Source organism: Calliphora vicina, chromosome 1 (assembly GCF_958450345.1).
Source record: "Calliphora vicina chromosome 1, idCalVici1.1, whole genome shotgun sequence".
NCBI classification, from domain to species: domain Eukaryota; kingdom Metazoa; phylum Arthropoda; class Insecta; order Diptera; family Calliphoridae; genus Calliphora; species Calliphora vicina.
The window spans coordinates 96,688,511-96,897,981 of NC_088780.1; the positions used below are offsets into that span (position 1 = coordinate 96,688,511).

Consider the following 209,471-nt stretch of genomic DNA (forward strand, 5'->3'; position numbering starts at 1 on the left):
GACACCTTTTTTGTACTCTTCAATTCTCTTTTAACAAGAGCCCAATATCTCTCCACTGGCCTTAGCTCCGGGCAGTTTGGAGGATTTGCCTCTCTTGGTACAAATACCACATTATTGTTCTTGTACCACTCAAGGGCTTGTTTGCCATAGTGACAGGATGCCAAGTCAGGCCAAAAATAAGTGGACACATTATGAAGTCTTATGAATGGAAGCAGCCTTTTTTGTAAACATTCCTTGATGTAAATTTCGGTATTTATAGAGCCCGTTGTAACAAATGAGTGGCTTCTTTTGCCGCAACTGCATATTGCTTGCCATACCAAGAACTTTCTGGGAAATTTTGTCTGCTTTTGGGTCCTAAACTTTTCTTCAACATTCCCTCGAGCATCAGCAACATAAAATTTTTGACCTGGAAGTTGCGAAAAATCTGCCAGAACATACGTTTCGTCATCCATTATGCAGCAAGAATATTTTTTTATAAAACTTGACTTCAATTTCCGTGCTCTGTTTTTGGCCTCTAAATTTTTAGTAGCGTTCCTGTCAGGAACTTTTTGAGCCTTGTATGTTTTTAAACCTGCATTAGCTTTAACTTTTCGTACCAAATAGTCCGAGCACTGAGCTAACCGGGCTGCTTTCCTACCGGATGTGTTGGGAGCTCTTTTGAAAATGCGTTCTATTTTTTTGGCTTTAGAAACATCATGTGGACCATTCCTTCTACCTGAACCAGGTTTTCTATCAACTGACAAGTTCTCCCGGTACTGTTTAATAACATTGGAAACAGTTTGACGGCAGACCTTTGTATGCTTGGCCAACTTTTTGTAAGACCAAGTTGGGTTTTGTTGAAAATATTTAATAATTTCAGTACGCACTTTTTTCTGGTCACTCATTTTAATCAGATTAACAAAAAAATTAATATAATTGACATTACACATAATAACTGACATGTTTTTCAAAGGTAACTTGATCAAAAAAAAATTCAAATAATACTTGGGTTAAAAAATGTAATGAAAAACGTGTGTTAAGAATTTTTCGATCTCACTCCTTACAAATTCTAAAATTATAAAAAATTTCTTGATACAGATACTGTTAAAAGGCATCATTTGCTAGGAATTTCTGATAAAAACTACTCCAAAACAAGATAATTTAATAGCAAGAGAGTTTAAGAAGTTCCCAAAAATTAATCCCCGAGAGGTTATTAATAATCTAAAATTGAATTAAATGAGTCTGGTCCAGGTTGCTATCGCCCCGTTAAAGAAATACAGTGCTGCTCATATATTGCCAAAAAATATTTAAACGTAATACAGTTCTCTTTTCGGATGAGCCCATATGTAACGTTTGTATGATGACCGAAGGTAAAGATGCTGGACCCCAAGTACAAAAATATAGGGCAAGGTATCGGTTCAATTCATATCATAAAAGATAATATGAATAGAATCGCTGAGGATATTAATGCCCCAAGTTTAGAGATTCCAGCACAGCAATCTGGGGTTGTAACCGAGTGGTTTCAATCCAATGAGGTATGTCTAGAAACCGTATGAGAAATTGGAGATCTCAAAATACGGTATCAAAATTATACCTCAAGCAAGCTTTTTCAGATGCTGTTATATAGGAATGGCAAAATGTTTAAAAAAAATGATTAACTCTTCAATTAGTTGAAGGCATTGTCGCTGTAAAACAGGAATAAAAAGCAAGGGCTATACAAAAAAATACTGAATCAGTAAACGGCCAGACAATTTTTCTAAAAATGAAACATATGTATCCAGAGAGAGCGTTCTGCATCGATCGAAACGAACAGTATTCGGACGGGGCATATTCTGCAATATAAGGCGGGTGAGGCGAAACTTTCCAACCACTTCATCTATATATATAAAAATTAAATGGTCCATGTATGTAATGGCATCACGTGAGAACGTGATCCGGTTAAAACTCGGATTTTTTTTTTTTTGAGTCCAGTCAACTGTAATAAAAAAGCACCCTAAAGTATGCAGTACAAATTTAGATATTTTATTTGCAAATAAATAAGAACAGGCAGGAGTATGCGGGTTGGAGAAACTTGAAGAACTAACATTCGTAAATGCGCTCAACTAGTTATAAATAGTTTTTAATAGGTATTGATACATGTGGCCGAGCGTTGTCATAATGGAATATTAAGGTTTCATATGTGGCCGCATATTCTGGGTGTTTTTCGACCACTGCTCGCTTCAAATGAATCAGTTGAGTCGGTATATGCTCAATGTGATGGTTTGACCAGATTTCATAAGCTCGTAATAGATAGGATCCTTTTGCTGCCAAAAGCTGCTTGGCCGGGCTTCACATACGAACTCTTACGCTTCGGGTTATTGTAATGGATCCATTTTGCATCGCAAGTAATGATTCGGTGCAAATATGATTATCTTTTACACCGTTCAAGCATTATTTCGGACAAGCAAAATCGTCTTTGCTCGCAAACGTTTTGAAATTGCTGCTTAAGTAGCTTCCAATAATTTTGCAAGCTCTTATTGAGTTTTACAATAATCGTCATGGAGTAATATCTTCAATTCTTAGTATTCAAACTTTTTTGGCTGGTCTGGGCAATTTTTTTATTCCGCTTCAAAATCACCACAATGAAACCGATGGAACACATTCATCATAAGCTTTGGTGAGCAATCGCATACGTTGGTACAAAATTCAACATTTTCGAAGTAAAGTAAAACTTTGTTGTTCCATAACTAAGTTATTGAAAACAAAAACCGCGTTCAAGAGATAAGCCATCTATTGAAAGACCCGCATTTTTAAAGCATACACCCAATAAATTATGTGAAATTCTCGTTTTAAAGAAATCCAATTTCATAAGAAATTATGTTGACTTATTAATTGAATATTTGAAATAGTTTCCATTGTATTGTCAATCACCAACCATACAGAATATGATCCAAATTGGTAGATAACATTTTAGAGCGTTTTTTATTTAAATAGTTGACATCACTGCTGCAAAGTGAGTGTGAGTCAATTTCCAGTTTAGTGGGTTATTTTCGATGCATGTCTAAAGGTAACTACAGTTGGTGGGTTATATTTTGTGTTGAGATTGTAAAAGAGTAGTTGTTGTTGTTGTAAAGTAATCCAGTCAATATTGAGATTGTTTTTCGTTGTCTGTGCAGCCAGCAACTTCCATCCATATCTGTTCATTCATTCAACCAACCAACCAGCCATTCATCAGAGCCAAGAGTTTCAAACACATCAACGGTACGTTACTCGCAACGAGCGAAAACAAACAAGTGGCAGTTATAATTTTGACTTATTGCCAGCAACAACAACAACTAACAATATTTATAAAATCAAATAATTCAAATAAATAAAAAAATATATTAAACAATTTTTGTTAAATATATAAAAACATAATAAAAAATAAATTATAAAATTTAAACGGGCAGTTGGCAATTTGTGTTTTTTGGTTTCAAAATTTTAGTTTTTGATTTGTTTCTTTTCGTACGAAAATTCAAATTTAATTTTAAATAAAATTCAACTTAAACTCAGTTGATTTCATAGTGAAGTAAATATATTTAGCTTATTCATTGAGAAAAAAAATATTCCATTATTTATATTAAAGTGAAAGTATTATTTTTCAGTTTGTTTATATTTACTTGCATTGTTTAAGATTGAAACCTGATTAAATTGTTTTACTTTTAACAATTGTTTTTCATTTGAAACTTTGTTATAAGCAGTGTTATTTTTCTTTTGGATTTTTAAAATTTAATTTCAATTTCATTACTGCTAATTACGTTTTAAATCGCGAAGGTCGTTTCAAAACAACAGAAAATACCTATACATAATTACATTTTCATGCTAAAAACCAAAAAATTAAAAAAAGTTTGCAAATTCTGAAAATAATTGTTTTATAATAAAGCATTTGTGTTTGCGTTTTAGTGGTTTTAAATAAAATTGAAAGCGCGTGTGATACCACAACAACAACAACAAAAAGAAACAAAATTCAATTAAAAAGAATAAAATTAAAAAAGACGACAAATAAAATCTTAAAAGAAAACAATTTACTTTTAAATCAACAGCTTCATTTTCAATCTAAACAACAGCACACTGGGACGAGTGTTGGCAGATATTTGGTTAAAACGTTAAAAATTAAAAAAAAATATTTATAACCAAGTTTTAGAATTAGAAATATTAGAATGTCATTTTAAATTTTGCTAATTTTTAGTGTTTTTTTCTTATAATACAAAACTTTAATTTTAGATTTCACTATTCATTCATTACATTTTGTTTAGAATTCTTCAAAATGTTAGAGTTTTTTTTGAGTTTTGAAACCGTGGTGTCACTTTGGGCCCAAGTCATTTTAAAGGTTAATTAAGTTTCTTCACCATTACACAGCACAGTGGTATACAATAGTTTGTTTTTGGAAATAATTCGGTATCTCGGGAACTATTACAGATATTGTTACGAAATTTCAAATGCTTGGAGCTGAGGTGTTTTCGAGTTGATTCGCGTTTGTTCAGCTTCCTAGCGCTAATAGAGGTGACCCCTCAAAACTGGTAAACTCGGGTCTCAAATTTAAAAAAAAAAATCGCAAAAATTCCATTTATGATCCGAATGAGCAGAAATTTTAAATATAAATAGTTCCTGGGAAGATCTACAAAAATTGCCTTACATGCTTAGGATATATTATAAGAGATATTCAGGTTTATTGATTAATTTTTTTTTTAATTGCTCAATCTTTGTATAGTTTTTTAGATATGACGGGCCTACAGAGGGTAGACATTTATTTTTTAAAATATCAGCTATATTGGCAATAAAATAAAAATAACCTGCTGATAGTTATCTAGTCCCTATAAAAAGTTATACACATCCAAAGTTGGATCATGCAAAAAGAGCCGTATTTTTTAAGTTTCTCTTCTTTTGTAGAAAAAAATTTTCTTCGGGTATATAAACCATTTTTGTATGCTCCAGAAAAATATCTTAATACAAAAGTGTGAGAAGTAAAACTTGGCTCACTTAAGCAGACATAGCACCCCCTAGACCTATCCAAACTTGGCCAATTTTCTAAAAAAAAATTCGGTTTGAGTAAAAATACTTAGTGTTTTTACTATCACAAAGTAAATAACATGACAGCAGGCACTTTTCTAAAAAAACTCAGTTTTTGGAACACATTTTCCCCGTTTTAAGAATTTCGGTATTTAAAAATAAAAAATGTCAAAAATTCTAATGTCGTTGATTTAAGGACATTTGGGTCTATATTGGTTCCAAATTGCGTTATGATATCTTTAACCGTTAAAATTATACATTACTTAAAATTTTATATTTTTATTCGTGTAAAATCACCATATTATAATATTTTTAGTTTTAAAGGTAGATGGCATCCCAAAATTTTATAAAATTATTCAATTGTACTAGAATGTCAATCCTTAAGTCCTAAGGTTTTCACCAATATCAAATACTTCCATAAAAAGCCTTCAATTACTCCTCAGAAGTTCCACAAACCTTGCCCCTTTAACAAATTTGTACTGTTAAGTCAGTATGTATTTGAAATCGAAATTTTCATTTGATATGTTAGTAACATTTTGCATGAAATATATGAAAAATCGTACAAATTTGTCAAAGGGGGCAAAGTTTGTGGAACTTCTGAGGAGCTCTTCTGTAGATCTTCCCAAGGACTATTTATATTTAAAATTTCAGCTCATTCGGATCATAAATGGAATTTTGAAAAAACAAGCTTTTCTAAACCACTGTGCACAGTGGTTTAATCATTTTTCCAAATGAGCGCAAACGTTAGTCGGATTGAATTCGAAAATTTTTAAGTAAAATTACTCATTTTTTTAAACTACATACAATTGTACAACTGTAAATAAATTCGAAAATTATTCATCGATTTTTATGATCGATATTTCATTTTGAACCTATTACATGTGGCTTTGCGATAAAGTAATAAATCTGAACAATTACTGCCGTTTTCGATTTTTAATGATTTTTTTAAAACAAAAAATAGCTATTTTCACACAAAAAAACAAACGCATAATACCCTCCCCACTATGGTGTGTAGGGTATAAATATTTTTATACCCTACACCCACCTTAAAGTATACCGATCAACTTAGAATCACTTTCTGAGTCGATTAAACGATGTCCGTCCATCCGTCTGGTTGGCTGTCCATGTAAATCTTGTGCGCAGAGTACAGGTCGCACTTTTGAAGATATTTCGATCAAATTTGGTACATATTATTTTTTCGGCCCAAGGACCAAGCCTGTTGAAACTGGCTGAAATCGGTCCATTATTTCACCTAGCCCCCATACAAATATCCTCATGAAATTGGACTTTATCGGTCATAAATGTTTAATTCATAAATGTATCTCCACAAATTGCGCTCCAAATAACATTTATATATACAAAATTCATGTCACCAAATTTTGTTACGATCGGTCCATAATTAGTCATAGCTCCCATATAGACCGCTTCCGAAAATCACTTTAACGTGCATAAATCGCTTAAAAATTTTATTATACTCACAAAATTCAACATAGTAAACTTTCATATAGACACAAATCACACGACCTAATTTCATGGTGATCGGTCCATAATTGGTCATAGCCCCCATATAAGACCCACTTCCGAAAATCATTCAAAAATATAAATTATTGAAATTTTAAAAGAAAAATGTTTTTGCTCTTTTACTTAGTGTAGGGTATTATATGGTCGGGCTTGACCGACCATAGTTTCTTACTTGTTTTTGCTTCAATTTGTTATTATAACACCGAAACAACTAAGCCGATTGAAACAATATATAAGCGAATAAAGGGTTTTTCTAAGTTTAATAACATCGGACTAACTTTTTTTGAGTTATCATTAATTATGTGTCTAACAAAAGTTATAATTTTACTTAAAATTTTTATAAAAAAAAATCTATCCATAGAACTGAAAAATGTTACTTGTGTTATTTATGGAATTTAAAGTATTTATTCTTCTATCAAAATGTAACTTAATAACCATTAAATTTTAACCACAACATCTCACACCAGGTCCCAGTGTGCAATTAGGCGCAAAACCACTCTGCTGTTTTTTTCTTTTTTTTTTTGTTGTTATTTTTCTTATCACAATCAATTGTCATCAACATCGGAAGTGTATAGACACAATACAAAAAAAAATGGATTTTGTTTTTATTTACACCTCCAGGCGAGTTCCCAGCTGCTGCTCGTGCTCAAGCTTGTGAATCAATTATATTAAATATCATAGGATTATGGCAACAAAAATAAATGAAAAACAAATAATACAATAATATTTATAATCTATTTTTTATTTGCTTCTTTTACATCAACTTCTCAATTATCAACATAAATATATAAATAAAATACTCGTATAAAAAAAGAAATAAAAAATATAAAAATAATTGTTTATTTTAGTGTTCAATTGGAAATTGTTGTGTATTAAAGGAATTTGAATTTCAAGAAAAATAAAAAACGAGACAAAAATCTTAGTAGAAAATGAGTGCTGTCGATGCTATTATAAATTTTAAACGTGATCCCAATGAGGATTTCTATGGCATGCTCAATTGTGATGAGAATTCATCGGTAAGTTATTTATTATTTTTTAAATAATTTGTTTAATACATATTCGAGGATTTATTAATTTATCAAATTTAAATATTTTTGAGACTTAGCCCGGGTAACTTATCAAAATTTTAAACATAGTTAAGCTTAATCAATGTTTAAATATTGATAAGTTACCCGGCCTTTTTACATAAATTAAATCTGGGGATAATCCTTAGCGATTTTTTAAGGTTGAAAAATAAATATTTTAGTTCCACTCATTCAGGTCCACTCATTTCTCGATATCAAGCTATCGCCAAATCGTTATTTCAATAATTGATGGTTGCGCCTGGATCTATGTCATCCATATTTTCAAACAAAAAATCATTGATTATGGTGGGGTAACTATCTCTATTGATCGTAAAGCGAGCTCCAGCTTAATTTTTAAAGAAATGATTTTGCGTGTAAACCGTACAAAACGGCAATTTTAATTTAATTAACAAGCCAAAAATTAGTCTCTAGTGTTGTTCAAGCGTCAATCTATTCACAATGATGTGCTAGAGTATACTGATCATAAATGTCGAATTTTTTTTCCCTTTACTAGATAATAGAATTATTCGATCGATAAATGTATGAAAAATTTAACATTTACTTAATATTTTTGGTAGTCCGAGCATTTTTGTCCGAAATATTAGTATTGATAGCTGCTGTATATAAAGAAGTGGACACTTAAAATCCGTACGGATTAAAGCGAGCATAATTTTTAAATGAAACAACTTATGTTAACATTTTATATATGAAATTAAAGGTCATTTATTATAATTTAAAAAATACATATATAACTGTTGGTTTATGTGTCTTTATTACGAATAAATTTTCTGGCTTTTCTTCTTATGCCTCCCATTAATAGCTGCACAACTTTTCTTCCCACTTCTACAGTTATTCCAGCATATTTATTCCACTTTGTTCTAATCAAAATCTGGTTTACTGTACCTGCACTCTTTTACCATTTACGTTTAACAATTGCCCAATATATCTCGATTGGGCGAAGATTTGGGCAATTTGTTTAATTGATGTGTTTTGGTATAACATCAACAATATTCTCATTATACCATTTCATAGTTGTATTTGAATAATGACAACTTGTCATTGAGTAATGACAACTTGGCTAAAACTTTGTATAAGATGTGTGATGTCTTATAAATGACAGCAATCGCTTTTCCAAACTCTCTTTTTATATATAATTCCGAAAATTCTTTAAAAACATGTCTGAAAAGCTTGACTCTTCAAACCATAGCTGCGGATTGCTTGCCAAATTAATATTTTTGTTCAATTTTACGTATTCATATTAAAGATGAAAAAAAAAACTGGCGAAAATCAGATTTTCACTATCTTATAACCCGAAAAAGTTGGATTTTCTAGATATTTGTGCACAAATTTTTCTCTAGCTTCTTTTTCCATTGTGTCTACACATATTGACTTGCAATTCATTTTAGAATAGATTTGTTGTTAAAAACATATGTAAATCATTTTCCACATTTTGCCACGCCCACTATTGCTATTTTGCCCATTTTTGGCCTAAATATGTAATTCATACAAAGTTTCAATGCTTTACATATCACAATTATACAGATAGATATGAATTTTAGTATTTAGATTGTATGGGAGGTGTCACACCCACCATTGATAGTCTGCCCATTCTTGTCCTAAATATCAATATTGATGGTAGAATAACCTTAAAAAATATATGAACTATATCTCTTATTGTATTCTATATTTTCGATTTTTTAATTATTATCATATGTGAGTTGTCACGCCCTCTGTGGCTACTACTTTTTTTTGCTACTACATTTTTGCTCATGTAAAATTTGAGGACTATAGCTACTATAGTTTCGTAGATATTTGATTTTTAAAATTAATTTTGTATGGGAGATACCACGCCCACTTGAAATTTCCTTCCATACAGAGATATATTATAAAAATGTCAAGCAAATCGGTTCAGCTGTCTAGCCATCTATAGACATACAAACACATATTAATATGTATGAGATCCAATCCAATTTCGCCCGATTTCAGCCAAACATCGTAAAAATATAAGAAAGTGATTCACACAAAGCTCAAATACTCTCGAAAGTACAATTTATTTTGTAATAGAGGTCATTCACTCACTGTTCCGATCTCGTCCATATTTACCTATACTTCGAGCAGTGTTATGGATTACATCCAAATATTCGAAAACAACTAATGCAATCCGGCACATTTTCAGCCAACTACGTACCATGGCAATGAAATAAATCTTTCATAGTTTTACGAATTTTTCTAACACAGTTACATATTTGATAATATCTATTTTTATACCCTTCACCTTCGTGAGAAGGGTATATATAAGTTTGTCATTCCGTTTGTAATTTCTACATTTTTCATTTCCGACCCTATAAAGTATACATATATATTCTGGATCCTTATAGATAGCGGAGTAGTGTTTATAAACCGGTTAACCGAAAAACCGGTTTTTCATCGAAATCTCGGTTTTTTGCGAACCGATTAATTTGAAATGTTCATTTTCGGTTAACCGGTTTATTCGGTTTTTATCACTAAAATTAATAAATTTCATATTTTGTGCATTTTTAGTATTCATTCGATACACATTATTGGTCTGATTTGAAACCTAAACTGCTGATTTACAATACAAACCTCTTTAGATTAATATTTTTAAGAATTACAATGATTCTATATAGTAGAGGACGATGAGTTTGCTTAGATACTTTTTCAGAATCAATTACACATAACGAAAATATTAAAAATTAAAATTAAATTCCGCATAATTCTATAAGTTTAAGTTTAGGCTAAATCTTACTAATGCATTATAATGATTCATTAAAAACTTATTGATGATTTTACCAAAAGTTAAATTGAATTCGATGTACCTATAAAAATTTGGCTTTATTAGTGTGTTTTGTTCTTAAAATTTTGATTTATTAATCATTTTATTAGCTTTTCAGAAATATTGCAGGAGAGACAAAAAACGTTCTAAACTCCATGATTTGAAACATTTTTGAAATCTGATAATGGAGTTTTATTAATTATTTGCTATGATTTATAATGACAAATAATCACAGCTACGAAGAAGTGCGTTTTCATCTTATAGGTCCTTTTTTAGGACTTGTAACATTTTCTGTTTCGTATCAGAAAGTTAAGGTGATAAAAATTTCAAAAGTATCAAAAATTTAATTAAAAAAATTATTTACATTTTTTGGTTGGAATTTAATGAATAAACCAATAATTAAAACAAGTACGTATTATATATTTAGTAGCATATTTATATACAATTCCATTTGACTGAGATAATAATTTTGCGATTTTTACAAAATAAAATGAACTCAGAACTTTTGTATATTTATAGTAATTTAATATTAACCATTCCTGACTACTAAAAACTACAAATTTCAAAGCTGTATAGACTTTATTGGACATTTTATGTTTTCTACACATATATGACGGTTAACCGGATTAACCGGTTTTTTCGATGTCGGTTAACCGAAAAACCGGTTTTTTAGAAAAGGCCAATTTTCGGTTAACCGACAAACCGGTTTTTTAAAAAGTCGGTTTTTTATAAACACTATAGCGGAGTCAATTAAGCCATGTCCGTCTGGCCGTCTGTCTGTTGAAATCAATTTTCTGAAGACCCCAGATATCTTTGGGATCCAAATCTTCAATAATTCTGTCGGACATGCTTTCGAGAATTTTGCTATTTAAAATCAGCAAAATCGGTCCACAAATGGCTGAGATATGAGGAAAAAAACCAAGACAACCTCGATTTTTTACCTATTTTTGACCTATCTCTGGATTACTAAGACATTAATATAGACAATATGGATATCTAATGATAGATATTTCAAAGATATTTGCAACGACGTATATCAGACCATAGTAAGTTGGACCTACAATGGGTCAAAATCGGAAAAATAAATTTTAACTCGATTTTTTTTTTCACAAAAAAAATCCAATACGGTAGATTGGTACCGTGAAATAACTTCCAAATGAAATAACTCCTCATGAAAAAATTAAATAACACCCAACAAATTTTTCATACAACTTGGGACCCATTTCATTATGAAACAACTCCTAAAAAAAATTTCATAATTTTTTGTTGGGAATTATTTCATAATGAAATAACTGCCAATGAAATTTTTGTTGGGTTTTATTTGATTTTATTTTGGGAATTAGGAGTTATTTCACTGTATTGGGAGTTATTTCATTTTTGTTGGGTTCTACTTTGGTTTGTTCACCTTTGAAGTATACACCCCAGAGCAGAAAACCTTTTCGCCAGGCCAAAGGCCTGCAAAGCAAAACAACTTTTCTGAGCGAAGCCTATTTTTGATACACCCCAGAGGGCCGCAATGCATAAAATGTTTGGTAATAGGGAGTTACATAAATAAATTGCTTCGGAGTGGGGATTATTTCTTTTGGAATTTATTTCATTGTTAGTTATTTCGCTTTTTTTGGGACTACTATTTTTAAAATATGAAACCGCCGATTATTGGGAGTAATTTCATTTTACCCTTTGGTAGTTATTTAATTTTTGAAGTTTGGAACTTATTTCACGGTACCCCACAGATTTATGGCGACCTGAAATAATAAAATACATGCAAAGTTATTAATTTGGCTGAAATTAAATTAGGCATTATTTAATTTTTTAAACTTCATTATGAAATAATGAAGTAAATGAAAAAATAGTTGAAGTTTATTTCAAATGAAATATGTATGTATTTTTGGCCTTCATTCATATGGACTATTTTTGTCCTTTATTAATTTTATTTTATTATTACGTTGTAATTTTAATTGGAAGTTATTTCATTGAAATTGGTTGTTTATTATTTTTTTTTCATTTGGTATTTATTTAATTTGTTTGGGTTTTAATACATTGGGAATTCCTTCATTTTCCTAATTGGGTGTTATTTTGTGTTGCCCCCATTTACAGCAGAAATAAGAGAATAAATGATTTAACAGAAATTAAACAAGATTTCAATACTTTTGTAATCGAATTAGTTTTTAATTACAAATTCACCACTTCAGAAGTTACAAGTTTCCTAAAACTTCATGCAGTGCAAGGTATCGAAATAAATCCGGTGAAGTTTGGGAGCTTGTATGAGATATGCCACGCCCACTGAAAATAAAAAGTAGCCTATTATTCCTTCCAGATCTGGAGGAACATAAAAAAAACTTTAAGAGATTCGTGGGACTAGTGGTTTAGTCTCAATGCAAAGTTTATGAAGTTATAAAGAATTACAGATGTTTATTTTAAAATGCATTTTAATTGCTTAACTTGCATTTAAATTCGATTAATCATTCCCAAAGGATTACATACATCAGAATTAATCATTCCCAAAGGATTACATACTTCGGAATTAAATTTTTTTTTTACAAATCGAATCTGTTTTGTATAGTGATGTAAAATATTAATCAATTTTTAATGGTGCACATGCACATAATTCATTAAATCAAATTAACTTTGCGACTAGACCTCGTAAACAATAACTGTCAAAAAACAATCTCAGAGACATTAAATACAAATTTTGGAATAAAAACACCCAAACAACAATGATGAATTTTATATCACATAGACTTATAAACAAAGATATTTCATTTCAAGTGCAAGAATGAATAATGAAGGAGACAGCGTAAAACAAACTATGGCGTTAGCACATAAAATCTGACAGTTTAATGAATTTGATTTAATAACACTAGTAGCAACGTAGTTCCAAAGATGTAGGGAGAGTTGCGACTTAATTCAGTAATACAATTATAAGAGGGCGATAGAGAGAGCGTGTGTGTTGTTTTACAGCTTTTAGCCTAAAAATTACACAAACACTTGGCCTGGCCTTTTGGTTTTAGTCATTTTCCAAATCAGTAGGGATAGTAATAAAAACTTTAAGCCAAAATAAATTATGACTATTTGCCGCAATCTATGTATTTATTATGGGGTAAATATAGTACTTAAAGAGAACTAATTGGTTGAATGTTTTATTTTTTTGTTTTTGCAATTTTCTAAGCACTAAACCATTTACAATTCAGAATTTTCTAATTATATTTCAGAATATTCCAATTGTATTTGAGAAGTTTCCATTTGTATTTCAGAAATTGCCATTTTTAATTTAATAGAACAGCATTTAATGTCCAACAGCATTTTTGGAACAGATTAGCGACCCTATAATTCTGAAAGGGCATGTTAAGTAGATCATTATTGTAGAATGAACTTATAGTCAACCTGGTCTGAATTTTTTTTTACAGTGGGTCAAAGTTTTAACTGAAAAAAATTTTGTAAGTTACTATCTGAGAGAATTCTTATTGTCAGAGTTATATTGTGGAATTTTACGGGGATTTTTTAAAAATATCTCCAAAAATCCAAGTATGATCCGAATGAGCTGAAATTTAAAATGGAAATAGTCCATAAGAAGATCTACAAAATATATGTAAGTTATCTCTTTTAGTTCAAGAGATATTTACAGTATTGGCCATAACTAAAGCACCCCCTCAATGAATTTTTTTCACATGGTATTTTTTTTTGTATAAAATCAAAGTTTTAAATATCTATTATGTATTATTTTCATTTGTTAATACGTTTAGTATTGATAAATACTTTCAAAGTTAACCTTTCTATAAGATGTAACGTAAAATCAAAAAATATTTTAAGATAGAAAATGAAACGGACAAAACTAAAGCACCCCTTCGAGGATATACTATGAAACAAATTGTAATTCATTTTTTGTTGCAAATCCTTTGTTTTGGACGTTTTTCGGTATTCCTTCCCTGGCTATTTTAACGGCATGAAATAAATCGTGAAAATTTACAATCCTTATTTCAGCAATTTTCACGATTTATTTTCATATTAATAATGTGCCACAAGTTGTCAATAGGATTGAGATCGGGAGATTGACCAGGCCAATGAAGAAATTGAACCTTATTGCTCTGTAGCCAAGTCTTACAAACTTTGGAGGGGTGCTTAGGATCGTTATCCTATTGGAAGCTCCCTATAATTGGCATCTCTTCACTGGCGTAAGGCAACATTACAGCTTTCAATACATCATGGTACATGAACCGATCCATAATCACATAAATTTTATGATTTGGCCCAGATCATTGAGCAGAAAAGCAACCCCAGACCATTACATTGCCTCCTCCATGTTTAATTGTTCCTTTGCAATACTTAGGATTCAATACTTCTCCTTTTGGTCTGCGTACACGCCTTATTCCAGCGGAACTTTTTAAGTTGTATTTGGATTCGTCAGGGAACAGTACTGTCTTTCATTTTTGGACACTCCAGTCGATGTGGGCTTTGGCAAACTTCAGTCTAGCTTTCTTGTTCTTAGCTGATAGAAATGCTTTTTTTTGCTGTTCGTCAGCTGAATAATCGGGCTTCTACTACTCTTCTACGGATTGTTCTTTCGCTAACGCATAATCTTAAGCTTGTTCGTACTTGAATAGCTGATGCTGTAGGATCTTTATGTATTGCTCTTTTGATCAAGGAATCATAATATCGTGTTTTTTTTGCGAACGACCTCCAGAATGCACCGATGATATGCAACCAGTCTTAAACAATTTTGAAACGAGCCTGGAAATAACTGATCTGTTAATTGAATATTTTTTACTCAATTCATGTAGTGATAAACCTGTCTTCCAGTCTTCAATAACTTTAATTTTAAATTCACTGGAGTACTTGTTCCTTGTCATTGTTTTTTTTTACAATAAACTGTATAAAACTTAAATTTTGCACACTACGTCTTCCTTTATTTTTATCTTTTGGAATTTTTAAATGCATTCATTATGATTCCCGATAACTCACATTGAAAATATGCAGTACCGAGTCAAATTTTTAAACATCTTATAAGAGGGTGCTTTTGTTTTGTCCGTTGCGTTTTAAGTTTTTATATGATTTATCATTTTAAATTAATTTTTAATAAAATTATTTTTTACTAAATGAATATTAAATGAACATTAACAATATTAGTTAATAAAATATATATGTACAAAATACATCCCAAAGCCGTTTTTATCAAAAAAAAATATTACTTGAAAAATCCATTTAGTTATGGCCAATACTGTAGGTTTATTTATTTATTTTTTTAAATCTGCTCGATCTTTTTTTGGTTTTTTAGATATGGCGGGCCTACGAAGGTTCGAAATTTTTTTTAAAATATAATCTATATTTGCTATTCAAAAACAATAAAAGTAACATGCTGACAGTTATCTCATCCCTATAAAAAGTTACACGCATCCAAAGTGGGAACATGAATGGCCATATTTTTTACGTTTTCTCAAAAATGATATCAGACGGATTCGTTATCCTTACAGTGATTTAGAAACGTTTTTTTTTTGAAATAATTAAGTAGGTATCTCTAGAACTAAGTATTAGATACACTGTTACGATTTTCACATGGTTGGTGCTTAGGAGTTTTCGAGTTGATTCACAGTTCTTCAGCTTCCTAGGTGTAATGGGGGCCAGTGTGTGGCTACTCACATTTTTTTAAAAAAATCACCAAAATTTCATTTATGAACCAAATGAAAATTAAAATATAAATAGTCCTTGAGAAGATCTGAAACTTAAAATATAAATAGTCCTTATTTTTTTTAATTTTGCTCGATAATTTTTTGGGTTTTTTGGGGGGACTTCGGAGGCATGACATTTTCTTTGAAAAAATCAACTATATTGGCGATAAAATTCTAAATAAAATAAAGAAAACTTGGTAACAGTTATCACGTCTCTATAAAAAGTTACACACATTCAAAGTTGGAACATGTAAAAAGAGAAGTATTTCTTTTTCCCAAAAAACTTCCTATATTTTTTCTTTTGCAGAAAAAAATTTCCTTCAGAACTATATAAAATTAATAAATGATCCCAAAAGAGAACTTAATGCAAAAGCGTGTAAAGTAAAATTTGGCTCACTTAAGCGGACCTAGTCCCCACCTATTCAAACTAGGCCAATTAAAAAAAACTTTCAGGTTTGAGTAAGAAAATTTCAAAAACACAAAGCATCAATCCTCGAAAAAGCTCCATATTTGTATAAACCTACATCTTATTTAAATACACACAAGGTTTTTTTACTATCCCACGGTAAATGGCGTCACAGTAGTTACTTTTCTCAAAAAAACTCAGTTTTTGCAATATTTTGAAATTCAATTAGAAACTTCTGAAACACAATTGGAAATGTTGTAGAATAAAATATGTGTATATAACAAAAGCATTTCGTTATTAATCTTAATTTAGTTTTAATTTACCAACCTCTTGTAACAGCTTACACTTGTGCCCTGCCATCATAATGGGACCTTTCCCATAGCCACTCCATTTGTTTTCAATGTTGAGCCCTAAAAATACATAAATTTTTAAAGAATAATAATAATATCTGTATTTACTTGTATTTTTTGTTAATAAAAAGAAAACAAATAACAAAAATGTAATAAAATATTAGATGAATGATTGTTTATTCAATTTTATAACGATTTTCTATAACGAAAAAAAGCACCATCAACAACAACGTGTGTTCCATAATGATAACAACAGTGAAAATTGTATTCAATTTGGAAAAGAAAGGAAAGCCTTATCTACATAAATGAAAAACTTTTTATGAAAGTAAAAATTGAAATTCGTAATGCTACCTATCTGTTTACACTATGGGATGTGGTAATGAAGGCATCACTCACTGTTAGAACAAAAAGTTTGACATTTTTTTTTAGTTTTTTTGTCAGCATTTCCCTGGAACATTCATTCGTTATTGATGAGCCCGCAAAAACAATCGATTAGACAAACATTTTTTACTTTGTTTTGTTTCGATTACTCGTCATACTTATCAAAAGTTTTATGGTTTATTAAACATTTAAAAATGTATAACATTTTTATTTTTTGTTTGTTATAAAGTTATGTTTTTAGCTTGTTAATAGAACCTGTGTTGAGTAATTAGATTGGTTAAACTAGAGGAAAATTTAGAATTTAGTAGACATGTTAAAAAAACTCAAAGTAGCCTTTTTCAATACATAACAAAATTCTCAGGACCATACTGAAATATTTAAGTTTAATTGTCACTTTATTGGCCCTTTTTTTCTCAAACGAAAGCTTAGGTCTTTTCCCTTAAGAGCTTTTAGGTCGCTTAGTCGGATGCGATTTGGATATCTATCAAAATAAATGTTTTGTAACTCAAGATATAAAATTTTTGAATTTGTTTGCAAAATCAAAATCTTTGTTGACTATTTTTTCAAAATGTACATTTTTTTTAATTATTTTTGCTCAAAAGAAAGCTTAGGTCATTTCCTTTAAGAACTTTTTCAAAAGAAAGCTTAGGTCATTTCCTTTAAGAACTTTTGGGGTGCTAGTGGGACTCTTAGTTTAGACTTTTTTTTTGCAAAATCTGAAACTTTTTTCACTATTTTTTTAATATTTTTTTTTTGCTCAAAAGAAAGCTTAGGTCACTAAAGAACTTTTCAGTTAAAAAACTTTTAGATTTTGTTGAAAAATTCTGTCTGGATTACCATCCAATAGGAATAACCAAGCAGCAATTCATCCCGATCGGATGACATCGATTTCAAAAGGTGGTTCACTTAACATGAAATCGGTAAAATGGTCTCAACATCTTTGCTGGTATACGCCCAATCTCTTAATACAGCGCACAGTGGTATGAGAAAAAAAAGAGGGAAATAAATCTGTAACTTCTAAACCCTTACTTCGATTTGAATGAAATTTCACATGCTCAAAGGGGAAGTGTTGTCGAGTTTAAGTTTTGAATATGGGCCTCATGAGCCCACCAGGAGCTGGGCCAAGGGTCCCCAAAGTAGGATACCTCGGGTATGGTCAATTTTAAAAATGATACTTTTTATTCGTTTGTGTTCCAATTTCCAAAAAATTATATATATAGAATCTTCTCTTGAGCACTACATAAAACCTCGTCGTAGCTATCAATTATCTCTTATAGATTAGGAGATATCCGCATTTGAAAATTAAATTTTCAACATTTTTACCCACCCTACTCCAGTTTTTTGATGACCGCGGTTCCAAATATTTACCGATTTTCTCCATTTTTCTTTTGTAGGATTAACAACAAACCGTGACTGAGTCCAAAGTTACATGCATTTGAATTACAAAAAATTAAAAAAGGCGATTTTTCGCTATTTTTTTGAGAAAAAAGTACTTTTATTCTTTTTCAGTTATCTAAAAAATTTCTAAGAAGATGTATATTGAATTTATACTTTCTGAAAAGCTAAATTAACGTCAAATATTTTAAATGAAAAAAAAATTTATAATTTTCGATACCCAGGGGACCAAGTCCCTTCAAAAAACGCCTATTTTTTATGTAAAATTAAATTTTAGGGCAAAAATTCTCCAATCGCATAGTCGATATCAAAATATAGTAACCTATTTTAGATGGCCCAATATGTTCTTAATTATTTTGTAAAGGGTTCCGATAACCCCGCTTCTATTATGGATATTATAGCCAAAAAATATATTTTTCAAAAAAGTATTCCATGAATTTTTAAATTGTCAAAAGTTATATACATTATTGAAAAGTAGACAAAATCCTCTATGCATTGATATATAACATGTCTACCTTATGTTTTTTACGTGGCAAATTAATTAGGGAAAACTTAACAACTCGCATATAATTTACCGATCATTCAAATCGGAGTAAGGGTTAAGAAGTTACAGATTTATTTCCCACTTTATTCTCATACCACAGTGCAGCGTTCAATTTTCTCCTTCAACAGAATAATTGTATCAAGAGATGATTAAACAATCAACCACTATAGCTATAAATTTAGTTTAATAACACTATGCGACAAATAGTAGGGTCAGTGATCGGCGGGGGTTCTGTCCACCGGGAAATGTTAGATCGGTAAAAAAAAGTTATACGTGTCCCGGCGTTTCGCTGGGTCAGGTCTAGGAATCGAGATATATCGATTTGAAATTAGTATGTATCGTATAGGAAAAATTGTTATTTGTTTGCTTTTTCGTGCATTTTGACCGAATATCGCAAAGTTATGTTCAGTAAGTGGTATTTTTGGTTTTCATTGAGTCGGAAAAACTGTATCTACAATGAGTGAACAACTAGTTATTAACCTGGAATACTTGTGTTTGGTATCATGATCTGGGGTTAACTTGGTTGGTCCGAAAAGTTAGTTTACAATTAAGTTTGGAGGTTTAACTTCGACTGACTGATTTGAAATGCTTATAACTTTTTTAACAATTTATCGTCCGGAAACATAATAAAATTTAAAAATTTGTACACGTTCTTGCGTTGAGTATGATGGCATTATAAAATCTTATTAAATTGTTTGTTATCTGCAAAAAAATAAAATCACAAACTGTAAAATTAAAAAATTTATAACAATATCAAATCAGTTAAAATTAAATTTTCTAATTCTAAATAGCTAAATGATAAAAAGTAAAAAAAAATTGTAGAAAAAGAATCCTATAAATTCACAACAATTACCAAATTTAGTACGATGTTGATAAAAAATCTTATATATCATATTAAGAAATATGTTCTAGGACATGTAAAACTGTTTTCCGTTGGGTATTCCCTGCTTTGGAATTTTAGAACAAATTAATGATCAAAGCACCTGTGAAGGGTCCCAATTAAAAATTGGACACAGTTTATATGTTGGAATAATATCTGTTATTATGAAATGTCATTAAGAAAATAATAAAAATATTGTTCACTTGTAAACATTTTTATCAGTGTAAAAATTTTTTACATCGGTTTTTTAGTAAAAATCTATTAAATTAACTACACCATCATAGTGGGGAGGGTATTATGCGTTTGTGCAGATGTTTGTAACGTCCAAAATTTTTAGTCTAGCTCCCACCTTAAAGTATAACGATCGACTCAGAATCACTTTCGATTAAACAGAACGAAGCCTCTTGAAATTGACTGTTCATTAATTCACATAGCCCCCATACAAATGTCCTCCCGAAATTGGACTTTATCCGTAATAAATGTTTAATTCATATAGGTATCTACAAAAATTACGCTCCATATAAGTTTTATATATATGGAAATTATGTCAAATAATTTTATGATGATCGGTTCATAATTAGTCACAGATCCCATATAAGGCCCGCTTCCAAAAATCACTTAAACGTGCATAAATATCTTAAAAATGTTGGTATAAAATAAATAAAATAATAATAATAAAATAAATACATAAAATTCAACACAAATAACTATCATATAGTCATAAATAATAACACTATGCAATAAATGAAGACTTTTGGAAAAACACAAGCTCATGACAGTATAGGTTCGACTCTACTACCAAAGGGTAGTAAAACCCTGTTTTCAGTTTGTCCATTTTGGTGACCGATTTTTTTTATGAGCCCCCAAAGTTTCTGAAAATCAGTGGGGCCTCTAAAAAAGGTGTCATCAGTTTTTGGTTAACAGCTAATTCAGACTTTGTGATACGGCTTAACTTTATATGGCAATAATATAGCAAAGAGTCCGCCAAATAAAGTTTGTTAAAATCTGTTTCCAAAAAATAGCTTTTTCGTGCACTTTTGTTGAAAAAATATAGGAAGAAAATTTTTTTTTACTTTTTTTAGAATAACTTCCTAATTTTTCAATAAAAATATTTTGCAAAGCTGTAGTTACGATAAATCTCAATAACTCTTGTGAACATATCAATGCAATCCGAAGATATCTAGGCATTCTAAATAGCTGTCAAAAATCACTTTGTAGCTTAAAAATTTTATTTTTTTTACTATTTTTTGACTCTAAAACAAAAATTTTTTGCTAAAAATTTATGTTCGAGTGTATACTTCTCTATTGTACGAAGAATGGGCAAATCATTATCGGTATGATCCGGGCGCATCACTTTATCCAATCTTGATCACCCAAGACTGGCTTGATGCAAGATATGAAAAAACATTAAAATTTTTGAAAGTGGGCAAGGTTTGTGGTGCTTCTGAAGAGTAAATATAAGCTTTTTATATAAGTTTTTGATATCGGTGAAAACCTTATGACTTTGAGATTGACATTTTAGTGAACTGAATAAACTTTGTGTTTTTTCGGACGTATTTTACCTTAAAAACTAACAATATTATAAAATGGTGATTTTCCATCAAGAAAAAAAAAAATTTGAACAGTTCCAGATATCACAATAAAATTTGGAAGTAATATAGATCTAAATGTTCTTAAGTCAATGGCATCACTAATGTTGCCATTCTTTGTTTTCAAACATCGAAATTCCTAAAACGGGGAAAATGTGTTCCAAAAACTGAGTTTTTTTTTAGAAAATAGCACACTTTGACGTTATTTACAGTATGATAGTAAAAACGTTTTGTATAGGGCTATACAAATATGTCGAGTTTCTAAGGATCGGTGCTTTGTCCTCTTTCCAAATCATAAAAAAATGTATATAGCCACGAAGGGGACTTTTTTTGGAAAAAACTTAAAAAACACACGCATAAAAAGTTGAAATATATAAAAAGAAGCTTCAACTTTGGATGCGTGTAACTTTTTATAGGGACGAAACAATTGTTATCAGGTTTGTTTTATTTTTTTTATCGCAAATATGCGTCATATATAAAAAACAAATTTCGACCTTTCGTAGGCCCATCATATATAAAATACAAAAAAAAGATCGAGCAAAATTAAAAAAAAAAAATAAATCTAAATATCTCTTGAACTAGAAGAGATAACCTACAGATAAAAGCATATTTTTGTAGACCTTCTCAAGGACTATCTATATTTTTAATTTCAGCTCACAAAATTTCGGATCACAAATGGCTTTTTGGCGATTTTTTTTTAAATGTGTGACATTGAGGGTCCTCTCACTGATCCCCATTCCGAACACCTCAGCCGAGTAAATAATACAGCACAACATAGAAGTGTGGACTTGATCATACTATTTAACAAAAAATCTTTGTTTTAGAGTCAAAAAATAGTAAAAACGAAAATTGTTAAGGTACAAAGTGATCTTTATGTGCTTTTTAGAGTGACTAGACACGTTCAGAATGCATTGATATGTTCTCAAGAGTTGTTCAACTTTACCGTAGCTACAACTTTGCTTTATTAGTGAAAAATTAGGAGACCCTGGAAGTTATTCTAAAAAAAGTAAAAAAAACAATTTTTCTTCGTATATTTTTTCAACAAAAGTGCACGACAAAGCTATTTTAACAAGATTTATTTGGCGGACTCTTAGCTATATTATTCCCATATAAAGTTAAGCCGTATCACAAAGTCTGAATTAGTTGTTAACCAAAAACTGATGTCACCTTTTTTAGAGGCCCCACTGATTTTCAGAAACTTTGGGGGCTCATAAAAAAAAAATCGGTCACCAAAATGGACAAACTGAGTATAGGGTTTTACTACCCTTTGGTAGTAGAGTCGAACCTATATAGTCATGATCGTGTGTTTTTTTCACTGTTGCACTGTGTAATTAGTCATAGATCCCATATAAGGCCCGCTTTCGAAAATCACTTAAACGAGCATAAATCTCTTAAAAATTTTGGTAAATACATAAAATTTAACACAAATAACTATTATATAGACATAAATAAAATGACTTAATTTCATGGCGATCGGTCTATAATTAGTCATAGCTCCCATATAATGCACTCTCCAAAAATCATTCATGAAAATAAATGATTGAAATTTTAAAAGAAAAATGATTCGGGCTTGAACGACCATACTTTCTTACTTTTTTTTATTTAACTTTAAAGTCACTTATTTTTGGACTTGCAGAAAATTTGGATTTAAAAATCCAAATACCCAACAAAAAAAATAATTTTAGAATTTTTTTTTGCAATTTTTGCCCATAAAGTGTACGAATCTGGTAAAAAAAATATAATATGAATGATACATCGTGGCATATTTTTGTATTCCCGTCTTTGAAATTTTTAAACACGAGTCTAAATTCAAAATTTTAGTAAAATAGGGAAGGATCAAGGGAAAACCCTATTAATGTATTTTAAGCATTTCTATTTTAAGGACAATTTTTTTTAATTCAAAATTTTCTCAATTTTCAAATTTAAAATCGATTATTTTTGGACTAGCAAAAATTTTGCACACGAATTACTTATTTATTGTTTAACTAATGTATTTTAATAAAATCGGTCACAAATAGTTTCCGTTATTTTTTTTAACCGAAACAAATTGTGAAATTTTCAAATTTCACACTCTAATTACAAAACATTCTGAGGTGTCTGTGGGGTCCATCGTCAAAACTTGATCTGGAATATGTAGAAATGCCAGATTTATTTTCAATATGTATTCTATACATTTTTATTCTGCCCCACTGTATGCTGGTTTTATATTACATACACACATGCATGCACAATTCTAACACATTAACACCCCTTATCAAATTTCACCAATCTGTCTGTTAGTTAGATAAAATATTTACGTCAATATGATCACGTTTAAATAATTGAATGCAAACAAATGATGGATTTATTTATAAATCGAATAGATATAATTAATTTACAATGGTCCTGTTAAATGGTTGAAAAATAATTGGTGTTACTTATGACTGCTTTTGATAATGCTGGAATATCATTCAAATAAATTAAACAAATACCAAACGCTAAACTATAAAATATTCCATAAACAAATTTAATTAGATTTAGTTAAGCAAATATTGAAACTAAAACATACATTTTGGAGGAAAAACTGAAAAATAACATACCATTAGCATAGGTTTATTAAATAACCATACATAACTTTAAATACAAATTCAATACAATTAGAATTAATAAAATGTGTGAATAGAAAATATCAACAATTTCCAAATTCAATTGGATACCCACAGATACTCTTGTGCTCTTGTTGCATTCTTAATATTTACTCACAACTGTAGGCAACAATAACAACTTCAAGGTGAATCCAATATTTGTGTATATTTTTACCTATTTGCGCAAATCTGAGAGGCATTAAAATACAAACACAAATAAACCTAATTTTCTATGGCTTAAATCAATTGTAATAATATCTTTTATTTTTTTAATAAATAACCAAATAACAACAATAGGAGGGAAAAAAGCCAAAGATAAATAAACAATTTTATTGAAACCACAAACCCACCAATTATTTCCAATATGTACGTGTGAGTAGTCTGTTTCATATGTGGAATGAGTATGAAAAGGTAGAATGTGGCAGTCAGACGAAAATAATAATAATAAAAATAAATTGTGTACACAGGCTAATAATCTAAATTATAATTTATTTAGGTTTATTTTGTCGGTTTAATTAGTTAGCAAGAAAATAGGTGGCAAAGGTGATAATTTGGAGGGGGTGGAGATGATCATATTTACACTGTAATGAGGTCTATTGAAATTTAAGTAGTAAATACAACTTATATATGAACAATTCCATGAATATGTCAACCACGACTGACAAAATAAAAACCCTTAAAACTTTTTCAAAATGAGTAAGTATATGAAAATAATAGGGAAAAACTCAAATTTTATTATTCTTGGACTAGCAATCATGCAAATCATTATTTTGGAACTACGAAAATAGGTTATGGGAGGGAAGAAAGAGGGAGTTGTGTTTGTGGACATACATAGAGAGTGACAGGAAATACGAAAAGTTTGTTCCACTTATGTACAATATGGCTAAAGAACAAATTTTGTGTGTTGTCTTTGGTGTGTTGTGTGGTCCACAAAGGGATGTCTTCTTGATAAGAAACATGTATCACATAAAAATCTAATACTATCAGAAACAAGTTACCTAATTTCATCAGAATACATTCGATTGCAGTACCTTGAAACAATCACCTTCGGCCTCTCCTGAACGTGGTCGGGAAACTCCAAAATGGACTTTGAAGCACCGGCCCATACATGGGAGTTGTGTTCGGATATAGGTAGTGCAAATAGTGAGGAGACCAGATGTAGTGAAGTAATTCCTACACCGTTTCAGAAAACCAATACACTTGAATGCTTCTTTCGACACTTGTTTTCTCATGCCCAGGACATCGAGAGTGTCTGATTCCACAATATTTAAACCACCCATAAATACAGATGAGGCGACATGATCTGTCGTTTGTTTCTGTGTCAACATACAACACTGAGTCTTGCGAGCATTGAAAGCGACCCTATTCAGGACCCTATTGTCATTAGGTCCCGATTAAGGGAATCATTCACGTTTTGCCAGATAAAGCGACATGATCTATCGTTCGCTTCTGTGTCAATATACAATACTGAGTCTTGCGAGCGTTGAAAGCTACCCTAATCGCGACCCTATTGTCAATAGGTCCCGATAAGGGAAAATTTTCATGTTTTGTCTCATTGCCCCAAAATGAATGAAAATGAATGGCAAATGTTGCTGTCATCTTCAAAAGAATAGATAGGGTTGGAAGTTGGACGTAGAAGTTTGTATAGAAAAATAAGAATTAGAGTTGGAGAGCCTTGCGGTATCCTAGAATTTATCTTGAACTCGTTTGAGATTCCATCTATAACCACTCGTATACTGCAATCTCTAAGAAAGCTCGATATAAATTGAGAGAAGTTATTTCCAACACCAAAAACAATACGTGTTGATAAAATTGCACTACGTGATACTCCATCGTACGCCTTGGAAATATCTAGAGTCACCACTTTACTTTCGCCAAAACAGTGAATGGAAAGACAACATTTTTAGATAGGACGTCCAGCTAGTTTTCGTAGTGCGTTCTCCTGCGAAAGCCATAATGGCGGTCCTTAAGTAAATTGTAGGACTTCAAATATTTGACAAGATGGTAGTTTACCAAACAAATTGCTATTGGACGGTAATTTTTCAGGGTTATTAGCCTCTCCCTTTTTTGGAATTAGCGTGACATTAGCAACCTTCCAACATACAGGAAATACGCCGTCACGGTATGCAGTGCTGAAAAAGTTAGCTAATGGACGAGCTACTGTCGAAAAGCACTGAAGAAAGGAGACTTATTTACAATGAGATCCGATAAAACCCCTTTAACAGCACGAGCTCGAAAGAATATACTTGATAGTCACTAATACTCTCGAGTGCTGGCAGTGGTTGATCACTTTCCGGCAAGTGAGAATTACTTGCAAATAGTTCAGCTAAAAGGTTAGCTTTATCCACCGGGTCAGTGAATGTTTGATCATCCCTTAAATGAGTCGGAATTGAGGAACTAATAAAGGCTAATTACTCTTTCAATGAACGACCAAAAGCTTTTACTGCCCCGGGGAACAGTAAATAAGTACTGAAAGTGTTGCTCATATAGAGCTTTTTCGCGCCTTAGTACTTTGACATATGAAGACTTTATTTTGGTTATTGGGCCAAGTTCTGAATGCTTCCTCTCTTTATCTGATTGCTATTTTCCACGAATTACGAATTTCCGAGAGCGAAAAGGAGACGGAAATGATATAATCGAGAGGTGCAAGGACATCCACTTCATACTTTAGGTTCGTGCCCTTTAACACATAAAATGTGTGTTGGTTTATTCACTAATTGCGAAAGGTGCTCGAATAGCTCAACATATTTGCCCTATGTATTCAGATTAACGAAGCCAAGAGGAGTTGTGAACATTAAAATCACCAAAAACTAATTTTTCATTGCCCGGACAACTCTCAAAAATCTTCAACATGAATTGGGAAGCGCATCATAGCTTGATAGTGTAATTTCTATCTTTCCAATTTGATAGATTGAATAATTCGGTAAAAAATGAGAGGCAATTTTCTAAGATTTTTTTATTGGTCGCAATTTTGGAGATATTTCAATACAATTTGGTACATGCGTTTTGTTCGACGAAAACTAAATTGGTTGAAATCGGTCAATTATTTCATCTATCCCCATAGAAATGACCGCCGGATATAGGACATTTCTAAAATTTTACACCAAATAACTGGAATTAAAATTAAATTAAAAAATTTACATTAAGTGTAATTCAAGCCTTCAATTATAGTCAAGTAATTGAGTTACAGTTGTATTACACTTTATTTGAATAGCATTCTCCAGTAAAAAGGAAACATAAATTCAAGCTATATGATTTTTGTTTGAAAAATATTTAATTTTTCAAATATCTTTCAAGTTTAAAACATAATTACATTTACATTCAAGTCAAATTCTAACAAAATTTTCAAGTGCTTGAATTTTTGGGACTTTGGTGCTTATTGGGTTTATATATACGGAAGTCATGTCACCTAATTTTTTGAGGATCTGTCCATATATAGTCATAGCTTCCATATACGGCCCACTTCCAGTATTTCCTAAATAAATGAAAATTTTGGGTTTACATGAAGAAAATTGTTGACTGATGTGGTCATACATATGTAAACATTATGTATATAGGCTCTCATACATTATTAAACAAACGTTAATCGCTATGATCTACTAAATTTAAATTACCATGGTTTTAAATCCATTAAATATTTATGTTTAAATTGTTCGAAGAATAACTAAAGTGACAACTACTAAATATAAAGTACCTAAAAGTAATTGTGTATGTAAGAATATTAAGTATAGAAATATTTACATACAAATACTTTAGAATTGCAGCATTATCTTCAATTATCAATGTTTTATTAGTTGTTTACGGTTGTCTTTCAAGGAATTTCTACAAACTAACAACAAGTATTTACAAGTTAAATTACACTATGCAACAAATGGAGACTTTTGGAAAAACACAAGATCATGACAGTATAGGTTCGACTCTACTACCAAAGGGTAGTACAACCCTATACTCAGTTTGCCCATTTTGGTGACCGATTTTTTTTTATGGGCCCCCAAAGTTTCTGAAAATCAGTGGGGCCTCTAAAAAAGGTGTCATCAGGTTTTGGTTAACAGCTAATTCAGACTTTGTGCTACGGCTTAACTTTATATGGCAATAATATAGCTAAGAGTCCGCCAAATAAATTTTGTTAAAATTTGTTTCCAAAAAATAGCTTTTTCGTGCACTTTTGTTGAAAAAATATAGGAAGAAAATTTTTTTTTTTTACTTTTTTTAGAATAACTTCCAGGGACTCCTAATTTTTCAATAACAATATCTCGCAAAGTTGTAGCTACGGTAAATTTGAATAACTCTTGTGAACATATCAATGCATTCTGAATGTGTCTAGTCACTCTACATAGCACATAAAGATCACTTTGTACCTTAACAATTTTCGTTTTTCCTATTTTTTGACGCTAAAACAAAGATTTTTTTGTAAAAATAGTATTATCAAGTCCACACTTCTATGTTGTGCTGTATTATTTACTCGGCTGAGGTGTTCGGAATGGGGATCAGTGGGTGGACCTTCAATGTCACACATTTATAAAAAAAATTACCAAAAAGTCATTTATGATCCGAATGAGCTGCAATTTCAAATATAGATAGACCTTGAGAAGGTCTACAAAAAATATGATTTTATCTGTAGTTATCTCTTTTAGTTCAAGAGATATTTGGGTTTAATATTTTTTTAAATTTTGCCCGATCTTTTTTTCGTATTTTAAATTTGATGGGCCTACGAAAGGTCGAAATTTGTTTTTTTATATATGACGTATATTTGCGATAAAATTCTAAAGAAAATAAAACAAATCTGATAACAATTATTTCGTCCCTATAAAAAGTTACACGCATCCAAAGTTGAAGCATCTTTTTATATATTTCAACTTTGTATGCGTGTGTTTTTTAAGTTTTTTCCCAAAAAAGTCCCCATATTTTTTCTTTTATAAAAAACTAATTTTCTTCGGGACTATATAAATTTTTTTATGATCTGGAAAGAGAACTTAATGCAAAAACATATAAGGTAAAATTTGACTAACTTAAGCGGACATTGTACCCCCCAGCCCTATCCAAACTTGGGCAATTTTGAAAAAAAAAAATTAGGTTTGAGTAAAAAATTCTAAAAACGCAAAACACCGACCCTCAAAAGATCATCACATTTGTATAGCCCCATATGTTGTTTATATACATACAGAACGTTTTTACTATCATGCTGTAAATAACGTCAAAGTGGGCTATTTTCTAAAAAAAACTTAGTTTTTGGAACAAATTTTCGCCGTTTCAGGAATTTCGGTGTTTAAAAACAAAGAATGGCAACATTAGTGATGCCATTGACTTACGAATATTTAGGTCTATATTACTTCCAAATTTTATTGTGATGTCTGTAACTGTTCAAATTTTACATTAATTCAAAGTTTTTATTTTTCTTGATGGAAAATCACCATTTTAAAATATTATTAGTTTTTAAGGTAAATGACGTCACAAAATTATTCATTTCACTAAAATGTCAATCTTTAAGTCATAAGGTTTCCACCGATATCAAAAACTTATATAAAAAGCTTATATTTACACTTCAGAAGTTCCACAAACCTTGCCCACTTTCAAAAATTTTAAAGTTTTTTCATATCTTGCATCAAGCCGGTCTTGCATGATCAAGATTGGATAAAGTTATGCGCCCGGATCATACCGATAATGATTTGCCCATTCTTCGTTATTCCAGCACAATAGAGAAGTATACACTCGAACATACATTTTTAACAAAAAATTATTGTTTTAGAGTCAAAAATTAGTAAAAAACTACAAATTTTAAGCTACAAAGTGATTTTTGACAGCTATTTAGAATACCTAGGTATGTTCGGATTGCATTGATATGTTCACGATAGTTATTCAAATTTACCGTAGCTACAACTTTGCGGGATATTGTTATTGAAAAATTAGGAGTCCCTGGAAGTTATTCTAAAAAAAGTAAAAAAAAAAAATTTTCTTCCTATATTTTTTCAACAAAAGTGCACGAAAAAGCTATTTTTTGGAAACAAATTTTAACAAAATTTATTTGGCGGACTCTTAGCTATATTATTGCCATATAAAGTTAAGCCGTAGCAAAAAGTCTGAATTAGCTGTTAACCAAAACCTGATGACACCTTTTTTAGAGGCCCCACTGATTTTCAGAAACTTTGGGGGCCCATAAAAAAAAATCGGTCACCAAAATGGGCAAACTGAGTATAGGGTTGTACTACCCTTTGGTAGTAGAGTCGAATCTATACTGTCATGATCGTGTGTTTTTTTCACTGTTGCACTGTGTTATCGATTTCTGAAATACACCTTTTCGTTTTTTGTTCTTTTGTTTCAAATGTTTTGAAAATGAAAACAAAACTAATTTTCTTAAACTTTACATTAAAAGATAATCCTCTATTCAATTTGTTTGCAAGAGTTGCCTTTTTTTTCTTCTAACTTTTTTATTTGTTTCACTTTAAATACAAGTCACTCACACAATAAAAATATTTGTGTGACAAACTAGGTATTTGTGGGTGTGTGGGTTTTTATTGTGGCCGTAGTCGTATCTGTGTGCTGTCAGCTGTTGCTGTCATAGTGACTGACCTAAAACTGTATCCTTTTAACTGTGAAGAACTGTGCTTTTTTTTGTTTGCATTTTTACAATTTTCTTTTGTTCTAAGGATTTGGTTTTTTATGTTGCTTCTATTTTTCTTTTTAACAACCAAAGTTTTGCATATTAAACGTAAAATGAATGAATGTACGAAAGTATTTTATGAATTTTTTTTCGTTCTTTGTTGGAAAAAAATTTACAATGTTTTGTTTTTGTTATTTCTGCAAAAAAAAAATGGCTTTGGTAATATTGGTGGTGGTTAACAATGTTATCTTGTTACAGTAAAGAAAAAAAGTGCCAGTTACAATTATCTGTCTTTATATACAGTATCGGTCAAAAAGTTTTCGCGTTATAACTGTTTTGTCCAATTCCAAAGAAAGTAAAGATTTTAGGCAAGGAGTACTCGAGTTTAAGTTATTGAAATGTGGCCTACAAATGCTAAATACTGCAACAGTTTGAAGGACGGAGATTTTAAGTGGCATATTTTTGAACCTAAATGAGATATTGAATTGAAATTTGTTTTGTAAGACCAAAAATTAAGCAATCTAAATCAAGAAAATTAGTTCGGAATAAATGTGGATTAAATTGCTCTAATATTTTCAAACTATTAAAATTTTGATACAAATGTAATAAAATCTTTATTTATTCTAAATAACAAAGTGCTAAAAAACTTGTCAATTCCCAAAAATTTGATTTTTTACAATTTTGCCCATAGGGTTCACATTTCCATCGGGACTGGGATAATAATTTGGCGGTAGATATGAAACATATCAAGATTTCCAAGGCTGTTTTCCGTTTTTTAATCCCAGCTTTGGGCTTTTAGAACATGTGGCCAAAGTGTAAAGTCACATTTCGTTTAAAAGCAGCAAAAATCTACTATTTTTTGAATTTTTAAATTGAAAATCGTTTATTTTTGGATCCATAATTGATATTGCTCTGAAATCATTCGGTCCAAAAGTATGACCTCTATTTTTAAAAAAGCGGAAATTATAACAGATAGATAGACAAGCGCTTTCAAAAAATATAAAACAAAAAAATTGCATGTGTTTAAAATTTTACATGTCGAAGGTACCCTACTTTGAGCCCCCATAACGCCGCCGTGGAGCATTTGTAGGTCCCATTTTAATATCTTAAACCCGAATACTCCTTGGCTATACCAGCCGTTTAGAAATGCTAGATTTATTTCCAAAAAAATTTTGATTCTGTCCCACTCTACATTTCTTATGATATTATAAAAAAAACAAATAAGAAAGTATGGTCGGTCAAGCCCGACCATATAATACCCTACACTAAGTAAAAGAGCAAAAACATTTTCTTTTAAAATTTCAATAATTTATATTTTTGAGTGATTTTCGGGAGTGGGCCTTATATGGGAGCTATTACCAATTATGGACCGATCACCATAAAATTAGGTCGTGTGATTTATGTCTATCATGTTTCTAAATACATTGGTGAAGAAATTACTAAAAGTACCATTCGAATAAAGAAATAGTACCAAAAAGTCTACCCCTAGAATCCTAAATCACTTAGGACCATATATATTTAATTTCATGTTTCAAAGTCCATTGTTATAGAAATTTCAAAAAGTACCATTAGATTAATGAAAAAGTATCCTGAAGTATCCCCTTGAATTTTCACTCACTTAGGACCATATATAGTTGTAGTTTCCCACTCACTTGCTTTATTTCATGTTTCTAGGTTCATTGGTGAAGAAATTACAAAAAGTACCATAAAGTCTCCCCCTAGAATTCTCACTCACTTAGGACCATGTATACTGAATTTCATGTTTCTAAGTCCATTGTAATAGAAAATTAAAAAGTACCATTAGAAGAATGAAAAAGTACCTATAGTTCAGTTCTCACATTTTGGTACCTAAATATAATCCCTTATTTCTAACACTAACTTCACTCAGATACATATCAGCTAACTTTAATGTCGATAAGCGAAATAATTTAAAATATTAAAAAGGTACCATTAGGAGAAAAGTACCAATTTCCCTTTTCCTCCTTGAACACCCCTCAAGTTTGAAATTTAAAAATATTCCATTTTGCAAAAGTTGTTTATGCTACAGACATGTCTCAATCAATTAAAATCTGTGTTAATGAGCCCAATAATAAATATGTTTTAAAAAAAGTACCAAAATGTTTACCCGGATTTGGCCCAAAATACACCATGGCACTCGAGTTCCAAATATCAACCTGTTTGTTAATTTTTGTATGAATCCAGGAACCAATGTTAAAAAAATTATCAAAATTGGCTTAATAATTTCATATATAATGTATTTTCCCGATTTTATCCCCTTTTTGGTACCTTTTTTATCCCCATTGCGGTGGTAAAATATTACTAAAATAATTTTCTATATTCGAATGTCTATGTCAAATTATAGAAAAACATATTCTATGAAAAAGTACCAAAAATAAACACAATTTTTATCCCTTAAGGGTTCGAATTTCCAAAAAGTACCAAACTTATATTTTTTATTTTTTGATAAGTAAAGAATACGATTTAAATTTTGTTTCTATGTTTATTGATTTAAAAGATACATAGGGTGCCAAAAAAGTACCAAAATACAGTTTTTACCCGTTTCTCCCCTAAAAGTTTCGAATTTCGAAAAAGTACGAAACACCTGTCAGCTTATTTTTTAAATGGAGTAAAATGCAATTTCAAGTATTTTTGTATCTTTATTAGTTTTGAAGATATAAGATTACCGGATTTACCCGTTTTTACCCTTTTTTACCCCCTAAACGTTCGAATTTCCAAAAATTCTTTCTTAGTGGATCGTTTTGGGGAGGGAGGAACCCACAGTTAAAATTTCATGATTCTAGCTTCAGTCGTTTGGGCTGTGGGATGATGAATCAGTCAGTCCGTCCGTCAGTCAGTAACGTTACTCTTTTATTGACCGATAAAGTGCAGTATCGGAAGGACTTTAATGGACCGATTTCTTCCAGTTTCAATAGGCTTGGTCCTATGTACCAAATTTGATCGAAATATTTTCAAAATTGCGACCTGTACTCTGCGCACAAGGTTTGCATGGATAGCCAGCCAGACGGACGGACATCATTTAATGGACTTAGAATGTGATTCTAAGTCGATCAGTATACTTTAAGGTGGGTGTTAGACCAATATTTTTGGGCGTTACAAACATCTGCACAAACGCATTATACCCTCCCCACTATGGAGGTGTAGGGTATAAAAATAACAAAAAGTAAACAAACGCCGCATATCTTCTAGACATAGAACTAGTAATGTAGATGATATTTTGTAGCTTTATATAAATACATAACATGTCCGCAACTATGCTTAACTGTTCCTGTACAGTAGGTATTTGTATTTAATTATAAGAAATCATTACAATATCATCGTCAGACAATAAATTTATCTGCCCCCATATCGCCGCACATGGAGCATTTGAAGGGCCCATTTTAATAAATTAAACACAAATACTCCTTTTTGTCCCATGTGTTTCGGCCGACACTGTATATACATAGTGTAAGTTTAAACCAGCAATTGCAATATTTAAATACTTTATTTTACTTCACTTCACTTTTTTCACTCTTTGTTCTGTTGCACTTCAAAACAAAAGAGAAACACTTGTGCATTTTAATGCTACAAGGTGACTGGGTGTTGTTTTGTTTTAATACTTGTACATTGTTGTAGTAATCGCTTTTGTTGTTTTAGCTGTTATGCAACTGCAGCAACAATAACATATTGCTAAAAATTTTGAATAATAAACAGTGGTCGGCACTCATAACCACCAGGGTTTGACAGAATTGTTTATTTAAAAAAACTAATGTCTACAAAGTATATAATATATATTAATGCTTGTACAACTAACTAGTTCGATCAACTTTGGGCCATATGTTTTAAAATCCCAAAGCTGGGATCAAAAAATGGGAAGCAGTTTTAGAAACCTTGATGTGTTCCTTATTTATCCCCAAAGTATTTTCCCAGCCCAGAAGGAAATGTTGACTCCATGAGCAAAATTGTAAAAATACCATTTTTGGGATTTTCGATCCAATTTTTATCAATTGCGGGATTCACTTTGACCTTTTGATAAGTTTTTTTATACTTTGTTATTTAGAATGACAAATTGAAAAATCGTTGAAAACTTCATTGAGTTTTGTTAATAAATAAAGATTTTATTACATATTTATTGAGTTTCTAAAACTAAAATTTGTATCAATATTTGAATAGGAATGCAAATGTTAGGAACAATTTGATCCACAATTATTCCGAACTATTGCTTTTTGTTTATATAAGTTTAAAAATTTCAAGTCAATATCTCAATTAGATTCAAAAATATGCCACTTTAAAACTCCGTCCTTCAAAAAGATTGCACTTTTTCAAACCAAAATTTTTTTATAAATTTTCTTAATTTTACTAATGGTGTTTTCTTTTTTGGCATAAATGCTGCATTTATTCTGCCTTTTACCTTTCTTTGTGTTCTTTTCTGAAAAAAATGTAGTTTGGTCGTGTTCTTTTATAATAATGTTACCCTAAAACCCTGAAGATATGCTACATGTTGCACCCTCAATTTTATCAAAGGGTTAGAAATGCACCACTTTTTTTGTAAGCAAAAAGTATAGTTTTTTAATATTTAGTAGCTACATAAAAGAAAATTGCATAAATGGTAATGATTTTGTTCTATTGTGATCGTTAAAAATGCAACACATTATGAGGGTATGGGTAACATTTAATAAATGGTACACAATATATGGACAACATTTTGTGTCAGAAAAGAAAACACCATAAGTCAGAACCAATGACTTATTGTTTGTATGAAATATTAGGAAAATTTATACAAATTTTTTGGTATGAAAAAGTGCAATATTTTTGAAGGGCGGAGTTTTAAAGTGGCATATTTTTGAATCTAATTGAGATTATAATTCACTGCCAAAATTTCAAAAATAGCAGATTCAAAAGAATTTTATATTGCGCCCTCACAATACAGCATGTGGAAAGTGACATGTAAAACATTAAATAGAAATTTATGGACAATTTGTTGCTAAAGTTTTTCTCCTCTTTCATTATTATTTTTACAGAATACTTAAAACACAAGATGTTCATGTTGAGCAACGCTTGCATTATTTAATTAAAATTTGTTACAAACTTTGTTGGATGTGAAAGTTAGGGAAATTAAAATGATTTTCTATGGTCAATTGCCAGGAGTTGAATAAATAATTATGAAAGTTTTTGACGTTTTAACATCTAAACTATACTAATTAATGTCGGATAATCTAATGATTTTAAAATGAAAAGTTTAACAGAATTCTAAAGTAGCAATTTTGTATTAGAAATAGAAAACGATGTTGTGATGTTAGAATATCTGAAGAAAATATGTATATTAAATATTTAAACCATAGAGAAACATAGAGCGGAAAAACACAAACAAAAAAATTACTCAAAATAATCACATATACGTGTGTTGTTTTTGTTTTCACTAATACTAATACATTCTCTCCACTTAGGTTTCTGACAACTGAGTTAGGTCTTTGACAGGAGAGTTTCCTTTCTATGTCTATTCTCTATGATTTAAACTATGCAAAGATATATTTATACATATTTCGTTTAATAAGGGACATTAATATGGGAAAGGGAAATTGTTAGAAAACATATTATGTTTGTTAAAATTATTTCTTAAAAATACTTTCTAACATTAAAGAAATCTATTGAAATCTGTTAATATTTGTATAAGTTGCAAGCTCTACAAAGATTTTCACACTAGAGGTGGTCGAACTTGACACCCTGTATCGCACATTGTATTTCAAAAGGTTGGTCTCAAATCTAATTTTCTTACAGCTTATGTATTCATCTACGATTCGGTACTATATTATTTTACAATCGGGCATTTTGATCACCACTTTTATTACGATCAACTCCTCTCTGCACTGGTTTAAAATAATTGAGAAATAATTTTAAGCAGGAAATTAATATTCTTATAGCATTCATCCTACCGCTTTAATATTCTTTTTAAATTGCTTATTTAGTTTTACTGTTTTACATTTTCAGTTTGTTTGTCAAAAAACAAACTTTTGTAATAATTGTAACATTTAAATTTGTCATTATTTTGTAAGTAATCTAAAATAAATCTAAAAACGTCTAGAATTTATGTCCATCTCTCATTATTTTGACAGCTTATCGTCTGCAAACTTTAAACTTTTTTTCATATTCTGCTTTCAATTGTTATGTTAATTTTAAACCCCCAAACACTGTAAATAATAATAGAAAAAAGATCTCTCAAAAATGATAAAATTTTCTATTTTGCATATTTTTGTTTTTTTCTTTAATTTTGTTTTTTGCTTTCAACAAACTTGTGCATTTAATAAATCCTATTTACAAGCTCTAGAGTAAGAACATAAATAAATATCGAATTAAATGAATTATTAGCGTGTATATATTTTTTGAGTTTTACCCCAGAGCATCGTCGTCATCAACATCATCATCTTGTAAAGTCTTCATCTAATTCCGCAATGTTCATAATTCAATGCAAATTAATACAATGAATAGAAACTTTAAGTGCTCGTTGCTAGTCATTGACATGCAGTCAGACAGACAAAATTTGCTATTGAGAGGGAGAATGATTATATTATATACCAAAAAAAATGCTTAGATATAGAAATATGATGAAATATTGTAAGTAAAACAAAGAATATTCAATGAAAAAAATAACTGATAGAGTTTTTTTTTAGTTTAATTGAGCCAATTAAAATGTATTATGCAATATTTTGTAATGATTACAATATGTATTACAAATATTAAAGAGCATTATTAAAATATGTACTTATTTTATAAATGAATTTTTAATAAACATAAGTAAGCAGTTGTGGGAAATTTCAAAATGGCTTAGCAGCCCCCATACAAAATAATTAGTAATTATCAAATATCTGGTGAAATACAATATTGAGATTCTCAAAACTTTGTACGATTTGTTTTAAGTAGTTAAGTAGCTCAAAGTGGGTGGAATCGTAGTGGTGGACGTGGTAACTCCCATATAAATTAAGTAGTTAAATTTGAATATCTAGAGAACTAGAATAGTGTGATTCTCAATATTTTGCATGGGTTAATTTGATCTATGTAGTTGGGATTCAAATGTGTTGTATATAGTTAGTTTTGAATATATGCACAGAGATAACAGATTCGTTATAGCAACCGAGCGGTAACAAAATTTTGGTTGCTTCAACCGAAAGTCTTCTTTATCAACTGACTTTATGTTGATGGAACCGAAAAATTCTATGTGTGCAACCGAATCATTCGATTGGCAACAAATTCGGTTGCTATCACGAATCTGTTTTCTCTGTGTGGAGAACTGTTATAGTGATAGTCTTGAAACCTAGTATTATTACTACGCCATCAATAAATTTCTAGAAAAATTAAATTTTAGAATCAGTTTTCTAAAATTTGTTCATTTAAATTTTTTTTTTTAAATATTTTTATTTAAACAAATTTATTTTTTTTTTAAATTTCTTTTGTTAAAAAATATTTTTTTCTTCAATAGTTTTTAAAGTTTTTATCCATTTTTGTTTTTTCAAATTATTTTTGGTAAAAAATTGGTTTAAAAAATATTTTTCCCGATTTTGACCCATTGTAGGTCCAACTTAATATAGCCTTATATATATAGTTTCAATGGACTTTGAAATATCTATCATTAGATATCCATATTGTCTATATTAACGACTTAGTAATCCAGATATATGTAGATCAAAAGTTGGGAAAAAATCGAGGTTGTTCCGGTTTTTTCCTTACAGCCATTTATAGGCCGATTTTGTCGATTTAAAATAGCAACAGAGCCGGAAGAATTTCCGATATATTGATGTATGAGTCATGTATGTAAGTTATTTGGAGGCTACGGAAAGTTGATTTCAACATACAGATGGACAGACGGACATGGCTTAATCGACTCCGCTCTCTATAAGGATCCAGAATATATATACTATATAGGGTCGGAAAATTATATTACCACTAGTGATACCAAACGGGGAAAATAAATAGGGGAAATTGTAATTTTTGTGTGCCTTTTTCATGCATTTTGACATTCTACATGCCCGAATATCGCAGAGTGATGTTCAGCAAAGTTGTTAAGCTCAACTCCTGCTACAACATAGTTAATAAAGGAAAGCGGTACTAGAGTGGGGCTCTGGAAAATTAATTCTTCACCTTTTTTTGTAAGTTATCTAACAAAACTCAATTTAAATAATCTTCAAACGAAATTGATTTTATCTCAGATGAGGAGCTCGAACAAAATAAAAATATTTCCATTGCTCAATGGCTAAAATATATTATTAATAAACGTAAAAAATCCAAATAACAATAAGGAAACCAAGTTATAATGTAGATTTGCAATTTGCAAAAGAAATAGATCATTTTATTTCTGAAGGAACAAGAGGAAAATACTTACAGATTTGTTATAAGTATTTGCAAACGGTTTTGTCAATGTGAAAGATGTTTTTCGGCAGCAGCAAATGTCGGAAACAAAATTCGTTCCAGAATGGCAGACGAAACCATATATGCAATATTATGCTTTTTAGTGTCTAATAAAAATTGATTGCTAAATAAAAAATTTACTTTCAATTGTAAAGACATAATTACGTACGTTTCCTTCTTATAATTCGATATTTTCGGGAAATCTAAAATCTTTACCAAATCCCGAACCCCGGGAATGGAAGCATCCGCTTTTGTAAACATTCCTTGATGTAAATTTCGGTATTTATAGGCCCTTGCATATTGCTTGCCATGCCAAGAACTTTTTGGGAAAATTTTCTGCTTTTGGGTCCTAAACTTTTCTATAACATTCCCTTAAGCATCAGAATAATATAAATATAGACCCGGATGCTGCGAAAAATTTTCCATACGTACGTCATCCATTATGCAGCAGGTATTCTAAATTTTTAGCTTCTAAATTTTTAGCAGAGTTCCTGTCAGGAACCTTTCGAGACTTGTATGTTTTGAAACCTGCATTGAATTTAGCTTTTCGTACCAGATAGTCCGAGTATTGAGCTAACCGGACTGCTTTCCTATTGGATTTTTGGGAGCTCTTTTGAAAATGCTTTATATTTATTGGCTTTAGTAACACAGTTCCTCCGATACATTTTAATAACATTTTAATCAGTTTGACGGTCGATTGTAAGACCAAGTTGGGTTTTGTTGAAAATATTTAATGATTTTAACAACAGATTAAAAACAATTGAACATAATTGACATTAAACATAATAACTTACATACCTTTCAAAAGTAACTTGATCAAAAAAAAAATAAATCAAATTAAACTAGTGTTAAAAGTTTTAATGAAAAACGTGTGTTAAGGTTTTTTCGATCTTACTCCTTAGGCTATCATTTTCTTTAACATTATTATTTTGCTGTAAATAATTATATGAAGCTAATTTATAATTGATTTTATCTTTTTACTTTATTGATTTCACTTATAATTAAAACTTTTTTGGAAATTTATTTTAAAAAAACATCCAACAATTTCTCACTTATTTTTAAAGATTTGTTCATTACATGTCGTAGTTTTAAATCTTTTATATACCCAACAAATTTTGTGTTTATAACTCCTGTAATTCATTTACCAACCCATATAACCTTTTTCCTTAATATTTATAGTTTTCTTCAAAACCCTATTATTTATGTTAGTTATTTATTTGTGTCTCATAAAATGATGATTTAATGTCAATAAAACTAGTTGTGATAATTGTATTCAAAAATTCATACTAGCCATATATCCTTTCTCTGAAATATTATAATTTGTATGTAAAAAAAGTAATTCGCATCCATATTTAAAAAAGGTAATAGCTTCCCAGCAAAAAAAAGGTGCTTCCTCGGAAGCAGGTTTGTAAGGCAGAGAGCACTTATATACTGCTACCACTTCGCATGAAAAATTACATGATTTTTATATGAGATTCCTAGGTAGAGGCTCTGCATAAGGAATCCAAAATAAGCATATTTCACAGCTTTAAAATTAACCTGATTTCATCGAATTAAATATGTGCAAACAATTGTGCACATAGATTTTAGAGCTGCTGAGAAGCAATAAAATCTTACAGACCCAGTGATTGCCTAACAAGAAACGCTGATTTTTTCTAAGTTCTTCACCACCTATACGAATAGCTTAATGTATGCCTTCCAAAATCATTTTTGTAAGGCAATAATTTTAGGATGCAATTAATGTATCAGTAGAAGATGCAGTAATCATATTTATTGCTTCCAAATCTAGAATATTTTTTGCTGGGTTTGTGAAATATTTTCATGGATTGCTGTATAAATCAAAATATTTTAGACTAAAACTCGTAATTAAGTATCTCTTATATAGACACGAAATTTAATGTTTATTGCGCCTCTGGTTTAACTGCCAGTCATATATCCTTTTTTGATGAAACTAATATTTTTCATTAAAAATTATTTTTTTGATAACTAATGTATTTATTATTAGAAAAACTAAGTTTTGAGATCAATAAAACTACATATTTTTTAAAAAAATTTTCAAACAAAATTTCAACAGTTCTTACACAACAACTTGTAGTTTGAAGTCCTTTATATGCCCAACAATTTTATGTTTATAATTCTTGAAGTTCAGCTACCCCCTCATATATCCTTTTTCCATAACATTTGTTATTTATTTATAAAAAATCGACAACGATACGGTATTACTTTTTGCAATTAATTGTAGACTTTGAAAAAGGATACTGTTAAAGTATAAAAAAAATATTAAAAGAAAATTCTTTTGCAATCTGAAAATATTATAAAACGGCAATAACAAAAACAACATAAGTTGTTTACGTTTATTTAATACTTATTTCTTTGTGTTTACCTTTATTAATTAATTTAATTAGCATTACATGTTGCAAGAGCCTTTATGTGTATATGAATGGTAAAGGTAAAACAAAATTACATGTTTAAATAACAAAAAGAACATGAACAATCCTTATTCAATGTCATTTTACTTCATTTCAAACATAAACAGACACAAATAGGTCTAAAGTCATATAAATTAGGGTGGCCATTATTCAAATAAAGTATGAAACCTCTAAAAGAGATGCTATTTTGCAATCAGCATTTCTTCAGTATTTGGTATTTAGATGACGAAGAACAATTTTTGACTCTGGGAGTATTGAAAGACGAAAAGTTGCAAAATAAGGTCCACCTTAATATACATACAACATAAACTTGATGACAATACAACCACAAAAAAACCTTTTCAATTCCTTTTTATGGCATTAAAATAAAAACACAGACTTTGAAACACACTTAAGTATATAAAACTCCCACTTTCGCACAAAAACACACATCCCAAGCAGTAGGAGCAGCACAAGTTGTAATAGAAAAATAATACAAGAGATGAAGATCTTTTAGAAGTACATCAGGGTGGCCCCAAAAAAATGTTGTGGATGTTCCCAATTAAAATAAAAGTTTAATTCATTCTAAGATAACGTTTCACAAATTTTTTGAACTGGGCTCAGTATTTGGTGAATGAAAATGTAATTTTTAAGGTCTTTTCTCATATTTTTCGCAAAGGAAACGTACGAAAATTAAAAATTATTGCATATTGACTTAAAAATGCGCGATTTTTTTTAAATTTTTTAGCTTTTATATTGAAACATTTGTACAATATATGTAAATTTATTCATAGTATTGGCCAATCTGTAGCCAGCCTAGGACCATATGTCTCTATGTGAATACAATTTCTCTACAGACAATTGCACTAGTTAAAATGTCGACAAACTTTCATTTAAGCGTCAGTAGAGATACATTAGAGACAACAGTTCTAGTGTATTTTTGGTGACATTGTCGACGATCGCGTCAATAGTTTAGTTTTTTTTATTATGCTGTGTAGTCAATAGGTATAGAAAGTAACTACCTAGTCAATAGTGATACAGTCTACTGGTGGATTTTCAATGATAAGCTAATTTTAAATGTCAATAGAAGATTTCATTGGCTGGGGTACATATGGTAGTAGTGCTACTGACAACGTCACTGCTAAATCACAACAAATTTAATATTGGCATTTCCTGCCAGGCATTGTTAGTTATGAGCTTTTTCCATTTTTCTGGAAATATATTGATTCCAAGCCAAAAGAACTGCTCATCTTTTGATGCTAAGAACGAATCAAACAAATATCAAATACTCTGTTCCAAAATGAAGCGTATATCAGATAGAGCGTTCTGCATCGATCGAAACAACTAGTAGTCGGACTGGGCAAGGTCTGGACTATAAAGCGGGTGAGGCAAAACTTTGCACCCATTTCATTCTAAATACTTTTTAACAGGTATTGCAACATGTGGTCGAGCGTTGTCATGATGGAATATTACGGTTTCATGTTGACTTCAAAAGAATCAGTTGCCCAGATTTCAGATTTTTTTCCCACCAAATACTGAATTACCTTAGCGCCATTGATATTTTTCTTTGATGACGATTCTGCTAATTTGCTGGGCTTCACATGCGACCTTTTACGCTTCGGGTTATAATAATGGATCCATTTCTCATCGCAAATAATGACTCGATGCAAAAAGATTTTTCTTGGCTTCAATTCCTATGGTACCCAATTTCCCTGATTTTGGATGAATCCTGCTGATCAAACGATTTCTCGCATATGACGCTTTGTTGGTACAAAATTCGAAATATTTGAAGCATCAAAAACATTGTTGTTTACACTATAATGTTCAATAACTTAGTGAGATTAAATGACAGATATTTACTATTCAAAATGTCATATAAGTTATTACAAACAAAAACCGAGTTCAAAAGATACGTCATTTATTGTAAATCCCGAATTAGGGGCACAATACACAATATCATAATATATGGTTACGAAATTGAACTTGAATTCAAATAAAACGATTTTAAGGGCTGATTTAAAAGTAGCATAATGCTTTCAAATAACAGTGCTGTAATAGCAAACTGTAACATATTTGTGGGCATTATTAAATAAAAGCTTTCAGTTGACCATTGATCGTAAGTTTGCTGCGACCGTATATTCGAATTCGAATATTCATTTAAATAACATTGTACAAAGTACACCACAGATGGCGTATGTATTAGTAAGATCTAGAATATTCGAACTTTGACAGTTAAAGAGCAATCTAGAGTGCAGATGGCAGTGTTATAGTGGCAGAGGTTGCAGTCGTTAGTCAGTTTATCAGAGACGCTATTCGAATAAACATCAACTGAGTGCCTTAAAGTGTGCTGTATTTTTCAAGTGAATTCGTGTACATTATAAAGTGTCTGTATTTCTGAGAATTTATAAACGTGTATAAAAAAATATTGAGTGACTATTTAATTCTGTTGTTGTACATTTGAATAAATAAAGAGTTGTTACCATTTTCTAACTACTAAACGGCTTTTATTTGCAATCAAAAGTATCCGGTTTATTTAAAAGAAATAAACCAAACGTTTTGAAAAGCTTAAAACGTAATAATATTCTTATCAGAGTATTCCATAATCCGTAAGTAATCCATAATATGTTGAAGTACATCATAAAAATGGTTGCCACAAACATAGTCTTAATTATTTTGAACAGATCAGATTGTGGAGCAAATAGGTTTTGAAAAATTCAAATAAAATTTGAACTAGATTGAGTTTGGAAAAATCGCTTCGGTAAGTCTATATGGGTTTTGTTACGTATTATTTTAAACTAATTGCTTTAAATAATTCTATGGCAAAATCTAAAACCTTAAAAGTTTTGCAAAAATTTTGAGTAATTTTGAACTTACACGAAAATTTCTGAAACAGCATTGGAAGCCTATTTCAAAGACCTTTCACTTGATACCAATATTTCTTGATTCCTTTGTGAGAAATAAGAAAAAATCATAAAAAGCTCCCTTTTATCACAAAATTTTGACGTCAAGATAAACATTTTGAGAAATAGTGTCCTACGAACTCTATAGAAAATATAACATTGAGCCTATCCATGGAAATGGATCGGACACACTCTTAGAAATGATCGAGATGAAATAAGCCGCCAAGCTAAAGACCACATGGAAAAGAAGACATAGAAAACAGTGGAAGAAACTGGAATGAAGTAAAAGTACTTGCGAATGATATAATATCTTGGAGAAATTTTGTAGAGCCCCACAGGAAGTTAAGAGGACAGGAGAAGAAGAAGTCTCCTTAAACACACTTTGGGAACTTCGACACCTAATGTTTCCTCAATAGAAATGGGACCACCCTAATATACATAGTTATTTGATGAAAGCATGTCAACCAGCTCTTTTCAATAGCAATATTGTGTTAGTTTGTTTATTAAATTTTTATTATTGTTGTCGTATCTTTCTTATGTAGTATAAACAATATACCTACCGAACGTGCAATAATAATAACAACAAAAGTCGTTTATATTAAAGTGACTATAACCAATCTATTGGCTAAATTTAACAATTGTTATTGGTATGTGTGAAAGTGTGTGCAGTTGTTTTTATGCGCCTTTCCTCGTAGTTCTAACTATGTGTCCCGAACTAGTGATTTCATACATTATTTGGGTCACCACTAGTCACCGAATTAGCATGAATTACAAAGAGTAAACTCCACTTACTGACAATTAACACTCCAATAGACTACATCTGAAGTGCAGTAAAAAGTGACTACACCTTAGATTACTTAGAGACACTAAAGTGACAATTGGCTTCACGCTAGATTACCTTGGATGTAAAAAGTAACCAATTGACTTTTCCCTGTATAACAAAGAGCACATATGTAAGTATCAAATGACTTGGAGTCTGTTAAATGCTCACACGTTAGAGAAAATTACTGTTTTAAAGAGATAATTGAATTTTCTGGTAGTCAATGCAGAACTGCTGGGTTGTGAGTGCAAGAGTATGAATGATGTTGACACAGTAACCGCCATTTTGGCATGATGTGTGCGTAGTTTGAAACTTCCTTTTCAAACTTAATTTACATCTTAAGGGAGTGTTGTATTTTTTATCATATCAAACTTTTGAATTAATTTTTTCAACAATAAAAGACGCCAATAAAGGGAAGCTGTTTAAAGTAATATATTTAGTTGTCTTTGAATTCTATAAAACTTGTAGAAAAACATGTTAGGAATTTTTTGGCGCATCTTGATGAAACTTCTGAAAAAAAAATTCGAAAACTATAAAGTTAATGGTGTAAATGAATCTTTCCAAAAGTAATGTGCATAAAACAAGTCCAATAAGGAGCTAAGTTGCTTTTTAAAAGTTCACTTTCCAAATATTGCTCTCTGTCACAATATTTCAAGATTTTGGCCTTGAAGCGAAAATATTTCTATACATAAATGAAGAGATATCTTAGATTTTATGTGTATCATATATCATGTTTTCTTCATTTCTTCTTCTCTGAAACATGCCCATCTGATTCTACAGATTTGGAAAATTTTATCATTTATATTAGTAGATTACCTTGCTAGATTTCAATAATAAAATAAGCCATAAAGAGAAGCTATTTGAAGTGATCTATTTTGGTGTCAATAAATTCTATAAGATTTTCAGAGAAACATGTTACGAAATGTTTCGGATTTTTTTGGAGAATCTTGATGAAAGTTCAGAAATATTTGGGGGATTCAAACGGTGTGTTATTATGTCGTATTGTCTTAATGTCCTAATATATTTTTTTAGTTTAATCAAATTGTTGTTGTGCTGCAAACAAAAAAAAAATTATATTATGACAAAACAATAAACATAGTTCAAAAAGTCTTATTAGTTTATAACTTTTTTGTTTGAAACATAACAAAAATTTGATTAAACTAAAAAAATATTTTACGACATTATGATAATACGACATAATAGCACACCGCACAGTGGTATGAGAATAAAAAATGAGGGAAATAAATCTGTAACTTCTAAACCGTTACGCCGATTTGAATGAATCGTCTACCTTATGTTTTTTACGTGTCAAATAAATTATGGAAAAATTAACAACTCGCTGAGAATTTACCTAGCACTGTTATTTACATTCATAAAAATTTTATTATGTAGGCAACATGCTTTTTTATGAATTTCTATGTTAGGTAAATTCTCATCGAGTTGTTTAGTTTTCCCTAATTTATTTGACACGTAAAAAACATAAGGTAGACATGTTATATATCAATGGATAGAGGATTTTGTCTACTTTTCAAGAATGTAACTTTTGACAATTAAAAAATTCATGGAAAAATGCTTTTTATTGAATTTTGCATAGATACAAATTTTTCAAATTGAAATAAAATTTTTATTTATGAATATTTTTTAATGAAATTTCACAGTTATGTAGATTTTTCTATTTAAAATGGAAAAATAAAAACAAATTTTGAAATTTGTAATCAGGTATCCCGCAATTCCCAAAAAGATCTTTAAAAATCCCAAAAATTGGATTTTTTTGTTTTTTGGCTATAATATCCATAATAGGGGCGGGGTTATCGGAAGCCTTTACAAAATAATTAAGAACTTATTAGGCCATCTAAAATAGGTTACCATATTTTGATATCGAGTATGCGATTTGAGAATTTTTGCCCTCAATTTGAATTTTACATAAAAAATAGGCATTTTTTGAATGGACCTGATCCCGTCGGTATTAAAAATTATAAATGTTTTTTCATTTAAAATATTTGACATAAAGTTAGCTTTTCAAAAGGTACAAATTCATTATACATCCTCATAGAAAATTTTTAGATAACTTAAAAAGAATAAAAGTACTTTTTTCCAAAAAAAATTGCGAAAAATCGCAATTATTTATTTTTTTTATATTCAAATGCATGTAACTTTGGACTGGGTCATGATTTTTAAACACTTCTTTCTTTATTTGATATATAGATCTATTGTTAATCCTATAAAAGAAAAATGGATAAAATCGGAGAATATTTGGAACCGCGGTCACCAAAAAACTGGTGTAGGGTGGGTAAAAATGTTGAAAATTAAATTTTCAAATGCGAATATCTCCTAAGCTATAAGAGATAATTGATAGCTACGACGAGATTCTGTATGTGTAATTTTGAACATAACCGCGGTGTCCTCTTTTTTCATTCTCATACCACTGTGCACCGTTTGAATCCCCAAATTGAAATATCAATATTGTTATTTTAAAATTATTTCTTTTATTTAAAAGATACTGTATCTTTTTAAATAATAGAAATAATTTTAAAATAACAATATTGATACTTCAATATTTCTGAAGTTTTATCAAGATCTTCCAAAAAAATTCGAAACATTTCGTGACATGTTTCTCTGAAAATCTCATAGAATTTATTTTGCATTTCGAAAAGAATCGACTTTTTAAAAATCGTTTGAAAAATAGCTGTTTAATGGTCGTTTAGGTTTTAAAAAAAACTAATTTATTGATGGTGAGACAGTAAAATATTTCAGTGACAAATCATGGTGAAGATTTTTTGAAACTTTAGCTTTTACTTTGGCCATAGCTAACAACATTTTCCCATCTTTCTGGCTATATATGGATTCCGAGTAAAAAGAAATGCTCATCTTTTAAGGCCAAGAACGAATCAAGCCAGAGCGTTCTGCATCGTTCGAAGAAATAGTATTTGAACGGGACAAAGTCCGAACTATGAGGCGGGTGAGCCAAGAATTCCCAACTACTTTATTTTAATAGGTATTGCATAATGACGCCGAGAGTTGTCATTATGGGAATATTACGGTTTCATATATGGGCGGTTTTTCGGAAATGATCGCTTCAAGTTTGGGAGTGTTTAGTTGGGGAGTGTCTTGCTTTAGTTGGGGAGCAGCCTGATTTTAAAATTTTGACACCAAGCAAACCATGAAATTTTGTCATTCCGTTTGTAACACATCAAAATATTTGTCGAGTCCCATATTTGTTTATATATTCAGGGTCCTCATAAGATTCTAAGACAATCTAGATATGTCTGTCCGTCTGTTTGTTGATAACACGATGGGACCCAAACGAAAAGAGCTAGCTTGCTGAAATTTCCTACAAATACTCTCTGTTGATTTGTTTGGTATTGGTCAATATCGGTCCACAATTTCACCTAGCCCCCATACAAAATGGCCCCCCCGGATTACTGTTTGAGCACTCATAAATATGTTTCTAAAGTTTGCACAAATTAGTTCTAATTGTATGAATGATAAAATGATCTATTTGTTATATCGTATTACGAGTAATGAACTCATAAATTCTATATATTTTACTACAATGATTTATGGTAATTTTATTATACAAGATTTTTCCACGATATACATACATACATCTACAAATATATATTAACTTATTTGAGTATGTACTACATCCAGACATATAATGTTGAGTATATTTTCCAAACAAAATGTATGAAAGTTAAAGACTTTCCATAGATAAAATCACGCACACATTCTTTGGGTACGTTTACATATCCCTCAATCTTTATATTCTTGTAAATAACAACACAACAATAATATTGGCTGTATATATTTGCATATTTAAAATACGCTTTAAGATTATGTTAAGTACAATGCAGGCGCGGATACAGAGGGGGGTGAAATACCGCCCCCCCTGGGAACGGTAAAAATAAAACTCCTCAAATGAGTTTTTCGGCCCAAGGACCAAGCCTGTTGAAAATGGCTTAAATCGGGCCGTTATTTCACCTAGCCTAAGTCCCGAAATTGGACTTTATCGGTCATAAATGTTTAATTTATATAGGTATCTACACACATTTCGCTCCAAATAAGTTATATATATACGAAATTCATGTCACCAAATTTTGTTACGATCGGTCCATAATTAGGCATAGCTCCCATATAGATCCGCTTCCGAAAATCACTTTAACGTTCATAAATGTCTTAAAAATGTAGGTATACACACAAAATTCAACATAGTAAACTTTCATATAGACATAAACCACACTACCTAATTTCATGGTGATCGTTCCATAACTGATCATAGCTTCCATATAAGGTCCACTTCCGAAAATCAGTCACGAATATAAATTATTGATATTTTAAAAGCAAAATGTTTTTAGAAATACATTTACTTATTGTAGGGTATTACATGGTCGGACTTACTTGTTTTTAGGTTGAAAAATATCTGTTATCGGGGTCTATGTCTTCGTTCATTTACTCTTATTAATTTGCAAGTGTATTTGTAGAAAAATGGTTCTGGTTTTAGTTTTTTAATAATAAAAACAAATTTTGTGTTGAACAAATTAACTTTCTGTAATTGAAACCGATATCAAATAAATATTTTTTCTGTATGATTATGCGCAAAACTGCTTGAATCTACAAAGTGTAATATTTACAAATTGTACCAACGAAATACAGAAATAGTACTTTTTTTAACATCCGTTGTACTTTCTGTAGAATGTTCCGAGAGTTTGGGCACCAAACATGAACTGTAGCTTCTCTTAAATCTATAATTTTTTCATAATTTATTTAATAAAATTTTATTCAAAGTTTTGTACCAAATATCAGAACAATTATAAGTTTCCATCACTATTGCCACTCATCAGTTCTAGGAGACAGTCCTGAACTAGTGATTTTATTCATCATTTTGGGTGGGAACTAGTCACTTATAACTACGTGACTAGTGAATGTCCTAAGGAGGAAGTCAATTGACTTCACATAGTGGTTACTTAGCGTCAGCTACTTTACTACCTATCTAACTGGTTACTTGATCAGCTACATAACTAGTTATTTTAACATGTACGGGTGCTAATTGACCACTAATAGCCATCCGAAAATTCATATCATAGACAGTCCAATAAACAATTGCTTGCAAACAGACCTTCCTCCGACAACTCTCCAATAGATTGCTTATGGTAGCTAAAATAACTACTTTCTAAAGTTCAGAACAAAATAAACATTTAAAGTGACTATACTATAGGTTACCAAGAGACACCAAAGTGACTATTGACATGGGATATCAGTGTACTTAAGCTAAAATAAAAATAAACTGTATGAGAATTGTATCAACACAATTTGTATAAAACCAGTTTGTACGAATTACTCACAAAACGTTTGAAGTGACTACACTCCCGATTACTTAGAGACGCTTAAGTGACGATTGTCTTCACCCTAGACTACCTGGGATGTATAAAGTAACCAATTGTCTTCTTTCTGTACTACAAATGGTATATACGTGTCAAATATCCCAAAATATATAAACTGGAGTCAGCCAAGTAATAGGACATTTGTACATTGACTACTTGCTTTAACTGCTGGGCAATGATGGATTTGTGTTGTGCTGGAACGACTGGATTTGTGTAACTATGTGTGTATTTATGAATCCTGTTAGCAAGAAAGAAGAATTTTATTGTCTGTGTAAATCATTGTAAATATTTGCCAGACATTCCTTTTGAATTTTATGGCTTATTTGTGTGATGATTCGAAATTAATTCATTTTATACAACTACCGTTCTTTAGGAAAATATTTATTTTCCTTTTTGTACAATATAAATCAGAGTTTATTGTTCCACTCCCTCTTATTCTTCATAATCATTTTATTTTTAAAATCACTGGAATTAATAAATTCCATTAAGGATAACTTTTTCTCTATTCTAGAAATGAATGATGAATTCTCATATTCGTTTTATTTATTTTGAAATATTTAATTGACATACATACGCACCCAAATTTGAGATAAAAAGGATTCATTTCAATTTCGCTAACAAATGACTGTAGAAAGTTGAGACAGCTATTATTATCTGTTATTATAGAAAATAAAGTTTTTAAAACTGAAAGTTTAACGTTCTCATAAATAAGTATGAATATTTTGTACTTTTTATATGTTCAGTGGAAGTTTACTACCATGGATACCCTTTTTGAGGAATTTCTGTTAGGTTTCTTAAATATTTATAGGAGTTTTTTTTCGAATGGATTAGCTTTTTTAAACAGAATTTATTAATTTTAATGTTGTAGATTTTTCATGCTTTAATGTATTTTAAATTTTTTTAAATCCATTGAATGCAAAATAATTAATAAAAGAATATGTCTCAAACAGGGACTGGAATAAAGTGAACATAATTTATTTAAACTGTGAATATTTTAAAATAATAAAGTTTATCATTAAAATTATTAATTTCTGTACATTTGTTGTACCTTCAGTATAATTTAATTAAATTAGCACTGTTTAGCCCTAAGAACGTTACTGAAAGACTGGCTGATCCCAAATATCCGAGCATAAACACTAGGGAATTCATTCGACTAATGATCCTTCGATTAATGGAATAATTATTCAAACTATTTAAAAATGGCCATTTTCGAATAACGAATAATTCGAACAATTTTATGTAGAATGATCGAATAAAACGAATAAATGTTCATATATAATTAAATTTATTAAATTGCTTAAAATTTTTCATAATTTCAAATTTAAATAAGTAATAATGACTCACAAAAATTAAATTGAATTGATTCTGAAATTGGACAAATAACTATAGACAAAGGGACTTTCGATTACTGTAGATAAGTGTTCCGATAGCTCCATCTATAAATATATTAATATTACTGCAAGAAGTTACAATTCTAAAAACAAATCTTTCAAAATTTTTAACTTAGGACTTGAACCAATGAAAATAAAAGGTACGAAATAAAATATTTGTTATTTAGCTGGCGAAATATTTGAAGAATCGCAATTAATAATCAAAATATTAACTTAGATTAAAGTGGAGTTGAATGTGATGGAGAATGTGATTTTGAAAGGCTCGTCGAAAGTGATATTGAGGATGACATTTATAATGATTACATTGAAATAGATAAATTCCATGATCTTAAAATATATGAATATAAGTGATGTTATTAACCGCGTACGTAAGTGTTGCAAAATATTTAATAAATCGACTGATAAACACAAATATTTCAAACTAACGTTTTGTTGCAAGAAAAGCATGGAGTTTGTCTTATACATGATTTTGAACATCATTTGTAAATGCGTCAATCATGCACTGCCTGACTTCAAATTAGCCATGTTCACTGACAATAATATCAAACTTTGGACAGATTTCCTTTATTGTGTAATTCCCCAATACCACTTTATTAAGCAAATATTCGGCAACGTTGATAGAGCTTGATGTATAATACAATTTGTTATAAATAATTTAGAAATAGTGAATAATTAATTTACTAAAGAATTAGTTACTCAATTTAAAATCCGAATTAATAAACGACACAAACAAGTTCTTAATACGTTTATATTGTATTTGAATTCAGGATCATGTCCAACTAGCTCAAATTTTTTAAATCATAGCTCCAAAACGGAAACTAAAGGGTTTGTTAGTCAATTGTTTTGTAGATTGTTCGGGAGTTAATCTGATCAGAATATTTCTGTTGAAAATTTAATGATGGACTTTGTTTTCGAATGTTTTTTAACATTATCAATACTTGAATTGTTAACTTTAACGTTATATTTTGTTTTTCTTTAACAATAAAATATTAAAAAACCGACATTAAAACTTTATTCTTTACTTTTTTAAAAAAAATTAAATTATTCGAATAATTCGATTAATCTTAAACGTGTGATCGAATTATTCAAACAAGTTAAAATCTGTTATTAGAATTATTTGTTTTATTCGAACAAGAGAAAAATCGAATAATTCGAATACCCTACTAAACACCAAACTCCCTTTGTAGATCCACTAAAAAGGAATTTTTGGAAATTTTAAGTTTTAGGGGGTAAATTCGGTAACCTTCTAATACAGATACCAACAAACTTTAAAAAGTATATAAAAAGATACCAACAAACTTTAGCAGATAGGTGTTAGGTCAGGCGCGAATCCAGAATTTCCCTTTCCAAAACCAAAAATGTTCATATAAAAAAGGAAAAAAAAAATTAAAATGCAAAACAAATTTTAATTTTAAAATTCAACATCTCTCTGTCCGTCTGTATGTGTAAAACACTCTCATGTCCAAAGTACATAAGCGAAATTAATAAAATTTATACCAAAATGTTTGGTATTGAAAATCGAATATGTAGAACCAGAATTATGGTCCAAAATGTAATCCAACCTCCAAATGTCTTTCCGGAATATTGCTCTATGATATATAAATGCCTATACAATACACGTAGCCATACAAAATTCAGAAAAAATTATTTTCCAGCTAAAAGGAATCACAATATACTATATTTCTTTGGATCGATCCATATTAAGTCCTCTCCAGAAAGTCACTTAAATACGCACATTTCCCTTAACAATACCGTTATCAGGTACAAATGTTGCACAACTAATTCCCATACAAATGAAAATATCGGCTCATAATTGGTCATAGGTCCCATATAAGCACCATATATGAAAACTGCATTAACCTTCATAAATACCAAACAAATATTGATATTGAACCAACAGATCAGTAAATAGAAACATTCATTTGACGACATCATCTTTTTTAAGAATTGAAAAAATTGTAGAAGTCTTTTTTGATAAATATGGGAATAAAATATGGGAAATGAAAATTTAAATTTTTAAAATGCAATAAAAGTTTTGTTTATGATTCGTTTTTAATGAAATTTTATACTTATATAGAAACTTTTGATCCAAATCTAAAAGTTAAAAAGATATTTGCGAATTGTTAATGACAATCCCACAATTCCCAAAAAGCTTTCCAAAAATCCCAAAATTGGGATTTTTTAATTTTTGGATCTATTGAAGGCACCAAGTCCGCGGCTATGAAATCCTTTTGCGCAGTATTGAAGAACATATTGGGACATACAAAACAGGTCTTAATTTTCTGAAAGCAGCTATGCGATTAGAGAACGTGTTGTCTAAAGTTGAAATTTACATAAAAAATAGGTCTACTTCGGAAGGCTCTGGACCACGCACTATTACGAATTTTGATATTATTTTACTTTTATAGTATTTCAAGAGATGTTGTCTTTCAGAAAAATGTAAACACATTATTCATCTTTTTCTTACTTTCTGTATAATTTAAAATTAATGTAAGTAATTTTTTCGAAAAAAAATATCGAAAACATTGTTTGTATTTGATGAGCATTTGACCATTTGATAAGTATTCAAAATAAGTGTCATTCTCTAACAATCGAAAGCGTTGACAACCTACTCTATACGTGTCACACAATTCAGCATTCTTGGAATGATGTTTCTTGGATGGACTGTGTAAATCCGATCTAATACGTCGGTATCTCGGAGTTTTAAAAAATCTGGTCAATGTTGTAGATGGCGGTCGATCAACTCGTTGTAATACATTCTCCTCAGTAAAGTACACTCTTTGACCATGTTCCTGATGTACTGCTTGGATATATTTCATGAATTGCAAATGAAAAAATGCGACAAACTGCTTAGTTACTAGTTCATCGTAGGAATTTTCCGCAATACCTCCAATCACAGCCAGTCACTGATTTTGGTCACATATTTGCAGATCTGTTTAATAAGGGAATATATATACCGAAAGAAAGTGGGCGTGGTCAGTTATTCTTTCAGTAAAGCTACTTATATCAATGCAACCGTTTTCCGATTTTAGATAAATCAAAAAAGTGGGAGTGGTAAATTTTTCTTTCAGTAGAAACTTAAATTCCGATAAATCGAAAAAAAGTGGGCGTGGTAAATTCACGGTCACCAAGGCAGAAGTATTCGAATGTGTTTTGAATCTGGTACTTTTCGATAACAGTGAACCTAGAAACATGAATTTAGAAAATGTGGGATGATGAATGCGTGGGATTCACAAATGGGGACTTAATGATACTAAGTAGTTCCTTCATCGAAATATCAAGACGAATTTATGGAGCTTTTTTCTTTTTTTACATTTCTATTTATACCCTACACATTGGGTTAGTGCAGATGTTTGTAACGTGCAAAAATATTGTCCTAACACCCACCAATCTGCTCAGGATCACTTTCTGAGTCGAAAGGACGCAATTCAGAGTAATTGCCGTTATTTATGTAATTTTAGGGGTAACCTTAGCTCAGCGGTAATTCCAACGCAACTCTTAAATGAATTCACAATTAATAATGTATAATTTAAACCACTATCTCACTCACTTGGATATCTTAAGATTTGTAATGGTTTGTAATAAAAATAATTTAATTCCTAAACATTCGTTGTGCCTTCTATAATGTCTGCATGACATAGTGCCTTTAAATTCTAAGCCAACGATATTATTAATATTTCATATTAAATAAAAAACAAATTCTTATAATTACATTATACTCACAGAAATAAAACCAAATTCTTTTATTTTTTTAAAACAGACAGACAGGCATATCTGTTTGTCTTTTTCTTTGGTGTGGGCTTTTCCCTATTTTTATTTTTAAATCCATTTGATAAATTTCAAATAATTTAATTTTTCAACTCAATTTACATAAATTATATACATTTTTCAATTATTCCGTATTATAAACAAACACTCTTCATGCTCTCTTTTAGTAAGTAACTTTGAATTAAATAGCATGACTTTTCAAAAAGCTAGGGGGTGTTAGAAAGGGAGTGTAACGACAAGTTACACCCAGATTTTTAATGTAATTTTTTTTTCTATTACCAACAAAGTACTTTTATTATTTAAAATTTTTAAAAATAAATTTAAGCTATGTTTTATTTTTGTTGTTTTGCTGTTGCTTTTAGCAAAAGTTTGTAGCAAAATATGAAATATTTTTTTGACACATACTCTTGCGGACAGACGGTTACGAGCAGTGTTGCCAGACAAAGTTTACCTCATGTCCCCAATTTGAAAGTCGATGTCCCCAAAAAATCCCCATTTCAAAATTTAAATCCCCAAGTTTGTACCCGTAAGTTTATATGTATTTTTAAAAAACAAAATTAAAAAAAAAAAATTATATTATATTGTTAATACAAAATTTTACTATTGTCCGTTTTACAAAAAGTTGATTCATCGATTTTGGAACAACTTGTTTAGAAGATATTATTTTTTAGGACTCCTTGAGAAATCAAGAGTTTTTAATATTCGATTTTTAAAATGTAGGGGTTTGAATTTTTTATCCCAAAAAATTATGTTTTTTTAAAAAATGTAAATTCAGTTCACCTTTTAGTACATAATTAAGATTCGAATTTAGAACTTTAACTTAATTTGCAATACAATTGATATATAAGATGGATACTGTATTCGATTATAGCCATGTCCGTCTGACTGTCTATCTGTAGAAATCAACTTTCCGAAGCCCCCAAATAACTTACATACCCGATTCATACATCAATATCTCCGGAATTCTTCCGGCTCGGTTGCTGTTTAAAATCTAGAAAATCGGTCCAGATATAAGGAAAAAACCAGGACAACCTCTATTTTTAACCTATATCTAGATTACTATGACCATAGTATGTTGGACCCATTGTAGGGTCAAAAACGGAAAAAATATTTTTTAACCCGATTTTTTTTCACCAAATTTTTTTTTACTAAATATTAAAACAAAATTTAAATTTAAAAAACAATTTGAAAAAAAAAAAATTTAAAAAATGTTGCTTCTAAAAAGCCTTTAAGGCGCTGAGGCATAATTTATAATTTGAATTTTTTGTAATGAATAAAGAAAAAACCCTTAAAAAAAATTAAAAAAACTACTTTTAAAAATAAAAATTAATTTTGTTTACTTAAAAATATTTAAAATTTTTATTTTGAAGTATAATTTGGTGAAGGGTATATAAGATTCGGCACAGCCGAGTTTTTCAGTGCTATATAATTTTTCTTATTTAAATGATGATAGAATTATGGTAGCACTACTAAATGTCAAACAATTATCGATAATTTTGCATAAAACAGGTGTTCAACCAAAACAAAAATTTGTACGTTTACCCAATAAAAAATTAAAGTTTATTAAAAAATAAAATTATTGGTAAGAAAATGGACAAAGAAGACACCGCATCGGAAGTGGAGTTTTTGCTTTGGAGTTTATGAAACTTAAATAAATTTTAAATAACTAACGTTGGCCATTTAAGTACCATTTAAAAGAGCACTGAAAAACTCATTGAAATAGAACATAAAGATAATTAATATTTAAATACGAATTCAAAAAATAGCTCTTAGAGAATGATTCAGCTTTGTATTTTTAGCAAGAATTTAAAACAATTTAACATCTGTGAACATTTTTTGAAACCTTTTTTTAATTTTTAGATTATCAAAGTAAATTGTGGCCTGGGAGCAAAAAAAGTCTCGAAATGCATATCTAAAATTTTTGTCATTTTCGTCAAATTCTGAAGAAATGTAATTAACATTTTTAATTACCGATACAAGCACTATAAAATTTAAATAAAGAATGTCTGAAAATGTAAAATCCCCAAAAATGCATGTAAATCCCCAAATTTTGTTAAAATCCCCAAATCCCTCCCCACGAAATTCTGTCCCCAAAAAAATCTTGAAATCCCCAGTTTGGGGACAAATCCCCACATCTGGCTACACTGGTTACGAGAACTAGAGAAGAGCCGAATTTATCCTGTGGACATTAATGTTACAACATGATAATCTCATTATTTATACACACTCACTTGAAACATATTTTTGTCGTCAGACTTCATGGCAAAACGTAATGCTTTCAGTACTTTATAATGTTCTACAGTAATCTGTTGTGTAGTGAGTGCCTAGAAAATTTACATTGAAAAATACTTTTACCAAATTGTTGTGTTTTTCTTTTCTTGGAAATAAATCATATTTATAGGTAAAAATCTACATGTTGGTTATCACAACCAACTTTAATGCATGGAAGGAAGTTTTGTTCAATTTAGACATTTAGTGGGAAATTATACTTAAAATATACATAGAAAGTCAGCATAAAGGTAGTTACTCAACTAAAATGTAAACTTAACGAATCTTTAATACTGAACTTAATTTAGCAAATAATCCTTAAAGTAACATAAATAAAATTGAAGCTCTACTTTCTATTTCGATAAAAAACTGATGAATTTTACCACAAAAAGATAACACAGGTCAAGAGCAAAAAAAGACATGACTAACCACTATATAGATTGAATGTATCATGGCTACCTAAGTACAAAAATGGTAAAAATTTTCAATTCTATGGAGAAATTTTTTTTTTAAATTTTAAGTAAAATTATAAAATGTTTCTGCACATAATTAATGACAATTCAAAAATGGTCAGTCCGATGTTATTAAAATAAACTTAGAAAAGTTTATATTTACATAACATTTAATAATTATATACTGCGTTTTGAATAGGCTCAGTAGTTTCGAAGTTATAATAACAAATTAAAGCAAAAAATATATTTTTTACATGAAAATAGCAATTTTTTGTTTAAAAAAAATCATAAAAAATAGAAAACGGCAGAAATTGTTTAGACTAATTAATTGGTTTATCGCAAAGCCACATATCGAGCCCTTAGCGCAAAATTATCGTAGGCGACATTTTCAAAATATTTTTTTTTTGTAAAAATTAAAAAAAAACTTAAAAACTTATAGGGGGTAAGATTTTATCGTAAGTCAATGTTTACATTTTACAGTAAACAAATTTTATCGTAAGCGACACACAGTGGTATAGAAAAAAAGAGGGAAATAAATCTGTAACTTCTACATGGTTAGATTGGTTTGAATGAAATTTCACATTCGCAAAGAAAAAGTATTGTCGAGTTTAAGTTTTGAACCTTGACCTCATGGGCCTACCAGGGGCGCGACCAAGTGTCCTCAAAATAGGACACCTCTGGTATGTTACATTTTTAAAACAATCATATTTCTTCGTTTGTGTTCCGATTTCAAAAAAATTACACATATAAAATCTTTTCATCGAGCGCTACAAAAGAGACAAAAGGAGATATTCGCATTTGAAAATTAAATTTTCAACAGTTTTACCCAGCCTACTCCAGTTTTTTGATAACAGCGTATCCAAATATTTTCCGATTTTCTCCAGTTTTTATCCTAACAACATATGTATGTGTCAAATATAAAAAGAAGTGTTTAAAAATATTGCCTAAGTCCAAAGTTATATGCATTTTAATTTAAAAAAGCCTATTTTTCGCTAATTTTTTGGGAAAAAAGAACTTTTTTCTTTTTAAGTTATCGCAAAAAGATTCTAAGAGGATGTATAAGGAATTCATACTTTCTGAAAGCTAAGTTTTCATAAAATATTTTAATTGAAAAAAAATTAAAAACATTTCTTACCGAGGGGACCAGGTCCATTCAAAAAACACCTATTTTTTTACGCATATTCGATATCAAAATATAGTAACCGATTTTAGATGACCCAATATGCTTTTAATTATTTTGTAAAGGGTTCCGATAACTTAGACCCTGGTATGGATATTATAGCCAATAAACTAAAAATTTCCATTTTTGGGATTTATCAACAATTTTTTGAGAATTGCGGGATTGCTAATAATAAATTTCAAAATTCGTTTTTATTTTTCCGTTTTAAATAGAAAATTTTACATAAGTGTGAAATTTCATTAAAACCTATTCATAAATAACAATTTTATTTCAATTCGAAAAATTTGTGTGTATGCAAAAATTTAATAAAAAACATTTTAAAGTATTCCATGAATTTTTAATTGTCAAAAACAAATAGCTAGAACGAAATTATATTATATCGCATCATAACATTTTTAATTTTATGTATAAATTTCAAAATAATCGAAAAAACCTTCTCCTGTAAAATTTGTGTTTTGTCGCTTACGATAATTGGGCGCTAAGGGCTCGATATAATAGCAACAAAATGAGGCATCGGTCATAAAAATCTATTGATTTTTTTTTCGAATTTATTCACAATTAAGTAAATTCGCTCATTTTCACAAAATTTTAGTTTTTTGTTTGATATACATAAAATTGAGCAGTTAATGTTCTACTTTCTAATGATTGAATTTTGAAGACAGTTTTTCCATGCTATGTAAAAATTTTCAGGTATATATTGCGTTTCAATAGGCTCAATAGTTTCCAAGTTATAATAACAAATTGAAGCAAAAAATATATTTTTTACGAGAAAATAGCTAATTTTTTTTTGTTTTAAAAAACTCATGAAAAATCGAAAACTGCAGAAATTTTTCAGATTTATTGCTTTATCGCAAATTCACATATAATAGCAACAAAATGAGATATCGAAGATAACAATCGATTGATTCTTTTCGAATTTATTCACAATTAAGTGAATTCGCTCATTTTCACCAAATTGTATGCTTACAAGCGTGTTTTGCTATTGTAACAAATTTAAAATTTGGACCATATTTGTACTACTGGAACAACAATACATCAAAATTGTGTAGTGGTTAAAAAGCCTCTAAATTTGTTTGTGTTGACCTGTGTAATAGATTTAAATTTTACTTCAAAGTAGCTATTTTGGAAGCAATTTATTGTTACGTTTTAATCTTTTCAAAACGTTAGTTTATTTCCTTTAAATAAACCGGATACTTTTGATTGCAAATAAAAGCCGTTTAGTAGTTCGAAAATGGAAACATCTTTTTTAATTTTGTCAAATGTACAAAACAACAGAATTAAATAGTCACTCAATGTTTTTTATACACGTTTGTAAATTCGCAGAAATACAGACACACTTTATAATGTACACGAGTTTCCTTGAAAAAAACAACACACTTTAAGGCACTCAGTTGATGTTTATTCGAATAGCGTCTCTGATAAAACTCACTCACGATTGCAACCTCTGCCACTATTTATAACACTGCATTACCATCTAGAAAGCTCTATTTCTACAATGTTCTTTAACTGAATATTCGAATTCGAATATACGGTCGCAGCAAACAGCGTTGCCAACTTACGATCAATGGTCAACTGAAAGCTCTTATTTAATAATGCCACAGATATGTTACAGTTTACTATTACAGCACTGTTATTTGAAAGCATTATGCTACTTTTAAATCAGCCCTTAAAATCGTTATATTTGAATTCAAGTACAATTTCGTAACAGTGTAATATCGATTGTTGATCTGAATTGCTATTTGAAATCCAAATATTGAAAATTTGAGAAAGCTTTAGATTTAACTCCGTCAGTCAAGAATGTAAAGAAATTTGTAGAAATTAGCAAACAATTTATTAAAAAAATGCACAAATAATAAATTTACCATGTTGATAGTTATGTTGGAGCAGGGGGAGTTTTCGAGCTGCATTACATCAGCCTCCTAGCGCTAAAGTGAGCCAGTGCGTGGAGCCGCAAAGTCGGTCACCTCGGGTCCCAATTTTTTTAAAAAAAACCCCCAACAATTCATTTGTGATCTGAGTGATCTGAAATTTAAAATATAAATAGTCCTTGAGATTTTGTTTTTAATTTGCATGCTATATGTGAAAAAACGGTACCGTGAAATAGCTCCCAAATGAAATAACTCCCAATGAAATAACTCCCTATGAAATAATTCCCATCAAAAATGAAATAATTCCCAGACTTGAAAAATGAAATAACTACCAAAGGTTAAAATGAAATTACTCCCAATAACACTAGTTTACAAATCAAACATTTTTGTTTCCTCATGGAATGAAACTTGTATTTTTAAGAAGAGCTAGGAACGCTAGTTAATTGACCATTTTTTGTTTCCCACCTATACGTCAACATTTTGAGATATATGGGTTTTTATTTTTCACCTGCCCTGAGTACTACTAATGCATACTGTAGTGTACCGAATTGTAGTAATTAAATATTTATATAGTTTTTGGGTACTCAATACTCTGGCGAAGCTACTGGATACTTTCAGAGTTGTATTCTTTTGACACATTCCAAAAAAAATGAACGCGGAAAAAATAATTACTGTATAAAAGTACATCGTTCCTGTAGATAAACGTTAATAAATCGCTATTAAATACAAAACCCTAAAGTAAAAACTATTTTGAAATGTCTTCTAGAAACTGTAAAATAAACCCAGACCATTTTTGTTTTATTTGCGGAAAAATTATTCAGTCAAATCGAGGTTTTCCTATGACATAAACACTGCAAAATGCTTATTTATATTAAAAAAATTTCGTAAAAGCTTTAGATAAGACAAAACCAGCATTTCAATATTTATACATCGTGTTCCCGAGTCTTTCTGAGGCTAAACTAAAAGAAGCGGGTCCTCAAATATGAAAAATTTAGGTTGATACCAAATTTGAGTGTCTATTAATCGATGTTGAAAATGGAGCATGGAATTCTTTTAAACTTTTTGTTTAAGAATTTTTGGGGAATAAGAAAAATCAAAATTACAGAGATATTGTTGCGAATTTATTACATAATTTAACATTCTCATTTGGATTTTTCCCGGAAAACCTCGGACACATGAGTGACGAACATGGAGAGCGTTTCCATAAAGATTTGAAGTTTTTCGAGAGGAATTATCAAGGTTTTTGGGATCAGAATATGCTAGGAGACTACTGTTGGAGTGTCGTGAGGGAGACAAGTGAAAACAATTATAAAAAGAGGACTAAAACACTTCACTTTTAATTTTTTTGTCCTAATTTAAAGTACATTTTTATATGTTTCATTTTTAATAAATATCTCAAAAGTTTGACGTCCAGGATTTTTTTAAACATTTTTTCCGAATTTAGAAGACCTAAATACACAAATCCCCATATGTTTCAATTCATGAGCAAAAACCTTGTAAACTAGTGTAATCGGCGGTTTCATAATTTTAAAAATATTAGTCCCAAAAAAGCGAAATAACTCCGAATGAAATAAATCGCAATAGAAATGAAATAATTCCCAATCCGAAGCCATTTATTTATGTAATCTAAAAAAAGGAACTTCAAAAGTGAAATTATTCTTCGCTTACCAAACATTTTTTGCATTGCGGGACTATGGCGTAGCGAAAAGTTTTACTCCTCTGGGATGTGTCAAAAACTGGCATCACTCAGAAAATTTGTTTTGCAAAGTAGAACCCAACAAAAATGAAATAACTCCCAATACAGTGAAATAAATCCTAATACCCAAAATAAAATGAAATAAAACCCATCAAAAATTTCATTGGGAGTTGTTTCATTGGGAGTTATTGCATTATGAAATAACTCCAAACAAAAAATTATGAAATAACTCCCTATGCGTTAGGAGTTGTTTTATAATGAAATAAGTCCTAAGTTGTATGAAAAATATGATGGGTGTTATTTTATCTTTTCGTGGGGAGTTATTTCACGGTACCGAAAAAACGTTCCAATTTTTCAAAAGGGGGCATGGTTTGTGAAACTTCTGAGAAGTAAATAAAGGCTTTTTATATTAGTTTTTGATATTATTGAAAACCTTATTACTTGGATATTAATATTTTAAAAAAAATAATTAATTTTATAAATTTTTGGGCCGTCAATTACCTTAAATACTAAAGAAAATATAATATGGTGATTTTCCATGAAGAAAAATTTTAAATTTGAATTAATGTAAAATTTTAATGGTTAAAGATATCATAACAAAATTTTATACTAATATAGGCTCAAATGTTCATAAATTAATGGTATTATAATTTTTTAAATTTTTTATTTTCAAATACTGAAATTCCTAAAACGGGTAAAATGTGTCCCAAAAACAGAGTATTTTTAAAAAAGTGCCTACTGTGAAATTATTTACCATGTGATAGTAAAAAAAATCTTTTCAAGTATTTAAGAAACATATAGGGGTATACAATTATGGAGCTTTTTTAAGGATCGGTGCTTGCCTTTTTAGAATTATTTGCTCAAACCGAAATTTTTTGTTTAAAAATGGTCAAGTTTGGATAGGTCTCTAGGTTGCTATATCCGCTTAGGCGCGCCATATCTAAAAAAACATAAAAAGATCGAGCAAAATTAAAGAAAATAAATTAATAAACCTAAATATCTATTCAACTAATACAGATAGCCAACGCATATAAAAGTATTATTCGTAGATCTACTCAAGGACTATTCATATTTTAAATTTCAGCTTATTCGGAGCATAAATTGATTTTTGTTGATTTTTTTAAAAAAATTTAGACCCCAGGTGACAAAATTTGAGGGGGAACCATTAGCTATAATAAGCTAAACAAATGTAAATCAAACACCTCAGCACCGAAACAATATCTCAAATAGTTCCCGAGATACCGAATTATTTAAAAAAAAGAAACCTTTCTAAACCACTGTGATTCGTTTATATTTGTTAATAATAAAATTGTTTAAAATATGCAAAAATTTACTTAAGCTGTGTTCTGCATTGCCTTCGCATGTCGGGCCCACTGACAAACAGAAATAATCTTCTAAAACAATTTATAGTTTTAAATTTTCCTTTGACTTCCTCTATATATTACTTATTCATAATCCGCTACAATACAATTCCATAAAACTAAAAAGCTGTTTTCTGCTAAATATTGTTCCATAGAGATTTCCTTACGAGTGAGTTTATATACAGCGCACAAGTAGTTTTCAATGGTTTGCGTCCAAGTGTTGATAAAAATCTATTATTTATTAAGGAAAAGTGATTTTTTTTTACTATTTTGCTTAAAACTAATAAAATTTCCACATCAATAGATCATGGTTATATTGTTAGGGAAAATAGTTAGTAAGTAGTAGCAACAAAACTCATATTCCAATAACTATCATGACCAGCTACAATAAATTTAATATTTTACGTATTTTTCTTTATAAAGAATATATAGCAACAACAATATCCATATTTTTGATATAGAAAAAACAAATTAAATTTATGGAAAACAACAATAAACAAAAGCAATATTTGTGTATGTATAATATACATACATTTGGTCAATTCACAAGGTCTCTTATCAGTCGTATTGTCATAATGTCTTAATATATCTCGAATCGGCAGCTTGGCTTAACCGACTCCTAGACATTCGGCGAAGGTCTCTACTGGTTGGTTACGATAACACAATAAACATAGCATACAGAGTACTATTATTTTAGGACATTTTTTACTTGAAAAACAATAAAAACCATTGTGAAATATTAGGACATTATGACAATATGACATGATAAGAGACCTTGTGAATTGACCAATTGTATATATTTATATAGTATATTCATATAGAATTAACAATATATGGATGGATGGATGAATGCATGCACTTTATTGTGGTTACTGGAGGTACGTGCGGTTTTTGGTAATTGTATATCGAACATCAAATATGGACAGAATGGCCATTGTTATAGTACATAGTAGTAAGTAAGCAGTTATTATAAGGGCAGTAGTAGATATACTAGAGTAGCATGTACATGTAGTACTTATACTATACTATAGTTGTAGCAACATCAGCCATTATAGTTTGTATTTGTAACAACACTAAATAACACCTTTAAGCAATAACAATTTTGTTTGTTTGTTCAACATTTCGGTAGTGGGGGTAAATATTCAAGAAAATTGAAAAATAAAAATAACAATAATGTTCTAGTACACATAGCAAGCAGCCAGTTTATATATTGAGAAATCCACTGAACTGTGTGTGGATTATAGTAAAATTGAATTATTTATTGAAGGTCAGAAAATATTGTATGTATAGAAAAGTATGTGTGATTTACATACAATTTTATATTATCATGTCATAACCAGCATTTTTAGGTGACTGTCCCAATCCAGTAATTTTACCTATCATTTAGGGGCAGAACTAGTCCAATAAACAGTTTCTTGTATACAAACCATCCTCCGACTACTTAATGATTTCAAAAATAAAACCAGTTTTATACCAGCTACAACAGGACAGTCAAATAACCGGTACGAAATTGTCTTCAAATTAAAGTTTATAACTTTTATAGCCACCACCAAAAAATGACAATTGACACGGAACCAAATACTATATATATTCTGGGTCCCTATAATATTCTAAGGATATCAACCCATGTCCATCCGTATGTCTTGCCTTCAACAGATGCAATTTTACCAAAATATTTTTTGATGATGAGAAAATGGGCCAACTCGTTCAAGTAGAACCAGAGTTATGGACCAAAATTTCATTATTATTTCGATATTTTTCAAGAATACCATGAAATTTTTTGTGCATGATATTTCTCAGTAAATGCCTGTAGAATAGCAGTATCCATACAAAATCAACAAAAATAAGTTTTCCGTAACAAGAAATTGCAAAACGATTTAGTTTGGATAATTATCAGGCCTGTCACACATTCCGATCGGAATGGTTTCAATTCCGTAGTTATTATTCCGATAATATTTTAAGTCGTCGGCTTTTTTGATTTTTATGTGGCAATGATTAATGTAAACGAACAGGAAATAAGAAAATAAAAAATAAATTTAAAATCTCAAAATGCCCGGGATTTCAATTGTTGCAGCAATCCACGCCCAGGAACGTCAAGAATCTGTTGAAAAACTACGTCGGAAAATATTGAGGGATACTTCAGATCCTCTTTCATATCCCAGTGCAGTGTAAGCTTATATAAAGTCTTTAATTTATTAAACTAATTCCTATATCAGGTTTATTAGCTATTACCGCCTCAGCAAGGAGGCTTTTATAATGGTGTTGGAAAAATTAAGCCCACATCTCCAAAGCTCAACAATTCCTGTAATTATACAGTTGTCCACAACATTTCGGTTTTTAGCTACAGGTGCATTTCAAGGCGTTATTGGTAATGATCTCATATTTTTTATGGTAATATTTTTTCAGTTTAATAATTATTTCTAGCTAAAGATGTGGATATCAGTTTAGGAAGGAGCACAGTTTCAATAATAATGTGGAGAGTAATAAATGCAGCGGAGAACACAATATGCCCACAATGGATAAAGCTTAAAATGTCAGCAGATGAAATACAAAATTCAAAAACTCATCTTTTTAATAAATTTCATATGCCTGGGGTAATAGGATGTATTGACGGTACGCACGTCAAAATGAACAAGCCATCAGAAGACGAATCTGTATTTTTTAACAGAAAGGGGTCATTTAGTGTTAATGCTATGATCGTAAGATAGATTATTCATTAGTTTTCTTCTTAATAAGTAATAGTATGTTGTTTAAGATATGTGATTACAAAATGAAAGTCCGTGCTGTGGATGCATGCAGTCCTGATTCGTTCATTTGGAATATGAGCAGAGCTCGAACTTTTTTTCTGAATAATTATTCCAATGGAAATAAAAATTCTTGGCTATTGGGAGATTCCGGCTATGGTTTAGAGCCATTTTTAATCACGCTATACAAAAACGTAACAGTTGGAACGTTAGAGCACAAATTTAACCAAAAGCATGCATCAGCCCGCAATATTATAGAACGAACAATTGGGGTATTGAAAAGCCGATTTAGGTGCTTGCTTGGGACATTACAATACACTCCACAAAAAGTTGTAAAGATAATAAATGTGTGCTGTGCTTTACATAACATTTGTAGAGAGTACAACGTAGAGTGTGAGGATATTATAACGATGAACGAAATTGACGAGAATTATGAGGAAGATGTAGAGGAGACATCTGGTAGAGATATGTTTAATGTTGCCCAAAAAAAATGCTCAATTGAATTAATTGAGCATTTTCAATTGAATTAATTGAGCATTTTCAATTTTCTTTTTTATTATTTTAAATTAAATAAAAAATACTATTTAAAGGAACATTTTTGGAATCCATATGTAGTTTAAAATAAGATCATTTAGAATTTAGAAGATATAAGGAATTATTGACGCATTGATTTGGTGCGTTCTATTGCAAGTTTTAAAGATTCTATTTCTAATAATTTTAACTTGAATTCGTTTTTCTCCTTTAGTTGTTTTTGAGTTTCCTTATCATTTATTTTTCTGGCGGTAAAATGACTTTCCAGGATATTGCATAGCCTGTCTAATTTTTGATTTCGGCATCTTATTTCATCGCGTTGTTCTTCCATTAATTTTACTATAGATTTTAAATAACTGTTTTCTTCTGCCAGAAGTTTATTTAAATCAGGTGTTGATGGTGTATAAGGATTGCAAGGAGTTCGTGGTCTTTTATGTTTAGAGTCTGGAGATGGTGTTCGGCAAGGTCGCATCTTTGATGATATGTTTGTATTTTTGTCTGTGTGTTCCCGATTTTCTAAAGCACTCTGCGATGTTGAGAGAGCTATAACGTCTAAATCAGTTGAAGTTTCTTCATTAGAATCACACAACACATTTTCAAAAAACTGTTTCAGTAAAATCTCTGGATCCAACTAAGCCATAAACAACTCTATAAATGCCTGTCAGCCTTGCTACCGATTCCTCTACATCCGATAATATGTATTTGTTGTATTGACCACCACCAGTTTTTTGGTTTTCTTTTTTATTGTGGCGCATTTTGTTTTTCACATACACCATCCAATCAGCCCATGTTTTTTTTCAACCATTGCAATCCTTGGAAGGAGGTCCAGATGAATTAAATTTGTCCGTTAATTCTAACCATAGTGCCTCTTTTGCTACTCGGTCTCCCTTTTCATACCCTTGGGCTACATCTTGATGTTGCTCCATAAAATCGAGGAAAATCTTTTCCTGTTCAGAATTTCTATGTTTTCCCCTAAAGAATTAAAAATTAATCAAATTTTGAAAATAAATTTAAATTTATCTTACATTTTGAATTATTTTTCTATATATATTATATTATCAGTGCTGTTGAAAATCACATTGCATGGAGTTGCATTTTTTATGCTCGCTACTGTATATGAATACAGTAAACAAGTATATGTTTGTGACAACAATTTTTATGATGAATCATTATATCATAATATGTGGTTCTCAGATTATGATATCTTGATAATCAAGTTCTTTATGTGTCATACAAGATTTTAAGTTGTTCAAACATTGTAAATTCGCTTTGGTTTTTTTCTTTTATCGAGGTTCAAAGTTCAAATTTTATATACGAATAATAACTTTTTAACCTCATTTCCAATTTGTACAATATTAATCTCATAGTAATGCTTATGTACCCAAGTTTCAAAATTCTTCCCAAAAAAATGTTATAGAATATGTATTAAAAATAATTATAAATTGATACCATAAAATCTTCCACACAAATATCGTATTATTTTGAATGTCTAATACGATATTTGTAAAAGGTATACATTGACTACTTTAAATACAGCTGGGTAGCTAGATATTTTCTCTTGTAAAGCTGGTGTTGATTGACTTCATTTAAGTTCAATAACAATTTCTCTTTCTGTCTCTCTGTTCCTTAAATTGGTTATGATTTAAAGTCAAGCCAATTTAGAATATGTTGTACAAAAAAAATTCAAATTTTAAGTAAAATCGGATGATTTTTAGATGATTTGAAGAAATATTTGCCACAAAATTAAATGTTTGAAAAAAACTGCAATTTCAAATAGTTTTTATATTTTATTTACTCACATATGTTCAAATATAAACATATTGTTGTTAACCCATTATAACATAATTCCAATACAATTGCATGCATATCTCAAATCCCAAATTTCTTTTAAACTAAATATCAAAAAGTGACTTGGAATCACAGTCAAATAAACACTAATTGAGGATTAATAATTCAATTTTTTAAGGTTGTATCGGTTGTATGTAATCTAGAACCGTTTTGGCATTGAAGAAAAATTTAGCTTTTGTTCTCAAATTTGTTCAAATTATTTCTTAAAAAATCATTTCGTAGCCTATTGTTTAGAATTTTCATTATAAATTTAAATTTAACGGTGAGTAACGGCTGCTTGCAACATTCATCATGTTTATAAACATTTGCATCAGTAGAAACTTCTATTAAGCAACAATGTTGATAACAAGCTGTTATTAACATTTATTATAAGTATGATAACATTAACTGTGAAATAGATCTAAAAGTTCTAATTGATCATTGTAGAAATATAACATTCTAGTATTTCCGTTAGATTATTCTTGAGATTTCTAGAAGATGTCGCTGTGTATATAAATATTGTTGTAACATCGTATGCACTGTTAGAGTTAACATCAGCAGTATTACTAAAGCTTTTTCAGACTTTCACTTTGAAATTTGTACAACCCCATTGTATTGCTTCAATTTACATCTGATTAATTTCCTTCAATAAAACCTTACTTATTTCAATATAAGTACATACATTAAACTTATAATCCTTTTTTAGGGTAATTTCCTTTTAGCCATTAACAAATGTATTCCCTTTTTATTTGTTGTGTTAATCAATTGCAAAACACCCCCCCCCCCCCCCCCAACCTTGATTTGCTAATACTGAATGTTATTGAAGAAGTTAATCATTTGTAAAAGAAGCTCTATTTAGTACTAAACCCATATCCATACAACAAAAGTACAATGGCAGCTGGAAACTTATTAACAAATAGCCATTACCATTATGTTGCTAGTAATAATTCCAACTAACTTCAACGAACGTACGAATGGTTGGCTCTAATGAGGGCGCACATAAAAGATTTATTAAATTAACAAAATGAGAGAAACTTATTTGTAACTTGTAATTGAATTCTGGGAATTTGTTAAAAACTTATTAATGTTGTAAGCACATACACCAAGTAAATTGAAAAGGGGGAATAAAGCAAAAGTTAAAAGTTAATGCGTAAATGACAAGACGCACAATGGGTTATTAAGGTACAGGAGCAAAATATATGCGAAATTTGTACAGATATAAAGGAATGTATTTAATTTGTTAGTAATTAAGATTGATTTTGAGTTAAATTCCTGAGATTAGTATTAACTATTTGAAGGCTTTTAAAACAAAAACAAATTTGTTAACAAGAATATTCTACTCGTAGCAGCAAACTGTTAGAATTAGCAAATAATAATTTAAAATAGCAGCAAGTATATTGCAATAGTATGCTTTTAGACCTAATCGTTATCGATTCTAGAATAACTTACCCGTAATTCATACAAGTGTCCAGTTTATGCGTAGCTCAGTTGGCTGCAGTATACCAAACAATTACTAATATTTAAAAATCAGTTCAACTCCCAAATGAAGCTGTTATCTTTTCAGCAAATTATTTGGATTTTACTTGATCATGGCGTAGGACAATTGACTAACGCTCATATAAGATAGATTTTACATTGAATAGAGACCAAAGTTCTTTCTTGTTGCGTATAAACAGCACTTCCAAAATAGTTCCCTGGAATTTTATTTAGAATGAGGGATGAGCCATGTCGAATGAGAAGTCCCCTTATATATTTGCAAACAATTTTACTCGAAGGAAGATGCCGCGAAATTATGTATAAGCAGTAAAAATTCATTACTTATATTAAAATTACCACAACTGGCTAAACCTAAGTAAATTTTCTCAATATTAATATTATTTCAACCTCAACAAAATCGATAAATTTTTGATGAATACCACATCATTAACCACAACCACAACATACAATTGTTTTAACATACTACTCATATGGATATGACAACCTTGTTGATAAACTGTCCATCAAAATGCATTCAGCAAATTTATTAAAAAACTGTATCTCCTCAAAGACAATGAACACCTGATGGTGGTATTTGCTTTTATTTCACTCTAAACATATGAAATGCAAGGATCCGCAAAAAGTGAAACAGAAATGAAAGACGAACAAAATTAAATTTACAATATTTAAAATAAATGTAAAATCAACCATACAAAGTACATCATAAAAAAATGAAGTGTCATATTTGCAAGTGACATAAAAATGTTTATTTTCATTTTATGTGACACAGTTTTGTTTATACATTTCATTATGATTAATGGAAGTATATCTGAACCACTACAGATATTATGCATCTTTATAAGGTGAGTTGATTTAACAATGTCTGTTGAAATCAACTTTCCGAAGGACTTGAATCCTTCCTATTTTAGCTTAATTATGGATATGGATTTTTTCAAATTTTTAGCTTTTATTTTGAAACATTGTAAATGTATTCAAAGTAGTGGCAATGGCCTTTTTCCATTTTTCTGGCAATATATGGATTCTGAGCCAAAACAACTGCTCATCCACGAACGAATCACGCCACATGTGGCCGAGTGTTGTCATGATGAAATATTACAGTTTCATGTCTGGCCGCACATTCTGGGCAATGCTCGTTTCAAACGAAAAACTTCCGTTCGGTATAGAATCCCTTTGATTGTCTGGACAGATTTCAGCAGCTCATTATAGATAGGATATTTTTCTCCCACCAAATAAAGTGCATTACCATAGCGCCTTAAATATTTGTCTTTATTATCGATTCGGCTGGTTGGTCGGGCTTCACATACGATTTCTTACGCTTGGGGTTATTGTAATGGATCCATTTCTCATTGCAAAAATTATTTTTTTCATTTCGGACATGCAAAATCGTCTTACTAGGTCTCACGGCTTCAATTCGTATGGTATTAAATATCCCTGCTTCTCGCAAGCATTTTGAAATTGCTGCCTGAGTAGCTCCCAATGATTTTGCAAGCTCTTGTTGAGTTTTGCAACAATCTTCAAGGAGTAATGCCTCCAACTACACAGGGCAACAATATCGAAAAAATTTTAGAGGCTTTTTAAACCACTACACAATTTTGTTGTATTGTCGTTCCAGTAGTACAAATAAGGTCCAAATTTTAAATTCAATGGGAGGTTTTTTTTTAAAAATTTTAAGTAAAATTTTTTACTTTTTTTAGACGTTTCTCCACATAATTAATGATAACTCAAAAAGGGTGAGTCCGATGTTATTAAGGCAAACTTAAAAAAATTGGAATTTACATAACCTTTAATCAGTTTAGATATTGCATTTTAATCGGCACAGCAGTTTCGGATTTATAATAAAAAATTTAAGCAAAAAAAAATATTTTTTACGTGATAATAGCAATTTGTTTTGTTTTAAAAAATTTATGAAAAATTGAAAACGGCAATAATTGTTCAGATTTATTACTTTATCGCAAAGCCACATATAATAGCAACAAAATGAGATATCGATTACAAAAATCGATAGATTCTTTACGAATTTATTCACAATTAAGTTATTTCGCTCATTTTCACAACATTTTAGTTTTTTATTTGATATTCATAAAATTGAGTAGTTAATATTCACCTTTCGAATGATTGAATTTTGAAAACATTTTCCACATGTTACATAATAAATGTGCTAAAACTAGAGATAGGCTGTTTTGTCAAAAGGCAGTTACTAGTTTTTTAAAATGATTTGAATTCTATGAGAGAAGTTGTTTTGTCAAATTGAAATTGGGGAAAAACCTGAAAGAGGTCGTTTTTTCGATTGCGTATCTTATGTTCTAAAAGCCATAGAAATATGGCGATAAGACCAAAAGAAGCGCATTCAAATTTTATATTTACTACAAAAATCCTGTAAAATTGTCTTTTCTCGAGATAAGTCGTTTTGTCAAATGTCCACAGATATGTTTAAATTTTCACATATATATGTATTTGGTCAATTCACAAGGTCTCTTATCAGTCATATTGTCATAATGGCCTAATATATCACGAGTCGGCAGCTCGGCTTAACCGACTCTTAGGCATTCGACGCAGGTCTCTGCTGGTTGGTTACGATAATACAATAAACATTGCATACAGAGTAGTATTATTTTATGACATTTTTTGCTTAAAAAGTCATAAAAACCAAAAAATATTAGGACATTATGACAATATGACATGATAAGAGACCTTGTGAATTGACCAATTGCGTTTCAATCGCAAATATATTTTTCATGTATACACAAATATATTTTTTTACATGTAATTTTTTGTTTTAAAAAAATCATGAAAAATCGAAAACGGCAGAAATGGTTGAAATTTATTGCCTTTATCGCAAAGCCACATATTATGGCAACAAAATGATATATCGATCATAAAAATCGATGGATTCTTTACGAATTTATTCATAATTAAGTGAATTCGCTCATATTCACAAAAGCACATTTACTGTACTATTTTTATTGTACTAAATATAATTGGTCAATTCACAAGGTCTCTTATCAGTCATATTGTCATAATGTGCTAATATATAACGCCTCGGCGGCTCGGCTTAACCGACTCTTAGGCATTCGGCGCAGGTTGGTAACGATAACACAATAAACATAGCATTGTAAAATATTAGGACAATATGACATGATAAGAGACCTTGTGAATTGACCATATGTATACATGATACATTATAAATGAGAACATTTTCAAAAACAAGGATAATTTACGTGGGAAGGAAGGACAATTTCAAAAGTGAATAGAAAAATTTTCAAGTGTTAATATTTAATATTTATATGAAAAATTTAAAACAAACTCTTGGCCTTGAGCAAGAAAAAAAATAGGAATTTGAAAATACAAAAGTTTCCTTTGTAAAGCTTATTCCTTAAAGATATAGAACATTCGCAAAAAAGACGAGGAAAAAAATGCTCACTAAAAAATATGTTAAAATATTCACACAATTGTACTGTAATACATTATTTACGACAGTAAGTATATATTTGGTGAAGTCATGTAAAGAATTCCCCGGCAAATGCTCAGTCGCTTTTATGAATATACATCTATTTCTATAAGTATACTTATACAATTCAATATGCGACTATACATACTACTTACTATATAGAAACAAAATTGACAGTATCTACGGAACGACAGAGGAAAACATCAAATATGACTTTTAGCAGTATCTCGAAGGACTTGAATGTTTAATTTTGTTAGAAGACAAGAAAGAGTGACTGAATGAACGAATGAATGAATGTATGAATAAAAAAACTGTAACTTTGTTTGCTTTTTCGTTCTTGATGTTTATTTTTTTATATTTTTGTTATTTTGTTACAACAAAATTTACGTGCTGTTTAACTTAAAGTATTAAATTTTGTATTTTTTGTTTGTTTTTCTTGTCATTGCAGATTGAGCAGATTCAAGCTGAATACAAGATTTTAGCCTTGCAATATCATCCGGATAAAAATAATGGTGACAAGGATGCCGAAGCCAAATTTCAAAAATTAAAGGTAACTGTCGTTATTTTGTTACTTTATAAACATTTAAGGTTTAAACTTGGTTGTTTAATAATATAATACCCCAATTTACTATTTCAAGATATCTTTGAAGTAGTTACTTACTGATAGTAAATATAATTTAAATGTAATGATGTTGTTAGCTAAATAGTATATTTTAAAAATGACTAATAACACGGTGCTACGATGGAAAAAAACTTGGAAAACGACCTAGCGTGAGTTATAGAGCTTGCTGAGTACATTACAAATTGTGTCTTAAAATTTCAGAAACACCCTAAAATTCAGAATTTATTCTAAAAAAACCTTTTTCAGTGATGTTCATCGACTTATCGACCTGTAGCGCTGTTAGTTTTTGTCCGACTTTAAATTTATTAACAGGCTTGGATAGAAAACTGATTACGCTTTAATATGACTTGCATTTTTTGATAAATTTTTAAGTTATAAGTATTGTTTTTGCTAAGAATATCTAAAAGAAAAACAAAATTTATTAACTTTTTAGATTTTAGTCGCTTATTTGCTTATTTTGATATGGAAGGTTATAAAAATTTATACTAATGTATAAAGGAAATTTAGTTCTTAACAAAACATGATTTTACTTGTTCAAATCGGATCAAATGTTTAAAAGTTATTCAACTTTTTTTCATTATTTCATTAACACCTTTTTTAGTATTTTCACCCCCAGCCCATATGAATAAAAAAAACAAAAAACTATAAAAAAAAATATTATTCTCGAACTTTTCTCGAAAAAGTTTTATAACTTTGGCAAGTATATACCGAATTTAACAACTAATGTCTCGTTTTTGTCTACATAAAATTTTCTTTAAAACACTATGCAAAAAAAATAGGGTTTTATAGAAAAAAATTAAAATAATTATTGTTGAATTTGAAAAAATACGAAAAAAATAAAAAAGAAAGCGAAACTATTTACAAACACTTAAACACTTTCTTGGAATATAGGTTTTATGCATACATTTTATAAAAGCTTAATTCTTTACCTATCAATAATTGTTTAAAACTTTGAAATCGGTCTAAAAATGTGTGAATTATAGGTACTACGACCTACCCTAAAACAGTTTTTTCAAAATAACTCTACATAACATTCAAATTTTGAGGGTGTTTCAAAATCTTTGTCCTCACCTAGGCCTACAACCTAAAGTAGGTCGCTTTTCAAGTTCTGACAAAAAGTGTTATTTTTGTTTCATTTATTATTTTATTACTAAATAGAAAGTTAACAAAAGTAAATGTCTTTAATATAATTTAAGAAAAAGTAATGAAATGAAGAGAGTTCTTTTCTTCCCTGGCCCTATCTCCTTATTTAAGGGGGCTAACAAATTGATTTAAGCAATCATACACTCAGGAAAACGCTGCAAATTAAAAATAAGAACGCGTCATATTAATTCAATAATTTTCAATATAATAGAAAAATAGTATCGAAATACACTCAGGTCTCGTTTTATGCGGATTTTAAATTTTTATGTTTTTTTTTTTAATTCTAGTGATGAAAATGATATTTTACAATATGATGATATGATTATATCATCTATTGATGAAAGTAACGTTGAACCAATTCCTAAACTATGCCGATAATTATTCAGTCATTCATATTGATCACACATATTTACAGAATTTCCTTAAAAAATGTTTTAGCTAATTTTTTTTTGATAATTTTCTGTTATTAATGAATTAATATTATATTTTTATTTTTTTAAAGAGTTTTTGTTTTTACTGTTTAAGTAAATGAAATAAATATATTTTTGTTGATTTTTTATGCGATTTTGCTTTGGCTTTTTAATTAAAATTTGAATTTATGCGGTTTTTCAGAATTTTGGAACGAATCATTAGTTTTTATATGAAGCTAGTATCGTTTTACGCGAATTCAATTTATGCTATTTTTTGGAACGCATCTATCGCATAAAACGAGACCTGAGTGTACTTTAAATCACTCAGCCTAACCACAAAAGTCTTAAAGTCGACTTTAAGTCCATAAAGCTGACTATTATTTTAAATTTCTAACCATAAAACAAAACAAAAAATTCAAATATAATTTAAAATGTTGGCTGACTTCATAAACTCATTTTGCAAAGCAACACTGCAATGCATAGTGTTCATAAACGCAATAGATTTTGTTTTGGTAATGTCGCAAGTTCATTATTGTATGGCAATGCTTGTCCATGCGCAGCATCTGTCAAATTTGTGAACTGTTTTTATTTATGATTCTTTACAAAACATTTAATGAATGAATGTCACAAAGTATTGCTTTGATTTGTAATTTCTTTGCATTACTGCATTTATGAAGTCGGCCGTTGTTTTATTATTTTAAAAAAAGCTTTTTGTTTTGAACTTTTATGTACATTTTGTTTTTTTAATTTTGTGAAATTTCTTTTTTTATTTAAATTCATTGAAAAATATTTTCATTTATTTGAATGTATGAGTTGGAAAAAGTTTTGAAAGCTTTATTAAAATAATTCTTATGGTAGGAAAAAAAATAAATGAAGTAGACTTTAACAAAAATTAACTTTAACATTGCCTTTATAGTTGGGCTGAAAATATTTCTTATTGATTTGTATGGTTTTTATCGAATTTAACAACAAAAAAAGGCTTGTATAGATTTGATGCATCATGACTATATAAGTACAAAAATGGTAAAATTTTTCAATTCTATGGATAGATTTTTTTTAAAAAAAATTTTAAATAAAATTATAAATTTGATTAGACGTTCTCCACATAATTAATGAGTGTTTATAAACTGGATAACCGGTTAAACAAAAAACCGGTTTTTTTCGAAATCTCGGTTTTTTTGCGAACCGGTTAATTTAAAATGTTGATTTTTGGTTAACCGGTTTATCCGGTTTATATCACTCGGTTAAGCGGTTTTTAAAATTTGGTACCAAAATTAATAAATCTGATGTTTTGGTCATTTTTATACCCTTCACATTCGTGAGAAGGGTATATGTATATAAGTTTGTCATTCCGTTTGTAATTTCTACATTATTCATTTCCGACCCTATAAAGTATATATATTCTGGATCCTTATAGATAGCGAAGTCGATTAAGCCATGTCCGTCTGTCTGTTGAAATCAATTTTCTGAAGACCCCAGATATCTTCGGGATCCAAATCTTCAATAATTCTGTCAGACATGCTTTCGAGAATTTTGCTATTTAAAATCAGCAAAATCGGTCCACAAATAGCTGATATATGAGGAAAAAACCAAGACAACCTCGATTTTTGACCTATTTTTGACCTATATCTGGATTACTAAGACATTAATATAGACAATATGGATATCTAATGATAGATATTTCAAAGTCCATTGCAACGATGTAGATAAGGCTATAGTAAGTTGGACCTACAATGTGTCAAAATCGGGAAAAATATTTTTTAACCCGAATTTTTTTTTCATCAAAAATTTTTTATGTCATACATTTTTTTTCCAAAAAAAAAAATTTAAAATCTAAAAAAAAAAATTTGGAAAAAACTTTTTTTAAAAAAAAATTAAAAAACAATTAAAAAAAAAATTTTGAAAAACAATTAAAAAAAATTTAATTTTGTTTACCTAAAAATATTTAAAAAAATTTATTTTAAAGTATAATTTGATTCGGCACAGCCGAATATAGCTCTCTTACTTGTTTATATTCATTGTGTACACATTATATCAAACATTTGTTCTGCTTTGAAACCTAAACTGCTGATTTAGAATATAAACCTCTTTACTTTTTTAGAATTACATTGATTGTAAATAGTAGAGGATGATGGGTTTACTTAAAACAATTTTCCAGCTGGGGCCTTTACAATTTTATTGTAAGGATTGTAGCATTGCTAAAGCAAATACAATCCAAGGAATGCTATGTATGTACGTTCATTAATATAATGACAATTGTAATAACTAGTCTTGCCTGAAAAGAGAAATTAATTGGAATACATTTTTTAATAAAGATTAAAACTTTAAAAAATATTATTTTTACATGACGGAATTTTTTGCATTTTTAAATAAATTCGTTGATATTTTATAATAAATTGGATTACAATTGCATTACGTAATGACATAGTTCCAATATATTTGCATAATAACCTTATATTGATCAATCATTTAAAATGAATCAACAAAATCTGAAACGTAAAAAAATATCATTAAACATCCATTAACATTAAAGTATTTCATCTGCTCAAATTTCGCACATACATAAAAAAAATCATAAGAAATAAAAAAGATTTCCAATGAAAATTAAAAATGCTTAAACTATGTATGTAAATGAAAATTCACTCTCTTTTCACACATACGGGTAATACAATAACAAAATACATGGAAATACATTCTCATCAATTAGGTTTTTGACAGACTTAGGTTTTTGGCTCTCAGTTTACCTATCTTGTTGTCATCTATGCTCCTAGATTTTATCCCACTCAGCGACAAAAAAAGCTCTTAAAGGAAAAGACCTAAGCTTTATTTTGATAAATATCCAACTCGCATCCCACTAAGCTCTTCAAGGAAAAAACCTAAGTTTTATTTTGAGAAAAAATGGCCTGTTTTGGAAAAAAAGTTAAACAAGTTTTTGATTTTGGAAAAAAAAATGTCAAACATTTTATATTTTTTTTTAATTATTTTTCTCGAAGATTGAAGAAATAGCTATCTAAACTATTTGCGACAAATTTCGCTGAGAACAATAGGTAATAACATGTATGAGGTAAACCACCTGTTTGGCCAAAATGTCAAATATGACAGATTGTAACGAAAAAATATTTTCTTAAGTGTAAGAAATTAAAAGAAAACATAACGCCTCTCACGATTCGCAAATTTTCGCATATTTGTACATGTAACTCAAAATCACTTCCGCTTTATGTCACGTACGATACACCCTTATTTCTCTTGATATTTTGGACAACAATGTTTTAACTCTTTGCGGTTTGGTGGTTAGTTTACTAACCACATTTTCTATAGTCTTTAGAACATAGTTTATAGTCATCTATTGCCATTTTGCTAAACAATTATATATTTTGAAGTCTTCGTTTATGATTTTTTGCAAAACTTTGCCGTCAGAGTGATCTGGTTAGATAAATATATTAATTTGAAAACATTGTAAAAATCAGTTTTTTTAAGAGACTTTCACGAATTCAATAAAAACAAGTAAGAGCTATGACTAATTATGGACCGATCGTAACAAAATTTGGTGACATGAATTTTGTATATATAAAACTTATTTGGAGCGGAATTTGTGGAGATACATACATATATAAATTAAATATTTATGACCGATAGTCTAATTTTGGAAGGACATTTGTATGGGGTCTAGGTGAAATAATGGACCGATTTCAGCCAGTTTCAATAAGCTTCGTCCTTGGGCCGAAAAAATAATATGTACCAAATTTGATCGAAATATCTTCAAAATTGCGACCTGTACTCTGCGCTAAAGGACAGCCAGACGGACGGACGGACATCGTCGATCGGTATACTTTAGGGTGGGTGTTAGACTAATATTTTTGGGCGTTACAAACGCATTATACCCTCCCCATTATACCCCACACATAGTGTTTATTGTTCATCGAATTCAGTGTTACTTTGATATTTCGGTTGTTTGGTCAAAAAATTTAGTCAAAAATATTCGATTTCAAAAAAATGTATACGAAACAAAAATTTTTATCATAGTTATTTTTAATGCCAACCGCCACGGTGGTTAGTAAACTAACCACTTCACTCTACAAAAAACCTTGGAATGGGGTGGTTTTTTCAAGTTTTGATTAATTTTTTCTTACATTTTATAATAAACTAACCTTGATTAAAGTAAAAATGCAATTGTTTTGATTTTAAACTTATACACAAAAAATCGTGGCTGAAAATAAAAAATAACTTTTTATCTTTTTAAAATATAGCACCCTCTGAATGAAATATAAAGATAAAATTATTTTTCAGATACTCTTATTTTTGCAAAATCTATTCCATTCTATAGGCGTACAAATGTCTCGTACTATGACATGGAATTGCCCATATACAAACATTTTTACATACTGTAATTTCAATCACAGTTATATGAATATGTACAACATAGATGTATATATAACTGTGATTGAAAATTGTTTTCACAAACTTATGAAAAGCATTAGTTTATTTTTATAAATTTGTTTTAAAATTTCATGGATATTGTGATCTCAGATAAAATAGATTTGTCTGTCACAATATTATACAATACTATTTTTATCATACACTTTTATCAAATCGATTCAATCAAATCGAAAATAAATTTTTCGCAAAAATAAAACATAATATTATAGAGTTACTTTTAGACTAGGGTTGCCAGTTTTAATTTTTTGGCTAAAAGCGGGACAATTATGAAAATGCGTTCAAAATGGGGGATTTTCAAAACTTACAGGAGACAAAAACTGAGAAGATTTCCTCCATTATTTTAACTCTATATTTTCATCCAAATTGTAAAGGGTCTCATATCTATAAATTTAGATAAATCAAAGTGGCCTGTTGATGCCATTATATATGGAATATTATATTGCGCATCAGAAATTTTCAATACTCCATGAGTCTGGCAGCATAAATCAGGCTGAATTTTACCGGTGGCATTGGTTAAGTTGGTTTTGAGGGCCGCTGTGGTTTGTGGCTTATTCGCATTGACCTGAAACCTAAGAAAATCCCAAAAGAAAAAGTCAAACGGGCTCAAATCTCGCCCCGTTTGACTTCTAAAAAACGGGGAATAGGGAAATCCCAGGAAAATCACAACATTTGGCAACATTATTATGGAAACATACTACGTATTTATATATTAATGTATGAATGCACATCGTGATGACCCCATTTGTATTATGAAAAAAATGGTGGATATTCCCCACATACATCAATGTACCTTTAGTTTGTATAATAAAAAAATTGTTCTTGATTTTTATTCTACTACAGCATATCAGGGAACTTAGCATGGCTCCATATGAAAGGTACAATCCTATTACATATACTGACGTATACAGGATTATGAAAACAATTGAGCTGCAGAGCCTGGAAAATAGTTTCACAACAATTTACATGATTATATTTATAATGTTATGAACATAAATGTTATGGAAAATATATATAAAAAACATTGTGAGTGGGTGACATACATACGTATAAAATTTCACCCTCAATTGTAAGAAAATGTTAAAGGAATTTTTTTTTACAGTTTTTCATTAAAATTATGAATGTTTCTTCTATTATGTTTGCATGTGTATTCAAGTGCATACCTAAATATATGTTCATTGGGGTGGCCCTTATTTGGCACTTTTTTGATTATAAATGCTCCAAACATTTTTGAGCGTCATCTAAAAACCAAGTGCTGAAAATTTTAACAAAATCGGCTAACGATTAGAGTAACAAATATTCATAGACCGAGTCCGCGACTTTTTGAATTTCCCAGCTCACAACGGAAAGGGCAGCACTGCTCAGTTGCCTCCTGTCAAAATTTCAACAAGCTGCGTGATTTACTTTGTGTTTGACAACCATTGGTAGTAGACTACCTAAATAGTGGTTTACTGAATTTCATTGAAAACTTCATATTTCTCCCTCCGCCGATCATAGTTTGAAAGTGCGAGAGATTGCGGAAGTGATAGGCTCAGTGGTTTAAATTTTGCGTGATCACGTGGCTATGAGAAAGTTTTTCTCAAGATGGTTGCCGCGTTTGCTCAAAATCGGGTGCACATATGTGCAGTTTCCCTCTTCCGCCCTATTATCCGGATTTAGTCTCGTGTGACTATATTTTGTATCCAAACCTGAAGAAATGTCTCGACGGAAATATATATAATTTGATACTAAAATAATATTTCATTCATATCTTAAGTCACAACCCAAACTTAATATTTTCAAAAATTTCATTGAATTAAAGTTCAAAAAATTAAAAAAAAAATTGTTTTCACTTCTAATAAGTGATAAATGAGGATAAAAATTTAAATTTTAACGGTTTTATATATTAATCGTTAGCGCGGGGACCAATTTGAAATTGGCAGGTTTCGAGGAAATTTAGTTTTTTGGTCACTGAAAATTATTCCTTAAAAGTACATTTCGTTGCTTATTTTCAAATATTTTATTTCAGATTAATGCTTTGAGACAAATCTTCGATTTAGTAATATTAAATTTATAGGAAGTTATGGCGTCAAAATGTTTGTTTTTTATAAAAATAGTTTTACTCTTGGACTATTTGGGGGTCGCTATTTCTGCTTTTCATGGAGTCTTTAGGGTTTGTTGTGGATTGGTCCATATGCGGCAATTTGTTTTATTAACCTTCGCTTTACCAAAGGTTTTTTATGTACTTTTTCTATATTTTAGCACCGTTATATCTCGTATACTGTACGGAATATCTCTTTTGCGACAGAGCCCAAATTCCTGCAACCGCCGACGACTAATCGATAAATGTGGATCTTCTTGCACACTTTAGTTTACATCGGCTATATTCTCTTCAGAACTCGCCTTCCTTCAACGTATTGGTATTATTGCATCATTTAGAGAGTATGTGGTTTGAAATATATCCAGTTCGACGGATGGCTTGCTCAGATGGACGATTATGTGCCCTATAAAAATCACGCAGTCTATAAGTTACACGAAGTTTAGGTTCCATGGGCAGCAGCGCCTCAAGCAGCTCACTTGGGTCCATTCAAATCTGATCCCATTGTGATATCCAAGGGCTCCACAGCAGGGTATTTACAATACTTCCGCTGCTTCCAAGTTAAACCAGTCAGATTCCCGGATGAAGGAGTGGATTCGTCTAAGGTTCATTCTTGATAGCTCATCCAAGCATGATAGGAGTGGAAATCTGAGGATGCGTTCCCTCAGGTTTGTCAGAGGCTGGCATTGGCAGAAAAGGCGATACACAGTCACTTTCTCTTCTTCATTACGGCAGCTTCTACAGTAATCATTTTACCGTATGCCGATTCTTCTAACATGTGTCCCAATTAGACTGTGTCCTGTAATAAAGGAGACAATTAGCCTTTTTGCTATAGTATTCAATAAGTAGATTCGTCCTGCTGGCATCATATACGGGATAAGTCGACCTTGCTGTACATTAGGAAGATTCATTAGTCCACCTGTTTTGTGCAGTATCATATAGGTTTTGCTGAACAGCCATCTTTTAACAAGGGAAATACCAGCAAAGGGTTCGATCGCTTCCTCATTCATCATCGCAGCCCTTTTGGCTAATTCATCTGCTATATAATTACCCTGATTTCCATCGTATCCAGAGACCCATATAACGTTATCCTAGAATGTCTCCCTATCTCATTTAGAGATACCTGGCATTCCTCGGTTAACCTAGATGCAGTGAAGACACCCGCTATTCCGTTAACGGCAGCCTTGATATCAGTAAATATACATATATCAGCAGACATTTGGTAATACCTCAGCCAGTTGGATGCACGTTTAATGGCAGTAGTTTCCGCCTGAAGAGCACTAAAGAAGTTAGGTAGCCTAAAGTAGAATTTTATTCCAAAGTTTTCAATACAGAAACCTCCACCGAACCTATTTCCCCTATTAGAGCCATCAGTGCATATCCGTAGGATATCGTCAGGGGGAAGAGAGCGCGCTGTCATAAATTGCTATTCAGGATCATAATATGGAAATGTCTATCGAAAAATAGATTTGCGATGCAGTAATCGACATTACCATGTATGTGTCCTTAGTAATTAAGTATCCTAAAGTGTCCAATGTCCTTACCAGACCACGAACAGCCAGCATTTAGTCTCACAGCAGAGATGAGAGCCATTTGTATCACTATTAAATCCACTGGTAACCAGTTTAGAATAGTAAAAAGTGCCTTAGAGGAGGTCGACCTTATAGCGCCTGTAAAAAGTACCGCGATAGTTCTTAGAACTCGTTCAACGGCCTTCCGGTGAGTAGCATTATCCAAGTTACACGAATCGGTGACTGATATTTAAAGTAAATTTGCACAATTTGTAGCGTTTTTCAACCGCCAATTGACTTTTTAACTTTATCTATTTATGACGGAGAACAACATTAGACCTTGGGAGCATGGAAAATCATAAAAATACAAAATAAGGGCCACTCTAATGCACATACTTGCAAAGGTACAAACAAAAGCTTTCATTACATTTCCAGCTAAAATTTAAAATTGTGTTTAATTTTTGTTCTCCTTTCATATTAATGGTGTGTTGCATTAAAACGGAAATGTACGAGTATTGTGTCAACCTAGTTTCCCCATTTAACATTTTACCGCTGCCATTCGTTCATTTTGAAAATCACAAGTGTTTCCGTTTGTGTTGCTAATATTCCACTGTGTAAGTGCACTGTACTATCAACAGTTTATGTTTAAGTAGATGTAAATGCCGACGTTTGTTAGAAATGCTACAACTAAACAATTGTGTATGTATTTTAAAAAAATCGTCAAAATTCATAACAATCTAAAATAGCATTAAAAGGTATTGTACTAACAATTTATGAAAGCGAAATAATATCAAAAAGAAAATAAGCGGATTGTGAGTTATACATAGGTACATATGTATATAACTCTATGGGGTTGGTAGGACTAAGTATGTAGCAGTGAATGAAACAGTTGTTATATAGGAAAATATTGATTTTATTTTTTATTCCCTGAAACATATTTAACTATACAAACAAAATATATGTAAAATGTTATGTTAGTTGTTGATTTATTTTTTCTATTTTCCTGACTGTATGTATGGAACTTGCCCAGATTCTCCCAAAATTTCATTTCCATGTGAATGAATGTTTATAGTATATACACACAGCCTCAAAAGTGAGTAAACACCAGTGAATTTTTTGATTTTTTTAAGATCATGAAAATCATTATAGTCCGACTTAAAACTATCCTTTAAATTTTAATCGATGGATAGATTTTGGGATTTTCATTATCTTAAAAAAAATCATATAGTTTTTGGTGTTTACTCTCTTTTGAGGCTCACTGCAGTAGTACCTGTTAAATTGTTTATTTGCTGTTTAAATACCATCAGTTCTGAAGAATTCTTGAAATGCACTTCACAAATATTCTTCAATCATGATTCAACAAGTAAAATTTTATATGATTCATAAACACAGTTACACTTGGACAAATTTAAGTTTCTCTTTGGAAAATTGTTGGTTTGTTTAAAATTTCGCATTAATACAAAATTCACGGAAAAAGTAAATTTTTAAAATTTTAATTAAAGGATCATGATTTACTCAATATTTTAATTAAATCAGAAACGCCATGAATATGATTTGGCATTCTGTTTTTAACACACATCGAAATAGTGTTCGTCAAACAAAAAATTATATATTATGGATCCTTACAAAATTCTAAGACGATCTTGCTATGTCCGTCTGTCTGTCTGTCTGTCTGTTGTTGGCATCATAGCGCCTCGACGAAAGGACGTATTAGAATGAAATTTGTCCCATACAAAGTAAATAGTTATTTCTAAATATTTTGTGAAATATAATTGCAAGATTCTTCAAACTTAGTCTAAATGGCTCTTTTATAAATTTTCATAGTTTCGCTGAAATTGTTCGGGATTGGAATAGTGGGCGTGGCACACCCTATACAAAGTATATAATTAATTTCGAATATCTGTAGAACTATAATTGTAAAAGTGTTTAAACTTTTAGCGAATTAATTTCTTATTACTGTGCGGAGTTTAGCTGAATATCGACGGTATTAGATTAGATGGCATAGCACCCAAAATGGGAGAGGTCGAAAAAGGATGTGAGTCACCTCCCATACAAAGTAATAATTGCAAGGTTCTTCAAACTTTGACCGCATAGCTCTCTTACCATTTTACACAGATTGGCTGAAAATGGTCGGGATTGCATTAGTGGTTATGGCGCAAAGTAAATAATTAATTTTGAATATCTGGATAACTATAATTCTAAAAGAATTTAAACTCTGTATCAATCAATTTATTACCATTCTAAGGAGGTTAGCTAAAAACGAATTTATTCCTGATCCCTGTTCGGAGTTTAGCTAAGCATGATCGGCTTAGTAGGAATGACCCCTCCCTTATAAAAGAAAGTTAAAGTAAAGCTTGATATTTACATAAAAGGTTTAAAAATTGGTGGGATCAGAGCAGCGGAGTGGTATCTCCCATACAAAATTAGTTAGTTATTTTCGACTGTCAAGTGAACTGTAATTGAGAGATTCTCAAATTTTGTATGTGTAATTTTCGTATTTCCATTCATATTTTTTTAATTTTACTAGGGTAGGGGTAGCGAAGTGCACCGGGTTATGCTAGTGTATAAAAATCGATGTACCAAATGTTATGAAGATCGGTTCATAATTGGCCATAGCTCAAATATAAGTAACTCTTCCTGAAAATACTATAAATTGTATAAATACTACCAGCTAAATTATGAAAAAGAATTTCCCGAGATTTTTTTTCCTTTTTCTTATTTTTAACATTAAATTTCAATAGATAAATTAGAAAAAGGGGAAAAAAACGTATAACTCTATTGCCACTATCGCTATATCATCCTATATATACAGAAATCGCCATACAAATTTTTGTGAAGATTTTGTTCCATCATAGCTTCCATATTGGGTACTTTTCGAGGACATGAAAACAGGCCCTGGTTGTTCCAATATTCCTAGATCTGACCCTAGGCAGTGTTGCAATTATAGACCGATTTTCCCTTCTCTCTCCATTCAAGAAACTGTTAGAGAAATTTATCTTGGACAAGATTCATGATAGGATATTCGTTGGTAACATTCTGATAGACTGTCAATTCGCTTTAGGAGTGGGCACTCGACCTCTCACGCTTTAATGTTATTTAGAACTACGTGTCCCGTTGTGTCCTGGAAAAGTCCAGGCTTACTCTGCTTGGCAGAAAGGCATCATATTTAAGAAGATCAACATGGTCTTCGATATGAAAACTTGTAGGATATTGTGTGATTTTCTTACGGACCGATTTTGCAGCGTCAAGATATGCGATGCTCGATCTGACCAAATGACTGTCAATGCAGGCGTATCGCAGTGATTTTGTTGGGGCCTGTTTTGTATAATATATTTCTATCTGATTTCCCCGGACCCGGATATATTCTGATGATATCTTGATCAGATCATCAGAACCCCGGTCTAGGACGGTTAACAATTGCGTTAGTGAGTACATATTTGACTACACTAACCCCCTATTTTTCGAAATGGAGGAAGCCGGTTTTTGATACACCACAGAGGAGAAAGCCTTAGCGCCCGGCCAAAGGCCGGCAATGCAAAAAACTTTTCTGAGCAAAGCCAGTTTTTGATACACCCCAGAGGAGTAAAACTTTCCTTTTTTCAGATTTTTTTTTTTTTTTTTTTTCATCATTTATTTATTGTATCTTCATTATTTAATGAACTAACAATAAGTGGTTCAAATCTTATATCTAATATTATTATTTAATTAGTCCAGCCAGTGCCGGACGAAAAAATTTTGTGTTCATGGTTGTTTTTTACAGATTACATAAATAAATTGATTCGGCCTTCGGCAATGCAAAAAACTTTTCTGAGTGAAGCCAGTTTTTGATATTTATGGGTTCTGCTTTTGCAAAGTAGAACCCAACAAAAATTAAACAACTCCAAATACAGTGAAATAACTACTAATTACCAAAATAAAATGAAATAAAACCCAACAAAAATTTCATTGGGAGTTATTGCATTATGAAAGAACTCCCAACAAAAAATTATGAAATAACTCCCTATGCGTTAGGAGTTGTTTCATAATGAAATAAGTCCTAAGTTGTATGAAAAATTTGTTGGGTGTTATTTCATCTTTTCGTGGGGAGTTATTTCATTTGGGAGCTATTTCACGGTACCGGTAATTACCTTTACCCTAATAGTAGGTCCTAGATCCACACCATTTTCATTGAGTGGAGTGTGTGAGGATTTCTAATATTATGACGTATCTTGGCGTCATATATCACGATATCTATGAGTTCTACAGGCACGTGGATCACATTTTGGATTTAGCATAGTGTACGTACGCTTTATACATAGGGATCCTCGGTCTGATTAGGAAGATATGTATGTCTTGTAATCTATCGCCAGATAATTCAACCTCTCATGTCCTACGCCTTTCCAGTCTGGTCTAGGAATTCCGCTGCTCAGAGGTCATGTAAGTCGATTTATAGGGCGATAGACTTTCAGAGGACTCTTTCATGATGGGCAGGGTGATCAGGTTCCTTGAACGGAATCTTTGGAGGCTATCCAGATGTCCAATTACTTATCACGGACTGATTTTCTTACTTTAAATGAAGCTGGTCTCCTTTATGAGGGTCAATCAATCGATAATCCTTATGTACACAAGAATCGACACACATATTCATTATCTTAAAAACAATTAAATAATTTGTGATGCCTACTTACTTTTGAGGCTCTTTGTAGGTCCCATACCACTTTAAAAAAAACATTAGAGTAAACTAAATCGTTTACATTTTACGATTTTACATTTTACCCTGCTGTCCGATTAAAAAATATTATTGACAAATATTATCTAAGAATAGTATTACTTTCCAGAAATCTTCAGATTTATTTTTGTAAGATTGTTTGTATTTTTCAATCGGACGACAGATTATGAGTTTGGAGAAGGCCAAACACTGAATTGGAAAATAACAATGTAGTAAACACTGTCAAACATGGTGGTGAAGGGGTCATGTTGTGCGGTTGTATGGCTGCATCTGGTGTAGGAAACTTAGTTTTCATCGACGGTTCAATGGACAAAACAGTGTACCTTAATATTTTAACAGAAAACCTACTACAATGTGCTCTAAAGTTAAAGCTTGGGAATATTTCTGTTATCAACAGTACAATGACCCCAAACACACTGCCCATGACGTCCGAATATGGGTAGTGCATCATGTTACCCACATTATCCCGACTCCTCCGTAATCACCTGACATGAATTCCATAGAACATTTGTGGGATAAATTGGCCGAACGTGTAGGAAAGCACCATATTATTAGTAAGACTCAACTTAAAGAAGTCCTGTTACAAGAATGGCAAAATATTGGAGCTAGCGTCACCAACAATTGGTCGATTCAATGCCAAGACTATTAAAATAAGTCATTAAAAAGATAGGCTACTCCACAAAATATTAAACTATTAAAAAAAAAAAATTTTTCTATTCAAAATTAGAAACTGTGTGAATATTTTTGTCCCCTTAAAATCGAACTTCGAAACATTAGTTAAATTTTTTTTCTGAAATGTGCCAACTTATGTTTAGTTTTACAATATATTTCAATAAGTTATATGTAAATAAATATTTTTTTAAAACCCGTACGAAAGTTGTGGCCTTCGTTTAAAAAATATGGAAGATTAAAGATAAATCTATATGCTGTGTGAATATTTAAGTCCGGCACTGTATGTACAAGATTCGGCACAGTCGATTATAATACTCTTACTTTGTTTCTTTAAATTTATATTTTTTATTGAATCATAAATTAGTTATGAATGGAATAGCACTTGGGGCAAATTGTCTCCATATCTTCACTGGTACATACGCATACAAAATTTTCCATAATTATAGCTGAATTTTCTCTTTCAATGGGTGTATGTGGGCTTGTTGGCATACACCTTTGACTTCAAATAATCCCATAAAAGGAAATCCAATGGTGATACATCTCACAATATAAGGGGTCAAATCTGATCACCGAAAGGAGAGTGGACATGACTAGGAAATGTCTCATGCGGCTGTATGGCATATATTACTGTCTTGATGAGAATTAGTATATTGATTCTTTGTATGACACGCTACAACTATTAATATGTGAATTTAATGCGATTATACTATTTGAAAATATTTAACTTATAAGTAAGTATGTATTATATGACTACTACTAATTAATACAGACAATACGTAGTACATTTTTTCGTTGTATCACCCGGAACTAAATTGTAGTCTGTCACAACAAATCTGGTTTATTCAACTAAATATACATAAATACGTATGTACAATATATTTCCACAAAATTATGTCAAATATTGTTGTTTTTAATTCATATGTATGTACGTACAACAGCCAATACAAAGTTTATCTAATGCCTCAATGTTTCGTTGCAAAACTATTCTGATTTGAGTATAAACAAAAAATGTTTCAAATTAAATGCACCCTCTCGTGCATGTTTCTTTGGTACATACATAAATACATACTAGGCTATCCCCATGTGCAGGGAGTTAGAAAAAACACCTAAAAATTCAGCTTTTTATCCATTGATCCAGAAGATAGTGCTATGCCAAAATTAAAATATAAAAGAAAAATTTTAAATTTCATTCAGCTAAGAACAACAATCCATTTTTTGGGGCTATTCTACTGCATAATGCATACATATGTTTGTTAAATAATATTGACATTTTGTTGTCAGATTAAAAATAACAAAATTATTTGCACTTTATATTCTGTACATACAAATAACAAATTGTTTATTCATTTTGTTTTCGAAATGATGTTTTTGAAATAAAACATTGTATTTATTACAGCTTGTTCACTAAATTGAAGAATTTTCTAAACAAAGCAAATTTTAAAATAAACATATCGTCAGCTGAAATAATCATTCTATATTTTTACCAGACAAGCAAATACATTTTAAAATTGGCGAAACATTATTTTTTGAAAACTTAAATCGCAACGCAATCATGAATATTAAGATTATCCAACATTAATATTTACTTATAGTGGTCGACATAAGTCTACGTACGACCACAATTTTTGCCACTTCATTAGAGGAAAACCGGTAAATAAAAAAAAATAATAATGCAGTTTTGTTTCAAATCTATTTTTATTGCTATGCACCAAAAAAAATGTAGTTGCAATGTAAACTTGCAAAATTATTCATAAAAAACAATAAAAAAAACATTGACAAAATTCTACATACGACCACAGCATGTTCTGGTTTTTTTGATTACTAACTAATTTAAGTATTAAGTCTACAGTTCAAACAATATTCAGCTGCGAAGTGGTCGCCCAAAGAAACTACATCGTAGAGATGTAATCTTCATTTTAAAAGAAGTCAACAAAAACTCAAAAGTAAATACCACAAAATTGGCCAAAGAACTCGCAACAAGATCAGAAGTTATTCTTCATCCACGAACAATTCAGAGAACCTTAAAAAATAATGGTAATTAAAGCAGAACTCCTCGTAAATTAGCGAACGGATCGCAAACTTCGTTTGGAATTCGCCCAAAAGCACTTTGAAAGGGACATGAAATTCTGGAAGCGAGTTTTGGGATAGATAAAGTATGGCGCAAAACAAATACAGCAATGGATCCGAAAAACTTACTCGCTACAGTTAAGCATACTGTTGGCAGTGTGTTGGTTTGGGGTACTGTCGATGCTTCTGGAGTGGGAAAGTTAGTGTTTATTGAGGATAATATGGATCGTTATCAGTACAAATCCATTTTGGAACAAAATTTGAGAGCATTCGTTGATATTTTAACTCTTGGTTAAAGTTGGATTTTTCAGCAAGATAACGATCCGAAACATTGGTCTCAAATTGTCAAAGATTGGCTACTCAAAGCCCGGACTTAAATGTTATTGAGCACGTGTGGGAAATTCTACAATGGAAGATCCGTAAACATCTTATTACTTGTGCACCAATGTTAAAGGAGAACTGGAAAATTTAGTTGCTTCGATGCCCAGACGCTTGTAGATGCACGTGGTGGCCCAACGAAATATTGAATTTAATGAAAATTTGTATTCGCTGAAAAATGTTTATTTAGTGTACAGATCGTATGTAGACTTTTGTCAACATATTTTTTTAATTTTTTGTGAATAAAAGTTAAATAAATTATAAATTTAGTGATATTTTTTTGTTATATTACTAAAAATGCATTAGAAATAAAACTGCATCATTACTTTCACTTATTATGGTTTAGAAGTCCGCGAGTTACAAAAATAATGGTCGTATGTAGACTTTTGTCGGTCACTGTATGTTTTTCTGGAAATCAATTACCTGAAATATTAAATATTTCTTTCTATTGACGAATTCGTGCAAAAAATTAAATTTGTTTCTTTCTTTTCTGTGTATCGATGGCTTAATATAAAAAAGGCGTAACTAATTATATTAAATAACTTCATTAAAATAAAAATAAATAAATTTTAAATAAGAAATAAAATGTGATATCTCTTCTTATTAAAAATTGCATTTAAACTTTTTTTGTGTCTAAAATTTGATGGATTTTATTAATTTTTTTCCTTCTCCTGTAAAGTAAAAAAATATCGAGTTACGCCTTTTTTATATTAAGCCCTCGGTATGTATTTCAATAATTATTTAATATGTAATAATTTGTTTAATTCATGTACATATGAGAAAAATCAGATATTATGGAGATTGTGACCAAAATATTTTTCTCTGGCACAAACTCAAAACTGTTCGCGTTAACAATATTTTGGCTTAAATTTTAAAATCTTAAAAATGCTGATTTTCTTCAGCATTTTTAAGATTTTAAAATTTAAGTCAAAATAGTGTTAACGCGAACAGTTTTATCATGCTTACGTATAGTCGCATACAACTACAAAATTTATTTTAGTCACAATCTCCATAATATCTGATTTTTCTCATATGTATATCTATGAAGGATATAAACACGTAAATTTCGTTTGTTATCAAAATGTGCATTAAATGAAAATTATTTGTCACAATTGCATAATTCAAACTCATTAAGCCTAGTATTCTGTTCGTATTTGCGAAAAAGTATGTTTTTTTCATGCGACATATTTTATATGCAACTATTGGTTTTAATTTAGTGCGAAAGAAGTGCCGCTTATATTATTTCGTAGTTAAGAAATAAGTTTGCCAAATTATTTCGCAAATATTTCATTCCAAATATTTTATATGTATGTAGGTTGCCAGCATTTTGCAGAATACTAAGCTTTAGTATCAAACGTTTTAAAGCTCCTTAAGCCAAACATGATATGTCTATGTTTAAGCGGCTCCAGGTGTTAAATTTCATTAATTGCAAATGACATACAGTTTGTTAACGACCATCTATTATATTTACAGTGGTTGACAATACAATGAAAACTTCACCAAATATTCAAATAATAGGTGACAATCCAAAAAAAATTCTTAAGATTTTTTTATTTTTTATAACTTTTTTTTCACGAAAAATCGTAGAACAGAAACTCATTCTACGGAAAATTCTAAGAAATTTTCGCCAAGAAACCATAGGTCTAAAATCAAATGCAATACATTTTTGTGCAAAAATTATAAGCAGTGGTCGTAGAGCATTGAAATTTGGCACCGAGAATTATATGGACTAAATTCAGAAAAAAATTTAATTTTATCAAAATCGACCACGCCCAACAATCCAAATTGATTTTTTCGCATAAAATTGTTTATATCCAAGCAAAAGTCTAGAAATTTGGTACATACATTTATTGATACAAAAAAGGAACGCATGCCTAGTTTCAATTAAATCGGTCACGCCCACCTTCCACGAAACCCATACATAGATAAGAATTTTTTTGATATTTCGTTTATATTCGACAAAAAATATGAAGTTTTCATCCTGTTCGGAAAACTATTTTTTCTTTTAATCGAAACAAGACAATCCCACCTTTCATTTTATTAAAAAAATAGCTTGGGGGAAAGTGGTGCACCATTATTTTTTCGCCATGGAAAATCAAAAATAAAATAATTATAAATATGGCCATATCCCCATCATTTTTTTTTGTATTTATGGAGAAATGCTATATTTTACGAATATGTTAAAGTTAAATGGTATTATTAGGAAAATTATACATAAATAAGCCAATGAATTGCGTGAAAATATAAGTAAATTTTTGCTTAACACACTTGCATGGACTTTACTTAATTTTTTAAAAAAAAGAAAAAAATTTTTAAAACTATCAGTGTACATTTCATCTTTAAACATTTATCTACAAAACTGCATCATTTGATTTTTGAAATTAAGTGTTTTAAAAATAGACTTTTTGACACCAAAATCCCTCTGTATGTCGTGCTGGAATCTCCATACTTGGGGTATATGGACACTAGAGTGAAAATCAGTTGTATGGAAAAAAATTGTTGTTAAAATTTTGAAGAGTGTCGTGTGGAATATTGTGACACTAGACCTAAATGTTAAGTGCTGAAAATTTGAGCCAAATCGGACAACGAGGTCAAAGTTCATATATGCAAAATTTTACTATTTATATGGAATAAATAGGTGAAACTCGTTAACTTTCTGCACTGTTTTCTAGAAATATGTAGATTTATTTATATTAATGAATATTACATTAAAATTAATTGTTTGGAAATTAACCATGTATCTCCTTTGGGTCAAAATGACCCAAAAACTGTATTATCGCCAAAAATTAGGAAAAAATGCAAATTTTTCGGTTTTTGTAAAAATGTTTCTACTAAATAAATACTTTTGCAATTGAATGCAAAATTATCGAAATGTGTACGTAATTATCGTTATAATGAGATATAAATGACACAATTTGGTTAAAAACTGTTAAATTTATAACAAATTCGCCAGACCATTAATGTGTCTCAGGCCACTTGAACAAGAAATTTAGGAAAAATATTAACATATTTCGATAAAAATTAAAATACAAGCTAATTTTTATTTAAAATATATCCGTATTTACTTGTGTATGAGTTTTTTTCTTCGTAGGATATCGTAAACCTATTCGCAGGTATGGCCAAAAAAAATATTTTTTTTAACGGAAGTTTCAAAATTCCATTTTTAAATTTTTAAAAATTTTGTTAAACATATTTCAGAATTTTTTGATCATCACATTGGGCTTTATTGAAATTATAATAGGAAATAAAAATATGAAAAAATTTAGCAATTATCAAGAAGAACTAATTTGTTGTCCATATTTTGGCGAATGAGCCCAATTTCCTTACTGTTATAAATTTTAAGTAAAACTTATTCATAATATTATAATCCTGGTAATTCTAAACATGGTCTGAAAGTTTTACTAAAATCGGACAACATTAACCTTTAAATCGTGAAGGTCAAAGGTAAAATTTTTCAATATTTGGAATTTCTAATGAAAAGATAGCGAAATGTTATATATTTTTGGGGCGATTTTAATGAAACTTGACATATTGAATTGATAGTCCAATTTGTAGACTTGGGGTCCAGTCTTTTTCCCTTCGGCAGTCATATACGTGCTCTCCCATCACTGTCTCTTAAATTGTATTTGGGTTCATCCGAAATGAAACACTATTCCATTTTTGTTTCGACCAGATTAAATGTTCTTTGCAACTAGTGTACTAGCAGTATGGTTTTTTATTAGAAATAACAGTTTTTCACGGGGCAATACATGAAAAGTCTCATTTTCCCAGCGTCTAACAGCTAGAGAACTAATTTTGGATTATTTAAAATCTCCCGTGCAATAATTTTTGGGAATTTATTAAATTATGTTGTCTTGAAGTAGTTTTTCCAGTCCTTACTCCCAAAAGTTGAGTTCTTACAGTACCTTGTCTCAAGAATTTTTTGTATAATTTTTGAAACTGCTTAATTGAATATTTACCACCAGATAGTTTTTTGCTTCATTCCAGCTCTAAAATCGTTTCGTATATTGGTTTTTAAGTTTTCGCAAATCTTGACTCCAGCTATCTTTATTAACAATATAACTTATTGTGCGGAAAAAAATACAAAAGCTTTTTATTGTATTTTTGTAAAACTTTAAAGCTTAAAAACGCTGAGATTTACTATATTTTAATAGAGTTTATCTTAGAAATCTGCATTTATATTTGGCAAAATGTCATATGTTTTAACAAATTGTCACTCACTGTATGTATAAATATATGAATATCTAAGCAACCCACCTCCATTTAACTTTTACATTAAAAATAAATCTAAATTAAAGGAAACACCCTCTGACAAAAATATATCTATTATGCTTAAAATGGTCAACTTAATCACTTAATGGCTTTTTATACTTGTATAAAAATAAAAAAATAAATTAACATGTAAAATAAACTATCACGTACTACATTACGTATGATTAACATGCCAAAAAAAACAACATAAATAAAAGAATAAAAAAATGAGTCATTATAAATTCATTAAAAAGTCACAAAGAGCAGTAAAATCGTATATTTTCTACAAACAAAGACACCTTTATACCATCTCCAACCAATAACAATGATGAGATGACAATAAGACCAACTTACGAATACAATACAATTCCTTGTAATAAACACGCATACATACTTGTTGTAATTTCCTGCTTCATTAAGAAAATCAAGTGTCTGAAAATGAAAACAAAAATAGCGTATGATGGATGAAGAAGAGAGGGTGGGAAAGAGAGAGAGAACAAAGTAATTGTTATAATTTAATTTTTATGGAATATATTCTTAAACAATTCCACCGTCATTTGTAGCGAAAAAATTGTTAAAAATATGTATACGATACAAACTGTTTTTTTCTTCTCGTACTTAAAATATTCATATATAGATACAAAAGCACGTATATGTATGTATATCTGTATTTAAGTGTGTGTGTTAAAGTATCAATTTATATAGGTCGAATCCCTTACTACCACATTTAAAATATGTTATACACTCCAGGATCAATAAACCTAGGCATGTACTATGTGCACATCCCGGCAGTTCTTGGTGACTGTCGCGAACTACTGATTTACATATCTACCTACGTGACTAGTTATTTTAATACTTGCATGTCCTAAGCAGGGGATCAATTGGCCATTTTGGATTACAATAAGATTGCTGGTCCAAAGTAGTCAAAGCATTGGATTCACATACCGGTTACATAGAGTCAGTTACCTTACTAGCTATCTTACTGGTTACTTGCTCAGCTACTTAGCTAGTTATTTTAGCATGTACGGATGCTAATTGACCTCAAATAGTCAATCAAAAAGACATCCCATAGACAGTCCATTAACCGATTGCTTGCAAATAAACCCACTTCCGACAACTCTCTAATATATTACTTCTGGTGAGACACTAAAGTAGTTTTTACCAGTATGTAAAAACTACTCTCAAAAGTGTGCAGTACGAAATAAACGTTTAAAGTGACTACACTCTAAATTACTTAGAGTCACTTAAGTGACAATTAACTTCACGCTAGATAACGTATAAGGTACGTATAAAGTAACCAATTGAATTCTCTTTCAATACATAAGTGTCAAATAACACAATATACATAAATTTGAGTCTGTCAAGTGATCTTTAGTGACAATTACTGACTCTTTGCCTACTTGCTTAACTGTTGGGTAGTTTGTGCAAATTACTTACACGAAAGTGCAGTACAAAAGGAAATTTTATAGTGACTACACTCTAGATTACTTGGAGACACTTAAGTGGCAATTAACTTCACTCGAGATTACTTGGGATATATAAAGTAACCAGTTGACTTGTCATCGCACTACAAAGAGCAAATACGTATCAAATGACTTAAACTATTTAGCCAAGTGATCAGACATTTGTAACAATTACTGTCTATAACGGATAGATTGACAACTTGCTTAATTGTCACTAATGTCTTATCACTTGGCTGACTCCAATATATATTTTGGGTCATTTGACACGTATATCGATGGCTTAATATAAAAAAGGCGTAACTCGATTTTTTGTTACTTTACAGGAGAAGGAAAAAACTTAATAAAACCCATAAAATTGTAGATACAAAAAAAGTTTTAATGCAATTTTTTATAAACAGAGGCAACACATTTTATTTCTCTTTATTTTAATGAAGTTATCTAATATAGGCCCTTTTTTCATTGATATTTATGAAAAAAAATTAAGTTAGGGCTTTTTTAAACCTGAAATTTTGAGTTGAAAATATAGTTTTAAAAAATAATATTATTATAATAAATAAGGTTTAAAAAATAAAAGGAAATAATTCATGAAATTAAGAGGATTAAATCAGATGTGAACTGTGAAAATTTTTTTCTTATTAAACCAGTTATCAAAAAAGATGGCAATATGCAGGTAAAAACTTTTCAAATCCTGTATTTGGTTTTTTTTTTGGGATTGCTATTTACTGCATATAAAGTGAATCAGGGAGATATCTTTAATCACCGACTTTGATCTATGTGGGAGAGATTCTTGACTGTCAGTTAAGTCTGTTTTGAAATATATTGATCCTGATGAGTATACGCCAAGACTCGTAGAATATTTAGAGTAAGATCACCAATACATCTGCTTAAATTTTGAAATTGAGGTTTGAGTACATACATTTCATGAACTTTTATAGTAAGCAATATTATTACCAGGACGAATCGAAGAGTCGTTGTGCAAATGGTGAGCTTGTATTGCACAAATTGCGATGGAAAATTTATTTGCTTATTTTTAATTTTTCTTTCTATAAGGGAATGGATTGAGTCACATTCCAGTTGAGTATGTCCACTTTTTTTGTTCAATCGTTATTTGCGTTTCCATACTAAAAGCCAACAATGCATTAGAGAATATTAAATTGCGGTGTTGGTAGATTTTGGATCTTCCACAAGTGTTTAATAACACACTTCGCAAAAACAGAATATCCTAGACATCCATTTGTTTCATTACAAACATAATTGTCCAATTCGTGTGTTAAAATATTGTATATTGTGAAATTATGTAGTTTTATAAAATGCAGCACTCGTCTTTAGTTGAGGAATTAATTTTTTCCTAGGTTTAAATATGGAATAGTTTGATCCCTTTAATAATTGCGCAAAAAATGGATAGGACAATTTTATGTTTCCATTTTTTTTCATGAATCACACTCAGCGACATAAAGCTGATAAAAAAATGAGTTAAGGATTTTTCTTTCAAAAATTCTTTGACTTGACTTAGGGCTTTTTTTGAAATCGTTATAAATCTGTTATTTGCAATAAAATCCTCCTGAAATTTTGAGGCAAGGTGCATCTGACATTTGTTTACCGGAATAAACAAAAAACGACATTTTGAAAAAAATTTTGATACGCCTTTTTTATATTAAGCCATATCGATGGCTTAGTAGTGCAGAGAGAATACAATTGGTTACTTTACCCAGGTAATCTAGCATGAAGACAATTTCCTCTTAAGTATCTCTAAGTAATCTAGTGTGTAGACACTTTAAAGGTTTTGTGAGTAATTCGTACAAACTGGTTTTATACAAATTGTGTTGATATAATTCTCATACAGTTTATTTTTATTTTTGCTTAAGTATACTGATATCCCATGTAACATAGCGTGAAGTTAGTAGTCAGTGTTTAGTGTCTCTTAGTAACATATAGTGAAATCACTTCAAACGTTTATTTTGTGATGCAATTTAGAAAGTATTTATTTTGTCCAATTTTAGTAATCTATTTGAGAGTTGTCGGAGGTTTCTATGCAAGCAATCGTTTATTGGACTGCCTGAGATATGTCTTTTCATACCCTTCACCTTCCTGAGAAGGGTATATATAAGTTTTTAATTTCCACAATATAATTTTCCCACCCTATAAAGTATATATATTCTGGATCATTATAGATAGCGGAGTCGAATAAGCTATGTCCGCCTGTCTGTCTGTCTGTCCGTTTAAATAAACTTTCCGAAGCCCCCAAATAACTTACATACACGATTCATACATCAATATCTCCGGAATTCTTCCGGCTCGGATCCACAAATGGCTGAGATATAAGGAAAAACCAAGACAACCTGGATTTTTGACAAATTGTTTACCTATATCTGGATTACTTAGCCTTTAATATAGAGAATGTGGATATCTAATGATAGATATTTCAAAGACCTTTGCAACGACGTATACAAGACCATAGTAAGTTGGACCTACAATGGGTCAAAATCGGAAAAAATATTTTTTAACCCGAATTTATTTTTTCACCAAAATATAAAAAACAAAAAAAAAATTTTAAAATTTTAAAATTTAAAAAAATCAATTCGAAAAATTTTTTTTACAAAAAAATTAAAAAAACGACTTCGGAAAAATAAAATAAATTTTGTTTACCTAAAAATATTTAAAATTTTTATTTTGAAGTATAATTTGGTGAAGGTTATATAAGATTCGGCACAGCCGAATATAGCTTTCTTAATTGTTACATAGCTGTTTGTGGTCAATTAGCACCTGTAAATTTTAAAATAACGTAACCAGTTAGGTAGCTAGTATTGTAACTGATGCTATGTAACAAGTATGTGAATCAAATGCATGTTAAAATAACTAGTCACGTAGCTATTGAAGTAACTAGTTCCCACCATAAATTATGAGTAAAATCTAGATCGCGACTGTCTCCTAGAACTGCTGGGATATGTTGAAACAAACATATGCTTGTGTACGGGAAGTTGCGAATCTGAATGTGAGGTAAATAAAAACAAAAAAAATCATACGTGTGTTTATGGCAACGTATAATAGAGTGCATTCATTTTGAAGGATTTCGAGGAAGAGCCAATTTACTGTAGAAAAAAAGATAAAAAACTGGAAATTGGACTAAACTTACCGACTAATAAATTTTAAAAAAAATTTATCAAAGGCAGTTCATAATTACGAATCATTTCAGACTTATTTGAAAAAAATATCGAATGTTTTTTATCATTGATGCACAAACAATTTAATAACATTTATCCAATAATAATATATTTTTGAGGCTAATTTCGAACAACAAATTCAGACAAACTATATTGATATCGAGACTTTCAACATCTGGTACCAAACTGATGACATAAAATTTTGTATGAAGTTTACTGTTTTCATATTGAAATGTAAAAGAAGTGTGCTCTATAAATGTGTCTTTATCAGACTGGCAGTGTGTGGCGGGTGCGTGTGCCTGTGTGATTTAAGAAGGTTTTTTTTTGTTGAAAAGTAAAACTTTAGTTAAAGTCTGCTTAACACAACAAACAACAACAGCAATATAGGAAATGTTTTTTTTCATTATTTTTTTTTTCACAATGCCAGTGATTTTCGTTGGTATGATTTCTTTTGTTCTGAGATTTTTTCCCTTCAGTTTTCTTTTATTCATCTGTAATGACCTAAATATTCATTGAAAATTAATGTAAAAAGAAATTGATTTGTTTCTGTTTTATTACACAAACAAATACATACAAGTACATGAACAAACAAAATCTCTTCATCAAAATACCCAATTGGAACATTTATGAGGGGATGTATTTGAAACAATTTTTTTTTTCAGGTGTAAGAAAAAATTATGAAATATTTAGTACAGAATACGTGATTTATTTATAGAAAATTTACTGTACATACAATCAAGCTTACTTACTTACCTGAAAAGCAAAAGAGAAAATATTAATAATATATTTACATATGTACCCAGCAGATTTAAAAGTGTCAGTTGGAAACCTTAAACTAGCTATATTACAACTAACTAGTTTGATTTGCACTACATTTCGGTAGCATATTCAGTAATACACAATAGTCAGATAATCGTCTGAAATCCTCTAAAATATTCCACTTCGATAACCACATGAAATGCTGAATGTGGCCGTTCGTGTCTTCGTTCTCACTGATGATGCAGAAAATGCAAAAATTGAGATTATATTCACATGCAATTCTTAACCCTCTAACCGGCCAATTTTATTTCGAGGTAAAATAATATACCAGGTTATTGTTTAAAAAAAAGAAATACGTTGGAATAAAAACAAACAAAAGACAAGTGCACGTTCTTGTTTATCACAATAAGTAAATTGTTTGTCCCTTTACACATATTTACCGTTATAACGGGAAAAATAACCAAATAAAGCAGCATTACATACATTTAACATACCCGCCTAAAGGAAGCCTTACCGGTTAGAGGGTTAATAAGAACTAGAGAGCAATACAAATAAGAGTCCTATGACTACATCGCCGGATTCTTTTCTGCCATTGGAATCTATCGATTTTGGCACAGAATTTGAAACGGAATTACAAAATATAAAAATGGAAGAATATGACGTAGAAATTTTAAAAGAAATTTGTTTTTTTACTTAAAAAGCTTTTAAAAGAAATGCTAAATTGTTACCAGAAAATATAACTCTTTTCAAAGTACATATATAATGAATTTTCAATATTAAAAAGTGGAAATTGTCGGTAGTTCAAAATTCATTAACTTTATTTTTAAATCCAAAAGTATCTGCAGGGGATTATGAATTGCAATGGTCAAAATTAGCATATTTCAATTGGATTAGATCTTTAAAGGTAAAATTCCAACAAATTTGTTAGATTTTTGACCAGAAGTTTACAATTATTGCTATACAGCTGGAACATTTCATTTTAAAGACATGGCATTGACCGTTCTCAATATGTTAATTTTACCAACCACCAATGCTTGCGTAGAAAGGATATTAATACTTATCTATTAAGACTTATACCAAAACTCGCTTGTGTAATAAAATTCATAAGAAAAATAAGTTATAGGAATCTTAATAAATTTTGTTGCAATTCATTTCAGCCCACAAATAAAATGTTAAAAAAGTTTAATTATAATAAAATGTATGTTATACAAAGTAGTGATAATGAAACTTCAGAGAATGCGGAATATTATAGATTTATGCAATTAATTTTTGAAAAAAAAAAATACTTTTGATATCAATTTAATATAAATAACTAATGCACTAGATTTAAAACGAAATAAATTTACTTTATAATACATAAAATAAGCATGTATGTATGTTACAATAAAGAACTCCAAAAAAATATTTTTGGCGACTTTTGGCGATTTTTCGTTTAGCTTTTGGCGATGGATGTAAAAAAAATCTGACAACCCTGCGTTTGACTAGAAAACGAGAGGTTATGAGTTCAATCCCACACTCTGAAAAATGTATTTTTTCTCAAATACTGGAGTATTAGTACTAATGAATTTAATAGGCAAATGTTATGCAGAATGTGCAAATCGGCCACCTTTAATGACATCCTCATGTTAAATTCGCCAGACAATAACGTTGCGAGTGGGTTCTAAGTGGCTAACTAATTCGATGTTGCGGAATTAGTTCTATGAACTGCAGGGTAGTTAAATAGCAAATATTGTCTAATAAAACATACATACAAAGAATTATTCATAAAACGTGATTTTATTACACAACATATTCTGACAGCTTCAAAACGAAAATATTTATTCAAATACAGTTTATAAAAATGTGCTAAAAATTAATCAAAACTTAATAATAAATAGATTCCACAAGCAATTTGATGATTTTTTTAAAGCAAAAAAAATGTTCATTTAAAAAATATATTTGTTGTTCAAAAAATGTTGAAAATGTAAAAATTTGAAATTGATGATTTCTTTTGTTGGTATCATGTTATTTATAATGAGTTATTGATGTAAGACTTATATTGTAATTTAATTTTAATATTTAAACATCTGTAAGTTAAATACAAATTGAATATCAAATACAAAAACTATATCTGATTGCATTTTTTTTTTTCAATATAAATTGTGCAACTTCTAAACGTCGGATTACGTTGCTTGAAGTTGCACGCACAATTTATTTGATGTTACGCAATTTTTAAAAAGACATTAAATGTTGAAAAAAATTCCAATTTACCCAAATAAAGGCCAACCTAAATCTCATGTATTCTCAAAATCTCTAATTATGCCTACAAAATTATTCATGTACTTGTGAAATTATTTAAAGTGCGAGTTTTTTTTCTTTTGGGGATTCTCTTTTTCGATAATGAATAAAATGTATAGAAAACAAGTAAAACAGCTATATTCGGCTGTGCCGAATCTTATATACCCTTCACCAAATTGTACTTTAAAATACAAATTTTAAATATTTTTAGGTAAACAAAATTTATTTTTTTTTCAAAATTTTTTTTTATTTTTTTTTTATGACAAAAAAATTTTTCGGTAAAAAAAAATTCGGGTTAACCCCTTGTTGACCAAGACATTAAATCGTTGAAAAAGTTTTATTTTTTTATGAAATATTAAAAATAAGGACTTAGGAAGGTATTTACAAAATTTTAACTTTGTGGAGGAACTGCAAGGAACCGAAATGGACCTGCAAGGATCCGAAAGGGAGCTGGTACCATTGGGTCAGCATCAGCCAAAAGATAAAAAAACTCATAGATTTTTGTTTAAATTTTATTAATATATTGATTAGTTTTGTAGCTTTTATAACATTTTCTATTACAAGTCTATTTTATGGAATTTTACGAAACAGTATTTTTTATCATTACAACATAATTAAACACCACAATGAGAACATGAAATAATTCACCGTTATTCTGGGTAATCGCAAAAAATATATATTATTCCAAAGATAATAGTGTACTTCAAAGTACTTTTGGGCAAAAAGTGTCAAAATATGTTTTGTTTTCATTTTGTATGCTTATTATTGTTATGGTACTTATAAATACCATGGGTCGACAAAGGGTTAAAAAATATTTTTACCCATTTTGACCCATTGTAGGTCAAATTACTATAGCCTGGTATACATCGTTGCATATCCATATTGTCTATATTAATGACTTAGTAATCCAGATATAGATCAAAATTTGGCCAAAAATAGAAGTTGTCCCGGTTTTTTCCTTATATATCAGCTATTTGTCGACCGATTTTTTTGATTATAAATAGCCACCGAGCCAGGAGAATTCCCGATATATTAATTTATCAATCATGTTAGTAAGTTATATGGGGGCTACGTAAAATTAATTTCGTCATACAGACGGACATGGCTATATCGACTTCGCTATCTAAAACAATCAATTGTGGCGTCGCAAATGAAAAATGTAGAAATTACAAACGGAATGGCAAACTTATATATACCCTTGCCACTCATGGTGTACGGTATAATTGTGATGATTTTGCTCCATAACGAACGAGTTTTTTTTTAATTCATTTCGATTACGAGTGCGAGAATTTGCGCCCTGCTGTGTTCATAATTTAAGTATTCTGTCACTTGTTGTATATTTATCCAAATGGCATGTTCAATGAAAAAAACTTAATAAAGAAAGTATTATTTGTTAAACTGCTTAAAAGAATATTAAAAGATAAAGTGTTACACTTCAACAGCACATTGATTTAGAGTAACTTCGGGTATTGTGGACTATGCGTCTAATGTGGACCAGTGTATTTTTTCAGAAACTATTGAAGGTATGATAAAACTGATTTGTCGTACATTTTACAATTTGTTTGAAACGACAATTGCACATTTGCTTTCATGAGTAATTGATATGTTGGCTATTTATTCTTGTATTGAAATTAATGCGCGTGCTCAACATTTTTTTCGGCTCAAGTAAGAAACAAAATTTGGTACAGTTACTTTGTAGAATTGAATGTTTGGTTGTTTTATATAGTTAAAGTGGACACGTAGTTTTGCATATATTTGGTAAGAATTTAAGCACATTTAGATTATTAGGTAAAAATATTTTTTTACCACTGTAACCCAAGTTCGTTTAATGTGGACCACTTAAATTACTTGATTATGTACTACTGGTCCATATTACCCGACAATAACTATGTACTTTGTAAGCAATCTATCTAAGCCAAGAATGCGACTTTTTAGTTTGTATTAATAAAAATATATTTTAATTATTCATGATTAGCTGGTTCATGAATTTTATGTATTAAATACTAGTCCACATTACCCTCATATAGTGGTCCATATTACCCTCCAATTTTTTTAATGCTGGTTTTTGGGTTCCTTACAATATTTTCACATAATTTTTTTATCCTTTGACGGAAAAAATTTTCAACTGCAAAAACAATTAGGGAATATATTAGCTAATATATTGCTTCACAACTTTTTTAATATCCATATATATTGTGGCCAAAATTTAGAAGAAACAAAACGGTAGTCCACATTACCCGAAGTTACTCTAAATGTTAAGTTTAATTAACCGAAAGATTACTCAAGTATTTCATAAGAAATAACAGTAATTGCCTGTCGTGTTGATGATTTTGAGTATTTTGGGAAATCAGTGGTAAATTTGGGAAAAATATTTAAATACAAGACAAACTTGTTATTATGCACAAAAAAGCCCGGTTTCTTCGATATTCGAAATGTGAGCTTTTCAAAAAAACCGGTTATAACCGGTTATTAAAAACCGGGCCGATCACCCTAGTATGTATGTACAATAGGGTGGGTCGATTTAAAAATCGCCCAAGAGACAAGGAAAATCGTACTCTAGGGATCAAAATAAGAAACATTGCCCAAGTAACTAAAATAAATTCTGATTCTTATTTTGAACCAAAGATAAAATTTTGACCCATTTAAAGTGCCCCAAACGAGTCTAAATGTGTGACCGACTTTGGAGGGCCAACACACCCATGCTAGTGGCACACGCCCAAGAACCCTCTGGAGCGTTCCCATGCAAATATTTCAAAAAATCACCATTTTTGGCACTTTACATTATGTATTGTGTATAAATATTGTTTATAGAGCGTATGATAAATATAAATGTGATGTAGGTAATAAATAATATTAATCATTCGTCTTTGAGAATCAGCATAGCATATTTTTAAGATTTAAATCAACATAACTTTTGCTCGCAATGAGCGAAATGCACAAAATGGCGTTCGTGTCATAATAAACAAATTTGGAACAATATGCTTAGTAAAATTCTACAATTTTTTTGAAATTTGACCTTTGGGTGAAAATAAGGAACATCAGAATTCATTTTAGAGGTATGTTTTCTTGGGCAAAGTTTCTTATTTTGATCCCTAGAATCCGATTTTCCTTGTCACTTTGACGATTTTTTTGTGTCTCTACAAATCGACGAGCCCTAATATACAATGTATATTTTTAAACTAAATCACATAAAAACGTAACAAAAATTTGCACTATAGAAAAACATTTATAATTAATTTAATTTTCAACAAATTTAGCATTTTATTTGTTATTTAAAACATAATCATTTCGCATTTATTTACGTAACCAAGCGACTAATTTTCCCAGAGGGCATTTAAAAACAAAACAACTTTAAAATTCATTTTATAGAACCCCTAAAATATGCTATAAAATATTATTGAATATTAAATTTGCTTTCAAATTATACTTTTTGATGGCCTGGCAAAACAAAACAAACTGATTTACATAAAATATATTAAAACTTTGAAATTATACTTCCAGGGATTGTTTTAAGTTACGAGTAAAAACATTAGAATGTAAAAAAACGAATTTAATTATAAATCAAAAATTAATAAAACAACACAAATTTAATTATTTATCATTCTTTAAAAAAAAATATATAAAAAATAGGTTAAGAAATGTTCGTTAAATAAATTTTTCAATCTTATTTCTATTTCTAGGAGGCCAAGGAGACCTTGTGCGACCCAGAGAAGAGGGCCAATTATGATAAATGGCGCAACAGCGGCATAGCCATGAGCTACAAGAATTGGTTGGGTATGAAAGAGCATGTTGGTCAGGTGAGAAGATACACTATAGCGGAGAAAGTGGATAAAGAGGTATGGGAGTTTGTTAAACAAGAAATTACTCCCCTTAAACCAAACAACATTAAAAAAAAGATCCCTTTTTGTAATTCTGTTTTTTCTTTTCCTCTTTAGAAGTGGAAATATGTGTAAATGTCGTATTTTTTTCATCTCTGTACAAAAACAAAATACTTTCGAACTATATTAAGAATATACAAAAACATACTTAGCATGTTTTACATCATTTCCAGAGATAAAGAAATATTTTTCATTTTACCCAATTTTGTAAGCAAAATTACAAATTTGTGAACAAAACTTTGGAAATGGTGTGATTTTGTTTTCTTTCTGTTTTTCCGTGTTTTTCTGCGTGTCTCCTTGTTAATACTCTATTAAATGTGTATTTTTGTGTCCTACCTCCTTTGGCAACCTTGACAAATGTGTTTTTCTTTATATATTTAAATCCCGCCAACCAACCTTCTTCCTCTTTTAAGTTCAACATTTTATTTTTTTATGATAATTTTTATATCAAAACCATTATAAACACATTCCCTGTACTAGATACTTGTACTCAGGTAACATGTTTAGCATACCTCTGACATTTTTTCATTCGCTTCTAAGTACTTTGAAATTGAAATTGTTTGTACCAATACCTTTTTATGTTTCGCGTTGAAGAAACATGAAGAGAAAAAATATCAGAAAATATGTATTTTATAATGTTTGCAAGTAGTTTTAAAGAGGTGAAAACATTTTATTTCAAAGGAAATTGAAGTACATTAAAATTATTAGAAAATATTAGCGAAGGAAGCAATTTTTCTTACCACTTTGTTTGCAACAATACTTGTGTTTCTTATTTTTTCTTCAGAGAAAAAATATTTTTAAATTAAATTGAGGACATACAATGTACAGAATGTTTATTAAACATTAAAAAAAAGTTTTTAAATTACTATTAAGCACATTTTTGGTCAAATAAAATTCCGAGATCAGCATTTGATATTTATAAAATAAAAATTATTTACCTATCACTTAGGATGAGAGCTAGTTACATAAGTAGTTATGTGACTACTTATTTTACCACTTGCACTAGAGTGTCCTCTAATTTTTTTATATATATATAAAACTATAGTTAAATATGAAATTTTGTCTTTCTATCGTGATTGCAATCCGTGCCGACTTGCAATTTAGTTTTGTGGTGCATTTACTAGGGGAAAAAATGCAATTTTTTCAGTTTTTGTAAAAATTTTGCCACTAAATTATTACTTTTACAATTTAATTTAAAAGAATCGATATGTGTACGTAATTGTCGTTCTAATAAGACATAAAACACAAAAATTGGATAAAAAATGTTAAAGTTATTAAAAAATTGTCAGGCCATTAACGTGTCTCAGGCCACTAGAACAAGAAACGTATGAACAAAATTAACATATTTTGAGAAATATTAAAATAAGAGCTTATTTTTACTTAAAATATATACATATTTACTTGTATATGAGTTTTTGTCTTCGTAGGATACCGTTAACCTATTCCCAGGTATGACCAAAAAAAAATATTTTTTTTAACGGCAGTTTCAAAACTCCAATTTCAAATTTTTAAAAATTTTGTTAAACAAATTTCAGAATTTTTTGATCATCACTTGGGGATTTATTGTAAATATAATAGGGAATAAAAATGTGAAAAAATTATGTCAATTCCTCCTATAGTTTTTCCGTACCTGCGATTTAAATTTTGCGATTTTCGAGAAAAACTAATTTTTTGGACATATTTTGGCGAATGAGCCGAATTTCCTTACTGTTATGATTTTTAAGTAAAAACTATTCAGAATATTATAGTCCATGTAATTTAAAATATAGTCTAAAAGTTTTACTAAAATCGGAAAACGTCAACCCTTAAATCGAGAAGGTCAAAGGTCAAATTATTCAATATTTGGAATTTTTCATTGAAAAATAGCGAAATGTTATATATTTTTGGGCCGATTTTGATGAAACTTAAGAAAAATATAACATGAAGTCAAGTATTCATAATACCAGCAGAAAAATTAAAATTAACCCTTAATATCACTTGGAGTTAAAATTACCCCAAACTTCTAAAACCATTAAAAAATAGTCAATTTCAATAGTGCTGATGAAAATTTGATTTTTATAGGAAACAAACTTTAAAATACTGTGTTGTGTATTAGAAAATAGTATTATGAAGCCATTTTGAAAAATGTTCAATTTTGAGAACACATTTTTCAAACGGCAAAATATTGTATTTATACCAGATTTTTGCTTTAATAACGTAATTAATATTTTATTGAGGATTTTTGAACAACAAAATTGATTTTAACCCTTTAGTGTACTTTTGATTTATTAAATTTAAAAAATAATTTGAATGATTGAGTTTATTTAACTCTGAAAAACATTAAAGTTAGCACCATTCATATCGAATGTGTTTTTCGTGATTTTAAAAGTTGAGTGTATTTTTAACCCCAAGTGCTATTAAGGGTTAATTTTAATTTTTGTGCTGTTATTATAAATACTAGACATCATGTTATACTTTTCTTGAGTTTCATCTTGTAAATGCACCACAAAACTAAATCGCAAGTCGGCACGGATTTGCAGTCACAATAGAAAGACAAAATTTCATATTTAACTATAGTTTTATATATATAAAAAAATTAGAGGGTATTTATAAATTTATCCACTTTATTACTGAAATCCTCCCATGAAGGCACTTTGTGTGTTTTAATAAACTTGAAATTAAAATTAAAAATACTTTAATACATTTAAATATATAATTTATGTTTGATAAATGACTTCTTCCAAATATTAGTGGAAGTTATAAACCCCATTAAGGATACAGTAGAAGCATTAAGCCAAAATTAAAACATTTTGCTGATAGGTGATGCTATAATAAATACTCTTTATGAACAGCTGTTATCTAAAAATTCTACACAGAAAAAACTATTTTCTAAACCGTTTCAATTCAAATATATATCACATATTGAACTGTTTTCAATTATTTCATAATTGCATCAAGTATTCATGTGCTCAAAAACTAAATTTTCTGATATTTCTATTGAATTTTGAGTTTTGAATTTGATAATTTTGACAATTGAATATACAATTTTCGTTATTGGTTGAACTTTAAATACAAAAATTATTGAATGGATAATTTTCGTAATTGAAAACACATTTTTGTTATTTTTTCTGATTTCAATTACGAAAATTATCCATTCAATAATTTTTGTATTTAAAGTTCAACCAATAACGAAAATTGTATATTCAATTGTCAAAATTATCAAATTCAAAACTCAAAATTCAATAGAAAATATCAGAAAATTTTGTTTTTGAGCACATGAATACTTGATTCAATTATAAAATAATTGAAATGTAAAAACATGAATTACAGTTCCCTATTGTATTGAGAAGCTCATTAAATGATCAGAAGGAATGTTACAAGACATTTTTTTTTAATTTTGTCCAGCTAGATTTGTGATTTACCACAGTGTGCGTCAGCTGGAAATATGTAGTTAAAAAATCGGTCCATTACTTCGCCTAGCCTCCATAATGTATAATTTATATGGTTAACTACTCGCTCCAAATAAGTTTTATATATACGGAATTCATCTCACATAGTTTTATGATGATCGGTCATAGCAACCATATAAGGCCCACTACCGAAAATCACTTTAAAGAGCATAAAACTCCTAAAGCTGTCCCAATCCAATTCAACAAAAATAAGTTTCATACAAAAATAAATCGCACGGTTTAATCTCATGTCGATCGGTCCATAATTGATCATAGCTCTTCTGAAAATCACTCAAGAAAATAAATTATTTAAATTGCAAAAGATTTTGTTTTTGCTTGACTTTTTTTTCTTACTTGATTTATATCAATTTTGGAAAATTGGATTATTGCCAAATATTTGGAAAAAAAATGGAGTTGAAACACTAAACTCTCGTATTTCAGCTATACACAATAGAATGCCTCATGCAAAATATCAGTTTGTAACTTTATATAAATAATTGATACAAAATTAAATAATGTGGTGAGTTACGCCAACTCATTACAAAATTTTTGTTGGATTTTTAGATGACGGAAAACAAATTTAGACCTTGGGATTAGGGTTTTTAATTTCCCGACCTTTTTTGATTCCCGGGAATCCGGAAAATTATTTCTACATTCCCGGGTACCCGGCTATTCCCGAAATATATAATGATACTGTAAATTAGGAATATTATAGCCAAATTTCATATAAAAACTTTGTGTTATAATTACTAAATATCAGAGCTTCGAATTAATTAATAAAATTTGAGCTTAATTCACTAAAATCTTAATCCGTAATTAAAAAATATCAGCCTTTCATTCCATAAATCCATTCCTATTATCAAATCTTTTAGATTCATTCCAAAGCCTTTCTTTAAACTGAATTAATTTTAAAGTTAATTAATAACAGAATTTATTCAAACTTTGAATGATTAAATTTTTGTTAAATCCAATCATTAAAAAAATTAATTGAAAGAATTGTCTTAAACCTTTTTGTACTAGATTTTAATTGAAGAAAAATTTTAAAAAAATTTGTATGCTATTTTGTTATGGATTTGAAGAAGAAAATAGAATGATTCAATAAGAAATAAATTCTATAAATAGTGAATTCTCTTTTAAATTTTCATACGAAAAACCCCAAATCAATAATAATAATAAGCGGTGTATTATTGACAAGATATAAGCAAAAAACTTTTCACTGTTTTCTGGTGAAAAAAACAGAGTTCTAACTTGTTTTCTATGTATGTATTTTCGTCAGTTTTTAATACCCGGGATTCCCAACTAAAAATCCCGGGAATCGGGTAGGCAAAATTCCTACTTGAAAACCCCTACTTGGGATCAACAAAAATCCAAAACGATCAATATATCGTTTTGATATTATGATTGCCTCTTTTATTACTGGATAATAAAGTCATTAATAAACTGAATATACTTTAAATGCTACAAAGTAGGTACTGTAAAAAGAAAGTAATACAATTTTATTTAATATATATTTTCCAATATTATTATTCCTATGCGAAACATCAAACCTGTCAAAAGCCTCTACATTTCAATCAAATAACTTGAATTAACATTTTTCAACAAAAAAAAAAAGTAATAAAAACACACATGTGCGTGTGCGGTTTGTTGTTTAATGTTAACAACACCTACACGCCAACTTTAATACGCATTAAGGAACTGTATCAACATATATTTCAAGGATATTGATATGTATGGGAGATATAATTTTCGTTATTATTTTAACATTTAAAGTACTTATACACTTTAAACGAGATATTCATATCTACACAGATTGTCTACATACACATCCAAATGTATGTTGACGGAAACCAGCGGGAAAATTACCAGGGCCTTTAAACCTTCAAACCTAAAATACTAGTTTACACTTCCGGACTTTTACTTCCAAACAATGTCATACACATTCATTATTGCATTACAAATTAAGGTCTAATAACAAACTTTTACTTATGCCCATAATTTCAACAAATAGGTATCTATTAGTGCTTAATTGCTCATGGAGTAAAAATATTTAGTATTTTTACCCATAGATATTGATTTGAAATTAATGTCAAGTTACCTTTTAGGTGAATTTAACTGTTGGGTATTTTATACCGTAGATATTTATTTGTTGAAATTACGGGCATTAAAAATCAATCATAATTGCTATATGCTGTACCTTTATAATACAAATAATTTTTCTCTCTTTATTATAAAACATTATATGAAACCAGATGCAGATACAGATAGTTGTGAAGTTCGCGTAAAATATTTTGTTTATATATAAAACTACACACTAATTCTTTAAATTTTATGTAGAATTCATTAAGAATAATTTTCCTAATAGCTTCTTTTAAGGCTTGCTTCAACAGTCCTTCATCAGTGGAAGACCTTCTTAAGTAGGCCTTCTATCAGCCCTTTAAAAAAGCGAGTAGGCAAGACCTAAATTTAAATGATTTTGCAATGCGACTGGATTCCCTTGCGTCTTCAAAATAAGGCCTTTACAAAGGCCTCTTTACTGCACAATATTCCCGCTGTGAAACCTCAAGTAGTTGTGAGTTTGTAGGTTTATTTGTATTTGAACACTTGACATTATTATATTCGCCTGATAATGAAGATGCTGCTGCTGTTTGTGCGGTTTTGATTAAAATTTTAATGTATAAACTACAAAGACATTCCGTTTAATGGATACTTTTGAATATTTAAAATTTACTGAGAAAAATATTGCTACATATAAGAATTAATGAATTTTTAATTGCAAGTGTTGCAATTGCAATTAAGTTAATTATATCTTGGAATATTTATGTGTGTGAAACCACAATGATTTATTCATTAGACAATGTTCGAAAATGCTTGAAATTTCAACTACGTAATCTAAGTGAAAAGGTATTGGTCAATTTTGATTATTTTAATAATAGTATTTAATGAGATATCGGCATTTAAATTACACTGTGCAAGAATTTGACACTTTTTTACTATCAAGCGGTTCCAGTGGTGCGGTTGTTTTTTGGGCTAACTCTTGTTTTAGAGATTTACCATTATTCGCGTAACTCAAAAACTGTTTAGCTTACTGAATAAAATTAAACAATGAATTTATGCTATAAAATTATCTTTAAGTAAGACGGAAACTTTTTTGAATATTCGTAGTCGTTTTAGAAATATAAATTTTTTTTGGCAAAAAAAATAATTTTTTAACCAAAATTTCGAATTTTTTTTTTGTAACGGCATCAAAAATTGGAAAATACAACTACTATTAATGCTATTCATTTTCCCTTTCCCCATTTTTCATTTTGGCCATAGAAAATAAAGTTTCAAATAAAACAAGCCCCAAATGATTACAATCTGTCATCAACTTTTGATTTTATACACAAAAGAAAAAACAAATATCCCCTAATATCATTTTAACATTTCCTACCAAATTTTTGCAAAATGACTTCTATAAATTTATTAATTCACTAGCGTGACCTGGTACTCTTCGCTACCCCTGTCTAAGTAAAATAAAAAATAATGTGAAAAGATTTTATAAGCAAATAAATGAATTGCATACTATGCCGTTGAAGGTATAAAAAATATCCTGTGATTTTAAAAAATCTTGAAAGCTATTCGGACAAAGTTGGATGAATCTCGTAATTATAGATCTCAAGATATTTAGAAATAACTAATTACTTTGTATGGTAGGTGACTCCCCGCGACTTCCGATCTTTCCCCTTTTTTTATTAACTTCTTGCACTGATAAGAAATTAACTCATAGGAAGTTTGAAGCCTTTCACATTTACAGTTCTCCAGATATTCGAAAACAACTATTTACTTTGTATGGTAGGTGCCACGCCCACTAATTTAATACCGCCCATTTTCAGCCAAACCACGTAAAATGATAAGGGTGCTATTCCGACTAAATTTCAAGACTTTCACAATATTTACTTTGTACGGGAGGTCTCACACCCCCTTTTTCGATCCGTCCCATTTTTAGTTAAACTTCAAATAGTGATACGAAATTGATTCGTATAAAGTTTGAAAATAGTCACAATTTTAGTTCTGCAGATATTCGAAAATAACTATTTACTTTGTATGGGTGGTACAAATTTTGCCCTCTTTTGTCCCTTCATGGTCCAAGTTAAGAAAAACAAGTAAGAAAGTATGGTCGGACAAGCCCGACCATATAATACCCTACACTAAGTGAAAGAGCAAAAACATTTTTCTTTTAAAATTTCAATAATTTATATTTTTGAGTGATTTTCGGAAGTGGGCCTTATATGGGGGCTATGACCAATTATGAACCGATCACCATGAAATTAGGTCGTGTGATTTATGTCTATATTAAAGTTAATTATGTTGAATTTTTTGTATATACCAAAATTTTTAAGCGATTTATGCACGTTAAAGTGATTTTCGGAAGCGGGTCTATATGGGAGCTATGACTAATTATGGACCGATCGTATCAAAATTTGGTGACATGAATTTTGTGTATACAAAACTTATTTGGAGCGGAATTTGTGGAGATACATATATAAATTAAACATTTATGACCGATAAGTCCATTTCGGGAGGACATTTGTATGGGGGCTAGGTGAAATAATGGACAGATTTCAGCCAGTTTCAATAGGCTTTGTCCTTGAGCCGGAAAAATAATATGTACCAAATTTCATCGAAATATCTTCAAAATTGCGACCTGTACAGCCAGCCAGCCGACCTGACGGACGGACGGACATCTTTTAATCGACTCAGAAAGTGATTCTAAGTCGGTATACTTTAAGGTGGATGTTAGACTAATATTCGTATAAAGTTTCAAGATAGTCACAACTTTAGTTTTGCTGATATTCGAAAATAACTATTTACTTTGTATGGGTGGTACAGATTTTGCCCTCTTTTGTCCCTTTGTGGACCAAGTTAAGAAAAACTATATAATCTATTATTGCTACCAAGTAAAGAAATATCTATGTTCTAAATTTCAATCAAATCGGTGCAGCCGTTTACACTTGATTGTTTAAGAACTAAAGGTACCAATTTTACCTGTTTTCTCCCTTTAAATGTCTTTCTGGTCCAAGTATTAAAAAAAGATATAGCCTATTGACGCTTCCAAGTAAGGCTCTATCTATGTTCTAAATTTTAATAAAATCGGTTCAGCCGTTTAGGCGTGATGCTCAAATAAACCAACTAAACTTAATTGTGAATAAAATCGAAAAGAATCCATGGACTTTTATGATCGATCTAAATGAAAAGAATCCATGAAATTATTCGCGATTACAATGTAACTTCTGTAGAATTGAAAAACAAAAAATCGTGTTTTCAAATAATTCATGGAGCAACGTTTAAGGTATTTTATAATCAACAGTATTTGCTTAGTCGATTTGAAGAGATATATTATTGAAGTATAAATATAAATATATAACCCCATGGTGTTCCAAACACCGGATAGAAACATGCGTCTATCACCGCCATTGAACGCCTCGCTAAAGAACTCTCAATTTGCAAATTCTCGCACAAAGATTGCACGGATCATTGCACAAACCCCTTGCTCGAGAGCTCGGGCTATCTAATCCCTGCCATCCATAGCTAGCTAACAAGCCCTGGACAATTATCAGATCAGCAACCTCAGGCCTGGTAATCCAGTCCGATGTATGAACTCTGACTTCAAAAGCTCCCGACCGATAAAAGTCAGAGTGTGCCACTATAATGCACACTTCAGACCTCGATCAGGAACCAAACCCAACGATCAGTACATCACGGATGCTACTATCCCAACACATTTCCTGAGCACAAACTCTAGTTGTTATCTGCTATTTTCAATGGCTCAGTTGTTCTCGGCAACAGCACCCAGAAGATTCATTTGGTGCACCGAAGTTCGTCACTAGCCCGAACATCAGTACTTTAACCAACGATCTTCTTCCCGCGATTTTGGGTTTAAACCACAGCCAGCACGATCGTCACCCGGAGTGACCAACCCAATGATCCTACAGGACCAGAGTCCTGGGGCCAAAGGATCCCCGTGCTACTAGATAAGACTCTAGTCAGCTGCGAATTTAAAAGAATTAAATTCTCACCAGGAATGAGAGCCGTGCGTCTCGGAGCCCCGGTTTCGCTCCATATTTTCCCTCGAAGCACAACACCAAGGTCTGGAGCTAACCAAGATGCTTAGCAGTGCCCCGAGGGGAGGGACGCTGAGGCAATAAAATTTTTGTAATAATTACACACTTGAATAAATGAATTTTAAATAAAAAAAATTAACTCAATAGCTCTCATAATTTAGCTGAGCCTCCGATTGGAATTTTAAGCATGGCAGGAAAAGCGAAATGTTTGGCTATAATTTGGCCAATATACCATTTGTTTAACCTAATCCTCAGTTTTAATTAAACTAATTCTGAATATCATTATGAAGTCTATTAGAAATTTATATTGAAGCTTTTACTGAAATCGGGAATCTATAAACCTTTCAATACCGGGGTCAAAAAACATTTTTTTTTTAATGTTTTGAAAACAGTGTTAATATAATTATATTAGGTCCAATTAAACAGTCTTTCTCAACTCTATTAATTTAGCATTTTCAAAAAAGAAAAAACACACATAATTTTATTCCAAACTCAATAATGACTTTGATGTGATAAATCCCAGCCACTACCTCTCGATCCATAAGTAACCAGAAATATATATAAATATGTAAATGTTTGTAGCTAATTAACAACCAAAAATAAAAGCATGCATATCCGGGGTTACATGTTAACAGCTAATAACCAACAATTTCTTTCCAAGAAGAGATAATTATGCTGATGTTCTTTGGCAGAATTACCTCCTCTTGTAAACAAGTTATTAGTTACAAGGTAACAAACATGTGGCCTTCGCTATATAGTCAATAATTAAATGTTTTTTTTTATAATTTATTTGAACAATATTTTTAATTTTCTAATAATTTTTATTTTAATCTTAACTGTAAAGTCCATGCACTGGGCTACACCCAAAACTAAGGATCGCATGTTGCCCGAAACTGCTGCAGCAGGTGCTGGTGGCAGTGGTGGTCTTTCGGCAGCCTCACCAAATCCCGCCCATCGTCGTGCTTCTGAGGGAGGTGCTGCTCTCTACTATGGCAGTCGTAAGCAAGAATGGGGCACTGACAATTCCGAAGTGGCCAACAAGTTTCGTAATTACGAGATTTAAATGGTTTTGAGCGCAGTACATTCATGGACGATTTATACCAAATATCTTGTTATAATAATGAACCAATTTTAAAAAAACTTTAGTTTATTTTCCTATAATTTAAAATAAAGAAACATACAGAAATTAAGGCATTTCAAATTTTATTGAAAAACTTTTCCCAGAAAATCATTAAAAAAAAAATAAAAATTTTAATTAGAAAAATATCAGCATTCAAAGAAAACTATAACTAAATGTTAAAATTCCCAGAGAATAAAATAATAAATAAATGTTTATAGATGTTTTACTTAATATTAAATTTTTAAAATATATTATATTAAAAAAAACAAAAAATATGTCATATTAAAATAATAATAGTTAATATTTAAAAAAAATGTAATAACAAATTGAGAAACTGTAATTTCAACTAAACATTAAGAAAACAATCTTAAAAAAACACATTAAAAAGGATTTATCATTAAATGAAAAGGAAAATATTTTTGCAAAATATTTTAAGTTAATGAAAACAAACCTTTTGCTGTCTTTAGATTTAAGATTAAAATAAATGTTTAAAAAATATATTTAATTAAAACATACAAAAAAAAAACCAAGACAAAATGTCAAAAGCTACAAAAGTAATGATCCCTTAAGACAATCCCCTTGATTAAAACAAAAAGTACCACGCGAGTAACTTTAAATGATGAGAAAAGTACTAAAACAAAATAAACTTAAACCACCTTTTTAACATAAAAAAAGAACAAAGCACTTAAATATATTTATAAATGAAATTCTATATAAATATACGACAGTATTAAACTATTTTAATAAATGTTGTTAAAAAGTCTAAATGAAATAAATAAAAGAAAGAGTTTGAATTTGAAACCTTAAAACTAAATATTATTGTATAATTCACTAGGTGTCCTATTTAAACTACAACTAACAAAAAAAGAATAAAATTTATCAAAAGAAAAAAATCCAAAAAAAGAATATCATAATAAAAGGCACTCCAATAAAAATTGCATAAAATAAATGTCTGAATGTTTTTATTGATGTCAAACAAACATTTAAACAAATTAATAAATATTTTAAAATTTACACACAAAAACAACATAATCATTTTCAATATTATTTCAAATTCCACAAATAATTACATTAAATTAGAGAAAAAATTCAATGAAACCCACAAAAAAACAATTATTGAAAACCACACAAACAAAAACACATTTTTAAAACGTTTTAATAAAAAACTTATTAAATTTTAAGTTCAAAATGAGAAAAAATTTATGAAAAAATGTTAAAATTTTAACAAAATCAAAATAATAAAAAAAATTTATTTATTTTTTTTGTCTTGCAAAGCATAAAAAGAATTGAAGTCATACAATACACTTTGCAAAAGAAAAAAAGGACTTTAATCAATAAAAGAAATAAAAAAATAAAACACAATAATCTATTATTTATTAAAAAAGGAACAAAAAAGGTAAGAAAACAAAGTTGGCGTTACAAAGGAGAGTATTTTTTTAATCCTTGAATGTCCCTTGTCACGTTGACATTAACATAAATAAAGCAATACATAGCTTTTGAAGGTGCAGAATTTCAGAACAATAACGGTGTCAAATAAATTGTAATTAAAACAAGTCGAACAGTGAACAGTGGTGCAGAATTAAAATATTTTGGAAATAAATCAGCCATTACTAACTTGTAGGAAATAGTTGAATGGAAAATTGCTTAAAAAAAATTTCCCACAATTATAGACAAGAGAACTAAATCGACATTACTTAAGAGTGGACTTTAGGTCTTTCATAGTAAAGATAAAGTCGCCTCTAAATATAAACAAGTAAGAAAGTATGGTCGGTCAAGACACTAAGTAAAAGAGCAAAAACATTTTTCTTTTAAAATTTCAATAATTTATATTTTTGAGTGTTTTTCGGAAGTGGGCCTTATATGGGAGCTATGACCAATTATGGATCGATCACCATGACATTGGGTTGTGTGATTTATGTTTATATGACAGTTAACTACGTTGAATTTTGTGTTTATACCAACATTTTTAAGCGATTTATGCACGTTTTTCGGAAGCGGGTCTATATGGGAGCTATGACTAATTATGGACCGACGTAACAAAATTTGGTGCCATGAATTTTGTATATATAAAACTTATTTGGAGCGGAATTTGTGGAGCTACATATACATATAAATTAAGCATTTATGACCGATAAAGTCCAATTTCGAGAGGACATTTGTATGGGGGCAAGGTGAAATAATGGACCGATTTCAGCCAGTTTCAGTCCTTTGGCCGAAAAAATAATATGTACCAAATTTGATCGAAATATCTTCAACATTGCAACCTGTACTCTGCGCACAAAGTTTACATGGACAGCCAGCCGACTAGCCAGCCAGACGGACGGACGGACATCGATGGGTACACTTTAAGGTGGGTGTTAGACTAATATTTTTGGGCGTTACAAACATCTGCACAAACGCATTATACCCTCCCCACTATGGGTATAAAAACTAGCTGAAGCTGTTTTTCACTCATTCAACAACATCATCAGCTGATCTGTGCCAATTGTTTGCCGTTTTTTTTTGTATACGTTCCGCCAGCATAAGTGGTGAATGATGATGTATATATAAGTTTGTGATTCCGTGTGTAACATTGAGAAATATTCATATGAGACCCAACAAAATATATACATATGTATATTATGGATCCTTATGAAATTCTATGTCCGTCTGTCAATCTGTCTGTGTAAAACTCTCTCATGTCCAAAGTACATAGGCAAAATTAATGAAATGTATACCAAAATGTTTATATATTTTCTAAGCAGTTTGGTATTGAAAATCATCAAAATCGATTTGGTAGAACCAGGATTATGGAGCAAAATGTAAGACAACATCCAAAAATTTCGATAATTTTCAAATGTTTTTTGTGACTTTGAATATGAAATTTTTCACACATTATCCATATGATTATAGGAGAAATTCTGTTGAAAATTGTATGAAAAAATCAATATAAATTTTTTCCCGAAGTATAGTGATACGGTATATAAATTCCCACAGGATTTAATATATCACTTTTTACCTTAAAAATTGTCGTATTTACTATTTTTTGACGCTAAAACAAAGATTTTTTTATAAAATAGTATGATCAGTCCACACATCTATGTTGTGCTGTATTATTTACTCGGCTGAGGTGTTCGGAATGGGGATCAGTAGATGGACCCTTAAAGTCACACATTTAAAAAAATCGCCAAAAAGCCATTTATGATCCGAATGATCTTAAATATATATAGTCCTTGAGAAGGTCTACAAAAATATGCTTATATCTGTATGTTATCTCTTTTAGTTCAAGAGATATTTAGGATTATTTTTTTTTTTAAATTTATCTCGATCTTTTTTTCGTATTTTATATATGATGGGCCTACGGAAGGTTGAAATTTGTTTTTTATATATCACGTATATTTGCGATAAAATTCTAAAGAAAATAAAATAAACCTGATAACAATTATTTCGTCCCTATAAAAAGTTACACGTATCCAAAGCTGAAGCATCTTTTTATATATGTATTTCAACTTTGTATGAGTGTGTTTTTTAAGTTTTTTCCCAAAAAAGTCCTCATAATTTTTCTTTCATAGAAAAAAAATGTTCTTCCGTACTAAATATATTTTTTTATGATCTGGAAGGAGAACTTAATGCAAAAACGTATAAAGTAAAATTTGATACACCTAAGAGGACAAACTTGCCCAATTTTCAAACTAAATTTTATGTTTGAGTAAAAAATTCTAAAAACTCAAAGCACCGATCCTCAAAAACTCTTCATATTTGTATGTTGTTTATATACATACAAAACGTTTTTGCTATCGTACTGTAAATAATGCCAAAGTGTTCCCTTTTCTAAAAAAAACTCAGTTTTTGGAACACATTTTCCCCGTTTTAGGAATTTTGGTGTTTGAAAACAAAGAATGGCAACAATAGTAATATAATTGATTTAAGAACTTTATTAATTCAAAAGTTTATATTTTTCTTGATGGAAAATTACCATTTTAAAATCTTTTTAATTCATTTCACTAAAATGTCAATCTTCAAGTCATAAGGTTTCCACCGATATCAAAAACTTATATAAAAAGCTTATATTTACTCTTCAAAAGCTCCACAAACCTTGCCAACTTAAAATTTTTTTTATCATGCGTGATCAAGATTGGGTAACGTGATGGGCCCGGATCATACTGATAATTATTTGCCCATTCTTCTTTATTGCAGTGCAATACAGATCTATATACTCGAATATACTTTTTTTAACAACAAATCTTTGTTTTATAAATAACATATAATTGTTAGTGCTTTTGCTTAGACAACTTTGCCTTGACAACAAATGTCATTTATTGTTATGATGAATATTTGTCAAGGGGGTTACTATATATTGCTAGTAACATAATAATGTATTAAACTACACCATTTCCAATTGTATTTCAGAAGTTTCTAATTGTATTTCAGAAATTTCCAATTGAATTTCAGAAATTTCTAATAATATTTCAGAAAATTCCAATTCAATTTCAGAAATTTCCATTTATATTTCAGAAATTTCCATTTATATTTCAGAATTTTCCAATTATATTTCAGAAATTTCTAATTATATTTCAGAATTTTCTAATTATATTTCAGAATTTTCCATTTATATTTCAGAAATTTCCATTTATATTTCAGAATTTTCCAATTATATTTCAGAAATTTCTAATTATATTTCAGAATTTTCTAATTATATTTCAGAAATTTCCATTTGTATTTCAGAATTTTTATTTTATACTTAAAAAGTTTCCAATTGTATTTCAGAATTTTCCAATTGTATTTCAGAAATATCCATTTGTATTTCAGAAAATTCTAATAGCAATACCAATCGATATTTCTGAAATACAAATAGAAAATTCTGAAATACAATTGGAAAATTCTGAAATACAATTAGAAACATTTTAAATATAAATTAAAAATTCTGAAATACAAATGGAAATTTCTGAAATACAATTGGAAAATTCTGAAATACAATTAGAAAATTCTGAAATACAATTAGAAAGTTCTGAAATATAATTGTAATATTCTGAAATATAATTAGAAAATTCTGAAATATAATTAGAAATTTCTGAAATATAATTGGAAATTTCTGAAATATAAATGGAAATTTCTGAAATATAAATGGAAATTTCTGAAACTGAATTGGAATTTTCTGAAATATAATTAGAAATGTCTGAAATTCAATTGGAAATTTCTGAAATACAATTAGAAACTTCTGAAATACAATTGGAAATGGTGTAGAAGAATTGAAACAAATTTTATTTTTATAGAACACAGTATGTAATAAATATATTAAAAAATCCAAGTTTACAAACAAATAAAAGTTACAAAACAACGTATGATTACAAATTACAAAGAATCTTCGTACAACTCACAAGGCCGGCGATCACTTTGATCATGTTCACGTATCCAACGATTTTGAACTAGAAAAGAAAAATACGATAAAATCGAATTAAATAACAAACTGTTAAAATTAAACTTACCCCATTTGGAACCCACAATAATGGGACAGGCACCATGCAAAGTACGTTCATCACGAGCACCAGAGGCATGCAAATTGAACCAAAAGGCAGCAGCCCCCTTCTTCGGCATTAGATGGCGCCTTAAATAAGGAAAGGCAGTACCACCGCCCTGTTCTACATCACTAAGCTGCAATTTGATAAAAATACAAAAACATATTTTAAAAATATTAGTTGAGGGAAAAAAATTCAGTAATTTTCTGAAACATTACGGGAATTTCTAAAACAAAAACAATAACTTACATAAAACAATACCGTGGCTATACGATTACCCATATGAAAATTGCTTAATGTACCTGGTTTCATCTAAAAATAAAAGAAACCATTTTAAGTCGAGCACTCATTTCATAGAGTTTTTATTTCTATTACTCACATGTGTATCGTAAAAATAATCATGATGTTGACCATAATGTCCACCAATACCATAGTTGGCAAATTGATGTTCTTCACTATATTTCATATTTAAACTGGTCATGTCTTCCACACGTCGATCGATAACGCCTAAAACTGGATGTTTGTGAACTGGTACAAAGGTAAATTGACTAGTACGCACTGAGGACACCACGGAACTATTATCACTCATAACAGTTGCTCGTCGAATGGCTGTAGTTAAATTTTTTACAATATCTATTTCATTATCGGATATGACATCGTGGAATATCACTAAAAGCGGATCGTGATTAATTTCCTCCACTTTGATGGGAGCCAGCAGTAGAAAAGGATGAGTTTCGGTCAAATAACCACAGCGTAAATAACGTTCTTCTGTAGGAGTTTGTGTTAAAAGGCCAGCACAAGTGTATTTATATAAAAGATGTTGAGGAGCAGAGAAAATATCTTCTAGAGGTGGCTACAGAAGGTAGAGAAAGTAAACAAATCATATTTAAATATTAAGCTTTTAAATAAACTGTCGTTTAAGGAAAGCAAAATTTTGCAAATATTTGTAAAGATTAAAACAGTTATGGAAATCTAAGACATGAGAATGAGCTACATATGGTTTGAAAAATTTAATTTTTTCTTTAACCCTAAGTCGATGCCTGATATATTTTTATAATGATAAACTTCAAAATGGTTGGCAAAAGGAAAAATTGTCCAGTATAGTCTATATTTATTAGTTTTATTGCTTGGTTTTGACAAAATAATTAGTGCTTCTGCTCAGACAACTTTGTCTTGACAACAAATGTCATTAATTGTTATGATAAATATTTGTCAAGTACAGACAGTTGGTTAATGTGAAATTTTATATAATTTCCAATAACTACAAATAAATTTGTGAAAGGAAATACAGCAGTTGTTCACAGATCTTTCTCCTTATGTATAAAGACAGCGCAAAGTTTCATCTCCTTTTGCTCAACCGAATAAGCTTTTAGGAGCATAAAAGCTTTCAGTTGTAAGGCCGTATCCATAATCAACTTTCAAATTCACCAAAGGCTCCTAATACAAATATCATATGGAAATGATGATTAAGTAGGCTATTTTCCGCTTCCATTTATTTTATACTCACATCATGATCGATGGTGTAATCCACTTCAACTGAAGCTTTATTGGCTGATTCCTCTGAAAATTCCATATAAAGTTTGGCTACTCTTTCACTAGCAGGATATAAATCAATCAAGTCCACATACGTTTGATTAGCACCATTTATGTCGCCCAGTTTATATTTGGCATTAACCAAGGCCAATTCAATATCTAATTTTTCCAATTTCATAAAAGACAATTCATGTTTACTATGATCATCAGAGACAGCAGAGAATCTTCTTAAAGCTTCTTTCAACCAAGAATGTGCCAATCTAAAGAAACTTGTAGCTAAAGCTCTTTGGCCGATATCATAGCAATGACGAGTCTCAAATTGGAGACTTGTAGATAGAAAATAAAATTAATAATTTTCATTGGAAACAAATAATAAACTTACTCATATTGAACACCTTGTAATATACCCTGAGCCATATCGCTAGTATTTAATCTATAGGCATCCTGCAATCTTAACAAGCCATCAATACCTCCCTCATATTCGGAATTTTCAATATTATGCTGATCAATTTTTTTCAAAGTTTCTAAAAAATATTATTTGCAAATAATTTAGAGTTTAGCTAGTTAGACTTTTATTTGCTTAAAACTTACTCTCTCCCTCTTTGTATTGCATTATATTTTCGATTCTCTTCCAATCGTTGGTCAATCTTTTGGTTAACAGATATTTGTTAAAAGGATTTTCAAAATATACCGGACCTGTGGTTAAGGCCTCCTCACGCTCCCTTTCATATTCTGAGAGCTTTCTAAAATAACAGAATTGCAAAGTTTCCTTAGATTTAAAGAAGCTTAAATTAAATTATGCTTTTACTTACTCTTTTAAAAATTGTAATTTATTTTCATTTTTTCTTATAAATATTTCCATATTATCCAATATTTTTAGTTCACTATCCATCAGCGTGGACATTTTGTAGACAGATGAGTAATATTCTCCATTTATTAAAATTTGATTACAAATTATTAAAAATACTTTTATTGTAAGCCACTTCATTTTGTTAAACTTTATTTAATACTTAATATTTTATTTTAGCTATTTCTTAATATCAGTCTTTAAGGTTTAATGTTCTATCACTTACTAACTTTTGGTGTTGGCCAAAACTATATTTTGACCTTTAAATTGTTTGCCAAAAGAAAGCTTAAGTAATATGTTTGTGTGTCTCAAGTTCAAAGCTCTTTTAGATTGTGTTATTGGCAAAAAAAATTACAACAAATAAAAACAATTTTTCGAATTTAATTATTTTATTCTTCTTATTTCTTTTGATTTTAGTTTGTTTGAATCTGCATTTTAAGCTTTGATGGGGTACAATGTTCTTAAAGAAATTGTGTGTATTGTGAATTTAAATATATTTGAATAAACTTTATTTATTTGGTTTTTGCAATACAGTGGTATGATGAGAATAAATAAACAAATGTGCTTAAATTTTAAACAAATTATTTTACTTACTTAAATTGCTTTACTAAGTGGAGAAAGGTTGGAGATTTTTCTATATTTATTTTCATTAACAGATCAGTGCTGTCTCTTAATTATCATAAATTCTGCTATGGTTAGTATGTATTTAAGATGATTCGGGTATTATTACAATCGGCAAAACTACAACGAAGTCAAGATAGAAACTATAATATTTCTGGGCTAACTTCAGTTGTACATTGGAAGTGCAGCACGAACGCCTTCTCTCAGGGGAACCTTGTATGGGGGCCAGGGACAAATGTTGCTTGATTTTCGCAATTCTTTACAAGATAAGAGCCACCCTAATATATACTTTAGCTGGTCGCAGATCTCTCTATACTTTTCAAAGTACATACTTTAAAAACAACAATTTTTCTATAATTAGTAAGTAAGAGGAGACGCAGAACAAAAGGTACATTTTCGGATTTTTTACAAATTGATTTTTTGGTATTTTTATAATATTTGGGTTGAAATCTTCTTGAAACATCAATTTCCCAAAATTTAAATTTTCAAAAAAATACCTTCTGTTCTGCGACTCCTCATTTATGCTAGTATATATTTAAAGATTCAGGTTAACATTAAACTGTAAACTAAAATGTAAAACATGATTTAAAATTACAAAGAATCATCAAACAATTCACAAGGGCGACGATCGCTTTGATCATGTTCACGTATCCAACGGTTTTGAACTAGAAAATAAAAATACAATAAAATCTAGTAAAATTATAGTCTTTTAACATTAAACTTACCCCACTTGGAACCCACAATAATGGGACAGGCACCATGCAAAGTACGTTCATCGCGAGCACCAGAGGCATGCAAATTAAACCAAAAAGCAGCAGCCCCCTTCTTCGGCATTAGATGACGCCTTAAATAAGGAAAGGCAGTTCCACCGCCCTGCTCTACATCACTAAGCTATAATTTGATAAAGTAAAGAAACATTTTTTACATGAATTATTATTTGTGAACTGTGTGAATATAAACAAAAAACGAAACAATACTTTACATAAAATAATACAGTGGCTATACGATTGCCCATAGCAAAATTGGACAATCTTTCTGGTCTCATCTAGAAATAAACAAAAATATTTTAAGTAGTGAAATCATTTTAAACATTTTCTATTTCCATTACTCACATTAATTTCGTAAAAATAATCATGATGTTCTCCATAATGTCCACCAATGCCATAGTTGGCAAATTGATGTTCTTCACTATATTTCATATTTAAACTGGTCATGTCTTCCACACGTCGATCGATAACGCCTAAAACTGGATGTTTGTGAACTGGTACAAAGGTAAATTGACTGGTACGCACTGAGGACACTACGGAACTATTATATCCCATTACGGTTGCTCTTTGCATGGCTGAAGTTAAATTTTTTACAATATCAATTTCATTATCGGATATAACATCGTGGAATATCACTAAAAGCGGATCGTGATTCATTTCCTCCACCTTAATGGGAGCCAGCAAAAGAAAAGGATGAGTTTCGGTCAAATAACCACAGCGTAAATTACGTTCTTCAGTTGGTGTTTGTGTTAAAAGGCCAGCACAAGTGTATTTATATAAAAGATTTCGAGGAGCGGAGAAAATATCTTCTACAGGTGGCTGTAGAAAGCAGAGCATATGAAAAAAATTATAATTAAATATTACTCACATTAACAGTGGAAATAAATCTGTAACTTCACCCAAATTCAAAACTCTGCTACCCCTCTGCTATAGTCTGGAAAATTGTATTAAAATGGGACTATTCATTTAGAAGTTACAAATATGTATATTTCCACTTTCTATGTCATTTGTAAAGTTTAAAATTAGTCTAAAAATACTGGTATTTCGAGGAAGTCAATCGAAATCCAAAGATGTGGGAATGCATTAGATATGTGTCGCAAATATTGAATTTGAATGATTTTACACCATTCTTATATAAAATATGAAATTTAAACCTCGAAAAAATCCCGACCAATGCGAATTTTTGAACAACTCAAGATTTGTAATGACCATAAGGCCCTGTCCGATGTATTGTCGAAACATTTTTGTATCCTCCCATCAATAAAATTTTCCGCTTCATTTATTTTATACTCACATCATGATCGATGGTGTAATCCACTTCAATTGAAGCTTTATTGGCTGATTCCTCTGAAAATTCCATATAAAGTTTGGCTACTCTTTCACTAGCAGGGTACAAATTAATCAAGTCCACATACGTTTGATTAGCACCATTTATATCGTCCAGTTTATATTTGGCATTAACCAAAGCCAATTCAATATCTAATTTTTCCAATTTCGTAAAAGATAATTCGTGTTTACTATGATCGTCAGAGACAGCAGGGAATCTTCTTAAAGCTTCTTTCAACCAAGAATATGACAATCTAAAGTAACTTGTAGCTAAAGTTCTTTGGCCAATATCATAGCAATGACGAGTCTCAAATTGAAGACTTGTAGATAGAAAATAAAATTAATAATTTTCATTGGAAACAAATAATAAACTTACTCATATTGAACACCCTGTAATATACCCTGAGCCATATCGCTGGTATTCAATCTGTAGGCATCCTGCAATCTTAACAAGCCATCAATACCTCCCTCATATTCGGAACTTTCAATATTATGCTGATCAATTTTTTTCAAAGTTTCTATAAGAAGTTATTAGAAAATAGTTTAGAACTTAAGCCTGTAATTTCAACAAATAGGTATCTACGGTGTAAAATAACCAGTAGATAAATTTACCTAAACGGTAACTTGACATTGATTTCAAATCAATATCTACGGGTTAAAATTAACAAATATTTTTACTCCATAAGTAATTAAACACTAATAGATATCTATTTGTTGAAATTACGGGCATTAAGCCTGTAATTTCAACAAAGAGATATCTACTGCGAAAGCTACCTATCAGTTAATTTTACACCATAGATAACTAGCACTGATAGAAATTGAAATTATAGGCATTATTAGTTTAATTTTCATTAGTTAGCAACTTACTCTCTCCTTCTTTGTGTTGCATCATATTTTCGATTCTCTCCCAATCGTTGGTTAATCTTTTGGTTAACAGATATTTGTTAACAGGATTCTCAAAATATACCGGACCTGTGGTTAAGGCCTCCTCACGTTCACTTTCATATTCTGAGAGCTTTCTAAAATAACACACAGGGAATTTTATTTTGTAATATGAAAAGCTTTTTGCTTTTACTTACTGCTTTAAAAATTGTAATTTATTTTCGTTTTTTCTTATAAATATTTCCATATTATCCAATATTTTCAATTCACTATCCATCAGCGTGGACATTTTGTAGACAGACGAATAATATTCTCCATTTATTAAAACTTGATTAAAAATTATTAAAAATACTTTCATTGCAAGCCACTTCATTTTGTTATGCTTTTTTTAATACTTATAGTTTTATTTCAGCTTTTTCTGAAAATCAGTCTTTGGGATTTAAAGTTCTATCACTTACTGACAGTTGTTGATGGTCAAAACTATGTTTTGACCTCTAAATTGTTTGCCAAAAGAAAGCCCACAATTATTTGTGTGTGTCTCAAGTTCAAAGCTCTTTTAACTTGTGTGGCATCAACTAATATGCTGTAGGCAAAATAAATATTACAACAAATAAAAATAAAAACAAGTTTTTAGAATTTAAATATTTTGTTTCTTATTACTATTTCTTTTGCTTTTAGTTTGTTTAAATCAGCATTTTAAGCTTTGATGGGGGCCAATGTTCTTAAAGAGATCATTTCTAGTGCTGGAGGAGGGTTATGCGAATTTGAATTAATGTTATTTATTTAGTTTTTGCAATACAGTGGTATGATCAGAAAAAATAAACAAATGTGAATCAATTAAAAAAAATTAAATAATTTTCTTTCTATATAAAAGATTACCGTTACTGAGTGCCTGACTGATTTAAAATCGCCAAACCCAAAAGACAAAAATTAGAGATATGCAATTTGGACTATACGCTCCCCTCTCCATATGGATCCACTAAGAAAGGATTTTTGGAGTTTTGCAACTCCATCTTTTAAACCAATAAACATAGAATTTAATTTCAGATCGTATTCTTTACTTACTAAAAAATAACAAATAAGATTGATACTTTTTGAAAATTCAAGCAATTAAAAGTTAAAAATGTATTTGTTTTTGGTACTTTTCCTAAAAAAATTTGTATTATTTCAATGGGTAAAAAAAGTACCAAAAAGGGAAAACAACCAAAACACATTTTATTCGAAATTATCAAAACAATATTTTAAAAATTTTAAACATTTGTTACTGCAGCCATAAGAAATAAATAACACGGTGCTATTTGTAACACGAGCCCAATCCAAATCAATCTGCGATCACTAATATTTAAAACCAAAAATCTCAAATATTTTAAATTGTTTATAACTTTGTAAATGCTGAGATTTTAAGGAAAATAAGCTCAGTGTGTAATCTTCTTTACATACAGTAGAAGATAAAACTGTTCACGATTAGATGAAATTTTAGTTTACAGATTATTTCTTGTACATAACAACTGGTCCGGTAATGTTTTCCTTTTGTAAATTCTTAAGCACTCTATTTACTGTTATCTGGTATTATTTTTACGTTTTTTGAATCACCGTTGAATGAAGTTAGATGTGAACAGTATTGTCAATAACCTTTCAGTTACTTTATAATGTGTAAAGCTATAAATTATGATTTGAAGAAAAACACCGTAGAAGATTTACAAAATTTGTCAGTCCCACGAAATTGTGGTGGTCGTCCACCGAATTTATCTTCTGCTGATGATCGATTAGCCAGGCGCTTAATCGTTTCTGGAGCCACAAATACTGCGCTGGAAACTAATTATGTGCTTAAAGAGGCCCACGGAGTCAACGTCAGTGACAAAACAATTCGAAGATGTCCTAAAAATAACCGTCTTAAAGCAAGGACGATTATATAACAACATTTTTAAGTCAAAGGCATCGTAAGGCTCTAAATCGTACGGAAAATTCAACATTGACGATTGGAAACAAGTTACTTGGTCTGATGAAACTAAAATTAATCGGGTGGTGTCAGATGGACACAAATGGACATCTGTTGTTAAACGTGTTGAGGTACAAGATCGCAACCCATGTCAAACTGGGTGGATCAATCATGGTTTCGGATGTTTTCATGGCAATGAGCTCGGTTGACTTCTGCGTATCAATTATATTATGAGTGCCACAGACTGCATTACCATATAGGAGAACTCTTATCTCCTGAGCCTGGATATATTCGGTGTTGAACGTGGTCAACAAGAAACATTTATGCAGGACAATGTCCTAAGAACACCGGGAAAATAACAAAAAAAATGGTTTGTTGATAACGAAATCAAACAACTTGAATGGCCTTCCCAGTACACACATTTAAACCCTATCGAGCACTTTTGAAGGATTTTGAAACGAAAAATTGTTGACGAAATGACTCTCCAAGACCCGTAGTTGAATTGTGGGAGCGAGCCCTTCTAGCTTGGCAAAATATAAGCCCGAACATTTCGGAAAATTTTGTAAATTGTATGCCAGAAAGAATCAAAGCACTAAAAAAATCACGTGGTTGTCATACTAATATTAATTTTCAAATTACTCTGTTTTTGAAACAAAGGACAAAACTGTTCACACCGACTTTTTTTTAAAAAGTAGAATATTGTGTTTAATACAATTTTTTAATTTAGGTTTTGTGTATTGTTTAAGTTATAAATTGATACTCTTTAAAAATTAATTAATATTTTCCATATACATAGTGAATAATAAAATGCTTCTGTAATACAAAAATTTCGGGACTTTTTTTGAACGGTTTTGTCTTCTACTGTATATAATTCTTCTGTACGTGTGTTAGTATCTGAACTCCTCCTTAACGGCTGGACCGATTTCTATCAAATTTTGTGTGTGTGTGTTTCAGTAGGTCCCTGGATGTTCCCACACGAAGTCAGCTAGCAAGCGAAGCCGGGACGGTCAGCTAGTTTAGAATAAAAAACTCAAATATCTTAAATCATTAATAACTTGGTAAATGCTGCGGTTTTAAGTAAGTAAAATAGGCTCAATCTGTGATCAATTATACTTTATACCAAAATCCGAATTTTAGTATAAAAAACAAATATTTTAAATCTTCAGGAACTTCGTAAATATTACGATTTTAAGGAAAATAAATCGATTTTTAGTATAAAATTTTTTTGTAGGTCATGCAAGACTGAAATGAATTTAACAAATAATTTTGAAGCAGAAAACAGAAAATAATACTCCTGCATAATAGACGAAGTAACCTTTTAAAAACGATGGTTTATTTCCTTTAAATAAACCGGATACTTTTGATTGCAAATAAAAGCAGTTTTGTAGTTTAAAATTTGTAACAACTCTTTATTTATTCAAATATGTATACTCAACAACAGTTTAAATAGTCACTTTGTGTTTTTAATACAAACATACGTTTATAATGCACACACTTAAATTACACTTTACAATGTACAAGACAGGGACTATGATAAACTCACTAACGACTGCAATCTCTGCCACTATTTATACATACTGCCATAAATATTGTTCTTAACGGTCAAAACTACAATATTCGAATTCTAGAACTTTCAATGTTAATATTAGCAGCTTAAACATTTAGTGTTGCCACACTAACAAACAATGATCAACTCAAAACTTTTATTCAATGGTGTATGTTCCACAGCTATGTTAAAAATATTGTAAGATATGTTAACGGCTGTTAACATAAATAAAAAGGTTGAGAAACATTATGCAACTTTAAAACAGCTGCCTTGAGATATTATGTGGCTGATGCTTAATAAAATGTTAAATAAAAGTTTTTACTAATACAAACATTTATATTAAGTATCTAGCAGTTCTAGGAGACAGTACTGAACTAGTGATTTTACCCATCATTTAGGGTGGGAGCTAGTTACTTCAATAGCCACGTGACTAGTCATTTTAACACGATCATGTCCTAGGCAGGAGGTGAATTGTCTCTTTTTGATTACAATGGGACTGTCTAATAGCTAGTCCAAAGTAGGCAAAGCATTGGATTCACATACTGGTTACATATCGTCAGTTACCTTACTAGCTTTGTAACTGGTTACTTGGTCAGCTACTTGACTAGTTATTTTAACACGTACATGTCCTAAGCAGGAGGTCAATTGACCCTTTTTATTACAATGTGACTAATAGCTGATCAAAAGTAATCAACGCTTCTGGTGGGTAAAATAAAGTGCAGTACAAAAAAAGTATGAAGTGACATCACCATAGATTAGTAAGAGACACTAAAGTGACTATTGACATCAGCTATGTTACATGAGATGTCAGTATACTTAAGCAAAAATAAAAACAAACTGTATGGGAATTATATCAACACAATTTGTATAAAACCAGTTTGTACGAAATACTCACAAAAAGTTTAAAGTGACTACACTCCAGATTACTTAGAGACACTTATGACAATTGTCTTCACGCTAGATTACTTGGGATGCATAAAGTAACCAATTGTCTTCTCTCTGCACTACAAAGTGCACACACGTGTCAAATGACCAAAATATATAAAATGGAATCAGTCAAGTGATAAGACATTTGTGTCAATTACTGTCTTTAAGGGATACATTGACTACTTGTTTAACTAGTAGTGTTTGGAAATATTTAATGTTTTCAACTTTCACATTACATATACATATAAAGAGGACAGAAAGCAAATAAGATATCTAAGGGAAGGCCCGTTTGGGGCTTCAATATATATAGTTTTCTTTGAATTTTTAATTTTATAAAGCCAACTCAATAATTTTTTAAATTGGTTATAGATATGTATCAAAAATATGTATATTTTATCCATTTCTACTGATACACAGTGGTTAAGAAACGTTTTTTTTTTAAATAATTCGGTATTTTGGGAAGTATTGGAATTATCGTAACGAAATTTCACAAGTTTGGAGCTGAGGTGTTTACGGGTTGTTCGGCTTTGTAGACAGAATGTGGGCTATTGGGTGGCCCCTCAAAGTTGGTCTCACATGTTTTAAGATAAATCTACAAAAATCCATTTATGATAAAAATGACCTTTAAATAATATAAATAGTCCTTGAGAAGATGTACAAAAAACACGCTTACATGTGTGGGTTAACTCTTTTAGTTCAAGAGATATTTAGGTTATTTTTTTTTTTAATTTTACTCGATCTTTTTTTAATTTGTTAGATATGGCGGGCCTACGGATGAAACCAAAGGTCTCACATGATTTATTCAAAATATGATTATTGGTGGACCAGGTACCAAATCGTCTGGGAAGCACTGTTTTAAAGTAACCAAGAACATTTTCATATATAATTATTAGGGTATTCGAATTATTCGATTTTTCTCTTGTTCGAATAAAACGAATAATTCGATCACACGTTTAAAATTAATCGAATTATTCGAATAATTTAAATTTTTTTTAAAAATAAAGAATGGAGTTTTGATGTTGGTTTTTTAATATTTTATTGTTAAAGAAAAACAAAAAATAACGTTAAAGATAACAATTCAAGTATTGATAATGTTAAAAAACATTCGAAAACAAAGTCCATCATTAAATTTTCAACAGAAATATTCTGATCAGATTAACTCCCGAACAATCTACAAAACAATTGACTAGCAAACCCTTTAGTTTCCGTTTTGGAGCTATGCTTTAAAAAATTTAAGCTAGTTGGACATGATCCTGAAATCAAATACAATATAAACGTATTAAGAACTTTTTTTATGTCGTTCCTTAATTCGAGTAACTAATTCTTTAGTAAATGAATTATTCACTATTTCTAAATTATTTATAACATATTGTATTTACATCAAGCTTTGCCGAATATTTGGTTAATAAAGTGGTCTTGGGGAATTACACAATAAAGGGAATCTGTCCAAAGTTTGATATCATTGTCAGTGAACGTGGCTAATTTGAAGACAGGCAGTGCTTGATTGACGCATTTACAAATACTCAAAAATTATCATGTTAGACAAAGATGTTCAACGATGTTCAAAATCATGTACATGATGAATTCCCTGCTTTTCTTGCAACAAAGCGTTAGTTTGCAATATTTGTGTTTATCATTCGATTTATTAAATATGTTGCACCACTTACGTAAGCGGTTAATAACATCAGTTATATATGTACATATATTTTAAGATCATGGCCTTCATCTATTTCAATGTAAGAATTATAAATGTCATCCTCAACATCACTTTTGACGACCGTTTCAAAATCACATTCTCCATCACATTCAAATTTAATCTAAGTTAATATTTAAATTTTTAATTGCGATTCTTCTAATATTTCGCTAGCTAAATAACAAATACTTTATTCAGTACCTTTTATTTTCATTGGTTCAAGTCCTAAGTTAAAAATTTTGAAAGATTTGTTTTTAGAATTGTAATTTCTTGCAGTAATATTTATATATTTATAGAAGGAGCTATCGGAACACTCATCTACAGTGATCGAAAGACCCTTTGTCTTTAGTTATTTATCGAATTTCAGAAACAATACAATTTTGTAAGTCATTATTACTTATTTAAATTTGAAATTATGAAAAATTTTATGCAATTTAATAAATTTAAATATATATGAACATTTATTCGTTTTATTCGATTATTCTACATAAAATTGTTCGAATTGTTCGAATTATTCGTTATTCGAAAATGGCTATTTTTAAATTGTTCGAATAATTATTCGTAAGAAATTATTCGATTAATCGTACGATCATTAGTCGAATGAATACCCTAATAATTATTTAATACAAGAATAAAATTAGTTAAATATATTTTAAAATTACGGTTTAATATGTATAAATAAACACAACAAACAACACAATAGATAGACAATAGGTATCACACAGAATCATTATATAATTTACAAGGACGGCGATCGCTTTGATCATGTTCACGAATCCAACGATTTTGTACTAGCAAAGAAAAATATTTAAAATAAAGTATTAAATAAGAAATAAAATTAATAAAAACTTTAACATTAAACTTACCCCATTTCGAGCCTACAATAATGGGACAGGCACCATGCATAGTGCGGCCATCGGGAACACCAGAGGCATGCAAATTATACCAGAAAGCAGCAGCACCTTTCTTGGGCAATAAATGACGTTTCATATAAGGAAAGGCGGTACCACCACCCTGTTCTACGTCACTAAGCTAAAAATGTTTTTAAAAGATATCGTATGAAATATTTTCTATCTTGATTTTAATTATATGGGGGATTGATTTCATGTCAAGTGAACAAACAACTTGTGCAATCGATGTCTTCCGCTCGGGATGAATTATTTGGATAGTACTTCAGACACAATTTTTCAACAAGATTGGTGGAGAACTCTCTGAGTTAGAGCGTGTCAGAATTTTATATTTTCTCATCCATGTAACTTATTACGTATTGTTCTTAAGAAAATGTATCCCAAATAGTTTAGATAGCCTTAGTGCAAATTTCATCCCGATCGGAAGACATCGATTTCAAAAGTTGGTTCACTTGACATGATATCAATCCCCCATATATATAACCGAAACAATACTTACATAGAATAAAACCGTGGCTATACGATTTCCCATTTGAATATCATTTATTTGTAGCATCTAGCGTTACATAAAGGAATAAATTTAAATTAATTAAATTTCTATTAGAATTTTCAAAGTTATTATTGCCTTACGTGAGCTTTTGAGAAAGAATCAGTATGAGGTCCATAATGGCCACCAATACCATAGTTAGCAAATTGATGTTTTTCACTGTATGCCATATTTAAATTGGTCATGTCTTCTACGCGTTGATCGATGACGGCTAGAGCTGGATGTTCACAAACATCTACGAATTTAAATTGACTAGTACGCACAGCTGACACTTCCGATTTTCCACTGCCAAATACCTTTGCCCTACGAATGGTTTTAGTTAAGTTCTTCATAACAGCTATTTCGTTATCGGATATAACATCGTGAAATATTAACAGTAAAGGATCATGATTCATTTCTTCTACTTTGATGGGAGCCAGCAGAAGAAATGGATTAGTTTTAGTCAGATAACTGCAACGCAATGGACGTTCTTCGGTGGGGGTTTGTTTTATGAGATCAGCACAAGTGTATTTATTTAAAATGTTTTTATAGACTTTGCTCAAGTCTTCTAATGGAGGCTATAAACATAAACACATATGAATTAAGAAAATTTAAGGAAAATTAAAAGAAACTAAGGGCGTGATTTTTTTGTCTACGTGGCCATCTACTCCTGCAAAAAGGCAATTGGTACTAACTGGGGCATTATGCCGAAAGGTATCAATTGGATCTTCAAAGCAGTCGTCAAACCCATCTTGTTCTATGGAGTATTGGTGTGGTGGCAGGCATTGGATAATGTTACTCACCGGAAAGCCGTTGAACGAGTTCTAAGGACTATTGCGATACTGATTACAGGCGCTATAAGGTCTACTTCCTCTAAGGCACTTTTTACTATTCTAAACTGGCTACCAGTGGATTTGATGGTGATACAAATGGCTCTCAACTCTGCTGTGAGACTAAATGCGGGGGGTTCGTGGTCTGGTAAGGATCTTGGACACTCTAGGATACTGAATTACTATGGGTTTATACATGGTAATATCGATTACTGCATCGCAAAACCTTTTTTCGATAGGCATTTCCATATTATGATCCCGAATAGGGATCTATGGCAGCGCGGACTCTTCCCTCCTGCTGATGTCATACGGATATATACGGATGGCTCTAATAGGGGTAATAGGGTCGGTGGAGGTTTCTATATTGAAAACTTTGGGATAAGATCCTACTTTAGGCTACCTAACTTCTGTACTGTTCTTCAGGCGGAAATTACTACCATTAAACGCGCAACCAACTGGCTGAGGTATTATCGAATATCTGGTGATATATGTATATTTACTGACAGCAAGGCTGCTGTTAACGGAATAGCGGGTGTCTTTACGACATCTAGGTTAACCGAGGAATGCCGGGTATCTCTAAATGAGATAGCGAGACATTCTAGGATAACGCTTATATGGGTCCCTGGACACGATGGAAATCAGGGTAATTGTATAGCAGATGATCTGGCCAAAAGGGGTGCGATGTTGAGTGAGGAGGCGATCGACCCCTTTTCTGGTATTTTCCTTGTTAAATGCAAGATGGCTGTTCAGCAGAAACTGTATGAGACTGCACAAAACAGGTGGACTAATGAACCTTCCTGTGCCACACCGAGGTCGACTTGGCCCGTATATGATGCCAACAGGACGAATCTACTTGTAGAATACCGTCGTGAGCAAATAGGGCTAATTGTCTCCTTTATTACAGGGCACTGTTTAATCGGGACACATGCTAGAAGATTGGGCCTACGGTACAATGATTACTGTAGAAGCTGTCATAATGAAGAAGAGGAAGAGACTGTATATCACCTTTTCTGCCAATGCCCGGCTCTTACAAACCTGAGGGAACGCATCCTTGGATTTCCATTCCTATCATGCTTGGATGAGCTATCGAGGATGAATCTTAGACGAATCTACTCCTTCATCCGGGAATCTGGCTGGTTTAACCTGGAGGCAACGGAAGTATTATAAATACCCTGTTGTCTACCCCTTGGGTATCACAATGGGATCAGATTTAAATGGACCCAAGTGAGCTGCTTGAGGAGCAGCAGCCCATGGAACCTAACCTAACCTAAGGGCGTGATTTAGAAATACAACTGGAACACAATTTTTTCTTAATTTTTAAATAATTTTTTTAGTCCTTGTTTCTAAAACAGGCCTTTAATCTTTCATTTTAAGTTTCCTACTTACATCATGATCTATCGCGTAATCAACATTAGTGGAAATTTTGTGGGCTGATTCCTCTGAAAATTCCATATAAATTTTTGCTACTCTTTCACTAGCAGGATACAAATTAATCAGGTCCACATACGTTAAATTAGCACCACTAATATCACCCAGTTTATATTTAGCATTGGCCAAAGCCAATTCAATATCTAATTTTTCAAATTGTGTAAAAGACAATTCATTCTCGTTCTCTGCAGCTGCTGAAAATCTGTTTAAAGCTTCATTTAGCCAAGAATAAGCTAATCTAGTCATGTTTGCAGCTAAAGCTCTTTGGCCGATATCATAACAATGGCGGGAATCGAAGTGGGCCCTAAAAGCGATTATTATTATCTTCTTAATCACTAATTTGGAAACCATTTATTATAAAGAATACTTACTTGTAAGCTATGCCTTTTAATTTACCCTGAGCTATATCCGAGGTATTTAATCTGTAAGTATCCTGCAATCTTAACAAACCATCCATAGCGCCCTCCAATTCACCATAATCAATACTATGCATTTTAATTTTATTTAAGGTTTCTGTGAAAATAATATTAATAATCAGTTTATAAAATAATCAAAGGTTTAAGCTACGTTTACAATGATGGAGTACTCCACTCTCACTGTGGTTCCAAATCAAAATCTAGGTGGACGAAATTATGAAAATCGGTATCTTCAGAATTTGGAAAAACGAAGTTTTTTCGGAAGCTGACAGTCTGCTCTACTCCAATACAAATGGGTTTTTCAATTGTACATTTCGTTTTCTCAACAGAAGCGCCAGAATTTCAACAAATTTTGAATCATATTTTCGTTAATTTTTTTTTAATATTTTACTGCTTTATTAAATTACATATATCTCAATTGTTTTACCATATAGAAATTCATACTTCAAAACATAGATAAACATTAATATAGGCTTTTATTAATTGTTTATCTTATATTTATGGGCCTCTCCATTTTCCTGTTATAGTCCTTTCAACTTGGGTCTCAAATATACTGATTTTTTTTTTTCTAAGAATATTATATATCTTGCTACAAAAAAAGACCGTCGAAGCCTGTCCAATGACTATATACATCATTTAAAGAAACTTCTGGGGAATGATGTCTTTGTAAAAAAATTGTAGCCGCCAGCACCCGCGGAAATACTTTTTTTTAATTTTTACGGAATGGAATTTTTAGAAATATTTCTTTATTTATTATTGATTTGTATATATCTAGATCGTACTGTAACTTGAAATATAGTAAATACAGATCTTTTTATTAATGATTTTTATATGTATATCTATACCCTACTGTAACTTGAAAAAAAGTTTATATTGATCTTTTAAACATCTTTTTTGGAATCAGAGATACCAATTCTATATAAAAAGAGCGCCAAATAATTTTGTCCACCTAGATTTTGATTTGGAACCACAGTGACTCTGCAGCAAATTATAATTCTTTCTCTTTTGTATTTATTTGATTTAAAATTTTGCTACCTCTTATTATTCCACTCCAGATTCGAAAATGTCTACTCCAGAGTGTAAATTATATTAATTTCGTCATTCCTAAGTTCTTATGGAGAAACATATTTGATTCTCGTAATATAAGAAGCATTACACAGGTCAACAGCAAAAAAAGGGTTTACTAGCCAATATACATGTAGATTTGATGAATCATGATTACCTAAGTACAAAAATGGTAAAGTTTTTGAATTCTGTGGATAGTTTCTTTAAAATTTTGTGAAAATGAGAAAATTTACTTAATTGTGAATAAATTCGAAAAGAAAATCAATCGATGTCTCATTTTGTTGATATTATATGTGAGTTTACGATAAAGTAACAAACCTGAACAATTTCTACCGTTTTCGATTTTTCATGATTTTTTTTAAAACAAAAAAAATTAGCTATTTTCACGTAAAAAATATATTTTTGGTTTCAATTTTTTATTATACATATCAAACAAAAAACTTAAATTTTGTGAAAATGAGCGAATTCACTTAATTGTGAATAAATTCGTAAGAAATCAATCGATTTTTATGATCGATATCTCATTTTATATCTCATAAATCCGAATAATTTTTCTCGTTTTCGATTTTTCAAAAATTTGCTATTTTCACGTAAACAATATATTTTTTGCTTCAATTTGTTATTATAACTCGGAAAATATTGAGCCGATTAACACGCAATTATGCAAAGGTTATATTAAAGGTTATGTAAACCTAAGCTTTTATAAGTTTATTTTAATAATATCGGACTAACGCTTTTTGAGTTATCATAAATTATGTGGAGAAACGTCTAAAAAATTCACAATTTTACAAAAAAAATTTAAAAAAAAACTTCTAGTAGAATTTAAAATTTGGATCATACTTGTACTACTGGGACCACAATACAACAAAATTGTGTAATGGTTTAAAAAGCCTCTAAATTTTTTTTATTTATGAAATTTTCATTATTTTGACATATAATTTTGTAAAAATTTCACTCTGTATTTTGAATAGTTAACATTTTTACTAGAGTGTAGAGTGGAGTGACTCTGTCATTGTGAACGTCATTATGAAACGAATTTTGTTTTATAAACCTTTATAAAATATTAAAAACATTTAATAGCTTTACACTTACCCTCTCCCTCTTTGAATTGCATTATATTTTCGATTCTCTCCCAATCACTGGTTAATCTTTTGGTTAACAAATATTTGTTAACGGGATTCTGAAAATATAGCGGACCTGTGATAAAGGCCTCCTCACGCTCCCTTTCATATTCCGATAGTCTTCTAAAGCCGGAAAGAATTTAAGTTTATATAAGAGGTAAGTCAATTGATTACTTTATACATCCCAGGTAATCTTAAGAGTCTCAAACAATCTTAAGAGTAAACTAACCATAGACAATAACTAGATAGGTAACTAACTGAGAGCCAAAAACCTAAGTCTGTTGTCAAAAACCTAATTCATGAGAATGTATTGCATGTATTTTGTTATTGTATCACCCGTATGTGTGAAAAGAGAGTAATTTTTCAATATATATTACTCTCTCCTTCCGTTCTATGTGTTTATTCTATGAAACAAACCTTCTTCCGGCAACTCTCCAATAGATTACTTGTGGTGGGTTAAATAAAACTTTTTAAAATGCTGTACAAAATAAACCTTTAAAATGACTACGCTCTAGGTTACTTAAAGACACTAAAGTGACAATTGACTTCACGCTAGGCTACATGGGATGTAAGTATACTTAAGGAAAAAGAAAATAAACTGTTTGAGAATTATATCAATTCAATTTGTATAAAGCCAGTTTGAACGTAGCACTCACAATAGATTGCTTTGAAACAATAAAGTGAAAATTGACGTTATGCTAAATTAACTTGTATGTATAAAGTAACCAATTGACTTCTATCTACACAACAAAGAGCACATACGTGCAAATGACTCAAAATATATAAATTGGAGTCAGCAAAGTAATCAGACATTAGTGAAAACTACTGTCTGTAAGGGATCATTGTCTACTTGCTTAAATGCTGGGTTGTGTTGATATAATTTTAAACTTACAATTTTGTTAAAAAAGATTGAAAAAATTTGATAAGCATTTGTATTTGAAATTAATTTTATTGTATATAAACACATTATTCAATTAATATCAGGGATCGTAATGGTTAAATGTGTTATAAAAACAGTTATTTTGTGACTTTCAAAATCCATTTAAAACAGTTATTATTCAACTTTAAAAATAAAAGTTCACATGAAACTCTTATAAAAGGAGTTTTAAGTAGTCGTCATAAAAAAACTCATTTGTGGAGTTTTATTTTTCCCGTCAGAAAAAAAATTTTTTTGAGGAGTTTTATTTTTTCAGTCATAAAATAAAAGCCATTTGAGAAGTTTAATTTTTTTCGTCAGAAAATAAATCTCATTTTATGTAAAGTGACACCTAAAGCTTGCTGCTGGTCAGATCATTACAATTTGTAAAGCCCCTTACATTGCAATTGAATAAATTGTTATTAAAATAAAATCAAGTGGGATTCTAATTTTTTATTATTTGATTCCTATTATAAAATTGTTGTTGCTTTTTTTAAAACAAATAAATTACTACAAACATTATATCACATAGACTCAATAAAGAAAGTTATACTGAAAAAAACAGAAAATAAACGAAAAGAGTTTTATTTTCTGAAGGGAAAAATAAAACTCTTAAATAATTTTTTTTACGGGAAAAATAAAACTCCTCAAGTTTTTTTTCCTGACGGCTATTTAAAATTCTTTTTTTGAGTTTAATTTTTACGTTGGAAAATAATTCTGAAAAATTATTCTTGAAAAATAATTCTGAAAGAGCACGTCAATACGAATCTATTGGTATATAACAGTATAGGTCTCCGTGCACTCTAACATAGAGAGTATTTGATTTCATATTTTCTGAATAATCGTTATTAATAACTTAATGCCGTTTTGTTTGAAAAATGAATAATTTGCAAATTCAAAACAAATCTTTTTAAATTTATTATCAAAGGTAGTATTTTAAAATTAAATATGTTTTCAAATAAATATTTACTAAACTTCAATGTTTTTTGCTTATTCACTAACACATACTTAGAGTTAGATACTGTTGTCAAAGAGTCATACTACTTGTATATAATTTGCCCAAAGTACTTACTCTTTTAAAAATTGTAATTTATTTTCATTTTTAGTTATAAATCTTTCCATATTATTTAATATTTTCAACTCTCTATCCATTAGTGTAGACATTTTATAAACAGAGGAATAATACTCTGCATTAATTGAAATTTGATAACAAATTATTAAAAATACTTTCACTAAAAGCCACTTCATTTTGCTGTAACTTATGCTTTTGTTCTAAAACTTTTTTTTTAAATTCTAAAGTGTCTTTAACTAATAACTTTAGGTCTTTAGGGCTTAATGTTGTAACACCTACTAACGTTTTTTTTGTATATTGTAAAAACTATCATTTAACTGACCTTTAGCTGGTTTAACAAAAAGAAAAGAGACTCACATTTGTCACTTAAGAAAAATAAAAAGAAGTTCAAAGCTCTTGAAGTTTGCTTTAGTTTATGTTTTAATTATGAATTTCCAGATAAAAACTAGTTTTTTATATTATTTAATTAGTTATTCTTTTTTTTGCTCTTTATTAAATTACTGAATTAAATTAATTTGTATATTCATGGTTCATTGTTCTTAAAAAGATTCTATTTAAAAAACTTTAAGAGAGAGTATGAGCCTAAAAATAGTCAAAAGTTACACATAATATAAATAACGTTCAAACTTACAAATTAATTTAAATATTAACAGATATGTAAAACCTGCATACAGAGGTTGACAACACAGTGGATACTTTTCCAAAATTCAATTTCAATTACAACAAAAAATCGTAAATTTAAAAGGTATACAAAGTAATTTACATATATTAAGTTACTCGCAACTGATATGGTTGATACGGGCAAACATTTTTTACTGTAAATTTTATTAAACACCCTAAATTTTAAGCTATTTTTTTTTTTTTTTTTTGATAAAATAATATTTTTAGTACAATTTTTTTGTATTACTCTTTTAAATACATTGCATTTAATGTTGTTTTTATGTTTTCGAAATAAAAAGTGAAGAGATTATTTTTGAAACGCGCCTTTTTTATTGATATCAATTTGATACATTGCGACTAGTCTCCATTGAAAATGATTGCGACTAACGGAGGGTTAAGAAAAAATATGATTCAAACTGACCCGACAGAAGTTGTCCTGTCCAAGTTAAAAAAAATGCTTGTGTTCGATTTGTGAGTTTGTGAGAAGCGGTTTGAAAAGGGTAAAAATAGTTAAAAAAACGTATTATTGAATGATAATTTTATTCGTATAGGATATAGAATAAAATATACATAGAAGCGCTACTGAGCGACAAAAAACCTAAGTTTGTTGTCAAAAACCTAACTCTTGCAACAACAGAATACATGTAAATCAATGTACATATTTTAAGTTTTTATATGCATACATAAGTAATAGAATTTTAGTCTGAAAAATGAGTGGTCACAGATCGAGCTGCTTTTCTTGATTAAACACTTATTGGCCAAGTTATTAGCGAATTTAAATATTTTGAGTTTTTATATAAAAAATCGATTTTTGGTCAGAAATATGAGTGATCACAGATCGAGCTCTTTTTCTTGATTAAACGCTTATTGGCCAAGTTATTAGCGAATTTAGATATTTTGAGTTTTTATATAAAAAATAAGTTTTTGGTCAGAAATATGAGTGATCACAGATCGAGCTCCTTTTCTTGATTAAACGCTTATTGGCTAAGATATTAGCAAATTTAGATATTTTGAGTTGTTATACAAAAAAATCGAATTTTGGTCAAAAATACGAGCAATCACAGATCGAGCTCTTTTTCTTGATTAAACGCTTATTGGCCAAGTTATTAGCGAATTTAGATATCTTGAGTTTTTATATAAAAAATCGAATTTTGGTCAGAAATATGAGCGATCACAGATCGAGCTCTTTTTCTTGATTAAACGCTTATTGGCCAAGTTATTAGCGAATTTAGATATCTTGAGTTTTTATATAAAAAATCGAATTTTGGTCGAAAATATGAGTGATCACAGGTCGAGCTGCTTGTCTTGATTAAACGCTTATTGGCCAAGTTATTAGCGAATTTAAATATTTTCAGTTTTTATATAAAAAAATCGAATTTTGCTCAGAAATATGAGTGATCACAGATAGAGCTCTGGTTGTTTATTGGCCAAGTTATTAGCGAATTTAGATATTTAGAGTTTTTATATAAAAATCGATTTTTGTTAAGAAATAGTGAGCACAGATCAAGCTCCTTTTCTTGATTAAAAGTTTATTGGCCAAGATATTAGCGAATTTAGATATTTTGGGTTTTTATATAAAAAAAATCGAATTTTGGTCAGAAATATGAATGATCACAGAACGAGCTCTTTTTCTTGATTAAACGCTTATTGGCCGAGTTTTTAGTGAATTTAGATATTTTGAGTTTTTATATAAAAAAAATCGAATTTTGGTCAGAAATATGAGTGATTACAGATCGAGCTGCTTTTTTGATTAAATGCTTATTGGACAAGACATTAGCGAATTTAGATATTTTGAGTTTTAATATAAAAAATTGATTTTTGTTCAGAAATATTAGTGATCACAGGTCGAGCTACTTGTCTTGATTAAACGCTTATTGGCCAAGTTTTAAGCGAATTTAAATATTTTGAGTTTTTATATAAAAAACCGATGTTTGATTAAAAATATGAGTGATCACAGATCGAGCTCCTTTTCTTAATTAAACGCTTATTGGCCAAGTTATTAGCGAATTTAGATATTTTGAGTTTTTATATAAAAAAATCGAATTTTGGTCAGAAATATGAGTGATCGCAGATCGAGCTCCTTTTCTTAATTAAACGCTTATTGGCCAAGTTATTAGCGAATTTAGATATTTTGAGTTTTTATATAAAAAAATCGAATTTTGGTCAGAAATATGAGTGATCGCAGATCGAGATCTTTTTCTTGATTAAACGCTTATTGGCCAAGTTATTAGCGAATTTAAATATTTTGAGTTTTTATATAAAAACTTGATTTGTTGTCAGAAATATGAGTGATCGCAGATCGAGCTCGTTTTCTTGATTAAACGGTTATTGGCCAAGTTATTAGCGAATTTAGATATTTTGTGTTTTATATAAAAAATAGATTTTTGGTCAGAAGTATGAGTGATCACAGATCGAGCTCCTTTTCTTAATTAAACGCTTATTGCAATTTTTTAATATGGGTCCTTCGGTATTAACCTTTTTGTTCTTAAATCCCAATGCAGGGAATATCCAACGAAATAAGTACATAAGTCTACTGTACAAAATTCCTAAAATTTCCATTTGATTTAAAAAAAAAATAATTTTTAACTTATTTTTTACCTGCAAAAATGATACCATATTACACGAACTTACTCTACTGTTGACAGTTTGGTACACCAAACCAATATAAATATTGCTGTTTGCGTACAGCTTGTATTTATATTAAAGCTGTAAACGAAATTTTCACTAAACCTAACAAATTAATGCGCATGTCCAAAAAATAGTCGACTTTTCATTGGTAGAGCAGTACTTAAATACATACAAAACAATTGATGTTGATTTAAATTCTTTTTTGTTTGGGCATGCGCAGTAATGACTAAAATTCGATTATGCAAAAGAAACGCATGTTTGTATGACTATCAGAAATTCTACGCTTGTGCATCAGCTATTTATACTAAAACTTTAAACCGAAGCGTATGGGAATTTTTGTACAAAACAAAAAATTGTCGTTAATGTTGAAATAAAAATTCTTTTTTGCTCAGGCATGCGCAGAAATGACTAAAATTCGATTATGTAAAAGAAACGCAAGTTTGTGTATCTGTTTGCAGGAATTTTACGCTTGTGCATCAGCTATTTATACTAAAACTTTAAACCGAAGCGTATGGGAATTTTTGTACTAAACAAAATTTTCAAGTTTAATGTTGAAATAAACATTCTATTTTGCTCAGACATGCTCAGTAATGACTAAAATTCTATTATTAAAAGAAACGCAAATTTGTGCATCAGCTATTTATACTAAAACTTTAAACCGAAGCGCATGGGAAGTTTTTGTACTAAAGTGATGAAAGAAAATGTTTGTTTGTTGGTTTTTTTGTTTCCAGTTTTTTATTCACCGTAGCACTGTGTTATTTTAATTTCTTTTAAAATCAACATATTTTTGGCTGCTAGTATTCCGGGGGACATTTGTATGGAGCTAGGGGAAATCATGACCCATTTTCAATACCAAACAAACCTTATCAACAGAGAATATTTGTGAATAATGTTAGCGAGCTGGTTCTTTTCGTTTTTTATAAATAAATCAAATTTTTTTTTTAATATTAATATAGGGAGGAAACAAATATTTTCGACAAAAATTGTACGCTTTCCTTAAAATCTCAATACTCAATACGAAAATTATAAAATTTTCAGTTTTATTATGGTTTTCTCACTATTATAGAGTTCAGAATACGGATATAAATATGAAATATCTTTTGTGTAAAATTTATTTTAATTCAATGCATCAGTTTTTGCTTTGTTATGTTTTTACCAGAGTTTAAAATTACTACTATATTAGTCAAAAAATTGCAAAAAAATTCATAATTTTACATGAAAACTGCAACAAATATTTAACAAGATAATATTTCATTGTATACATACTAAAAATATAAATACTATTTTCCAATTCCATATATGCACAAGCTTCATGGTAGAAATATTTATCGCAGTTTTTCCAAAAATATTTTGCCTTACAAAATATTTTACGTTGGAGCTAGAAGACAAAATGAAAATTTTGCATTTTTAAATCTTTTGCTGCCTATTTTTGGTTAGCAAAAACAAATGAAATTGCTTGTGTATAATATACAAAAAAATTACTACAAAAACATCATACATGCAAACAAATTGCAGCGTGAAAACCATAAACTGCAAACGATATGCGCAGTGAAAAATTCAAACAATGAAAATATGGAAGATGCTAAAAGTAGACTGCCAAACCATACGAAGTTGAAAAATGTAAAATACGAAATTGTGCAAAGTTAAAAATGTTTAAAGCGAAAATGTTTATTTTTAAAATATTTCCGCCGCATATATGGTTTTGTTTTGCCGCATATAGTCATTGAGTAGAAAAATGTGAAAAAAACTATGAAGTTGATTTGGGTGTACAAAATAAAAATTGTATTGAAATGTGTGTTAATAAAGAATTTTAGTGCAATAAAATAGAAGTTTTATTTTTTGAGGTATGTAATTGTATGTATTGTGAAAGATAAATTAAATTAAATAAGATTCTGGACAAAGGATAGCTATTGAATTTTTTGATTGATTGGCTTTTTTAATACGAATTCAAATGTATTCATGCTGGTGGTAATAGGAGTCCAGAAAAATTAGTAAGAAAAAAAATAATTTTGTATGTAAAGCGGTTAAAAAAGGATATATAATGCAACAACAAAATGTGACAACAACAGCCAAATACCATAAATAACAGGATCATTCATTTTATGAATAAAATCTATCATAATAAAGTGTTGTACATTCAAATGTTTCCTTTCGTAAAATTTGCAACAGGAGAACAAACAAAAAAATAAGCAGCATAGAAAATAATTGTGGAAGAACAATTTTATGTGTAAGATATAATGCAAAAAAGGCACAGGTATAATTACAACAGTAGCAAAAGGAAATTAACTGCAACAACATCAACTTATACACACAAGTAGGTAATTATGATATAAAATTGCTGGATGTGTGTACATTAGAGTGCTCCAAAAAAATAAAATTGCGAATTTTGACCGTCCCCCCCTCTAGAATTGTTCTATGTATTGTAGAAACACATTGTGTAAAATATTAGGATGATAGGATAACGTTAACTGGTGGCGCAACGACGCTGAAGTTTTGAGGTGCATTTACAAGGGGAAAATATGCATTTTTTTTCAGTTGTTGTAAAAATTTTACCATTAAATAATGACTTGTACAATTTAATTTAAAAGAATCGAAATGTGTACGTAATTGTCGTTATAATAAGATATAAAAGACAAAAATTGGTGAAAAAATGTTAAAGTTATTAAAAAATCGCCAGGCCATTAACGTGTCTCAGGCCACTAGAACAAGAAATTTATGAACAAAATTAACATATTTTGAGAAATATTAAAATAAAAGCTTATTTTTACTTAAAATATATCCATATTTACTTGTATATGAGTTTTTGTCCTCGCAGGATACCGTTAACCTATTCGCAGGTATGACCAAAAAAATTAATTTTTTTTAACGGCAGTTTCAAAACTCCAATTTCAAATTTTTAAAAATTTTGTTAAACAAATTTCAGAATTTTTTGATCATCACATGGGGATTTATTGACAACATAATAGGGAATAAAAATGTGAAAAATTATGTCAATACCTCCTATAGTTTTTCCGTACCTGCGATATAAATTTTGCGATTTTCGAGAAAAACTAATTTTTTGGCCATATTTTGGGGAATGACCAGAATTTCCTTACTGTAATGATTTTTAAGTAAAAGCTATTCTGAATAATATAGTCCAGGTAATTCTAAATATAGTCTGAAAGTTTTATTAAAATCGGAAAACTTTAACCCTTAAATCGTGAAGGTCAAATGTCAATTTTTTCAATATTTGGAATTTCTCATGGAAAGATAGCGAAATATTGTATATTTTTGGACCGATTTTGATGAAACTTAAGAAAAATATAAAATGAAGTCTAGTATTCACAATAACAGTACAAAAATGGAAATTAACCCTTAATAGCACTTGGGGTCCAAATGACCCTCAACTTTTAAAATCACGAAAAACACATTCATTTTGACCCCAAGTACTCTTAAGGGTTAATTTCCATTTTTGTACTGTTATTGTGAATACTAGACTTCATTTTATATTTTTCTTAAGTTTCATCAAAATCGGCCAAAAATATATAATATTTCGCTATCTTTCTATGAGAAATTCCAAATATTGAAAAAATTGACCTTTGACCTTCACGATTTAAGGGTTAAAGTTTTCCGATTTTAGTAGAACTTTCAGACTATATTTAAAATTACCTGGACTATATTATTCAGAATAGCTTTTACTTAAAAATCATTACAGTAAGGAAATTCTGGTCATTCCCCAAAATATGGCCAAAAAATTAGTTTTTCTCGAAAATCGCAAAATTTATATCGCAGGTACGGAAAAACTATAGGAGGTATTGACATAATTTTTCACATTTTTATTCCCTATTATGTTGTCAATAAATCCCCATGTGATGATCAAAAAATTCTGAAATTTGTTTAACAAAATTTTTAAAAATTTGAAATTGGAGTTTTGAAACTGCCGTTAAAAAAAATTAATTTTTTTGGTCATACCTGCGAATAGGTTAACGGTATCCTGCGAGGACAAAAACTCATATACAAGTAAATATGGATATATTTTAAGTAAAAATAAGCTTTTATTTTAATATTTCTCAAAATATGTTAATTTTGTTCATAAATTTCTTGTTCTAGTGGCCTGAGACACGTTAATGGCCTGGCGATTTTTTAATAACTTTAACATTTTTTCACCAATTTTTGTCTTTTATATCTTATTATAACGACAATTACGTACACATTTCGATTCTTTTAAATTAAATTTCAAACGTCATTATTTAATGGCAAAATTTTTACAAAAACTGAAAAAATTGCATATTTTCCCCTTGTAAATGCACCTCAAAACTTCAGCGTCGTTGCGCCACCAGTTAACGTTATCCTATCATCCTAATATTTTACACAACGTGTTTCAACAATACATAGAACAATTCTAGAGGGGGGGACGGCCTGTACCTAGAAAGTTTTTGTCGTCCATACAATCTTGGAGCACTCTAGTGTACATACAACAACAATTTATGCAAAAATCATAAACAAATACATAAATAGGTTCAGTCGTGATCGTGAGTGATTTTGTAGCAGGAGAAAAAAGGATTATATCTTACACATAAAATTGTTCTTCCACAATTATTTTCTATGCTGCTTATTTTTTTGTTTGTTCTCCTGTTACAAATTTTACGAAAGGAAACATTTGAATGTACAACACTTTATTATGATAGATTTTATTCATAAAATGAATGATCCTGTTATTTATGGTATTTGGCTGTTGTTGTCACATTTTGTTGTTGCATTATATATCCTTTTTTAACCGCTTTACATACAAAATTATTTTTTTTCTTACTAATTTTTCTGGACTCCTATTACCACCAGCATGAATACATTTGAATTCGTATTAAAAAAGCCAATCAATCAAAAAATTCAATAGCTATCCTTTGTCCAGAATCTTATTTAATTTAATTTATCTTTCACAATACATACAATTACATACCTCAAAAAATAAAACTTCTATTTTATTGCACTAAAATTCTTTATTAACACACATTTCAATACAATTTTTATTTTGTACACCCAAATCAACTTCATAGTTTTTTTCACATTTTTCTACTCAATGACTATATGCGGCAAAACAAAACCATATATGCGGCGGAAATATTTTAAAAATAAACATTTTCGCTTTAAACATTTTTAACTTTGCACAATTTCGTATTTTACATTTTTCAACTTCGTATGGTTTGGCAGTCTACTTTTAGCATCTTCCATATTTTCATTGTTTGAATTTTTCACTGCGCATATCGTTTGCAGTTTATGGTTTTCACGCTGCAATTTGTTTGCATGTATGATGTTTTTGTAGTAATTTTTTGTATATTATACACAAGCAATTTCATTTGTTTTTGCTAACCAAAAATATACATATATTTAGGCAGCAAAAGATTTAAAAATGCAAAATTTTCATTTTGTCTTCTAGCTGCAACGTAAAATATTTTGTAAGGCAAAATATTTTTGGAAAAACTGCGACAAATATTTCTACCATGAAGCTTGTGCATATATGGCATTGGTTTATAGTTTGTATATTTTCAGTATTTGTGCACATTAATATGAAAACGATTCATATTTATTGCGCAGTCGGTAGTCAAATGTAAAAAACGTTTAACTAATTTTAAACCCTGGTTTTTACTTAAATATATTAACGAAATAGTTTTTATTTTTGAAGTTGATGTTTTTGACGTTTAATTAGGGTTTTTATCCCGAGAATTTTGCCATTTTCACTACCCGATTCCCGGGATTTTTAGTCAAAAATTACGAAAATACAAAGACAACAAGTTAGAACTCTATTTTTTTCATCAAAAAAACGTGAAAAGTTTTCTTTACGGTTTTTGCTTATATCTCGAAAATTATGATCGCTTATTATTATTTATTTGGGGTTTTTCGAATAAAAATTTAGAAATACGGTATTTTATTACAAATCTTAAAAAGTTAGAATCACTTTCTGAGTCGATTAAACGATGTCCGTCCGTCCGTCTGGTTGGCTGGCTGGCTGTCCATGTAAATATTGTGCGCAGAGTACAGTTCGCAATTTTAAAGATATTTCGATCAAATTTGGTATATACAATTTTTTTGTCCCAAGGACCAAGCCCATTGAAACTGGCTGAAATCGGTCCATTATTTCACCTAGCCCCCATATAAATGTCCTTCCGAAATTGGACTTTATCGGTCATAAATGTTTAATTTATATATGTATCTCCACAAATTCCGCTCCAAATAAGTTTTATATACACAAAATTCATGTCACAAAATTTTGTTACGATCGGTCCATAATTGGTCATAGCCCCCATATAAGGCCAGCTTCCGAAAATCACTCAAAAATATAAATTATTGAAATTTTAAAAGAAAAATGTTTTTGTTCTTTTACTTAGTGTAGGGTATTATATGGTCAGGCTTGACCGACCATACTTTCTTACTTGGTTTTAAATATTATTTGTAAAAACGTTTATATTTTGTAAATAATAAGACATTAAATGAAGACTTTACGTATGTACTATATGTAAAATGTATGTAATGTCCATTGTGCATATAACATATATACATAACAAAGGATCGAAAGATTTAATTATTAAGTCCATTTTTGAGATGAAAATAAATTTTATAACGATTCAGTTGAATGCATTTTGAATTCATTCCTTTGAGAATTCATTATTTATAAATTTCTTCTTCAAATCCATTACAAAATAGCTTAAAAAATTTAATGAATTCAATTCAAATCTATTACAAAAAGGCTTAAGACGTTTTTTTTTCAATTCACTTTGTAAATGATTAAAAGCAGAACAAAACTTTAACTCAATTTGAATTAACAAAAATTTAAATCATTCAAAGTTTGAATAAACAATTTTCCTATTCCCGGGAATCAAAAAATGTAGAGAGATTTAAAACCCTACGTTTAACTAAAGTGCCGAAGAATCCCGAAATCCCGCAAGCAGAAAAGTACATTAGTATATATCTTGCGACCATTAAAATCGACCGTATTCACATTTTAACTATGTATAAAATAACTTTTCATATACATATAAAGCTATTGCAATGACAGGCATCACTACAATTTAAAGTGCATGTGTAATAAACTTTTAATTAATTGTTAATTTACAACACAAAATTACATCACATCATCATAATTTATATAAAATGTCTTACAATTTTACAACTTTAATTGCTCCTAATTTAATACTGGAACATTTACTCTTTTACTAATGTTACAAGACACCAAATTTGTAAACAGTCGAATACACATGACTTTTACTTTTTATGTTTCAACTAAACTAAAAATTAGTAAAAAAATTTGGTGTTTTTTCTCATTAAATAAAAGATATTGTGGCACAATTTTATTATAAATAACATTAATAACAGGGTTTTCTACAAATTTGTACAACACCATTTTTAATTGTATTTCAGAAGTTTTTAATTGCTTGTTTTGTTTCAGAAATTTCCTTTGATTTTCAGAAATTTCAAAATTTATTTCAGAAATTTCTAATTGTACTCGTATTTCAGAATATTCGTATTATATTTCAGAAACTTCTAATTACATTTAAAAAATGTTTATTATACCCTACACCACCATAGTGGGGAGGGTATTATGCGTTTGTGCAGATGTTTGTAACGCCCAAAAATATTAGTCTAACACCCACCTTAAAGTATACCGATCGACTTAGAATCACTTTCTGAGTCGATTAAACGATGTCCGTCCGTCCGTCCGTCTGGTTGGCTGGCTGGCTGGCCGGCCGGCTGGCTGTCCATGTAAACCTTGTGCGCAGAGTACAGGTCGCAATTTTGAAGATATTTCGATCAAATTTGGTACATATTACTTTTTCGGCCCAAGGACCAAGCCTATTGAAACTGGCTGAAATCGGTCCATTATTTCACCTAGCCCCCATACAAAGTCCCCTCGAAATTGGACTTTATCGGTCATAAATGTTTAATTTATCTATGTATCTACACAAATTTCGCTCCAAATAAGTTTTATATATACAAAACTCATGTCACCAACTTGTGTTACGATCGGTCCATAATTAGTCATAGCTCCCATATAGACCCGCTTCCGAAAATCACTTTAACGTGCATAAATCGCTTAAAAATGTTGGTATACACACAAAATTCAACATAAAAAACTTTCATATAGACATAAATCACACGACCTAATTTCAAGGTGATCGGTCCATAATTGGTCATAGCTCCCATATAAGGCCCACTTCCGAAAATCACTCAAAAATATAAATTATTGAAAATTTAAAGGAAATTTTTTTTTGCGCTTTTACTTAGTGTAGGGTATTATATGGTCGGGCTTGACCGACCATACTTCCTTACTTGTTTTTATTTGACAGTGTTATTTATATTAAAATAAAAGTGAAGTTTCTGGAGCAGAAATTAAATATCAATTCCACTTTGAAAACTGAAAGTGGTTTCATTCCAAAAGAAATTTTCGTTTTACATTTTCTGAAGAAGCAAAATACGAAATTAATTCCACTTTTGATCGGAATTGAATTCTGTGACAGGCCTAATAATTTTATATATACAAATTAAAAAATGTGGCATTTACAAAACATAATACGAATTTACGAATCTTTTGAATGCGGTTTTTGTTTTTAATAACTTATATGACATTTTGAAGGGTATATATCTGTCATTTATTCTAACTTAGTTATTGAACATTATAGTTTTTTTTTTGGTTCGAAAATGTCGAATTGTATGCCACCAAAGTGTCATTTGCAGGAAGTTTCATTGCTTTTGATTGGAAAAAATTTATTTCATATTAGTTTTCAGTCAAATTAGCTGAATCACTAATTCATTTTGTAAACACATTTGATTCAAAATATTAATTGTATCAGATAAAACTTCGCACAGCGATATAGAAAAACAAGTAAGAAAGTATGGTCGGTCAAGCCCGACCATATAATACCCTACACCAAGTAAATGAGTAAAAATATTTTTCTTTTATAATATCAATAATTTATATTTTTGAGTGATTTTCGGAAGTGGGCCTTATATGGAAGCTATGACCTATTATGGACCGATCACCATAAAATTAGGTCGTGTGATTTATGTCTATATTAAAGTTAAGTATGTTGAATTTTGTGTGTATACCAACATTTTTAAGCGATTTATGCACGTTAAAGTGATTTTCGGAAGCGGGTCTATATGGGAGCTATGACTAATTATGGACCGATCGTAACAAAATTTGGTGACATGAATTTTGTATATATAAAACTTGTTTGGAGCGAAATTTGTGTAGATACATTTATAAATTAAACATTTATGACCGATAAAGTCCAATTTCGAGAGGACATTTGTATGGGGGCTAGGTGGAATAATGGACCGATTTCAGCCAGTTTCAATAGGCTTGGTCCTTGGGCCGAAAAAGTAATAAGTACCAAATTTGATCGAAATATCTTTTAAATTGCGACCTGTACTCTGCGCACAAGGTTTACATGGACAGCCAGCCAGCCAACCAGACGGACGGACGGACGGACATCGTTTAATCGACTCAGAAAGTGATTCTAAGTCGATCGGTATACTTTAAGGTGGGTGTTAGACTAATATTTTTGGGCGTTACAAACATCTGCACAAACGCATACTAACCTCCCCACTATGGTGGTATAAAAATAGTGAATAATGACAACTTCGAAATTTGAATTTCGCAGGGAAAAAGTGATACTTTGAACTATAGTGCGTGCGAGAGATAGTTTGTTCGGTTCAGAAGTGGTGATTTTGACACGGAACACAAAGATCGCCCAGGCCAGTGAAAAAAAATTTTAAGACCAAGAATTGGGGGCCATGAAGATTGTCGTCAAAATCAACATTAGCTTGCCAAATCATCGGAAGCTACTCAAGCAGCAATTTCAAAATGTATTAGAACAGAAGGATTCATTCAAAAGCTGGAAAATTGGGTACCATACGAATTGATCCCGAGCTGTTTGAATAATAAAGAAAATCATTTTTACACCGAATCATTACTTGAAAAATGGATCCATTACGACAACCCGAAGCGTATACGCAGAGATAAAATATAATTGGGCATGGTTACTATAACCATTTAAATAGTGTTACACGATTTTTAACAATATTATAGTTAAAGTAACTATTTACATGATTGTGGTAACCATAATATGGTTAATTTATGATTCACATGATTGTATCAACCATATATATGGTTACAGTAAACAAATATATGTTTGTGGCAACCAAATTTATGATGAATAATTTTATCATAATATGTTGTTCTCAGATTATGATAAGCCTTAAGCCGAGAGCAACATAATATGATAAGTCCTTCATCATATTAATGGTTGTCACAAACATATATTTGTTTACTGTAACCATATATATGGTTGATACAATCATGTGAATAATAACTTAACCATATTATGGTTACCACAATCATGTAAATGGTTACTGTAACTATAATATTGTTAAAAATCATGTAACACTATTTAAATGGTTACAGTAACCATGCTCACATATATTTTTTTTCTGCGTGTAAGAGATCGTATGTGAAAACCGGCCAACTTGCCGAATCGACACCAAATATACATGGCGCTAAGGTAACGCTATGTATTTGGTGGGACCAAAAAGGTCGTATCCATCATGACAACATTCGGCCAATGTTACAATACCTGTTACAAAGTATTTAGAATGAAGTGGTTGAGAAGTTTTGCCTCACTCGCTTTATAAACTAGACCTTGGCGCGTTCGACTTATCAAAGTGGTTGTTCTATTCGGGCAACCTTCCGTGAGGCCCACTTTTAAATGAATATGTACGCCAACAAACAAAATTGTCAAATTTGGGACTACACCAATTCACAAGAGATTTAAGAGCGTACAATGCATCCCTCTCTGTCACTGTTTAATGTGGATTTTGGGCCAGGCCATCACCGTCAACGGCGAGCTCTATAGGTCGATGATTACCATCTTCTTTTGGCCTGCGATTTGTACCCGTTAGACTTTTTCCAGTGCGGTTTTGTTAAGCTGCAGGTCTATGGGAATAAGCCACAAACCCCAGCGGCCATTAAAAGCCACATAACCCATGTCATTAGTCAAATTCAATTCTTGATTTATATCATGGTCTCGATTTTTGCCATATTTTTTATCAGAAAATCTTAGATATACACATAATGAATAAGAAAAAGTACTTTTAAAAATTTGAACATAATTTTCTTACAGTTTTCTCTCTCTATGTTCCGATCACTGATTTAATTTTTTTCATTATTTTAGCCAATTACTTTATTTTACACTATGTTTTTTTTAAATTATAATTAATCTTATTTATAACAAGGCCTTTTAAATACTTGAGCCTTGGCACGAATCCATTTAGTGCAAACTGCAAAATTATTTAAATAAAATTAAACAGAATTAGCAATTTCTTAACTATAAAACATCTTTGCAACCTACCCCATTTGGAACCCACTAAAACAGGACAAGCTGCATGCAGGGTCAGTTCATCAATTTCCATTTGATTATTGAGATTGTACCACATGACAGCAGATCCTTTACGGGGAAAGATGGCCGTTTTTAGCTTGGGAAAAACTGTGGCGCCACCTTGTTCTACATCAGTTAACTAGAAGATATTTTTATAAATAATAATTGTCCAACAATCAATAGGTTCGTTTAACTGCTAGTTTTAGTAGCTCTTTCGAATTTTAGAATATTTAAAAAATCTTTAAAAACTTACATAAAATAGTATAGTAGATAAACGTTCGCCTTTTTCTTCCACCATTGTAGTGTCCTGAAATTGTTTAGTTATTATGTTTCACTGTTCAAAGTTTAAGCCCCACCAACTTACATCTGATATATTAAAGAAATCATAGTGCTGCTCATAATGACCGCCCAGACCATAATTTACCATTTGCAATATTTCCGAATCGATTATATCGAATCCGGTCATATCGATTATTCTTTGATTAATGCGTTTTGTTATCTCATCCATATCATCTTCGAGCCAAACATATTTTGATGTTCTTTTATCCGACACCAACAGTCCATCATTACCATAATCATAAACTACAGCCCGTTCTAAATTTGGTGTAGCCAATTTTATCAAATGTTCGATTTCCTGATTGAACAAAGCATCATGTATGAGCACCATGTATGGCTGCTGGTTTATTATTTCCATTTTTATGGGTGCCAATTTCAGGAACGGGGTTGCGGCTGTGTTGTAGAGGCAATACAGTTTTGATGATTGATTTGAGAATTCTCCACGACAGCCGCGTTCGTAATCGGTAATAGGGAGTGAAGGAAACTATAAGGGATTTTTTTATTTTCAATGAGTTATTGAATTATTAAATTTATACCTGTAATGGCTCATTGTTATTTGTATTGGCGATTTGTTGTATTTGATTTTTACGATTCAATAGATAGGCATCCAATGGTTGTAAATCTGAAGCCTGGGTAATAAAGCCTAAAGCATCATTAGGAAGATCTAGATTTCATTAATTAAAAAAAGATTATTCAAACTCAATAATAGATTAAAGCTCAAAAATCGAATGTTTTAATTTTGTGAAATAGTACCCTTTTTGGAGCAAAAGTGCATTTTACTAAAAAAGCTTTAATTTTCTTTATTGGTAAAGCATCTTCAAAAAGTAACTAATAGGTATGGATTTTTTGCCACCTAAAATCAAAAATTCCATGTGCCCCTAAAAAATATTTAATATACCTTTGTAACAGTAAATTGTGCAACGATTTCAAATATGCTACTCTTAATACAATCAGATTTTTGGTTCAGAAGTATAGCCCTTCAAAGTTGACTGATTTTCAGTTTTCAAAAAAACAGAAAATTTTTAGGTAATTTGGTCCGCTTTTAGGTAACTAAAAGCTATGTAGCGGATCGTCATTATTTTTGATTCCATTGATAGATCTATTTATTAAGAAAAGAATAAACAAACATTGTACTGTTTGCTTTGTATTTGTCCATGTAAATCGATATTTACCAACTATACATTTTTTCAATATTTCTCAACTTTGATGGAAAATAAAAAAAACTATCAATTTCTATATTTGCCATATTCTCAAAATAAGTTCTTTGATTATTCCTTTACCGTTCTTGGTCCATTTTTTGCTAGAGGTAAAATTTTGAAAAAAGACTTTGTTCTAAAAGTGACATACATAACTATAACCGTGAAAACAAACCAACAAATTTTTTACAGAAAAATTTTTTTTTTTATCTTTTCTGAAATAATTTCAAATCATAAAAGCCTTTAAATAGAAACATAAAAAATCAAAAATTTTAAAAAATATTTTATTTTACTTCCCATAAAATTGATTTTTAAACAAATTTCAACTTCACTTTCAAAGACTCATTTCATAGGCCGAATAATTACACTCATCTACAAAATGACACTTTTTGTCAGAACTTGAATAACCACCTAGTGGAGTTTGTAGGCCTAGGTAAGGACATACTAAAACCGTTTTCAAAGATTTTGAAACACCCTCAAAATATTTAGTTATTTTGAAAAAACTGTTTTAGGGAAGGTCGTAGTACTTCAGTACCTCTAACTCACACATTTTTAGACCGATTTCAAAATTTTAAACAATTTAGTTAACTAAAGAATTAAGCTTTCATAAAATGTATGTATAGGATCTATATTCCTAAAAATTTTTAAGTTATAAATAGTTTGGCTCTCTTTTTTATTTTTTTTCCTAATTTTTCAAATTCAACAATAGTTACTTTAAATTTTGTCTATGAAACCCTATTTTTTTGCACAGCAATTTATAGACAATTTTATGTAGACAAAAACGAGATATTAGTTGTTAAAATCGGTTTATACTTGCAGAAGTTATTAAACTTTTTCGAAAAAAGTTCCACAAAATTTACATTGTAAATTAAAAATTGTAGAAAAATTTTTTTTATAGTTTTTTGTTTTTTTTATTCATATGGGCTGGGGGTGAAAATACTAAAAAGGCGTTAAAGAAAAGTTGAATAACTTTTACAATTTACATCCGATTTGAATTATTGAAACGATGGTTTGTTAAGAACTAAATTTTCTTAATACATTGGTATAAATTTGTATAAGCTTCCATATCAAAATAAGCAATGAAAAGCGATTAAAATCAAAAAAGTTGATAAATTTAGTTTTTCTTTTAGATATTCTTAACAAAAACAATACTTACAACTAACAAATATATAAAGCGTAATCAGTTTTCTTTTTAAGCCCGTTTAAAAATTCAAAGTCGGACAGAGACTGACTGAGTTACAGATCGATAAGTTCACGGACATAACTGAAAACGGTTTTTTCAGAATAACTTCTGAATTTGAGGGTGTTTTGGAAATTTTTTGACACAATTTCTAATGAACTCAGCAAGCCCTATAACCTACGCTAGGTCGTTTTCCAAGTTTTTTTCCATCGTAGCACCTTGTTATCTATCATATGCCTTTTAAATTTTTTGATTATCTCATTTGGTTCAAAAGTTATGATTTTTGCAAGAAAAAACTAAAGTGGCGCCACTGTGCGCCGGGACGGCAACATTGGAACATAATTCTCAACGAACGCCGCAATGTCCATTGATTTTTAAAGTGCAAAATAAAGTCCAATCTAATGAACATGAGCGAGTTGGGAGTAAATTGACCACCAATATCGTTTGATTTGACTTTTCATACAGGGTTTTTTTGAAGTCTCAAGTTTATGCCAATAACCACCATTCGAACAATGATCTCAATATAAACCAGATCATCGCTTAAGTCGCGGAGTTATATTCCTTCAAGTTCAAGCTATTCTGCCCAATGTTTCAAGGTCTCATCGTTTTAATTGAATTTTAATTGTTTTTAAAAGTTGGAAGTTGTTTGTAATTTAATTTTCGGTTGGACCGATTTTACACATTATACAAAACAGGGAAAATGTTAGCATTACGATGGCCCTTAATAAACGAAAGTTGGATTTTGGCAATTCTCACCCCCAAAAAAAAATTTTAGGTAAATCGGTTGGGGTTAAGAAGTGCCACAAGCCCTCTGAAGTTTTGAGATGCATTTACAAGGGGAAAAAATGCATTTTTTTTCAGTTTTTGTAAAAATTTTGCCATTAAAAAATTACATTTGCAATTTCATTTAACAAAATAGAAATGTGTACGTAATTGTAGTTCGAATGAGACATAAAAAACAGAAATTGGTCAAAAAATTTTAAAGTTATTAAAAATTCTGCAGGACATTACCGTGTCTCAGGCTACTAGAACAAGAAATGTACGAACAAAATTAACATATTCTGATAAATATTAAAATAAAAGCTCATTTTTACTTAAAATATATCCATATTTACTTGTATATGAGTTTTTGTCTTCATAGGATACCGTTAACCTATTCGCAGGTATGACCAAAAAAATAAAATTTTTTTAATGGCAGTTTCAAAACTCCTTTTTCAAATTTTTAAAATTTTTTTATCATCTCATTGGGATTTATTGAGAATATAATAGGGAATAAAAATGTGAAAAAATTATGAAAATATCTCTTATAGTTTTTCCGTACCTGGGATTTAAATTTTGAAATTTTCGAGAAAAACCAATAATTTCGAAATTTTTATGCGAATGAGCTCTATTTCCTTACTGTTGTGAATTTTAAGTAAAAACTATTCAGTATATTATAGTCCAGATAATTATAAATAAACTCTGAAAGCTTTACTAAAATTGGAAAACACTACACCTTAAATCGTGAAGGTCAAATGTCAAATTTTTCAAAATTTGGAATTTCTAATTTAAAGATATAGAAATGTTATTTATTTTTGGGCCGATTTTGATGAAACTTAAGAAAATTATAACATAAACTCTAGGGTTTATAATAATGGCACAAGAATGGAAATTAACCTTTAATGGCACTTGGGGTTAAAATGACCCCAAACTTTTAAAATCATAATTTTTTATGGTTTTAGAAGTTTGGGGTAATTTTAACCCCAAGTGCTATATAGGGTTAATTTAAATTTTTCTACTATTTTTGTAAATACTAAGCTTTGTGTTATATTTTTGTTAAGTTTCATCAAAATCGGACCAAAAATATACAACATTTCGATATCTTTCCAAGAGAAATTTTTTTACTAATGTTCACCAAACTGGGGGTTGAGAATGGCCAAAATCCAACTTTCGTTTATTAAGGGCCACCCTAGTCAGCATCCTCGCTTCTACTTTCATGCCATCCAGACGGAAGAACATAACTAGATCGTCTTAGAATTTCATAACGATGGATAATAGATATCCATTAAAGTGGCAAAAAATGCAATTTTGTAAATAGGTTCAGAACATTTTTAAATTATTAAACACCTACTTTGTGCCACTAAAGTTTCAGCATACAACTCCAATGGTTTCTCTTTGCCAAAATTCATAATATTATTGAACTCATATTCCTCCTCATAATTCACAATAGAAGAATTCAGCCAAAAACCGGCAGCAGAATACAGCTGCTGACTAAACAAATAGTAGCCCATAAAATAGGAATCAATTGATTTCAACTTGACTCTAACAAATTAAAAAAATAAACAATGTTTAAATATTTTTAACAAGATCTAATCTTAAAAAAACTTACTCATATTGTTGGCCATTAATTATACCCTGAACTAGATTGGCTGCCTTTAAATCATAAACTGTTTGCAGGCGATTTATGGCTTCTGAGGCTTCCACTAAATCGTTAGCTGTGGGCATTTCTGGCCTAAAATTGCGTATGACAGCCAAATGATCTACAAGTAAACAGACTTAACAAGTTAATATTTTGTGAAGGGCAAGGAAATAAATACCTACATTCACCCACAGCTTGAGTCATAAATAATTCGATTTTAGGCCAGTCACTGTACAGGCGTCTTATGAGAGCAAAACCATTTAGGGGATTGTACAGATACTCTTCTCGTTTATCTACAGATTTTTGATTTTCTTCTTTTAATTCCTGCACTAACCTTTAACATTTAAATCAATATTTGAATTTTAAGCACCTTTTATTTATTTCTATTTTAATAATTGATTTCTCACTCTTTTAAAACATCCACTTTTCTTTGCAACTCCTTTGCATATCTTTCAACATTGCTGATTAAATGCATTTCAATTTCTAGCAGCTGCACCAGGTCTCCTGATATGGAAGTGGAAAAACTTTTTTCTTTATAGCTCTGACTGAGAGCTAAATGCAACATTAATATTACTGTTGATAAAGAGGCAATTCTTAAGTACATTTTTTTATTATAAAATTTAATGATCAGAAGTGCAGCAAAATTTATTATAAACTAATTTCGTTTACAGTACGAATTAAACGTTGTGTAATATTCGCGTACTTTCTTAAACTAAATTCAATATTTTGTAACTTTTTTTTGGGCACAAAAGTTTATTAACAAGGTAACATAGAGTACAGGAAATTCAAACTTAAGCGGACATTAAGGGTAAAAAAAGTACAGTTTGTTGGTACTTCTTTTGTAGAAACTATTACATGCTACGTTTCAACAGTTTAACATTTATACCGAGAAAACAGATTCGTAGCCACAACCGACTTTGTTGGCAATCGAATGATTCAGTCTCAATGGCCGAATTTTATTTGTAATTGAAAATTTATATGTATATGGGGTGATAATTGAAAAATTCTATTTGCAATGAATTCAGTTTCGATGTATTACAAATGGAATAACTAACTTTTTATAAAAACATTATGACTCCCACAAAAAATTTCTTTTAATAATTTGTACTTTAGTACTTTTTTCTAAGCACAAGTACGTACTAAAAAACCAACTCAAAGCAAGTTTAAATTTTTGTAATAAAATGTAAATGTAATTTCGTTTTTGAAAATTCAATTGATTTAATACGCTACTTACTACCGATACATATATAAGAGAAAATAATTTGTTACGTTTCAACAGTTTAACATGGTTTTCTTATATCCTACACCACAAATATCTATACTTGTTTTTGCAATTATTTTGAGTTTTAAAAATATTGTGGTGAAATTTTTGAATGAAATATTATTAGTATAATAAACATTATGTTATGCAAAGCTGCGGACAAATATTTAACGTATAAAAATATTAGAAAAAACAATAGTATGTAAAAAACATCAAACAAATTAAAACAAGTAAGAGAGCTATAGTCGGCTGTACCGAATCTTATATACCCTTCACCAAATTATACTTTAAAATACAAAATTTAAAAAAAAAAATTTCAAAATTGTTTTGAAAATTTAAAAAAAAAATTTCAATTTTTTTTTTAATTTTATTATTTAAAAAAATGTATGACAAAAAAGATTTTTTTGGTAAAAAAAAAATTCGGTTTAAAAAATATTTTTCCTGATTTTGACCCATTCTATTTCCAAATTACTATAACCTTATATATATCATTGCAATTGACTTTGAAATATCTATCATTAGATATCCATATTGTCTATATTAATGACTTATTAATCCAGATATACATAAAAAATAAGCCAAAAATCAAGGTTGTCCCGGTTTTTTCCTTATATCTCATCCATTTGTGGGCCGATTTTCTCCGAAACCGAACCGGAAGAATTCCCGATATACTGATGTATCAATCATGGTTGTAAGTTATTTGGGGGCTACGGAAACTTGATTTCAACATACAGATGGACAGACGGACATGGCTATATCGACTTCGCTATCTATAACGATACAGAATATATATACTTTGTGGTGTCGCAAAAAAAATGTAGAAACTACAAACGGAATGACAAACTTATTTTCACTCAAGAGTATAAAAATAATAGTGGTTATAGTTTGTTGGGTTAAAATTGGGTTTATTGAGGTACCACAGTACTGCTCTTCAAGCAGAGTCATCAACTATAACTAACCGGATTCAATAGTTCTCAGGTTAGACGAAATTATTAAAAGCATTTAAAATCTATAAGTCCAAAAGGACTCCAATGGTATAATGGAGGATTTTATATGCTTCGAAAAAAACTAAAAAAATAACTGACAAATTGGATATTCTTTATCACGTCTTACTTTCGATTTCTCCAACATCTACAATCAGCGCGAGAGTTTTTTCCAAGTCGAGTTTTATTAAAACTAAAGAAAATTATTTACTTTTTGGTTGAATTGTTATGTTTTGTTTATTTTTTATGTTTTTCTTCTTTTTATTAATAAAATACTTCAATAAGTACACAAAATTCGTGATTTAGTTTCAGTTTAACATTTAAATAGAAATTATTCGGTTAATCGAATAATTTAAAATTAACCGATTATTAACCGATTAAATCTAAACCCCGTTTAATTATTTGCTCGATTAACCGATTAAACCAGAAACCCGATTATTTGAATACCCTACTACATAAACATTTTGTTATGTACGACATATCAAAAAATTGTCATGTTATGTCATTGCAACGTAGCCAAATTAATGTATTCGGTTATGAGGAATATTAGTTACCCAGCAGTAAAGCAAATTGTCAATGTATCCCTTATAGACAGTAATTGTCACTTGGCTGACTCCATATATATTTTGGGTCATTTGACACGTATGTGCTCTTTGTAGTGCATATAGAAGACAAATGGTTACTTTATACATCCCAAGTAATCTAGCGTGAAGGTAATTGCCACTTAAGTGTCTCTAAGTAATTTAGAGTGCAGTTATTTTAAACGTTTTGTGGGTAATTCGTACAAACTGGTTTTATACAAATTGTGTTGATATAATTCTCATACAGTTTATTTTTGTTTTTGCTTAAGTATACTGATATACAATGTAACATAGCGCGAAGTCAATGGTCACTTTAGTGTCTCTTAGAAACCTATAGTGATGTCACTTTAAACGTTTATTTTGTACTGCACTTTATAAAATAGTTATTTTAAAAGAGTTGTCGGAGGAATGTTTGTTTACATTCAATCTTTTACTGGACTGTCTATGATATGTCTTTTTGGATGACTATTTGTGGTCAATTAGCACCCGTACATGTTAAAATAACTAGTTATGTAGCTGATCAAGTAACCAGTTAGATAGCTAGTAAAATAACTGACGCTATGTAACCATTATGTAAATCCAATGCGTTGACTACTTTGGACCAACTATCGGACAGGCTCATTATAAGCAAAAATGGTCACTCCTTAGGTCATGGACATGTTGAAATAACTAGTCACGTAGCTATTGTAGTTCGGTTCGGTTCAGTTCAGTTTTTTTTTATTAGCAAACAATGGTGGACTTTATTGAATTGAAAATCTAGAAACTACTAAGAATTGTCCTCGATTTTCTGTTGATTTATTACACATCGTTAATGCGTAACTATTTAATGCTATGTCCAATTTTAATACAATAGCCCTATTCACAAACTTGCGCATTTGATATTGCAAATTTATGCAATTGTAAATATATTCCATGAATTGCTTTTTTTGACTTAGCTTTTTTTAATACTTGTTGCAAAACACTAAAATCACAACCGATATTTGTGTTTGGTATCGTCGGAAAGTTAAACAAATGTAAAATGATGTGACATTACTAAACATTACAATATTATAAACTGGGTGTAATTTAATTAAACAATAGATTTAAAGTTATGGAAAGTCTGTGAAAAATATTTAAAAACAAGTAAGAAAGTATGGTCGGTCAAGCCCGACCATATAATACCCTACACTAAGTAAAAGAATAAAAACATTTTTCTTTTAAAATTTCAATAATTTGTATTTTTGAGTGATTTTCGGAAGTGGGCTTTATATGGGGGCTATGACCAATTATGCACCGATCACCACGAAATTAGGTCGTGTGATTTGTGTCTATATGAAAGTTTACTGTGTTGAATTTTGTGAGTATACCAGCATTTTTAAGCGATTTATGCATGTTAAAGTGATTTTCGGAAGCGGGTCTATATGGGAGCTAGGACCGATCGTAACAAAATTTGGTGACATGAATTTTGTATATATAAAACTTATTTGGAGCTCAATTTGTGGAGAAACATTTATAAATTAAACATTTATGACCGATAAAGTCCAATTTCGGAAGGACATTTGTATGGGACCGATTTCAGCCAGTTTCAATAGGCTTGGTCTTGTGCCGAAAAAATAATTGTACCAAATTTGATCGAAATATCTTCAAAATTGCGACCTGTACTCTGCGCACAAGGTTTACATGGACAGCCAGCCAGCCAGCCGACCAGACGGACGGACGGACGGACGGACATCGTTTAATCGACTCAGAAAGTGATTCTAAGTCGATCGGTATACTTTAAGGTGGGTGTTAGACTAATATTTTTGGGCGTTACAAACATCTGCACAAACGCATAATACACTCCCCACTATGGTGGTGCAGGGTATAAATACTACATATTTAGTCAGAAATAGTGAAATTGGTGATATCACAAAATATTCAATAAAAAGTTATCTTTTCAATATATCGCAATAAAATTAGCTACTTACTGTTTGATAGTAAATCTAAAGTTGTCGTTTTTTTGAAAAAAAAATATGGTAAGAAACATTTTTTTTCACTTCTTTAGTAATATACAGGGACTCCTAATATTAGCAAAGTAGCTGCTACGGTAAAGTTGACCTACTCTTGTGAACATATCAATGCTATCTGAACGTGTCTAGCTAGGCCCTCTAAATATGAGCCCTCTAAAGAGCTCATAAATATCACTTTGTACCTTAAAAATGTTTGTTTTTAATTTTTGACGCTAAAATAACGATTTGTTTTGTTAAAATAGTATGATCAAGCCCACATTAATATGTTGTGCTGTATTATTTACTAGGATGAGGTGTTTTTGAGTTAATTTACAGTTGATCAGCTTCGTAGACGGAATTGTGATCAGTGAGTGGTCCCACAAAGTCTCACTTTTTTAATAAAAATCAATTTATGATCCAAATAAGCTGAAATTTAAAATATAAATAGTCCTTGAGAAGGTCTAAATACGCTTACATGTGCAGTTTATCTCTTTCATTTCAAGAGATATTTAGATTTAATTTTTCTTCAATTTAGCTCTATCTTTTTTTCGTTGTTTAGATATGGGCTTACATTTTTTTAAAAAATATTGCATCAAGCCGGTCATGCGTGATCAAGATTGGATTGGATATTCTTCGCTTTTTTTAAAAAAAAAATTCTTTGTTTTCGCGTCAAAAAATAGTAAAAATATAAATATAAATTTTAAGGTACAAAGTGATCTTTGTGAGTTCACAAGAGTTGTTCAGCTTTACCGTAGCTGCAATTTTGCTAAATATTGTTAGGAGTCCCTGGAAGTTATTCTAAAAAAATGTCTAACTATATTTTTGTCAAAAAAAAAAACACGAAAAAGCTATCTTTTGGCAAAAAAATTAAACAAAATTAGTCTGGTGAACTCTTAGCTATATTATTGACATATATAGTTAAGCAGTGCCACCAAGTCTGAATTAGCTGTTGGCCATAAACTGATGACACCATTTTTTGAGGGTCCACTGATTTTCAGAATTTTTGGGAGCCCATAAAAAAAAATTGGTCACCAAAATGGACAAACTGAGTATAGGGTTTTACTACCCTTTGGTAGTAGAGTCGAACGTATGCTGTCATGATCGTGTGTTTTTCAAAATGTCTTCATTTGTTGCATAGTGTTTATCAGAATCTTTGGAGGCCCATAAAAATAATTTGTCATTGTTATGGAATCGTATTACTTTCATATTTACTGTTTAACTAACAGGAATTTTTAACGCAACCGATTATAAATTGTGGCCGATATTGAAGGAAAAACCGAACCAAACATTTTGTTTTCAAATGCTTATAACTCGCTTACTACAAAAGACACAAGCATGTTTTTATAAGTAGTTCTAATATAGAGCTTTAAAAATATATATGTAGATGTGATTATGGATGAGCCACAAACAAATTTTCACGAGATTAATTTCTACCATATTTTGATTCTGATTGTGTAGACCGGAACCAAATGGGAACTCTATGGCCAAAATTTCCAGAATTCTAATTTTTTATTATGTTTTCCGTTAAGTCTTGTTTAGGGTATCAATATGGTCGAACGTATCTAACATTTCTCACTAGCTTATGTTTGTATGAGGAAAATTGAAATATAATTATTAAAGTTAGCAATAAATAAAATAAAAACCGCAGCGTGCATGTTTCTATTAATTTCAAAATAAAATAATGAAATTAACATAAATAGTTAAATTATAAAGTAAGTTAATGTTAAACATTACACAAATAAATTGCTAGCAACTTTAACATTCGACTAAATCATAATATATTCAGGAAAACCTATCACTAGTTTTTAGGAGTAAGTAATTATTTATTTATTTATTAAATTTAGAATGTTTAAATAAAATAAACTTAGCTATTTTTCTTTTCTTTTAATAAATATTTTATTTGCTACAATTTAAAATAAAAACTAATACTATTTATAACACGGTCTTCTAAATGTTTGAGCTTTGGCACGAATCCATTTGTTGCAAACTGTAAAAATTAAAAAAAATATATGAATGATATGTAAAGATTTAGTAAAACATATAAAATCCTTGAAACTTACCCCACTTGGAACCCACTATAACAGGACAAGCTGCATGTAAAGTCAGGTAATCACCCTCCAATTTATTATCGAGATTGTACCACATGACAGCAGAACCCTTGCGGGGAAACACGGCGGTCTTTATGTTGGGAAAAACTGTGGCGCCACCTTGTTCTACATCAGTTAGCTAAAGGATATTTTAAAAATGAATACAATTACTCTCAAGAAATCTTAAGACAAAAACCATAAAAATATATGTTAATCTACCAATATTTTTTTTAAATACATATACAAAATATATTTAATAATTCTCTTTAAAGCTTACATAAAATAATACTGTAGATATACGATCACCTTCTTTGGCCACCACGGCAGTATCCTAAAATTGTTCATTAATTTTTATTTAAAATTATGAAATTTCTGATTACTTCAAATATAACTTCAAAACCTTTCAACTTACCGCAGTCACATTAAAGAAATCAAAGTGCTTATCGTAATGACCACCCAGACCATAATTCATTACTTGCAACATTTCCGAACCAACAATATCGAATCCGGTCATATCAATTATTCGTTTATTGATGCGTTTCGTTATTTCATCTGTGTTGTCTTGGAACCATGAAAACTTCGATGTTCTTGTGTTCACCACCAATGAACGAGCCTTTTCATCATTATACACTGTGGCACGTTTCAAATTGGGTCGAGCTAAATTTTTCAAATGTTCGATTTCTTCATCGGATATCACATCGTGGAAGAGCACCATGTAGGGTTCCAAATGTATTATCTCCATTTTTATGGGTGCCAATCGTAAAAATGGCGTTGTGGTTGTGTTGTAGAGACAATACATTTTGGATGTTTGATTGGAGAATTCTCCACGACAGCCACGTTCGTAGTTGTATACATGTGGTGTAGGGAACTATGTGAATTTGTATGAGAAGAGTAAGAGAGTTGTGATAAATATTGAATGAATAATAAATAGGAAGGAAATATTAGTAGTGTTCGCGTACTTGATAATTTGTAATAATTTGTACAAATTATTAGTGGAAATAACGGAATTCCGTTCGTTTAATTTTAAAAACTTGTAACGAGAGAGCAAGAGAGTGTTAAAAGTGACAGTTTGTAGATAGAGAACATGATATTTTTTGTCCAGTAAAAAATATCAACATAAAAATATGTTTAAAACATATGGTAGCAAATATAAACAAAACTAAAAAGTTGAAAATTAATATAATTTTCAAGCTTGCAAAGAAAAGATGTAAAAGAACACAAAACAAACGTTTTGAATTGATTTATAATGAAATACAATTTATTATTACAAATTGTTGTTCAAGTACTTTTTTGTAATTTTTCAAATTGAGAGTAATTTATTTTTACTCTCTAAAATAAAGTTACTGTAAAGTACGTGAACACACCTATTGTTACAAGTATGAAAAACTACTTAATCTCGAAATAGAGACTGTGAACTGTTTTCAAATGCTATTAATGAGAAGATAGGTGTAACTTAAAATCACCTAATTGTTATACCTATATGTCACCCATCATGCATTGCATATTTTAATTTAAATCCAACAATATTTTTGCCAAGATCTTGAAAGCGAATGAGAGAAGGATTCTATGTTTTTACATTGAGTTCCAAGAGTATGGAAAATAATTTCACCTTCCCAGCCACACTACGGTCTTCGAGGCCAATATTCATCCTTAATATTACTAAACCTCCCTGGGAGTTCAAAAAGGAACTCAGAAAGTGGATATGAGAATGGAAATGAATGTTCATTTCAGCAAACACTTTCATTGGGCAGTAATGAGTAAACTTTTCATTGGAGACTTCTTTCTAAATTTAACGAATATAATAAATCATTGATCGTCAGGACTTAAAGTAGCAGTTATTAACAAAAACGTTAGGGCGATTCGACAGCTGCTTATTCAAAATTTACTACCGTCAACATACATCAAAATTCAAAGATCGCCTTACATCTTGTATTACAAACCGGTCGAGTTAATTAACATTTATATCATTCCCAAATCGACAGTTGAGAAACATTTCTAATTAGCGAGCGTTCATTGAGTTCCAATTCTAAATCGCCATAGACTGGGCAGTAACTGATAATGTATTCCGTTGTATCCTGCTCGTTGTTAAAGGTTCTGCAAATTCATTGTACGGAACTAGTAGGCTAGTAGTGTGTGTACCGTGAGTCTTGTCTTTTACGCCAAATTGACTACAAATCGCTTTCTTATCGTATAGATTTAGCTATTTCCAGATTTCCTTCGCTAGTTCCAGACTGATAAATTTCTCGCTATCTCCTCAAGAGTTACCCGGCATTCATATAAAATTTTTGATATTATATGCACATTCTATAGGGATCTAATGAAAACCTTACTAAATTTTTTATGTTTTTTGGGCGAAAAGGTGACTTAAATCATTTTTTTATTAAAAAAAAAACTTGCTTTAAGAACATATAACAATTTTATGTTTTTCTGTAAGGTATCTTTACGAAGAAAATTTTGGTATAAAAAACATGTCCTATGTTAAGAACATGTCGCCCCTACGGCCTTCGGAATTTGACCTATTTTTTATAAAAATTTTAAAATTTGGGCCACACGTTCTAGAATCCCAAAGCTGGGATCAGAAAACGAACAGCTGATTTGGAAACCTTGATGTGTTCCCTATTTATTCTCAATGTATTTTCCCAGGCCCGAAGGAAATGTGGACCGTATGAGCAAAATTGTAAAAAATAACATTTTTGGGATTTTCGCTATAAATTTTAGGAATTACGGGATTCCCTTTTGACAAGTTTTTTTTTACACTTTGTTATTTAGAATGACAAATTGAAAAAACGTTGAAAATATAGAGAATATACATAGAGCGGAAACTCTCCTGTCAAAGACCTAACTCAGTTGTCAAAAACCTAAGTGGTGACAATGTATTGGTAGAAAAAACTATGTGAAAACAAAAACAACACTCGTATGTGTGATTATTTTGAGTAATTTTTTGAGTTTTTTTCTAGTTTCCGCTCTACCTTCTCTATGGTTGAAAATTTCATTCAGTTTTTTAATTAAAAAAATAAAGATTTTATTTCATATTACATATTTATTGAGTTTCTAAAACTAAAATTTGTATCAAAATTTGAACAGGATTTGAAATATTAGGAACAATTTGATCCACATTTATTCTGAACTAATTTTTTTGTTAAAATACATTAATTTTTGGTCCTACAGAAAAAATTTCAAGTCAATATCTCAATTAGATTCAAAATTATGCCACTTTAAAAATCAGTCCTTCAAAAATATTGCACTTTTATGTGCAAAAAATTTCAATAGATAGATGAGTGGTTGTGGTATTATACATTATTGAAATGTCTGAGATAATTAGTCATGAATATTAAACAGGACTTTGAACGTGATCGTCCTTAGAACTGCCGTTATCATAATCACCGTCATTCTCATGATATGTTCCAGTCTGCCTTGGTGATGCTTCAGCCCCAAGGCACTCCACCAAACCGAATCATCATGGAACAGTTAGTGCCAATGAAATTTTTTCTGTTACGATTTAATTGGGTTACTGTCAGTTTTAAACGATTTTATAAAACCATTGCACTAAAGTATTCGAATTTATTTACTTTTGTTACTGCTTCAAATACATGTCGTAAAAAGCGATGATGTAAATGGGCATTAAGAGCTGAAACAGATGTGTAATAAATACTCTATATCAGCTACTACCAAACTACTTCGAACTAATTGAAAATGATGCTGAGTAATGGGGAAAGCCCGCTATAGAGTAAATGGATACTATTTTGCAACTTTGAAGAACAGCATTAAGAATGCTAATAGGAGTTCCTAACGTTCTTGTTGAAAATATATAAATCACAAACAATGAAGTAATAAATTTCTGAAAACAATATTTTACACATACATGCATCGCCGGACCATCAAAAATATTGGCCAATTGTTGTATTTGATTTTTACGATTCAATAGACGAGCATCCAATGGCAGCAAATCAGAAGCCTGGGTAATAGAACTTAAAGCATCTTTGGGGCGATCTAGATTTAGTGAATAAAAGAAATGAGAGATTAAAATTAAAATTTCTTAAAATAATTAAAACCTACTCTGCAATATTAAAGTTTCCGCATATAATTCCAAAGGTTTCTCTTTGCCAAAATCGGTAATTCTATTGAAATCATTTTCCTCCTCATAATTCATAATGGATGAATACAGCCAAAAACCGGCGGGATAATAAAGTTGTTTACTTAACAAATAATGCCCCATAAAATAGGAATCAATTGATTTTAATTTGGCGCTACGAGAAAAAACTTAAATGTGAATAAATCAGCTTATATTAGAAATAAAGTTTTAAGAACTTACTCGTGTTGTTTGCCATTTAATATACCCTGCACTAGATCGGCCGCCTTTAAATCATAAACTGTTTGCAGGCGGTTTAAGGCTTCAGAGGCTTCCTCTAAATCAGTGGCTGTTGGCATTTCTGGTCGATAGTTGCGTATAACATCAATATGAACTAGAGGAAAGTGCGTTTGAAATAAATTTAGAGTATATGGAGTAAAAGATAACAGATTCATTGTGAAAACCGGAGCTGGGTTTATTTATTTACACATTTGTTTATAAAAAACTGCTGTAAATGTGAATAATTTTAAAATTTCTCGATTTTTACTCTTTATATATTGGAGAGCCATCAAATAAATCAAAGCCGGAAAGAAAACTAGATTTGTTGTTACTAGGGCATTTCATTCTAAAAACCCATAGTGTTATACAACATCATTGGAATGGCTCGTCCACTGGACTTGATCTACTTCACTAACATTATATATAGCTGCGGCAATGCAATTTAGAGTGGAAAGGATGCACAACCCAATTAACTCGTCATTCATTTCATGGTACATATATTACAAATCCACCATATTTACATGTATTCCACTATTAAATCTTATGAAATTCGTCGTCCTATTCGAAAACAAGTCGTTTTATAACGATTGTCGAAAACGATCTGAATACGACAAAATGTCCATGCAGTTGTGGAAATACGACAGCAAATCTTCGGATTTGTGATGTAGAGGGACCAAATAAACTTGTTCACAAGATGTAACAGCATTATAGAAACCTAGGACCGCGAAGCGTGAATATTAATAAAGTTAACTGCATATTGTGAGTAATTATGAGAATATGTATACCCAACTGAGATGTCAGTGAGGGAAATAGGAGACTTGTGGAATGCTAGCTAATATTTGTGGTTCTAGCCACAGTACATGACGGTACGAATACTTCTCTGAATATCACCATTTTAATATACAGTGTCGGACAAAGTCGGTGATCCCACCTTCAATATTTATACATGTGCTGGCATTCCAACGAACTCAAAAATTCAGTAGGATAATTGACGGCTTGTTCTTCGTTCATTACTGTGTCAATCGATTTGTATTTTATTGTTTCGCCAGGCAGTTTCAATTGAAATTGGTCATTGAGCTTCTAACATCATAATTTTTTGGTGCCAAAATTGCACGTTCCCATAGCCAATCCGAATTTTTTTAGTTGGTTGTAAGACTTTGAAATACCTTGTCGACAACAGCTTGAATATTCATTTGCATTTGGCAGAAGTTGGGGAACAAAATCTCATTTGTGGCGGGTTCAATTGGAATTTTTCCATTTCCGATGTCCAACAATTGTTTTGAGAATGTATCGGCAGAAGGGTCTTGCTGCAAATGTACACGCATGTTCGTCGATAGCGTTCGGCTTCTGTAGCTTCATTTCCAGTGAAATAAATTTGAAGAACTTCGCATCATCTTTGGGAAGCGGGAGCAATGATCCAATTCTGTGGTACATTTGGCCTTGAACTATAAAGGTGGGCAGAAACCGAAGTCATTTGAAAGCATGAGCTGCACTTTTGGATATTTTGAAGGACGTGTTTGAAAATAGGATTGGCGCTGGAAATGTAACTTAGAATCAGCTCAGGTGGCTCAGTAATTGGTGGCAGAATAACTTTAACGTTCCAACAGCACATTCCCGGGGTTCGTTGGGGAACTTCAAAACGCTGCAATGTAAGCAATTATTGTATTAAAATGCCGGCAACTTTAAATCGATTATTTATCTTGATTGAGCCATTCGGGAGCGATTGGCTTCTAGTCTTTCGATATGCTGTTGAGGTGTCTCTGCAGCTCTCGATGAAGATGCACTGCGACTCATTTTCTGAAGCAATGATTTTCGTTCTCTTTCCGTTTCTGCGGCTCTAGACAGATGCCCTTTCGAAAACAAATTTTAATTGAATAAAACCGTTTTTTATTAAAAGTGATATGCGGAGAGTTATTCAAAAATTTATTTTTTTTAATAGATTTCATATGGAAATCTTATTCATGCACCTAATATGAAAGAGTAAACTAAATTGTTTATCACAGACCGAAAATCAAAAATCTGACTTTAAAGTGTTACCCACTAGGCATTCTAAAGATTTCCTGAAAATTTCATCAAAATCGGTCCAGCCGTTTTTGAGTTCATTCGGAACATACACACATACAAACATCCATTTTTATATATGAGAAGCCGCAGAACAAAAGGTACTTTTTTCTCATTTAAAAATGTTTTCTTGGGAGTTTTTTGAAGTCACGTATCTATGTGAACAAGCCACTCCGAAAGCACTCAACGAGAATATCCAACAAGATTTAAAGAACTTATTCTTGGTTACGTTTGCCGTAAACGTCCGAATTATTTGGATTCTTTAGAGTCACGTGTCTATGTGAAAAAGTATTGTGACTTCAACTGAACAGGATGTTGACATTTAAACAAATGTGGCAATTAACAGCCCCATTATTAAATTGACCGGTTACTTGTAAAGTCACACTCTCGACTAGTTTTGTACTAATATAATCGTGACCTCATAACGATATCTGCATATGGTGATTTTAACCGGTTTGTATTTCAGTGCAATAATTCGAAATCTCTAGGAATTATTTCCAATGTAGAAATTTAATTGTTTTTGGATTTGTAGACACATTGTCAGTCATAGTTTCACCCATCGCACGTACTTCTTATACACAATATTTTTATTCGTTTGTGACCTACTGACTGTATGTCTTAGAGCTGTATATTTTAAATATATTTAACTAGATGACCACTCCGGCTTCGCCCGGTAGCTATTTACAAATGTTAGTTCTTCAAGTTTTCCAAAAAACTTCTCTTATTTAGAAAAGTGAGAAGGGAAAAGAAGGCAATATATTAAAAATTAAAATATTTGGATTTTTGAATTTTTTTTCAAACCATCTCCTGAAAATTTGGAATCGAATATAAAAAAATCAGCTAAATCGCTCCAGCCGTTCTCACGTGATGCCATTACATACATGGACCATTTAATTTTTATATATACGAAGAAGAAGAAGAAAAAGAAGACTAGTTGACCGGCCGGCTTCGCCCGGTAGCATTTACCCGGAATTTCTGAATTTTTTTTTCTTTACAAACCATTTCCTGAAAATTTCGAATCGAATAAAAAACAAGTAAGAAAGTATGGTCGGTCAAGCCCGACCATATAATACCCTACACCAAGTAAATGAGTAAAAATATTGTTCTTTTAAAATATCAATAATTTATATTCATGAGTGATTTTCGGAAGTGGGCCTTATATGGGAGCTATGACCAATTATGGACCGGTCACCATAAAATTAGGTCGTGTGATTTATGTCTATATGAAAGTTTTTTATGTTGAATTTTGTGTGTATACCAACATTATTAAGTGATTTAAGCACGTTAAAGTGATTTTCGGAAGCGGGTCTATATGGGAGCTATGACTAATTATGGACCGATCGTAACAAAATTTGGTGACATGAATTTTGCATATATAAAACTTATTTGGAGCGAAATTTGTATAGATACATAGATAAATTAAACATTTATGACCAATAAAGTCCAATTTCGAGGGGACATTTGTATGGGGGCTAGGTGAAATAATGGACCGATTTCAGCCAGTTTCAATAGGCTTGGTCCTTGGGCCGAAAAAGTAATATGTACCAAATTTTATCGAAATATCTTCAAAATTGCGACCTGTACTCTGCGCACAAGGTTTACATGGACAGCCAGCCAGCCAGCCGGCCAGCCAACCAGACGGACGGACGGACGGACATCGTTTAATCGACTCAGAAAGTGATTCTAAGTCGATCGGTATACTTTAAGGTGGGTGTTAGACTAATATTTTTGGGCGTTACAAACATCTGCACAAACGCATAATACCCTCCCCACTATGGTGGTGTGGGTATAAAAATCAGCCACATCGCTCCTGCCGTTCTCACGTGATATCATTACATACATGGACCATTTCTTTTTATACCCTACACCACCATAGTGGGGAGGGTATAATGCGTATGTGTAGATGTTTGTAACGCCCAAAAATATTAGTCTAACACCTACCTTAAAGTATACCGATCGACTTAGAATCTGTCCGTCCGTCTGGTCGGCTGGCTGGCTGTCCATGTAAACCTTGTGCCCAGAGTACAGGTCGCAATTTTGAAGATATTTCGATGAAATTTGGTACATATCATTTTTTTGGCTCAAAGACCAAGCCTATTGAAACTGGCTGAAATCGGTTTATTATTTCACCTAGCCCCCATACAAATGTCCTCCCGAAATTGGACTTTATCGGTCAAAAATGTTTAATTTATATATGTATCTCCAAAAATTCCGCTCCAAATAAGTTTTATATACACAAAATTCATGTCACCAAATTTTGTTACGATCGGTCCATAATTAGTCATAGCTCCCATATAGACCCGCTTCCGAATATCACTTTAACGTGCATAAATCACTTAAAAATGTTGGTATACACAAAATTCGACATAGTTAACTTTAATATAGACATAAATCACACGACCTAATTTCATGGTGATCGGTCCATAACTGGTCATAGCCCCCATATAAGGCCCACTTCCAAAAATCACTTATTACTTGTTTATATATATAGATGAGCAAAAAAACACTTTTATTGCACATTTCTGATTGTCCTCTTTATAAAAACCATATTTGTTAATAATGGAATGGTAAAATTTCAATCAATGATTTAGTTCACAGTTTTTCATTACAAAAAAAATGACTCCTCGATTTTCACATATGAATCTATTTCTCATTGGTTAAACAAATATTTACTTACCTTCACCCACTGGTTCTCTCATAAACAATTCGATTTTAGGCCAATCGTTGTGCATGCGTCTGATGAGAGAAAATCCATTTAGGGGATTGAATAGATACTCCTCGCGTTTATTAGCAGATTTTTCATTTTCTGCTTTTAATTCTTGCACTAAACTTTAAAATTGAGATCATTTGAATTGTTAAACACTAAACGTTAATTATATTTTATTTATTTATTTCTCACTTTTTTAAAGCATCCACTTTCTTTTGCAATACAGCGGCATATTTTTCAACACTATCGATTAATTGCATTTCCGTTTCCAGCAGCTGTACCATACCGGATATGGATGTGGATAAACTCTTTTCATTATCACTGTGACTAGAAACTAACAGCAATAATTTAAACAATAATATTATTGCGAATAACGAGAAACTTTTTAAACGCATGTTTCGTGTTTATTATTATTTTTTTTATATTTTTTTTGGTTTCAAATTATTATAAAATAATTTCGTTTTTCTTTCAACACAATTTAGACGTGGTGTTGCACTCGCGTACTTTCTTAAACTACTCAGGCGTAGTGGTAAATTTGCACTACCCCCTTAACTTTTTTCTTTAGTTAAAAAATTTCTGTTTTTTTCTTTTAATTTTGTTTATACTGTTTTAGTACAATATATGTATTATTGGTACTCGAGTTGCTGTTGTAGTTGTTACCATTGTCGTTTTTATTTTTTTAATACAATATTATTTGTTCAGTTAACATTTCTTTTGAAAATATTGCTGTTAAGAAAAAAAAAGTATGTGCTTGTGTTTAATGTATAAATGCTTTTTTTCTGCTTTATTTCGGCCAGATAACAATTATCGTTTTTATCACTTATTTTCAGTTGTTACTTCACACTCTAGTTTCGGTTGTAATTAAAATTAACAGAGGCGGAGTTTAAACAAAATTAAAACTAAATATTAAATAGTAATTACTTGGTTTATGCGGTGATTGTTTATAAGTTTGTTTGAAAAATGTATGTCAATGCCAAATGCATTTTTTAGCATACAAATATTTGTGAAAATTACTTTTGAAGAGATTGTCGAAGTCACTTACGGTTTGCATTATAACTAATTGTATGCAGCAAATGAAGTTGATTTGATTGTTACCCTATAGCTTTAAAATGTATGCAACAGCTTCTAATGAAGCTGTATAAAAGCTGTCAAAAAAGGGAAATTTTTCAGGGATTTTCCGAAAAAGACAAATATAAACCAAAGTTTGAAAATAAAAACTCCATACGATTTATCCAGATAAAAATTTTCGTATAACAGTTTTTTGCATTAAACAATTTGTTTATAACAGTTGTTCGTATAGAAAATGTTGTGTATAACAGTTTTTTCTACAGATAGTTTTGTTTATAATAGTGTTTTCTATTGGAAATATTCACTATTTTTCTTTTTATAGAAAAAAAAATGTTGTGTATAACAGTTTTTTCACTATAAAAAATGTTTTATATAATAATTTTTGCTACAGATAATTTATATAAAATTGTGTGTGAAATAGACAAATGTAAACTAAATACTAAACATAAATACATAAACATACCTTGAGCAGTAGTCTCTATACAAAATGTTGTGTATAACAGTTTTCTCTATAAAAAATGTTGTCAAAATTTTGAAAATTTTATGTATTACAATTTGTATATAGAAAATGTTGTGTATAACAGTTTTTTGCTATAGAAGGTTTTGTGTATAACAGTTTTTCTATACACAAATTTATGTATAACAACATTTTCTATAGAGATTTTTGGATATAACAGTTTATTTATTGAAAATGCTTTAGTATAACAATATTTTCTAAAGATATTTTTCAGTATACAAGATTTTCTATATGCTAGTAGGAGTAATATATTTCGTGTTTCGTAGGACCATACTAATATAAATACTGAACATAATAACTTTAACAGTAGTCTCTATACAAAATGTTGTATATAACACTTTTCTTTGTAGAAAATTTTGTCTATAAATTTTTTTCTACAGACAATTTTATGTAAAAGAGAGAAAATTCTACGTATTACATTTTTTATATAGAAAATGTAGCGTATAACAGTTTTTCTACACACAATTTTGTGTATAACTACATTTTCTGTAAAAAAAATTTTTGTACAACAGTTTTTTTTATAGATAATATTGCGTATAACAGTTTTTCTAAAGAAAATGTTACATATAACCGTTTTTTCTACAGACTATTTACAAAACAGATTTTATATAAATGCTTGTAGGAGTGCTATATTTCCTGTTTCGAAGGACCATAAAAATATAAAAAAATAATTATTGATTTTAATAGTATGTATTAAAATTAAACTGGTAAATACATATTTCCTGAATATCAATTTAGGGGAATCAATTTACCAGTATTCAGCTCAGTTGTAAAAATTGTATTATTGTGGTTTTCAAGCAAACATTGTTTTCATTCATACAAAATGTAGTAATAGGCAAAACAATAATAAAAAAGCTAATCTATAACAAACCTGACTATGAATATAACATGCAATATTTCATCTCAATTTGTTAACGATCTCATAAAAACTTCAATATAAAATTAAAATTAAAGTAGTGTGTAATCGCGCATTAAACACTTATTTTCATTTTACACTACATACCGTAAATTTATACAATAGCTTTCAAACACGCATTGTTGGCATTCATGTAATTTAAGTGTTTAAAGCAGTGGTCGACACAGAGAGATCATGAGTGGATTTGTATGTTTGTATAGATAGAAAATTGGGCCCGCACTTTTTGATATACAGGAGGGTGGCCATGATCATAAAGTTCTCTGCCATCTAAAAACCAAATTCTGAATTTCTATAGTCGTACATTTAATTTAAATTTTCGAGTTGGTAGTTAGCAATTAAATTTTTTTTAAAAATTAGCAATTAAAAAAATTAAATGCATTAAATTAAAAGTATTTTTTTATTTCATAGATATACAAATTTTCAGACATTGATAAATTCATAAAATTTCATTCATTCCTCAAATACCCCAAATTTTTCACTTTAAAAATTGTTTGTGTAGCTAATTTACTGTTTAATAAATCCAAGTTAGACCGAGTTATTAAAAATATAAAATAGATGCAATGGATTTGTTAAGATAAATTTTTGTACTCTAATGAACATTGACTATTACAAAAATGTTATAATTTTCTGGATATCTTTACCCCATGTTAACCATATTTCTTAACAAATTTTAGTAAGACGTATTAACTTTTAATATGAGGATCATTATAGGGGTGATTAAGTGTCATGGTTTGATAAGGTCTACAACCAGTAAATGGGAAACTGGAACTGAGATCTACTGTACGTAGTGCAAGAAAACCAAGAACTACTGACTTTAGATTGCATAATCTACCCAAAGCTAGAATTCCACAGATTTTGTTTGATGGCTAGATAAACAAATTTAAAATAGACTGAAGGATATCGAAAGTTGTAGATTGGTTTTATAATTGGTTATTAAAAGTTTATAATATACAGAGCTTTCCATACAAGTTCTAAACATGTGATCTCTTCACGTCGACACATTTCCTCTGGCTCCTATATTGATTATATCCGGCAGATATGACCACGAGAACTCTGAGTCAAACATTCATCTTTTCGGATCATACTGCATTTGTAATTATTCACAGAAATCCATCTGAAGTATCGGAAGAAATCTAGCCTCACATCAATTAGTTAGAGAAATGGGCATATATGGAAAATAAAAGTTAATACTAAAAAATGATTCCACATTACGTTCACTTTAAGAAGACTTCGTTGCTTTTCAATCTAGAAGAAAAGCATGTAAGGTACCCTGGTATCCATTTCGACAACCGTCTAACTTGGACCCATCATATTGAATCCAAAATGACACATATAAAACCTAAGTCCACTCAAATACATTGGATCTTTATTAGTAAGCCCTAGACATGGACTAGAAGGTTCTCATGTATAAGGCAGTTATAAAATCAATATGGACGTATGGAATCTACAAGCTTTTCATCCAAAATGTAAAAACAGCAGAGACAACAATCATGGCAGTTGAGAATAATGACATTCACTCCATGTTACATTAGACATATTAACATCCATAAAGATCTCAATGGTCCAACAATACGCGAAGAGATCAACTATTCCAGTTTTAAGTACATGGTGAAACTATTGAGTCATCAAATTAAGAAGAGTGGCAACTTTTCAACTTTTTTGTAAAAGGGATCATATCGCACACCCAGTTCAAAAGTGACACAACTAAAAATTAATTTGTTAAACCCGAAAAATTAATCTTACGCTTAAGCTATGCACAATACACTTGTTTATCTGTACAAATAATATCAGTGTATTATGTTGTTGTTAACTGTGGCTAAAAAAAACACTAATGTCCTTCATTATGTTTCAATTGGTATATATGTATTTATTTTCGATTTCTGAAAATTTAAAATTTTGAGTTGTGTCACTTTTGAACTGGGTGTGCGATATGGGCTCCGATTGGAGCTCAGGAGTTGCGTTTCTTGGTTTGTTCAAACATTCACAATTTTCCGAAAAATTATAAAACACATTTCTAAACTCAAGTCCAACTACACCTTCCTTTGTTGAAACCAAAGAGGTTGGTAATGGATGCCGACCACTGATTTACATATATGAGGTTGTAGAGGAATAATAACTGGTAAGACTGTAATAGTAAGGGAGTTGGACATAGGATTCGCCAGAGCCGAATATTATATCCAAACCTCTAATATAATACAGTTTTATCAGTTCAACACATTTTGTTCTCTCTTGAACATATAAATTAGCTCATAGCTACAATAGTCCCTATCGTGTATAAACTATTTTTAAACCTCGGGAGGAAGGACATTTTGTTCAATTTTTTTTAAAAAACTTTCGGTCTGTGGGCGGAGGGGCGTGGCATTATCAAATTTTTACATTATACCGCTATTGCCATCTATATATATAAAAAACGGCTCGACCGATTTTGATGAATTTTTCAGGGAATCTTCAGAAAAGCCCAGCGGTTATCACTGTACAGACAGATTTTTGATATTAGGTGTGTGGGCGGAGGGGTGTGTAAAAATACAATTTTTACATTATACCGCTAATGCCCTATATTTCATAAAAATGGATGTGTGTATGTATGTTCCGTATGGACTCAAAAATGGCTGGACCGATTTTGATGATATTTTCACGGTGTCTTCAGAAAAGCCTTTTGGGTAACAGTGTAAAGTCAGATTTTAATAAACAATTTGGTTGTCATGAATAAGAAATTTCCATACTGAATTTTTGAATTCATTGGAACCAGCCGAAATGCCACTACATGTATTAACATTGAAGGTTGATTCACCGACGACACTGTATATTAAAATCGAAATCGATATGCAATATAAAACAGATGTTTTCTAAAGGCCAGCAACGCGGACCGGGTTCAGCTAGTTAAAAATAAATTTTCTTTAAAACATGTAACAATTTTATATTTTTCTGCAAGGTATCTTTACGGAGAACATTTTGGTATAAAAGACATGTGCTACTTTTCGAATACGTCGCCCCTACGCCCTTTGGGCTACATGTTCTAAAATCCCAAAGCACTGTTAAACTTAACTATTTGCTAAATAAAAGTAATCAAGATTACTTTCGATAACGATAAAATAATTAATATAATCAAATGTAATCAAAAACAAGTAAGAAAGTATGGTCGGTCAAGCCAGACCATGTAATACACTGACTAAGTAAATGAGCAAAAATAGTTTTCTTTTAAATGTAAATGAGCAAAAATAGTTTTCTTTTAAAATTTCAGTAATTTATATTCGTGATCGGAACAGGGGGTGAGTCATCTATCAAACAAAGTAAATGCACACAGCCTCAGAAGTGAGTAAACAACAGTGAATTTTTTGATATTTTTATAATCATGAAAATTATTATAGTCCGACTTAAATCTTTTTTTTCATAACCAAATCTATTATTCAACTCAATAACCAACAAACCGAAACTTTTAAATTTTAATCGATGGATAGATTTTAGTATTTTCATTATCTTAAAAAAAATAAAACAATTTTTGATGTATACTCACTTTTGAGGCTCAGTGTAGTTATTTCTAACAACTTGAGAACCATAATTGCAAGATTCTTAAAATTTTGCTTAAATAGCTCACTTATTATTTTACGTAAATATTCTGAAAATGTTAGGGATTAGATTAGTGCAATAAAAGTAAATAATTAATTTCGAATATTTGGAAAGCTGTAAACGTAAAAGTATTTTAGCGACATATAAAAGCAACAAAATTATATATCGATCATAAAAATCCATTAATTCTTTATGAATATATTCACAATTAAGTGAATTCGCTCATCTTCACAAAATTTTAGTTCTTGTTTGATCTACATACATACACACATACATAAAATTGAGTAGTTAATGTTCTTCTTTCGATTTATTAAAATTTTGACAAATTGAAGCAAAATATATATTTTTTACGTGAAAATATAAAATTTATATGTTTAACCCTTGGAGGTATAACCAGGTCTGTGTAGACCTTTTGCATATAAAAGTGTGTATAACTTTACTGTTTTTCATGTTAGAAACAAATCCTTTCATGACTTCCTGGAGCAACATTCTCCGGACACAATGAGCAAAAAATCGAACCGATTGTGGATCCTTAATTGTGGTTCGGCTCAATCCAGAATTTCAAATATTTTGGTTCAAACGTCATTACCAGGTCTGTGCAGACCTATGAATAATTTGAACGTTAATAAAAATTAAAAAAGGAAACTATACATATGGTAGCTCTTTTCTATGTATAATGTAAGGGGATTCCCACATTATTAATACATGTGCATAATTGTGGTTTAATTGTATGTATTGCAAAAAATCGGTTTGTTTACAGCCGATATTCAGGTATTCGTGTCTTGCACATACTTTTAGGAGACCTGACTATGTATTTCCAAACAAATCCCATATAGGTCTGCACAGATCTGGTTATACCGTTTAACGCAAAAAAATACCCATACCTCGGAGGGTTAAAAAAATCATGAAAAATTGAAAACGGTTGAAATTGTTCAGATGTATTTCTGTATCGCAAAGCCGCATGTAATGGGAACAAAATGAGATATCGATCATAAAAATCGATGGATTATATTCGAATTTATTCACAATTAAGTGAATTTGCCCATTATCATAAAATTTTATCCAGACTTAAAATAGGCTGGATCGAAACTTGCCCACAGTAAAAAAATACGAAATCAAGATTTTTAAAAATACAAACAAATTTAAAAGATTATTACAATACCTTAAATGGACATTTTTTTATGAACTTTCAAATCAAAAAGAAGATATAAAATAATAACCTATCTCCCTTTAAATGTTACGTGTTCATAGATGGGAAAGCCTTTCTCAAAAATATATTTTTCATTTAATGAACAAAAAAATATTTGTTTTGTAAACTTGTGTAGTTATGCATAATTGTTTAATTATCACAATAGCAAAAATATTAGGTTACCAATAGTAGAGCCAAGTTTGTGACATCTTAATTCCAGTGATTAAATAGCTTTAGGAAACTGCATAAATGCCATTGCTATGGGCAGTGAATATATAAATTGCACATTTAACATAATGAAATTAATGTATCTGAGTGCACAACGTATGAGTTCATAATTGTTTTAAAATGAATGCGGAAAATAAATACGATTACAACATACAAACAGACATATGTACATTTAACAATGTATCAATATGTAAAATACTCATATTAATAATAATGAAAAAATAGCATAGATAAATAAATGCATAAATATGTTAGTAAAATCAAAAGCAAAGATTATAAAACATAAATCATAAAAAAACAAGTAAGAGAGTTATGTATATTCGGCTGTGCCGATTCTTATATACCCTCCACCAATATAATACTGACTCGGATTTTTGTACATTTTGTATAAAAACATTTATTTTTATCAGAATTGACCTATTTTCAATACCAAAATTTGGTATGGATACCAATACTGATTTTCAATACCAAATATTGCTGATCAACAAAGAATATTTGAGAAAAAATTCATTCCCCTAGACCTTCCTTATAATACTTATCGAGCCTTCACGAGACATCTTAAAATTTTACAAGGACCCTGAATATATAAACTTTTGTGGGTCTTCAATGTGTTACAAACAGAATATCGAAATCAATATACCCTCCATCTTTTTGTGGTGTGTATAAAAATCAAACTTACCCCCTTTTAAATGGAAGCTACCTAAGTCCCTGCTTATTAATTGTCAATTGACTAGCAACATTTTATGAAGTTCTTCACGTAGACATCAAAATGATTTTAAAATTGTGTTGATGTATTGTTCTAGCCAACAGCAACAACTGCTAAAAAAAAAAGTTAATAAAAACAATTAAAAATTTGTTATGATTTCTTTTTAAATTAATTTCTGGTCTTTTGTTTGTTTAATATTGACACTCACTGAATTGTTATCAATTGCAATGATTAAACACAAGTTGGCTGCACACTTTTTTTGTATTCGAAGAAACGTTAATACGTGAGTCTTGACGATTTTGGTTTCAACGTTATCCAGTTATAATCACTTAAATTGTGGCCACTTTATTTTTGATAGCAAAAAAGAATTGGCAACAAGAAGAGGCCAGAGTCAAAATACTTGGGTGATAATTTAATGGAAAAAATTGGTTATCAATTAGTTTTTTTTTTTGATTTATTTATACATTTAATTAAACATTAATTTAAGAAATAAAATATAAAACAAATATAAATATAATTGTGAGAATGAGTATTTACTTGGGATGTTATTAGAGAGTAAAAGTCAAGTCACTTACCTGAAAACAAAAATTAAGTTGTAATAATTAAAATAGTTTTTTTTAAATAAAAGTTGTCTAGTATTATTTTCATTGAATATGGTCAAGAATCTAATCAATTAATTTTAACAAAATTTCTCAGTGGTTTGCAAACGGTTTGTTTTTATTTTTGGTAAATAATTCGGTATCTCGAGAGCTATTACAGATATCGCACAGGGCACAGTGGGGCAGAATCAATACTTGTTGGAAATTAATCTGGCACTTCTAAATGACTGGTCCTATGGGGAGTAATCGAGTTTATGTTATAAAAATGGATCCTACAAATGCCATTTTTCTTTCCCAGCCGATTTCAAAAATTATTATATTTTGGGAAAGCGCTCGGCTTGGTCTTGGAAAAACATGCTTTCAAGTCAATATATCAATTAGATTAAAAAATATGACACTTTAAAACTCCGTTCTTCAAAAATATTGGACTTTTTCATACTAAAACATTTTTATAAAAAAAGTCAGAACCAATGAATTGTTGTTGAATAAAATATTAACAAAATTTATAAAAAAAAAAATTAAAAAGTGCAATATTATTAAGGGGCTGAGTTTTAAAAGGTGACATATTTTTGAATCTAATTGAGATATTGACTTGAAATTTTTTCTAAGAGAAAAAATTTACTTATTTAAACAAAAAAAAATTAGTTCGGAATAAATTGGATCAAATTGTTCCAAATATTTGCAAGCCTATTCAAATTTTGATACATATTTTAGTTTTCGAAACTCAATAAATAAGGAGTGAGATCGAAAAATTCTTAACACACGTTTTTCATTACATTTTTTAACCCAAGTATTATTTGAATTTTTTTTTGATCAAGTTACCTTTGAAAAACATGTCAGTTATTATGTGTAATGTCAATTATATTAATTTTTTTGTTAATCTGATTAAAATGAGTGACCAGAAAAAAGTGCGTACTGAAATTATTAAATATTTTCAACAAAACCCAACTTGGTCTTACAAAAAGTTGGCCAAGCATACAAAGGTCTGCCGTCAAACTGTTTCCAATGTTATTAAACAGTACCGGGAGAACTTGTCAGTTGATAGAAAACCTGGTTCAGGTAGAAGGAATGGTCCACATGATGTTTCTAAAGCCAAAAAAATAGAACGCATTTTCAAAAGAGCTCCCAACACATCCGGTAGGAAAGCAGCCCGGTTAGCTCAGTGCTCGGACTATTTGGTACGAAAAGTTAAAGCTAATGCAGGTTTAAAAACATACAAGGCTCAAAAAGTTCCTGACAGGAACGCTACTAAAAATTTAGAGGCCAAAAACAGAGCACGGAAATTGAAGTCAAGTTTTATAAAAAAATATTCTTGCTGCATAATGGATGACGAAACGTATGTTCTGGCAGATTTTTCGCAACTTCCAGGTCAAAAATTTTATGTTGCTGATGCTCGAGGGAATGTTGAAGAAAAGTTTAGGACCCAAAAGCAGACAAAATTTCCCAGAAAGTTCTTGGTATGGCAAGCAATATGCAGTTGCGGCAAAAGAAGCCACTCATTTGTTACAACGGGCTCTATAAATACCGAAATTTACATCAAGGAATGTTTACAAAAAAGGCTGCTTCCATTCATAAGACTTCATAATGTGTCCACTTATTTTTGGCCTGACTTGGCATCCTGTCACTATGGCAAACAAGCCCTTGAGTGGTACAAGAACAATAATGTGGTATTTGTACCAAGAGAGGCAAATCCTCCAAACTGCCCGGAGCTAAGGCCAGTGGAGAGATATTGGGCTCTTGTTAAAAGAGAATTGAAGAGTACAAAAAAGGTGTCCAAAAGTGTGGTAGATTTTAAACGGAGATGGACTACATGTTCGAGCAAAGTGACAGAAAGCACTATAAAAACGTTAATGGAAGGGTTTCCGAAAAAGGTTCAAAATTTCATCACTAGTGATTAAAACTATAAAAATAATTTTTTTTGTAAATTGTAATAATAATTTCAATCAAATAAAAAAAAAATTAAAGCTGTAAGTTTAGTGGTTTCTTTTTTATAAACATATATGTATGTTAAGAATTTTTCGATCTCACTCCTTATGTAACAAAATCTTTATTTATTAACAAAACTCAATGAAATTTTCAACATTTCTTAAATTTGCCAAGATCAAAGTGAATCCCGAAATTGGAGCGAAAGTACCAAAAATTGTACTTACCCATAGGGACCACTTTTCCTTTGGAGCTGGGAAAATACCTTGGGGATGCATAGTAGGGTATTCGAATTATTCGATTTTTCTCTTGTTCGAATAAAACGAATAATTCGAATATGAGATTTTAACTTGTTCGAATAATTCGATCACACGTTTAAAATTAATCGAATTATTCGAATAATTTAAATTTTTTTAAAAAAGTAAAAAATGAAGTTTTATGTTGGTTTTTTAATATTTTATTGTTAAAGAAAAACAAAAAATTACGTTAAAGTTAACAATTCAAGTATTGATAGTGTTAAAAAACATTCGAAAACAAAGTCCATCATTAAATTTCCAATAGAAATATTCTCATCAGATTAACTCCCGAACAATCTACAAAACGATTGACTAGCAAACCCATTAGTTTCCGTTTTGGAGCTATGCTTTAAAAAATTTTAACTCGTTGGACATGATCCTGAACTCAAATACAATATAAACGTATTAATAACATTATTATGTCGTTTATTAATTCGGGTTTTAAATTGAGTAACTAATTCTTTTGTAAATTGATTATTCACTATTTCTAAATTATTTGTAACAAATTATATTATACATCAAGATCTATCAACGTTGCTGAATTTTTGCTTAATAAAGTGGTCTTGGGGAATTACACAATAAAGGGAATCTGTCCAAAGTTTGATATCATTGTCAGTGATCGTAGTTAATTTGAAGTCAGGCAGTGCATGATTGGCGCATTTACAAATACGCAAAAAGTTTATTACCATGTTAGACAAAGATGTTCAACAATGTTCAAAATCATGTATAAGACGAACTCCAAAACGTTAGTTTGCAATATTTGTGTTTATCATTCGATTTATTAAATATTTTCACCACTTACGTACGCGGATATTAACATCACTTATATACATATATTTTAAGATATGGCCTTCATCTATTTCAATGCAATCATTATAAATGTCACCCTCAATATCACTTTCGTCGACCGTTCCAAAATCACATTCAACTCCACTTTAATCTAAGTTAATATTTTGATTATTAATTGCGATTCTTCGAATATTTCGGCAGCTAAATAACAAATATTTTATTCCGTACCTTTAATGTTCATTGGTTCAAGTCCTAAGTTAAAAATTTTGAAAGCTTTGTTTTTAGAATTGTAACTTCTTGCAGTAATATTTATATATTTATAGAAGGAGCTATCCCTTTGTCTTTAGTTATTTGTCGAATTTCAGAAGCAATACAATTTTTGTGAATCATTATTGCTTATTTAAATTTGAAATTATGAAAAATTTTAAGCAATTTAATAAATTTAAATATATAGGAACATTTATTTGTTTTATTCGATTATTCTACATAAAATTGTTCAAATTATTCGTTATTCGAAATTGGCCGTTTTTAAGTTGTTCGAATAATTATTCGTAAGAAATTATTCGATTAATCGAACGATCAGTAGTCGAATGAATACACTAATGTATAGAGGACACATCAAGGTTTTCAAATCGGCTTTCCGTTTTCTAATCCCTGCTTTGGGATTTTAGAACATGTGGCCCAAAGTTGAAATTTTGATAAAAAAAATAGGTCAAATTCCGAAGGGGTGGGGGGGGACATATTCGAAAAATTGGATATATTTATTATAAAAAAATGTTCTTCGTAAAGATACATTACTGAAAGATATAAAATATTTATATATTCTTGAAGTTTTTTTTTAATAAAAAAAGAGTTAAGTCACCTTTTCGTCCAAAAAATAGCAAAAATCTACTATTTTTTTTAATTTTTAAATTGAAAATCGTTTATTTTTTGATTCATAATTAATATGGCTCTGAAATATTTTTTATATTATTAGTAATTTAGTTGTGTAACTAACAAAAGAAATTCGAGTCCATTCGGTCCAAAAGTACGACCTATATTTTTGAAAAAGCGGACTAAGTTATGGCAAAATAAGAGATAATTAGCACACGAAAACAAGTGTTTTCAAGACCAATCTGAGCGCTTTCCCAAAATATTATAACCTTACAAATCGGATGGGAAACAAAAAAATGGCAGGTGTTTAAAAATGTTACATGTCGCTATGTTGAGCCCCCATAGCGCCGCCCCTGGAGCATTTGTAGGTAATAACTTAAACTTGAATACTCCTTAGCTACGCCCGCGTCTAATTTTATCCCGATCGGACTAGCCGTTTAGAAATGCCAGATTTATTTCCAAAAAAAATGATTCTGCCACACTGTGCAGGGCTACAGCTGAGTTTATTTGCAGTTCTTCAGCTTCGTAGGCGAAATGGCGGCCAGTGGGCGGACCGCAAATTTGGTTAACTCGGGTCTCATATTTTTAAAAAAAAATGGCCATAAAATAATTTATAATACGAATGAGAATGTTTGGACATCTTGATGAAACTCCACGCCTTGAGGGAAAATATTAAGCGAAACAGGGGCTCCGAGGTGCACGGATCTCATTCCTGGTAAGAATTTAAGTCTTTTAAATTCGCCGCTGATTAGAGAATTTGTCCTGTCTGGATCATTGGTAAAGTCACTTTTGTGGACACAAGAAGATTGCGGGTTAAAGTACTGATATTTGTGCTAGTGGCATATTTCGGAAGACCAATTATATCTTACTAGGCTTTGTTGCAGAGTCAACAAGGCCATTGAAAGTAGCAGATAGCATTAGGCAATTTGCTCAGGAAACGTGTTGGCATTCTTGATATATTGATAGTTGGAATTGGTACTCGGTCGAGGTCAAATGTGTGTGGTGTCAGAACACACATTCTTACTTTTATCGGTCAGAGCTTTCGAAGTCAGAGATCATCGGTTTGGGTTACCAGGCCGGATGCTGATTTGATAATTGTCCTGGGCTTGCTAATTGACTAGCTAGCTATGGATGCCAAGGATTATATAGCCCGATCTCTCATTGATCTTTGCAGTCAATGTACAAGAAGCAGGACGCAAGGTGGCGGTGATAGACGTATTGATTCTATCCAGTGTTAAGAGCACCGTGAGGTTGGGCTATCTCAGACACATTGTCATTCACTGTATATCGCTGAAAGGTTTTCGGGTTAAAAAATATTAAAATTTACCCATTGTAGCTCCATAAGGCGTTTATACATACTTGGAAAGGTTTTAAATTGTTTGTTATTAATATTATTAATATACATGACTTGAGGTAGGGTTAAACATATTTTACGTAAAAGACCTATCCACTAAATTATATGTATTTTAATTCTTTTATTTATTTCATATTTAGTTTTATTTAAATTTTATGCTGCTCGATATTGCAAGGAACCTAACCGCAAGGGCCTAATATAGTATATACCAGCCGGGCTCATGGAAAACAGCGTGGTTCTTTCCCCATTTCAAAATGGAAAGCGAAAATGTGATAGAAGTTTACATGGGGAAACAAAAAAAAAATAACAATTTGTGAGAAGTCAGGTTGAAGAGGTATAGTTTTAGTTTAATCTACGATATTCTATACCAATCCTAACCGTACTATCGTAGAATATAATATTTAGATTGCCCAAAATTTCACTTTGTCGACACCCCTACCTATAGCGATCTGGTATATATATTCTTTATGGGATCGAAAATGAAAAATGTGGATATTACAAATAGTCTTACACAGACTTACATATACCCTTACCACTAATGATGTCAATGTTTGGCTTCTAAACTGAAATTTCAACTTAAATTCCGAGTTTTTTTATCTTGAATTCCAACATAAATGTTTATTGGGTATAAATAAACAAGACATGTCACTGCCAACAATTCTTATCAATCCCTCACATTTTTAAATGTTTTTTTTTACTTTCTGTATTTTATTGATTTATGTACTTGATATGACATTAATTACTAAAAGAAATGTACACTATTTAAAAATTAAACCACGATAGTAAGCAAATAAATAATAACATAAATGCTTGACATTTCTTTATTTATAAAAAAAGATGTAAAAAACTAAAATTTCTATTAGTTCTTATGAAAACAAAAACTATGTATAAGTCTAAATCCAAATAAAATGAATAGAAAAACACTTGTTTAAATAATCTGTATCGAATTAATTTGTTTTTCAAGAAAATTTTGAATATTATCCAGCTCTCAAGCTGATGAATTTTTTCTTTAAAGTTTAGTTTAGTTTTTAAAGTTGTGAGAAGTAGTTTTTAAGACACATTATTTTAAGTTTCTTTTTTATAATTGCTTAAAAAAAATTATTTATTATAACTAAAAGCAATGTTTTATAGTTTTTCTAAAATTTTAATATTTTTTGCTTTTGTGCATCAAATTAATGCGGAATATTATTCCTCTGTGGTGGGTTTAGAGAACCTTCTAAACATGGAAGAGAATTTTATCACTGCAGTGGAAAATTATATCAGTGAGGTGCAAAAAGTTCAAAAGAAAATTGAGAGGTAAATTTTTGGTTTGAAACATACCTTCATTACGTTTAATACATTCTTAAAAATCTAATTAACCACACCACAAATACACTTAAAATTAAAAGCGACTTAAGTGAAAAAGTGAAAAGTTTTTAAAAGAAGGACAAAAGAGACCCATGTATTGAGGATTTAGAGGGTTAACATATTCTACAAAATATTCTCCGTAACATTTTGCAAAAATTTGCTGAATACATTTTATACCTTAAATGTTCTTTAAAATAAAACTAGGACCGCCTGGTGGTCAAAATTCGACCACTAATAACGTTGTTATACAGTTACTTTTGAGTACATATATGCAAAAATATTTTTCACGTGTGTGTACAAATGCATGTGTATGTATTTAGATGTGCATAAACATGTTGTTGTTGTTTTTCAAGCAAATTTAAAACGCTTTTTACCACTTTTATGGAAAGATTTTTTTAAAAAAAATTTATGTTGTGCACATCTAGAGAAAATAACCTCTTAAACCATATAAGTTTCATCAATATTGGTGGACAATAACATACTTAAAAGTGTACCACAAAAAAACGTGTGGCCTATTTATATAAAAGATTCTTAATAAATGCGAAATTAACCCTCGGCTCTCTTTTGTTATGTCTTATTTCTGACTTTCTGGTTGAATTTTCCGCTTTGGTGTATTTGGGGACTTATAGTAAAATTTTACGGATAATATTATTGCGGAACATTTTAACTCCTTAAATCCCTGTTGTAATGGTGTTTTTTGTTCATTTTTAAAAGAAGGACAAAAAATATCCATGCCTTGAGGATTTAGAGGGTTAACATATTCTACAAAAATATTCTCGGTAAAATGTAAGGATCACATGGTTTCTTATGACGATTAACACTCAAATGAAATTCAGATGTAAACTTTCAAAACGCCGATACACGTGTCTTTTTTTTTCTCCTCTATCAAAATTTATTGGTCCGACCTCGTAATTTTGTTTGGTGTTGTACAGTGTTATTTGCAGAAATAATTGTTATTATGTCAACAATTGGTATTATGTCAACAAGTATTCGAAAATGGAGACAGAACACACTACTTTCGACTTTAAAGATTTGGGGTGTTAAAATTATACAATATTCAAGAGCGTATTTTTAATATTTATAATTATTTTTCTTGTAGGAAAAGGGCATCTTGTCCAGATTCTATTTTTGTTATGAGTTTTGTATATGTTGTTAGCAGATTTGAAATTTATTCATTTAAAATATATAATGTTTTTTGGCTTACCAACGCAAGTTTGACTAGTTTTAACATAGAACTACAATTTATCTTATTATTAGCTGCTATTTCGTGCCTATAGACAAATGGCATGCAAAAATATTGAGCAACTCAGAAATTGAAACAAAAAATTTCAAATTTAATGAGCTTTTTTATCGTGGCAGTTTTGCATTTCTTATTAAACAAGAATATAATTTAAACAATTAAGGAGAGACAAGGAATTAAGCTTTCATAAATATGTATATGCATAAAAAAGTTTCGCATTTTTTTTTTATTTTTTTTTTTCGTTATTTTTCAAATTCAACAATAGTAATTTGAATTTTTTCTGTGAAAAGATATTTTTGTGCACAGTGTTTTAAAGATAATTTTATGTAGAAATAAACGAGACATCACTTGCAGAAATCGGTTTATATTTGCAAAAGTTATTAAACTTTTTCGAAAAAAGTTCGAAAAAATTTACCTTGAAATTAAAAACTGTACAAATATTTTTATACCCTTCAGCTTCGTGAGAAGGGTATATATAAGTTTGTCATTCCGTTTGTAATTTCTACATTTTTCATTTCCGACCCTATAAAGTATATATATTCTGGATCCTTATAGATAGCGGAGTCGATTAAGCCATGTCCGTCTGTCTGTCTGTCCGTCCGTCTGTCTGTCTGTCTGTCTGTCTGTCTGTCTGTCTGTCTGTCTGTCTGTCTGTCTGTCTGTCTGTCTGTCTGTCTGTCTGTCTGTCTGTCTGTCTGTCTGTTGAAATCAATTTTCTGAAGGCCCCAGATATCTCCGGGATCCAAATCTTCAACAATTCTGTCAGACATACTTTCGAGAATTTTGCTATTTAAAATCAGCAAAATCCGTCCATAAATAACGGAGATATGAGCAAAAATCCGAGACAACCTCTGAAAATTTCATCAAAAAACACAATGTATTGCATGCTTTGACAAAAAAACAACAAAACGTATGGTTGGATGTGCAAGCTATGCGTATTTTGTTTTTTTTGTGTTTTGTTTCTTTTGGCGTTGTTGTTGTTTTTTATACAACTAACCGTTTGTTTGGTTGTGTGGATGTGCAAGCTTTGCGTATTTTGTTTTTTTTTGTGTTTTGTTTCTTTTGGCGTTGTTGTTGTTTTTTATACAATTAAACGTATGTTTGGTTGTGTGTTGGATTTTTTGACAAAAAATCAACAAATCGTATGTTTGAATGTGCATGCTTTGCGTATTTTGTTATACCCTACACCACCATAGTGGGGAGGGTATTATGGGTTTGTGCAGATGTTTGTAACGCCCAAAAATATTAGTCTAACACCCACCTTAAAGTATACCGATCGACTTAGAATCACTTTCTGAGTCGATTAAACGATGTCCGTCCGTCCGTCCGTCCGTCTGGTTGGCTGGCTGGCTGGCTGTCCATGTAAACCTTGTGCGCAGAGTACAGGTCGCAATTTTGAAGATATTTCGATCAAATTTGGTACATATTACTTTTTCGGCCCAAGGACCAAGCCTATTGAAGCTGGCTGAAATCGGTCCATTATTTCACCTAGCCCCCATACAAATGTCCCCTCGAAATTGGACTCTATCGGTCATAAATGTTTAATTTTTCTATGTATCTACACAAATTTCGCTGCAAATAAGTTTTATATATACAAAATTCATGTCACCAAATTTTGTTACGATCGGTCTATAATTAGTCATAGCTCCCATATAGACCCGCTTCCGAAAATCACTTTAACGTGCATAAATCGCTTTAAAATGTTGGTATACACACAAAATTCAACATAGTTAACTTTAATATAGACATAAATCTAAAGACCTAATTTCATGGTGATCGGTCCATAATTGGTCATAGCCCCCATATAAGGCCCACTTCCGAAAATCACTCAAAAATATAAATTATTGAAATTTTAAAAGAAAAATATTTTTACTCATTTACTTGGTGTAGGGTATTATATGGTCGGGCTTGACCGACCATACTTTCTTACTTGTTTTTCTTTTGTGTTTTGTTTCTTTTGGCGTTTTTGTTGTTTTTTATACAATTAAACGTATGTTTGGATGTGTGTTGGTTTCATTGCCTTGCGTATTTTGTTTTTGTTTTTTCTTTTGGTGTTCTGTTTCGTTTGGCGTTGTTGTTGTTTTTTGTGTTCTTGATAAATTTAGGATGCTGTACGCTGAAAGTGGGCAATGTACATACATATATACTAATTATAAAAAATAATAACGCATTCACAACAAAGGTGAAGCGTATATAAGATTCGGCATAGCCGAATATAGCACTCTTACTTGTTTTATAGTTTTTTTGTTTTTTTTATTCATATGCGCTGGGAGAGAAAATACTAAAAGAGGTGTTAATGAAAAGTTGAATAACTTTTACAATTTTCATCCGATTTGAAAAATTAAAACCGTGTTTTGTTAAGAACTAAATTTTCTTTATACATTGATATAAATTTTCATGTATAAACTTTCATACCAAAATAAGCAAAAACTGACTGAGTTGACGAATATCACTTTTTTTAGAATAACTTCTGAATTTGAGAGTGTTTCTGAAATTTTTTGACACAATTTCTAATGTACTCAGCGAGACCTATAAATCTAATGAGAAAATACATAAAAACACCTCTTTAACTTGTGTTAACATCTCAATTTTATACAAAAATTCAAAAAAAAATAAAAAAATTATTTTTAAGCTTTCATAACTTTTTTTTATAATGATTCGTTTTTATGTTCCAAAATACAAATTATAGCTTAAAATCCCAGCTATTCAATTCAGAAAAAATATTATTCATCCATTCAAAAGTTACAGATTTTTGATCCGAAAATGACCAACATTTTCCACTGTGCACTAGGGTGGCCCTTAATAAACGAAAGTTGGATTTTGGCCATTCTCACCCTCCAGTTTGGTGAACATTAGCAAAAAAATCATCCTGAAAAAATTTTAGGTAAATCGGTTGGGGTTAAGACCAATGAGCTCTATTTCCTTACTCTTATGAATTTTAAGTAAAACCTATTCAGAATATTATAGTCCAGATAATTCAAAATATACTCTGAAACTTCTACTAAAATCGGAAGACGTTAACCCTTAAATCGTGAAGGTCAAAGGTAAAATTTTTCAATATTTGGAATTTCTCTTGGAAAGATTTCGAAATGATCGAAATGGGCCGATTTTGATGAAATTTAACAAAAATATAACATAAACTCTAGGGTTTATAATAACAGCACAAGAATGGAAATTAACGCTTAATGGCACTTGGGGTTAAAATGACACCAAACTTTTAAAATCATAATTTTTTATGGTTTTAGAAGTTTGGGGTCATTTTAACACCAAGTGCTATATAGGGTTAATTTTAATTTTTCTGCTGCTTTTGTAAATACTAGGCTTTGTGTTATATTTTTGTTAAATTTCATCAAAATCGGCCCAAAAATATACAACATTTCGAACATTTCAAAATCTTTCCAAGAGAAATTCCAAATATTGAAAAATTTGACCTTTGACCTTCACGATTTAAGGGTTAACGTTTTTTGATTTTAGTAAAAGTTTCAGAGTATATTTAGAATTATCTGGACTATAATATTCTAATTAAGTTTTGCTTAAAATTCATAAGAGTAAGAAAATAGAGCTCATTGGCCTAAAAATTGCCAAATAATTGGTTTTTCTCGAAAATTTCAAAATTTAAATCGCAGGTACGGAAAAACTATAAGAGATATTTTCATAATTTTTTCACGATTTAATTCCCTACTATACTCTTAATAAATCCCAATGAGATGATCAAAAAATTCTGAAATTTGTTTAACAAAATTTTTAAAAATTTGAAAATGGAGTTTTGAAACTGCCGTTAAAAAAATTAAATTTTTTTGTTCATACCTAAGAATAGGTTAACGGTATCCTACGAAGACAAAAACTCATATACAAGTAAATATGGACATATTTTAAGTAAAAATGAGCTTTTATTTTAATATTTCTCAAAATATGTTAATTTTGTTCCAACATTTCTTGTTCTAGTGGCCTGAGACACGTTAATGGCCTGGCGAATTTTTAATAACTTTAAAATTTTTTAACCGATTTCTGTTTTTTATGTCTCATTAGAACGACAATTACGTACACATTTCGATTCTTTTAAATTGAATTACAAAAGTAATTTTTTAATGGCAAAATTTTTACAAAAACTGAAAAAAATGAATTTTTTCCCCTTGTAAATGCATCTCAAAACTTCAGAGGGCTTGCGGCACGTCTTAACCCCAACCGATTTACCTAAAATTTTTTCAGGATGATTTTTTTACTAATGTTCACCAAACTGGGGGTGAGAATGGCCAAAATCCAACTTTCGTTTATTAAGGGCCACCCTACTGTGCACCGCAGGCCCGATATATCTAAAAAACTAAAAAAAGATCGAGTAAAATTAAAAAAAAAAATAAATAAAACTAAATAATTCTTGAATTAAAAACGATAACCGACATGTTCATAAATGTTTTTTGTAGATCTTCTCTATGACTATTTATATCTTAAATATCAACTCATTCGGATTATAAATAGATTTTTAGTAATTTTTTTAAACAATTTGAAACCCAAGGTGGCGTGTAATTTTGCTAATTAAGCGTAAAGAGCTCTATTTACAACTTTGGTATCTTTGATAATCCTTAAATGTCCTTTTTGAGAAAACTTTTTTTGATCTTCAAAAAATAATCAAATTGACCTCTAAAGAGAGGACCTAGAGGGTTAAGACTTTTCACGAAAATATCCCCCATAAAATTCTATAATATAACTCTGACATTAAGAATTCTCTTAGACATTAACTTACAACATTTTCAGTTAGTTAATTTGACCCACTGTAAAAAAAATTCAGACCAGCTGGACTATAAGTTTATTCTACAAAAATGATCTACTCAACATGCCCTTTCAGAATTATACGGTTGCTATTCTGTTCCAGTCAAAAAGTCTGAATTTGTTGGACAGTGTAATTAAAGTAAGTTCGTCGCTTTTACTTTCTATACTCAATTCCATTTGCCTGCGATAATAATTTTGCAATTTTATTAAAAAAAATTGACTTAGCTCGTTTGCATAGCACAAAATGAACTTAGCACTATTGCATACCAGAGTATAACAACAACGATTGTAAAAGTTTTTTAAACAAACTATGTATTTCTACTTATTCTAATGTTTTGTATTAAAATCTAAATTTTCATGAAAAGAGGACTTATAGATTCATCGCTTCAGAGCCAACAAGCATAAAAGCTTTGTAATATATCAACCAAAGATTTCGAATTCAACTAATTCAAAATCATATTTTAGCACACGAGTTATTATTCATTTCAATTAATTGTTCTTTATATTTTTTATCGAATTAAAATTGTAAAATAAATTAGAATAATGTTTAAGCCTAATGTTTTCTTGACTTCCTCGTGACCCCCCTGGAATGTCTATACTTATCTCTAGAGGCCCGCGGATACCAATTTGAGAACCGTCTAAATTAAACACTTTCTTAAATATATTTTTAGTTTTCTGGACGAAACCCAATTGGAACATAAGAAAATTAATAAAAGTGAAAATTACTATGGCGAGCCCATAAATGCTTTTAGTCTCATAAAGAGACTGGTGGTGGACTGGAAGCATTACAATGAACTCATAGCCATGGAACCGGAATTTAATGGTAAACAACAATAAACATATTTATCAAAGTACATAAATTAACACCTTCATACTTTATCCTTTATAGAATTCAATAACAACATAACAAAGTTGGAATCGAACTACACTAAAGCTACAGATAAAGATTTGGAAGGAGCAGCCCGTGGCTTGTCACGTTTACAAAGCATGTATCAATTAGATACCAATGAAATAGCCAAGGGTTATCTACTCAATGACAAATACAGTGAAGATTTGACAGCCCATGATTGTTATATTATGGCGGTCGGTCTATATAATTCCAGTGAGTTTTTGCCAGCCAGTGAATGGTTTCTAGAGGCTCTACAGCAATTGGATGATGTACTTAGGGAAGGTGAAGTGGATCCCATGGACAGTTTTCCGTTTATATCGTATGTGGATATATTGGAATATTTACATGTTGCCTTATTTTATGCTGGTAATTATTTATTTTATAACATTTGTATAGTATTTGAGTATTTATGGCTTTTTTACAGGCAATTTCAAATTGGCTAGATATATGAATCAACAGCTATTACACTATGATCCAGAAAATCGAATTGGTTTGTCCAATAAGGAATTATTTGAAAAGGCGGTGATAGAAGAAAGGCGGCAAAGGTCAATCAAAACACAACCAAAGGTACTTACTTATATAAACTAAAAACTAAAGTGTCTATTACGACACTTTTACATTAATTGTATATAAATTAGACCACATTCATTTAGTTCACTTAAAATTTTATTAAAAATCCTTTAAACTGTTCAATTAACAGAAATCTGAACTAAATACTTTATACACTCAAGTATGTAGCGGGGAATTGACACAAACCGATGCTGAAATGCGCCATTTACGCTGTCGCTATGTTACCAACAATGTGCCCTACTATTTTATAGGACCCTTTAAAATGGAAGAACTTAATCATGAACCCTTCGTGGCATTCTATCATCAAACTATATATGACACAGAAATCGAACAGATTAAGAAAGCAGTTGATACTAAAGTGGTGAGATCGAAAATTGGAAATCATCAGTATTCGGAAAAACGCACGAGTAAACAGTCATGGCTGTATTGGGAAAAACATGAGTTTTTGAAAAAATTGTATCAACGATTAGAGGATATAACCGGTTTGAATATGGACACATCAGAGGCAATGCAAGTGGCAAATTATGGTATTGGCGGTCATTATGGGCCACATTATGATTTTTCAGAGGTATGTTGAGACAGTATTTTGGAAATTATTTGGTTAATTTGTTTATTATTTGTTAATTTATTTAGGATCCCAAAACTCTGTTTGGTAAAGATGAAAATCGTATATTAACGGCCATGTTTTATGTAAGTAATTTAATGGTTACATTTAAAAAAGCAATAAATTAATATTTTGTTGACTTACAGATCAATGATGTTGAATTGGGTGGTGCTACCGCTTTTCCTTTTCTACATTTAGCTGTGCCTCCCATCAAACACAGTCTGGTGTTGTGGTACAATCTGCATGAGTCCACCGAACTTGATTACCGTACCAGACATGCTGGCTGTCCGGTCTTAAAGGGTTCAAAATGGAGTAGGTTTTTAGAAAATAATTGAAATTATTTAAAAATACTAAATTTATAATTAACTTTCTTACAGTTTGCAATGAATGGTTCCGCGATGTGGGTCAGGAACTCAAACGTTCTTGTGGCCTTCAACCGGTGGGCGACAAATACAAACATTTATATTATATAGCTTAGTCAAATTAAAATAATTTATTTGTTAAGTTATAAAGCAATAAATAATATGTGAAATTATTTTTTATTTTAACTATATAATTCACCTTTTTCTTTTTTAATTTGGTTGAAAATTACTAGGGACTCATTATGCTGGAAAATAATTTCTCGTTTAGTATTCTAGAAATCAAATTAATATTTCCTCATGCTTTTAACAATCTCTTAAAAGTCACGTAGTCAGCTCACAATATGTTTGTATGCACAGTGGTCTGTGAGTGCCAACAATCAGAAATAGAACAAGTTAGAGTGTTATTAGTATTATTCCAACACCGACCTTAAATTATACCGATCGACTCAGAATAACTTTCTGAGACGATTAAACGATGTCTGTCTGTCCGTCTGGCTGTTCATGTAAACCTTGTGCCCAAAGTACAAAAAGCAATTTTGAACACATTTCGATAAAATTTGGTGCATACAATTATTTCAGCCCATTGATGAAGTCTATTGAAACTCGCTAAAATCGATCCATTATTTAACCTAGCCCCCATACAAATGTCATCCCGAATGTGGACTTTATCCGTCATAAATGTTTAATTCATATAGGTATCTACTAGAGTATTCATTCGACTAATGATCGTTCGATTAATCGAATAATTATTCGAACAATTTAAAAATGGAAATTTTCGAATAACGGATAAGTCGAACAATTTTATGTAGAATAATCGAATAAAACGAATAAATGTTCATACATGTTTAAATTTATTAAATTGCTTAAAATTTTTCATAATTCCAAATTTAAATAAGTAATAATGACTCACAAAAATTTTATTGTTTCTGAAAATCGACAAATAACTAAAGACAAAGGGACTTTCGATTACTGTAGATGAGTGTTCCGATAGCTCCATCTATAAATATATAAATATTACTGCAAGAAGTTACAATTCCAAAAACAAAGCTTTCAAAATTTTTAACTTAGGACTTGAAAATAAAAGGTACGGAATAAAATATTTGTTATTTAGCTGGCGAAATATTAGAAGAATCGCAATTAATAATCAAAATATTAACTAAGGTTAAAGTAGAGTTGAATGTGATGGAGAATGTGATTTTGAAACGATCGTCGAAAGTGATATTGAGGATGACATTTATAATTGTTACATTGAAATAGATGAAGGTTATGATCTTTAAATATATTTAAGTGATGTTATTAACTGCGTACGTAAGTGTTGCAAAATATTTAATAAAGCATGGAGTTCATCTTATACATGATTTGGAACATCGTTGAACATCTTTGTCTAACATGGTAATAAACTTTTTGCGTATTTGTAAATGCGTCAATCATGCACTGTCTGACTTCAAATTAGCCACGTTCATTGACAATGATATCAAATTTTGGACAGATTTCCTTTGTTGTGTAATTCTCCAAGACCACTTTATTAAGCAAAGATTCGGCAACGTTGATAGAGCTTGATGTAAATACAATTTGTTATAAAGATTTTAGAAATAGTGAATAATTAATTTACTAAAGAATTAGTTGCTCAATTTAAAACCTGAATTAATGAACGACATAAAAGAGCTCTTAATACGTTTATATTGTATTTGAATTCAGGATCGTTTCCAACTAGCTCAAATTTTTTAAAGCATAGCTCCTAGCTTTAGCTTTAACGTTATTTTTTGTTTTTCTTTAACAATAAAATATTAAAAAACCGACATCAAAACTTCATTCTTTACTTTTTTAGAAAAAATTAAATTATTCGAATAATTCGATTAATTTTAAACGTGTGATGGAATTATTCGAATAAGTTAAAATCACTTATTCGAATTATTCGTTTTATTCGAACAAGAGAAAAATCGAATAATTCGAATACCCTAGTATTTACACAGATTTCGCTCCAAATAAGTTTTATATATACCGAAATCATGTGACCCAATTTTACGATGACCGGTCCATAATTTGACACAGCTCTCATATAAGGTCCGCTGCCGAAAATCTGTTTAACGAGCATAAATATCTTAACAATGTTGGAATATAGACATAAATAATAATTTCACTTCGATCGGTCCATAATTAGTCATAGCTCAAATATAATCCATTTTTGGAAATCATTCACGAAAACAAATTTTTTAAATTTTTATTTAGTGTATTGAGTTTTAAAGTGACATTTTGAGATGACAAATGAGATATTGACTTGAAGTTTTATTGTAAGGACAAAAATTAACATATCTAAACAAATAACAATAACATATCATTCTAAATAACAAAGTAAAAAAAAAACATAAAATTGTTTTTTTTTAAATAAAAAAAGAGTTAAGTCGGTCGGAAAAGAGTCGGTCCAAAAACAGCAAAATCCTTTTAATTTTTGAATTTTTTAATTGAAAATCTTTTATTTTTGGATCCATAATTGATATTGCTCTAAAATATTTTGTATATTATTGGCAAATTTAGTTGTCTAACTAAAAAAATTACGCCTAGATTTTTTTGGCTAATTATGATATATGATCGAACCATTTACCGAAATAACCGAAAATCTGGGCTTACAAAAAAACACGAGTTAGGGTCTTTTTATATTAAGGCATCTATTTGTATGGTCCATTTTAATTGCCTAAACTCGAATACTCCTTGTCTACTCCTTTTTATCCCGATCGGACAAGCCGTTTAGAAATGCCAGATTTATTTCCAAAAAATGTTGATTGTGTCCCACTTTGCAATGTTATTTGCCGATCTTTATAAAGTTAGGTACGGACATTTTTATGGAACTTATTTTTGGTGAATTTTGTATGTATACTGGCACTTATCGACAGACTTACCATTCAAAGAAACTTGTTCCTTTATCATAGAAATAAAGAGTGGAAAATTTTATGGTATTATCTGCAATATATTTTAAGAAAACAGCAAATCGTTTTTGTCCAGAACTCAAGTTATACTGGACCGATTTTACTTAATTTCAATACCAAAAATATCTGATCAACAAAGAATATATGGGAAGAATATCACCCCTCTATATCCTTCCGTTAAGGCGTTATAGTGTGATTTCAATAGATGGAGATAGCTAGATTAAAATTTCATAATAAAATTTAATCATTTCATGTTTTTTTCTTATTGGGTGATATATTTTTAGATATCATAATATTAATAGGCAAGTCGATTTCTTTAGACCCCTTTTACGCTCACATTATACATTCAATTTAGGAAAGAAATATACCATTTTAAAGGGATTTATTCACAGAAGTGCAGAATATATATTTTATTGAAATCGGTTCAGTTTTTTAGGAGTTATAAGCGTTTTAAGATGTTACTAACACATATGCAAAAACGTGTACATGTGAACCTTAAGCTAAAAAGTAAACAAAGCAATGCGTGTTGTTGTTGTAAATAAATAAGAGAAACAATTAAACAGTATTGTTTTCGCTCTGTTTTAAGTGAGAGTTGTTATAGAAAACAATGAAGAAGAAGATTTTATTATGTAATTAAAAGTCGCTTGAAAGAAATATTTTGAAGGTTTTTTTTATTTTCTCAATATGTAATTGTGAGTAAATAGTTATTTTATAATATCTGCAGAACTATAATTGCGAATGGATTTAAACTTTATATGAATCAATTTATTATCACTGCATGAAGTTTAACCAAAAATGAGATGGATCGGAACAGGTGGCGAGTCACCTCTCATACAAAGTAAATAGTTATTTTTAAATATTTTGTGAACTATAATTTCAAGATTTTTCAAACTTTGTCTATATGGCTCTTTTATCATTTTGCATAGTTTCGCTGAAAATTTTCGGGATTGGAATAGTGGGCGTGGCACACCCTATACAAAGTAAATATTTAATTTCGAATATCTGGAGAACTATTACAATTATAAAAGTGTTTAAGCTTTTTACGAATTAATTTGTTATTACTCTGCTGAAAATAGTCACCTCCCATACAAAGTAAATATTAATTTCGAATGTCTGGGGAACCAAAATGGGAGGGTCGGAAAAGGATGTGAGTCACCTCCCATACAAAGTTATAATTACATGATTCTTCAAACTTTGTCCGCATAGCTCTATTACCATTTTACAGAGATTGGCTGAAAGTGGTCGGGATTGCATTAGTGGTGGCACCTCTCATTCAAAGTAAATAATTAATTTCGAATATCTGGAGAACTATAATTCTAAAAGTATTTAAAATGTATATCAATCAATTTATTACCATATTAAAAACGAATTTATTCTTGATCATTTTACAAAGTTTAGCTAAACATGATCGGCTTAGTTGGAATGACGCCTCCCATATAAAGTAAAGTTAAAGTGAATATGACTTATTTTTTTACATAAAAATGGGTGGGATCAGAACAGTGAAGTAGTGTCTCCCATACCAAATTAGTTAATGTTTGAATATCAAATAAACAGTAATTGAGAGATTCTCAATATTTTGCATGTGTTATTATCATACCATTGTACATAGTTTAATTTTACTAGGATAGGGGTAGCGAAGTGCACCGGGATATACTAGTAATTATAAAATGATAATAAATTTTACAATTACTATTAAAATATGATAAATTGTTAGTATCTGTATTATAATAAATCAAATGATTGTAATATAATTTATATGTATATTGAATACAAATATTCCTCTTTTTTACATATACTTTCAATGCACTTGCACGTATATTTATCCAAATGTCTTCCCTAAAGAGCCACTGTTTAATGGTTGACATCAATAC

The 209,471-nt window shown here is 30.2% G+C and overlaps 3 protein-coding genes across 5 annotated transcripts; 2 read left to right on the plus strand and 1 right to left on the minus strand.

The window, feature by feature from the left end:
* The first annotated feature begins 3,150 nt into the window (after positions 1–3,150).
* On the plus strand, positions 3,151–120,027 carry jdp (DnaJ domain-containing protein). 3 transcript variants are annotated; one of them, XM_065515200.1, is made up of 5 exons: positions 3,151–3,219; positions 7,377–7,544; positions 75,202–75,303; positions 108,367–108,522; positions 118,938–120,027. In XM_065515200.1, the coding sequence occupies exons 2-5, from the start codon at positions 7,458–7,460 to the stop codon at positions 119,154–119,156; spliced, it is 564 nt and encodes a 187-aa protein (XP_065371272.1). In that variant the 5' UTR covers positions 3,151–3,219; positions 7,377–7,457; the 3' UTR covers positions 119,157–120,027. The 3 variants fall into 3 exon arrangements, with proteins under 3 accessions (XP_065371272.1, XP_065371271.1, XP_065371273.1); XM_065515199.1 differs by lacking the exon at positions 3,151–3,219 and adding an exon at positions 3,377–3,526; XM_065515201.1 differs by lacking the exon at positions 3,151–3,219 and having other exon boundaries at positions 108,367–108,483.
* A 51,513-nt stretch (positions 120,028–171,540) lies between these two features.
* Positions 171,541–181,448, minus strand: LOC135963374 (prolyl 4-hydroxylase subunit alpha-2-like). The gene is made up of 9 exons (XM_065515203.1): positions 181,065–181,448; positions 180,843–180,994; positions 176,069–176,219; positions 175,813–176,003; positions 175,619–175,746; positions 172,169–172,624; positions 172,034–172,087; positions 171,730–171,895; positions 171,541–171,656 (listed from the first exon to the last, which is right to left on the minus strand). Exons 1-9 carry the CDS (start codon positions 181,265–181,267, stop codon positions 171,598–171,600), a joined length of 1,560 nt encoding a protein of 519 aa, XP_065371275.1. The 5' UTR covers positions 181,268–181,448; the 3' UTR covers positions 171,541–171,597.
* Positions 181,449–196,017: 14,569 nt separating this feature from the next.
* Positions 196,018–204,792, plus strand: PH4alphaSG1 (prolyl-4-hydroxylase-alpha SG1). The gene is made up of 8 exons (XM_065501353.1): positions 196,018–196,193; positions 202,923–203,074; positions 203,141–203,506; positions 203,565–203,707; positions 203,841–204,278; positions 204,344–204,400; positions 204,461–204,626; positions 204,692–204,792. Exons 1-8 carry the CDS (start codon positions 196,018–196,020, stop codon positions 204,790–204,792), a joined length of 1,599 nt encoding a protein of 532 aa, XP_065357425.1.
* Positions 204,793–209,471: the final 4,679 nt, after the last annotated feature.

What these genes read in the sequence shown, in the direction of transcription:
- jdp (XM_065515200.1), top strand. Translation starts at nt 7,458, where the DNA reads ATGAGTGCTGTCGATGCTATTATAAATTTTAAACGTGATCCCAATGAG. An exon ending in ATTGTGATGAGAATTCATCG is followed by an intron (nt 7,545 to 75,201) that starts GTAAGTTATTTA and finishes TTGTCATTGCAG; the next exon opens with ATTGAGCAGATTCAAGCTGA. An exon ending in CGGAGAAAGTGGATAAAGAG is followed by an intron (nt 108,523 to 118,937) that starts GTATGGGAGTTT and finishes TTAACTGTAAAG; the next exon opens with TCCATGCACTGGGCTACACC.
- LOC135963374 (XM_065515203.1), bottom strand. Translation starts at nt 181,267, where the DNA reads ATGCGTTTAAAAAGTTTCTCGTTATTCGCAATAATATTATTGTTTAAA. An exon ending in AAAGTGGATGCTTTAAAAAA is followed by an intron (nt 180,995 to 181,064) that starts GTGAGAAATAAA and finishes TCAATTTTAAAG; the next exon opens with TTTAGTGCAAGAATTAAAAG. An exon ending in TATCTACAGTATTATTTTAT is followed by an intron (nt 171,896 to 172,033) that starts GTAAGCTTTAAA and finishes AATATCCTTTAG; the next exon opens with CTAACTGATGTAGAACAAGG.
- PH4alphaSG1 (XM_065501353.1), top strand. Translation starts at nt 196,018, where the DNA reads ATGTTTTATAGTTTTTCTAAAATTTTAATATTTTTTGCTTTTGTGCAT. An exon ending in CATGGAACCGGAATTTAATG is followed by an intron (nt 203,075 to 203,140) that starts GTAAACAACAAT and finishes TATCCTTTATAG; the next exon opens with AATTCAATAACAACATAACA. An exon ending in CAATCAAAACACAACCAAAG is followed by an intron (nt 203,708 to 203,840) that starts GTACTTACTTAT and finishes TTCAATTAACAG; the next exon opens with AAATCTGAACTAAATACTTT.